We start from the raw sequence: 217,500 nt of genomic DNA, 5'->3' as shown, positions 1-217,500 counted from the left end.
TGTAATTTTTTGTGTGTGTGTAAGTTTTTGTGTGAATGTAATTTTTTGTGTGCATGTAAGTTTTTGCGTGTGGGTGTAAGTTTTGTGTGTGTGTGTGTGTGTAAGTTTGTGTGTGTGTGTGTGTGTGTGTAAGTTTTTGTGTGTGTGTGTAATTTTTCGTGTGTGTGTGTAAGTTTTTGTGTGTGTAAGTTTTTGTGTGTGTGTGTAAGTTTGTGTGTGTGTGTGTGTGCATGTAAGTTTTTGTATGCATGTAAGTTTTGGCATGTGGGTGTAAGTTTTTGTGTGTGTGTGTGTGTGTGTGTGTAAGTTTTTGTGTGTGTAATCTTTTGTGTGGGTGTAAGTTTTTTGTGTGTGTGAGTTAGTTTGTGTGTGTGTGTAAGTTTTTGTGTGTGTAAGTTTGTGTGTGTGTGTGTGTGTGTAAGTTTTTGTGTGTGTAAGTTTTGGCGTGTGTGTGTAAGTTTTCGTGTGTGTGTGTGTAAGTTTTGTGTGTGTGTGTAAGTTTTGTGTGTGTGTAAGTTTTTGTGCGTGTGTGTGTGTACGAGTTTTTTTTGTGTTCATGTCATTTTAAGATCCGTAAAAAAGTAAAAAAAAAACCATGTTAAAAAAATTCAAGAAAGTATTTACGAAATGGGGAGGGGACTCTTTGAGGTTGGAAAATGGGTTTAGGAATGACATTATGAAAGGAACTTGTTCAGAAAAGATATAATAAAGCCATAAAAAAGTATTAAAAAAAATGGAGATGGGGACTCTTTGGGGGGGGCCGGGGAGGTCTTTTGGGGATCCGGGGGCCCTTGAGCACCGATTGGTCTTTTGGGGGCCCGTGGGGACCTTTGGGGCCAGTGGGAGGGCCTTGGGGAGCGTGGGGAGGGTGTTTTGGGGTCTGGGGGGCACTTGAGGGCCGATTGGTATTTTGGGAGCCCAGGGGACCTTGGGGGACTGGGGGAGGGCCTTTGGGGCCCAGGGAGGGCGTTTGGGGGTCTGAGGGGGCCCTTGAGCACCGATTGGTCTTTTGGGAGCCCGGGGACCTTTGGGGACCGAGGGAGGGCCCTTGGAAGCCTGGGGAGGGTGTTTAGGGGTCTGGGCGGCACTTGAGGGCCGATTGGTCCTTTGGGAGCCCGGTGGACCTTTGGGGTTGGGGTAGAGGGATCGGAACCCTTTGGGGTTGGGGTAGAGGGGATCGGACCCCTTTGGGGTTGTGGTAGAGGATCTCACAACACTGTTCAAATGGAACTTGTGTATTATAACGACCACAGAGTTTCACCATTAAATTCTCTTCTAAAATCTCTTCAAAAATCATATTTTATAATGTCTCTAACTGTTTCGTCGAAATAATTCCATAAAATGGCTAAAAGGGTTTCGCCCAAATAATCCCTAAACGTAATTCAGCGTGTTCCTTTTGTTTGGCATCCCTGCGCTTACACATTTCAATTATTTGGAAACCTGATTCCCGCGCTAAAACAATTCATCGCTAAGATCTAAACTTTGCCTCGGAAACGATTCTCTTGTTAGAACTCCAAATTAATTCTCCTTTCGTGAATCAATTCTCTTTAGAACAACAAATTAATTCCCTTTTCGTGTCAATCAATCAATCATGACATCATCTGTCACGTGTGATCTAAACTTTGTCCCGGAGACAATTCTCTTTGGAAATGCATCAAAGACATTAATTAACTTGACGTCATCTGTTAGACATTCCCTGGAAACAATTTGATTAATGACCGACAGCACAGGTGTTCCCCGGAAACTCATAACATTTGGCTCGAGCGTGCCCAAAACAACAACAACAACAACATTGACCTTGGCATTCGCTGAGAGCGTGCCCAAAACAACAACAATAACATTCACCCCATTAACCACGTGTTCTCCCTAATGACTCTATCGCGTGCCCAAAACAACAACAACAACATTGACCCCATTAACCACGTGTTCTCCCTAATGACTATCGCGTGCCCAAAACAACAACAATAACATTGACCCCATTAACCACGTGTTCTCCCTAATGACTCTATAGTCCATGAAAGTGACAAAGTTCCTGTTTTTTCATTCTCACTGACAAAGACCATAAAAACATCCATGAAAAACATCAAATAAATTGACCAACACACATAACCATCCATGAAAACAGACATAAATGTGACAAAGTTCCTGTTTTTTCATTCTCAGTGACAAAATCCATAAAAACCATCCGTAAATGTGACAAAATTCCTGTTTTTCAAATTCTCACTGACAAAGTCCATAAAAACATGCATAAATTATGTACTGACACGAGTTATAGGGTCACCTCTACTACTACCTACAAGAGAGTCATATCCAGCATGGGTGAGACAGCCCTTAACGTTAGTGTTAAGACATAAGACTTCAATAATGAATATCTTGACGAAGTCATTGAAATCTAGCAGAGTCAGGTTCAACAGCAACTCTTCAGAACTACAATTCTCTAAGTTTTGAGACAATTACTAACTCACCCTGTTATTGCTATAAAATCTATTGGAGTGTTTTATACCGTTTGTTACAGCATATCTTTTATCCTTTTCAACGAAGTTGGACTTAAAAATGAAACAGACTTTCTTTCGAAAATGACATGATAGTAGCAAATGACAAGATGCAGCCGTGCATTTATAAACTGGTGTCTGAAAGGGAAGAGTAGAAGTTACACTCATTTGCAGTAAATAGTCAATATTCATTGCTATGTTTTGTAATGACATGATGTGATATGATGTAACGAAAATGACATGATAGTAGCATTTGCCAAGATGCAGCCGTGCATTTGTAAACTGGTATCTAAAAGGGAATATTAGAAGTTCCACTCATTTGCAGTAAATAGTCATTATTCATTACTATGTTTTGTAATGACATGATGCGATCTGATGTAACGAAAATGACATGATAGTAGCACTTGCCAAGATGCAGCCGTGCATTTGTAAACTGGTTTGTAAAAGTTAACATTAGAAGTTACACTCATTTGCAGTAAATAGTCATTATTCATTACTATGTTTTGTAATGACCTGATGCGATCTGATGTAACGAAAATGACATGATAGTAGCACTTGCCAAGATGCAGCCGTGCATTTGTAAACTGGTATCTAAAAGGGAATATTAGAAGTTCCACTCATTTTCAGTAAATAGTCATTAATCATTGCTATGTTTTGTAATGACATGATGCGATCTGATGTAACGAAAATGACATGATAGTAGCACTTGCCAAGATGCAGCCGTGCATTTGTAAACTGGTATCTAAAAGGGAATATTAGAAGTTCCACTCATTTGCAGTAAACAATCAATATTCATTGCTATGTTTTGTAATGACCTGATGCGATCTGATGTAATGAAAATGACATGATAGTAGCACTTGCCAAGATGCAGCCGTGCATTTGTAAACTGGTATCTAAAAGGGATAATTAGAAGTTCCACTGATTTGCAGTAAATAGTCAATAATCGTTGCTATGTTTTGTTATGACATTATGTGATCTGATGTAACGAAAATGACATGATAGTAGCACTTGCCAAGATGCAGCCGTGCATTTGTAAACTGGTATCTAAAGAGAATATTAGAAGTTACACTCATATACAGTAAACAGTCATTATTCATTACTATGTTTTGTAATGACATGATGCGATCTGATGTAACAAAAATGACATGATAGTAGCACTTGCCAAGATGCAGCCGCGCATTTGTAAACTCGTATCTAAAAGAGAATATTAGAAGTTACACTCATTTGCAGTAAATAGTCAATATTCATTGCTATGTTTTGTAATGACATGATGCGATCTGATGTAACAAAAATGACATGATAGTAGCACTTGCCAAGATGCAGCCGCGCATTTGTAAACTCGTATCTAAAAGAGAATATTAGAAGTTATATTAGAAGTTACAAAGGGAATATTAGAAGTTACACTCATTTGCAGTAAATAGTCATTAATCATTACTATGTTTTGTAATGACATGAGGCGATCTGATGTAACGAAAATGACATGATAGTAGCACTTGCCAAGATACAGCCGTGCATTTGTAAACTGGTATCTGAAAGGGAAGAGTAGAAGTTACACTCATTTGCAGTAGATAATCATTATTCATTACTATGTTTTGTAATGACATGATGCGATCTGATGTAACGAAAATGACATGATAGTAGCACTTGCCAAGATGCAGCCGTGCATTTGTAAACTGGTATCTAAAAGGGAATATTAGAAGTTACACTGATTTGCAGTAAATAGTCATTAATCGTTACTATGTTTTGTAATGACTTGATACGATCTGATGTAACGAAAATGACTTGGTAGTACCACTTGCCAAGATGCAGCCGTGCATTTCTAAACTGGTATCTGAAAGGGAAGAGTAGAAGTTACACTTATTTGCAGTAAATAGTCAATATTCATTGCTATGTTTTGTAATGACATGATGTGATATTATGTAACGAAAATGACATGATAGTAGCACTTGCCAAGATGCAGCCGTGCATTTGTAAACTGGTATCTTAAAGGGAAGAGTAGAAGTTTCACTCATTTGCAGTAAATAGTCAATAATCATTGCTATGTTTTGTAATGACATAATGTGATATTATGTAACGAAAATGACATGATAGTAGCACTTGCCAAGATGCGGCCGTGCATTTGTAAACTGGTATCTAAAAGAGAATATTAGAAGTTCCACTAATTTGCAGTAAATAGTCATTATTCATTGATATGTTTTGTAATGACATGATGTAATCTGATGTAATGAAAATGACATGATAGTAGCACTTGCCAAGATGCAGCCGTGCATTTGTAAACTGGTATCTAACAGGGAAGAGTAGAAGTTATACTCATTTGCAGTAAATAGTCATTAATCATTACTATGTTTTGTAATGACATGATGCGATCTGATGTAACGAAAATGACATTATAGTAGCACTTGCCAAGATGAAGCCGTGCATTTGTAAACTGGTATCTGAAAGGGATGAGTAGAAGTTACACTCATTTGCGGTAAATAGTCAATATTCATTGCTATGTTTTGTAATGACTTGATGTGATATTATGTAACGAAAATGACATGATAGACGCACTGGCCAAGATGCATCCGTGCATTTGTAAACTGATATCTGAATGGAAAGAGTAGAAGTTACACTCATTTGCAGTAAATAGTCAATATTCATTTCTATGTTTTGTAATGACATGATGTGATATGATGTAACGAAAATGACATGATAGTAGCACTTGCCAAGATGCAGCCGTGCATTTGTAAACTGGTATCTAAAAGTTACATCAGCAATCTGATGTAACGAAAATGACATGATAGTAGAACTTGCCAAGATGCAGCCGTGCATTTGTAAACTGGTATCTAAAAGGGAATATTAGAAGTTACACTCATTTGCAGTAGATAATCATTATTCATTACTATTATTCATATGCAGTAAATAGTCATTAATCATTACTATGTTTTGTAATGACCTAATACGATATGATGTAACGAAAATGACATGATAGTAGCACTTGCCAAGATGCAGCCGTGCATTTGTAAACTGGTATCTAAAAGGGAATATTAGAAGTTACACTCATTTGCAGTAAATAGTCAATATTCATTGCTATGTTTTGTAATGACATGATGCGATCTGATGTAACAAAAATGACATGATAGTAGCACTTGCCAAGATGCAGCCGCGCATTTGTAAACTCGTATCTAAAAGAGAATATTAGAAGTTATATTAGAAGTTACAAAGGGAATATTAGAAGTTACACTCATTTGCAGTAAATAGTCATTAATCATTACTATGTTTTGTAATGACATGATGCGATCTGATGTAACGAAAATGACATGATAGTAGCAATTGCCAAGATGCAGCCGTGCATTTGTAAACTGGTATCTGAAAGGGAAGAGTAGAAGTTACACTCATTTGCAGAAGATAATCATTATTCATTACTATGTTTTGTAATGACATGATGCGATCTGATGTAACGAAAATGACATGATAGTAGCACTTGCCAAGATGTATCCGTGCATTGTAAACTGTATCTAAAGGAATATTAGTTATCATATGCAGTAATAGTCGTTAATCATTACTATGTTTTGTAATGACCTAATACGATCTGATGTAACGAAAATCATGATAGTAGCACTTGCCAAGATGCAGCCGTGCATTTTTAAACTGGTATCTAAAAGGGAATATTAGAAGTTACACTCATATGCAGTAGATAATCATTATTCATTACTATGTTTTTTAATGACATGATGCGATGTGATGTAACGAAAATGACATGATGGTAGCACTTGCCAAGATGCAGCCGTGCATTTGTAAACTAGTATCTAAAAGGGAATATTAGAAGTTATATTAGAAGTTACAAAGGGAATATTAGAAGTTACACTCATTTGCAGTAAATAGTCATTAATCGTTACTATGTTTTGTAATGACGTGATACGATCTGATGTAACGAAAATGGCTTGATAGTACCACTTGCCAAGATGCAGCCGTGCATTTGTAAACTGGTATCTGAAAGGGAAGAGTAGAAGTTACACGTATTTGCAGTAAATAGTCAATATTCATTGCTATGTTTTGTAATGAAATGATGTGATATTATGTAACGAAAATGACATGATAGTTGCACTTGCCAAGATGCAGCCGTGCATTTGTAAACTGGTATCTGAAAGGGAAGATTAGAAGTTTCACTCATTTGCAGTAAATAGTCAATATTCATTGCTATGTTTTGTAATGACATGATGTGATATTATGTAACGAAAATGACATGATAGTAGCACTTGCCAAGATGCAGCCGTGCATATGTAAACTGGTATCTGAAAGGGAAGAGTAGAAGTTATAGCCATTTGCAGTAAATAGTCAATATTCATTGCTATGTTTTGTAATGACATAATGTGATATTATGTAACGAAAATGACGTGATAGTAGCCCTTGCCAAGATGCGGCCGTGCATTTGTAAACTGGTATCTAAAAGGGAATATTAGAAGTTACACTCATTTGCAGTAAATAGTCATTAATCATTAATATGTTTTGTAATGACATGATGCGATCTGATGTAACGAAAATGACATGATAGTAGCACTTGCCAAGATGCAGCCGTGCATTTGTGAACTCGTATTTAAAAGAGAATATTAGAAGTTACACTCATTTGCAGTAAATAGTCATTAATCATTACTATGTTTTGTAATGACATGATGTGATCTGATTTAACGAAAATGACATGATAGTACCACTTGCCAAGATGCAGCCGTGCATTTGTAAAACTCGTATCTAAAAGAGAATATTAGAAGTTACACTCATTTGCAGTAAAGAGTCATTATTCATTACTATGTTTTGTAATGACATGATGCGATCTGATGTAATGAAAATGACATGATAGTAGCACTTGCCAAGATGCAGCCGTGCATTTGTAAACTGGTATCTGAAAGGGAAGAGTAGAAGTTACACTCATTTGCAGTAAATAGTCATTAATCATTACCATGTTTTGTAATGACATGATGCGGTCTGATTTAACGAAAATGACATGATAGTAGCACTTGCCAAGATGCAGCCGTGCATTTGTAAACTGGTATCTGAAAGGGAAGAGTAGAAGTTACACTCATTTGCAGTAAATAGTCATTAGTCATTACTATGTTTTGTAATGACATGGTACGATCTGATGTAACGAAAATGACATGATAGTAGAACTTGCAAAGATGCAGCCGTGCATTTGTAAACTGGTATCTAAAAGGGAATATTAGAAGTTACACTCATATGCAGTAAATAGTCATTAATCATTACTATGCTTTGTAATGACATGATACGATCTGATGTAACGAAAATGACATGATTGTAGCACTTGCCAAGATGCAGCCGTGCATTTGTAAAATGGTATCTGAATGGGAAGAGTAGAGGTTACACTCATTTGCAGTAAATAGTCAATATTCATTGCTATGTTTTGTAATGACATGATGTGATATTATGTAACGAAAATGACATGATAGTAAAACTTGCCAAGATGCAGCCGTGCATTTGTAAACTGGTATCTGAATGGGAAGAGTAGAAGTTACACTCATTTGCAGTAAAAAGTCAATATTCATTGCTATGTTTTGTAATGACATGATGTGATATGATGTAACGAAAATGACATGATAGTAGCACTTTCCAAGATGCAGCCGTGCATTTGTAAACTGGTATCTAAAAGGGAATATTAGAAGTTACTCTCATATGCAGTAAATAGTCATTAATCATTACTATGTTTTGTAATGATCTGATACGATCTGATGTAACGAAAATGACATGATAGTACCACTTGCCAAGATGCAGCCGTGCATTTATAAACTGGTATCTGAAAGGGAAGAGTAGAAGTTACACTCATTTGCAGTAAATAGTCATTAATCATTACTATGTTTTGTAATGACATGATGCGATCTGATGTAACGAAAATGACATGATAGTAGCACTTGCCAAGATGTATCCGTGCATTTGTAAACTGGTATCTAAAAGGGAATATTAGAAGTTACACTCATATGCAGTAAATAGTCGTTAATCATTACTATGTTTTGTAATGACCTGATACGATCTGATGTAACGAAAATGACATGATAGTAGCACTTGCCAAGATGCAGCCGTGCATTTGTAAACTCGTATCTAAAAGAGAATATTAGAAGTTACACTCATTTGCAGTAAATAGAAATTAATCATTACTATGTTTTGTAATGACATGATGCGATCTGATGTAACGAAAATGACATGATAGTAGCACTTGACAAGATGCAGCCGTGCATTTGTAAACTTGTATCTAAAAGGGAATATTATAAGTTACACTCATTTGCAGTAGATAATCATAATTCATTACTATGTTTTGTAATGACATGATGCGATCTGATGTAACGTATATGACATAATAGTAGCACTTGCCAAGATGCAGCCGTGCATTTGTCAACTGGTATCTAAAAGGGAATATTAGAAGTTACACTCATTTGCAGTAAATAGTCATTCATCGATACTATGTTTTGTAATGACGTGATACGATCTGATGTAACGAAAATGACATGATAGTAGCACTTGCCAAGATGCAGCCGTGCATTTGTAAACTGGTATCTGAAAGGGAAGAGTAGAAGTTTCACTCATTTGCAGTAAATAGTCAATATTCATTGCTATGTTTTGTAATGACATGATGTGATATTATGTAACGAAAATGTCATGATAGTAGCACTTGCCAAGATGCAGCCTTGCATTTGTAAACTGGTATCTGAAAGGGAAGAGTAGAAGTTACACTCATTTGCAGTAAATAGTCAATATTCATTGCTATGTTTTGTAATGAAATGATGTGATATTATGTAACGAAAATGACATGATAGTAGCACTTGCCAAGATGCAGCCGTGCATTTGTAAACTGGTATCTGAAAGGGAAGAGTAGAAGTTACACTCATTTGCAGTAAATAGTCATTATTCATTGCTATGTTTTGTAATGACATGATGCGATCTGATGTAACGAAAATGACATGATAGTAGCACTTGCCAAGATGCATCCGTGCATTTTTAAACTGGTATCTAAAAGGGAATATTAGAAGTTACACTCATATGCAGTAGATAATCATTATTCATTACTATGTTTTTTAATGACTTGATGTGATCTGATGTAACGAAAATGACATGATGGTAGCACTTGCAAAGATGTAGCCGTGCATTTGTAAACTGGTATCTAAAAGGGAATATTAGAAGTTACACTGATTTGCAGTAAATAGTCATTAATCGTTACTATGTTTTGTAATGACGTGATACGATCTGATGTAACGAAAATTACATGATAGTACCACTTGCCAAGATGCAGCCGTTCATTTGTAAACTGGTATCTGAAAGGGAAGAGTAGAAGTTACACTCATTTGCAGTAGATAATCATTATTCATTACTATGTTTTGTAATGACATGATGCGATCTGATGTAACGAAAATGACATAGTAAATATTCATTACTATGTTTTGTAATGACTTGATGTGATCTGATGTAACGAAAATGACATGATGGTAGCACTTGCAAAGATGTAGCCGTGCATTTGTAAACTGGTATCTAAAAGGGAATATTAGAAGTTACACTGATTTGCAGTAAATAGTCATTAATCGTTACTATGTTTTGTAATGACGTGATACGATCTGATGTAACGAAAATGACATGATAGTACCACTTGCCAAGATGCAGCCGTTCATTTGTAAACTGGTATCTGAAAGGGAAGAGTAGAAGTTACACTCATTTGCAGTAGATAATCATTATTCATTACTATGTTTTGTAATGACATGATGCGATCTGATGTAACGAAAATGACATGATAGTAGCACTTGCCAAGATGCAGCCGTGCATTTGTAAACTGGTATCTTAAAAGGGAATATTAGAATTTACACTCATTTGCAGTAAATAGTCATTAATCATTACTATGTTTTGCAATGACATGATGAAATCTGATGTAACGAAAATGAAATGATGGTAGCACTTGCCAAGATGCAGCCGTGCATTTGTAAACTGGTATCTAAAAGGGAATATTAGAAGTTACACTCATTTGCAGTATATAATCATTAATCATTACCATGTTTTGTAATGACATGATGCGATCTGATGTAACGAAAATGACATGATAGTAGCACTTGCTAAGATGCAGCCGTGCATTTGTAAACTGGTATCTAAATGGGAAGATTAGAAGTTACACTCATGTGCAGTAAATAGTCATTAGTCATTACTATGTTTTGTAATGACCTGGTACGATCTGATGTAACGAAAATGACATGATAGTAGCACTTGCCAAGATGCAGCCGTGCATTTGTAAACTGGTATCTAAAAGGGAATAGTAGAAGTTACACTCATATGCAGTAAATAGTCATTAATCATTACTATGCTTTGTAATGACCTGATACGATCTGATGTAACGAAAATGACATGATTGTAGCACTTGCCAAGATGCAGCCGTGCATTTGTAAAATGGTATCTGAATGGGAAGAGTAGAGGTTACACTCATTTGCAGTAAATAGTCAATATTCATTGCTATGTTTTGTAATGACATGATGTGATATTATGTAACGAAAATGACATGATAGTAGAACTTGCCAAGATGCAGCCGTGCATTTGTAAACTGGTATCTGAATGGGAAGAGTAGAAGTTACACTCATTTGCAGTAAAAAGTCAATATTCATTGCTATGTTTTGTAATGACATGATGTGATATGATGTAACGAAAATGACATGATAGTAGCACTTTCCAAGATGCAGCCGTGCATTTGTAAACTGGTATCTAAAAGGGAATATTAGAAGTTACTCTCATATGCAGTAAATAGTCATTAATCATTACTATGTTTTGTAATGATCTGATACGATCTGATGTAACGAAAATGACATGATAGTACCACTTGCCAAGATGCAGCCGTGCATTTATAAACTGGTATCTGAAAGGGAAGAGTAGAAGTTACACTCATTTGCAGTAAATAGTCATTAATCATTACTATGTTTTGTAATGACATGATGCGATCTGATTTAACGAAAATGACATGATAGTAGCACTTGTCAAGATGCAGCCGTGCATTTGTAAACTGGTATCTAAAAGAGAATATTAGAAGTTACACTCATATGCAGTAAATAGTCGTTAATCATTACTATGTTTTGTAATGACCTGATACGATCTGATGTAACGAAAATGACATGATAGTAGCACTTGCCAAGATGCAGCCGTGCATTTGTAAACTAGTATCTAAAAGAGAATATTAGAAGTTACACTCATTTGCAGTAAATACAAATTAATCATTACTATGTTTTGTAATGACATGATGCGATCTGATGTAACGAAAATGACATGATAGTAGCACTTGCCAAGATGCAGCCGTGCATTTGTAAACTTGTATCTAAAAGGGAATATTATAAGTTACACTCATTTGCAGTAGATAATCATAATTCATTACTATGTTTTGTAATGACATGATGCGATCTGATGTAACGTATATGACATAATAGTAGCACTTGCCAAGATGCAGCCGTGCATTTGTCAACTGGTATCTAAAAGGGAATATTAGAAGTTACACTCATTTGCAGTAAATAGTCATTCATCGATACTATGTTTTGTAATGACGTGATACGATCTGATGTAACGAATATGACATGATAGTAGCACTTGCCAAGATGCAGCCGTGCATTTGTAAACTGGTATCTGAAAGGGAAGAGTAGAAGTTACACTCATTTGCAGTAAATAGTCAATATTCATTTCTATGTTTTGTAATGACCTGATTTGATATTATGTAACGAAAATGTCATGATAGTAGCACTTGCCAAGATGCAGCCTTGCATTTGTAAACTGGTATCTGAAAGGGAAGAGTAGAAGTTACACTCATTTGCAGTAAATAGTCAATATTCATTGCTATGTTTTGTAATGACATGATGTGATATTATGTAACGAAAATGACATGATAGTAGCACTTGCCAAGATGCAGCCGTGCATTTGTAAACTGGTATCTCAAAGGGAAGAGTAGAAGTTACACTCATTTGCAGTAAATAGTCAATATTCATTGCTATGTTTTGTAATGACATGATGCGATCTGATGTAACGAAAATGACATGATAGTAGCACTTGCCAAGATGCATCCGTGCATTTGTAAACTGGTATCTAAAAGGGAATATTAGAAGTTACACTCATTTTCAGTAGATAATCATTATTCATTACTATGTTTTGTAATGACTTGATGTGATCTGATGTAACGAAAATGACATGATGGTAGCACTTGCAAAGATGTAGCCGTGCATTTGTAAACTGGTATCTAAAAGGGAATATTAGAAGTTACACTGATTTGCAGTAAATAGTCATTAATCGTTACTATGTTTTGTAATGACGTGATACGATCTGATGTAACGAAAATTACATGATAGTACCACTTGCCAAGATGCAGCCGTTCATTTGTAAACTGGTATCTGAAAGGGAAGAGTAGAAGTTACACTCATTTGCAGTAGATAATCATTATTCATTACTATGTTTTGTAATGACATGATGCGATCTGATGTAACGAAAATGACATAGTAAATATTCATTACTATGTTTTGTAATGACTTGATGTGATCTGATGTAACGAAAATGACATGATGGTAGCACTTGCAAAGATGTAGCCGTGCATTTGTAAACTGGTATCTAAAAGGGAATATTAGAAGTTACACTGATTTGCAGTAAATAGTCATTAATCGTTACTATGTTTTGTAATGACGTGATACGATCTGATGTAACGAAAATGACATGATAGTACCACTTGCCAAGATGCAGCCGTTCATTTGTAAACTGGTATCTGAAAGGGAAGAGTAGAAGTTACACTCATTTGCAGTAGATAATCATTATTCATTACTATGTTTTGTAATGACATGATGCGATCTGATGTAACGAAAATGACATGGTAGTAGCACTTGCCAAGATGCAGCCGTGCATTTGTAAACTGGTATCTTAAAAGGGAATATTAGAATTTACACTCATTTGCAGTAAATAGTCATTAATCATTACTATGTTTTGCAATGACATGATGAAATCTGATGTAACGAAAATGACATGATAGTAGCACTTGCCAAGATGCAGCCGTGCATTTGTAAACTGGTATCTAAAAGGGAATATTAGAAGTTACACTCATTTGCAGTAGATAATCATTATTCATTACTATGTTTTGTAATGACATGATGCGATCTGATGTAACGAAAATGACATGATGGTAGCACTTGCCAAGATGCAGCCGTGCATTTGTAAACTGGTATCTAAAAGGGAATATTAGAAGTTACACTGACTTGCAGTAAATAGTCATTAATCGTTACTTTGTTTTGTAATGACGTGATACGATCTGATGTAACGAAAATGACATGATAGTAGCACTTGCCAAGATGCAGCCAAGCATTTGTAAACTGGTATCTAAAAGGGAATATTAGAAGTTACACTCATTTGCAGTAAATAGTCATTAATCATTGCTATGTTTTGTAATGACATGATGTGATATGATGTAACGAAAATGACATGATAGTACCACTTGCCAAGATGCAGCCGTGCATTTGTAAACTCGTATCTAAAAGAGAATATTAGAAGTTACACTCATTTGCAGTAAATAGTCATTAATCATTACTGTGTTTTGTAATGACATGATGCGATCTGATGTAACGAAAATGACATGATAGTAGCACTTGCCAAGATGCAGCCGTGCATTTGTAAACTGGTATCTTAAAGGGAAGAGTAGAAGTTACACTCATTTGCAGTAAATAGTCAATATTCATTTCTATGTTTTGTAATGACATGATGCTATCTGATGTAACGAAAATGACATGAGAGTACCACTTGCCAAGATGCAGCCGTGCATTTGTAAACTGGTATCTAAAAGGGAATATTAGAAGTTACACTCATTTGCTGTAGATAATCATTATTCATTACTATGTTTTGTAATGACACGTTGCGATCTAATGTAACGAAAATGACGTGATAGTACCACTTGCCAAGATGCAGCCGTGCATTTGTAAACTCGTATCTAAAAGAGAATATTAGAAGTTACACTCATTTGCAGTAAATAGTCATTAATCGTTACTATGTTTTGTAATGACTTGATACGATCTGATGTAACGAAAATGACATGATAGTACCACTTGCCAAGATGCAGCCGTGCATTTGTAAACTGGTATCTAAAAGAGAATATTAGAAGTTACACTCATTTGCAGTAAATAGTCATTAATCATTACTATGTTTTGTAATGACATGATGTGATCTGATGTAACGAAAATGACATGATAGTAGCACTTGCCAAGATGCAGCCGTGCATTTGTAAACTGGTATCTGACAGGGAAGAGTAGAAGTTACACTTATTTGCAGTAAATAGTCAATATTCATTGCTATGTTTTGTAATGACATGATGTGATATGATGAAATGACATGATAGTAGCACTTGCCAAGATGCAGCCGTATATTTGTAAACTAATATCTGAAAGGGAATAGTAAAAGTTACACTCATTTGCAGTAAATAGTCAATATTCATTGCTATATTTTTGTGTGAAAATGTTTATGTTGTGCACCTATCAATAGATACATACATATTTTTAAATTTGAAGAAATCGTGTCTTAATAATTAAGAAGGGTTCGGTGAGCACGCAGATGAAATTGTTGGGGTTCAGTACCTCCAGAAAGATTAAGAACCACTGCTATAGGCAGTTCCGACACTGGAGAAACTGTTAAACGAAATTTTTTCATACTTGAACAAATATAAATGTTTTTTTAGATGCAAACTGCTATCAAAATACCAATGAAAAGGGCTTTATATTAAAGAATATGTATTTTAAGTGAATTAGAATTATTCTTACATTGAAGGCTTTTCTGGCAAAATCAAGAATGTTTTTTGTTTAATATACCTTAATTATTTTTGTCTAATGCAGATGAAAACAAACCACTTTAAAAAATCGCCTAACAGCAACAGCAACAAACAGCCTAATAGCTTAACAGCTACAAACCACAATAAAAAATCACCTAACAGTAACAACAGCCTAACAGCAACAAACCACAATAAAAAATCGCCTAACAGCAACAAACAGCCTAACAGCAACAAACCACAATAAAAAATCGCCTAATAGCAACAGCAACAAACAGCCTAACAGCAACAAACCATAATAAAAAATCGTAATTAACTTAAATTACCTTAATTTACTTAAATTACAGCGGGAGGCATACATATTGTATGATAATGATAATGACAATTGTACTTAAACGTTATAATCAGAAATGTTGTAAAACACGAGAAATTAAATTAATAATTAATAATAGATGTATGTACAATGTTATTACAACTCTTCTTGAGTAACTGTTTGAACCCAACTGCTACCCGCCCCCCCCCCCCCTGCGAAATTTTTCGACTTGTACAAAAGTAACAAAAGTGCAGATAAACAAATTTTTTGCGTTTTGAAAAGTTCTTGGTAACTAACCCCTCCCTGATAAAGAATCCAGGATACCCTTTGTAACATTAACGTTGTTAAGATAAGTTAATTTTCTATCCTTATCTGTCACCCAGTCTCAAACTGATTAGATAGTCCCAAGAATATTCATGTATTGATATTTATTATTATAGGAGAAAGTGTAGATGACGTAGAAAAGATGAGATCGGAAACTGAAGGGATGCAGATTAGAGAGAAACAGAGAGAATCCAGACAAGATGCGGGGCAAAATGTTCCACAAACTGCAAGATCAGAATAAATCCCATTTTTATGTTTGTTTCACTCTGAGACCAGATATAAAAAGATGTTAATTTTTTATTCTTTATAATATGAATTAAACCAAGTACATTAGCAGAGCCTTTCTATAAATATATTAGTGGTTTGACAGGAAACAGTTAATCTTCTAGTTTTTACCCTTCAGAAATACTTTTAACTTTTACAAATACTCTGTGATGTCTATCTAATTACTTCTTTGTCTTTGGAAAAAATACTTTTATTTGGAATTTCCTTTAGTAAATTGTCTTTTAAATCAGTTCGTGGTGACGAACTGTAAGAACGGATTATGCCATGGGAAAGTTGCGTTATCTATTTTATGACGAAAAACCATGATTTTGCCACAAAGAGGACCGATTTGCTATCCATTGGAATTCTGATATAGCCAATTGATTTAAAAGCATCAAAACGTATATATTGAGCTTTCTAGTTGCAGACGAAGTGCTCTCGTACGGTAGCACACTCGTTGCAGGAAAGCCACGTAGTCCAGACAAGATAAACGGTTATTATATACGTTTACCTTAATGCTTGATTAAACTAAGTTGATTTATTTTATCAAATTTTTCATTGTCATGTTTAGAGATCTATAACTGTGCATCAGCTATTATGAAGGATGGGGCAATGGGCCATCGTGTAGGTGGTGAGCTGGGGATCAGATTCCTGAAATAGCATATTTCAATACCAAAATTTTCTAACTCTTATGATTCCTCAGATAAATATAGAAAGAGATGCGTGTATTGGAGGGGGGGGGGGTAACAATTAATCTTTCATATCCCCTTATGTGGACTTAGTCTGAATAATGGTGCTGCAGGGTTATAACTCCTTCATATTGTAGAAGAATATTTCGAGACTAACATATAATGATATAATATAATATATTATATATTATAAACATACAATATAAGGAGACTAATATATGATACCGGGGGTAACCGCACTTCCCCCATTGCAACACTTTTTCTATATAGTATAAAAGATATATTTGCACGCTTACCAGTCAGCACAGACGTGGAAAAGATTTAACCCTTCTTATAGTAATATTCATATTGTAGCTAGATAGGTCAAATTGGTTGTAGTTTAGTCATAGAAGCTAGTAAGAGAGGGAGGGGGGGCTCAGCTCCAGGAATTGTTTAGTTTTTTATTTACAATATTCAAATAAAAATTCCAATATAGCTTCAAATTATCTTATTTGTAATTGAAACGTCTAATAAGTGCTGATAACGTCCTCTTCTTTACGTTTTGGATTCACATATTAACTCTTAAATGCTGAACTCTGTGTATAATAATACCATGCTGACTTCTCTCTACTATCGTTTTTTTAAATATTTTTTTAACCAGCTCCAAAAAGAGAATTGACATAAATGTACTGAGGATTATTGCTGTTATAGCGTTATTAGCCGCATTTCACATGACGCCAGCGCTACTTGTGAGACATTTATTTGTGCATAAAAATTCTGTAAGAAATGTCTGCTGCAAGTAGGATGAAGTGAATCCAAACAATATAAATATATATATATATATATATATATATATATATATATATATATATATATATATATATATATATATATATATATATATATATATATATATATATATATATATATATATATATATATATATATATATATATATATATATATATATATATATATATATATATATATATATATATATATATATATATATATATATATATATATATATATATATATATATATATATATATATATATATATATATATATATATATATATATATATATATATATATATATATATATATATATATATATATTTATATATATATATATATATATATATATATATATATATATATATATATATATATATATATATATATATATATATATATATATATGTGTGTGTGTGTGTGTGTGTGTGTGTGTGTGTGTGTGTGTGTGTGTGTGTGTGTGTGTGTGTGTGTGTGTGTGTGTGTGTGTTTTAGTTTTTATATATATATATATATATATATATATATATATATATATATATATATATATATATATATATATATATATATATATATATATATATATATATATATATATATATATATATATATATATATATATATATATATATATATATATATATATATATATATATATATATATATATATATATATATATATATATATATATATATATATATATATATATATATATATATTTCAAAATTTAGAAATTTTATACTCACATCTAAGTGGTACCAACCCATGCTCTTTATCTATTGTTATTTTTTTTAACATGCAGCACTAGGAGACCAGGTTCGCTTGGTGAAAGGAATTTTGGACATTAGAAAATATTCAGTACCCCCCCCCCCTTCCCTTCTGGAATTGTATTACCTCGTGCCGTGATTTACGCAAAAAACGCTTTTGTGTAATTTTCTATATTTCGTTTTGTTTTTTTTAACTAAGATGCAAAGAGGAAGGTATTTTTTAAACTCAGATGTCAATTTATTTCTTCGGATTGGCATCCCTGGCAAGTTTTATTTAATGTAAGGTTTCAACTGTAGTGTTCCCTCGCGCCATGATTTACACAAAAAACGCTTTGGTGTAATTTTCTATATTGCGTTTTTTTTTTAACTAGTATACAAAGAGGAAGGTAATTTTTAAACTCTAGGCGTCAATTTATTTCTTCGGATTGGCATCCTTGGCAAGTAATATTTAATGTAAGGTTTCAACCGTAATGTTGCAAAGAATTGTTCTGATTTTCTGAATATTCTCAATCAAACAATGCTCAAAGAAAAGTTAATAAATTACGATTTTTTTTTTCGAATACTTTAAATTGAAACACTGCAGCTATTTCAAATGTAAGGAAAATTTCCAGGGAGATTCTTCATAGAAGAGAATTTCCGCGGGGGCGGTGGGAAACTTGCCCGCCAAGTTTTTTCATTGTGCAACATCTTTTTTTGTTATATTTTTTTAAATGAAAAACAACACAAAGTACTCTTTTTGGGTACCATGCGGCACTTTATCATTGCTTTATTAAGCCAAATATATAAAGAGCAATTAAATATAAAAATTAGTTTCAAAGTGAGCCCACAATTAGCTCTCTATCGTCCATGTGTCCAGATTAGCCTTTCCATTCCAAAAATGTCACCCAAATTGCGCTTTAGTGTACCATATGGCACTTTATGTCGAATATATAAAAAAAAACGAAAGATATAAGAATTAGCTTTTATGAGTCCTTAAACATCTCCCCATGATGTTCCAGTGCCTCAATAACAACGAACAGAAATAAGACAACATATCACTGCTGGCCATATTAAAAAGTTATTTTCTCTTGTTGTTCAATGAGGGGGGGGTGTAATTTTCCTGTGTAAGCTTTCAACAATGAAAATTTAAAGGGGTACTTTTTGATTGCTAAGACGTCATTTTCAAATCACATGCAACTGAATGACGCAATGCAGAGGGCTGTTAGACAATGAGTAGTTGAACTGCGAGATTTCAATTCTGATGATGGGCGCAGGACGGTGGGAGGTGAAGGAAGTTGAAGAGCGATATGCAGTTTAATGTTAACGGTAAAGCTGGCAAAAACGTTGAGCTTATTAAACTCGTCATTACCCACCTAAAAGCTTGTTTACAGTACACTAATGTCACCTGCAGTAACCAACTACTGATGGCCTTAGTAAAACCTGAGTCCACTACTTAATTTATGTTTGTTTGATGCATGTGCATTGTTTATTTATGTATTTTGTAATATTTTTTAATTTAACCAAGCAACGTCTTTGCTAAATAGTAACTTTTCTTTGTTGTCGCTTGAAGAAAAATGTCCTATTGAAGACTTAAAGAAGAACCGGGCTATCTTTTCTGTTTAAGCGTTTGGGCTGCTACATATTCTGTAAATTAATAATTCTGAATAAGCGCGTTCATAGGCTCAACAATTTAAGATGACCAAACTTTCAGTTCCTTAACCAGTTCCATGAAAAACAGCTTTGCACAGCTCTCAACTTTGATGTGTTTTATAACGTTGTTAAAAGTATAATTTTTATTGATCTTAATTGGTTATAACAGGATAATAAAACCTGAAAATTGTAGAGCTCCTTACTTTCTTTGGCTCAGAGCCAGATTTAAAAAAGCAATGGAAAGTGGAACAAGAAGAAGAAGAAGAAGGTATTGAAAAGGGATTGGATTTGATTCCCGTCTGCGTCTTCTTATAGTAACACAGTGAAAATCAACAGTCTTAACAGTGGCAAAATTCCAGGGGGCGCAAACAAGTCAGCTTTGAACAAACAAGCTTTGAAAAAACAAAAAAGCATGACTCTAACTGATGATAGCAAGGTTTTGTGTCATTTTGATGCAGTTGACATCTATCCAGACGATGCCATTGCTTTAAGAATGGCTTTTAGTATGCCTGTTACAAACTGCACAGGAGAAAGATCCTTCTCCACCCCTCATCGGGTAAAGAACTACTGAAGTCCTTAAATCAACCACGGCAGATTAACATCATTATCCCTGATCACTATTGAGGGAAGGCTGACTCAAGAAATGCCTTGCGAAGACATCATACGCTGCTTAGCGCGACAAAAGCCAGGGGGAATGCTTGATCAATTGTCTTTGAAGATAAATAGTCCTACTCACAAAATAACGTATAATGCGTAGATGTATTTATGTTTTGTTATCTATCAATGGATTAAACTTATTTCCAATACCTTGATGGTTTATTTAATTTACTTATTGCCCCCAACGTACAAATATTTGGTTTTCAAATTATTATAGTAAGTGATTTTATTTTGCGATCAAATAAAAATTGTCATCATAATGATTATTTTCTCAAGGTATATTGACTCTCCCTTTTATGGTATAAATACGGAGTGGCAAAAACGCTTGGGCCTAGAGACATGAAAGCCTTAAATCGGGCCCTGCGTAAAGATGGGGCTGAGGAGGGGTCATCCCACTCTTATACTTAATGATCCCTGTCTGTTTTAAATTTTACTGTCACTCTCTACTTTTATTTGAGAAAAAAATTGTTTAACAGCTAATCCCATATAGCCTCAGATTCTAATATTTCTTCAGATTCAATATTTCATATTCAGTATTCAATATTCAGATCCATTTTCCAATATATTCACTTTTCAGCTTTTACTGCCACCATTATTTCCGATTTCCGTCTCTTTCTTAGCCAGAATTAACCTTTTCTGGTTCATGTTGACCATCTGGAGGCTTAAGTTCACAGTATATAGAATTAGCAGTATGATCATACCCTATCTCACCCATTATAAAAACCCGGACCAAGGTGCGAGTGCTCCAGAGAACGTTTTTGCAGATATAAACATAAGCGGCATTAGATCTTTTCACGGGTAGACAAGTCAGATTTCTCTTGGACACGAAACAAGTGGAAACTCGCTATTACGAATAATGCACTTTGTAACCATTTTTCATTGATTGACGGAAACAGACTAACCCGCTAATGTAGAAATAAGTGGGAGGAGCTTTTCGTTTGTACCGAGAATGAAGACCAGAAATGATCTGCGATAAACTTACTGGATAATTCTATAAACTGTGCTTAAGTTAGTCCGCAACCACGTGGACGTACCATACTGTATGTGTTGTCACTTATACCGTGTTTTGCGGTATAATACCGCAATTTGGAGAGAAATGCCACACCGCATACCGCAATTATACCGCGAAATGATTTTGATCAGCGTATTTATACCGCGAATTTTATCACTGAATTTATACTAAGTAATGTCACCGTACGGGAAAAAGGACAAATGTTTGCTTTCTACTTCTAATGACATATGGCTGGATAGGTTACTGCGGAACTCACGAGAATTCGGACTAGTAATTAACGTGCTTCCAAGAGCAAATGTTTTATATATCAGTCAGGTGCCTGAATGAAAGTAATTTTCAATAATTAGTATGGTAAAGGTGTAGAGACACTACAAAGCAGAGTGAATACTATACTAGGATTGAGTAAATAAGTAGTCTCGGGCTATCCTATCTTGCTTCTTTTGGGCATTACCTTTCCACTTTTACCGCCCAAATCCAAAATTTAGGAAATTTTTTATTTTTTTAATTTTACCTGATTTCTTATTGCATATCATTCATTCAAATCAAATGTCAATGTAAAGTCGCAGAGTTGCTGTCCAGAGGAAGCAGGTTATAAACCACTTACTCCTTCTTGTAGCCTAGGCTGTTTCATGGTTCCATTGGGCAGCCTATCTGTAACGTTTGTTGTCAGGGGGTTAATGAAAATACATGGATGGCTTCGTCTTCTCAGACTCTGCCACTTGTTCATCACTTTTTCCAAAAAAAAAAAGGAGACCACTATTGAAGCAAGGCTTGTCTCATTTCTTGTTGAACATGATATACCCAATTCGATCACTGACAACTTGCTGAAGTTCGTGAAAAGTAAGCCATTGCCGAATTTGCTGAGCCATACTAGTCTGATTAGAATAAAAGCAATCAACATCGCTCAACAGGCTTTGGCATTTCATTTTCATGAAAAGCTTCTTGTCAACCTAAGAACTAACCTTTTCTCAGTGGATATTGACTAAACAATAGATCAATCTCTAGTCAAACAACTCTGTTTGTGTCAGTTTTTGTAATGTCATAATGGATTTACTGGTAGATTTACTTGCTCTGTTAGAGTGTAATCATGGATCAGTGTCTGTTATTTTCAGTCTGTTGGTTGGAGGGACGGACTATGTTAAGAAGACGGGCGTTCCCATACAGAACTAGATTGAAGATTGCACCACCAATGGGAATAAAGCTCTTGGTCAAGAGGTTTTTTTGAAGAAAAATAACCGTGGGTTACAGTTGTGAAATTTAGCTCGCCTTAATATGCCCTGGTTGCAAGTCATAATTGTAAAAAAAAAAAAAAATCTAAGAGTATGGAAGATTTATTCAAAAAATTTTGTAATCACTTTTAACACAGTGCAAAATGACAAGATGCATATAGGAATAAATATATCTGGGTCTTCATTCAGGTGGAACAACACATATTCCTTGCTTTGGCTCCCACCTGTTGGTTTTCATTTGAAAACTCGACAAGGCGTATTCTGGAGTTTTGGGATGCTCATACTTTGTATTGGGACTCTTGTTATTAAATATCCCTCACAGGAGAACATCAAACTAATTCTAGATCGTTTTCACTTCTCTGAAAAGATAAATGACTTCCTCTATTTTCTGATCCCTCTAGTTACGAGCTAAGAGTTCCTAGTCATCAGTAATTATTTTAGTACTATACCCCTGGCACATGGAATAAGGCAAAGATAGACCAGGAATGGCAGTTCATATCGTCTGTAAATTTTTCTGAAGGCTTGAGTCTTGAAAATTTGGACGACTCTGACATAGTAGTAAATTGGTGCCATATCCTTACACTAAAAACTGCAACTGGAGCAGCAAAGTTTCTAAACATTTTAAAATTGACACAGTACTTTTTTCCTCCTCTTACAATACAATACCTTTTATCCTCTGGACAATTCAATTCTGGTAAAGATTTTCCCCGGACAATTACCCTTAACATACCCACGCGTAAAATTAAATCGGCAAAGAGAAAGAAAGACATAAAGAAATTTCGTATATGAATTCTAGCAAATTCACCCACCATAAAATTTCTTCTTAAAATTTCATCTCCTGGGAACTATTTAAAATTCTCCCAACCACTATATTCATTTATGTTATTTTACTTTGTTCATGGCCGTACATTTGGCTTTAAAATACGCTTATTTATCTATCTATCTAATATGCAGAATAATTGTACCAAACACATTTTGCATGCAGACCCTTTATGCTTACCCCCCCCCCCCCTAATGTTCAAATCTATAGCACAAATTTATTTCTAAAGTAACGAAGAAACTAACAAAAAAACCGGTGTGTTCTCGAATTTTACACAGCGTAAACTTGAGTGAGTGGCGCATAATATACAAGTACCAAAATTCAATACCCCTACGGAAAATAAAAAAATAAAACACAAACAAAATTCTCAAACTTGGAAAGCCTTATTTTCCACGGGGGGTATTTTTTTTTTTTTTTTTTTTGGGGGGGGGAGGGGGGTATTTTCCGCGGGGGTGTATTTCCCGGGGTATTTTCCGGGGGGGGAGGTATTTTCCGCAGGGGTATTTTGAGGGGGGTATTTTCCGAGGGGGGGGGGGGTAGACGCCGGGCACCGTAAATAATATGCTCTTTCGAAAAGTTGAAAATGGTAGAAACGCATCACTACAAATTGTATTGTTTTTTTACATTATTTTTTTGGAATGTATTTTAAGGAAGAAAGTTTTGTAAAAATTGCTTCTGTAGCGCAAAGCGTCTAAAATTAAAAAAGGAAAAAAAAAATAAGCATCTGGTTCAAGAATGTCATTTTGCATATTTGATGAGCCAGTAAAAACTTTTCAATCTCACATTCTCGTCTTTTGGAGTGCGTCAAACTGTCTACTTTCTTTAAAAAAAAAATGTGGCGGAAGACTGGAAGTGTAGACTGGCATATTTATCTCCTTTTTTTTTGTTTTCAAGACCGGTATATGAGAGGATACAAAAATAGAAAAATGGGACAAAACGACAGTATACACAGTATTTCTGGAGAAAGCGCCGAAAATGAAACGAATATTGATAAATAAATTTTTAATTTAGTTTAAAAAAGAAAAGAGTAGATTATCCTGCTTCCAATTTTCTAGAGAACGGATGGTCTGGACGAGCTATTAGTTATGAAGAACGGGTTAGAGTGCCTGAAAGTGGGAAAAAGATATGAATGTATCATTGGGAAGTATTTTTCTTTTTCTTATATGGGGTGGGTATCTCGGGGATGTTTCTTTTCATTTTTATTCTACCTTTCTTGTTCAAAGTCCATGTTAAAATCTACCACTTAAAAAAAATGATGAAGAATAGTATCCATTTGCTAGAAAAGTAGCAAGGAATTAATTGCTTTTAAAAAGTAAGTTTTTTGTTGAAACTAGTGACGACGTATTTGCATTACGGGTATCAAAATATGCCATAAATTATACCGTGTTTCGGTAGAAAGGATACCGCAAAAACACCGCTTTTTTCATCCACCGGCACCGCTTTTTGGTATGGGTCAAGCGGCAACACTGCATATTGTTCTAGCAATTTTTAAATTTATTCATCGTGCTTTAATGAAGGATGGATTCTAAATCTATATTTAGCTTTTTGCAACCTTCACTTCTGTCAAGGGAACAGATAATTGAAACATTAGTAGAGGTATATATTTATTGACTTAGACTAACCTTAAAAAGGAAGTAACTTGAAAAGGTGGGCTATGAATGGATATCAAGGTGCTTCTGTTAGCCCCTGGGCTGGAAGCTATATCAATGTTCAGCCTCCTTTCCAAAATAAAAATAGCTGCTATCATAATTGCATCCAAGCCCCAATCTGATAGAATTCTAGTTTAGCTACTTTTTGCTACCTTGGAAAGGGGATTAGGAAATGAAACTTTCAGGGATGGTTTTGCAGACTAAAGTATATTCTGGAAAGGTATTTTGAAGTACCTACTTCCCAAAGTATATTTTTAGTCATAGATTCATTACTGAAAGTTTCATTTTCCTAACCTAACCCCTTTACAAGATAGCAAAAAGTAGGTCTATCTAAACTAGAATTTTACCCCCACTCCTAATGGGCTATATACCAACATTTGCTAAAACATTGCTATATACAAATGTTGCATTATTTGGTAAATTTGTAGGTGGCACTATAATTTAACTATGACGAAGGGGAAAACATCATTTGATGCCTTTTTTTTCCTTTTTCATAATTCAATAATTGCTTCTTTTGCAAATTGCATCTTCAGCCCTTAAAGGGGCCCTAAAGGATTTGCATTTTTTTAACCACACAAAGATGTTGTCAACACTAGTTAAGTTATTAAAAAGTGGTTAAAAACATCACTAATTTATAAATAAGTTATTCAAGAGTAATATATTCCAAAAATGCTTATTTATAATAATTCAAACCTCATTTATTAGGCAACTCAAATATAAACTGTCTTCCTGCAGTATCAAATTTTCAAATCCCATTAACAAAAATAACACTAAATTTTGCAATTCAAAACTTTGCTGTTGACAATTCAGGGTATATATTTTCACATTAGGGGGGTGGGCATGGGTGTAGGGAGGGGGGGGGGTAGCTGCCCCCCCCCCTAGACATTCAAATTTAAACTAGATATGGCTGGAAAAGCAGATGGTTGGAAAAACAGTTGATAAAAGGCCCTCCATCACACTATCAACTGCCCCCCCCCCCAGACAATATACTCCCTACACCTATGGGGGTGGGGGTAGGTAAAGTTCATGGTAACTTTGTAGTGGGCCAAATAATTTAGCTAGGATAAAAGTAAAAGCATCATTTGATGTTTATTTATTGAAAGAAGCAATTATTGAATTGTAAAAGACCATAAAAAAGGCATGAAATGATGTTTTCACTATCATCCTAGCTAAATTATAGTGCTGCCTAAAAATTTACCCATTATTTTTGTGCATACCCTAGGCTATTGATGTATATGAGGAATATAGTAGGACCCAAAAACAGTGCCTAGGGAGGACTCTGCCCACAATAGCATATGCTCTGGAGAAAACCTTGTTCACTTCACTCAGCACACCTGGGGATAGGCAAAACCAGGAATAAGCTCAAACATTGAGACCTTTGTTCAAAAATGTGAAGCATGTGCAAAATTTGCAATGAACAATCAAAAGCAGCCATTGATTAGTAACTCACTACCATTCATCACTACCCTCACTACCATGGAAGCATACCAGCATTGACCTATTTGAGTGGAACAAAACCTGTTATCTTGTAACTGCTAACTATTACAGCAGATATTTTTAAATAGATAAACTACCAAGTCAGACATCAGCTGTAATTATTGACAAACTGAAAGCTAACTGTGCATGTTTTGGAATCCCTCAGCTGATAACTTCAGACAATGGTTCTCAACCTTTCTCTCAGGAGTTCAGAGACTTTACTCAAGCATGGGAATCCACCTTAAAACCTCTAGTCCCATCTATCTAAGATCAAATGGTGTAGTGGAAAAATCAGTACAAACTTGCAAACAGATACTAATAAAAGGAAAGTGGAAGTGACCCACATATTGCACTTCTAGAATATAGAAACAGCACAGTTGATGGTCATGCCTCACCTGCCCAACTCCTAATGAGTTGCCAGCTTTGGTCTGTCCTACCATACATCAGCTGAGACCAAAAACTATCCCCCTCCATACATTTCCATAACATAGGTCAAAGGTACAGGAAAGACAGAAATCCTATCATGATAAGTCTGCAAAACCACTACCTGAGCTACAACCAAATGACCAATTTTATCTCCAGAAGAAAACAAACAGCCCCTGGACAAAACCAAAAATCATATCCCATCATGGAAACCCCAGATCCTACATAGTGGACATAGAAACAGTTCCAGACTACAACAATACAGAGTCTACATCTCCGGGCATCCCTTTACTCCAGCCAAGAATGCAGTCAGGATCCCACCAATAACAGGGGACAAAAGTAGCTACACCCCTTCAGCCAAATCACCTCAACCAAACCCTGTAGGCTAAACATCAGAACTCCACCAAGAAGTCCCTCAATCCAAGGAGGAAAGGGTAAGCCATCTTCCTCACCCTTCTCTCCACCAAGCATCATGCCTACAGCCCAAAATGAGGCTGCTACTTGCCCAGCCACAAGGACTTAACCCTCCACCACCACACCATGTGTCATGCTGCATACACACAGCAGCAGAGCAATTAGACCACCCTTAAGGCTGGACATGTAAGCAGACACTCTTAAATGAAAGGAAGGGAGATGCAGCTAATCTGCTTGCTTGTCTATTATGTTTTGCTATTTGCTTGCATGTGCTTATATTATGCTCTTGTTCTTGAGTTTTAAATGAATTATAAACCAAAGAGTTCTGCAGTAATGATAATGGATTATTATATTTAGAAAAAGCATAAAAAAATGAAACAAGTACTGTGTTGACCCTGCACATATGTCGGTTATGGAGTCTTGTTTATATTTGCCCAAAAAACTTTTGCAGGTTATATAGACAAGCCTTGGACTGCATTTAGCCCCAGATTGGGTAGGGGAAATGGAGCTGGGATGCAATTGTAATGACAGTGATTATGAACCTAGGCTACATTCCCACCGAGATTTGAATGGTATCTCTATCTTCTTTTTTTGTCTGATTTCTACCTTACAGCATAGAATTATCCACTAGTTCCAGTAATATTGATTGAGTATTCTCCTTCTAAAGGAGCTGCAATAACAAAAAATTCTAACAAGCTTATTTTTTAACAAAGAAATCAGATACGCTAAAGATGATAACCATACTGTTTTCATTGCACCACAGCCTCCCCCTATAATGTTAAGGTATAAATTTAAGCTGTGTTAAACATTGGTAGATTTTTTTTTTTTTTTTATTGGTATTATGAACAATCTGTTTATGAGGAATAAGTACATAGAAGCATAAACTTCTAGTACCATATACCATATAGAACAGAAATCAGATAGCAAAATAAAAGTTCTGCCATTTTCTTTCCATGTACAATAATTGCTACTATTTCAATTTTGTCTCAGGCCTCTTCCCCCTTCCCTTTGCACCTTAATATAGACCTGGGCTATAATACAAGATCTTTAAAATTGTGACAGCAATCTTAAGTAGTCTCTCTTTAAGCATTTACTGTATTAAAATCCAGGTCACAGACCTGAAATAATGCAAGCAAAAGCATTAGCAATACAAAATACAGCTCACTATCATAATGCTAGCAAGCCATGGTAAGCAAATATTCATGTTGATGAATATTATATTCTCCTTTCCTTTTCGAAATAGCTTGTTTGTCATAGGTTTAGTCTTGATGATGACTTTACTTGTAAGCCACTTTTTGTGGCAACAGCAATTCCAGGATGATTGTCGACTTCCAGGATGATTGGAGACAGGAGAGCTGCAGTAATTTCCTGGGTCATGGTAGATGGAGATTTAGTGTTTCAGGTTTTGCAACATTGTGTGTTCTCAATTTGGGGCAAGTCTGGTGATTGAGGCCATGAACGAATACAAAAGTATTGCTGGTGTTTGAACCAGGGTCATAACTCTTTATTATCTGCAGTCGTGGCTTTAAAATGGTTTCTATTCTTGCAGCACACTCTATTTGCTTTTGTCTCTACTATATACAATTGTGGTGCACTGACTTTTCAAAGGACTGTTGTAGGTTGCCAAGTCTAATTGTTGGTCTGTAAACTTTTTGGATGGTCTGGAGTGGACTTAGGCATTTGGAATTTTTGTTGTAGTAGTCTTTCTGTCCTGCATAGGTGCATAGACTTCTGTATAGGTACAACCTTTGGAGACAGGTGCCCTCTCTTTATCTTTCGAGGAAATTCCTGCATAGGTACAACCTTTGGAGACAAGTGCTCAATAGTGCAGGGTATTAAGGATCTTAAGTTTAGACTCATCAGAAGTTGTGCTGAGGAAGCTAGACCATCAACTGATATATGCCGGTATTTGAGGAGAGATAGCTCAATGTCACTTTTTGATTTCTCTGTTTTCATGATCATGGCCTTAGCTATGCCCACTGTTTTCTCAGCAAGGCCAGTATACTTGGAATGGTTTGGACTAAAGATCTTTCATTGAATTCCCCACTGCCTCATGAAATCCTTGAGCATTTCTGAAGTGGATTGTGGACCATTATTAGATGTAATTGTCATAGGTATCCCAAATCTGGATAAGTAAAATTTTATCTTTTGAACTATGAGATTTGCATAAGTATATGTTCCCAGCTCATCAAAATGAAAAAAAAAACGACTGTAATAATCCATCATGATCCTGTAGTATCTTCCACATCTTTAAAAAAGATCTATGCCAACATGTCCCCAAGGATAACTGGGAATATCATGATGGAGCAAAGGTTCACTTGCATTCGGTCTGGAATAAGTGCAGCATGCATTACATTTTTTGATGAAGTCTTCTATTGTCTGTCTCATCTTTTACCAGAACCGGACCAATCTGGCTCTGCTTTTTGTCTTCTCTATACCAAGGTGTGAATCATGGATGTTTTTCAATATTGTGGTTTGCATGCTTGATGGGATGGCAAGATTGCCATCTTTCACAATGATGTCATTGAAGACATTATGATTACTTTGCACTGTCTAGAATTTAGCTATCAATGATGAAACCATAGATTTTTTCTCATGCAAACTTTCTTCTGTCATTTTCCATGAGACCCTCAGCTTTGGATCTTTGAATGTTTCTAGTTTCAGTTCAGATGGCTTTCTTGGATGATTGGTAATAGTTTCATAATGGAGTGTACATAGTAGGCCTATTCAATTTCTCTCTGGGGTGATGATTTTTCCATTCTAAATAGAGCTGGAGAGATTTATCTGGGATTGGTATTTCAGTGCTAGGCCAATATGTTATGCTAAAGTCATAGGGTTGTGGATGTAACAACATCCTTTGAAGTCTTGGGGGCGACTTACTGATTGGCCTTTTGATGATTGTCTCCAGTGGCTTATGGTCACTGATGACTTGGAAGTGGCAGCCATGGAGATTTTGGTGAAAATGATGACACCTAAAGACAATTGCATATAACTCCTTCTAAATTTGTGAATATCTCTGCTCTGTTCCATTAAACAATTTTGATACAAATGAAAGAATTCTATTTTCTTGAAGGAGGATATTACCAAGTCTTGATTTGGAAGCATCAACTTGGATCTCTATCCAACTATTTCTAGTATCAAACAGCAGAATTGTCTTAACTATTTTAATTTTCATGAAAGTTTCTTTGTTTAAATATGTCCATTTGAGTTGCCTCTGCTTAGCTGATGTCCTAAGAGGCTCATCAAAGCTAGAGAGGTTTGGGATATTCTGTGAGAAGTAGTTTGACATTCCAAGGGGTCTTTATAATTCTTCCTGCGATTTAGGTGATGGTATATCTTTTATTGCTTGTATTTTCATAATAGTCTGGATGGATTCCTTTTTAAGATAAAAATTTGCCCAAAGTAAGGTATCATAATCAATTTGACAATACACTTATCTTTGTTAAGCTCGACTCCCTTCTCTCTCTAGTGCTTAAAAGGTTTTTTTGAAGGCTCTTATCATGATCCTCTTCAGAAACACCAGAGATGATCATGCAACGGAAATTGATGAGAATCTCTTGAGGTTGTTGAAAGCCTCTTCCATGTGGCATTGAAACTCGTCTTATGCAGACTTTAATCCAAATGGCATATATCTGAATTTGCTCATATAGAGTTGAGAACATTGTCAGTTTGGAATATGCATCAATACATAAGTTCCAATAGTGGGGATCTGGGGTAAATTATCCCAAATGGGGAAAGATGAAATTTTTGGGGGTACAAATGAAACGTTTGTGAGTACAAAGTATATATTTTTAATTTGCTATTTTTTAAACCTGTTAGTATTTTTTTCAACTTAACAATTTAGCATCATGTATAAGCCACACCATCTCACTCTTCTCCACTAGATTGTTCTTGAGTTAAATCTTTGCACAGTAAAGTACAGCCCCAGCTACCTGCTCAGTCCATGTCATTCCGTCAAGATACAAATACATTGACAGGTCAAAGAGCAAGTTTTTCTAGTTAGTTGCTGACAAGACCACCATTTTATTATTAATCATCAATATCTCAATAAAGGTTAGCCGCAATGTGAAAATTTAATTGAAGTATTTTAATTATTATTTTCTGTCTCCCTTCAGATGGCAGCAAATAGAAAAAGAAAATACCAGGACGAATTCCTTAATTATGGTTTTGTAACAATAGAAAACAATGGCACAATGAAACCACAGTGTGTTATATGTATGAAGATACTGATTCAGAATCTTAAAAAAAAGTCAGTTGAAGAAACATTTAGATAATTTGCATTCACTCCTGTCTTCCCAACCGCAAGAATACTTTGCAAATTTAGAAATATCAGTTAAAAGACAAAGATTGAATAGCAACTTGTTTGGTACATTTGATCAGCGTTCAGCAGCAAGAGCTAGCTTTGAAGTAGCCTGGTTGATTGCTTGAAATAAGAAACCATACACTATTGGTGAAAATTTGGTCATACCAGCTGCTGTAAAAATGGCAGAGATTATGTGTGGTCAAAAAGAAGCGAAGAAACTCAGTTCAGTGCCCTTGTCTGCGAGAATTGTGAAAGAACAAATTTCCAAATTAGCAGAATATGTGAAGGAACAGCTTATTTTCGCATTAAAATGGGCTAAATATTTTGCTATTCAGGTTGATAAGACAACTGATTTTAGTAGAAATTCCCAGCTAATTGTATATGTTTGCTGCAAAGGTGCAGATAATTTTAAAGAGGAATGGCTGTTTTGTTCTCCATCGTTTCGTCGATGGCATCGACGAAATCGACCTCCATCGATTCTAACATCGTTTCGTACTGAGTAAACTAAAACTGAGAAAAACATAAAGTAAAATTTGAACACAAATATCATATAAAAAGTCGCAAATATCTTATTAATGTCAATGGCTAGCTAAATCCTGCACTGTAAAAAAAATTGTTTGAGATTGAACAAAAATTGTTTGTAATATTTATCGACAGCAAAATTTGAATCTCAATAGCTTAAATTGAATATTAGAGACCATTTTGGTATTCCATTATCATTATAGAATATCCTATCTGCTGAGAAAAAAATGTTGGATTCCCATACCCGAATTGAATTTTAAACCGAACATGTTGGATCTCGTTGAGATCCAACCGAACTAGTTGAGATCTCGTGGAATTGATGTCTATAATAAAGAAAATGAATACTTCAATGCATAAAGTTTAAAATGGGAAGACTGTATTTCTGTATCTTTGGATAGAGCTCCTTTGGATGGGTTATATAAGTGGTTTTTAAGCTTTTGTAATAAAAATAACCCAAATATTGAAGTTACTCACTGTATGATCCATTGCCAGGCCCTTATGATCAAATATTTAGAACCTACACTGGAAGCCGTCATGCATGATGTCATCAAGATTGTAAATTTTATCAAGGGACATGCATTAAACACGCGGCTATTTCGTCAATTATGTTAGGACGGTGAAGCTGAATATACGGACCTATTTTATTATATAGAAGTAAGGTGGCTTTCTCTTGGAAATGTACTAAATCGAGTATGGACTCTCAAAACTGAAGTCGAAATCTGAATGGTTGACCAAAAAAATATTCTCGCATATGTATTTAAAAACTCTTCCTATGTTTCATATCTCGCATATTTAGCAGACATTTTTGAGGGTATAGATATATTAAACAAATAATTGCAGGGAAAGAGTATTAATATCATTTCAGCGAGAGAAATAGTGTCAGCGTTTGGATTAAAGTTGCAATATTGGAGAAAGTAGAACAGAACAAGATAGCTTCTTTTTCAAGGTTAGCTTTGTTTTTGGAAGATTGCGAAAATATTACTTTTGCTGACATCAAGGATACAATTGTAAGACATCTTATCGAACTCAGAAAGCGGTTTTCAGATTACTTTACAGATCTTGATACACGTACTGTCAGTTGGATTGTATATCCTTTTAAATGTGAAATTGCTATGATACCAGAAGAACCTTCAGGTTTGGCAGAAGCAATTCTTGAGCTTCGATCTAATACTGAAGCACGTATTCAATTTGAGTAAACCAACCTGTCGTCTTTTTAGATATCAAAGCTGCAAAGGCTTTCAAAATTGCACATGAAGAGGCGGTTAAACGATTGCTGCCATTTGGAACAAGATATTTGTGCGAACCAGACTTTTCCACTCTAATGAACATAAGAACGAAGAGCAGAAATTGGTCAAAACTAAAGAGTGTATTCAAATCGCTCTTACATCAAAAAGTCCCAATTTTGAAGCAATTTTATCAAATATGAATCAACATCATTTTTCCAAAACGTGAAGAAAGAATGTTTTCAATTATTCTTTTTTCTAATTTTTCAATTCTAATATTTGTTTGTATCACCATTATTATTATTATTATAATTTGTTACAGTACCCCAAAATATCAATGCTCAATTGCCCCCCAATTGGTTTCAAATTGTTATATATATATTACTTATATTACTATTATTACTGCTATGTATTACTAGTACTAGTTGTTACATTGATAAATTGAATAAATGATCTATACATTTATTTTAGTTATTGTTTTATTTTCAAAATTATCATGAAAGGCTAAAATATGAAAGATGCTAAAAAGAGGTGATTTCGCTTCTCTTTTTTTTTGCTCTTCGCCATGGGGTAGTTATAACATTGATAAATTGAATAAATTATGTTTAAATTAAATTTTTAGCTATTGTTTTCTTTTCAAAATTATCATGAGTGGCTAAAATATGAAAGATGCTAAAAAGAGGTGATTTCGCTTCTCTTTTTTTTTTGCTCTTCGCCATGGGGTAGTTATAACATTGATAAATTGAATAAATTATGTTTAAATTAAATTTTTAGCTATTGTTTTCTTTTCAAAATTATCATGAGGGGCTAAAATATGAAAGATGCTAAAAAGACGTGATTTCGCTTCTCTTTTTTTTTGCTCTTCGCCATGGGGTAATATAAACTTACACAAACATATTTTGGGGTAATGATTAAAAAAGTTTCCCGACCGCTGCAATAACCTGTCTGGGCATCTAGCTTGTAGAAGTACTTACCACCCACATGCTTTTGGGTAGTTTCCTCAAAAGCTTGCATAGTAGGCAGGGTCTATTTATAATTTTGTTACTCTCAAGGTTCCATCTGGTTTCTTGGCAACCAAAGCTGAGTTTACCTAATCAGTTGGATAGGCCAGATTCTCAATGACTTCTAGGCTTTTCATACAACTAGTTCTTCCTTAGACTAAAGACTCAGGGGGAATTGTCTTATGGGCTGAATGGACGGTTGTGCACCTTCCTTGAGTAGTATCTTACATTCTGATTACTGATTACATTACTGATTCATGGATGAACAGTTGATTCCTTTGTTAAGCCTCTGAACTAATAATGTTCACTGTCTTTTTGCTATTAAAACAGACACGTGCAAAGTGGGTTTTCAGCAGTTGCTGCAGATCTTCCCTTTTATACGACACAGGCGATTCTGTGAATATTTTCCCCTCACAGAAATAACATTCACGGTTTTCAAGTTGGTCATGATTAGGTTTAAAAGTCTGTTTTGATTTTTCTTGACAATGTCAATCTCATATTTTATTGGCTGGCTGTGACTGGTTGATCCTGCTGGCATTATTTTTTATTTGTACCTGAGCTTCTGTGTATATTCTGGCTACTTTGATAGCATCTGAGAGGGTCAAGATTGACCCTGACTGGAGTAGTCCTTCAAGGTCTTTTGAGACAATGTACCAACGATGAGGCGCTCACAGACCATTTCATCAACAATTGTAGCTACGTATAAGCAGTCATGCACGAACATTTTTAATTCAGTTGCATACTGTTCTATTTTCTCATCTTCCCTTTGGTCACGTTTGTGGAATACATATCAGGAGAAGATGGGATTAGACTGTGGACTAAAGTAACCATCAAATTTGGCAAGGTATGCACTAATCTTGTCTTCATCCTCAGATGTTACTGTCCAAGTGCTGAACACGTCTTGCCCTTTTTACCAAGCAAACAGTTATGCACATTCTTTTTTCTCAATTTTTCCACTCAAGAGTCCATCGAACATCAGATTGGCACAGTTTTTGAACCTTGTCCAAGCCTCTTTTAGGTTTTCTGATTTCCAGTTCAGCTGAAGGTATGGAACAGTGGTACCCATCTCCTGCTCTAACACCATATAGATAAGTCCCTCTTTAAGCATTAACTTTACAAAAACCCAGGTCACAAACCTGAAATAGTACAAGCACTAAGCAAAAGCATAAGCAATACAAAACACACACATAATGCAAGCAAATATTCATGTCTATGAGTATTACAAAGTCATCTCAGTATCAGTTGTTGTTAGGGAATGGCTAAAACCAAATAAAGCTCACTTCGGTGAGGGTAGGCCACCCCCCCCCCCCCCTACCTCATATACGAAATTTTGAATTGGTTATATCTTATTATTTAAGAGGTAGGAAAGAGAATCAGTGAAATTCAACATGCAATTTAACCACTAAATACAGAATTTCTTCCAATGAGTTCAACAATCAAATAATGATTGAAACTGTATTCAATGTTCCCATCAAAAACGGATACAGAAATGAAAAAAAGGAAGCAAGATGTTTCAGAACAATAATTATCAAATTTCAGCAAAAGTTTTGAAGTTTTTCTTTTTTGTTTCTCTTTAGCATAAGAATGCATTATCACATGATTTGACCTTCTATGCAACATTTGGAGTAAATCAAGTAATATTAAATGAATTGTAAGTTTGTTGCAAATTTGAAACTTTGAATTAAATTCAAGTGGGCTAGAATGTTTTTATGAATAAATATGCAAAGAAATCAAAAACATTTTTCCAAGAAATTAGTTTGACTAGAGTAATTTACAATATGTTAGTATCTGCTTCCAATTTTCTCCGATGCATTTTCAATTACATCACTAACTGGTGCTAGAGTTACTCAGTAAATTTTCTGGCACAAGGATTTGAAAATTTTCTGCATTAAAACATTAAATATCACAAAAAAATAGTTCTTTGGACTTATCTTTCCCCCAATATTTACACAAAAACTGTCATTCTTATTTTGTGGCTTTATGTTAGTTATTACTAGAAATAATTTCAAAATAACAAATTACTGTCACTGTAAATATTTTTTTTCCTTTCCAGAGGTGTATTTCTAAAGACCACCTGATTGATAAAGGAAAGGATGAACTTGTTGAAATTTTTGAAAGAGTGGCTAAACCTCTCACGTGTAGAGGTACCAAACGCAAAAGCAAGCATAGCGGTGTTTCGGTATCTTTAACTGAGAAGAGAGTTGTGACTGAGGTATCTGGTGATGTAAAGACAGGCCAAGTTGACAGCCATACAGATGCTCTAAAAAAAAGTACAATTATATCATTAACTAAGAGAATTAATAGAGAACCAGAAAAGTCACCTGTGCCTTCTAAAATTGCAAAAATGGAACAAACTGAAGACACCAAGTTGAAGGAAGAAACCCCATCAACTAAGAAAAAGAAATGGACGAAAATTGTATGGTGAAGCTTTGCAATAGGCAATAAACAGAAAATCTCCTCCTAATTTTAAGTTTAATTCCCAATATCTTCCTAATCAGCTTGTGTCATTTTCATACGTGCTTTGACTTCCTTACCTATTGAGTTAAAATATTGAGCATGACCTCACTAAATAAACAAAAAAAGATTTATTAGGAGGGAGGGGAGGTCTCAAAGAGAGCTCTACTGACTCTTTCCTGCTGTTTGTCTGGACTGCTGTCACCAGTGGCGGATCCAGGGGCACGTGCCCGCCTCCCTCCCCCCGATGTCAAAAATTGCAATAATTAAAGAGTCAAAAAGGCAAAACTTCCGAGACGAACATTCTGTGCCAGAAAAAGACTGTTCGCATGTATTGTTTTTTGGCATGCTCATAATTTATTTTGTAGGCTTTTTATGGCATATACAGTGGCGTCAATTGGGGAGGGGAGGGAGGTCACGGCCCAGAATCTTTTGCCCCTTCCCAGATTTGGAAAATACCCTCTTGGTATTTTTCTCTGAAAAAGGACTTTTATGGCATTTTCAATTAAACAAATTAAAAAGAAAACAAAATTTCTCCCCCTGGCTTTTGAGAAGTACATTTTTGCCCCTTCCTAATTTCCACGAATTGTCGCCACTGGGCATATATGCATATACAAAAATAATGACTGGTAAAGGATCTGATAATGGGGAAAGTTGTTCTATGATCTTTACATCACTTTATAGTTAAAGAATTGGAAAGAACCAGACTATAAGAGAAATAAGAGGACCAAAATCAGAAGAAAATGACATTTTGGCTTTTAGACTATAAGAGAAACAAGAGTACCTGAGTCAAAATCACAAGAAAATGACATTTTGGCTTTTATTCTGAGCTGTTTCAAATTTTAAAAGGGAAATTCCAAGCTTCCTGTTTTGTTAGTTGGGGCAATAGAGTATTTTTATTCTTTAGTCACCTGGTATGTTTTGGATTTAAGTAAGTTTTTTTTTTTTTCAAACCAAAGAAGTAAGAAGTTTGGTGAGAGTTTCATTAAAGTTATTTTATTGGTAGGTGGATGGACAACCGTCCATCTTATTTTCTATTTTTTTTTTTTTTTAATTATAGTCTTGAAGTGCGAAGGCTATTTGAGGCAATAATTTTTGTATTCATAAGTGAGAGCAAAAAAGAAAATAAGACTTGTTTTTTTTTTTAGGGAAGGAAATCCTTCTTAGTTTAATAGCCAAAAAAGTAGAGCTCAGTAATGACTGGCATGTACTTTGGAGGCCTGGTTTATATTTTAGTCTGGTCCATTTATCAAGAAATCACTTTGGGAGTATATCCAGATATTTTGCCAAAATATTCATGCTAGCTAGTGAATTAAAAATAGGCCTTAAAAATTCTTACCTTAATTCTTCTTGTTTAATATGACAAATGTATCGTGTATTAATTTTTTAACAGAGCCTTTGCGTTGGAGCCTATGACCCTTACGGGGTTAAAGCTTGGTACCAGAGCCGCTAGTCAGCAGAGTTTTAGATTAAAAATTGCTGTTGTAGTGTTTTACATCCTTACTAGACACATGAGTTTTTGAGCAATAGTGGAGTCAATAATTAATTTATTAATTATAAATTTATAGGTGGAGTCAATAATTATGAAATACAAACTAAAATGTTACGCTTTTTCTTTAATTTGCTTCAATTTACCCTTTTTTTAGATAATAATAATAATAATAAAAAATAAAAAAATAATAAAAAAAATCAATCCAGATTGTGAAACTAAAATACTTTATTAAGTTTAAATGTTAATTTATCTTTAATTACTATATGATTGGTGCTTGAAGTTGGCGAGTGGCCAAACAAATTGCTAAAAAGAACTTAGGTCTGGGCTCAAAAACACAGATATAAGCACAGTTCATATAATTATCCAGTATGATCATTCCCTATCTCACCCATTATAAAAACCCGGACCGGGGTGCGAGTGCTCCAGAGAACGTAGAAACATAAGCGGCATCGCATCTTTTCACGGGTAGACAAGTCAGACGCGAAACAATCGGAAACAAGTGGAAACCCGCTATTAATAACTGCACAAAGAAGTGGGAGGAGCTTTTTGTTCGCACCGAGAACGAAGATCAGAAATGATCTGCGATAAGCTTACTGGATAATTATATGAACTGTGGATATAAGGTAGTAATTTAGGGTTCCAATCTTAAAAACAAGTTGAAAACTGATTTGAAGCTTATTGCTTGGATAAAACCATATTAGACACCCTGGCTTTATCAATCCCAGTACAACAAAGATATTTGAAGTGAGTCTGGTATTTCTGCATCAACTGTTTTCCATTTTTACTTGCATAACTTAGTTAAATTATATTTGTAATTTGAATCTATTTTATTTGCTTATTTTCAAAAACTGGAATACTCTTGTGTAGTATTTATCATACAAGAGTACTTAAAAAATACGTTGTAAAAATAGATTGAATTCTAGAACATTGACCAACCTGAAACTTAATAACAGGTGGATTTACCATTCCAGAAGTAATAACATATCAACCTCTGACATAGCTTCAATATGTGATTACTTCAAACTAACAATGCAGACTACCGTTTTTACAACTCTTCCACTATATTTCCTCCATGGAGTAAAGTGATTTGATGTCTACACCTCTCATCTCTCAATTCTAAGAACGATACTGTATCTGAATAGGCATTAGTTGGAGACTTGATAGCATTGTTTTATAATTGAAACTGGTGTTGATTCCAGAAATTGTCCATTTGTGCCTAGTTTTGTATTCTGAGACCTCTTCAACACAGGGAGTTTCAGCAAATCGAGAATGTTTATTTCCTATATGGTTTTACAAAATTCTTAATTTCCCAATTTAGTCTAGATATTCCTCGTTTAATCCTTGGTCTATGTTCTAATCATTTATATTTGATTAAAGTTACTTAAACTTGGTGATGTAGAGTATGACTTCTTGATTATCGTTTATACCAGGCAATGAGTTGTAAAAAGTAGTTAATGAGGATTACACGGAGGCAAAGATCCCAAGTAAAGTTTGGGGAGAGCTCTGAATAACTAACTACCTAAATACTAACTAACTAACTGCTAAATACCTAAATATTAACTAACTAACTACTAAATACACATTATTGGACTGATAATACTACTTTTTGTTTTTGGCCAGTTTATCTGTGACAAAAATTGGTACTTGTTAATTAAACGAAACACACCCAAGAAGTAAAGTTAGGTTAATCCTAATGAAATGTAACCTTCATATAACCGTTAGTTTATATAATAATGTTATTTGGGCTATATATCTGCACTTTAGGGGGGTGGGTAAGTATTTGGACAGCGTTCCCTAACCTAACCTACCCCCCCTCCCTAATGTGCAAATATATAGCCCAAACTGTACAAGTCTAATACATTGTATCACCCGTAACTTGTCTTTGTGGTTATGAAACCGGTTTTCTGAGATCTAACCTAGGAGTAATTCTTGAGTGTGTTTCGTTTAATTAACAAGTACCCAAAAATCAATAAATAATATAGGCTACTATAACTATTCGCATACATATGGCAAACATACTAAATTAGATCAACGCAATCATTCGTTTTTGTTAATGTTAAATTTGTGGTAATTAACACAGCTAAAGAGCTAAGATTCTCACTGCGACCTGTTTTGTGCAACAAATTCTATTAATTTTTTCTATCAAAGTGTAGTGTGGAAAAAAAATATCAATAAAAAAAAATTATCTGAGTTAGTGAAAGTTTCGGGGACAAAGTTTACTTCACTATTACACTTAAAGGTTCAACAAAGAATATGCACAACTTGTAAGAGGGGAAACTCGCACCAGTATTCACAAAAAAATCCACCATCACCATCTAGCATTTGACGTTTCTTGGCATTTTTTGCAAGCTTTCTGATTATGTTTTTCTCGGAACTTGAGATCAAACACTTATTACTACATAAATTTTGCCGTATTATTCCACTAAAAAATGTTAAAAAACACCAAATCTAGATGCCGTTGGTGATTTTTTTTATTATCTTGTCAGACTATAGTACCAGTTTCCACTTATAATTTACTCATAATCTTTCGGGCACGACGTGATTCGAAGGCCTATATGATCAACCAAGGCCGTATCCGGCGGGGGGGGGTTGAACCCCTCCCGAAATGTTTTTTGACTCGTAAAAGCGTAACAAAATTAGATATAAACAAATTTTGTATGCGTTTTTCGAGTTTTTTTTGTGTAACCCCCCTCCCCCAAATTTATCTTTGAGTAAAACCCCCTCCGAAAAAAAAATCCTGGGTATGGCCTTGTGATTAATTACTCTACTCTGGATTCAAAGGGGAGGTTCTCTCCCCTTGTCTTGGGTGTTCTTTCTCCCAAAATCCTGAATCCGCCTCTGAAGTAGGCTTAATGCTTTTTTCTTTAGTTCCTTGAAAAAGCTAATGGGATATAACATTTGGGTTAATATCGAACAGAAAAGAAAACAGGCCTGGACACAAAAAATAGTCACCATTTAATATTCTTTTCTCCGTGACCTTTATACTGGTGTTTTTATGTATTAATTAAAAAAGACTTTTTCCACAAAATAAGTTTTTCAAAGAAAAGTAGAGGACACCATTAAACCAAAAATGGGAAAAAATATAATCAAATAATCGACCAAGCGTGAAACTACCACAAATCAGCATCGATAAATACATGAAACCCAAAACGAACAGAAATTACAATAAACAACCGAGTCAAACTCAAGACGAGCAGAAAATAACCTGAATAGGGCTCAAAAACCCTACGCCTTTCCAAGGCCAGAACATAATTTGCACTTTACTGAAAAAAATATATATGTTTTTACTTTTATAACTTTAATAAATCAAATTATATTAACATTATGATTAACAAATATCAGTATATGTATATTAAACTTACAGTGCACATTCCATTTGTATCTTTTTGAGTAAAGTGCAAATTATGTTCTGGCCATGGGAAGGCATATGGGTTTTGAGCCCTACTCATATTAATTTCTGCTTGTTTTGGGTTTCATTTTTTTTATCGATGCTGATTTGTGGTAGTTTCACGCTTGGTAGATTATTTTATTTTATTTTTGCTCATTTTTGGTTTAATGAAGTTCTTTACTTTTCTTTGAAAAACTTATTTTGTGGAAAAAGTTTTTTTTAATTAATTTCTGTTCATTTTATATTGACATAGTCTTTCCAGGGAAAAAGAAAATAATAATTTAACTGTTTTCTTTTTTTTAACACTTTATAGTTTGGCCTGCTATTTGTATCCCGGAGAAAATTTTTCAGCAATTTTTTACAACATGAACCCTTTTAAAAATCTGGACACAAATAGTAGTTTCTTTTGAAGTTTCTACGACAACGCGTTCTATAAAAACCTCATGTGCCCCCAGGGCATAACTTACAACCCTTGCCCTGAGGGTTGTGGGGGAGTGTACTCCGTAAAAACATAATTTTTATTTGGAAACCAACAACGCTGAACAAAATGGCTATCTAAAAATTTTGATTGGATGTGTTTGGGGAAAAGGTGGGCGAGAGAGGGGGGCTAGTTGCACTCGAATCACTTTCGACTATTAAAAAGGGCACCAGCCATTTCAATTTCCAATCGAATGAGCCTTTTTTGAAGTTTCTACGACATAGATTTCCATAAAAACTTATATATCCCAGGGCAGAACTTAAAATCCTTGTCCTTAAGCCTGTGAGGGGATTGTCCTTCTAAAAGATATAATTTCCTGAACTTTAAACTGCGTGGAACAAAATGGCTATCTCAAAATTTTGATTGGATGTGTTTGGGGAAATGGTGGGCGTGGAAGGGGTGTTTAAGCAGAATATAAGATAGCGAGTTTCTGAAGACTTATATTCTGAGGACCTTGGAAAGCATTTATAAGAATATTTTCGATGGGCCTTCCAATTACTTTCGACTATTAAAAAGGGCACTAGCCATTTCAATTTCTAATGGAATGAGCCCTTTTTGAAATTTCTACGGCAACGCGTTCTATAAAAACCTTATATGTCCCCAGGGCCTAACTTACAACCCTTGCCCTGAGGGCTGTGAGGGGGTTGTCATCCTCAAAAACCTAATTTACAGAACTTAAAACTACGTTGAATAAAATGGCTATATCAAAAATTTGATTGGATGTGTTTGGGGAAAAATGGGCGTGAGAGGGGGGTTAGTTGCCCTCCAATCATTTTCGACTATTAAAAAGGGCACTAGCCCTTTGAATTTCCAATCGAATGAGCCTTTTTTGAAGTTTCTACGACAAAACCTTATATGCCCCCCAGGGCATAACTTACAACCCTTGCCATAAGGGCTATGGGGGAGTGTCCTCATCAAAAACATAATTTCCATTTGGAAATCACCTACGCTGATCAAAATGGCTATCTCAAAATGTTGATTGGATGTGTTTGGGGGAATAATGGGCGTGTCCTCCCCAAAGACATATTTACTATCTGGAAATCAACTATGCTGAACAAAATGGCTATCTCAAGTTTTGATTGGATGTGTTTGGGGGAATGATGGGCAGGGGGGGGGCTAGGTGGCCTCCAATCACTTTTGACTATTAAAAAGGGCACTAGCCCTTTGAATTTCCAATGGAATGAGCCTTTTTGAAGTTTCTACAACAACGCCTTCTATAAAAACCTTATATGCCCCCAGCGTATAACTTACAACCCTTAACCTGAAGGCCGTGGGGGATTGTCCTCCTCAAAAACATAATTTCTATCTAGAAATTAACTACTCAAAACAAAAAAGATCTCCCACAGTTTTTATTAGATGTTTTTGGGGAAATGTCGGTATAGGAAGGGGAGTTAGTTACCTTCCAGTTACTTTCTACTATTGAAAGTGGCAAAAACTAGTCCGGTTTCCAATTGAATGAACATTTTTCTAGGTTTCTACAATAACTTCTTCGATACGAAATGCCCTGCTCCAAAGGAAAAAAGTAATAAATGATACATTGTGCCAACATCGTTATTATATGCCCTCAGGGCATAACTTAAAACCCTTGCCTCGCGGGCTGTGGGGGAGTGTCTTCCTCAAAAACATATTTTCTATCTGGAAATCAACTACGCTGAACAAAATGGCTACCTCAAATTTTGATTGGATGTGTTTGGGGGAATGATGGGCATGGGGGGGGGCTAGTTGCCCTCCTATCACTTTCGACTATTAAAAAGGGCACATTCCACTCCAATTTCCAATTGAATGAGCCCTTTTCGAAGTTTCTACGACAACTTCTTCGATACGAAGTGCCCTGCTCCAAAGGAAAAGAATAATAAATGATACATTGTGCCAACATCGATCTTATATGCCCTCAGGGCATAACTTACAACCCTTGCCCTGAGGGTTGTGTCCTCCTTAAAAACATAATTTCTATCTGGAAGTGGGAGTGTCCTCCTCAAAAACATAATTTCTATCTGGATATCAACAACGCTGAACAAAATGGCTGTCTAAAAATTTAGATTGGATGTTTTTGGGGAAAAGGTGTGCGAGAGAGGGGGCTTAGTTGCCCTCAAATCACTTTCGACTTTTAAAAAGGGCACTAGACCTTTGAATTTCCAATCGAATGAGGCCTTTTTCAAGTTTCTACAACAAAGATTTCAATGAAAACTTATATGCCCACAGGGCATAACTTATAACCCTTGCCCTGAAGACGCTGGGGGGACTGTCCTGCTCAGAGGTATAATGTCTTGAACATTAAACTGCGCATAGCAAAATGTCTGTCTCAAAGTTTTAATTCGATGTGTGGGGAAGTGGTGGGCGTGGAAGGGGTGTTAGTTGCCTTCCAATTACTTTCGACTATTAAAAAGGGCACTAGCGATTTCAATTTCCAATGGAATGAGCCCTTTTTGAAGTTTCTACGACAGCGCTTTCTATAAAAACCTTATTTGTCCCAGGGCATAACTTACAACCCTTGCCCTGAGGGCTTTGAGGGGGTTGTCATCCTCAAAGACCTAATTTACAAAACTTAAAACTACGTTGAATAAAACGGCTATCGCCCAATTTTTAGGGGATGTGCTTGGTGAAAAGGAGGACACGAGAGGAAGGCTGTGTGTCTTCCCATAACTTTCGACTAGTAAAGAGGGCACTAGTCCTTTGAATTTCCATTCAAATGTGGCTTCTTTGAGATTTCTAAGACAACTCCTTCTATAAAAACCTTACATGCCCCCCAGGGCATAACTTACATCCCTTGGCCTGAAGGCTGTGGGGGACTGTCCTCCTCAAAAACATATTTTCTATTTGGAAATCAACTACGCTGAACAAAATGGCTATCTCAAAATTTTGACGGGATGTGTTTGGGGGAATGATGGGCGGGGGGGGGGGCTAGTTGCCCTTTAATCACTTTCGACTATTAAAAAGGGCACAAGCTACTCCAATTTCCAATTGAATTAGCCCTTTTCGAAGGTTCTACGACAACTTCTTCGATACGAAGTGCCTTGCTCTAAAGGAAAAAAAAATAATAATACATTGCGCACACATCGTTTTTATATGCCCTCAGTGCATAACTTAAAACCTTGCCCCGAGGGCTGTGGGGGAGTGTCCTCCTCAAAGACATATTTACTATCTGGAAATCAACTATGCTGAACAAAAGGGCTATCTCAAATTTTGATTGGATGTGTTTGGGGGAATGATGGGCATGGGGGGGCTAGCTGCCCTCCATTCACTTTCGACTATTAAAAAGGGCACTAGTCCTTTGATTTTCCATTCGAATGAGCCTTTTTGGAAGTTTCTACGACAACGCCTTCTGTAAAAACCTTATATGCCCCTAGGGCATAACTTACAACCCTCACCCTGAAGGCTGTGGGGGAGTGTCCTCCTCAAAACATATTTTCTATTTGGAAATCAACTACGTTGAACAAAATGGCTATTTAAAAATTTTGATTGGATGTGTTTCGGGAAATGGTGGGCGTGGAAGGGGTGTTAGTTGCCTTCCAATCACTTTTGACTATTAAAAATGGCACAAGCTACTCCAGTTTCCAATTGAATGAGTCCTTTTCGAAGTTTCTACGACAACTTCTTCGATACGAAGTGCCCTGCTCTAAAGAAAAAAAAAAAAAAATGATACATTGTGCCAACATCGTTCTTATATGCCCTCAGGGCATAACTTAAAACCCTTGCCCCGCGGGTTTTGGAGGAGTGTCCTCCTCAAAGACATATTTTGTATCTGGAAATCAACTACACTGAACAAAATGGATATCTCAAATTTTTATTGGATGTGTTTGGGGGAATGATGGGCATGGGGGGGGGGGCTAGTTGCCCACCAATCACTTTCGACTATTAAAAAGGGCATTATCTCTTTTAATTTCCAATAGAATGAGCCTTTTTTGAAGTTTCTACGACAACGCTTTCTATAAGAAATCTTATATGCCCCCAGGACATAACTTACAACCCTTGCCCTGAAGGCTGCGGGGGAGTATCCTCCTCAAAAACATATTTTCTATCTGGAAATCAACTACGCTGATCAAAATGGCTTTCTCAAAAATTTTATTGGATGTGTTTGGGGGAATGATGGGCGTTAGGGGGGCTAGTTGCCCTCCAATCACTTTTGACTATTAAAAAGGGCACAAGCCACTCCAATTTCCAATTAAATGAGCCCATTTCGAAGTTTCTACGACAACTTCTTCGATACGAAGTGCCCTGTTCCTAAGGAAAAAAATAATAAATGATACATCCTGCCAAAATCGTTCTTATGTGCCCTCAGGGAATAACTTAAAACCCTTGCCCTGAGGGTTGTGGGGGAGTGTCCTCCTTAAAAACATAATTTCTATCTGGATATCAACTACGCTGAACAAAATGGCTATCTAAAAATTTTGATTGGATGTGTTTGGGGAAAAGGTGGACGAGAGAGGGGGGCTAGTTGCCCTCCATTCACTTTCGACTTTTAAAAACGGCACTAGACCTTTGAATTTCCAATCGAAAGAGCCCTTGTACAAGTTTCTACGACAAAGATTTCAATGAAAACTTATTTGTCCACAGGGCATAACTTATAACCCTTGCTCTGAAGATTGTGGGGGGAGTGTCCTGCTAAAAGGTATAATTTCCTGAACTGTAAACTGCGTAAAACAAAATGGCTATCTAAAAATTTTGATTGGATGTGTTTGGGGAAATGGTGGGCGTGGAAGGGGTGTTAGTTGCCTTCCAATTACTTTCGACTATTAAAAAGGGCACTAGCGATTTCAATTTCTAATGGAATGAGCCCTTTTTGAAGTTTCTACGGCAACGCGTTCTATAAAAACCTTATATGTCCCCAGGGCATAACTTACAACCCTTGCCCCGAGGACTGTGAGGGAATTGCCGTCCTGAAAAGCCTAATTTATAGAACTTAAAACTATTTTGAAAATACTGGCTATCTTAAAACTTTCGTTGGCTTTGTTTGAGAAAAAGGTGGGGGTGCGAATGGTGTTAGTTGCCTCCCAATCACTTTCGACTAGTAAAAAGGGCACTAGTCCTTTGAATTTTCAATCGAATGAGCCTTTTTTGAAGTTCTACGACAACGCTTTCTATAAAAAAAAACCTTATATGCCCCCCAGGGCATCACTTACAACCCTTGCCCTGAGGGCTGTGGGGGAATTTCTTTTTCAGAAATATCATCTCTATCTAAACATCAGCTACTCTAACCGACCGGATTGTCAAAAACTTTTTATGAGATGTGGAGGTTGAAATAATGGGCGTGAGAGGGGGGGCTGTTTAGGCACAGGTAATTGGTAACTATCAAATATGGCACAAGCTACTCCAATTTCCAATTGAATGAGCCCTTTTCGAAGCTTCTACGACAACTTCTTCGATTCGAAGTGCCCTGCTCTAAAGGGAAAAAAAAATAATAAATGATAAATTGTCCTCACATCGTTCTTATATGCCCTCATGGCATAACTTAAAACCCTTGCCCCGAGGGTTGTGGGGGAGTGTCCTCCTCAAAGACATATTTTCTATCTGGAAATCAACTATGCTGAACAAAATGGCTATCTCAAATTTTGATTGGATGTGTTTGGGGGAATGATGGGCATGGGGGGGGGAGGGGCTAGTTGCCCTCCAATCACTTTCGACTATTAAAAAGGGCACTAGCCCTTTGAATTTCCAATCGAATGAGCCTTTTTTGAAGTTTCTGCGACAACGCCTTCTATAAAAACCTTATATGCCCCTAGGGCATAATTTACAACCCTCTCCCTGAAGGCTGTGGGGGATCTTCCTCAAAAACATATTCTCTATCTGGAAATCAACTATGCTGAACAAAATGTATACCTAGAAATTTTGATTGGACGTGTTTGGGGGAATGAGGAGGGGGGCTAGTTGCCCTCCAATCACTTTCGACTATTAAAAAGGGCACAAGCCAAGGCCGTATCCAGGGGGGGGGTTACCCGGTTTGAACCCCCCCCCCCCCCGAAATTTTGACCGAGTCGAAAATTAGTCTAAAAAATACCTATAAAGACAAAACCTTACCAGAAAAAAAATATGCTCCCACACTAAATCCTATTGCATTTTGTGGGTTAACGGTTCTGATCAGCTTACGCAATTAGGTAACCCCATGTTCACCTGACCTTGCGTAGTAACTTAGGGTTATTAATATGTGCTCTGATCGGCTTACACAATTAGGTAACCCCTTGTTAACCTGACCTGGCATAGTAAATTAGGATTAATAATATGCGCTCTGATCAGCTTACGCACTTAGGTAACCCCATGTTCACCGGACTTTGCATAGTAAATTATGATTAATGGGCGCTCGAGGTATGGTATAAGAGAGTGCAAGATTGTCAGTTCAGTTCAGTTCAATATCGGACTTGGCTAAGAGAAGAGCGATTTTCAACATGAAGAGAAAGTGTGACATTACATCGTTTTTCTTGCCCAAGCGGACCAGGGATGTTTCTGACAGTGGCATTAGCGGGACATCTGTGGAGCATTTATCTACATCTGTGGATCTGACGGGAACTGGAGCCATCGTTGAAGCTTCTGAATCACGCGCACTGGAACCAACCACGACGCAACACGCACTTGCACCAACCCAGTCTTCGTCGTTGTTTGCAAATGACATCGGTCGTTTTGTCAACAAATCATCCAGTCTCGATTCAAATTCTAAACTTCGTTTGCTGAAGAGCCCTTGGACTCCAGATATTTCCTACATTTTTTCAGTATCCGAAAAACGGAAGCTGAAGTTTCAGTTAACTTGGCTCGCTCGTTTCAGTTGGTTGTCCTACTCTCCGTCTGAGGACGCTGCTTTTTGCAGATTTTGCGTTCTGTTCTCGTCAGAGACAGCTGGCAAAGGCTGCCACCAGCGCTTGGGGAATCTAGTCACCAAACCATTCGGGAACTGGAAGAATGCGATAGAGTGCTTCACAGCTCACGAACAAGCACAGTTTCATAAAAAACTGCATCGTATCGGCTGAAAACTTCATTTCTGTCTCGGAGAAAAGACAGGACAATATCGTGCACTAACTAGACGCAGCGAGGAAAGCGTAGGTTCAACAAAATTACCAAAATCAGTAACCATGCGCTGAGACAGTGAAACTTTTTTGGTGGCAATAGCTTGCACTTTATTGTACCAGTAATTCTAGCACTGTTTTGGTCTTAGATGTACAACCTTCTCACCGTGATGGTGCCTTCCAAGCACTAATAGATGCCCCTTATAGATACGAAAGTATGCCTAGTGGACGCTTCCTCGTTCGCAAGGGGCGGACTAACGGTCTCGAGCTAACGTAATGTTGCTCGAGGATGTTAGACAAAGTCCACGAGAAAAAATCGGGTAACCCCCCCCCCCCCGAACAAAAATCCTGGATACATCATTCCCCCTGTTTGGGGGAATGATGGGCATGGGGGGGGGAGGAGGGGCTAGTTGCCCTCCAATCACTTTTAATTATTAAAAAGGGCACTAGCCCTTTGAATTTCCAATCGAATGAGGCTTTTTTGAAGTTTCTACGACAATGCCTTCTATAAAAACCTTATATGCCCCTAGGGCTTTTAAATAACTTGAAAGCTATTTTTAAATAGCTTTTAAATAACTTGCTTTTTGATTCGTTGAGAGAAAGAAGGATTTATTGAAAAAAAAAACATATCAACAAAAAATAATTGCTTCCTCCCCTAAAAAGCAAAGCTTGTCCGTGGGGGAGGTAGAAAAAACAGAATCCTTGTTCGCGACTAACAGTTATAATTTTACTAATCTGTCTATAAGCCATCTTTGTTTTCCATTGGTTTTTCGTGACTGGGAGTTTTTCGTCGCCAAGACACGACTTGTCGTAACAACCCCCCTTTATTAGAACCATGGTAGGTTTAGTTCTAGAACTATTAACAGAACTGGTTAGTACTTCACATTTTCACGTACATACCATCCACGAGGATTCCTACTAGATCCGGTTTTTCATGTTATTTCACCAACATTTGTAGTCTAGTCGATATAAGGTTTTTGGTTAATATAAAAACTTAAAAGTGAAAAAAAAATATATGCATACATATATTTATCAATAATAGTAAAAAAAACACACACGCACGAAATAAATCACAGTTTTTCTTACATGACCACTTAAAACACAAAAATTGGCTTACATATTCGGGTACTCACGTTAGCTACAACGGATATTATATACAAACCTTACCGCTGTTTCGATAACCCCTTAATGACGTTTTTTTAATTTCAACATGATAACATAATGAATTGTTGCCAAAAAAAAAACGCTAAATTTCATTGATTTTGAACATAAGCTAATATGCTCCAAAGTGTATTCCAGGGAATTTTTTTTACCCTCTTTAGAAGTGGGTTTAATTTAAAGGAGGTAGGAGAGACCAGGTGTACTACTACTAACAACTCGCTGCAGCAAAATGCCGCCTGTGGCCAAGAAAGCTACGCGCGTTCTTTCTCCATTTCAATCTATTCAAAGCCTCCCTCTTTACACCCCTCCAGGAAGTTCCTATTTACCTTGAATCTACCATGATTAAATTAAACCAGGTATAATCAGGATAAATATGCTCCTGCACCTCTGGGTCAAAGAATAAAAAGGATAAAGATCCTCTAGAGCCATTGATTGGGATAAGTATGCCCCTCCATTTATGGGTCAAAGAATAAAAAAGGATAAAAATCCCCTAGAACCATTGATGGCGCATAGGATGTCGAGAATTGTCGATGACTCGGCTTCCGAGTCTGTTTTACAGGCAAAGGTAGCAAGGATGTCGACCAGGCTTGCGGTCGCTGGAAACAAGCCCCATAATGCCAAGCAGAGTTAAATCCACTGCAATAACACAAGTTAGGTGAAAGAATGCTAGACATCATAGTCATCATCATAGACATCAATGCTAGACACGCACTATATTCCTTTCTTAAATCTCCAAACTAATAATTGTTCAAGCAAAAAACTCAAAACCCCTTTTTTTTCTTCTCTGAAATAAGGAAAACTCAGGTTAAACACTTTAGTTTTGGGATTCATTGATATGTCTAAAGCTACGGATATTCTTTCTAGGATAATATATATATCGTTTATAAAATACCTGTTGAAGTTAAAGCTGAGCTCAGATCAGTCTCAAAAGCCAGCATAAGGCGACATCCAAGCCCGTATCCAGGGGAGGGGGGGATTGACCCTATCCCCGAAACATTTGTCCGATTCGTAAAAACCTAACAAAAATGAATAACAATAAATTCTTTTTATTGTTTTAAAGGTTTTTTTTGTATTTTCTTCTTTTTCTTCTCTACAAAGAGGCAACATACAAATCGAATATTCTAGATATTTTTTTTCTATAAAGATAGTCTTAAATAAATTATCATTATATTTGTATATTTGGATTTTTTATATAACAAAACTTGGCTAATAGCAGTACCGTAACCAGGAGGATAGTTGTGTGCTGCTCATACCTTTTAAATAGGAGAAATTCGAGATTTGTTTATTATAGTTAATTATAGAAGTCTATTACTATACTTTACTACGATTTTGTAATCGAAATGATGAAAAATTACCCAATAAAATTTTTCTTATGTCGTTTTCCTATTTACTCTGGATTGGTGGTGCAAGAGACCCAAATTGTTTTTGTTTGTTTTTCAACGATTGTCTAGGGGACTGGCTTAATTTTTATGTATAAATACTGGTCTTCCCGTCATCTAGGGCGGCATACAGGGCACCTCTTTTAAGGGTAGAATTCCCAATCTTAAGACAACTTATGAGTAATTTGAGTTTAGGAGACTGGGGAAGGAGACTAGATAACGATTTTGGTACATCGCAGTACCATGGGGATTGGCCTTATACAAGAATCAACTAAATCAACCCCTATAGTTTGACCTGACTTCCCTGTCCCTTGTTTATTTGTATAAGTTCAGTTAGGCCTCTTTTGTCATAACTCTTGCCTAAGGCCCTACCAAATTTAGACTCTTTTTATGTGCAACCCTATGCGAGGTTTCCGACCCAAAAATTTTCAGGATTCTGGCCCAAAAATTTTCAGGATTCTGGCCCAAAACTTTTCAGGTATCAGCTTCATGACTTTCAACAGTTCGTGATACTTATCTATTAGATAACAAACTTACATTGAATGACAGTGTCATTTTTATAATGTTTTTCTTATAGCGATCACACTGTCAATCTAACATTACGGCCTAAAATTGTTATGCACATGCGTGACAAATTAGACATTATGTCATGATTCGAAATTGAGCACATATGATTTCAAGCTTGGAGGCAGCCTGGTCACTGGCACTTTACTCAAGTAAATCGCCGGTCTCCTATCCAGCGACTTATAAATAGCAACGCGGCACATTTGCTGCAAGCTTCTTGGATTTGTGTACAGGGCGTGAAGAAAATTGCTAAGTTTCTGACTGCTCACTTCAATGCTCACCTGAGAGTTCAATGCTTTTAAACAACTGTACAGGGGTTTATGATCCATAGAATTGTAATACAAGTCTATTAGCCGTATATAGTTATCATTATTGTCGTTTAGTAGCTCGTCTCGCTTCAATAGCGCCTGGACATAGTGATGCAGAACCTGGAAAAAATAAAAAGTGGTTAATACACAAACTCACGATGCTAGCGATTAAAGGAGGGATGTAAATAATGTGCTTAAGACGATGACACGTACCCATAAACAAGTTGATTTAAACTACATTAGTAATTATATATATTCTGTGAAAGACCGCAATGGGGTGGGAAGGTAAGAATTTAAAGGAAGCAGGAACTTCATGGGAGGGGTTAAAGAGTGAAGCTTTGAAGGAGTAGGAGCGAGCGCAGCTGAATTGGCCTCAGGCGGCTTGGTACTGCAGTAATTTGTTAGTAGTATTCACGTAATAAATCTATGCACCTGTCTCACATTTTTACTAGAGGGTAACAATGAGAATTAAAAAAAAAATATAAAAGTTCATTGGTGAATAATGTTACTTCACTTTAGCATATACCATAGTTTTGGAAATTCAGGTAATGATACATTTTTGTCAAACTCATTACTGGTCTACACTGCCACCTTTGGAGTAAATATGACTCCATAAATGTAATCAGGGGATGGGAATCAGCTAAAGAACTCATTCCCTCTTCCCAAGTCAATTTGGGGGAAAGTGTGACATTCGCCCTATCGTTTTGGGCACGATAGTATCAGCAGGAAATACGAACTAAAAGTAATGTTTAAATTAAACTTAGTTTTAGTTTTTTTTTAAGGACTAGGAACTGCTGTTCTACACCTTAAACGGGTGTCCGGTTGAATTAAATTTAGTTTTTTTTAAGGACTAGGAACTGCTGTTCTGCACCTTAAACGAGCGTCCGGTTGAATTATATTTAGTTTTTTTTAAGGAATAGGAACTGCTGTTCTGCACCTTAAACGGGCGTCCGATTGAATTAAATTTAGTTTTTTTTTTTAAGGACTAGGAACTTCTGTTCTGCACCTTAAACGAGCGTCCGGTTGAATTAAATTTAGTTTTTTTTTAAGGACTAGGAACTGCTGTTCTGCACCTTAAACGGGCGTCCGATTGAATTAAATTTAGTTTTTTTTAAGGACTAGGAACTGCTGTTCTTCACCTTAAACGAGCGTCCGATTGAATTAAATTTATTTTTTTTTAAGGACTAGGAACTGCTGTTCTGCACCTTAAACGAGCGTCCGATTGAATTGAATTTAGTTTTTTTTAAGGACTAGGAACTGCTGTTCTGCACCTTAAACGCGCGTCCGGTTGAATTAATTTTTGTTTTTTTTAAGGACTAGGAACTGCTGTTCTGCACCTTAAACGAGCGTCCGGTTGAATTAAATTTAGTTTTTTTTAAGGACTAGGAACTGCTGTTCTGCACCTTAAACGAGCGTCCGGTTGAAATAAATTTAGTTTTTATTAAGGACTAGGAACTGCTGTTCTACACCTTAAACGGGGGTCCGGTTGAATTAAATTTAGTTTTTTTTAAGGACTATGAACTGCTGTTCTGCACCTTAAACGAGCGTCCGGTTGAATTAAATTTAGTTTTTTTTTTAAGGACTAGGAACTGCTGTTCTGCACCTTAAACGAGCGTCCGGTTGAATTAAATTTAGTTTTTTTTAAGGACTAGGAACTGCTGTTCTTCACCTTAAACGCGCGTCCGGTTGAATTAAATTTAGTTTTTTTTTAAGGACTAGGAACTGCTGTTCTGCACCTTAAACGCGCGTCCGATTGAAATAAATTTAGTTTTTTTTTAAGGACTAGGAACTGCTGTTCTACACCTTAAACGCGCGTCCGGTTGAATTCAATTTAGTTTTTTTTTAAGGACTAGGAACTGCTGTTCTGCACCTTAAACGAGCGTCCGGTTGAATTAAATTTAGGTTTTTTTTAAGGACTAGGAACTGCTGTTCTGCACCTTAAACGCGCGTCCGGTTGAATTAAATTTAGTTTTTTTTTAAGGACTAGGAACTGCTGTTCTGCACCTTAAACGAGCGTCCGGTTGAATTAAATTTAGTTTTTCTTAAGGACTAGGAACTGCTGTTCTACACCTTAAACGGGTGTCCGGTTGAATTAAATTTATTTTTTTTTAAGGACTAGGAACTGCTGTTCTGCACCTTAAACGAGCGTCCGATTGAATTAAATTTAGTTTTTTTTAAGGACTAGGAACTGCTGTTCTGCACCTTAAACGAGCGTCCGATTGAATTAAATATAGTTTTTTTTAAGGACTAGGAACTGCTGTTCTGCACCTTAAACGAGCGTCCGGTTGAATTAAATTTAGTTTTTTTAAGGACTAGGAACTGCTGTTCTGCACCTTAAACGCGCGTCCGGTTGAATTAAATTTAGTTTTTTTTAAGGACTAGGAACTGCTGTTCTGCACCTTAAACGCGCGTCCGGTTGAATTAAATTTAGTTTTTTTAAGGACTAGGAACTGCTGTTCTGCACCTTAAACGAGCATCCGGTTGAATTAAATTTAGTTTTTCTTAAGGACTAGGAACTGCTGTTCTACACCTTAAACGGGTGTCCGGTTGAATTAAATTTAGTTTTTTCTTAAGAACTAGGAACTGCTGTTCTGCATCTTAAACAGACATCCGGTTGAATTAAATTTAGTTTTTGTTCAAGGACTAGCAACTGCTGTTCTGCACCTTAAACGGGCGTCCGGTTGAAACGCTTAACAGTTCAAATAAGTCTGGGATGAGATTGCTATAAAAAAACAACCTAGTATCTCTTTGTGAGAGGCCGAACCAGATAACTAAAAAAAAAGCGCTGAGGTTTATTGGCTAGTGTGCCAGCCCTAGCTGTGTTAATGTAGTAGTAAAATTACAAAAACAAACATAATTAACAATTTATTATCATTATTCAACACAGCAAAAGCATAAAGATCCTACAGAGCCATTGATGGTACAAAGTGTGTTGAATTGACGTTTCAGTTGCTAGGTCTTTTTTAGAGACAAGTAGCAAGCCTATCGCCCAACCTTGTCGGAGGGGGAATCGATCCCTTTGCCCCGTATCGCCAAGCAGAGCATCAATCGACTCTGCTACCACAGACTATTTAACACATGAGAGGTGTTCGTTTATTATGACATAAGAGGTATTTTAAGAAACATCAAGTTAATGGTCATAAGCAAGGAAAGAATAAAAAGCTAACCCAGATGACTTAAACGGAATTAATAAGAAGCGGCTATGAAATTACAGGGCAGTGGCGTTTTGCTAACTAAGAAAATTGGTGTGCTACACAAATGCAAAATATGAAGTAAGTTATATGAAAATATATAAAAGGCTATAAAATTGTATGACTAAATTAATCAATTCAAAGCTTTTAATTTTCTCAGCTCATATCGGTTTTCCTTTTCTTAAAGCTACGCAGCCGACTTAATGAATTCCAGAAGTAAAGTACTCACCAAATGTAGTGACCTCTTTAAGAAGACTGATGATTGTGACTGGTATATAACGACTGGTTCTGTAGTTGATAGATATGTATTTGGGTCAGCACCATACTGTATCAGCGTTTGAGTGAGTTGGTGAACCAAATCAAGGTCAGAAGGGGAGCGAGCGTTCTGCACCATATCCAACAGACTAAGGAGAACATGCTCTGTTCTTGAAGAGAACTTTACGTTCACCTAGAAATGAAAAAAAAAACATATAATTGGTACATCGCGTAGGTGATAGCGTTGATGAATTTTTGTCACCACCTGCAGTATCGCTAGCGTCGGTTTCGACTCTCGAAGGTTACATATGCTCTTTGCTGCTGACGTTTATGCAAGTCAGAGATACATTAAATATTAAACAGATGGCCAATTCGACGAGTTTTTGCGGTGCTCGATTTTGTCTCTTCTGACATGGTGGAATTTCGTCAATCAACAGTAATTAATTTCATAACAATACAAATATTATATAGAGATGCATATAAGCATTTATTTTTTTTATCGTCCCTTCGTTGAAAGATATAAAAAAATGGTACCATTAACAGCAGACTAAATGATTACCATACTTACTAGGGCTTGTATGTACAGCAGGACCAGGCGTTCTTAGCATCCAAATTCAGATATTTACGTGGGACTTTATTTAGCCACAAACTCCCTCACGGTGGCTGAACTTGCAGTCACACTACAAGCCAAAGAACTGGTAACACCAGGATTTGAACCCGTGTCCCGAAAGACACAAGATGATAAAGCTATTATCATATCATTAATAACTTTCTTGGTTATAGAAGAGATTCAACTTCGATTCTGAGTCGCATATAGTCGATGCACATTTCCGTTAGATCAACCACCATTTTTGAAAGTTTTCTTTTCAGTGCAAGATCAATAGTTAAAGGAAAACAAAATGAATTGACTTAAAATCTTGGATTGAAGCTTTTTCACCAATATACTCTTTACTTGTTTTGGTTTAGCTATTAGGGTCTATAGCTTTAGTTTTAATGTCAAATTTGATTGAAGTAGCACAAACAAGCTTTGGCTTACGAGTTCCGAATTTTTCGATTAGTTGTTCTCTGTTCTGCAGCCATTTTCACGCACAATATTGATCATTACTTTTTAAGTAATGAACAGGAAAAAAAAAACTTAAAAAGCTTCGATTTTCTCGATAAGAAAAGAAACCCTTATTTCAACCAAGTTAAGGATTTAACAAACTCAATTGGTTAGTTCAGCTACAGGTGAGGACCTCTAAGCTTAAGGGACACGCGCATAATTTATTTGATATACAAAAACTTTTTTCTTAGAAATGGCTGATTTTTAACATTGGACATTACTGACTAAATAAATAAAAATAAAATTCTTACTTAATAAAAAACCTAAAAATTTTAAAATCTAATGAGGAAAAAATGCTTATTTTTTGGCTACATATTATAGATCTGTTATAATAGCAACATATTATAGGCTACATATTATAGATCTGTTATAATAGCGAAGAGCCCTAGGTCTGATAGACGATATTTCACATAAGATACTTCGATTTGAGGCATCGCTTGTACTCTACTCCAACATAAGCATAGAATAGAAGATATTCGTTCACTACAATAGCTGGAGCTAACATGAGCAAGTCAGTGTTAAAAAAGAAGACACAAACTAAAGATAAACAAAAATAAACAGCAACACAAAAGTTTGAAGCAGCAAGTGCTGCTTCAAGGTCAATAGATTAAAATCGGTCATAAATGAAATTTGTATATGTCAATAATCAGGTCACAGGTTCATGATTACAGTAAAATATACACACGGTTCATGATTATAATAAAGTATATACAAGTCTAATCTCCTGTGGGTCAAAAGAGGGAAAATTTGAACTTTTAGGTCAGTATTTTTTATACTTTCTTTGAGGATCCTTCAAAGCCTTCTCAAGGGAGAATCTCCGTCTCTCCATGTACAGGAATGTTGCTCTGATAAATCACTAAACTTAAAGTACCATATTCAGAATAGCACAAGTGATTTATGTGTATGCTCTATCTAAGGGTGTCCTAAAGTTTCCAAGGTCTCAATCCGTCCCTACTATGTTATCCTTTCTATGTTGACCAATGAAAAAGGAACTTCAGCTGAAGGTATTCAGCAAAAAGGAAAGAGCTTCCGCTGACTATCTTCTTGCTTAAAATTTTCCAACGGTCTCTTTCGGAAGTTGTTTTTGGTCAAACTGAGCTGTGACTATTCACGAAAAAAAAAATTCGTCACTATTAAATGAACATATTCAAATAAAAAGAAAATTAAAATAGAGATCATAGGATTTGAAATATATTCTAATTATCAAACAGTTCGTGGTAACGAACTGTAAGTAAGGAGCGACCCGGCTCAATGGTAACCGAAACTCTAGAAAACGGGTTTTTGATACCAATAGATATATCAAAAGAATCAGATTTCAATGCTGATTTCAAATATATAACTTTCATCAAGTTTAGTCCTATCCATCAAAAGTTACGCGCCTGAGAAAATTTGGCTGATTTTCGAAAAAAGGGGGAAGACCTCCTAAAAGTTATAAAACCTGAATGAAAATCACACCATCATATTCCAAGTATCAGAAAACCCTATTAAAGAGGTGTTCAAGCTCCTATCTGCAAAAATGTGGAATTTTACAGTTTTTTCCAGAAGAAAGATCACGGATGAGTGGTTATTTGTTTTTTTGTTGTTTTTTTTTTCCCAGGGGTGATCGTATCGACCCAGTGGTCCTAGAATATCGTGGGAGGGCTCATTGGAACGGAGATTAAAAGTTCTAGTGCCCTTTTTAAGTGACCAAAAAAATGGAGGGCAACTAGTTCCCCTCCCACGCTTATTTTTTTCCCAAAGTCACCCGATCAAAATTTTGAGATAGCCATTTTGTTCAGCATGGTCGAAAATATGATAAATATGTCTTTTAGGATGACTTAATCCCCCGAAGTTCCCAGAGGGAGGGCTAAAAGTTATTAACTTTACCAAATGTTAACAGACAGTTTGGGTTTTGGGTATTTATCCAGACTTTTTCAGGCGGTTTTGTTGCGGGGAGGTGTCGGTCAGGGTGGGTCAGTGGGGAGGTTGGAGGAGCTGTTCATGACGGACGTTTTCATGGGGGAAGGGAAATTGCCATGAAGGGGGCGCCGGACTTGCCAGCATTATTTATTGGTTATTGGGAAGTATACAACCATTTTCAGGAAGGATTTTTTCTGGAGGGGGGGGCTAGAGGAGGGGGTTACTCTGGAGAATATTTTCATGGAGGATGTTTCTTTGGGGTAAGGGACATTTCTATGAAGGGGGCGCCGGATTTCCAAGCATTATTTAAGAAACGATCAGAAATTAATTAAAAAAAAACAAGTTTTTTCAACTGAAATGTAAGAATGAATAATAGAACTTAAAACGAACTTAGATTATAACGCAGGTGAGGGGGTTTTCCCCTAAGTCAGCACCTCACTCTTTACGCTACAGTTTTTTTTTAGTGCTTTAAAAATAGCGCTCACTTCTAATTAAACGGCCTTTATGACTACGGGGTTTCTGAATCAAAATTTTTTTTAACTTTTAACGTAAAGAGCGTGGTATTGACTAAGGGGAGAACCCCTTCATATAAGTAATAACATATACGTAATAAAAAAAACAATAAAAAAACAAGCGATACGGCTCAATAGTAATCGAAACTTTTAAAAACGAAATTTTGATGTCAATAAATGTATCAAAAGAATGTGTTTATAATGCTGATCCTAAATATATAAATTTTATTAAGTTTAGTATTACTCATCAAAGGCTACGAGCCTGAGAAAATTTACTCGATTTTTTAAAGAGGGGGAAACATCCCCTACAAGTGAAAGAATTTTAATGAAAATCACACCGTCAGATTCAGCGTATCAGAAAACCCTATTACATAGGTTTCAAGCTCATATCTGCAAAAATCTGCAACTTTGTATTTTTTGCCAGAAGAAAAATATACGAATATAGAAGTTAGTTACGTAAGTTAATTTGTAAAGACATCCATTTAGCAAAAGAAAAGTAAAATTTTTATACAAATAAAAGCTGCATTAACTAAAAAACGATCAGAAATTAAATAAAAAAAACAAGTTTTTTAAACTGAAAGTAAGAAGCGACATTAAAACTTAAAACAAACAGAAATTATTCCGTATATGAAAGGGGCTGTCCCTTCCTCACCGCCTCACTCTTTACGCTAAAGTTTAACTCTGTCACACATCTTTAGTTTTTAAAACAATAAAAAACTTTAGCGTAAGGAGCGAGGCGTTGAGGAGGGGACAGCCCGTTTCATATACGGAATAATCTTTGTTCGTTTAAGCTTTAATGTCGCTCCTTACTTTCAGTTTAAAAAACTTGTTTTTTTTATTTAATCAGACATAAGATATTAACAATGTGCTTTAATACATTTGTCGTGCGATATGTTGAAGTTCCTTGACGAACAATTTCCAGCTCTTTTGTACTTTTCTTTAACTGCAGGTAATAACTTACGGGAAGCGCCAGGTGGTCTGCTCAACACACATAGCACTCTCGACCGAGAGCAAACAATCAGGAGATCAGTACGTGTGCTACGAGGACTATTGGTCTGCATGGAAAAGTTTTTTTTACAACCACTGGAGAAAATGAGACAGATCAGATATCAATATCCCCAAAATAAATAATAAGGATTTAGAAAAATTCCTTCAAACTTTCCGCGTGGAGCCTCGACTCATTATGTAGAAGTTCGGAGGTACCACTAGCCCCACTGCCCCCTTCATCAGAAGTTTTCACCTATGCTAACATCCATTTTGACAAGCAGCCACAATTGCTTCTTTATTTTACAGAAATTTAAAATAGAAACTAAAAAACAGCACAATACGGCCTTACGTGTCTTACCTCTAAGCCATGTTGAAGAAGAACAATAAGAAGCTGTCGAATAAAAGCAAACGCCTGCTTCTTCTCTTCTTCTCTGTTTGAGGCGATGTTCTCACAAGCTGTGAACACCAGAACATGCAAGGGAGTCAAATTGGTTCTTGAAGAACGATTTGTGTTAGCGCCATGTTTGCAAAGAAGCCGCACACAGTTAAGGTAGAAAACCTAAAACGAAATCCTCTTGAGGAGCAGACTGGAGAAGACTATAAAGATAGCCAAACCACTTCAATCAACGACCAGTTAATTAGACATAGTGAAAAGGGTACATTCATCGGACCAATGGAACAATTTACAATTCTTGTTAAAGTCATGCGTCCTACTGTTTCTGTTTAAAGCCTACAGGTTGCAATCATTTAATATACTATTGATATTCACCCTCTTTTTTGCAAATCTATCAAAACGAAATGTCATATACATTCAGCCAGACAAACAGTATTTACACTTTTTTTTAGGCGTGTACACGGGGGGAGGGGGAGGGCTTTGCGCCCGTACCCATTCCCCCAAATCTCATACTTTTGCTAAGATTCTCTGGTTTTAAGATATGTAAGATTCTTATTAACATTCCTTACGTTAACCCTTTGATTCGCATGTTTGTGTTTTTTGTTTGAATTTTTACCCTCCCCCCGCCAAATAAATTTCCATGGTACACTGAAAAAGATTATGAAACAAAAAGGACAACTGCTGTTGTTCGGCCGGTATTTTTTTCATTTCATTTAACATAGGCTTTCATTCTTATTGTAATGGTTTAGGGAGCTGCATATCAGATACAGACTAAAATCAGACACACAATTTACTTCTATACCCCAAGCTCATATCTAAACCATTCCGTTGAAACTCTGCTGGAAGCCGAATTATTCAAGATATCTTTTTATGTTAGTTTTTTTCGGTATTTCAAATAATTTATGTAGTCTTGATTCGGTGTACATTTACTTTTCCAAGTCAAACTGCAAGATGAGTTAAATTTAATCAAGAAAGACTTCCTGAAAGACTTCAAAATCTTTAATTAATTTTCTCAAATCAACTTTCGAAACAATAGAGTAAGGCAATAATTGCAACAGAACAATAGAAATACATCGTTATAATATTTTGACGTTCTATTCCTGAATGGTCGCTTCTCGCCCTTAATGACCTTAAGTTCTAATTTTGCTAGTGATGCCCACAAGACATCCGGAAGAGCTTCAGGTGGACTATTCTGTTTAGTAAAACGGAGTTAAGCCCAATACTCCCCTCTGTTATTGTGAAAGTGAACTGTTGCACTCCAATCCGTCTGGCCAACATCGTTAGAATCATTATTAAACGTGATGTTGGTTTAATTTAGTTATATCGTGAAAATCCAGTTGAAGTTCTTACCTCAGAGCTGATGTGCTTTGTGCTTATTCTGTGCACTCAATAGGGGAATAGAAAAAAAAAAATTAATTTCCAGAAACTTCTATTCAGCGGAAACAAGTAACCAATGTCGCAAAATTCAATCCACCTTCTACTGACGACCGAATTCCTTGTTTATCTTTCAATTAAATATTACAGTGCGTTTTATACAGTGAATTACGGGCCTCCTTCTCAGTTCCTTACCTTTTGTTCCTACGCACACATTACCTTCTAGTATTCTACTATTTCGTGTTCCTCCCATCACTGTTGACCCTGTTAATCTCTGTGTTGAGAATATTAAATTGAAATGTTGAGATATTTATGATGTTAGTGTTTTTCACCTTCACTATGGTTCAAGAGGACCTAATTTATCATAGTTTTTTTTTCAAACTAGTTTGCGTGCGTTTTTGAAGCACGATTCTTTTCGTCACTACGATTCTTGAACGCGGTAAAGATACGATAAATCGAACGTCGAAGAGACCTGCTGCGGTGACTTGCTTATTGAGCACATTTTTTAAAACTTTTAAATGATGTTTTCCGATTTTTTTTTCCAGAGAGATTAACCCAAAATTAGATTATGAGCCATATCAATCTGTTCGCATTGCGTGTAGGATGCCAACAACATCGTGTTATCACTTCCTTATTATTTCAACAACAAAAACGCGGTTCAAAAGTACATTTATTTACTTTTATAATGTATATTAAATATATTATAATACATAATATATATATTATATATTTTTTATATTAAAGTACATTCAATGTACATTAAAGTACATTTATGGATGTTAGACGTTTCAAAAGCCCTTCACCTTGCCATATCTAGTTATGGTATTCTCTTACTCAACCTTATTCAAGCTTGCATACGTCCTCAATCTTTGTTTGTACCATGCTAATCTAAATGTGCAAGTTCAGTTAGGGTATACTATTCATCTCTGTTCGGTTCATCAGTCGCATATGGCCCTTTTCGATAGTCTACCCATTCTGGCTGGAATCCTTTTTAATTTTTGTTAATCCCCTTTGCCATTTGGTACTATTCCATCGTATTTTATACGACTAAAAATTGTATCATATATAACATACGCAGAAGGGCAGATGGGCTACAACTGATTAGCCCTTCAATTTTTAGCCCTTCAATTAAGTAAAACAGTTTGTTTCTAAGGTGCTTGAAGAAATTGTCATTATGATTAACACTTATAAGCGTGAACGTTTAAATGTTTATACTAACAGCCCAAGTAGCGATATTAATTTTCATTCTTTTATAGTTAAGTTAGTTTCTGCGTTGCGTTGGCTAGAAATTGGCACTTATTTCTCTGTATCACCTATTCGTTCTTGTGCGCAGTAGATATTCGCAGTAAACATACGTACGTACGAAACATACGTAAGACTAGATAAACTTCATTCATTGTGAAGAGATCGTACTATCCTTTGTCTGGCAAATTTGCGCCCGTATTTTAGTCCCAGATATGCAGGATATAAGAGTCCCAGATATGTTCCAGATATGCACCCTAATATACCCTAATATGGTATTTTAGTCCCAGATATGCAGGATATAAGAGTCCCAGATATGCACCATAATATATCCTAATATGATATTTTAGTCCCAGATATGCAGGATATAAGAGTTTTGTATTTCCAGTATTGCAAGTATTCTTGATATTTGATCCGTATAATCGAAAGCTTCCACCAAGAAATTGTATTCAATGTTAAAAAAAGAGATTTACTTGCGGTTATATTCTTTTCATCCTGTCGTGCGTTAATTTTGATTTGCTTTTACTGTTACTACTAATAACTCACTACACCACCAAACCACCGGAGACGAACACAGCTAAGCAAGTCCCTCCTTCATCCCAATCTATTCACAGCCGTCCTCTTTAGATCCTCCCCAGAAGTTCCCATTTCCATCAAAATTTATATTGCAATTACTGATTTGTATTTGCTTTTATTTTTATCTTTAATTTCACCATAGAGAAAGTTGGTTCTGTAGGAGTCTTTTTTCTTTTTTGGTACTCAATTTTGTTTTGTAGAACAAATTACACACCTTTGTTGTATAGCAGATAGGACCTTTAATATCAACTAGCAGGCCCGGATCAAATAATTGCGGGGCCTAATTCGATTTTTTTGCGGGGCCCTCTCTATATATTAGATATTTAAAGAAAACATACCTGCAGAGTAGTTTACGTACGTAGTGCAAAATCTCTCTAATATAGAATAATCTCGATTAAATTTATAATAAATTTTTTGACATGAACTATTACGAGTATCATTTTTCTATAGAAATTATATATCATATAATAATAAACACATTAATAAATCTTATTAAGTAATGTAGACTTGGAACAAACCTATTTTTAATTATTTGAATAACACCTAATTTATCTAATATCATCAAAAACAATTTGCTTTAAAATTCCAAAATCTTAATCTTTTTGTCCATTTTGATGATGACACGGGGCCCTTTTAAATGCGGGGCCGGATTGGGCCCAATCGCCCTTCATCCGGTCCTGCTAACTAGTAATATATTAAGAAAGCATATCAGGGGATAACTAAATAGCAGCACATGAACAACAAGCCACTTAAAATCCATTTATATAGAAGCTTGGTTTCAATATTTTACGTACAAAATGTCTAGAAGGAATAAAATTGATAAAGTGCTGTTTTTTTTTTGTTTTTTTTTTCAAGCTGAAATGTGAATTTAGAAAGCGTACAGAAGTAGAAACCAAAAAGAAAAATAGAGATATATTACTCTAGGTGGCTTTTTCTTTTCTAGAAAGCTTCTCTAGAGAAATGAGTTTAGAAGGCGTTCCGAATTAGAAACCAAAGAGAAATAGAGATTACTTTCCTACAAATCGATGGTAAAAAAGAACTGAATTCTAATTTCTGTGACATATCTATGACATATCTTAGTTGTCCATTTGCATTTTTTCCTTAAATATGAAGAAACAACCCCGCCTTCTAAAATTTTGATTGATTTGAAAACATCCTGCAAGAGATTTTGGGCCAATCACAAAATGTCCCATCAGAAGGATCAGATCTATAATGTTTTACTTCCCAGTTGATTTCAACCGAAATAAATATGTAGAAAAAAGGGCAATTTTCGTCTACCAATCTAAATTTGGCAAGATTATTCAGAATGTTCTTCTGAATTGGAGACACCCATCAATCTTAACCGGTATTGTGATTGTTGTGACATCGATAATGTGAAAAAATTACAAAACAAACTAAGGCAAGTTGTTACAGTGTCATTGCCTAGTATTATACTAAAAGCTGACTTTTAAGTATTGGGTTGGCCACCTTAAAGCAGCTTATCAGTCGTTAAAGTCGTGACTGCACATTTAGAATCACTGTGGTAGACCCCAACAAATGGTGTTGTTAACAATGTGCACCTTTACACGAATTGGCAATGTAAAAAAAGCTTAAAAAGCGAATCGGGTAAAATTGTGATTTCAAAAAATGTGATTTCGTCTGTGACATATCTTAGTTGTTCATTTGTATTTTTTCTTTATATATAAACAAACAACCCCGACTTCTCAAATTTCGCTGGTTTGAAAACATGCTGCGAGAGGTTTTGAGCTAGTAAAAAGAGTGAAGACTTTTTGAGAGCATCTCGGGCATTTTTCTTGCACATCGTGTCTTAGCTTTGCAAACTAGTTATTTAAAGCTTATAACAAAGAAGACAAAAGTGTATGATCAAAACTTTATTCAGACAGGAAAGTTCTAACAGAAAGATATATTTTTTTCTACAACAATACCCGAACTCTAACAAAGATTCAAATCACTGACATAAAAATATAATAAACAAAGAAGGCCCAACTGCGTTATGCCCTTTCGCTCTCTTTTCCATTTCGATTTTACGATCTATCACAGAAAAACAAGTAGACAGTTTTATGTATCCCTTTATAATTCAAAGAGATACTACAGTCAACAAGAGAACATGAATCGTAATGTACTTTCGGGAAATAAGCCATTTTCTCATAAACGTTCCTATGGGGCTCATTCAATCTCTCTCAAATGAACTTTGAGACGACAGCGCCAGGGGATAGATACAAATTTACCAAAGGAATTACTTTATCGAGGAAGTAGATTGGCTAGTAATCCCTTTGGTTGCTAGAGTGGGGAAACCGGTCGAAGGATTATTTTAATGAAATACGATATAATAGGCACCCAAACTTTTTCTGTCTGATTTAATGCAACCTGAAGAGCAAAGGGATCTAATTTAAAACTTGAGGAAATAAAAGATTAGTCTGTAAAATGAACGGTAGTATCTCGAATTTAATGAATTAAATAAGAAATTTAAGAAACAAAACAGGGGATGGAAAAATAGACCTTTTTGCTTATAAATAATCTATATTTTTATCACTTTATTTAAAGAAAAATTCGGAAGCTGATTAAATTTTTTTTTCCTTATTGCTTCCCTCCGAAAAACAAAATAAAAATAAATCCACGAAAAAACTTCAAAAAGTGTTCCGAGAAAAATGCGGACAAAATTACCTGACAGAGAAAAAAAATAATTACCCAAAAGCTATGGTGGATGGACGCTTCTAATTTAATTTTTGAATCTCGCTAAAAGAATGCAATTAGATTTGATGGAAAATTCTGGGGATCTAATACCCTTTAATTGCCGAAACAGGTCGTAGCGACATTCAACGGCCATTTCTGCTCCCCTGGGTATTTCATTTGCCATCGGATTGACTTTCAACATAGTATTTAAATCCAGAATACGTAATTTTAAAGAAAGTTTTTTGCCCCCATAACCCCCCCCCCTCTCAAAAAATAATCAAATTTTGACTTTACATACAGTATCCAGCCGTAGTGCTAACACTACTAACACTACTACTTCCTCGTACCATAATAACATTCATATCATGACTGTTCCTAGACATCGCAGTGCTCCTTTCAAGCTATTAACTCCATCACAACTACTCCTAGTTGTAGTGACGCTCCCAAAATTACTACTACTGCCTCTGAAAGCATTTACTCTACACCTGCTCGGTGTGGGGTTACCACGACAACTACTAGTGCCGTTGCCACTACTGCTCCCTAAGAACAATGATATCATGACTACTCCTAGTTGTGGCAGTATTCCTCTGACTAACTACCTCTAGCACGACTACTAGTGCCACAACTACTTACATTCCCCGAACAATTCCTCCTAGTCGTGACAGCGCTCCTACCACAAACATCTTTACTGCTACTTCAATTGTCTTTACTACTCCTACCAAGACTACACCTATTATGCCAACCCCAGTAGAAGATAGTAACCCTATTGCCTCTGAAACTATTTACGCTACTCCTCCCCGGAGTGGGGTTCCCACAACGACTACTACTGCTACTAAGACTATTCTAATTATGACTACTCCTAGTTATGGCAGTGCTCCTATGACTAATTACCCCTTACACGACTGCTAGTGCCACAACTACTTCTACTCTTCCAACAGTTCCTCCTAGTCGTGACAGTGCTCCTACCATGACCAATTCTACCTCTACTCAAATTATCCTTACTACTCGTACCATGCCAACACAAGTAAAAGATAATAATCCTACCTAGGCAACTACAATCATTGCTGCTATTATTACTCCTACATGATTACATTTGGCCGTAGTAAAACTTCTACCATGACAAGTGTTGCTACTGCCACTAACACTAAAACTCCTAACCCAACGACAAATACCCATACCAAAGTCTTCATAACACGACTACCACTGCATTACCACTCTTACAACGACTACTCGATTTCGTCAGAGTACTCCAAGCACGGCTACTACTAAGGCTCCTATATAGACTTTCCTACCATGACTGCTACTACCAATAACACTTCCACCACGGCTGCTACTTCTTATACCATGACTAGTGTTACCACCACCACTCCCATGACAACTAGGCCTGCCACAACTATTCCCTTCAATGCGAATAATACTAGGGGAAAATGTCAGCCTCCTTTCTTCAAGGTTAATATTCAATTTTACCCAGCTCACTTCTCTGTCTTTTGTAACCCCCAGCACATACTTAATCTAATCGCAAAAACCACCTGTCATTAGACTCAAGGCCGTACCCATGATTTTTTTTTCGGAGGTTGTTTTACTCAACGGTTTTTTTTTCGGGGGGGGATACACGAAAAAACCTCAAAAACACATACAAAATTTGTTTATATCCATTTTTGTTACATTTTGACGAGTCGAAAAAACATTTCAGGAGGGGTTCAAACCACCCTACCCCCCCCCTGGGTACGGCCTTGATAAGACGCGTATGTTGAAACGCATAAGTTAGGATTAAGAGAGAGTAGTTTAAGAAAAGAAGCAAAATACAAGTAGGAGACAAATACCTTAGTAGTATGCGACAAGCTATACAAAGGGTCTTTGTTGATAAGTGGAACCAAGCAGACCATTAGAGGACCACTACCATCTCTGCCCACGACATTTGGATCTCCGCCGTGCTGGAGTAGCATATCTAGTAACTCGTAACGAAATTCCCAGTCCCGAACATGTCTCAGAACGCATGCAAGCGCGGAGTTGCCAGGCTGATTTATGCTCGGTCCAGCACCCTAATAAAACATGATCAGGTTTCTTTAGCTCTTTGTCCAAAAAGAAAAACTACTTGTTTTCTCTTAGCGTCCCACTTTTTTTAGTTCAAAAAAAAAAAATAATACAAGACTATAAAATGTAGCACGAGGTGGAACACGTCCGGTATGACGAATTTCATTGGCTGGTTTTATTTCTAAGGTCCGCAAACGCAACCCATGTGATCAGAGCCGTTCTAGGTCTGTGCTGCCCCGAAAACATTAATTATAGCACCCCTCGCGACTCAAATATAAGCAAAAAATTAAAGTGAAAATGTTAATCAAAGTGAGTAATCCCCAGACACGACCCCCCCAGGCATGGTGCACGCGGCAGCTGCACTGGTCTCCCCCTCTCCCATTTGAACAGCACTTCATGTGACCTCCTATATATTTTAATTGAAACATTATTACAGTTAACTAGTATAAATTGAAGTACCTCCCATTAACCTCCCATTTTAGCAAAGAAATTCGGGTCGTTATGGCTACCAATGAGAAAAGGATTGCAGTTAATTAAGATGATGCAAGGGAACTGTGCCCAAATCGAAAGCGTTATTTGGTATACATTATTTATATACGTACTTTTATCAAATGGTAATACGAAAAATATAAGAAATAACATTTTTATTGAACATAAAACTGGATAAAGAGGGGGGGGGGGGTTCATATCATATTTAGCGCTCATACTTCAGGTATTTAAAGACGATGTGGAGATAAAAAAAGAGCAACCCAGAAATTGCTTCCTTTTTGTGATTGGAGAAGAAGCGATGGAAAAACAAATAAATACTAAGTCGTTAAGGAAAATGTTTGTTTTTACATGTTCACATTTTTCTGAGTTGTCTGTCAGTTACGGAAAAATAAGGATGTATATATTTTCAAATTCATTTGGCATAAAATTTTATTATAATGTTTTCAACAAGTTGAACTGGTAATCTTCTTCTTGATTTAATCATATGAGAGCAAAGGTTATGTTTTTCCTTGGAGAATCTCAGAAAATATTATGTCCATGGTACTAAACGGTAAATCCACCAAGAATCGGAAATCCGTTTCTTTCTATATATAAAAAACATTAAAAGCATAAAACCAACTAACGAGCCCGGCTATCTCGGTACGCAGAGCAGCAGATTCATAATCTCGAGATCATTACGAGATCATTAGGATTATGATTATTAAATTATGAGATATTGTTAAAGAAAATTTGAAAGTCACCGAGAGGAGAGGAGGTGGGAATTAAAAAAAAAAAATAATCTCGAGATCATAAAGTTGAATGGATTGGGGTTTAGGTTAAGGATTGGGGTTTTCTTTATCTATTTGTTAAAAAATAAAATTAGAAAACATGTACCTTTTTTGAGTGAAATTTGAAGCAAAATTGTCATTAAAAAATAATAAGGATGAAGAAAAAAATCGTAATTCGACTATTTTACATGTGCAGTTAGGTAAAGAATTAGATTAGATTAAAGGGAGACAGGGTCCTTTCTTTTCTTAAATGAAAATTCCCAAGTTATTATTTTGATAAATCTAACTGATTTGTCTTGTGGAGGGGGGTGGAGTTGAAACTTCCAGGGAGAGTTTTGTTCAGGAGAGAGGTAAGGCGTTTTCGAATTCTGTGTTGGGGGGGGGGGGGGGAGGAATTTTGGTCCGTTTCTTAAAAAGCTATATTTTTTTCTTTTTTATGCCTTTTGTATTAGGGGCTTCGCTCTAGAGTGCCATTAAATAAAAAAAACAAGTTTTTTAAACTGAAAGTAAGGAGCGACATTAAAAGTTAAAACGAACAGAAATTATTTCGTATATGAAAGGGGCTGTCCCCTCCTCAACGCCTCGCTCTTTACGCTAAAGTTTTTTATTGTTTATAAAATAAAGTTGTGAGACAGAGTCAAACTTTAGCGTAAAGAGCGAGGCGTTGTGGAGGGGACAGCCCCTTTCATATACGGAATAATTTCTGTTCGTTTTAAGTTTTAATGTCGCTCCTTACTTTCAGTTTAAAAAACTTGTTGTTTTCATTTAATTTCTGATAGTTTTTTAGTTAATGCAGCTTTTATTTTGGCTCACCTTCATTGAATAAGTAAACCAAATTTGCATAAAAATTTTACTTTTCTTTTGCTAAATGGCTGTCTCCAAATTTGGTTCTGACGTAATTTACAAATTAACTTACGTAACGAACTTCTATATTCGTATATTTTTCTTCTGGCAAAAAATACAAAGTTGCAGATTTTTGCAGATATGAGTTTGAAACCTATGTTATAGGGTTTTCTGATACGCTGAATCTGACGGTGTGATTTTCATTAAAAATTTTTCACTTTTAGGGGATGTTTCCCCTCTTTAAAAATCAGGTGAGTTTTCTGAGGCTCGTAGCCTTTGATGAGTAATACTAAACTTAATAAAATTTATATATTTAGCATCAGCATTATAAGCCCATTCTTTTGATACATTTATTGACATCAAAGTTTCGTTTTTAAAAGTTTCGATAACTATTGAGACGTATTGCTTGTTTTTTTTTTATTGTTTTTTTTATTACGTATATGTTATTACGTATATGATGGGGTTATCTCCTTAGTCAATACCACGCTCTTTACGTTAAAAGTTAAAAAAAAATTTAATTCACAAAACCCCTGAATCACAAAGGCCGTTTAATTAGAATAGATAGCTCTTTGTAAAGCACTAAAAAAAAACTGTAGCGTAAAAAGCGAAGTATTGACTTGGGGGAGAACCCCCTCATATACGTAATAATTTCTGTTTATTTTAAGTTCTAATGTTGCTTCTTACTTTCAGTTGTAAGTACTTGTTTTTTTTAATTTAATTTCTGATCGTTTTTTAAATAATGCTTGGAAATCAGGCGTCCCCTTCATAGAAATGTCCCTTACCTCAAAGAAACATCCTCCACGGAAAGATTCTCCCGACGTAACACCCTCCTCCAACCCCCCTCCCCCCACCAGATAAAAATTCTTCCTGAAAATGTCTGTATACTTCCCAATAACCAATACTATATGTAAGCAATGGGCAAAGTTCATAACTTGCAGCCCTTCCCCTGGGAACTGTGAGGAGATTCAGTCATCCTCAAAGACATAGTTATTATATTTTTCGACCATGCTGCACAAAATGGCCATCTCAAAATTTTGATCGGGTGACTTTGGGAAAAAAGAGCGTGGGAGGGGGCCTAGTTGCCCATCTTTTTGGTTCACTTAAAAAGGGCACTAGAACTTTTAATTTCCGTTCGAATGAGTCCTCCCGCGATATCCTAGGACCACTGGGTCAATACAATCACCCTGGAAAAAAAATAAAATAAATACGCATCCGTGATCTTCTGCAAAAAAACTACAAAATTCCACATTTTTGTAAATAGGAGCTTGAAACCACTACACTAGGGTTATCTGATCCGCTGAATCTGATGATGCTGTTTTCATTAAAGTTCTATGACTTTTAGGGATGTTTCCCCCTTTTTCCGAAAATAAGGCAAATTTTTTCAGGCTCGTAACTTTTGGTGGGTGACACTAAACTTGATAAAACTTGAATACTTGAAATGAGCACACAATTCAGATTCTTTTTATATATCTATTGGTGTCAAAATTCTGTTTTTTAGATTTTCGGTTACTAGTGAGCTGAGTCATTCTTACTTACTGGTCGTTACCATCAACTGTTTGAAATCTTCAAATGTTTTTAAGTAGAAACATAGAAACCGACACTTCAGGGGAAACTTCAAAAGTTTTTATTCGTTGACCCACACCCTGGCTAAATGCTCCCATATTCTTGGTCATTTCACAAAAACGAGTAAACCAGGCCTTCTAACTTAATTCATATTTTCATGTGTTTTACCAGTAGAGGTGCAGGAGATACATATTTAAATATTTCTTTTTTGATTTCTTTTTTTTGGGAAAAATGATAAACCAAACTAAATAAACCCTCCAAGTATTGTTTTTTCTTTCTTAGAGAACAAATTATAAAAAAGACGGATCATTGCCTGGGATCATCACTTTTAGCTCAGACTACTCCTTTAGCCCACATATTGCAAACCTAGTAAAGAAAGCAAATTGCGCCTTAAGACTGTTGACTAATTTAGGGCGCCTGGGTTTTTCCACAACGCAACTCAAACTGGCATATCTGTGTTATGTGCAGCCATTACTTCATTGCACATGTCCGGTCTGGGCACCTCAATTGCACAATACAAAACATCTCAGTAGTGACATTGAAACTGTCGAAAAAGGTGCTGCGAAAATCATACTCGGTGTATATGATGTGTCTTATGAATCCGCTCTCAAGTCGTTAAAAACACCCTCTCTCCGTGAGCTCCTTGTAAAAAGTGTTTACCTACCCGAAGCAAGAATAAAATCGAACCGATTAAAATCGGTTCTCATTAAAACAGATTAAATTAGAACTTAAATCGAACCAACCGATTTACCAACTATTTTGTTCCTTTTCCTTTTGTTCCTTTTTGTTACTACATTTAATCCTTCATAATTTGTTCATCTTGTAGTTTATTGATGTTGTAAAAAAATAGCCTGATTTAGTTGTGGCCTATGCCAAAATTATAAAGCTTTTTTTATTAAACGAATCTTGAACCTTTGAATCAGTAAAGAAGTGTTTTTCACTTTATTAGCTTTTAAAACATTTTAAGTCTTCATTGAATTTTTCAAATCTTTTTTATTTTTTGCAGTAAAATTTTCATTTACTGCAATGATTAAAAATTAGAAGAATTGAAAAAAAAGAAAATAGGTAATACCTGATGTATAAGGTATCGGACAATGTGAAGCATATCCCATTTATTCCATGGTAATGGATCCTCACCGCGACTAGATGAACTGTATCCGTAACCGTAGCCGTATCTACCTTCTTCCAAAGCATAGCGAACTATCAAGGCATGGAGCGGGGTATTTCCAAGGGAGTCCGGAACATTCAGTAGCTCCTAGAGGAAAATAATCATAACAACTCCTATGAATTTCCTATCGCAGCCAAAACTTCATTTTAAAGCTTAAACTTTGATACTTATTATCACAAAGAGGTCTAAAACTTTTGAGAGTTTAAAATGGTACTGATGTCCAAAAGAAAAATCGCCAATACCAACTGACAAGATATTTATTTCGAAAAATCACTATCGCAAAACCTGAAGGTCCGAATTATAATTTCGGAGAAAAAAAATTATAAAAAACACGAAAACTGGAAAAATGGCAACAAATGCATTAGACATGGGTCAAGACAAGACATGGGTCAGGACAAGCCAAAACTTCATTTTAAAGCTTAAACTTTGATACTTATTATCACAAAGAGGTTTAAAATTCATGAGAGTTTAAAATGGTGCTGATGTCCAAAAGAAAAATCGCCAATACCAACTGACAAGATATTTATTTCGAAAAATCACTATCGCAAAACCTGAAGGTCCGAATTATAATTTTGGAGTAAAAATATTATAAAAAACACGAAAACTGGAAAAATGGCAACAAATGCAGTAGACATGGGTCAAGACATGGCTAATTGTAGAAAAAGAAAAGCCAAGACAGATAGTCCAAGTAATTGAGAGGCAAATTCGTCAGTCAAAAATTAAACTGGGGAATATCGATTAAAACGTTAAAAGATAAAACTGGTCAAACTAAAAATAAATGAATGCATATAAAACAGTTAAAAGCGAAATTAGATAAGGGGGGGGGGCAAAACACAGGGAACAAATAAAATGAGCAGCACCACTATCCATAAAATAAAATAAAAAGATAAGATAAACTAGCGGGCTATTTTACTCATTTTTTCTGCAATAAAGGGGACAAAGGTTTTTCACCGTTTGCAACTTTACTTCTTTTAGCCTACCCCAAACTGGTAGGCTAACCAGTATTGGGGGAACCTTACCCCAATACTCGTCTTTTCAGATACTTTTAAACGTAGGTAAAGATGAAGAAAGCAGAATTCTGTCACTACAAGACCTACCAGCTTAAAACCAACTAACCCATTAGACCTACCCAGATTTTCTTAAGGTAACTAAGACCTGCTTTGAGCATACTCAATTTTGACATAAAATAATTTTCAAAAAAGAACTCAGACTAATTATCTGCTACTACTACTACTACTGACAACTAACTGCGGCACCAAGCCGCCCGCTGTCAACACAGCTGCGTACGCTCCTCCTCCATACCAATTAATTCAAAGCCTCCTTTAAACCCTCTCAAGAAGTTCCCATTTCCCTTAAATCTTTTGTTACATCCTCCTACCCCATTCGGGGACGGCCCACTTTTCTTTTGGCCCTATATGGCTGGCCGACAAGGACAATGTTCGGTAATCTGTCATACTTCATCCGCAAAACGTGTCCTAGCCATCATAACCTTTCTCTCATTACAGCCCAATAAAATGGTAATGAGCCACATTTTTGTAGAGCTTACTTTTTGAGATACGGTCAGCCAGTCGGGCACTCAAAACAATCCGTAGGCAATTTTTCTGGGCAACATCTAGCAGATCCTCCTCCGTCAGTCGGAGCACCCATGCGTCAGAACCATACTTGACAACTGTCATTACTAGATTCCAATATTCTAATCTTGATTCGCAGAATTAACACCCCACCTGGGGGGTGTTAATTTTAAAAATACATCAAAAGTTTCTTCATGTGCATTTTTGTTAGGTTTTTATGAGTCGTAAGACAAACATTTAAGGGGGTTCAAGTTATTTAGTATGTTTCACCAATTTGTAATGGTCTATCTAATACAGATAAGGAAAAGGAAAATCGAAAAAAAAAAGGAAAATCGGCTATCACAAACTCTAAAAGAGCAAAATTTAGCTGTCCGAATCAAAGGAAGAATAAAAAACTCTAAAAAATCCAAAAAAAGCGAAATCGGAGAAAAAAGTACTACAACTACTACTACTAAAACTCACTGCTGCACCAAGCTACCTGAGGCCTAAATAGCTGCGCATGCTCCTCCCCCATCCCAATCTGTCTAAAGCTTCACTCTTCATTCCCTCCCAAGAAGTTCCAATTTTCGTTAAATCCTTCTTTAGGACTCCTTCTCAACCCATTCGGGGATGACCCACTTTTTGTTTGGCCAAATAGAAAAAAATCGGTCATCTTTCATCAATAAAACGTGTCCTAGACATCTCAAGCTTTCTTTCATTACAGCCGTCAAAGGTGGGATAGAACCACCTTTTTTGTTCAGATTGGTAAGTAACAAAAATTTTGTTTTAAAAAGGAGAACACTATGGGGAATAAAAAGGGTTATTTTTAATAGAGGAGGCTCAATTAATGTTTTTTTTTCCAAAGGGACGAAAGTCTTCTTTTTTCATAATTAACAGGGGAGAATGCACTAGGGACAGGAATTTCATGTGAGACTAAGCAGAAATGTTGAGGTTTAGAGAAGAATTATCAATAAGATTGTGTTAATTGATTTAATTGATTTAATCAATTAACCAGACTGCTTATTAGCCAGGAGGGTTAATAAACATTCAATATGCTTCTATCCTAGATTGAATTCAATTTACTTTTGCTAAGTCATAAAAAAAGTCTCAAGAAATATTATCCTCAAATAAAAAAAAACCTTCACTGCAGTCATATGCTAGACCTTAGTTCCTCCGGAGCCGTTGGTGGCGGACAGGACATCAACGAAGCCTCTCAAAGCGGTGACGTCTTCTTATTCAGGTCTCAGCCGTCCTCAGACCCTGGACAAGAGTTCGCCACAGGGTGTTCTTATGAAGACCTCGTCTTCTTCTGCCGTTTGGTTTCCAATCGTAGGCTGTCCGAGGAAGGCACCCTTCTCTCATGCGGAACACATGTCCTAAATATGTCCATCTCTTCTTCCTTAGAACAAGAGTAATGAGAGGCTCGCCCCTTCTACGGTGGATTTCAGAGTTAATGACTCTCTGTAGCCAGCTTATATTTTAATTTCTACTCAGGCCCTTTTTTACAAATGTAAGGATCCTCTTTTCGAGCTGTCGGTTCCTTTTCCAGTACACACAAGCGTATGTCTAGAATGACATATCTAATTTGACACTTGCTATCCTTTATTAAATGACAAAAATCGTGACTATTCTGGGTGAAGAAAAAAAAAGAATATACAATCTTCAGATATGATACACCAACCTTTCCTGTAAATTTGAAATTTATTTTAAATCGATTCGGAGCACAATAGCACAAGGTGTAGGCTAAAGGAGTTAATCAGAATAAACAAGGACTTTATTGCCCCTTTTCACCCGCTTAGTACCATAATATCACTAGTTTTACTATTTTGTCCGTAGTTTTCATTATTTTTTTTTATTTATTTATTTTTTTTTTGCTGTGTCCACAAATTCGATCTGTTTTTAAGAGTCTTGTTGGGTTCTACAGATTGAAAATTTTTTTGTGCGTTCTAGAGTCCCTTTTCCCCTATTTATCTATGTATTTATTGCTGTTTTCGTCTATTACATTTTGTATAATTATAAACTTTTCCCTTTTATTTAGCTTCATTATGGGTAGGTTCAGAGTTTCAAACACGGGCCAAACTTTCCTCACTGCCCCAAAAAAACTTCATGGAAAAATATATATATATACATATATATATATATATATATGTTTATGTATATATTTACATATATATATATATATATATATATATATATATATATATATATATATATATATATATATATATATATATATATATATATATATATATATATATATATATATATATATATATATAAATATATGCATAAACATATATACATATATATATATATATATATATATATATATATATATATATATATATATATATATATATATATATATATATATATATATATATATATATATATATATATATATATATATATATATATATATATATACATATATATATATATATATATATGTAAGTATATATATAAACATATATATATATACATATATATATATATATATATATATATATATATATATATATATATATATATATATATATATATATATATATATATATATATATATATATATATATATATATATATATATATATATATATATATATATATATATATATATATATATATATATATATATAAAGTCTTATAACACTTTAAAAAAGCTTCTTGTTTTAATTCAAGGGCCTTATGTGTCAGCAATCTTCTTAAAAGTTGGGAAAGCATGTTTGTGTTGGCATTAGATGAACCTCAGGCTGGGTACATAGCTTCATGAGACTCAAATAAGGCAGTTGGGAATGTCAATAGCTCGTATTTGAGCGTATTGGCCAGATTCGAACTGAATGACTTCACCATTTGCCACTGGTGGATATATTGCGGTAAATTTCGCGGCACGCTCTTTACTGTTGAATTAATATGAGCTTTTACCCGTCATTGAATCGAATATTTTTGTTCCAGTGCCAAATCGAGGTTCACGTTGGATACTGCTCCTAAACTTGAAGAAAAGCATAGCAGGTTCTCTGTATCTCTAAACAAATCCGGCAACTGGACATATTCAAGCAGTCAGAGCATATCCGACACGTCCTTCTCCCTGCGAGTAACCGATGATTCAACAAGCTGGTTGCATATCATCCAGGTTGTGCTAGTAAGAGATTGCATTAAAGCGTCTATTTGCACAGAAGTTGGCCTCCTCGATACTCATACAGCTCTTTAGACTTCGGAGAATCCCAGGCCTCTGCGTGTTCTGAGATTCTTCATCAAACCTTGCTCAATTACTAGGTCAGGGAACGGCCCTGCGCAGTTCCTGCCGGTTCGCTAAATCATGAACATTTTCTGAACTTTTTTGAATTTTCTGAATATTTTTGTGTTCATTCGTGTGCGAACGTTACGCAAATTACGATTCCAATTTTTCTTCCCCCTCTGACCTCGCTTAGGGTTGAATTAGGGTACTCAATTTTTCGATTTCGCTGTCATTTTCGGTTTCCGGGCTTGAACTAGTAGGAAATAGCCTTTCAATTTGAAAAATATTGAAGAAATCCGAATGCGAGACACCCCCCCCTCCCTTCTCTTCTTTTCTCTGAAAAAGGGTTTTTTCTATAAAGGCAATATTAATCGATTTTGGATGTAATATAGAAAAAATTGAACATTTGGTGTTCATTTGTGTGTGAATACTGTTTAAAACAAAGATTCTGACCCCCCCCCTTCTCCGGCCTCCTTTAGGATGGAAATTTGGTATTAAATGATGGAATTTTTAATTTTGATGTCTTCTAGGTCTTCCCAGACTTAAATATACGTGAAACGACTTTTCAATTCAGAAAATATTACGAAATTTAAATTCAAGATCCCCCCCCCTTCCCAAATTTTTCACTGAAAAAGGGGGTATTTCTGTACGTGCTATTTCAGCCGTTGGATATGTTTTAAAAGAGTTTTTCTGAACATTTTGGTGCCAAAATATTTCAGTTGCTCAATTGCTGAGGTTTGGCCTTTTTTTCGTAATTTTACTGTGCTACAAATGAAAAGGGAAATCTCATTGTTTTGCGCAAAAACCAAACTGTGACCACAAACGGACAGTGAAAATTCAGAGAAGTTGGGGCGTGCTCTTAAAAGACCGTTCAGCCAAGCACGTACGAGGTATTTTTTTCAGGGGGGGGGGCGGATAATACAAAAACATTTTTTTGATAATTTAAATAATAATTGTTAAGGAATTTAGAAACATTTTAAGATTTGAGGTGGGCTGAGCCATGCCCCCCCCCCTCCAGGTGACGTCCTTGAACTCAACATCAACAGCCGTACCTGAATATTCAGACTATTATCACGTGAGACAATAAATCGATTCATATTTGCCATATTAACTTATATCAACGATAATTCTCTCTTCAGTTACGTACTAATGTGTACTAGTACATTAGTTAGTACATTAGTAACGTACTTAGTACATTAGTACTAATTAATGTACTAGTACATTAGTTATGTACTAGATAAAAACGAGACAGTTTGTTACTAATTTTATATCCTATACATCGCAACTAAAAAGTATACTGTTGCATCAACTTGAACATGAAGAGGTAATTATACTAGTGCGAGCAAAATTAGTGCACCAAAATTATTTGTCTAGACTTCTCTTCCTTTCAAGTTTGATTGTTCAAGTTCAAGTTTGACTGTTCATTGCGAAATCTGTTTGCTTGTTCTGTTTGACTGTTCATTGCGAAATCTGTTTGATTGTTCAAGTTCAAGTTTGACTGTTCATTGCGAAATCTGTTTGCTTGTTCTGTTTGACTGTTCATTGCGAAATCTGTTTGATTGTTCAAGTTCAAGTTTGACTGTTCATTGCGAAATCTGTTTGCTTGTTCTGTTTGACTGTTCATTGCGAAATCTGTTTGATTGTTCAAGTTCAAGTTTGACTGTTCATTGCGAAATCTGTTTGCTTTAAACCTCATTTTTTCATTCATAATATTTTAATTCTCTTTAAATTTATTATCGTATAGAAAGTAATCTAAACCTTCTACTGAATAAGATGGCGATGTTTGCATGAACTCGTTTTATAAAAATAATTTAGCTCTAACCTACTTTTAAACAAAACAAGCAGAGTAAATTACACTAAAAAGAAAGAAAAATCAAATACACAGACACATAGATAATTTAAAAATTTATCACAGACAAAAACACACGGATAATGTAATGGTGTGGGCCTAGGGACACAACAGCATGTCTTGTTAAATTAGTACTAAGCAACTCAAACAATTGGATTATGTCGGTAGCACCATACTTCTCAATAACGCGTGTATTGTGATATGAAGTGGGAAGGTACAGTAAAAATTTGCAATATCTAAAATAAGCAATACAGATTCGGCGCGAATCACGCATTACGGATAACGTTTTAGAAGTGAAATAATTTCATTAAAATTTTTTGCTATGTTCCAAATGATACTTTACCTTTAATCCATGTTCTAACAAAAATTTGGCCGTTGCCAGAGTATCTTCTGCTGACCTCTTCCCGAGCAGAAAGAGAACATGAAGAGCAGTCATCTGCTGAGTATTAGTTCTGACTGTTGTTGCTGCTCCGCATTGGACAAGCAACTCAACAAAGCGAGTTTCATGTTGGGTTGCCTGAAACACAAAGCAGAACGTAAGAGTAACACCAATGTTAATCAACCTTCAACATTACATCCTCCTCCTCTAATAAAGACAAATTGACCATCATCAACCTTTATAAATAGAAAAGTATTAGGCTTCAATTTGCAACAGAGCTAAGGGAAGATCCATTACTTATTTTTTTCCTTGGTTTACCTACATTTTAATCTACAACTATTTCATTTTCGCTAATTCAGATGCAGTTTTTCTTAGATTTTTTTTTAAAGAGACTGAACTTACAAATTGGGGTACCAATTTCTTTGCAGGGTTGGTCAGCATTTCAGGGGAAGAAAAAGTTTGGAAAAAATGAATTAGAAAATTGCAACAAATTTTGAAAAGACAAGATTTCACGGCCACAACCGGAAAGCTTTCGATACTTTGAGGAAGGAAGGGGCAGTCCCTCTTTGCATGATTTATAGGAGCCAATAGGAGCCGATTTATAGGAGCGAATAGGAGCCAACTAATTGCTTTATAGGAGCCAATTGCCTTCTCTTGATTCCGCAGAAAGGGTTAAAACTCTCGATGAGAGCCATTTTATGCCGTTATTTTTCAGAAGTAGGTGAAGATAAATTAAATTTCCCAGCAGCTAAAGAGAAATAAAAATAAATATCTGTATTTCTAAAGTAAGGTAAGAAAAAAAAAATTAACAACTAAGTTATATTGAAACTTTAATACTGAATCCACCCTGAACAACAAGGGATAACACTATTTTGCAAGGGTAGCACTGATGTGTCCATTTTTTTATTCATCAAGAGTGGGGAACTGGAACATCATTGAGAGCTTTTTAAGAGCTGATTTGAAAGGAAGCTGCAATATCTAGTGCCTGTTATAATTAACAAAAGACAATATTGCCATAAAATGTAATATTTGACAAAAAAATGATATAACGCACGTATCTTTTGACAAGGGATATGGTATCATAATTAACTGATTATGTTCCCCGATGTCCTCAAATATCACGTGTACTTTTTAAATGGTACCATACATGGTAGATAAAAACCATAAATGACGTCATACTAAAGCTTAAATCATAATACATACAATCAATGTAACGTCACAGCATATATATTAGCGAAAATGTGTCCAAAAAGGATGTTTTTGGCTAGTATCTATATGAATTTCAATTAAATATTTAGCGTAGATATCCTACCGTTTTAATGTTTAGAGCTTCAAGGCTTAAAAAGCCATGGGAAGAAAATATGTAGCCTTGTATATTACCCATATGCCAGTTGAATCACAGGTATCAAGAAGAATGAAACATTAGGTCAAATCCAAGATGTTAACACATAAATACATTGATATTGAAACGCATTCAAATTCTGTTTTGATCTTTGTGAAAATCACTATTTTTGCGGGAGGGGAAGTGATATATTAATTCTTCTCCCGCGGAATATATTTTTTTTCTCCTGTTCAATAAGGTGCACTAAATTCCAAAGCATAAAAAGAATTTTATGTCATAGCTTATGTTTCGTATTAAAATTACTTGTTCATTTGTTCTCTGCAACCTATAGCACCCCATTTACACTAATATAGTAAACACCTCAAACTCTATAAACGAATACTTAAGTCTTTTTTAGAATGTTCAAGTTTGTCCTGAATGATTCCTTATTGAGACTGAATAAATGTTTTTCGCTGCTCCATAAAGATAAGAAATTCCGTGGTAGCGGAGTGCGACTGAACTCTTCTTCGCAATAGAGGACCCAGAGCTCAATCACAGCTGCCGAAAGATAATGAACAAGAAGAAGAAGAAGAAACATAATACTGATAATTGTACAGAAAAAACTATTAGAACCTATACAAAAACTTAACCGAACACAATTTAAATTTTAAACAAACAACACTGAAAAATTAAGAAAAAAGAAATTGGGGACCATCATGAAGTCATTTTGCTATGGTAAATGATACAACTGCCAAAGGTGTCTAGGTCCTTTGCTGGACGTCTGGTTAATTATTCTGACTAAACTCCGTTTGGCTGAAACTTAGATGATAAACTTAACTTAGATTATATGAATCTTTTTAGGACGTCCATATTTATCCTTGAATTTGTCAATAACAACATTTAAAAAAAAACCCACTTAACAGGGATGTGCAGACTGAGGGACCACTTAAATTGCTCAATTCAGTGATTAAACTTGCCATTTTCAAGGAAAAGCAATTCAATATTGGTAGCCCTAATTTTTTTTCAAGTAGTTACAATTCAATTGTGCCCGTTTCCTTCTCAATTATGGATAGGCCTATCCAATTGGGAGCAGTGAAGATGTTAAAAATAGAATAGCCAAGGCTCAGGGTGTTTTTTCACAGTTAAAAAAAGTCTGGAAGAATAGGAAGATAAGTCTGCAAACAAAGATTAGGATCTTAGAAGCTACAGTGATGACGGTGGTCAAATATGGCTCTGAAGTATGGCCGCTCCGAAAAGCGGATGAAGATTTGCTAGACGTTTTCCAGAGAAATTGCGTAAGGATTGTTCTGGGTACCCGGTTGACTGACCGTATTTCAAACAATAGGCTATACGAAAAATGTGGTTTAATACCGCTTTCTAGGTCTATAATGAAAGAGAGGTTGAGGTGGTTAGGACATGTTGTTCGGATGAAGGATGACAGATTGCCGAAGATTGTTCTTTTCGGCCAACCATCTAGGGCTAAACGGAAAGCAGGTCGTCCCCGTCTGGGTTGGGAGGACGTCATAAAGAAAGATTTAAAGGAAATGGGAACTTCGTGGGTGGGTGTAAAAAGGGAGGCTTTGAATAGATTGGGGTGGAGGAGGAGCGTGCGTAGCTGTGTTGGCCTCAGGCGGCTTGGTGCTGCGATGAGTTGTTAGTAGTAGTAGTAGTAGTAATTAAAAGCGGTAAAAAAAATAGACTGTATACACCTTACTTAGTGCGTTCGTTTGAATAGGTATTATGCTTTGGAATAAGACAGAATCAAAATAAAGCAATATTTATGCTTTGGAATAAGACAGAATCAAAAGAAAAATTATAAACAAAAAAAAGTCCCTTTAAAACAGGTCTTATATGACCTGTTTTACTTCATCCTCCTTTATCCCTATTCTAAGACATTTAGTATTTATTTTTTAACCTATTCTCGTGTTCTGAATACTCGAAAGCTCTAGAAATTCGCTCAACCTTTTATCCAATACAAACGCATATTTGTATAAATGTATTTTTGATAGGGACATTACCTGATGAAGAGGATAATACTCATCATAGCACTGGTTAATCTCCTCAGGTCTTTCATACACTAAATACTTGACACAGTTCCATGCTCCTCGTTCACATGCTATGTGGAGCAGGGGTCTCTTCTGTTGCCAGGGAAGCCAATGAGCCTCTGACTGTTGCAGGAGGAGCTCTAAAGTGTCCACTTGATCCCCATCTACTGCATAAAATATAGAGCTTTGCAATTTGTCGCTAGTTCGCTCGGCTGCGAAGTCATCACACTGGATAAGGCATTTGAAGCGCATTTCACAATTTTGAGTGTGAGGTCCAGGCCAACACATTTTGGTATCGGCATCAATCCTAGCATTGTGTCTTAAAAGAAGCTCTACAATTTCTTCATGACTGAAATATAAAACAAAGTTATTAGGATATTGAAAATTTACCATTATTTTTTCCAATTATGGCTTAGACTTAAGAATCTACGCCAGTGTAGTTTTTTTTTAATATTTTGAACTTAAACTCGTAATATATTAAGCGATTCTGGCATATCCACGATGCGTAATATAAATTTACCAGACATGCTTTGCTTGTACCTCCATCCAGGGCTCTGGAGTCAGAATCGTGGAATCAGATTTAAGTAAATTTCTGCTGAATGGAGTCAAAGTTGGTTATAACTTATAAAACTTAGTTAAATGAAACTTTAAAACAGGGCTGTGAAGACGGAGTCGTGGAGTCAAGAGTTTTAGTAGTTTTGCTGAATGGAGTCGGAGTTGAAGTTGGTATACTGAAAATGACTGGAGTCGAAGTTAAAGTCGGTTATAACTTATAACCGACTCCACAGTCATGCCGCCATGGACGAGTTTTAGTAATTTTGCTGAATGGAGTCGTAGTTGAAGTTGGTATACTGAAAATGTCTGGAGTCGAAGTTACAGTCGGTTATAACTTATAACCGACTCCATATCCATTCCTCCATGGACGCGTACTTCATACTACTTACTAAATAATAAATATGAATTATACGATCCATGTGAAAAGCTATAGTGGCTAAAAGCCTATCTGAGTATCCCGAAAACTATCCACTCGTGTTAACGCCTGATTTTTTTTTCAGTCAACTTTTCGATTTTTTTTTCTTTGTTTCTCTTCAGTCTGTTTTTGTTTGTACGGTGTTAAATAAAATGAATAAATGCCCACATTTAAGTATCGGAAATTCCAAAAAGAAGCTTCAGTTTTTCCAGAATTCACAGCTTTTATCCATGGTTTCAAAATATTAGCTGAAGACAGGAAAGCATTATTTGTTATCTGTCAATGAAGTATTTTGGTATGTATATTAGTTTATATCCTTACAAATTTCTTAAAAATCCTTCCGAGGTTATAACGAAAGATTTCCTCAGAAACTGGGCATTCTCTATAATTTTAATTGTTAGGTACCATATCAGATTTTGAGTAGGGCCCGACCGATATTATCTGGTCGATATGAGGGTCAGTTTCATTATCGAATATCGGGAGAAAATATCGGTTACCGGCCCATATGTTTTTTGTTTTTATTATTATTATTATTATGTGCAAATTGTCCAGAAATTGGCACCAGATTTGTTCAGGTAATTTTCGAGTTCCCAGTCCTTGCGGGCGGAGCCACCAGCTAAGTCTGACCATGTTGTAGAGAGCAGCACATGTGAATCAGATGAAGTCAAAGTATATTTCTTGTCAATACTTGCACCAATGTTCTAAATGTATGGTGACTTCAAGAACGTACATCCTCTACCAAAAGAACTAAACAGAATACATTAAACTTACATTTCTGTTTAATGAATGTTCACTTGCGTGGGTGAAAGATCTAAAGTTCAATCGGTTAAAGTCAAGATATCCAGTCAGGAGAGCAGCTAAGGAGGAGAGGAGGTGATTCAAGGTGGGGTAGGGGAGTTCCAAGGTGTCGCCGCCGCGTGTCAACACCTTGGAATTGTAGCTTGTGTCTCCGAATTTGTCGCCATACTAAGCGATTTTGTCGAGACATTCTTTAAATCCCTCCTCCAACTTAAAACTCTAGCTGCACCCCCATATCCAGTGTGCCTAGCATGAACTCGTTAGCAAGAGACCATATCATATGAATTTAAAGTAAAGTTTTCAAATTAATATGGGAATGATTAAAATTCAAAGTTTCGCTATTGAAATTTGGGTTTTGAATAATCAATTCCAATAAATATCTTACGCTTCTTTCGATCAGATTTTCAGGTATTTGTGTTTATGTAACTAAACCGGCTTCTTTGATTATTGTTTTCTTATTTGTCACTTCCACAAATATCCGCCATTCCATTTATGTGATCAGAAGCTGCTGATCAGAAAAGGCAAAGAAAATAAAACATCTTTTGTAAATGGCCTAATTTTTGGAATCCACAGTGAATATTATTGAGGCTGTTCCTTGGTGCGTAATAGACCAGGGAGAAACATGTGAATATGAATATGGGCAGAGAATGGGGGAAGGGGGGGGGGGTAAACTTTAGGTAAGTTTCGTTTTCCCGAGGGGAATTTTTGGGCAAATTATACGGTATTGCATCGATACACTACCGATATGTCGGTATCGGACCCCAAAAATTCATATCAGTCGGGCCCTAATTTTGAGATTGCTGTATTTTTCTCTTACTATCCTTACATGTTAAATTCCTCATCGCTATAGTCAAACCAATTGAAGATATTTCAAATAATGGTATTCATGTGCTCAATGATAAAAATTGTAGTGAACCATTGTGAGACCTTTATCAGGTAAAAAATTTAATAGATACTAATTAGTTTAATTTTAAAATGTTACTTTTCATACACCATTACAGTAATATTTATTCGTTTTTCGCTTGGTTATATAGTTTCTATGTTATGGAATTCCCTAGAAAATGATCTAAAGAAATCTAAGCCAGAAAATATTAAAAACTAATTTAATGAATCATCACTAATTTATAGAATAAAGGATAATTATGCTTTTTATTTCATTGTCATTATTATATTTTCATTATCCTGGAGGAAATATGAATATGAAGTTGTTTACGTTTATCTTGTTATTGGTAAATTCCGCTCTGCTCTGAGATTTTTTTTTTTCGTTTACATTTTAATAAAGGTTTTGCTACTTTAGTTGATATTATTCTAATTTTGTTAATTTTGTCAAATCTACAGTAATACCACCAGGACATTTTTAATTTTGAATCTTAGGGAAAATTGTGCAGTTATATTACATTTCTACTTTTTTTCCCCTAATTGTTTCAAATAAATAATATGACATCATTGAAAGAAATACACTCATTTTCGAATGTTATGTGTCTTCTTTTTTGTAGATGGCACTGGTCACAATACTTCAGTCTACAAGAAGCTCATAGCTTTTAATAATTTTACTATTTTAAAGAAAATACTGTGAATGCCGTTCGTAAACACCTTTCAACAGCCATTTTCGTTTATGGACTTTATGGAGTCTTACTGGACTTTATGGAGTCTTACTGGACTTTATGGAGTCTTACTGGACTTTAAGGAGTCTTACTTTAAGTATTACTAACAAAAACCCATCTTTCTGCCTGTTTGAAACCCTAGACACTTTGAGGATAACTCACCCACCAATCCAAGACACAAGTCTGTTTTTGAGGAAAACTTGAAATGAGTGAAACAAAATATACTTCAAACTAATTAAAAAACTTTGTTTAGCGAAAAATTCGATAAATATATGTATCAGCGATTATTCCAGTTAACTAACAGAGGGGGGGGGGGAGATTGTAAATCATGGGCCCCCCAAAAATTAGGCCTAGAGGTGATACAAAGTCTAATCTGACTCTGTTTATAAGACATGGCAAAGAAAATAAAACTTATACTGAAATACAGTCAACCTCTGTTTTTCTTTTCTTCTTTAGAAGAAAATTATATTTTCTTTCAAATATTTCGGCAGCTTAATTTTGACGCGCAAATAATTCTTTTAAATCTAATTTTACCAAGCCAATTTTACCAAACCAATCATAAAATAGTTAAGAACTTGCTCTACACTATATGACAAGATAATTTGTAGAAAATCAAAGATATAAAAAGCAATACATCAATCCCCAGAAACGGTTTGCAACACATAAAAAGGGAAGGAGGAGGGGTTTTTCTCAAACACTACAATTAAACACGAAAAAAATAGATAAGGAAAGAAAGAGCAAACCCAACTCGAACAAAACACAATCAAGGCATACGGTTTTTTTTTAAATCAATGATTGGAATGCTAGAGCCAAAACCAACAATGTACTTTTTTATTCATAATATTGTTTAAAAAATGACAAGCAATCAGCACCGCTCTCCGTTATCTAGGGTTATAGTGGTATTGTAATTACCAGGGTTGCAGCTAGAAGTGGAGGGGAGGGTTCCCCCCTCGCAAATTTCCAAGGCGTCGGCACGCAGTGCTGACGTCTTGAAACTTTGGGCGTTTTAATTTAGCATATATGCCCGCATTTGTCGGCAGGCTGGACAATTTTGTCAGCACATTCTATACCCCACCCCCGAACTCAAAACCCTTTCTTCGCCCCTGGTAATTATGCGCTCCTCATATTTTTTTTTCCTGTTATCTACACTTGGTCAAATTGGCATCCGAAAGTTCGCTTATATGAAAAATCTCAATTAGCTAGTAAGTCTGGGCTAACATGTACCCATTGACCAAAGCTGATTTGAAAGACAAAAAACATTTGTAAGTAGCAAAGGTTCATAGCCCAACTGAAATTTCCTCTAGTATCTTTTCTGAAAGAGAACCTGAGTACAATCAATTCTAGCCTAAGTGTTTATGGGTTTCTTCTAGTTCCAAGTATTTAGCCTACTATTTTCTACTTTTCATATATATACCCTTTCTTTTGTCATGGGTCTAGCAGGTTCCTTTAGGCTTTCATTTTCTCCTTCATTTATCTGCAAATTTCTTTCCTTTTTAAGTAATTTATAGCTTATTATTTTTTTGGTACTTGTATCACATAGCACCGACCACTCAAGTTAATCATCCATTGACTCACTGTAGAACCGATTTCTTTCAGCTTAGCGTGAGATAAGACAAAAACAAGTGATAGAATAGAAGGGAAATATATAATTTGGGCTATATATTTAGACATTAGGGGGGTGGGAGGGGGGTAAAGTATTTGGACAGTGTTAAGCTAGAAAACAATTCTTACTTCATAATATGCAGAATAATTGTACCTAATACATTTTGCATGCAGACCCGCTATACTTTACCCCACCCCCTAATGTGCAAATATATAGCCCAAATTTGTCTCTAAGGTATTATATTTTCATCATATTTTGGTATATTTCTTTATGATTAACCTAACTTCCCTTCTTGAGTGGTCGGCACTATCCGAGTTGCAGCGGTAGCTAGCAACCTAGTAAGAGACGATTACGCCCAACGGTAATAAATATAATAACCCATAACTCCTAAAAATAGAGTCAGATCAGAACAAAAAGTAAACAATTAGAACTGCCTTCTACAAAGCCCATATAAAAGAAACTTTCTGTCCCTTGGCTTGAACAGCAAGGGATTTATATTGGCTTAAAAATCAAGAAAAGTGGCAGCGCTACATATCATACGAGTACCTTTTTTTTTATTAGGGTAAATAATTACATAAACTTGATTGCATTGTGTTATTTTATTTTTTAGCTACCATTTTTGATTTACCTCTTGGGGCGACCCGCCGGATCTTCGTTTTAGAATAGCCAATGTATTGAATTGCCTTGGTATTGAATTCAAATACAATATGATTGACATCCAAGCTATGCTAGTAAACATCCACGCACTAAATATAGCCAATACTACCAATAGCATGTAAAATCGGTTTGAAAACTGAAACCGGTCAAACCGTCTTTGTTTTACTCTTGGTAACTGACTACTAAGCCGGTAATTTTTTGGGTATCTTTTAAATTATGTTCTTTTTACGAACAAATGTAATCTAATTGACAACCCGGGCATGTTAATAAAGATATCCCCTGTACATACAACCAGTGCTATTAGTTGTAATATACCATAGTAAATCAATCTGACAGCTGAAATTGATCAAAATGTCCTTGTTTTACCTCTTAAAAAATATCCAACGAGCCTAGTTACTTTAACGAATTTTCAAAATTCTGTACTTTTTATGATTAGATTCAAATAAATAACTCGATTATGCTAATAAATATCTCCCAGCACATAAAACCAGCATTACCAGTTCTATTATACCGTCTAAAATCGAGCTGGTAACCGTAATTGATCAAACTGTAGATGTTTAAAAATCTTGGAAAATGGTTACTGAGCCATTTTGAGTTAGTTTGGTGTATTTTTTAAATTCAGCACATTTTTTATGGATAAATTCAGTTTCACCGGCAACTCTGACAGGTTAATAAATACCTCCCCAGGCAATTAAATTTCATCAACCCGTCCTTGTTTTACCACTTGGAAAATAGATACTGAGCCATTTTTGAGTTATTTTTGTTTATTTTTTAAATTCAGCACATTTTTTATGGATAAATTCAGTCTCATCGGCAACTCTGACAGGTTAATAAATACCTCCCAAGACAATTAAATTTCATCAAGCCGTCCTTGTTTTACCGCTTGGAAAATGGATGCTGAGCCATTTTTGAGTTATTTTGGTTTATTTTTAAAATTCAGCACATTTTTTATGTATAAATTCAGTTTCACCGGCAACTCTGACAGGTTAATAAATACCTCCCAAGACAATTAAATTTCATCAAGCCGTCCTTGTTTTACCGCTTGGAAAATGGATGCTGAGCCATTTTTGAGTTATTTTGGTTTATTTTTCAAATTCAGCACATTTTTTATGGATAAATTCAGTTTCATCGACAACTCTGACAGGTTAATAAATACCTCCCCAGGCAATTAAATTTCATCAAGCCGTCCTTGTTTTACCGCTTGGAAAATGGGTGCTGAGCCATTTTTGAGTTATTTTGGTTTATTTTTTTAAATTCAGCACATTTCTTATGGATAAATTCAGTTTCATCGGCAACTCTGACAGGTTAATAAATACCTCCCAAGACAATTAAATGTCATCAAGCCGTCCTTGTTTTACCGCTTGGAAAATGGGTGCTGAGCCATTTTTGAGTTATTTTGGTTTATTTTTTTAATTCGGCACATTTTTATGGATAAATTCAGTTTCATCGGCAACTCTGACAGGTTAATAAATACCTCCCCAGGCAATTAAATTTCATCAAGCCGTCCTTGTTTTACCACATGGAAAATAGCTACTGAGCCATTTTTGAGTTATTTTGGTTTATTTTTTAAATTCAGCACATTTTTTATGGATAAATTCAGTTTCATCGGCAACTCTGACAGGTAAATAAATACCTCCCCAGGCAATTAAATTTCATCAAGCCGTCCTTGTTTTACCAATTGGAAAATAGCTACTGAGCCATTTTTAAGTTATTTTGGTGTATTTTTTAAATTCAGCACATATTTTATGGATAAATTCAGTTTCATCGGCAACTCTGACAGATTAATAAATACCTCCCCAGACAATTAAATCTCATCAAGCCGTCCTTGTTTTACCGCTTGGAAAATGGCTACTGAGCCATTTTTGAGTTATTTTGGTTTATTTTTTAAATTCAGCACATTTTTTATGGATAAATTCAGTTTCATCGGCAACTCTGACAGGTTAATAAATACCTCCCCAGGCAATTAAATTTCATCAAGCCGTCCTTGTTTTACCAATTGGAAAATAGCTACTGAGCCATTTTTGAGTTATTTTGGTTTATTTTTTAAATTCAGCACATATTTTATGGATAAATTCAGTTTCATCGGCAACTCTGACAGATTAATAAATACCTCCCCAGACAATTAAATCTCATCAAGCCGTCCTTGTTTTACCGCTTGGAAAATAGGTGCTGAGCCATTTTTGAGTTATTTTGGTTTATTTTTTAAATTCAGCACATTTTTTATGGATAAATTCAGTTTCATCGGCAACTCTGACAGGTTAATAAATACCTCCCAAGACAATTAAATTTCATCAAGCCGTCCTTGTTTTACCGCTTGGAAAAATGGATGCTGAGCCATTTTTGAGTTATTTTGGTTTATTTTTTAAATTCAGCACATTTTTTATGTATAAATTCAGTTTCACCGGCAACTCTGACAGGTTAATAAATACCTCCCAAGACAATTAAATTTCATCAAGCCGTCCTTGTTTTACCGCTTGGAAAATGGATGCTGAGCCATTTTTGAGTTATTTTGGTTTATTTTTAAAATTCAGCACATTTTTTATGGATAAATTCAGTTTCATCGACAACTCTGACAGGTTAATAAATACCTCCCCAGGCAATTAAATTTCATCAAGCCGTCCTTGTTTTACCGCTTGGAAAATGGGTGCTGAGCCATTTTTGAGTTATTTTGGTTTATTTTTTTAAATTCAGCACATTTCTTATGGATAAATTCAGTTTCATCGGCAACTCTGACAGGTTAATAAATACCTCCCCAGACAATTAAATCTCATCAAGCCGTCCTTGTTTTACCGCTTGGAAAATGGCTACTGAGCCATTTTTGAGTTATTTTGGTTTATTTTTTAAATTCAGCACATTTTTTATGGATAAATTCAGTTTCATCGGCAACTCTGACAGGTAAATAAATACCTCCCCAGGCAATTAAATTTCATCAAGCCGTCCTTGTTTTACCAAATGGAAAATAGCTACTGAGCCATTTTTGAGTTATTTTGGTTTATTTTTTAAATTCAGCACATTTTTTATGGATAAATTCAGTTTCATCGGCAACTCTGACAGGTTAATAAATACCTCCCAAGACAATTAAATTTCATCAAGCCGTCCTTGTTTTACCGCTTGGAAAATGGGTGCTGAGCCATTTTTGAGTTATTTTGGTTTATTTTTTAAATTCAGCACATTTCTTATGGATAAATTCAGTTTCATCGGCAACTCTGACAGATTAATAAATACCTCCCCAGACAATTAAATCTCATCAAGCCGTCCTTGTTTTACCGCTTGGAAAATGGCTACTGAGCCATTTTTGAGTTATTTTGGTGTATTTTTTAAATTCAGCACATTTTTTATGGATAAATTCAGTTTCATCGGCAACTCTGACAGGTAAATAAATACCTCCCCAGGCAATTAAATTTCATCAAGCCGTCCTTGTTTTACCAATTGGAAAATAGCTACTGAGCCATTTTTGAGTTATTTTGGTTTATTTTTTAAATTCAGCACATATTTTATGGATAAATTCAGTTTCATCGGCAACTCTGACAGATTAATAAATACCTCCCCAGACAATTAAATCTCATCAAGCCGTCCTTGTTTTACCGCTTGGAAAATGGCTACTGAGCCGTTTTTGAGTTATTTTGGTGTATTTTTTAAATTCAGCACATTTTTTATGGATAAATTCAGTTTCATCGGCAACTCTGACAGGTTAATAAATACCTCCCCAGGCAATTAAATTTCATCAACCCGTCCTTGTTTTACCACTTGGAAAATAGCTACTGAGCCATTTTTTAGTTATTTTTGTTTATTTTTTAAATTCAGCACATTTTTTATGGATAAATTCAGTTTCATCGGTAACTCTGACAGGTTAATAAATACCCCCCAGACAATTAAATTTCATCAGGCCGTCTTTGTTTTACCACTTGGAAAATAGCTACTGAGCCATTTTTGAGTTATTTTGGTTTATTTTTTTAATTCGGCACATTTTTATGGATAAATTCAGTTTCATCGGCAACTCTGACAGGTTAATAAATACCTCCCAAGACAATTAAATTTCATCAAGCCGTCCTTGTTTTACCGCTTGGAAAATGGGTGCTGAGCCGTTTTTGAGTTATTTTGGTTTATTTTTTAAATTCAGCACATTTTTTATGGATAAATTCAGTTTCATCGGCAACTCTGACAGGTTAATAAATACCTCCCAAGACAATTAAATTTCATCAAGCCGTCCTTGTTTTACCGCTTGGAAAATGGATGCTGTGCCATTTTTGAGTTATTTTGGTTTATTTTTTAAATTCAGCACATTTTTTATGGATAAATTCAGTTTCATCGGCAACTCTGACAGGTTAATAAATACCTCACAAGACAATTAAATTTCATCAAGCCGTCCTTGTTTTACCGCTTGGAAAATGGGTGCTGAGCCATTTTTGAGTTATTTTGGTTTATTTTTTAAATTCAGCATATTTTTTATGGATAAATTCAGTTTCATCGACAACTCTGACAGGTTAATAAATACCTCCCAAGACAATTAAATTTCATCAAGCAGTCCTTGTTTTACCGCTCGGAAAATGGGTGCTGAGCCATTTTTGAGTTATTTTGGTTTATTTTTTAAATTCAGCACATTTTTTATGGATAAATTCAGTTTCATCGGCAACTCTGACAGGTTAATAAATACCTCCCCAGGCAATTAAATTTCATCAACCCGTCCTTGTTTTACCACTTGGAAAATAGCTACTGAGCCATTTTTGAGTTATTTGGTTTATTTTTTAAATTCAGCACATTTTTCATGGATAAATTCAGTTTCATCGGTAACTCTGACAGGTTAATAAATACCTTCCCAGGCAATTAAATTTCATCAAGCCGTCCTTGTTTTACCGCTTCTAAAATGGCTACTGAGCCATTTTTGAGTTATTTTGGTGTATTTTTTAAATTCAGCACATTTTTCATGGATAAATTCAGTTTCATCGGTAACTCTGACAGGTTAATAAATACCTTCCCAGGCAATTAAATTTCATCAAGCCGTCCTTGTTTTACCGCTTGGAAAATGGGTGCTGAGCCATTTTTGAGTTATTTTGGTTTATTTTTTAAATTCAGCACATTTCTTATGGATAAATTCAGTTTCATCGGCAACTCTGACAGGTTAATAAATACCTCCCAAGACAATTAAATTTCATCAAGCCGTCCTTGTTTTACCGCTTGGAAAATGGGTGCTGAGCCATTTTTGAGTTATTTTGGTTTATTTTTTTAATTCGGCACATTTTTATGGATAAATTCAGTTTCATCGGCAACTCTGACAGGTTAATAAATATCTCCCCAGGCAACAAAAATTCATCAAGCCATCCTTGTGTTACCTCTTGGAAAATGGCTACTGAGCCTGGATATTTTGGTGTACAACTGAAATTGATCAAGACTATGATTTGAGGAAGGGTGCTGATCGGTTGTTGTGTATAAAGAGGTCAAATCACGTTATTGTTTCCAAATGTGTAAAGAGGTATAGGCTACAGAGGGGAGTTTTCCTATATATGCCGACAGCTCAGGGTGACATTTATTTTTCAGTCAAATACAAATGCGAAGTGTAGAATAAAAAATAAGTACTACATCATTAAAGAGACGTCTATTTTTTAGAATTTCTTTGAAACTGCATTTTGACGTTAAATACCAAATAATCGAAAAAGAATGGCTCTGACACAATAGGGTTTGAGGTAAAAAATATAAAAGAAACTTATATTATAGCCTGTATTTAATATTTATTATTGATATATCTAAAATGATTATAATATAGTCATAATATATAACTAATATAAGATAATTTCATAAACTATAATTAATGATAATAATAATGACTAGTACTATAATTACATAAATATCCCTGATTCTATCAGGCTACTTAAATAAAGAAGCTTACCCCTTCAAACACGCGATATGTAATGGTAATGAGCAGGAACCTCTGTTAACATCTGGTTTTCTGGCGAGGATCCATTTTACTAAGTCTACGTGATTAATACCCACTGCTTTTTGGAGCAAGTTGTATCCTTCCTCATCGGTTATAAGAAGTACATTTTCATTCTATCAAGAAACATACAAATATACTTTAATGTAAGAATTTACAGAAAGAAACTCTTAAGGAAGGTAAAGTTGGTTAAAATCACAGCTGCTATTTGTGTAAAATACAACTTTAAACTAAAAAAATAATTCCAAAACAATAAGTTTCAATTAAGAACAATTAGATATGAAGGTAATCAGAAAAGTATTACCAATTTAACTCGATTTAACCAATTTAATTTACTAATCAAATTACTAATTACCAGCTGAAACTTATGGGAAAATCATTAAACACTTCGATAAAACAGCTTCAATAAGAAGAAAATGTGGCATAGCTCACTTAATCCGAAGAATAGACAAAAAAAAAGTTTAGAAATGTTAATTTGAATTAATCCACTTTTACATTGAATGAGAAAATCATTATACAGCTAGCCTTCCAATCAATTTACTTAAAATGAAAAATAAAAAAAGTAAACAATCTTAATAGCTAAAGTTTTAATGCTTCACAAAAATACTGTTTAATATCATAATCAGTTCTGTATGGCTAAAACGTAAATTTGATTAGTAGTCTTTTTCAACTTTATATTCCTCCCCATATTGGATAAGGTTACGATATTCATTCAATCACTTATTTTCCCTTATATAGCTTTGTCGAATAATCATGACAGGTACAACAAATTTTTCCAGTTTACGAAACAACACAAAATGGGAATAAGGCCGTATCTACGGGAGGGGGGCTAATTACAAGGTTTGACCCCCCTCCCCTCGACAAAAAAAATTTCAAACTCGTAAAAAAGTAACAAAAATACTCAATGCGTTTTGTAAAAAATTTTGGCACTCCACCCCCAAACCAAAATACTCCCACCCCAGTGGCGTATTTCTAGGAGGCCCAGGGGGCACATCCCCTCAAAATTCCCACTTTATTTTTTCTAAAAGTTTAATGTCTTCCTCTAAGCAGTCCCCTTGATGTTTTATTATATACTGCGATAATATATTATGAGTGCTGCACAACAGTAGAATTTCTCCCCTTTACAGATCTTTTATATTGGCTGATGAGATGAGTTATTTAACTTCAAAAGAACAGCTGTTCTTGTCGTCTGTTTCAATGACGATCATCAAATACCAGAAAGTTTTTTTTACGTTTCGACACTGCGAATGACTTGACTGGCGTAGGTCTTGCAAAGTAGATAATTAGACTATACTTACAGTTTGGATTAGACGTGACCCAATTGGCTTTGATGGAGGTAGTAGCATGTCCGGTTTTTAAAATAGCAGTCCAGACAGCTGAAAGTGTCGGGACACCCGCCTAAACACTAAGACACCAACGTCGGTTGGTCTTTGTGACATTTCTTAACCATTGAGCCGATATTGTGACGAAGCTGCAAACATATAAGCAGTTTTGTTCCTCTGAGATTAGCCTCCTTACTGAGTTAACTGTTGGGCAAGCCAAATAGAGGTCTATAGACGAGTCTCGTCATCCCGATAAATTTTCTGACAATTTTGGTGAGTGCGAAAACCGCTTTCTTCCAGGTGTGCATTCAGTCTTTATTGCATTCTCCCTGTTACCACGACATCTACAGAGCGTTCATTAGCACGCTAAAGCAGCTAAAACTATAACACCGAAATCAGACAGGAGAAGGCAGGTTGAAGGTCTTGCACACAAGTCTTCAATTGCAATGTCGAAGTGAATATTGACGATGTTTGAAGTGACTTCGGGAGGAAATCAAGACGGATTTAAATAGAAGAAGTATTTACAGTGCTTATGTTGTTTTATATCTGATCCAAGGATTAACAAGATTACAGCTCTTCAATTTGGTTAATTAAACTAATTATTTTACCTTTTTTAGTAACGTAATAATAAATAAGTTCTAAAAGGGTACTATAACAGTAAATACTTCGTTGCTGGTAAGTTTCTGGCCTTCCTGTAGCTTTTAACTGCCCCCTCCCCTCCACCAACAGAAATCCTAAATGCGTCACTGCCCCGCCCTCTGAACAAAAATCCTGGAAACAGCCTTAGAATAATATATTTCTATTAAAAATTTCATTTTAATAAAGCAGATACAAATTATTATTTACATCCTGGACCCGCGTTTTGAAACAGCAGTTTTTTAAAACTGTTGAAATTATGTCCCATTTAAATTACTCGAATTTGGTTTATATAAATGTTAATTTTAAAATTTCAAAAAGAAAGAAGTAAATTAAAAAGAAATCCTGAAACAGAACGTAAAACGATTTTAATTACAGTACTGAAAATTGTAACCTTTGGAATCTGAGAAAGAAGTGGTTCCAGCTTTACAATTGGTGTTCGATTATCGACTTTAAGGGCTTGAAATATCGCCAACACTATTTGGTTTGTCGCTTCTGATATAATTTTGCAGCTTCCGCTCGATAGTAAGTTCCCGCCGGCAGGAAAAAGACTTCCCAATGCTCCGCCCATTGCCCGGCGAGCCTGACGGACACAGCGACAGACAGACCTCACTTTCGAACCTAAAAAGAAATATCGAAGTTCATTCTCTGAGCACAATACATATTGTAGCCTTTTCAATAAAAACTATAATTGGATTCTAGAAAATAAAAATTACAAAATCTTGAAACATACGAAAACATCGTCATTGGATGATGCGATTTTCTTTTTTGACAATGACTCCCAAAAACGACAAAAAAAACAACAGATTCTCAGCAGAGTTTCTCCATGACCCTACCAAAGAGACGTCTATACAACTAGACTTTCTTAAGAACGCCATGAAGTCATGATTACATTCAATCTCTTTACAACTCTCCAGATGATTGATAGCTCGGTCAAACGTGCTACATCCACGTTTCTTCAAACTCCCTGTGACTTCTTTGATACAAAAGATTAAGAAAACAAAAAACTGGACCATTGAGTTTATAATCTTACCAGAATCGCCTCAACAACAAAACACCTGACTTAATCAGCTGCAACACAAACAAACTTTGCAAAAGAAAAGTTAAGCAGGATATCAGAAATACCCTTCCAACCCAAAACTCCAAAAACTGCAAGTATTTCAAGATCCTGTTCAAGAAAGGTAAAAGCTGCAAACTATTCACACCAGTCAGTGAGTGACTCATTAAGAAGGATTCCCTAATGCTCGCAATCCTGGACGGACAGATTAAGGATGACAGGTTGCCAAAGATGGAGTTTTATGACCATTCATACGGGGGATGAATGAAAAGCGAGTCGTCCCTGTATGGGTAGCAGTGGCGGATCCAGAGGGGGTGACGAGGGGGCGCCCCCCTTAACGTAGTCTAAAGTAGTGTAATTTACTTAATTAACGCAAGATTGCGTTAATTAAACTTGCTCCTAACGCAAGCTTATCGGATCTACCTGTTTTGCCCCCCCCCCCCTAAAAAATCCTGGATCCACCCCTGATTCGTGGGAAAGATCATAAGCAAGGATTTAAAGAAAACTAGAACTTCATGAGAGGGATAAAGAGCAAAACTTTCAATAGATTGTGGTAGAGCAGGGTCGTGCACAGCTGTGTTGGCCTTAGGCGGCTTGGCTCTGAAGAGCACATAAGCTTAGTAGTAGTGGTAGTGGCAGCGTAATATACCAGATGAAATCATCAGGATCACTGGAGACTAACATAACCAGCTCAAAAGTCAATTTTGGTTGACAGTAAACATTTTTTGCAGGGTATATTAATTTTTTTCCAGCGTGAATTTTTAATTGTATTAGAAACTCTGTTAAGAGGTAAGAAATTCCTGAACACTGCTCGCAGCAGAACATTTCTAGAGTTGTGTGTTTCTAGAACAATTTTAGCCTACAACTAGAACTTCAAGAGAGGGATAAAGATCAAAACTTTCAATATATTGTGGTAGAGGAGGGGCGTGCACAGCTGTGTTGGCTTACGCGGCTTGGCTCTGCAGAGCACATAAGTTTAGCAGTAGTGGTAGTGGCAGCATAATATGCCAGATTAAATCTTCGAATCACTGAACACTCACATAACCAGCTCAACAGACAAATATCAATTTGTCTGTTGGGAATTTCAATTTGGGAATTTTCGTCCTCTCCCTGAATTTAGCCGAATGTGGTGATAGAATAGGTGGAACCAATTTTGAACACTTGCATAAGATGATGAGATAGTTCAGGAATCTATGACCATCCAAAAACATCAACAACATGCAGATTGCATCTCCTAAATTGAAAAAAAAGACATTTAGCAGGTGGATCAATCCAAAAAATACGCAAGTCATGGTGAGATTGTGCCAAGAGTCATCAAATCTTCTGTCACTAACATAATCGACAACGAATAAATGGAAACAGTTGATTGTTTTCTCAACCTTAGAAGTCTCTTAGCAGAAGATAACTGCCACCGCGCCAATATTAAACACCTCTTACCTATTACCAGACCGAGGTTCTGGAAACCCTCAAACACCTGGATATGCTACCACATTTCAATTCATCTGAAAGCTCACTTCTTTCAGATGAAAGACAGCAATTGCTTTAGTTCAGCAGCAGAAGTGACTGAATCCTAAATGCCTGCTCAAAAGTCTGGCTTGAAGGGACTACTGAAAGACTTTGACCATGGGAATACCTCATAATAGGTGGATCAATATCTTTTATCGACACCATACAGCCCAGATATCACAAAATGTAAACGACAGAACACCATACAGAGCCCTGGTCCATGAAACATCAAAAGGAGTGGCCCCGAAATGTCCCATAAGGATGGATAAGTAGTAAGTTCTTAGGATATGCAATCTATTTTAAAGATCATGCAAGGACAGAAAGGTTGAGAAACATGTGTAAACGATCATTCTATCAGAAAATAGACCACCTTGAATATCCTGGTTTAATTAATTAGGATTGGCAAAAATATTATGATTGAAGATGAGCTAAGAACTTCCCTAGCAGTTATACTAAATGTGAAGAAACTTGAAAAGATTAAATTAAAACTAGCACACTGAACAACAAAAAGTTTTACACAAGCATGCAACCGAATATCTGTAAAATATACGAATTGTCAGTTAATATTTCAATGGGAATCAAATAGTGTGCACGCAGACCATGAAGGAGGGCTGTAAATTTGGAAAAAAAGTAAAAACGGGCGATTTTTTAACCATCAAATGATGAGGAGGATCGAAAACATCTCTGCGTCATGAGGATGATCACATCTCTGCGTCACATCGATAAGTATATGATCTACATTAGAGGTAATCATGCACTATGTACCTATTTCTAAAGCAAGAAATAGGTGAAGACTGATGTAATTTGCTTTCATGTTTCCTGAAGCTAAAGCATTTCGGCAACTGATGCATTTTTAGTTTTACAAGAGAACGCCACTTCTTAGTTTTACAGAAACCAACCGAAAATACTTAATTTGTCAAACTTAGGATTTTCCATAAACATCAAATAATGAACTCTTATCCCCTGGTGAAAAATGAAAATCTGGCACAATACCAGCAATAATGTATAACATACAATGATCTAGTTACAGACTAAGGGGCAAAGATGCTTAGACTTAAAAAAAATTTAGACTGAAGGCAAAACCACCGAGTTGAAAAGGAAATATTAAAGCTATTTATAATCTCAAGGTTGTATGAAAAACCACCAAGGGACAATCAAGGTACCATAGATAACGTGTCGGTGATATTATCATGATGAGTGGTTTTTACAAATAAATCCTAAATTAACTATTAAGGCTAGCTGTAGGTTTTGTGATTTGAATGACCTAACTCTTAGGCCTATATAATAAATCTCTCAGCCATACACAACTTGCTGGAGGGAGCTTCCTCAAAAAATGCGTTGCAATTTTTTCAAACATCACTAGATGCCAATTACGCTTGTCTATTTGTAAATCGAAAACTACGCTCGAGTCACATATTTTCATAGGCAGCGTAATCGCGCTGCCTAAGTAAAGAACGATGTTAGCACAATGCATTATTAATTTTTTTTTCCAGACCAGGGCATTTCGTATCGAAGGAGTTGTCGTAGAAACTTCGAAAAGTGCTCAATTGCTCATTCGATTTGAAATTGCAGTGGCTAGTGCCCTTTTTAATAGTCGAAAGCGATTGGAAGGCAACTAACACCCCTTCCATGCCCACCATTTATCCAAACACATCCAATCAAAATTTTTTTCAACGTAGTTGAAAGTTCTGGAAATTAGGTCTTTTAGGATGACAACCCCCTCAGAGCCCTCAGGGCAAGGGTTGTAAGTTATACCCTGGGGGCATATACGGTTTTTATAGAAAGTATTGTCGTAGAAACTTCAAAAGAGGCTCATTCAATTGGAAATTGAAAACGCTAGTGCCCTTTTTAATAGTCGAAAGTGAATTGAGAGCAACTAACCCCCCTCTCACGCCCACCATTTCCCCAAACACATTCAATTAAAATTTTGAGATAGCCATTTTGTTTAACGTAGTTGAAAGCTCTGAAAATTATGATTTTGAGGATGACAAACCCCCCAAACCCCTCAGGGTTCAGGGTTGTAAGTTATGCCCTGGGGGCATATAAGGTTTTTATAGAAACGTTTTCGTAGACACTTCAAAAAGGGCGCATTCGAACTGGAAATTGAAAGGGCTAGTGCCCTTTTTAATAGTCGAAAGTGATTGGAGGGCAACTAACGTCCCTCTCAAGCCTACCATTTCCCCAAACACATCCAATCAAAATTTTGAGATAGACATTTTGTTAGCTGAAAGTTCTGGAAATTAGGTCTTTGCCAGCGTTGTCGTAGAAACTTCGAAAACGACTAATTAAATTGGGAATTGAGAGGGCTAGTGCTCTTATTAATATTCTAAAGCGATCGGACGGTAGATGCCCCCCCCCCCCGAACCCATCATTTCCCCAAACACTTCCCATCCATATTTTGATAGAGCAATTTTGTTCTACATAGTATAAGGGTCCGGAAATTATTTTTTCGAGTATGACAACCCCTAACAGCCCTCAGGGCTAAGGTTGTAAGTTATGCCCTGGGGGCATACAATGTCATGTAGAAAGTGTTGTCGTAAAAACTTCAAAAAGGGCTCTTTTGAGTGAAAATTGAGAGGGCTATTGCCCTTTCTAATAATCGAAAGTAATGAGAGGGAGAATCCCCCCCAAACACCCACCATTCCCCCAAACATTTCCGGCTCATTGGATTGGTAATCAGACGCTCTAGTGCTCTTTTTAAGAGTCAAAGTGATTAAAGGGCAGCTACCCTCTCACCCCTACACTCATGTCATATCGTCCCGAAATGAATATAATAGAGATTTTGAGATAGCCATTTTATTCAAAATATTTTCAATATCATATAACAAGGTCTTAAGGCTAGAAACAAACCCCAGAGATTAAGGGCAAGTGTTGTAATTTATGTCCAGGGTGTATTAAAGGTTTTTTGGAAGGGATGGGTGTTTAATTTCAGAAGAGGCTTAGTCTTTCTCCCTGAAAAAGACTATGTCCATATAAAACGAACAGAAATTAATTAAAAAAACTTTTTGCACAAAATACGTTTTTTCAAAAAAAGTAAAGAACTCCATTAAACCACAAATGAACAAAAATAGAATCAAATAATCTACCAAGCATACAACTACCACAAATCAGCATCAATAAATAAATGAAACCCAAAACAAACAAAAATTAAAACAAGTCAAACTCAAAACGAGCAGAAATTAATCTGAGTAGGATTACTGAAAAAAAATTCTTTGAAATGTTTTCACTTATAACTTTGAGAAAACAAAAATTAGTTAAGATTTTGAAGAATAAATATCAGCATATGTGCATTAAACTGACAATGCACATTTTTTGGTAAATTCATTTAGATTTTTTTTCAGTGAAGTACAAATTATATTCTGGCTTTCAAAAAGCATAGCGTTTAGAACCCTACTCAGATTAATTTCTGCTCGTTTGGAATTTGACTTATTTCAATTTCTGTTTGTTTTGGGTTTCGCTTAAACATTAATACTGATTTGTGGTGGTTGTATGCTTGGTAGATTATTTGACTCTATTTTGTTCATTTTTGGTTTAATGGAGTTATTTACTTTTTTTGAAAAACTTATCTTGTTCAAAAAGTCATTTTGATTAATGCTACATTAAAAGATAAAAGATAATTAGAAGAATCAGTGCAATATGTGCGAAGGTAGGTTCCATTGCAACTTAAATACCGTGTAACTGAACTCCAAGCAACTGAACCACTGTAACTGAACCCCCGTGTAAGTTAACCCTCGTGTAACTTAACCCTCGTGCAACTGAACCCCATTTAACTGAGCCCTCCTGCAACTCAACCCTATTTAACTAAACCCCCATGCAACTGAACCCCCGTACAACTGAACCGCCATGCAATTGGACCACTGTGCAACTGAACCGTCGTACAACTAAACCCTCGCATAACTGAACTCCCGTGCAACTCAAACTCCGTACTTACATTGGGTAAAACACAAGCTAGAATTTTTACATGTTTAACCTTGTTGGAATTGTTTGCTTTTTAAAGTCATAATATAAATGACTATAATTAAGATATTAATAAAGAAGTGCTGTTTTGTTGTCACAAAAACAAAGATCATCGGACGTCACAAACTCTTAAAGCCAGATTTATTTCTCGTTTTTTTTACGGTTGTTAATGGGGTTTCCTTCGCCCTGTCACTTTCTACGGGTCTAGGCGTTCACCCTCCCCCACCCTCTTCAAAGGAAAACCTTTCCCCTAGAAAATACCCCCTTGCGGAAAATATGGTTTTCCAAATTGGAATACTTTATATGGGTTCTGTTATTTTTTAGTTTAGCTGAGAAGTGCTAAGGAAAGTGAAAAAAGAGAATCTATGTGTAAGTCTTGCCCCCTTCTCTGTGCAAAAATTTTCATCTCATGGAAAATCCTCCAGAAACTCTCCCACCCCCTTCAGAAAACTCCCACGCGAAAAATGTCCGTGTGCTTCCCAACAACAAACACTATCTGTAAGCAATGGACAAACTACAAAACTTAAAAAGGTACTTAAACCCCTGCAACGGGGTTCTCCGATTTTTTTGTTTTGTTTTAGCTAGGGAGAGAGGGAGATACCTCAAAGGATGCATTTTAATGCCAAAACATCTCAACTCTCATTGAGCCTCCGGATAAATACAGAATTAGCTCTAGTTTAGAGACGAGAGGAGGACGGAGGTAGAAATTAGTTATAATCCCCACGCAGTTCTAGTCTTTTTTTATAAGTCGAAAGTGATTGGATACCAACCAACCGCAAGGGCTATTTTTCGAGAGGAGATTTTTCACGAGGAAGTATTTTCCGGGGGAGGGGGTATTTTCCGCGAGGTGGATTTTCCCGGAGGTATTTTCCACAGGAGGTATTTTTCCCAAGGGGGGGGGGGGTGCTGGTTGTCCTCCAATCGCCTTTCACTCTTAAAAAGGGCACTAAAACTTTCAAGTTCCAATCAAACAATAAAACGTGATTAATAAATGTGATTAACGAAAAAAACCTCAGTCCTCGGGGCAGGTGCTGTAAATTATTGCAATTTACGCATTGTTAGAATTTAAAGTTTTTAAAGAAGGAATGGTCATACAAACTTTGGAAAAGACTCATTTGATTGGGAATTGAAATTTCAAGTTCAATTTTGAACAATCAAAGGTAATCAGAGGATAATCAGCCTCTCCCTCTTAACCACCATTTTCCCCCCAAGTGAAACCGATCAAAATAAAAAAACAGTTTTTTCAAAATAGTCTAAAGGTCAAATAACCATTCCTCAGGGGTTAACAACCCCACCAGAACCTCCTGGAGCAAGGGCTGAAGTTAAGCTAGTTACTCAATGTCAACAAATAAGATTTTTATGGAAAGACATTTTTGTATGAGCTTGGGAGGAGGGAGAGGGTATTCATTCAATCGGAAATAAAAAGTTCCAGTTTCACATTTTAAGGGTTAAAAGTGATCGAAGGACTTTCACCCCACCCTCTCTTTTTCCCCAAATACATTCTATAGATAATTTTGAGATGACCATTTTATTTAAAAGAGATAAAATGTTAAATGACTATGCATCCAGGGTTCACAACCCCTAGCCCCTGGTGCAAAGGCTGTAAGTTGTGCAAGTTGCCTATTGTTAACATGCAAGGTGTTTTGTTTTTTGTTTGTTTGTTTTTTCAAGAAGAGAGGGCATGTTTGATCCTATAAATAAAAAATAGCATGGAGCATTAAGGTCAAACCTTAGGGAAATAAGAAGAAGGATGCCAAACAATCAAAACACATCTTTTCCTTTATTGGTTTGAGAAAAGGAAATACCAGCAATATCTACAATGGCTGATGGTGTCAGCCATCACATTGTTCGGAAAATGTTTAGGAGCATCTTCAACTGAATCAAGAGGTACTTTGTGCATCCAATTTTACAAGACAACGTATCTGCAATGTGTCGAGAACAGCTGTGTGTATAAACCTAAGGGTATGAAGTTTAAACTTTCTGTGCATACTGAAAGAATGTTGAAAAAAAGGTTAGAGTGCAACCAGACCCCTCCCATATCCTTTTTACCTCCAATCTCCTCAAAGTCATCTGATAAAAATTCGTTATCGAGATTGACAAAGGTCAAATATTTTAAACACATATGTTTATTACTTAACGTCAGAAAGGTCTGATTTATCTGTAAAAAAGATAAATAAAATCAGCTTTAATGATTTGTGACATCGGATCTTCTTATTTTTTGCAAAAATAAAACAAAGTTTTTTTTTATGAATGATATTGACAGGTGTTTATATCATGACGTTAAGAAACAAAAAATTCCAACAAGGTTGAATATATAAAAATCCCAACTTGTGTTTTACCCAATTACATTGCCTCATATTTTTAGAATACTGAAAAACTGATTTCAGTGGTTCAGTCGCACGACGATTCAGTTACACGAGGGTTCAGTTGCACGGTGGTTCAGTTAAACGGGGGTTCAGTTATACGGGGGTTCAGTTAAATGGGGTTAAGTTGCACGGAGTTGCACGAGGGTTTAGTTAAATGGAGTTCAATTGCCTGGTGGTTCAGTTATACGAGTGTTCAGTTTCACAGGGGTTCGGTTATACAGGGGTTCAGTTTCACGGTAGTTCAGTTACAGGGGTTCAGTTGCTTGTGGTCGAGTTACATGATGGTCAGTTACATTCACACCGAGAAGGTAAACGGCCAACAAAAAGCTAGCAGCAATGATGGTAATCAAAAGTAACAGAATTATAATTAAATAGCCGATTTTGCCTGCTTTAGCCATTTTCAAAAACCTTTGCTGGTAGCAAGAAAGAAAGGGCTTAAGAAACTCACGAAAGCACATACTGTGTGTCACCTATTATAAATTTATGCCTCTGCAACTAGAGTGTGCTCAAGTTCCACTTACTCCTTGTAAACAAAGAAAATTGTCCCTGCTTGATAGAAGTTTTATTTTATCAATTGGAAAAACGTTTATACAAAAAGCTTTTCTTGGCTACTTCCTTTGCAGTTAATTTTTTTTTATTATTATTAAGATTCCATAAATATTTCTGTGTTATAATTCCTAGTATCAAAATACCTTTTAAAGTGTACCTGTTTTAACATATTAATTAAAAAAAACTTTCCGAAAAATAAGTTTTTCAAAGAAAATTAAAGGCCATTTTTTAAACTTAAGCTCAGGAGATACAAATACCTGTTAAAATTCAAACTCAAAACGACCAGAAATTACTATTAAAGAGTAAATGAAACCCAAAACGAACAGAAATTAAATAAATAGTCATAGGAAAAAACATACAACAAGTAATAATATAAAAGAATAAATAGATCTTAAAGAGAGCAATGCTCGGATTGAATATGAAAATAAAGCTTAAAACAAAAACAAAATTGCTATTGAAATCTAAATTACACTTAAAACGAACAGAAATTAAATAAACAATCAATGCAAACTAACATACAATAGATATTAATGTAAACGAATAAACAAATCTTAAAACGAGTGAAACTTAAATTGAATATGCAAATCAAGCTTGAAACGAACAAAAATCACTACAAACAAGAGGGCGCTTTACTGAACATTGGCGCTTTACTGAAAACTATATGCGTCTTGAACAGTCTTGCAAAGTATAAACAGCATCAAATTGAATATTTGATGTATAATGATATTAATTGTTTAAAGTGGCAACAGTTCAAGAATTTATTTCACTGTAATTTTATTTTTATTTTCAATGTTGTAAGACTGTAAGAATTGGAAAAGAAAATATTTGTAATATAATTCGTTTTCAATTAAGCGCCAATGACGCAGTAGGCTTTTGTTTTTTATTCACAGTTAAGGAAGGGGGCAGTATCCAAACTCTTGTTTGCAGTGAAACAACATTCGTCTTGAACAACTTAAGAAAGAACTAATAATTTACACTGAATTTTTGATGCATAATGATATTGATTGCTGAAACCTCATCAGTTCAAAATTTTACTAAAATTTTAATGATTATTTTCAATATTAAGTACAAAAGAAAATATTTGTAATAAAATTGGTTTTCAGTATAGCGCCAATGACGCAGTAGGTTTTAGACTTTTACAGTGAGAGAAGGAGGCAATACCCAAACTCTTGTTTGTAGTGATTTTTGTTCGTTTCAAGCTTGATTCGCATATTCAACTGTACGTTTTACGTTTCATTTAAACTTCAATAGCAAAATATTTTTTTTCGTTTTAAGCTTGATCTTCATATTCAATCTAAGCATTATTCGCTTTAAGATCTATTTATTCATTTATATTATTACTTGTTGTATGTTTTTTGCTGTGATTGCTTATTTAATTTCTGTTCGTTTTGGGTTTAATTTATTCTTTAACAGTAATTTCTGGTCGTTTTGAATTTGAATTTTAACAGGTAATTGTATTTTCTGAGCTTAAGTTTAAAATGGCCTTTACTTTTCTTTGAAAAACTGATTTTTCGGAAAGTTTTTTTTTTAATTAATTTTTGTTCGTTTTTGATTGCAAAAACTTTAAGTTTTTTTAAAATTCCTTGTTTCAAAATCAAACTTTTGTTAAAAAAAATCAAATGTTCATCAAAGTATTAAAACTGGTATAGGGCTCATGGTAAAACTGGTATCTCAAAATTTTTACTGGATGGGTTTTGGAAAATAAGGGCGCGGAAGGAGGGGGAGGGGCTGATTGCCCTTCCATCTCTTTTGACTCTATATTTGATTTTATTTTATTTAGGCATTAAATTTTTATTTACTGCATTTGGGGAAAAAAGGGCGTGGAAGGGGGGGGGCCTAGTTGCCTTCTGATCTCTTTTGATTCTTAAAAAGTGAACAAGAACATTCACTTTCAAAACAAATGAGCATCCCTTCCATAAGAACCTTATATGCCCCCAGGGCATAACTTACAACGCCTGTCCCCAGGCCCTGAAGGGTTGTGTCAACATCAAAGTTTTGTTATCTGACCTTTTAACTGTTTTCAACAAAATGGCTATCTCAAAAATTTTATCTGATGCAATGGCTACCTCAAATTTTCTATCAGATATATTTGTGGAAAAGGGGCTTGGGAGAGGGGCTAGTTGCCCTCCGATCACCTTCGACTCTTAAAAAGGGCATTAGAACTCTTGATTTCCAATCGAATGAACCCCCTTTGAAGTTTATACGACGACCCCTTTTTAATTTTTATAAGCAGTATCTGCAAGCTAATGTTGAAGTGAATCAATAAATTAGGCTAGATATTAGTTGAAGATATTAGATATTAGTTGAAGTGAATCATTAAATTAGCCTAGATATTAGTTTTACATTAGTTCTGCAAGCTAATGTTGAAGTGAATCAATAAATTAGGCTAGATATTCTTTTATTAGATGAATATATTATATATTAGTTTAAGTGAATCATTAAATTAGTCTAGATATTGGTTTTACATAAGTTTTGCAAGCTAATGTTGAAGTGAATCAAGGCTAGATATTAGTTTATTAGTTGAATATATTAGATATTAGTTGAAGTGAATCATTAAATTAGGCTAGATATTGGTTTTACATTAGTTTTTCAAGCTAATGTTGAAGTAAATCAATAAATTAGGCTAGATATTAGTTTATTAGTTGAAGATATTAGATATTATTTTAAGTTAAAAATTAATATAGTAGAGATTTTGTTTTAACATGATTTGTTAATGATTATTTTTTATTTAATTAATAAATGATTAGAGCTTATTTAATTAATAGGGTTTTGATTTATCCGTGAATCTTTGATTAATTAAAGATACGCGAGAGTATTATTACATTAGCTTTGTTTTAACTTGTTTTATTTAATATATTCATTAGCCTCGAGAGTGTATGTACATTAGTTCTGCAATATAAGTACTACGAATAAGTTTTTATTTTGCTATTTTTACGTGCAGGAGATTTCTAGAGTCGAGATGAGCATTCTTTTAAAATAACTTTATCAGATATATAATGGTGACCGAAGAGCTTAAAGATCAGTTGTAATAAAATCATTAAATAATGCTCTAGTGTAGTTCAGTATTTGAAGATATTAGATATTAGTTGAAGTGAATCATTAAATTAGGCTAGACATTGGGTTTACATTAGTTTTGCAATCTAATGTTGAAGTGAATCAATAAATTAGGCTAGATATTAGTTTATTAGTTGAAGATATTAGATATTAGTTGAAGTGAATCATTAAATTAGGCTAGATATTTATAAGTAGTAGGTTTAATGTGTCACTGAGTTATATATTTCTGTATATAACTTATATAGGCCTAGTCAGTGAGTTACACATATTTTAAGTAGTAGGCTAAATATGTCACTGAGTTATATATTTCTGTATATAACTTATATAGGCCTAGTCAGTGAGTTATGTATATTTATAAGTAGTAGGTTAAATATGTCACTGAGTTATTGCCTTTGCAAAACAAAAGTGATCCGTTTGTCTGGCCTCCCCCAGGCCATTCAGCATGTCCCCAGGTGGCGATAGGGGAACGCTCTACAGATATGTAGGGTACCTCCATAGGAGGCATGGACCAAGGGGGGACCTTGTCCCTGGGGGTCCATAATAGAATCTGGGGCACCCTTGCCCGGGGTCATAAATACAGGCGGAGGAGGAAGAAGGCCCCTCAAATGTACACTCAAAAGGGACCACTTGTTTATCCACAAGTTCCATGAGTTGCAAACCTTCTCCCAGCAATGGGTTAAATTGCATGGTGATGCAGAACACCATCGCAGGAGGATCCTCTATAGGAGGACAACTGTGGCAGGGCGTTAGATCCAGATCTATGGACAACGGCCTCTGCAAAGGGCTGCCTCGACCTTTTCGGGGTACCTGCAAGACTGGGGACCTTGCGGTCAACTCTATTCCCACTTGAGGAGTGGCGCCGCTCAAGGAAATTATAGCCTAGTAAACGACACAGCATTCGCACGGGATTCTGACTAATGGACAATTCTTCTGGGATTGGTATGTTTTGATGGGCGTCTTTGGGCTGAAAAACCTCTTCCTAGCTGATTTATCTGTTGCGGGTTGCCTCCCCGTAGTAGCATAATATTTGTAGGCATGAATATATAATGAGTCAGAGGAAATAGGCTTGAGATTGTCTGTGCAGGATTTCGACTCTTGTTGATAGAAGAGCATCGCCAAGCGCTGAAAACCATGTTGTGACCAAAATGGGCCCAGGATTGCACAAAGCCTCCATTCATGGAGGTCCCAGGGACTTCTTGCTGTCCGGTTCTAAGCCGGCTTAAGCACTTCGGTGTAGACTTGAGAAGATATGTGATCCCCGTCCTGCACTGGTATCCAGGATCCTTGCTTTTCCTGAGGCGAAAAAAATTTCAATGATTTAAAGAACATGAAAATTGGAACTTGGAATGTTACGACATTAAAAAATGACTATCGTATCGACATTTTGACTGACGAATTCAGACGATTCGAACTAGATCTATTAGGAGTTTCAGAAACTCATATCCCAGGGGTAGGAAGCATGAAATTAGGTGATATAGAATTTGTTTACTCAGGCAGGAAGGATGGGTTACATAGACAGGGAGTAGGGCTTATGATGAATAAGGAAGCGGCTAAGTCTTGTTTAGGCTGGGAAGGTATTAATAATAGAATACTAATTGCTCATTTTATGACTAGAAAGTTCAAGGTATCAGTTATAGTAGTATACGCCCCTGTAGAACTGACTGATGGAGATACTAGTGACTCAGAGGAATTCTACTTACAGTTACAGGAGCAAATAGACAAGGTCCCAGGTAGAAATATGATGTTATTGCTGGGAGATTTTAACGCCCAGGTTGGTAGAAATATGGATAGATGGTATCCCAGCTTAGGTAAATTTGGTGTAGGAAAAGAAAACAGTACTGGATACAGACTTTTGCAATTTTGTAGGTATAACAATCTAGTTATAACCAATACGGTGTTTGGTCATAAAATGGCTCATAAGCTAACATGGTATTCACGTGATGGTAAGACAGCAAACCTTATTGATTGTGTTATAGTAAATCGAAGACTGGCAGGATCAATACAAGATACTAGGGTATACAGGAGTGCTGTTATTGATGTTAAAAGTAAAGATCACCATCTAGTAGTGTCAAGGGTTAATTTAAAGCTGAAAAATCGGAAGGGTAATTACCTCCCGGGAAGTTATGATGTTAGTAGACTCCAGGATGAGAATTTAAGAGAAACTTTCCAGGAACAGTTGAATACTAAACTTCAGAGTTTAAAATTTGATAATGTGGAAGATGGTTGGAATAATTTTAGAAAAATAATTTGTGAAGTTGCTGAAGGTGTCTTTGGGAAGAAAGCGAGAACTGCAGCTAAGATTATTAGTGAAAAAGCTTTACGTTTAATAGAAAGGAGAAAGGACTTGTACAAGAATGATCTGAGTGATAGATCACATGAAAAGAAAAGAAATGTAAAGAAAGTGGAGAAAGCATTGAAATATGAACTAAGGAGGTGTGAAGTGGAGGTCATGGATAAAATTGCCGAGGATTTAGAAGATGCAGCTAGACAGCATAATAGTAAAATATTGTACTGGCATGTTAACAAATTGAGAGGTAGTAGTCAATCCGGACTTGTCCCAGTTAAAGATAGGAATGGGGTGGCAATTAGCGATAAGAAAAAAGCTAAAGCGAGATGGGCCGAACATTTTGAGAATTTGCTTAACCAAGATAGAGTTGCTGGAAAAAATATAGAGGAAAATGAAAAAGTTTGTGATACCTTGGATGTGAATGAAGATTTGTTTTGTGAGGAGGAATTAGAAACAGTATTAAAAGGATTAAAGAATAATAAGGCTCCAGGTGCTGATAGGGTTGTAAATGAGTTTCTTAAATATGGTGGCTCTTAGGTTAGAAATAAGTTATTAGAGATTATGAATATGATTTTTGAAAAAGGGGAAGTACCTAACGATTTTAGGAAAACCTTAATTAAGCCACTTTATAAGAAAGGTGATAAAAGTGAGTGTGGTAATTATCGAGGCACTAGTCTGGTCTCTGTAGGTAGCAAATTGCTTAGTAATATGATACTTTTTAGACTGAGAGATGCCGTAGACAAAGTTTTAAGAGAAGAGCAGTGCGGTTTTAGAAAAGGTAGAGGATGTGTTGACCAAATTTTCAATCTTAGGTTAATAATTGAGAAGTGCCTAAGTTTTCAAACACCTTTGGTCCTCAGTTTTATAGATTACGAGCAAGCGTTCGATTCTGTTGATAGAGGAGCTTTAGTAAAGGTTTTATCCTTGTATGGTATACAAGACAAATACATTAAAGTGATTAGTGCTATGTACGAGAATAACACTGCTGAGGTTAAGGTAGGAAATGAGGTTAGCAGCTGGTTTTGTATTAAATCAGGAGTTAAGCAGGGTTGTGTTCTATCCCCCTTTATATGGATTATTTTGATGGACTTTGTTTTAAGGAGCACAGGAAAGGCAATGGGAGACCACGGAATCAAATGGGGAGGAAAAAGTCTCCTGGACTTGGATTATGCTGATGATTTAAGCATCCTAGATGAAAGTGTGAGCAAAATGAATGAAGTTTTAGAGGCTTTGCGAGTTCAGGGTGCTAGTATTGGTTTGAAAATTAATGTTAGGAAGAACAAGTCACTAAGGCTAGGAATAAGTGAAGATGAAAAGGTGACGTTGGGTAATGAAAAGATTGATCAGGTGGGCAGTTTCACTTACCTTGGTAGTATTATTAGTAAAGATGGTGGGAGTAGTGAAGATGTTAAAAATAGAATAGCCAAGGCTCAGGGTGTTTTTTCACAGTTAAAAAAAGTCTGGAAGAATAGGAAGATAGGTCTGCAAACCAAGATTAGAATCTTAGAAGCTACAGTGGTGACAGTGGTCAAATATGGCTCTGAAGCATGGACGCTCCGAAAAGCGGATGAAGATTTGCTAGATGTTTTCCAGAGAAATTGCTTAAGGATTGTTCTGGGTACCCGGCTGACTGACCGTATTTCAAACAATAGGCTATACGAAAAATGTGGTTCAATACCGCTTTCTAGGTCTATAATGAAAGAAAGGTTGAGGTGGTTAGGGCATGTTGTTCGGATGAAGGATGACAGATTGCCGAAGATTGTTCTTTTCGGCCAACCATCTAGGGCTAAACGGAAAGCAGGTCGTCCCCGTCTGGGGTGGGAGGACGTCATAAAGAAAGATTTAAAGGAAATGGGAACTTCGTGGGCGGGTGTAAAAAGGGAGGCTTTGAATAGATTGGGGTGGAGGAGGAGCGTGCGTAGCTGTGTTGGCCTCAGGCGGCTTGGTGCTGCGATGAGTTGTTAGTAGTAGTAGTTTAACTTAATGGCTATCTCAAAATTTTTATCGGATGCATTCGGGAAAAAATGGGCGTGGGGGGGGCTAGTTGCCCTCCAATCTCTTTTGACTCTCAAAAACTGAGAGTCATATATTCCCCCAGGGCATAACTTAGGCCTCGACCGAGTCCGTTGATTTTGAATTGAAGTTATCATGTATTTTGCAGTAGGTTGCATAGGTTGCATCAAGACATGGCTAATTGTAGACAGAGAAAAGCCAAGACAGATAGTTCAAGTAATTGAGAGGCAAATGTTTAAATGGCTGGGGCACGGGTAAATGGCAGGAGTATGCATGGTTACAACTTACAACGCCTGTCCCCGGGCCCTGGGGGGTTGTTTCAACATCAAAGTTTTGTTATCTGACATTTTAACTATTTTCAACAAAATGGCTATCTCAAAAATTTTATGTGATGCAATGGCTACCTCAAATTTTCTATCAGATATATTTGTGGAAAAGGGGCTTGGGAGAGGGGCTAGTTGCCCTCCGATCACCTTCGACTCTTAAAAAGGGCCTTAGAACTCTCGCTTTCCAATGGAATGGACCCCCTTTGAAGTTTATACGACGACCCCTTCTACATGAAGTGCCTCTGGGAAAAAAAATAAATGGAGTGTAGGGGGGGGCTAGCTGCCCTCCGATCACTTTTTACTCATAAAAAGTGAATTACAACTTTCAATTTCCAATCAAATGAGCCCTCTATGAAGTTTATACGAGCATCCATTCCATAACAACTATATACGCCCCGAGGGCATAACTTACAACGCCTACCCCCGGGCCCTGGGGGGCTGTGTCAACACCGGAGTTTTTGTTATCTGAACTTTGAACTATTTTTAACAAAATGTCTATCTCAAACTTTTTATCTGATGCATTTAGGGCGTGGAGGGGGGGGGGGGGGGATAGTTGCCCTCCGATCTCATTTGACTCTACCATATATGTCCCCAGAGTATTACTTACAACGCTTGCCTCCGGCCCTGGGGGGGGGGGTGCGTTGACACAGGAGTTTTTCTTATCTGACCTTTGAACAATTTATAATGAAATGGCTATTTTAAGAATTTCATCGGATAGGCTTGGGAAAAAAAAGGGTGTGTGGGGGGAGGGACTAGTTGCCCTCGGATATCTTTTGATTCTTAAAAAGTGAACTAGAACTTTGAATTACGAATCAAATGAGCCCTCTCTGAAGTTTATACGAGCATCCCTTTTATAAAAACTATATACGCCCCCAGGACAACACTTACAACGCCTAACCCCGGACCCTGGGGGGTTGTGTTGACACCGGAGTTTTTATTTCTGAACTTTGAACTATTTTTAACAAAATGTCTATCTCAAACTTTTTGTCTGATGCATTTAGGGCGTGGAGGATAGTTGCCCTCCGATCTCATTTGACTCTACCATATATGTCCCCAGAGTATTACTTACAACGCTTGCCTCCGGCCCTGGGGGGGGGGGGGTGCGTTGACACAGGAGTTTTTCTTATCTGACCTTTGAACAATTTATAATGAAATGGCTATTTTAAGAATTTCATCGGATAGGCTTGGGAAAAAAAGGGTGTGTGGGGGGGGGGACTAGTTGCCCTCGGATATCTCTTGACTCTTAAAAAGTGAACTAGAGCTTTAAATTTCGAATCAAATGAGCCCTCTCTGAAGTTTATACGAGCATCCCTTTTATAAAAACTATATACGCCCCCAGGACAACACTTACAACGCCTAACCCCGGACCCTGGGGGGTTGTGTTGACACCGGAGTTTTTGTCATCTAATTTTTGAACCAATTTTTAAAAAACTGGCTTTCCCAAAATTTGTAGCGGATGGGTTTGGGGAAAAAAGGGCGTGTGGGGGGCTAGTTGTCCTTAAATCTCTTTACTCTTAAAAAGTGAAATAGAACTTTCAATTTCCAATCAAATGCGCCCTGTATGAAGTTTATACGAGCATCCCTTTCATAAGAACCATATATGCATTTAGGGCATAACTTGGAACGCCTTCCCTCGGGTCCTGGGGGGTTGTATTGACACCGAAGTTTTTCTTATCCGACCTTTGAACTATTTTTTTTAACAAAATGTCTATTTCCAAATTTTCATCAGATGGCTTTGGAAAAAGAAGGTGTGGGGGGAGGGGGCTAGTTGCCCTTGGATCTCTTGTGACTATTAAAAAGGGAACTCGAACTTTTCATTTCCAATCAAATGAGCCCTATCTGAAGTTTATACGAGCATCCCTCTCATAAGAACCATATATGCCCCAGGGCATAACTTATAACATCTGCCCTCGGGCCCTGGGGGGGGGGGTGTCGACACTGAGTTTTTGTTATCTAACTTTTGAACAACTTTTTAACTTAAAGGCTATCTCAAATTTTGTATCGGATGCATTCGTGAAAAAGGGGCGTGGGGGGAGGTAGTTGCCCTCCAATCTCTTTCGACTCTCAAAAACTGAACTAGAACTTTCAATTTCCAATCAAATAAGTCCTCTCCGAAGTTTTTACGAGCAACCCTTCCATAAGAACCATATATTCGCCCAGGGCATAACTTACAACGCCTGCTCTCGGGCCCTGGGGGGCTGTTTCGACCACGGAGTTTTCGTCATATGGTCTTTGAACTATTTTTAAATAAATGGCTATCTCAAAGTTCTTATCAGATGGGTTTGAGAAAAAAAGGGCGTGGAGGGAGGGGGGCTAAGTGCCCACTAATCACTTTTGACTCTTAAAGAGTGAACTACAGCTTTTAGTTTCTAGTCAAAAGAGCCCTCTTTGAAGTTTATACGAGCATCCATTCCATAAGAACCATATATGCCCCCAGGGCATAACTTACAACGCCTGCCCCCGGGCGCTGGGGGTTGTGTCGACATCTCAAAATTTTTATCGGATGCGTTTTGGAAAAAAGAGCATGTGGGGGGGGGCTGGTCACCCTCCGATATCTTTTTACGTTAAAAATTGAACTAGAACTTTAAATTTCCAATCAAATTAGGCATCAGAAGTTTAAAACAGTATTACCTCCTTAAAAACGATATATATCCCCAGGGTATAACTTATAACCCTTGCCCTGAAGACTGCGGGGGGAGTGACCTGCTCAAAGACATAATTTCCAGAACTTTCAACTGCGTTAAAGAATAGATATCACGAAATTTTGAATGGATGTGTTTGGGGAAATGGTGGGCTTAGAAGGTGTGTTAGTTTCCTTCCAATCACTTTCGACTATTAAAAAGGGCTTCCAATCACTTTTGACTATCAAAAAAGACACTGGCCATTTAAATTTCCAATCGAATGAGCCCTTTTTGAAGTTTCTACGACAACGCTTTCTATGAAAAAAACTTACATGCCCCCAGGGCATAACTTACAACCCTTGCCCTGAGAGCTGTGTGGGGGGGGGGCATCCTAAAAGAGCTAGTTCCCTGAATTTTTAACTACGTTGAAGAAAATGTCTAGCGACCAGACTACGAGTGATCGATTCCACCCTTCTTGTTAAACAACTGGTGGTTGTTGGGTGGCAGTTTTGTTAAATGGTTGGTGGAGGTTAGACTGCTTAAATTTTTTTATCTGTATTACTAGTATCTATTTAAGTAATAAATAAACACACATCCGTGATATTTCTTCTGGCAAAAAATACAAAATTCTACATTTTTGCAGATAGGAGCTTGAAACCTCTTCTGTATGGTTCTCTGATACGCTGAATCACATGGTTTGATTTTTATTAAGGTTCTATAACTTTAGGGGGTGTTTTCTCCTTTTTTAAAAAATAAGGCAAACTTTCTCAGGCTCAAAATTTTGATTGGATGTGTTTGAGGAAAAGATGGGCGTGAGAGGGGGGTTACTTGCCCTCCAATCACTTTCGACTATTAGAAAGGGCACTAGCCCTTTGAATTTCCAATCGAATGACTCTTTTTTGAAGTTTCTACAACAATGCTTTCTATAAAAAAACCTTTTATGCCCCCAGGGCATAATGTACAACCCTTGCCCTGAGGGCTGGGGGGGAATGTCCTCCTCAAAGACATATTTTCTATCTGGAAATCAACTACGCTGAACAAAATGGCTATCTTAAAATTTTGATTGGATGTGTTTGGGGAAATGGTGGGCGTGGAATGGGTGTTAGTTGCCTTCTAATCACTTTTGACCCTTAAAAAGGGCACAAGAACTCTTGATTTCCAGTCGAATGAGCCCCCTCTGAAGTTTCTGCGACGACCCCTTCCATATGAAGTGCCTCTGGAAAAAAACAACAACATTGGAGCCGTATGGCCTTTACTATAGGCAACGCTATAGCGTTGCCTCTGATTGGTAATTTTGCCTATTGACCTTTTGAAAAAGAATGTTGTTAGTAAGAGATAGACCAACCCTAGTTGATATTGTGTGACTTGCCTTCAAGGATACCTGCTTTGTACTCACTCTTTAGTTCTCAACAACAAAAATAGCGTTCCCCTTCACATTTGTTACTAAGCGTTTCGGTTACTCTGTACAATCTTTGAAACCTCTGTAGCCTGTACTGTGTCACCCCTGAAACTGTTTGTAGGACTTCAATCTATGAAAGAATTTCTAGAGGAAGAAGCAATAATAAGTGCTGTAAAGCTGAAGATTACTGAAAAATGAACTCAGAGACAGCAGATACGGAGTTCGAGTAAAATAAAAAAAAATAAAAAAAACACGTGGACGCATGCAACTCACTACTGCTTAAGTGCAGGGAGTTACAGATTCCCAAGGATATGTCCTACTAATAAAACCAGCAAGAAAATTATAGATTGCCATAAAGGCAAGAACTTTAATGGAGAAGGAAAGTACACTGCTCCACCAAAATAATACAACGATTAGTTATACAGATGAATTGTGAACACATCAGAGAGTGGAGTATTGATAGACCACAATACACCTGATTTGATTGAAGACTTAAAAATTGATCACTTAAGTGAATTGACACCGCTTTCACAGCTGAAATGTATGAAATAGTACAGGCAGGTTAGGAACTGGAGCAAGTAAAAAGCAGTCTATATGTAAGGAAAGACAAGGCTAAATTTACCAACTCAGGCAAGTCTAAATGTACACACCTATATGGATTGTAATCCAGTTTTAAGAGCATGCATATCCCTGCATATTTCTGAGACAGAACAGAAGAAAAAATGAAGATAAATTAAAAAAGAGCTAAAAATAAATAATATTACAAGGAACTAACAGACATCATAAATAAAAAAAGAGGCTAAAAGGACGAAATAGGTTGAAGTTTGACATTACTATTATACCTTCTAAATAAACAAGGGAAATTCCATCCCCTACATCAATCCTCAGGGGTTTACTGCACCGACAGGGAGTTGCAACGTTCCCCATTGTTTGAACAGTTACAATTTAAAGAGTTTCGGTGCAAACATCACTGTCCAACTGATCATATATCTAGCTTTAGCTACACAGAAGTGAATCACTAAAGTGAAATAACATAATTAACTTAAAAACCTTACTAAGGTTTCAAGGAAGACTATGAGATAATTCATATTATGTCGCATTTCATGTAACAAGATTAATTTGACCTTAAAACAGTCGGTAAAATTTAGGAAATTACAAAAAATGTCACTTTTAGCAATTAAATAGCCAAAAAGAGTGATTGTTAGTAATTTTCGATCCTTAAAGAGATTAACTAAAAAAACAAGTTTTTTTAACTGAAAGTAAGGAGCGACATTAAAACTTAAAACGAACAGAAATTATTCTGTATATGACAGGGGCTCTCCCCTCCTCAACGCCTCGCTCTTTACGCTAAAGTTTTTTATTGTTTTAAAAAATAAAGTTGTGAAACAGAGTCAAACTTTCCAAACTTTCTCAAACTTCGAAGATAGTTTTCTACATCCTCCTTGAAAGTACCTGGTGTCAAAATTTCTTCTAATTTAAAGTGGGTTTTCATGATAGAAACATCATCTACAAAGCAAACGCAACTATTTCTCACGATCCTCAATTAGACCCCGTCGTCGCGTCGGCGCATGCATCAAACGTACGTTATCGACGAGAGGCCCAGTCGAAAGCCGCCGAAGTCATAACGCCACCTAAGCGCCACCACCTGCCGAGTCTGTGGCGTTCCACTGACTTTGAATTAATTTAAGCTAATTCTTTATTGCGTCAACCGCAATGTTGGAGCTTTCTTTTTCTCGTGTAGTTAAGGATTTTCGATTTTCCTGCTTAGACATCAAGTGCGGTTTTCAAAATTAAACAAATAAGTGCGCACACAAATATTTTGCGAGAATTCCTTGAGCTTCCATGGTGAGTTTTTATTCAGCACTAGTTCTTGTAGCCCGTCCATTGAATAGACAATTGGGTTTCGAACAGACATCAGATTAAGTTCCAGGTAGGAACTTGAGACTTAAGGACCTCTCTATTTCAAGACACCTTGGTATAGCAAAGAATCACTATTTCTAGAGCCCTTGCCATTGGCAGGCGTTTATGAAAACTGAGGTTTTGATTCCGTGACATAGCAGCGTCGCTAAAATTCTGAAATTTTTCAAGTTCCTAACTGTTACGTTCTAAATTTAACATCGAGGACAATTATTGTGTTTCCTTATTTGTCATAAAACCACTGGAGGTGCAATGACTAGGAGCAGACCATGAGGTGTCTAATTACAGGAGGGGGACCTATTTGAGACATCGACAGAAACGAATGGGAAGGAAACTGCATATGCAGGTCTCCCTAATCACCATCTCAATAGTTATATCCATTATGCCACCTGGAAAATTCTACTTACTCTGTCTAAATTTTCTTAATAAGTATTTCATTAGTTTTATAACGACCTTATTTGTCAAACGAAACACAGTAAGATAGTTTCAACTCTCATTACAAGCCAGCTTGGGCGAGTTGGTAAAACGGTCGACTGATCATTGACTGCCGTCCAATTGTTCGACTCTCACTGTTACCTCATGTAGCAGTTAATATGATCCAGTGATGTCAATATGATCCGGCCACAGATCAAGGAGTAAAAATCAGAGGGCTTCCCTCCAAAAGATGTGAGATCACCAACACCAAGATCACAACACATCAAGGAGTATGAAGCAGAGGGCTTCCCTCCAAACAAAAAAGCTTGCGGGGTTTGCCTCAGAACCCAGGCTGATGTGACATCACCAACACCAAAAATAAAGAAAATAAATAAAAAACGATAACAGCCTGGGAGAGGAGTTTTGCAAAAAAATTAAGAATTTCTTAAATTATTTTAAATATTATTTTTCGACTTTACAGACTCTGTGCAATATTAATAACCATTTAATTTTACCTGTTTCTAATATTTTTCAAGAGGAAAAAACGGTAATGTTTTCCGTAATTGACTTTCTCTTTTAATTATAAATTTAGATACTAAGAAAGCATTACTAACATTTCCATAATATTTAAAACACCTACGATAAACAAATAATCTCTTTTCTAGTTCTTCTTCCATTTATATTTGAAAAGGAACTTGGTTGTATTCCAAAAGGATCATAAAATTCTACAAATGAGTACTTGGGATCATTGAAATAACAAGTCGAATGAGTCCCAGGCGATCCGATGCAGTCATAATTAATTACACCACATTCTTTTTTATTGATTAAATAAAAAAAACAAGTTTTTTTAACTGAAATTAAGGAGCGACATTAAAACTTAAAACGAACAGAAATTATTCCGTATATGAAAGGGGCTGTCCCCTCCTCAACGCCTTGCTCTTTACGCTAAAGTTTTTTATTGTTTAAACAAAATAGAGTTGTGAGAAAGTCAAACTTTCGCGTAAAGAGCAAGGCGTTGAGGAGGGGGCAGCCCCTTTCATATACGGAATAATTTCTGTTCGTTTTAAGTTTTAATGTCTCTCCTTAATTTCAGTTAAAAAAACTTGTTTTTTTATTTAATTTTTGAACGTTTTTGAATAAATGCAGGTTTTGATCTTGGCTCACAGTACATGAATAATTAAAATTTGGTTAAATGGTTTTCTCGAAACTTGTTTCATTTTATTTACGAACGTTTTTATTAGTAATAAATATACGTAACTTACGAATTAACTTACGTAACGAACTTCTATATTCATATATTTTTAATACGTATATTAGGGGGTTCACCCCCTAGTCATAAACATAATATTGTGTGTTTTAAATTGTTCTTATGTGTAGTGTTAGATGTTCAGATAGAGTTATGTGTAGCGTTGATGTACTATTCATTTAATTTAGCGTAGATAGGAAGCAGTGTGCCCTATAGTCAGCAAAATCAAAAAAAAAACTTGTAAAAGGTGAATTCTCAAAAAAAAATCTTATGTAAAGGTAGAATAGCCCCAACCTTGTTGGATATGTAAAAGTCATCAGTGTTAGATGTAGAAAAATAAAAAAATCTTTAGTATAGTAGCTAGGCAAGAACCGTAAATAATCTTAGTCCAGCAGATGAACTTTAGAAAGGGATATATAATAAAATAAGAAAAGTAATAGAGAAAATTTTTAGCACTCCTAATTAAGCTTATATAAAAGTATAAAATAATACAATGTCAATTAAAATTACATAGGACCAATATAAATAAAATAGCAAATATTTCAGAAACGCAAGGGCAAGCAAGTCCTAATAACGGGACGTCCTTAAATAATAGGAAGGGTAATACGTACCGCGAGTAATATGTGATATATTTAAAATACAAAAATCCTTTCCTTCTAAAGATAATTCTCACATAAATTAAACTTCCCCTAATTAAGTTTAAATCCCGCTTCAAAAAAAAAAAGAAAAGTTGTTAATCAGCAAAAGTAAAACTGCATTGTAGTTTCAGTCAAATCGACGGTAATCACGGGAGACGGTTTCGAATTTCGCTAAGATATTTGGTAATAAAAAAATCACTAGATACAGAGAGTTCACAGGAAGCTTAAGTTATAAGAGAGCATGAATGTTAAATCATCAAAATATTTAAACATATTATTGGATAGTCAGTGAGCATAATGAAGTGAGTTTGCAAACATAATTACAAGGTAGCGGCCCCCGCCACAGGACCTGGGCCAATCGTGAAATAGCTAGTAGGGCGCAGGATCTATACTTGTGCGATATAGTGAAGAAAAAAGTTTTTCGTGTCAATTATGGATTGTCTCTATTGCCATCATCATTATTTTTGAGAGCCAATTTAATCCTTGCCTCTATCGTTGTCAGTGAAGTGAAGCACTGTTGTACACCTAAATGTAAAGTCTCAATAAAACTTTTGCTTTTCTACTTGTGTATTTTATTTATATGCCTGTATCTAATCACACAGCAGGCAACTAGTTCGTATGCCTCCATCGGTGACGCTCCCAGGAATCTAATTTCTACATGACATTAGAGGTAATTGAAACGGTGATAACCCGAGGAAGCGAGGTTATGCTCCCAAATTGATAGTTGGAGAATTTCTAACCTACTATAGCTATGCATTTTGTTTTCTCGCTTTCAGCGAGTGGCGCGATCGGTACACCGCTTTAAATCATAGTATTACTTTTGTGGTCCCAGATGCCATTGCCACATTTGGCGTACCTTGATCGCCAAAGCTTTAAAGCAATAATTTTACATATGGAAAATTTTTTAGCTTTGTGAGTGGTACAATCGGAGAATTTATAAGGTTTCCGCTTACACTTTAAAGCATAATATTACTTTTTACGCGGTCAATCTTTATTACCACAATTAACACCGTTTAATTTTTTTATATAGCTACATTTTTGCTCAACGTAGTTGAAAGTTCTGGAAATTATGTATTTAAGGATGACAAACACCCCAGAGTCCCCAGGGCAAAGGTTGTAAGTTAAGATTAAATCAAAATGCACTGTGTTAATAATAATCCTCAATAAGGCATCTCAGCAGTATCCCAAGAACAACTGAGAGTACTATATTCAAACTTTCAGGACTACTTCTGCTCTTAAAATTCAACCAAATCAAAATAGCATAAATGTATGCAAGCTATCAAAGAAAGTAAACAGATTTTTTTGCAAATGGTATCAAGTTTACTATTTCAGGTCAACTAGAGGAGGCATGAAACTAAATTAAACACTGCTATTTTTGTCCAGATTTTTAAAAGGGTTCATGTTGTTAAAAATTGCTGAAAAAATTTCACCAGCACACAAATATCAGGCCAAACTATAAAGTCTTAAAAAAAGAAAATATTTAAACTTTTATTTTCTTTTTCCCTAAAAAGACTATGTCTATATGAAACAAACAGAAATTAATTAAAAAAACTTTCCACAAAATAAGTCTTCCAAGGAAAAGTAAAGACCATTAAACCAAAAATGAGCAAAAACAAAATCAAATAATCTACCAAGTGTGAAACTACCATCAGCATCAATAAATAAATGAAACCCAAAACGAACAGAAATTACAATAAATAACCGAGTCAAACTCAAAACGAGCAGAAATTAACACGAGTAGAGCTCAAAACCCCTATGCCTTCCCAAGGCCAGAACATAATTTGTCTTTATTCATAACCATGTCTAGTTCAGCTGCCTCTGAGGTGACTCAGTCAATGAAACCAGCAGCATTGCTCTTCAAATCCTCAGATACAACTTCTGTTAAGGACAAGTCATCAATGCATTTCCATCTGTCCTCCAGCTCAGCAGCAATTTCATTTATCATGAGGAGGAAACCCAGCAGCCCAATCACAGTTCCTTGTGGAATTCCACAAAAAAACTGGCAGAGTAGTGGGAAATTGGTCTTTATACTTTACAGTTTGCTCTCTATTTGTTAAGAAGCTATTGATGACTTTATTAATAAAGCTGGGTATATTTTTTTCTGCCATTTTCTCTAGAAGGATTTTGCAATCAACAAGGTCAAATACTTTTCTGAAATCAATTGCAATTACATTTATCCATTTTCCAGGTTCATGCCAGTGTTTTAAAATAAACTCAGTTAAATTAACAAGGTAATGAACTGTCAAACACTTAGAGATGTTACCAAATTGCTTTCAATCAGTTACTTTCAAAAGGTATTTTTTCAGCCATGCGGCAACAAAGCTTTTGTATATTCCGCTAAAAACTGATGTAACTGTGATTGGCCAGACACCAGAGAAATCATTGGCTGCTCCTTTCTTTGGAATGGGGGTAATAAACCCTTTCTTCCATTTCTTTGAAAAATATCCTGTTTTTGTTATATTATTGAAGATTACCTGAGGGGGAAATAATAATTCTTTGACAAATACTTTAATGAGAGCAATTCTTCTATTTGGGAATCCAAGTCTTTAGGCTGAAGAGATCGCGACCTAGTTTTCTCCTGTTATCCATTCACTGAATTGCAGCAGACGATGGTCAGTGATCAGCCTTGAAGTAACTTTGGTTACTGAATATTTAATTTTTACTTTTTCCAAGGGCTTTCACTGTAGTATATAATGATAACTTCCACCAAGTGGTGCTAGTTTACTTGGATTCTGGTAATATTCTAAAAGATTTGTCAGGATTACATCCAGAGAAGTACCTTAGCTGTTGGGAAATTGACTAGAATTTTAAGGTTAAGTGACCTGGCCAGCAATTTGCAATCAAGTTCGTTAGCATCTCCTAGCATTACTACTCCAAATTATGGGTGAGAACTCTGGATGTAATCTGTCAATTCCTGCAGCTTCTCCCAAAGAGCCTTTCTTGCTGCAGCAGGCTGACCAGGTGAATAACAGAAAACGCACACTGCTATGGCAGAGAGTGAACTAGGGAGTTGCTTAGGTTGGACTTTGACCCAAATAATTTCATCATTATCTTCAAGAAAAGGTATACTTAAAAGCTGAGGTTTAAAATCTTTGTGCACGAGGGTCATAATTCCTCCTTCTTTTTTGCCAAGAGGATGGCCATCAGGCCAAAGTTTAATAAAAGAAGAAAAGTTAGGAACCCTCAATAAATTAAGATCTTATTGGTGGACCTTGGAAACACAGATAACAGAAGAGCCTAGCATTGGAGCTGTGGTCTGAAGTTCAGTAAATTTCTCTAGATTTAAACTTTTGGTGTTGCTGTAAAGGAAGGAAGGAAATACGTAACATTAGTTATGGAACTCCCAGGAAAAAGGTTTATTTTGGAATTTCTTGCCCCCTATTGCGACTGGAGCAGCAACAGGATTATTTAAACTGAAGTCACCAACAATTTTTTGATTGGCTGTTGATGAAAATGGATAGGTGGGGAAGGAGGAGGGAGGTGGTCCAAGAGGCTCCTGAGATGTGTCATAGGAAGGGTGGTGTACTGAAAATGGGGCCTGGATTCCCCAGGAAGGTGGGCCTGCATTTGAACCCAAGACTGTCCCCTCTTTTCTACACCCCAAGAGGGTTTGTTTTGGATTTTCTTCTGTTTGGATTGTTGAAGGTGGGCGATTTTTGATGAGCTTGGGTCAGTACAATCAAAATGCACTAGTCTACAATTTTCATCTAAGTATCTAAAAGGAGGGCACATTTCTATATGATCAAGGACACATTCAATACTACTAAATGACTTAGCAAGGAAACTAAAACATAGACGTAGGAAGCAGCAGTGAATACCAAACTTACATGCTCCTTTTTTGAAAAATTTACACACCCCTTTTGACTTGGGCTGTTCAGGGCAAGGTCAAACTGTATTTTTTTTTACTGGAGTCAGTTTATTTTCATGAGCAAATTTGCAACTAGCTCACCTCTTGCAAAAACAATTCTGAACAAACCAACACTCTCTCTTATATGATGGCTTGATTATTTTCTAGAAAATGATACTTAAGTCCTCTTTCTTTAACTTGTCAATCAGAATCACATTATTCTCATATCTTGCAGCTATGTCAGTATTATTATTCACCACACATGGAAGGGGCGTATCTGATGTCACACTTAAAGTATTCATTTCGTGTTGGTTATTTTGGGTGGCTGGCTGGGTACCAAGTTCATGGCTGCTTGGGATTTGACCCAGGGGAAACTGATTTCGAAACTGATTTAACTGTATCTTCAGAGAATCAATTGCTGTTATTTTTTCATCAACTAAAATGTCTAGCTTATGGCATTCTTGCATACCAATCAAAAGCTTATCAGAAACAGACCAGACTTCATTGGCAAGCTTATCAATAACAAAATCGCAAGCTGAAAGGTCATTCTCAATGGTAGAGCATTTATTTCTTAATGCTGAAATTTCTTGTATATGTTCTGCACAACCAACAAAGGGAATTTTCTACTTTATGCTGGGCCTAGTTATTGGCTTTGCTTGGGGATTGGAGGACCTGGGAGTGACTATAGGCATGTTTTTCACAACAAATCTAGGGCTTGCTTTTGGTGTAACTTTGCCAGATAGTTTTTCCTCACTAGAAGTGGGAAAATCAGAGTTTAAGCAAAGCCATTTCTATAACTTCTCTCTTAAATCAAGAGTAATCTTTGCACGTTTGGGGTGCCACCATTGGCTACATTTAGTACACTGAACTGTCCAACTAGTTGCTGGGTTTCTACATTCAGGACAATAACATTTAGGCATTATTAAAAGGGAAAGTATTGATTATGATTCTGATTGACAGGGGGAACTGCCCCTTTCCTGCTTACCAATTTGGGTTACATTAATATCTTGTTAAACAACTTTATGTCTACACTCTTTGAATGCTAAAATTAATAATATTTCTTTATCTCTTACTGCACTCAATTTCACTTCTTGCAAAATCCAATTAGATTCAAAGTTCAACCCAGTTTATGTCCTCACCAAATATCAAGAATCTAGGTCCAGTTCACCAAAGGCCCACTGTTATTTATTCCAAACTTAATCCTTATTCCAAACTAAGTCAAGAATCTAGGTCAAGTTCAAAGTAAGTGAATTAATACTGAATTCACTTTTATAGGTGAATTCCCTATAAAAGACCCTATTGATACTTTTATAGGGCTTAAAAAAAATTTCAAATATTTCTTTTCTTGAAATTGGGATTTCTCCCTTTATTAGTAAGCTAATGTTCTCCTTGTTCTGTATTCTACTCATATAAATTCCCAAGGACCTGTTTCCTAATTGTTTTGCCAGAATACGCTAGTCTAGTGCCAAACATGCAAGGAAATGGGCACATGTCCATTATTCTAAATTTTTAAAAATTATACTAAAGAGACATTAAAATTTTGGTCGACAGTAAACATTTTTTGCAGGATATGTAGAAATTTTGTTTCAGTGTCAATTTTTAATTATTTTAGAAAATGTGTCAAGGAGTAAGAAATTCCTGAGCACTGCTTGCAGCAGAAGATTTCTAGAATTGTGTGTTTCTAGAACAATATTAGCCTACGAGTAGAACTTCATGAGAGATATAAAGAGCAAAACATTCATTAGATTGGGGTACAGAAGGACTGTGCATACCTGTGTTGGCCTAAGGCAGCTTGGCTCTGCAGAGCCAATTAATTTAGTAGTGGTGGTAGTGGCAGTATAATATACCAGATGATATTGTCAGAATCACTAGAGACTAACATATCCACCTCAGAAGTCAATTTTGGTTGACAGTAAACATTTTTTGCAGGGTAAAGAGAAACTCTGTAAGAAATTCCTGAATACTGCTTGCAGCAGGAAATTTCTAGAGTTGTGTGTTTCTAGAACAATATTACAATGCTGTATACGATAACATGCAGGCTGTGAGCACAGCTTAATAGCAATGAAAAACTGGAATTAGAAAATGATGCCTTATTTTATGCTTTTTCTAAACATCATGATTGCTTCTCTGACAATGGACCCTACCCTCTTGATAGCCCCAGATATGGCCCTAGAATATATAAAGACTAAAAGAAAACCCTAAAACTATGAAATTCTTACTTTATAATATGCAGCATGCATCTATTATGCTAATTAAATTATCTTATTTCCTTCCATTGTTATCCATGTTCTGGGATCATTTTTAACAGCATTTGGTGTTTTTGAATTACCACTCTCCATAAATAAACACCATAAATTCTGTACACTGCTCTAAACTAACTTTGCAATGATCAAAAAGGACAATAAACAAAAGTTGGACATGTGGGTATTGACTAGTACCATAAAAATAAATAAATTACATGGGCTTAACACATCACAGAAACAAACAAATACTTCACAATGCACAAGAAAATAAATGCATTGAACTCTTCTTAGGGGCACTAAGTAAAACATATCATACTAAGACCATAAATATAATAGTTTCATATATTGTCTTTTACAAAAAGGGGTTCCAACCAAAGAGGTTACAACATGGTCAGGCAAATTGTTCCACAATTTAATGGAATAATTTCCAAAAAAAAACCTTTTGCTGGTACATCATGAGTTCTGTAGTGTGGGTGAATAATATTCACCACATAGCATTTTCCCTAATTAATAAACACTGAAATCAAATTACATCAGTTATATAGAGAAGAGAATATGCTGGTCCAAGAACAGTTCTCCATGGGCTATTGAAGATTGTGAATAACCAGGCATATCATCTGTTGTGAAGATTTGTATCATTTGTCTACTTCCAAGATGTTCATTGGTCAATCTACTTACCTTAATAACTTTAATTTCCACTTCAGAGCATAATAAGGTCCATGCTGCATCTGTTCTGCTCTGTGTCAATGACGGTAATTTGGAATGTCACTGTGATATGAGCCCAGTGATGTTGAACTAGTTGGCAGCTGAGAGGGATGAACTGTCCCAGTTATATTTCTATGGCTTGTTGTTCTATTCTTTGTCAAGTCTTGACTTGAAGGAGGCACTAGTGGGTGCAGGTATGGTTTTGTTTTGAAGGTTGTTCCAGTTGTTGGAAATATGCTTGGTAAAAAAGTTTTGCTGCATTCTGGTCTTCACTCTTTGCTAGCTTCTGCAAGTGTCCTCTAGTGTTGTGTTGACCTATGTTTTGTGATGAGTGTGTTGTTTGGTTGACTATTATATCTGTAGGTCAGCATCATATCACATCTGTGATGTCTGAAGACCAGCATTGGTAATTTTAGGTGCTCCAGTCTCTTGTCATGCTGGGAATTTTGCAGACCCATGACACATATGGTGGCATGTCTTTGAACTCCTTCAGTTATTCTGGTGTCATGCTTGTAGGAGGGGGAGATCAGACATGTTCCAAAGTCATGGAAGACAGTATGGGAGTGGCTGGTGGTAGTACATTTCAGCAGGCCTAGACTTGAATTAGCTTTCAACACTGCTTGTTACCAATGCCTGTAGGAACTTCAGTTGCTCATCAACAATTACTCCCAAGTCTTGTTCTTCATGATTGGTTTGTAGCTGAATATCAGACTGTGGCTTCTGGTCATGCATGGTATACTGGTGGTGAGGATTGTTACTGCCAAAATGAAGGACATTTCATTTATTAATGTTAAACTCAAGCAGCCATTCACTGGTCCACTTCTGGATTCTCTGGAGGTTTGATTGCAGGGATTGTTGAACAGCTGGTCCAAAAAGCTTGGAATCATCAGTGTAAAGCAGGATGTTATTTGTGGCTTCCTTTGTCATATCATTTATGTAAAGGAGGAAGAGCGTAGGGCCTAGGATGGTACCCTGAGGAACTCCAATGACAACATCACATGGTTCAGAAAATACTTCATTGCCATTATTGGTGAAAAGTTGGACCTGTTGCTCTTGATCTCTCAGGAAATAAGGAAAGAAGTGAGGATAAAGGTTCTTCTGCTGCAAAATATATTAACTAGGATTATTGTGCATACCATGAAGTAAGAATATTTTCTTAACATATCTCCTTATGTGGTGGACTGCTTATACATCTATGCCTAGAACTGTAGTGAAAATGTGTTAACTATAACCTATAATTATTTGGCATATTATGAAGCTAGAATTAATTTCTTGGCTGGTTTGCTTCTCAACAGCCCTAACTCTAGGCTTATATTGAACTGTATAGCATTTCTTTACAGAGAATGGGAGTGTTAAGTCAATACAAAGAACCCATAATCATCAAGTCAAGATTGCAACAAACTTGTTTCAACAAAGTTCACAAGATTCAAAGTGAAAAAAAGAACATGTCATTAAAGCTATACATGAGGGCTGTTCTTTTACTCATCTAGGTAAATATCTACCAAATCATATTATTGACTTACACATAAAGTGAATATACCACTCAATGCCATTTTATATGCTGATTATCAATATAATAATCATTTTTATTTAAAATGAATTTCAGCCCCCCCTATATATGCCAATTCAGGGTTTATATTTCTACATTAGGGGGGGGGGGTAAAGTTTAAAATTACCTCCCATTTACATCAGAAACAAAATCTGTCCCCACCCCCTAATTTAGAAATATATACCCTGAATTGGCATATATAGGGGGGGGGGGCTCAAATTCATTTCTGATAGAAATGATTATTATATTCATAATCAGCATAAAAAAATGCATTGAGTGGTATATTCACTTTATGCATAAGTCAATAATATGATTTGGTAGATATTTACCCTCATCTATGTGTTAAGATATTTTATCTTTTGACAAACAATGCTTAAAAGTGAAATCTTAGCACTAAGATCTTATATCTTAGGGCATTCTTTTGTAAACATCTTTCATCATTCTGCTCTGATCAATAGTCTAAGTAAATGATGATCATCAAAAGTTCTCTCATCATTGTTCTATATGGTAGAAAGATGGCATCCTTTGCACTTTTAGCTAACATCAGTGAGCTGTAAGATCTTAGAACAATGATGAGTTATAAGAATGGAAATCTTTACAGAAAAATATAAGATCTTAGTGCAAAAGAATGGGCATATAGACCATCAGGAGGGGTAGGGGAGTTCATCATCAACAAAGCAGCCATGAAGTTATGACAGAGGGTAAAATTAGGGATCAAATAGGCCTAGTGTAGGCCTAATACTAGCCTACTTTTATTGAAATAGTTCCTTTAGATCAACCACAAAAGACCCAAGGCTCTCTTGATAGAAAAAACCTATAAAAAAATAGCAAACCTAATTTCTTCAGTTCATTTCAAGAGCTGACCATAAAAAGTCACACCAATTGAGTTTTTGTCAAAAGCTTAATCAGCTTTAAATCGACTTCTTCTTACATTAATCACTGGCTAAAATGTTTCCATTACTTATGCCGCGTTATCGTTTTCCTTTTCTGACAAAGTTGGCTAAAGTGGCGGTACGAAGCTGGGCTCTGAATTGATTGAAACTTTTTGTCAAGCAAATGGCCCCAAGTGGGAATTTGTTCGAATATTTAATCGTATTGATTAGAATCTGAAAATTGATTGGTCTAAATTTCAGTAATACTGAACTTTTTTGCTATGAGCAATCCCATCATGGGTGTTAAGTGGGAATAGGGGGTGGTAAAATAATTATTTCCTAAAAAGTTATTTTTTCTTTAAATCTTTTGCTTTTTCCCTTTTGGAATACGGACAGTTTGGTTTACATTTTAATAGGCATCAAAGACCGCTGTGCCCTGGTTTTAGCATTTTGCTAAATGCTTTTCTATTATTTCTCCATCTTTATTAAAAACATCCTCATCCTTCCACTTTCATTTGGAGAATTTATGCCCCTGAACCTTATTAGAAAAATGTAGACGAGGCTTAATATGGGAGAGGGAAAAGTTTATTTGGAAAAATCTATGCTCCATATATGCCATATATGCCTCCAAATCGATGATTAGTGCAGTCGAAAAGCCTAGTATATGACAGGTATTTATTACCTGTCAAAAAAAGGTACAGAATACGGAGTATCACTAAAAAAGAAAAAAACACAAAGAAAAACTCAATTATACACTGCACTGCAGGTACGTAACATATATTACCTCTTAAATTCCCAAGTACTGAACAAACATAAGCAATATGAGCATCGTTAGATCAAGCCGCAATTGGTAAAAAATTAAACCAACATAATCATCAGTGAACTAAAAAAATATACAGTAGATAATCATATCAACTAGTCTAAATATGACAAGAGACGGTAAAACAATTAAACGACACTTTCGTCCGCTGGTCTTGAATTCATATCACTCTCAAAAAATGGTTCATTTGTTGTAACCAGAAGTGCAAAAGATGCTACAAATAAAACCATTGTGCTATAATTACTTAACAAATATTATATTATTATCATAAGACTTTCAATCGTAAATTGAAAGTTTACACGATACGAAATTTTGTACTAAAGGAAATTTTCCTTACGAAAGGAAACAGGAAATATAGAAAATTTATACGATACGAAATTTTTTATCGAAAGTTTATTCGATAATCGATCGTATATCGAAAGTTTATAGCACAAACAAAAATATTGATTTCATATTAGGTGATTCAAGTATTGGGGGAGGGGAGAGTGTGGCCTGCTTAAGTGTGCTGCTGGGTCATTGGAAGACTACATATTATTACTTTAAAGAAGACGGAATTAAAATAAAAATAAGGATTTAATATTTGGTGAATTAAATGCTGGGGGTGGTCTACCTAGGTGTTTTATGGGGAGTTGGCAGAAATAGTTATCATTAAATTTAATATATAGAGTAAAAAAAAGAATTTCATATTAAGTGAATAGATTTATGAAGGGTGGTGGCGCGCTTACGTGTGTTAAGGGGTCTTGGGAATGCTAGATGTAACTAATTTTAAAATACTGAATAGAAAAAAAAATCATACTAGCTAAATAAAAGGTTGGGGTGGTGTGTTTAGGTATGTTAATGGTTCTTGGTAGGAGTATATATCATTAATTTAAAAAATAGTCAATACAAAAATTAAAATTTCAAGTTAGATGAATTAAGGGTTGGTGAGCGGTACACTAAGGGTTCACAAGAGAAGTAGATATCACTCATAAAAAAAACTCTCTAGAGAAATGAAAATTTCATGTTAGGTGAATAAAGTCTTGGAAGGAAACATTGGTGAGTATCTTAGGTTCCAAGGTATGTTTAAATATTATACAATTAAAATTATAGGCAATAACGGAAATAGAAGGAGGGATCAATGTGCTGGGGTATGGTCTGATTAAATGTAATAAGGGGTCTTGGGGCTAGATATCATTAATTTTAAAGACAAAATCAAAGGAAAAATAAGACTTTCATAATAAGTGAATAAAATGATGGGAGAAAGTCGGGTTAGGTTGTTTAAGGGGTTTTGGGATAACTAGATATCGTCAATTTCTAAAAATAGAGTCAGGAGAAAACTAAGACCTTCATATTAGGTGAATAAAGGGTTGGGGGGTGGTGACCTCAGGCGTCACCATCCTTAGGCGTGTTAAGGGTTGACCTTAGGTGTATTAAGGGTTGTTAGGAGGTCTAAATATCGTTAATTTTAAAAACACTAAGCAGAAACAGAAAATTTCATATTAGGTGTAAATAATATTGGATGGAAGCATAGGTAAGTATCTTAGGTTTCATGATACAAAAAGGCTACAGAATTAACCGTTTTCCTTAGGTTGCAAAAATTAAAGACACATATGCATAAAATTAGTAGAAGAGTTGTTAGAAGAATAAACCTTTGGAATTAATAAACAAAAAAATTGGGCATTCAAACGAGGAACATATAGGGAATAGAATTTAAATTATGAGAGAATCTTGCGGAAGACTATATTAATTGTCATTTAATTACAATAATTGTGAAAAAAATACTTTGGAAACGTCCAGTCAAAAATGGGAAATTATCCTAATTCTTGTTTAATTACAATACTTATGGGAAATTACTTTGAAACCTTCCAGTAAAGCATGGGAAATGTTATCTTAATTGGTATCCAAGCATATTAATCGCGGGAAAATTACTTTGGAAACGTCTGATAAAACGTGGAAAAGTTATCTTAATGTTTATTTAATTGCAATAATCGCGGGAAATTGCTTTAAAAACTTCCATCAATACGCTGTGAAGCTATTTAGCATACAGTGGTTGGTTTTACAAGGGAAATTTAATCTCAAGCATGGAGGTATACAGAATGTACATTCAAGAATAGATAATCCTTCCATATGGCACCTTTATCTCGCTAATTTTGGGCATCTTGGCACCCACATCCATGGGCGTAAGGAAGGAGGCAGCTGCCCCCTAGAACTTCAAATTTACACTAGAAATGGCTGAAAAAGCAGATGGTTGAAAAAGCAGTTGAATAAAGATTATATAGAATATATCAAATATATAGACTTTCAAACTAAAACTCTAAAACAGTGAAATTCTAACCTTTTTAATCAGATTATCACGTTTCCTTTTGCTATTATTCACATTTTAAACTGATTTAAAGAAGTATTTTTTTATCCAATATCCAACAGTCAGTCAGACTAAACTGGATATCCTCCTGTCTACACAGCGCATCCGGTTTACAACAGAACAAAGAATGGAAACAACAGCAAACATTTATATTATTACAACTGTATATGGGTCCATTTGGGAGGGACACATTGTTAGGATAGTGACAATTTTTTTTTGAAAAAGAACATAAATAAGGAATCGAATGGTGCCATTTTGTTTTATTTTAGTTTAATATAGCCTATGGCTGTATGCGGGACCATCCGAGGGGGGGGAAGGGTACTGAACTGCTAAAATGCAACCTTAGCCATAAAGAAGAGCAAAAAATTAGCAATATAAAAAAATTTCTCTATTCATCAAAATTTAACATTTTTTTGTTTTTTGATGAAAAGCCCGTAAGGTCTCAAAGGGTGTTTAAAAACAAAAATATATGTAAATAATGTATCAATTAACAATCTCAACCCAGAATCTTTTGAATTTGCGTTTTTAGAAAATGTTTGCCCCCTCCCCCTCCAACTCAACATTTATTTCAATTTGAAAACACTAATATAATTCCAAAGAATGTTGGATTAGTTCAGACAGTTTGAGCAATTTTAGGGACAAACAAAATACATGATTTTATACTTGACGATTAATAGACACTGGAAGAGCCGTGGACATCAGTCGAACATACCAGCTACATTCTTCCACATTACTGACCTCATGACCTTATGTTGACCTCATTGTATTCTTCCACGTTACTGACCTCATCTCATTGTTGTTTATTTAAAAATATTAGATTCTTCTTACTAAATTTTGAAACAGATCTGTTAATTTAGTATGGGTAATCTTGACTTGTGGTTAATTGAACCCCTTTGGTCAGAACTTGGGCGTGCAGGAAAGTGCTGTGTGGTGACGCTGTCTAATTAAATCAAAACCAGATTTTAGTAAAAACATTAAGACGCAAATACAAAGTTTCGAAATACTACTTTTTTTTATATAAAGAACATATACTGGTATGTGAATATTTAATAGGAAATTGAGAAATCACCACTTCCCTGCTGTGTGCGTCAATGGGCCCGATAAGATGTGGTTGATGCAATGTATAAGATACATTTTATAGGAACGGGAGCCTGATACTAATTTAATGTCAGACTGACCTCTCGTTCGTTTATCTTACAAAATACTTTGGATTATATGTCAACTATCATCACAGACCTAGTTTTTTTTTACAGCCCATCAAGGAGGCACACTTGTGCCTCTATAAAGAGGCGACCCACCACAATGTTAAGCGATTTCAGGTCCTAGAGGTCGCAGAGAGACGGCGGTAATCGTATTTTGTAGCCCAAGCTCAAACTAAGAAACTTACAAAATTTCATTCTCCTCCGCCTTTATCTTCATGGGGTAAACTGGGCCGGAAGTTTCGACCCTCCCACCACAGTCCTCCTTTAACGTTGTCTGATTGTGCTGAAATTCAGAGGTTAAGGTTTCCTAGGGCCGGGGAGCTTATCCTCAAAATTTCAGCTCAATCCGATCACTCCTTCCAAAAAACTCCTTCCTGTTTTCCAAAAACCAAATATAGCCACTTAAAATTCATCATTTCTTTTTTTTTTCTTATCCACGCCTACAGGCCACAGTTGGCAACTGATCCGGGTGAATGAGGACTCATTCAAAGCAGAATTCGACCTGTTAGGGCCTTAATTATTCCCCGAATTTCCATTTACGAAAAACCTCGTTTTCCTATAATAGCCCATGTTAATTTTTCCCACCACAACCCCCCTTTAACGTTGTCTGATCGGGCTGAAATTTAGAGGATAAGCTTTCTTGGGGCATGGGAGCTTATCCTCAAAATTTCAGCTCAATCTGATCACTCCTTCCCTGTTTTCCAAAAACCAAATATCAAGTTTTGTGGGAATTTGCTTGCGTCGTAAATAGATTCCATTTACTAAAAAACAATTACAGTTGTGTCTCTTTAGTCCAGCGGTTGATACTCCAGACTGTCAGGCGGAAAACCCGGGTTCGATTCACAGTCAGAGCAAATTTTTTATATAATGAATTTAAACTTTAAAAAGGAAACTCAGTTTCTTTTTTAAATTATTTGAAAAAAATTACGTTTTCTAAAGAGTTAAAGAGGCTGAGTTACAAGGTCGACCCTTAAAACGTACAGGGATTAGGAGGCACAGTTGGGGGGCTGTTAAAGAGGCTGAGTCACAAGTTCGAACCTTAAAACGTACAGGGATTAGGAGGCACCCTGTACGACGTGATTTGAGTATTCAGGAATTAAAAGTCTTAACACAAGAATGTTGAAGAGCCGGGGGTTTGGGGGGCGGCAGCCCCCCAACATTAACTCCTGACACGATCAGCTAACAGTTAGTCAAGCAATAATAAGTAATAAACTGTACAAAAACGTGCAGAAATTATTTGAAAAAAACAACGTTTTCTAAAGAGTTGAAGAGGCTGAGTTACAAGGTCGAACCTTAAAACGTACAGGGATTAGGAGGCACAGTTTGGGGGCTGCCGCCCCCAAACCCCGCTTTCGCAGCCTTTAAATAAAAAAAAATTCTTAAACTGAAAGTAAGGAGCGACATTAAATCTTAAAACGAACAGAAATTATTCCGTATGTGAAAGGGGCTGTGCCCTCCGCAACGCCTCGCTCTTTACGCTAAAGTTTGACTTTCTCACAACTCTTTTTTTAAACAATAAAAAAAGTTTGACTTTCTCACAACTCTTTTTTTTAAACAATAAAAACTTTAGCGTAAAGAGCGAGACGTTGAGGAGGGCACAGCCCCTTTCATATACGGAATAATTTCTGTTCGTCTTAAGATTTAATGTCGCTCCTTACTTTCAGTTTAAAGACATTTTTTTTTTATTTAAAGGCTGCGAAAGCGGGGGTCTGGGGGGCGGCAGCCCCCAACTGTGCCTCCTAATCCCTGTACGTTTTAAGGTTCGACCTTGTAACTCAGCCTCTTTAACTCTTTAGAAAACGTAGTTTTTTTCAAATAATTTTTGGTTAATTTTTGGCAATGTCAACCAAAGTTGGATGCACTTCAGACAATTTTTGGTTCATGTATTATGCCAATATAAACAAATTTCTGATGCATTGCTATACGTTTACTTTTTCCGAAATCAGCGTCAACAGAATCCAGTATTAAGTGATAACTTAGTTAAAACATATCCATTACCATAGTACTCATATAATTGTTGATTCCCTAGGACAACCAGTCACAGCGGCTTATACACTGTCAAACCCTGTCATTTAGTCCCTCGAATAATCACCAGATGGTACGCCCAATTAGTCAGGTCATAGCCTAAGGCACGCTACCAAAGTTTATTTACCTTAGGACCATAATCATCTCCCCTATATAGGGAAAATAAGGTATCAACTACAACCTTAAAATCACTTTACCATAACTGCTTTCAAACATACCACTGGCAATGTGTCAGTAGTAGAGAGGATTTCCACTTACTTTGCTGGGGATGAGGACGTGATAGCCTCCTTCCAATAAATATTAAATTTTAGTCAATTTAAATCTATTCTCTGGGCTTTTATGTTAAATAGTGTGTTTTTGCTCAATGTGTGTTTCACTGATTTCTACAAGAGAAAGAACAATTTGTAGCATTCATTTTCCAAAACTTTCGCAAGCGCATTGAATTCTTCAAAAATGGTTAAAATTTGGCAAATTTAGCAAATAAAATTTGCCAGAAACAAGACACACATAGGAAAACTTCCTTGGAAATATCAAAGGAATAAAATGACATATACAATTTTGTTTAAAAGTTTTATTTCTCAAAATAATTAAACAAGCTCTTTTGGTTCCATTTTTAGGATCATATTATATAAATATACTGTTAAAAACTCATTTCTAAGATAAAACATAAAATCTGAAATAGATAGTTCAGTTAAGACTCAATACAAGAACTTACTACGAGCACGGAGAGAGGGCGCGCAGAAAAGCAAAGAATTTCGATCGAAAGAACACCTTTCAGCCATTTAGTTTAAACACTTATAAAATTAAAACCATGAAATAGCTGTTGAGAATGAAGCTTTCATAGGTTATGCAATACTTTCGTTTATGAACAAAAAAGGAATAAAAAACAGAATGATAAAAAAGGATCCCACCAAGCGATTTCACGGATGTGGCTTGTTTATGAATCTTTGGATGGAATACTCTTGAAGAGAATACGCTTGAAGGTATCAGATTTATTTAAGTTTTTGACCATTTCCAAATTCCTAAAAAATGTTTTTATAGTTTGAAACAAAATATTTTTGTACTGATAGGGAAGGTTGGAAACAAAGGTTTTGCAGAACATGAAGATACAACATCATAGGCTAAAGCTTGGCATACAGAATGACAGGTTATTTTTCTTGAGGGCTAAACAGCTAGAAGGTAAGTTAATATATGAGTGGGAAATTTTTGGGTAAATACCTAATAATGATCTGAAGGAAACAGGTTAATAAAATAAAAACAGTGCTATTAGATTTTTTATCTTACGCTCCTTCCAAATATAATGGTCCCTTTTCTGACAATTGCCTCCCATCTCCTGATGGTCCCAGATACAGCCTTAGTTAATTAAATTAAATAATTAATTTAATTAAAACTTCTCCATTGCTTATCGTCTTTACGACTTTATTCGGTCAAAACGACTTTATTCCGTTTTTGACATATAAAATCAATTTGCCTTAGTAATTAATTGCATTGTTGGACAAAAATATTATTTTAAAAATGGGGATAACAATGGAAGGAAACATGATAATCCCAAGAATAGAAAACATGTGGCTTATTATAAAGTAAGAATCTCATTATTTTAGTGTTTTCTTCTAGTTTTCTATGGCTATATTTGGGACCAATAAGAGGGGGTGGGGATGTGCATTTTCAGAGAAGTGACCATGAAATTTAAAACAGAATAAAATGCTGGATCTAATTGTACTTCGTATACTAATGGTACTTTGTATTAGCATGCAGTCATGTACTAGATTTAAACCAATTTTTTAACATTTTAGCTTTACATACCTTTTATTTTTAACTTTATATACGGTCATGCACTAGATTTATACCAATTTTTTAACCTTTTAGCTTTTATATACCTCTGATTTTACCTTCATATGTGGTCATGCACTAGATTTTTGAACCTTTTACCTATACACTCTTTGATTTTTAACTTTATATACGGTCATACACTAGATTTTTACCAATTTTTGAACCTTTTAGCTTTTATATACCTCTGATTGTACCTTCATTTGTGGTCATGCACTAGATTTTTGAACCTTTTACCTATACACTCTTTGATTTTTAACTTTATATACGGTCATGCACTAGATTTTTACCAATTTTTGAACCTTTTAGCTTTTATATACCTCTGATTGTACCTTCATTTGTGGTCATGCACTAGATTTTTGAACCTTTTACCTATACACTCTTTGATTTTTAACTTTATATACGGTCATACACTAGATTTTTACCAATTTTTGAACCTTTTAGCTTTTATATACCTCTGATTTTACCTTCATATGTGGTCATGCACTAGATTTTTGAACCTTTTACCTATACACTCTTTGATTTTTAACTTTATATACGGTCATGGACTAGATTTTTACCAATTTTTGAACCTTTTAGCTTTTATATACCTCTGATTGTACCTTCATATGTGGTCATGCACTAGATTTTTGAACCTTTTACCTATACACTCTTTGATTTTTAACTTTATATACGGTCATACACTAGATTTTTACCAATTTTTGAACCTTTTAGCTTTTATATACCTCTGATTTTACCTTCATATGTGGTCATGCACTAGATTTTTGAACCTTTTACCTATACACTCTTTGATTTTTAACTTTATATACGGTCATGGACTAGATTTTTAACAATTTTTGAACCTTTTAGCTTTTATATACCTCTGATTTTACCTTCATATGTGGTCATGCACTAGATTTTTGAAACTTTTACCTATACACTCTTTGATTTTTAACTTTATATACGGTCATGGACTATATTTTTAAAAATTTTTGAACCTTTTAGCTTTTATATACCTCTGATTTTACCTTCATATGTGGTCATGCACTAGATTTTTGAACCTTTTACCTATACACTCTTTGATTTTTAACTTTATATACGGTCATGCACTAGATTTTTACCAATTTTTGAACCTTTTAGCTTTTATATACCTCTGATTTTACCTTCATATGTGGTCATGCACTAGATTTTTGAACCTTTTACCTATACACTCTTTGATTTTTAACTTTATATACGGTCATGCACTAGATTTTTGCCAATTTTTGAACCTTTTAGCTTTTATATACCTCTGATTTTACCTTCATATGTGGTCATGCACTAGATTTTTGAACCTTTTACCTATACACTCTTTGATTTTTAACTTTATATACGGTCATACACTAGATTTTTGCCAATTTTTGAACCTTTTAGCTTTTATATACCTCTGATTTTACCTTCATATGTGGTCATGCACTAGATTTTTGAACCTTTTACCTATACACTCTTTGATTTTTAACTTTATATACGGTCATACACTAGATTTTTGCCAATTTTTTAACCTTTTAGCTTTTATATACCTCTGATTTTACCTTCATATGTGGTCATGCACTAGATTTTTGAACCTTTTACCTATACACTCTTTGATTTTTAACTTTATATACGGTCATACACTAGATTTTTACCAATTTTTGAACCTTTTAGCTTTTATATACCTCTGATTTTACCTTCATATGTGGTCATGCACTAGATTTTTGAACCTTTTACCTATACACTCTTTGATTTTTAACTTTATATACGGTCATGGACTAGATTTTTACCAATTTTTGAACCTTTTAGCTTTTATATACCTCTGATTTTACCTTCATATGTGGTCATGCACTAGATTTTTGAACCTTTTACCTATACACTCTTTGATTTTTAACTTTATATACGGTCATGGACTAGATTTTTAACAATTTTTGAACCTTTTAGCTTTTATATACCTCTGATTTTACCTTCATATGTGGTCATGCACTAGATTTTTGAACCTTTTACCTATACACTCTTTGATTTTTAACTTTATATACGGTCATACACTAGATTTTTACCAATTTTTGAACCTTTTAGCTTTTATATACCTCTGATTTTACCTTCATATGTGGTCATGCACTAGATTTTTGAACCTTTTACCTATACACTCTTTGATTTTTAACTTTATATACGGTCATGGACTAGATTTTTACCAATTTTTGAACCTTTTAGCTTTTATATACCTCTGATTTTACCTTCATATGTGGTCATGCACTAGATTTTTGAACCTTTTACCTATACACTCTTTGATTTTTAACTTTATATACGGTCATGGACTAGATTTTTAACAATTTTTGAACCTTTTAGCTTTTATATACCTCTGATTTTACCTTCATATGTGGTCATGCACTAGATTTTTGAACCTTTTACCTATACACTCTTTGATTTTTAACTTTATATACGGTCATGGACTAGATTTTTAACAATTTTTGAACCTTTTAGCTTTTATATACCTCTGATTTTACCTTCATATGTGGTCATGCACTAGATTTTTGAACCTTTTACCTATACACTCTTTGATTTTTAACTTTATATACGGTCATGGACTAGATTTTTAACAATTTTTGAACCTTTTAGCTTTTATATACCTCTGATTTTACCTTCATATGTGTTCATGCACTAGATTTTTGAACCTTTTACCTATACACTCTTTGATTTTTAACTTTATATACGGTCATACACTAGATTTTTACCAATTTTTGAACCTTTTAGCTTTTATATACCTCTGATTTTACCTTCATATGTGGTCATGCACTAGATTTTTGAACCTTTTACCTATACACTCTTTGATTTTTAACTTTATATACGGTCATGGACTAGATTTTTACCAATTTTTGAACCTTTTAGCTTTTATATACCTCTGATTTTACCTTCATATGTGGTCATGCACTAGATTTTTGAACCTTTTACCTATACACTCTTTGATTTTTAACTTTATATACGGTCATACACTAGATTTTTACCAATTTTTGAACCTTTTAGCTTTTATATACCTCTGATTTTACCTTCATATGTGGTCATGCACTAGATTTTTGAACCTTTTACCTATACACTCTTTGATTTTTAACTTTATATACGGTCATGGACTAGATTTTTACCAATTTTTGAACCTTTTAGCTTTTATATACCTCTGATTTTACCTTCATATGTGGTCATGCACTAGATTTTTGAACCTTTTACCTATACACTCTTTGATTTTTAACTTTATATACGGTCATGGACTAGATTTTTACCAATTTTTGAACCTTTTAGCTTTTATATACCTCTGATTTTACCTTCATATGTGGTCATGCACTAGATTTTTGAACCTTTTACCTATACACTCTTTGATTTTTAACTTTATATACGGTCATGGACTAGATTTTTACCAATTTTTGAACCTTTTAGCTTTTATATACCTCTGATTTTACCTTCATATGTGGTCATGCACTAGATTTTTGAACCTTTTACCTATACACTCTTTGATTTTTAACTTTATATACGGTCATGGACTAGATTTTTAACAATTTTTGAACCTTTTAGCTTTTATATACCTCTGATTTTACCTTCATATGTGGTCATGCACTAGATTTTTGAACCTTTTACCTATACACTCTTTGATTTTTAACTTTATATACGGTCATACACTAGATTTTTGCCAATTTTTGAACCTTTTAGCTTTTATATACCTCTGATTTTACCTTCATATGTGGTCATGCACTAGATTTTTGAACCTTTTACCTATACACTCTTTGATTTTTAACTTTATATACGGTCATACACTAGATTTTTGCCAATTTTGAACAACTAGCAACACTCAGATTGATTGTTGACAAATGCTAACTTTTTACTGACTGTGCAAAATAATTGGATACTAATAAAATTTTATTTAGTAAGATAGGATATTACATAAACTATTACATTATATTCATTATTACAATTTTATAACTATTATTAATTTTAATAAAATTATATATATATATATATATATATATATATATATATATATATATATATATATATATATATATATATAAATTAATGTATAATATTTGTTGATTGCACAATTCCAAATTGTTGACCAATGCTAACTTTTTACTGACTGTGCAAAATAATTGGATACTAATAAAATTTTATTTAGTAAGATAGGATATTACATAAACTATTACATTATATTCATTATTACAATTTTATAATTATTAATTTTAATAAAATTATATATATATATATATATATATATATATATATATATATATATATATATATATATATATATATATATATATATATAAATTAATGTATAATATTAATTTATATTATATACAAATTATATTTCTATTAAATTAAATTTTTATATTAAGTAAATAAAAAAAATTAAATAAAATAATTTATATTAAACTATATATAAATCATATATAATTTATACAAATTAATTATTAAAATTATAAATAATTATTAATTATAATTAATCATTATTATATTATATTTATTACATAAAATATCTATCACAGCCCCGTCTGGGTTCAAGCCAGTGCCATGGAAACATGTTTCGAACTAGTGCTGCTGAGCACTCCACGTCTTTATTAATTCTGGAAGATAGGCCTTGTCATATCTTCATTTAACCTTTTTTTCAATCTTTAGTCTTGCATAACCATACCTCCAGAAACGGGTAAATTTCCGGTTTTCTCGATTACTTTATTAGTTAAAAGATTAACATACTAATATGCAACTTTTTAAGCTCTTTCAGACACACTAATCGTTATCTTCGCAAATTCCATTTTGAGCCCTTAAAGGAGCCCCTAAGTGACACTTTGTTCTTTATTTTTTGCTAGCAGAACTAAGACTAATTTTACGTTTTATATTTTTAACAGTCGCCTATTCCAGATGTTTGAATCTATTACGATCAAAACAAATAAGCCTAACAAATTGTAAATCTTTTAATTCCGCCACTTTCAACGTTGTCAATAGTTCCCGCGTGACTTTTTTTAACGCAAATAAAGCAGATTACGAATTTCCTTCAAGCCACAAGATTGAAAATAAGAAAGCAAATTAAGATAATGAATAAAATTAAAAAAGCTATTAAAGTTAGTGTGAATTTTAGGAATTTAAGAAAACAGGAAATAAGGTGCCACTTTAAGGGCTCAAAATAGAATTTGCGAGGGTAGCGATTAGTTTAATTTGAAAGAAAATTAAAAGGCATATTGATTGGTGTGTTCATATTTTATCATGATGAAGAAACAGGTGAAAATGTGAAACTTTCGCCCCAAAGTGAAAATGAAAAAAAAAATATCAATAAAAAAAGGTAGTTACTAAAAAACACTTAAAATTAGCCTTTTGATTTTGAATCAAGTGGATTGTTAAGGGTCCTTTTAAGGGCTCAAAATAGAATTTGCAAGGGCAGCGATAAGTACATTTGGAAAGAGCATTAAAAGGCACATCGACTGGTATGTTTACGTTTTAGCTAGAGAATTAATCGGTAAATTTACCCAGAAACATTATGCAATATATTATTTAACCATACTTGAACTACTACAATATAGGTAATTTCACTACTATACAGGTAATTTTTACAGAATCGCTTTCAAATTCATCTACAATACAAACTGAAAGATGATTAGTACATTTGAACACAAAAGAGACATGGTGATTAAAACAAAATCAATGCATACAATATTTGGGTTACAACTTGGGGTCAAGGAACGTAAAGCGTTCCTTGGAATATTAAAAATCGCATTTCAATGTATTTGTTAGCATATGACTAAGTAGCAGAAAACGGACAAGATGTTTTAGAGAAACATCGATGCTAAAATAAAAATGGCGATGCCAGCATTTGTAACATAGGGATAACGAATTTAGGGTCATCTTTGTATTACTAAAAGTCAAATATCTTTCTTAATATTGTCGAAAGCTAATTTTGAAAGGTTTATCTAAAAAAAATTAAAATGTTGAAATTAGCAAAACTATAGGAAAATTTTAAAAAGAGTAAAAAATTTTGTAAAACCATAAAAAATCGCCTGAGCACTACTGAAATGCTAAGCACTAAAAAATCCATACAATTCAAAAAACGTCAATGATTTTCTTAAACTAGTAAATAAAAAACACCTTTTCAACAGGTTTGCAATGTTACAAATGACAATGATAATACGGGCCGTTCAGAAGGCCAATTCAAATAAACAGAAAAAAAATCCACAATTTTTAGTTGAGTTTGTAAAAAAAAAAAAAAAAAAAAAAAAAAAAAAAAAAAAACTTCGGGTTACAATTGGTTTATTGAAGCTTCTTAAGGGTTTCAACACAGCTTGAAACACTGACTTTGAGGTCATTGACATTCTACAAAAACTGTCAAGGTTTGCTCACAAAAACTGCAATATGAAAATGTCCCTTTAGTTTAGACCACAAGTAATCAAAGACTATCAATTTAAATCAATTCTAGCCACCGCTTGTGTCCCGACAAAGATTCCAACGAGCAGCATCAGGCACGGGCACAGGAATTGGGGTTCAAGGTGGACTTGAACCGCAAAATCCCATGAATTTACGTTTTCGTCTCCATGCTTTCCTGTAATTTTCATGGCGTTTGATTGTTTCTAAGGCCGGAACACCTTACACGCGAAGACTGCTATATGAAGACATTCATAGAGTCAGAGAACAAGGAATCAAATACTAACGAAACAAGTCAAACAATTAATCAAGACTGGAATAATTGAACGTATTTGACAATACTGCCACACTTCCAAGAAAAGATTTTCCGAGAAAACTTTGCTATTGCCTACTATCCATTTTTCAAAATCATTTTTACACTGTAAAAATGATTTAAAAAAATTATTAATTATAAAAATAAAGGATATTTTTATTTTTCTTCTTAAATTTTTATTTTATTGGTAATAAAAATAAGAATATCAAAACAAAATTTTTATTTTTATTATCTTTTTTTACGTTTTAGATTATTTTATGTGATATCTTTGTCAAAGAACAAAGTTACAAAATTATTCGTGATAACAATAAGAAAGAGACAGAAAAAACCTGTAAACACAAAGAAAAAGAGACGGAGGAAGGGGAAGAGAGAATTAAGAGCACACACAACTGGCTTATAAAGGTAAGACATTAAATTAATCTGAAAAAGCATCGTCATAATTAGGGAACAATGAATTAAGAGCCTTTTTTAGGGTTTTATTTACTTTAAATTCATATTTACTATCTAAGATGTATCGGCACACTGGGCAGGTAAACATTTTTGCACTAAAAGACCTTTCAAGGCAAATTTTGCAGATATTGTGACCACAAGGGGTAGTAACTGGGTTTTTGACAAGGTCACAACAGCAAACACAGTCAAACTGCTTTGAAACAGATTCAAGAAACACAGTTCTGCCTTCAGCTACTGTCTGTAGGCAATCATTCCAACCTTTTTCATTTGGTTTGTCGGCAGTGATCAGTTCAAGAATGGTTGTGTCCAGAGCAAAACGGGATGGTTTTGAGCGTTTTCCCATCATTAGGTCAAAGGCATTTTTTGTCTCTGGGACAGGACTTTCGTTCAGTTTGCGTTTTAATGCTCTTGGTGATGACGATTTCTTTGATTGCGAATTCTCTTTCTCTGCCATGTATTCTAAATACCTACAAATGGAAATGTTTAATATAAAATATGATTTATTTTTATAGGGACTACCACAACGGTGGCATTTTTTTGAGAAATTGAGTAATTCTTTTTTCAGAATATTCATTGAAAATCACAGATACATCTTGTAGTCTTTTATTCATAGGAATGAGTAAAGGGTACAACAGAACAATTTTTTCCGTGGAGAAAAGTTTAAAACGAGATAAAGAAAAATTCGAAGACCGTTTTAAGCTCGAGTTTTACAAATATAAAAAACGAAGCAAGCAGAGTGGCACTTGTTGGCTTGAGCATATATGCATTTTAACCTTTTATCTCAATAACGGAAACGATAACCTCAAGAGTCCAGCTAAGAATTTTATTAAACAGAGTGTGACTTTATTTTTAAGACTGATTTTCTCATTGGCATTGATTTTTCCCATTGTTTTTACCTTTTTAGTTCTAGCCTTAATCTTTATTTTCGTTTGGTAGAGAAACCCTTTTTTAACTTGTGTTGATTCCGTTAATGTCAAGAGTTGTCCCTATTTTACGGGTGATGCCCCCTCAATCCTTCACCCTTTACGCTAAACTTCAGCTTTTTATCACAACTCTTCCATTTCTTAATAAAAAGTGGCGAAAGAGGATATAACTCTCTCAGTCTTCACATTGCAAGTTAAGTCAAATTTTTTTCCCCAAATGAAGGTATATATGCAAATATCCCTCTATATTGACCTGAAAAGTAAAAAATCTGAGCCTAAGAATGTACTTTATGAAGCTTTAAGCCCCTCCCCCACTTCTCACAAAAAAAAACAACAATATATCAATCAATAAATAAGACAATTGGCCATCAATGAATTTCGTTTAATAGCAGATTGGTCCAATTCGAACCAAGATTGATGATTTGCCAGACAGAATGCCTTATTCTTAATAAGGCATTATGTTTCTCTTTTTTTTTATACTTAGATTGACTTGAAGACGGTCTCTAGAACTAGGGATCATCTTAAAAATTCAAACGCCGTGCAGAATTCAAATACAAGACCACCCAGAGACCAAAGACGAGTTTTTTTTCGTTCATTGGATAAGTAAGGGGCTGTAAAGACAAAAACACTGCAGCCAACACTTTCCTTCAAGACTAATCATATATAAATGAGAAATAATTTCTACTTACTTTGCTCCCCCTACGGTTTTAAAAAATTTATTGACATATAATTATATATATTGATAATCCCCCTTTCTATTTGTTTTGTTCAATACGGAATAAACCCTTAATTTCAAACTATTCCAGTTTCAGAATATTATCCGTATTTGCAATATGAGTTAAGAGAAGACAAGTAAATAAATGCGGTTGGCGTTAATATTCATTGAAAACCAAATCTACATTATAAAAGTTTAAATCAATCAGCCACCCCCCCCCCCCAAGAGTCGGATCTGTGAGTACCTACGGCTTTATATATAGGGTTTGGAAAGTGCCATTTCCTAACCTTTTCCCATACAACAATTTTTCTATTTTGTTTCGGATTTTCTATTAAATTGAAATTCAAAGAAGAGAAAAAAAGTAAGGCCAAGAGAAACTAAATTGAAACAGAAAATCAATAAAAGAAATAATATAAATCTCTTTAAAGATATCATTTAAAGATAAATCTCTTTAAAGATATTCATTTTGTAAAACACTGAAGAGGAACCAGAGCTAGTTTATACGACTGCTTAGCTAGAGCACTTTAAAATAATCTAGGTCGTTATTATTTTCGTTCCAAGGGTTGAAAGGGGAGTTTTCCCTGATTCTAAAAAAATATATCCTGCAGTTTTCTTCTATGTTTTTGTTTAACTGGAGAAACAAAAAGATTTGTTTTTGAAAGTCGAGGGGGGGGGGGAAATTCTGTTGTTTTTTAATTACTTTTTCGATGAACATTCGAAAAGAAAGTAATTTTCAATATCTTCAAGGGAGGGGAAGAGATCTAAGGGCAGCCAGCATGTTAATTGCCAGGAAGACTATCCCTGAAATGTTAAGATTTTTGTTTTCTATCGCTTGATGCATCTTTCATCTACTATTCTAACAAGTGCCCCCCCTCTCCCCTTGAATAATACCCAACCGAGACTAAATAATTACTTAATTTATTGTTTAAATAATATATTTAATTAAATAATATTTTTATTATTAATAAATAATAAATAAATAATATTATTAAATAAATGATATAATTAAATAAATAATATTTCTATTAAATTAAAATAATATTTTATTATTTTATTAGTTAATAATAACAAAAATTTATTACTAAATAATGACTAAAATAATTAGTTAACAATAGTTGAAAAAGAAAAAGAATAGAAAAAGTCTTACCCTTCTGGATATACCATTTTTAGTCCAATCTCGTTGATTCTGGCTTTCCCTTCTTTGGTCCATGGAGCTGGGGACGGATCGTCTCGTCGCATCAAATATCTCCAAACTATGAAACCAGCGTGACCTCTTTCTGGCCAATATTTAACAACCTTAGAAAGAAAAGCAACCTTAGAAAGAAAGCAGTACCTTAGAAATGGAAACAAGTTATCCCTCCTATTGTGCGTAAACTGCTCAGAAGCCACACGGAGTGGCTCTATAGATTATTTTATATTTGATGGCCAAAACGTTAGCTATGCCTTGTACCTATATACTTATTTGTAGGGTTGCTGATAGGGCAGAGGGGAGTAAACTATCTGAGGCCCATGGGGATTTCAGTGTTCTTTTTTTGGCCAAATTTTAAATAAGAAGTTCAATTGTTGTAAGTTTTGTTTTTTACTTCTAGAATGTATTTCATACTAAATACTTTATTTCATAACTAGTTATGATTTCTTCTTTCCACTGGACAAAGCAGTTGAGAACGTCTGCTGCCAAGAAGCTTGAGAAAATAAAGTCTGTTTATTTGAGTATCTCCTGCAGTAAACTGCAGGCGAGGGCCAGGGGGAAGGGGGGTTGAGTTTTAGTTTTTCGATTCCATTCCCTAGAGCCACTGTCATAATCTTGCTTTTTGAAAAATAGTGTTTGAAAGGCAGGCCCGCACACATTGTTTTGTTCCTTTTTTCTCGGGGGGTGGGGGGGGGGCAATAATAAAAAAAAAACATATTTTATAGAATAAATTGAAGAGGTGCCCAGTCGGGTAAGTCTTCGATTCGGGGGGGGGGGGCTGTCTGGCTCCAAGACCCCTCTTCTGCGTACATTCCTTTTGTAAGATAATGTTTTAGTGACACAAAGAATATGCCATAAGTAGAATCTTTTGAAAACAAACTAGTTTAGTTAGGATCCAGCTCACTAAGAGGTGGATGCAAGCTAAACGTTCATTTTGAAAAAACTTCCGACATTTATTTACTGCAATAGCTGGAGCTGAGATGAGCATATCAATATTAAAAAAGAAAGTATAAACTAAGGAGCGAAAAAAAAAAACCACTATCAACACAAATATAAAGTAGTAAGTGCTACTTCGAGGTCAATAGATTTAAATGAGTTATAAATAGAATTACTCAGGCTACACGGTTCATGATTTTTATAATGACCACGGATTTCACAAAATTACATCAACTGTACATGTAAATAAATATAAAATGCTTTTACAATGAAACGCAATACTTATTAAGAAAAGATGCTCAATAATAATTCAATAAAATGGTTAAATCAAATACCTTAGATTAAAACACACCAAATACCTTAGATTAATATATTTACCAAATTTCGCTATATCACGATATTTCTTTTCTCTGAGGGCAGAATATGCACCATGTCTGGCGATCCTCAACAGCAATTCGAGTCCGAAACTTACAATAATAAGACAGCAAAACAAAGCTCAGCATTTTCCCCAAAGAAGTCTAAATTATCTTGCGTTTCTCAATATTCATTCAGTGTTCATTTAGAGTTCATGGTGAAACGACCTGTTTTGGATTCAAACCTATTGCAAAGGATTATATCAATGCAGACGAAAAAAATAGCTTTCTCCTGGATTATAAACAAGCCTGTGTGGGAAGTTTATGTTTAATGAACTTAATTTACTATTATTCAGCGCTCGTCGCCTGACCATCACGTGTACTTCGCGTGTGTTGGTTTAAATTATTTTTGAAGTGAATTTATAACGAGATGAGCGTTTCCGAGCTTTTGTATTCACCGCTGTTGAACTTTGTTTTTGAAAATTTAAGTGGTGTTGATGAAGCCGTTATTTTACGGAAAGGAGTGGACTTTTTAAAGATTTGGAAACTGTTAAGTCAGAGAAAGCAAAGCTATGGAGTTTTGTGAATGAAAATGATCCCCCTGTCAGAAGGGGCACTAATGCAATTCTCAGTCACCTGCAAGATATTATAGACTTTATAAAGAAATGTGATGCCGATGGAAAACAGCTCCCTTGTTTTGTCATCAAAAGGCCAACAGAACTCTCTGTTATCTCTGCTACAGCGTTTACACACGTCACAGAAAAGCTTACGAGCCTTGAGCAAGCGATTTCGCTAGTTTCTGCCAAGATTGATTTGTACAATCTGAACTTTCCTCAAATACCTGTGATTAGCCAACCTGCTGCGTGTGATACGCATACTAAAATTTTGATCTCCGATCCCCCGCCTGAGCATGGTGACCCGCTAAAGCGAAAATCAGTAATAGACTCAATTTCTGGTCATCAGCTGGTGTCCAGAGTGCGAGCGACTAAATAGCGGTGGACGGTGAATATTGAGAAATCTGCAGCTGAAGATTTTTGCAAATCAGCAAAGGAAGCTCTACCTGGTTCTAGTGTGAAAGTTTTATCTAAAAAACACACTGGTGTTATTCGAGAAGTCCCGTTTGATTTTGACCTTAAAATGCTACGGAACCAGTTTGGTATAATCGGGTCTAGTCGATTTGGAACAAGCAAATCGGTTAAGCTTGAATTTGCAGACGCGATTACTAAAAAATTATTTCTGCGAAACGGTGTGAAGATTGGGTATGAAAACCTCCGTGTTTATGAGTTCAAGCAATTTCCAAAGTTTTGCTTCAAGTGTCGTTCCACTGGGCATTTGGAAAGTGCGTGTACTAGTAGCACTCCTAAGTGCGCTCGTTGTGCTGGACCGCATTTATCCACGAACAGTGATCGTTGTATGGAATCTCCGAAATGTGGCAATTGTTGAGGATCTCATTCTTCTTACAGCCTACGATGCCCTGTGACAAAGAAGATCACTGATAAGGTCTATTCCCAGAAATGAATCCGGACATAAGTATATTCTCATTTAATATTAATGGAACGAGAGGCAAGGACTTTTTTATTGATGATCTGTATGTTAATTACGACGTTGTTTGTCTCCAAGAACATTTACTGACCGCCTTTAGCGAAAATTTTCTGAGACGAAGCAGTGATCACGTTGTTTTTGTGCGTCCAGCTAAAATTACGCGTGGCCACCCTTCTGGCGGCTTAGCATGTGTTTTTAAGAAAAATATTTCTGGTGAGAGTCCTGTGCTCTTCCAATCACATGACAATTTTCTTGCGGTGTGTCTTGGTAATATTGTATTAATTAATGTGTATCTGCCATATAATGATCGTTCCATTCGTTCACTTCAGAATTTCTCTTGTGCTTGTAATGGTCTTAAAACTTTAATTCAAAAGATATCAGATAACGGGTTGCATTTTGTTATTGCTGGTGGTTTTAATACCGATCTGGTTTCTGATAATGTAAGGAATGGTCAGCTTTTTGATTCTCTCCCGGCTTATCAAATTGTTCAGAAGTCCCACGATTATACGTATAGTCACCAGTCAGGTAGTAAATCAGACATTAACCATGTAATTTGTTCTGCATCTTGTTTATTCACCCGTTACGATTCATTTTGCTGAAAATGATCTTGATCACCTTCCACTGTCGTTTTCTGTATCGAAGTCTGTTGTTTGTTTTGGGAGTGTTTATAAGAGTAGTGGCGTATGTTCTAAATGGCTTTATAAGTCTGATTGGAATGATGCGAATTTTTCTGTTTATCTTATAACATTGGCTTCACTTCTAAGTACGATTTATGTTCCTTATCAGCTTTTGCAATGTAGTCAGAATTTTATTTATGCTAGATATGAAATAGACCGATATTATCATTCCATCCTCTCTGCTATGAAAGAAGCTGAAAAAATTTCTGTCCCAGTAAAGCGAATCCGAAAGAATACTCAAATGCCTCTTTGGTCACTTGACCCTAACCTTAAGGCCTGTAAAAATAAAGCTAAATTTTGGCTAAAAATTTGGACAGATTGTGGTCGGCATAGGTCTGGTAGTGTTTTTCTTATTAAACAGAAAACTAAATTAGAATTTAAGAAGTATCTAAAAAGTGTCCAATACCGAGGGCTTGATTTTCCATCTTCGCCTAAAGATTGGAGGAAAGTAATTAATTCAAGCAAAACAGACGACTCTGATGTAAGTAGTAATGCTATTCCACCAAGTTCTTGGCATGCATATTATTCGAAGATTTTCTCCTTTTTGAATTATTCTGTTCATAGAAAGTTTGGTGAAGCGTTTGTTAAAATTGTCCCTAGATTTCTATGTCAGCGCTTTGTTTTGCCTATATCGCGTTGTGAAGTTTTGAATGCTTTGAATCATCGTAAGTCGAAATCTATTGATGCTGATGGTATCTCTAAAAACTCCCCAATGTGCTGAACTTGTGTCACATCTTGCGGTTTTGTTTCAAATGTGCTTGGCATCTTCTGTTGTCCCGGAAAGCTTTTTGTATGGCAGCGTGACTTCAATTTTAAAGAGGTAAACCGCCAACAGATTGCTCTTCTTACCGTCCAGTTTCTGTTTCTTGCAATATTAGCAAGGTCTTCGAGTATATTCTTTTACCTAATTTAACTCGAAATATTTCTTTCTTTGGTGAAAATCAACTTAGTTTCAGATCTGTTGTGGGGTGCCAACATGCTCATCGTGTCCTTTCTTTTATTCTACTGTCTAATTCTTCTAAGGGTAAAGGCTTCTATCTATTTACAGTTGATATTTCAAAGGCTTTTCATTCTGTTGTTAATTACCAGCTTTTCTTTTCTTTGGCATCTTCTGGTGTTAATTTTTCGGTTGATTTATCTTTTACGGTTTTGGTATTCTAATTCTTACCTCCGCCTGAAATCTTCTCCAGAAACAACTATTAAAGTGCTTCGTGGTTTAGGCAGGGAGGTGTTTTATCACCAACCCTTTTCAAAATTTGTATTTCTACTGTTCTGAAAAAGATCTCAGGCACTTATTTTTCTGGTTCTACTGATATTTCTTACATTGCCTATGCTGATGACATTCTGTTCATTAGTCGTACTAAGTCTGCTCTTTCTGCGATGGTTTCCTTAGTTTCTCAGTCTTTTCTAAATATTGGTCTATCCTTGAATCTTGACAAGTGTGAATTCTTATCTTATAATCTGTCTTCGTCTACTCCTCTGGTATGTAATGAATTTTCTGTACTTTCTGTCTCTTCCTTTCGGTGGGTTGGTATTACTGTTTCTAATTCTCTAGCTCTCTTTTGTAAACAGATTGTTGCTGATTCAGTAAGAAAAATTCAGTTCAGTTATTCAAAAATTGTAGCAAACCGTGGAAAATATAACAGAAGAACTCTTCGACGCTTATTCTCGACTTTTTCTGATCATTCTGTGCTTTATTTTTCGGGTGTTCATTCTGTTCTTAAGCTAAAGGATTTAACAAAGATTAAAGTTACATATTTCAAATTTTGCAAATTTTTTCTTTCTCTGCCGCCATGGACTAGAAATCGGTATCTAATTAATAATTTCTATGTTACGGATGTAACTCAAAAGCTCGGTGACCTACACAAAAAGCTTTCTGCAGATGCATTTTATAATATTGGCCCTGACCACGGTATTTTACAGTTCTTTTCTTAGTTTAATTTAATTGCTAGTGTTTTTTGAGTTCTTTTTTGTTTTTCTTTTTTATTATTATGTTTATACTCCACTTGTACTACTTGTTGTCTTGTAGTTGTGGGTAATAAATGATTGATTGATTGATTGAATATAATTTTACATGCATTTAGATTCTTGTAATGTAAGATCATTGACTAAATTCTATGAATATAATGGATTAAAAAAATATTCGATAAAAAAACTTTTTGGAAGTTTTTGGAAAAAAAATCATTGGCAACCATGTCTATACTTGTAATATTTATACCTTATATATTCCGTCATAGCGCACTCCTTCGTCGGGCGCGTAGGGGGAATGTTTCTTCGCCTTGTAGCTTCTAATGACTCTTACTGGTTTACCACCTTTCCAATCGGAAGCTTCAGCACCATTAAGCGAGTCAAATTTCGCGTTACAGTTAAGGGCGATGGCTTTGTTTGAACGAGTAAGTTCTTGGTCGAAACTCTGAGCGGCAGTTCTTTTGTTTCCTATAAAACACAGAAAAGTAATTACTTAAGAAAAAATACACATTGAAAAGGAGCTTAAGCTTAACCGCTCTTTAGTTCTTAAATTTGCTTGATTTGTAAACTTCTCAAGCCTTGACTGCTGAAAATATCAATATTTGAGAAAAATATTGACATAGAAAAAAGTTTTAAGATTGACTACTAAATACTAAAGGATTATAGGGAACTGATAAGAGGATATTTTGGGGCTTTAGTTTAAGCTTAACAGGACTTATACTGCTAACGCCACTGAGAGTGCAGCGTTACCCTTAATTCCCACATGCTGCGATTTGCAGGAAAGCATAATTCAAACCCCGCATTTATTTTCCAGGAAACACGCATGAAAATAAAAATGCACAAAATGCGTCACAAAAAAATGCATAAAAACGAAAAGACACACAAAAATATTAAACACATAAAAATTGCAGGTACGATGCGTACAAATCGCAACTAGCTTTACCCTATCTTACATATAGATTGTAGCATATAAGCAACCGGCCAATCAACTATTCATTTGATTCCTTAGCACGTTTCTCTCACTGCCTGAATAATTTCAAAGCATTTGAAGATTGCACGGATGTAATCTGTAAAGCGAATGCATGTGAATTGGCTACATAAGTGTCAGAATCAACCGTATCAGCATCTTGCAAGGCCACAGTGGAAAATGTCAAGTTTGTAAATGACCCCCTAATTTTAACATCAGAGATACTTATCCTGGTTCATTTACGTACCAAAAAAGACGTAATATCACAGTTTCTTTTCACTTTGTAAATCAGCTTTCATTAAACCAAGTCAGCTACGTAGCTGAATGAACTACCAATATTGCAAACCCAGTGATCACAGCAATCGTCGGTGTTGCCACTCAACCGATACCGAGAAGTGGTGCAGGTCAATGGAAAAAAGGTGGTTTACGGTACCTTTCAACCGAATTGCGGTATATTTTGATGCCCGTAATGCAAACACGTCGCCACTAGTTTCAAGAAAAAACTTACTTTTAAAAGCAATTAATTCCTCGCTACTTTTCTTGCGGATGGATACTAGTCTTTATTATTTTATCTTTTAGTGGTAGATTTTGTCTTTGAATCCGAACAAGAAAGATAGAATAAAAAGGAAAAGCGACACCCTCCAGACACCCACCCCATATATGAAAGGGAAAAAGTCCTCAATGATAAATTCACATCTTTTCCCCCCTGTCTGACAATCTCATCCGCTCTTTATCACTAATAGCTCATCCAGACCATCCACTATCTAGAAAATTGGAAGCAGGACAATCTAAACTTTTCTGCTTTAAACTAGATTAAAAGTTTATTTATCAATATTTGTTTTTCGGCTTTTTCTCCAGAAATTTTGTGTATACTGTCATTTTTGTCCCATTTTTCTATTTTCTGATCCTCTGATTTACCGGCCTTGAAAAGGAAAAAAGGACAAATGTACCAGTTTACACTCCCAATTTTCCCCCATATTTTTTTAAGAAAGTGAACAGTCTGACGTACTCCAAAATATGAGATGCTGGATGTTAAGTTTTTAAAGGCTCGGTAAATATGTAAAATGACATTCTCAACCCAAATGCTATTTTTTTACTCTTTGAATGTTAGACCCTTTGTGTCACAGGAGCAGTTTTGACACAACTTACTTTCTTAAAATATATTTCAAAAGAGTAAATGTAAGAATAATGCGAATTGTAGTGATGCCTTTCTACAATTTTCACAGTTTCGAGAGAGTACATTATTAACTTGCTTAAAAAAAAATTATCAGTATGGTTCAGATTTTTGATCTGTCAGATACCTAGTGGGTTTTGGTGGCTTTAAGAGCACTTTTGTATATCAAAAGCACAGTTTATATAATTATCCAGTAAGTTTACCGCAAATGATTTCTGGCTCTTCATTCTCGGTGCGAACAAATAGCTTCTCCCACTTATTTCTGCACTTATTGTCCACTTATTGGTTGAGCCGGCCAAGTGGTTTTGTCAGTACTTGTTCCGTAGGTGAATATTCTTTGTCTACCCGTGAAAAGATCTAATGCCGCTTATGTTTATATCTGCAAAAACGTTCTCTGGAGCACTCGCACCTCGGTCCGGGTTTTTATAATGGGCGAGATAGGGAAAGATCATACTGGATAATTATATAAACTGTGATCAAAAGTAACTCTTCCAACTTTTATGGGAGAAATAGTGTGCAATGACCCTGAGATATCGCACTGTCTGAAAAATGAGATGGAAAAATGGAAACCGAAATGGCTAGAAAAAGAGCGTTACTATGAACACGACTAAATTTTAATGACAATCATCACAGTAAAGACAATAAAAACGTTAAAAACAATCATTCGCAAAGGCAGACAAAGGTCACTCGGTATCATACAGAGTATCATACTCATCGAAGACCTACTTTGGCCGCACTATACAAAGATTTTGATTCACATCAGTGCAGTCCCTTGAGGTTGCACTAGATTTCACTTGAATGACACGTTTAACAAGTCCCAGTACTAGCTCCCGCTTGTAATGGCTAGAACTACCTTTTTGCTGACGGTTCAGAACACATTCAGCTTTTAATGACAACGAAAGAGTTAGCAAATGAATTTGCTGACGTTTTGACTTCCTTTAAAAAAAAAAACTTCCTTCTATGACCTCCTTAAAAAAAAACAAAAAAAAAACGCTCAGCCATGACGTTTGATATTAGCAATAAAAAAGGATCTATCAATTTTGAAACGCTTGGAAACATTACTTCTCTCGTAGCAGATTTCAGTGTAAGGATATGGCACTACACTGCTATGTAAAGCCGTCCAAATTTTCAAGATTCAAACCTTCAGATAAAGTAACACTTGATATGAACTGCCAATCTTACTTCATCTTTGTTTTATTCAATATGCCAAAGGTATAATACTAAAAAAATTACTGATGATTAGGAACTCATAGCTCGTAACTAGAGCTTGGAGTCTGGAAATAGAGGAAGTCATTTATCTTTTCAGAGGGGCAAAAACGATCTAGCACTGGTTTGATGTTCACATGTGAGGGATTTTTAAGGACAAAAGAGTCCGAATACAACTTATGAGTATTCCACTGCTCGAGAATAAGCTTTGCATAGATTTCAGATGAAAGCCAAGCTTCTCCACCTGAGTGAAGACTCAGGCCTATTCCTTCCCATAATTTTGCAATAATTTTATTCATTCCTATAATTTTCCTATAAACTTCCTATAATTTATATCTTGTAATTTTGCCAGTGTGTTAAAAATAATTGAATTTTCTTTTGCATAAATCTTCCAGACTCTTTGATTTTTTTTTTTTTTACAAATATGATTTGCAACCAGGGTACATTAATGACAGCTAAATTTCCCAATTGTAGCCAATGGTTATTTTTCTTCGTCAAAGTGATTTATTTCCATCAGCATTAGAGTAGAAGGGGAGGTGCTACTCGTGACAGTACACCAAATATGGGCATAGAACCACGTGGTTTATGGTTTTTGTCAGTGAGAATGAAAAAACAGTATTTTTCTCACTTGAAAAACAGGAATTTTCTCACATTGATGGTTGTTTTTATGGTTTTTGTCAGTGAGAATGAAAAAACAGGAACTTTCTCACATTTATGGCTGTTTTATGGTTTTTGTCAGTGAGAATGGAAAAACAGGAACTTTCTCACTTTCATGGATTATTGAGTCATTAATCAAATTGTTTCCGGGCAAGGTTAATTAATGTCTGACAGATGACGTTAAGTTAATTAATGTCATTGATGTATGTCCAAAGAGAATGTTTCCGAGGCAAAGTTTAGATCACACATGACAGATGATGTCATGATTGATTGATTTACGAAAGGGGAATTAATTTGTTGTTTCTAAAGAGAATCGTTTCCGAGCGAATGTTTTGATCTTAGCGCGCGAAAAGGTTTCTTTGTAATTTCAAATGTGAAAGCACAGGGATGCCAAAAACAAAAGGAACTCACTGAAATTACGTTTAGGGATTATTTGGGCGAAACCGTTTTAGCCATTATAGGGAATTATTTCGGCGAAACAGTTAGAGACATTTTAAAAGATGATTTAAAAGAGGATTTTAGAAGAGGATTTGAGGGTGAAACTCTGTGGTCGTTATAATACACAAGTTCAATTTGAACAGTGTTGTGAGGTCCTCTACCACAACCCCAAAGGCTCCTCATACCCCACCCCAACCCCGAAGGAAGCCCCCCCGTCCCCAAAGGTCCACCGGGCTCCCAAAAGACCACCAGGATCCCAAAGGGCCCCCCGGACCCCCAAAGGCCCTCCCCCGGTCCCCAAAGGTCCACCGGGCTCCCAAAGGACCAATCGGCCCTCAAGTGCCCCCCAGACCACCAAAGGCCCTCCCCGGGCCCCCCAAAGGCCCACCGGGCTCCCAAAAGACCACCGGGCTCCCAAAGGGCCCCTGGACCCCCAAAGGCCCTCACCCGGTCCCAAAAGGTCCACAGGGCTCCCAAAGGGCCACCCGGCCCTAAAGGACCCCCCAGACCCCCAAAAGACCCCCGGCGCCCCAAAGGCCCCGGAGCCCCCATTTTTTAATACTTTTTATGGCTTTATTATATCTTTTCAGAACAAATTATTATTTTAGGGAATTATTTCGGCGAAACGGCTAGAGACATTTTAAAAGATGATTTAAAAGATGATTTTAGAAGAGAATTTGAGGGTAAAACTCTGTGGTCCTTATAATACACAAGTTGTATTTTAACAGTGTCGTGAGGTCCTCTACCCCAACCCCAAAGGTTTCTCAGGCCCCACCCCAACTCTGCCGGAAGCACCCCAGTCCCCATAGACCCACTGGGCTCTCAAAAGACTACCAGGCTCCCAAAGGACCCCCCGGGCTTCCAACGGCACTCCACCGGACTCTCAGGAGCCCCCGGGCGCCCACTAAACCCATCGTCCCGCCAGTGCCCCCCAGTCCACCTAAGGACCTACTCGGGCCCCCCAAAGGCCCTCCCCCAGTCCCCAAAGGTCAAAAGGGCTCCCAAAGGGCCACCCAGCCCGAAAGGGCCTCCCCCCAGACCCCCAAAGGACCCCCGGCGCCCCAAAGGCCCCTGAGCCCCCATTTTTAATACTTTTTTATGGCTTTATTATATCTTTTCAGAACAAGTTATTTTCTTAATGTCCATCCTAAACCCATTTTACAAGTTGAAGTACCCATCCTTTTCACCCAAAACTTTACTTTACTGATTTTTGAATGCTCCTACACCAAGCAATACTTTTCAATGGCATTTCAGAACAAGTTCTTTTCTTAATTTCCCTCCTAAACCCATTTTACAAATTGAAGCACCCATTCTTTACACCCACAACTTTACATTACAGCTTTTTGAATGCTCCAACACCAAGCAATACTTTTCAAAGGGCATTTCAGAACAAGTTCCTTTCTCAATGTCCATCCTAAACCCATTTTACAACTTGAAATACTTATCTTTTTCACCACAACTTTACATTACAGCTTTTTTGGATACCTCAACACCAAGAAATACTTTTCAAAGGCATTTCAGAGCAACTTTTTCTTAATGTCCTTCCTAAACCAATTTTACAAGTTGAAGTACTTATCTTTTTCAACACAACTTTACATTACAGCTTTTGGATACCTCAACACCAAGAAATACTTTTCAAAAGGCATTTCAGAGCAAGTTCCTTTCTTAATGTCCCTTCAAAACCCATTTTCTAACTTGAAGCATTTATCCTTTTCACCCACAACTTTACTTTACAGCTTTTTGTATACCTCAACACCAAGAAATACTTTTCAAAGACCATTTCAGAGCAAGTTCCTTTCTTAATGTCCCTTCAAAACCCATTTTACAAGTTGAAGTACTTATCTTTTCACCCAAAACTATACTTTACAGCTTTAGGGATACCTCAACACCAAGAAATACTTTTCAAAGACCATTTCAGAGCAAGTAACTTTCTTAATGTACCCTCCTAAACCCATTTTCCAACTTGGAGTACTTATCTTTTTCACCCACAACTCTACTTTACAGCTTTTAGGATACCTCAACCCCAAGAAATACTTAGGTTAGGCTAGATTAAATTAGGTTAGATTAGGTTAGGCTATCCTACGTACGCTTCACTTAGGTTAGGTTAGGTGAAAGACAGGCAAAAAGTTAGGTGAATGGTTAGGTTAGGATAGACTAGATTAAGTTAGGTTAGGTTAGGTTAGCCTACGTACGTGCGCTTACGTAGGCTAACCTAGCCTAACCTAACTTAATCTAGTCTATCCTAACCTAACCATTCACCTAAATTTTTGCCTGTCTTTAACCTAACCTAACCTAGGTGAAGCGTACGTAGGATAACCTAACCTAATCTAACCTAATTTAATCTAGCCTAACCTAAGTATTTCTTGGGGTTGAGGTATCCTAAAAGCTGTAAAGTAGAGTTGTGGGTGAAAAAGATAAGTACTTGAAGTTGGAAAATGGGTTTAGGAGGGAATTTTAAGAAAGTAACTTGCTCTGAACTTGTCTTTGAAAAGCATTTCTTGGTTTTGAGGTATTGCCATAGCTGAAAACTATAGTTTTGGGTGAAAAAGATAAGTATTTCCTCTTTTAAAATGGCTTTAGAAGGGACATTAATACAGTAGCTTACTTTGACATTGTGTTTGAAAAGTATTTATTGGTGTTGAGATATACTAAAAGCTGTTAAGTATAGTTTTGTGTGAAAAATATAATGACTTCGACGTTGAAAATGGGATTAGGATGGAGATTAAAAAAATGAATTGCTCTGAAATGGTCTTTGTAAAGTATTTGTTGGTAATGAGGTATACTATAAGATGTAAAGTACAGTTTTGTGTGAAAAAGATAAGTACTTCAACTTGTAAAATGGTTTTAGTAGGGACATTAAGAAAGTAACTTGCTCTTTATTGGTATTTTAAAAGTATTTCTTGGTGTTGAGGTATACTAAAAGCTGTAAAGTATAGTTTTGTGTGAAAAAGATATGTAATTTAAGTTGTAATAAGGGCTTATGAGTTACATTACGAAAGTAACTTGCTCTGAAATGGTCTTTGAAAAGTATTTCTTGGTTTTAAAGTATACTAAAAGATGTAAAGTATAATTTTGGGTGAAAAGATAAGTGCTTCAAGTTGTAAATTGGGTTTAGTAGGGAGATTAAGAAAGTTACTTGTTCTTAAATGGTCTTTTGAAAAAATTACTTTGTTTTTATGTATCGTAAAATCTGTAAAGTATAGTTTTGTGTGAAAAAGATAACTATATCAACTCGTAAAATGGGTTTAGGAGGGACCTTAAGAAAGGAACTTGCTCTGAAATGGTCTTTGAAAAGTATTTCTTGGTGTTGGGGTGAAAAGGATGGGTACTTCAAGTTGGAAAATGGGTTTAGGAGGGACATTAAGAAAGGAACTTGCTCTGAAATGCCTTTTGAAATGTATTGCTTGGTGGTGAGGTAACCAAAAAGCTGTTGAGTAAAGTTTTGGGTGAAAAAGATAAGTACATCAAATTTTAAAATGGGTTTAGGAGGGACAATAAGAAATTAGCTTGTTCTGAAATGGTCTTTGAAAAGTATTTCTTGGTGTTGAGGTATGCTAAAAGCTTTAAAATATAGTATTGGATCAAAAAGATAAGTACTTCAACTTGTAAAATAGGTCTAGGAGGTACACTAAGAAAGTAAATTGGTCAGAAATTGTCTTTGAATAATATTTATTGGTGTTGGTGTCTCCAAAAATCCGTAAGTTATAGTTGTGGGTGAAAAAGATAAGTACTTAAACTTGTAAAATGTGTTTAGAAGTATAATAAGGAAGTAACCTGTTATTGTATTCTTTTTGAAACTATTGATTTGTGTTAAGATATCAAAATAATTGGAATTGAAAGCGGGGAGTAGCAAGGAGTTATGTAGTAACTATTGACTATGCTGTATGTTGTGAAGACTTAACTATATTATATTAACTGCCTTTTGAAAGTTATATATTGAATTCTAGTTATACCGTCTGCTGTAATGTCCAGTTGGGGGGTGAACAGGTTTAATAGTTCAACTGTGAAAATGGGTTTTAGAAAGGGTATAAAGAAAGGAACTTGCTCTGAAATGTCTTTTGAAAAGTAGTTCTTGGTTTTGAGGTATCCAAAAAGCTGTAAAGTTGTGGGTGAAAAGGATGGGTACTTCAAGTTGGAAAATGGTTTTAGCAGTGTAATTAAGAACGAAGCTTGCTCTTGAATTCCTTTTTAAAAGTTTTTCTTTGTGTCCACGTTTACAAAAAGCATCAGTTTAAAGTTGTGGTGGAACGGATGGGTACCTCAACTAGGAAGATGTTTTTAGAAGGGTCATTAAGATAGGAAACTTTTGTAAATAGTCTGTTGAAATGGTATTTCTTGGTGTTGAGATATCCAAAAGCTGTAAAGTAAAGTTGTGGGTGAGAAGGATGGGTACTGAACGTTTGAAAGTGGGTTTAGAAGGTATATTAAGAAAGTAAATTGCTCTTGAATGTATTTTGAAAAGTATTTCTTGTTGTTTTGGTAACCAAAAAGCTGTAAAGTAAAATTGTGGGTGAAGTGGATGAATTCTTCAAGTTGGAAAATGTGTTTAGAAGGGATATTAAGAAAGGAACTTGTTCTAAAATGCCTTTTTAAAAGTATTTCTTGGTGCTGAGTTATCCAAAAAGCTTAACAGTAAAGTTGTGGGTGAAAAGGATGGGATCATCAAGTTAGAATTTGGGTTTATAGTGGACTTTAAGAAATGACCTTGCTCTGAGTAGCCTTTGAAAGGTATTTCTTGTTGTTGAGATATCCAAAAAGCTGTAAAGTAAAGTTGTGGGTGAAACGGATGGGTACTTCAAGTTGGACACTGGGGTTAAAAGGTACTTTAAGAAAATAAGTTGATCTTAAATGACCTTTGAAAAGTATTGCTTGGTGTTGGGTTATCCTAAAAGCTGCAAAGTAATGTTTTGGGTGAAACGGATGGGTACTTCAAGTTGGAAAATGGGTTTAAAAGGGACTTTAAGAAAGGAACTTGCTCTGAAATGCCTTTTGAAAAGTATTTCTTGGTGTTGAGTTATCCAAAAAGCTGTAAAGTAAAGTTGTGGATGAGATGAATGGGTACTTCAAGTTGGAAAATGGGTTTAGAAGGGACATTAAGAAAGGAACTTGCTCTGAAATGCCCTTTGAAAAGTATTTCATGGTGTTGAGGTATCCAAAAAGCTGTAATGTAAAGTTGTGGGTGAAAAGGATGGGTACTTCAAGTGGGAAAATGGGTTTAGAAGGGACTTTAAGAAAAAAACTTGCTCTGAAATGCCTTTTGAAAGGTATTTCTTGGTGTTGAGGTATCCAAAAAGCTGTAAAGTAAAGTTGTGGGTGAAAAGGATGAATGCTTCAACTTGCAAAATGGGTTTAGAAGGGACATTAAGAAAGGAACTTGCTCTGAAATGCCTTTTGAACGGTATTTCTTGGTGTTGAGGTATGCAAAAAGCTGTAAAGTAAAGTTGTGGGTGAAAATGATGGGTACTTCAACTTGGAAAATGGTTTTAGAAGGGACATTAAGAAAGGAACTTGCTCTGAAATGCCTTTTGAAAAGTACTTCATGGTGTTGGCGCATTCAAAAAGGTGTAAAGTAAAGTTGGGGGGTGAAAAGGATTGATGCTTCAACTTGTAAAATGGGTTTAGGAGGGACATTAAGAAAGTAGCTTGCTCTGAAATGTCTTTGAAAAGTATTTCTTGGTGTTGAGGTATACAAAAAGCTGTAATGTAAAGTTGTGGGTGAAAAGAATGGGTACTTCAACTTGTAAAATGAGTTTAGGAGGGACATTAAGAAAAAATTGCTCTGAAATGCCTTTTGAAAGGTATTTCATGGTGTTGAGGCATCCAAAAAGGTGTAAAGTTGGGGGGTGAAAAGGATTGATGCTTCAACTTGTAAAATGGGTTTAGAAGAGGTATTAAGAAAGGAACTTGCTCTGAAATGTCTTTTGAACGGTATTTCTTGGTGTTGAGGTATCCTAAAAGCTGTAAAGTATAGTTTTGGGTGAAAAAGATAAGTACTTCAACTTGTAAAAATGGGTTTAGGAGGGACATTAAGAAAGTAACTTGCTCTGAAATGGTCTTTGAAAAGTATTTCTTGGTGTTGAGGTATCCTAAAAGCTGTAAAGCATAGTTTTGGGTGAAAAAGATAAGTACTACAAATTGTAAACTGGGTTTAGGAGGGACAGTAAGAAATTAACTTGCTCTTTAATGGTCATTTATAATCTTTTCGTTTTAGCGATTGATACTAAATGCTGTTAAGTATAGTGGTGTATTAGAGGTATTTGGAAGTCGTCTTTGTACACTTTCTTAGGAGGGGACACAAAGACTGAATACTGCAATGACATTGTCTATGGCTTGACTGTCGTTGGATGTTGGCCTACAAAAAGCTGTAAAGTATATTTTTGGGTGAAAATGATGGATGCTTCAACTTGGAAAATGGGTTTTGAAGGGACATTAAGAAAGGAACTTGCTCTGAAATGCCTTTTGAAAAGTATTTCTTGGTGTTGAGGTATCCAAAAAGCTGTAAAGTATAGTTGTGTTGAAAAAGAAAATTACTTAATCTTGTACAATGGGTTCAGTATGGACATTGAGAATAAAAGTTAATCTGAAATAACTTTGAAAAGTATTGGTTGGTGTTGAGGTATCCAAAAAAGCTGTAATGTAAAGTTTTGTTGAAAAAGATAAGTACTTCAAGTTGTTGAATGGGTTTAGAATGGAGATTAAGAAAGGAACTGGTTCTGAAATGCCCTTTGAAAGGTATTGCTTGTTGTTGGAGCATTCAAAAACTGTAAAGTAAAGTTGTTGGTGTAAAGGATGGGTATTTCAATTTGTAAAATGGGTTTAGGAGGGAAATTAAGAAAAGAACTTGTTCTGAAATGCCTTTGAAAAGTATTGCTTGGTGTTGGAGCATTCAAAAATCAGTATAGTAAAGTTGTGGGTGAAAAGGATGGGTACTTCAACTTGTAAAATGGGTTTAGGAGGGACATTAAGAAAATACCTTGTTCTGAAAAGATACAATAAAGCCATAAAAAAGTATTAAAAATGGGGGCTCCGGGGCCTTTGGGGCGCCAGGGTCCTTTGGGGGTCTGGGGGGGCCCTTTAGGGCCGGGTGACGGACAAACATTTCGAGGGGGGCAGGGGAGGTTCAAACCCACTACCCCCCCCCCCCCTGGATGCAGCCTTGGTTTTAGGATAATTTCTTGCAATATAAATTTTGAGCGATAACGATTTACAAAATATAATTACATATTACTTTCGAAATATACGTCCAGGATTGTCTTTTACGCTTCGAGAACTCTAAAAATCAAGGCTTCCCACCAAAAAAGCCAGACCTATAAACCGCACCGTATTCAAAGTTAGAAGGTGATAACCCCCTCGCTCTCTTCTTCTGGATACAACTCTGCGGTTAAGAGTTTTAAAACATGTATAATAAAACTTTATCCGTTTCTATTAATTGCCAAACAGGTTTCGGATAACCCCATGTAAAAATAAAACTAATAAATAACCTGATGCAGGGCGGCTTTGCTGATAGTTTTGCTGTAAACAACAAAACTGATGTAGGCAGTAAATACAGTAAAAAAAAGAAAAAAGAAAAAAAACTCTGAATCATCCTCCCAGAGATTGAACAAAAAAACTACAACCTAAAAATAAACTTTCATATTTTATGTTTTCCCCCTTCTAGGAAAAATCCCCTAACCCCTCCCTCCCTTTTATATGTAGGCCTGTTTACAGCTACAATAAATGAACAGTAGAGATTTTTGAAATTACAAAAAAAGACGAAATTTGACCTTCATTATTTCTATCGGTCATATTACATATGGTGCCTAGCAGTAGTAATCAATGTTATACTTTGCGTAGACATATAGGAATCTCTATGTTATTTGCGTACTGCCCTAGCAATTTCTATGTTATTTGCGTACGCCTCTACACCTTTTCAAAGAGAGTGAGTATCCTCTCACATAGCATTATACTTCTGGTCACGGCAACCTAAATGGAATTTGAGGGTCGATAAAGTGAAATTATGTCACTATTCTAGTTTTTCTAAACCAGTATTGCCAATAACTTAATATATTCAAATATTTTTTGATAACTTGATAGGTGATTTGATTTGAATAAAAAGAATTCAAATATATTGGCTATGTTATAGACTGTCGTATTGCAGCATTTCGCAGTTTAATAACTCTTTCAAAGAATAAAATAGATAAGGAATTTGCAAATTGAACACTATGAACGATATTAATTATTGTTTTGAATAATAGGAGTCTGAATGATTCTAATTAGTGACTGGATTCTAGGAAGGTGGAGAAAAAAAAAGGATTAAACTGATTAGCAGTTAAGGTAACCCCAAAGGGGTTGTTAACTCAGTTAATTTTTTATAAATTTGAAACAACATCAGTCTATTAAATTGGCAAACGACGATAGAATGACATTGTGACTTGACCTAGACTTACCTCTCTGATGCGGTCTGTATAATACACAAGGGACGTTTGAAAATTATTGCCATTTTAAAATAGGATCTAACGTACCCTTCGTTCCCCATTGTCTGAGGGCAGGGGAGGGGGGGGAGTAAATTTTGGAAGGCAAACAAGAAAAGCTCAGAATCAAAGATAAATGGGATCTGCCTCAAGGGCAAGGGTCAGAGGCCCTTCGTTCCCCCATTTCTGAGGGCAGGGGAGGGGTGGTCAATTTTGGAGGGAAAACCAGAAATACTCAGAATGGAAAATAAACGGGATCTGCCTCAAGGGCAAGGCTCAGAGGCCCTTTCTTCCCCCATTTCTGAGGGCAGGGGAGGGGAGGGGGGGGTCAATTTTGGAGGGGAAACAAAAATGCTCAGAATCGAAGATAATTTCCATTCATCTTAGTTTTTAACGATGCTCCTTATTTCTAGTTGAAAATACTTATTTTTTAATTTAATTGGTAATGAAAAGCCAAACTCCAACATAAAGAACAAGGTATTTTAGAGGGGTTATCTGATGAAATAATTTAGGTCGTATGATCAATTTAATTTATTTTTAAATTCAATAGTTTTTCAGTAAGGACGCTCAATATCCTAAAAGTGTCTGATTAAAACTTTTACCATGAGCATCGTTGTTGTTAGCCGAATTTCCAAAAGGCTCGGTTATTTGGGCTGGCGTATCTGATGAAATAATTTATGTCGTATGTTCAATTTAATTTATTTTTTAAATTCAATAGTTTTTCAGTAAGGACACTCGATATCCTAAAAGTGTTTGATTCAAACATTTACCTTGAGCATCGATGTTGTTAGCAGAATTTCAAAAAAGGATAGTTTATGAGGGCTGGCGTATCTGATGAAATAATTTAAGTCGTATGATCAATTTAATTTATTTTTTAATTCAGTAGTTTTTCAGTAAGAACACACGATATCCTAAAAGTGTTTGATTCATACTTTTACCTTGAGCATCTATGCTGTTAGCAGAATTTCAAAAAAAGGATCGTTTATGAGTGCTGGCGTATCTGATGAAATAATTTAGGTCGTATGATAAATTTAATTTATTTTTTAATTCAGTAGTTTTTTTTTCAGTAAGGACACTTGATATCCTAAAAGTGTTTTATTCAAAATTTTAACTTTTGCATATTTGTTGTTATAAGATTTAAAAAAAGAATCGTTTCTGAGTGCTGGCGTATCTGATGAAATAATTTAGGTCGTATGATCAATTTAATTTATTTTTTAATTCAGTAGTTTTTTTCAGTAAGGATACTCGATATCCTAAAAGTGTTTGATTTAAACTTTTACCTTGAGAATCAATGTTGTTGGGTCCCAGTCCACCAGCCTGAATGGTAGAAATTCACTAGCTCAGTATTGGGGTCTTATTCCACCAGCCCGAATGGTGGAAATCCACTATCTCAGTATTGGGGTCTTAGTCCACCAGCCTGAATGGTGGAAATTCACTAGCTCAGAATTGGGGTCTTAGTCCACCAGCCTGAATGGTGGAAATTCACTAGCTCAGAAATAGGGTCTTAGTCCACCAGCCTGAATGGCTGAAATTCACTAGCTCAGAACTGGGGCCTTAGTCAGTGTTCAGATTGGAGCGTGGGGGTCCGACTATATGGGCTTTATGTGTCAAGATCTGAATGCTAAGCGATGGACATGAGCTCGATTGGGACCCCATTTTGTAAAGGGAAAAGAAAAAACAAAAATATACTGTTGGTATGTATGAAGAGTATGGCATGGTTACCGCTAGGGCAACAGTCTAACCGTTGATGGCGTTAGGTCACCGTAAATAAGTTTTAAGGCTAGAATGTAAGTCGGGACAAATTTTTGGAAGTGCCCAACTCACCTGCCTAGATTCTCAGGCAAGTGACCCTAAATTTGAAAAAGTGGAAATTGGCTCAGATTTTCTAAACTGAGCTGAAACAATGAATAGATACTATTGGGGAAATGATTGGAGACGCTGGGCATCCGTGAACAAGTGCTAAATTGAGAGAGGAATTTGGGACAATATTTGGGGGCGCCCACCCGCCAAGAGTCTCCGGCAGGTGACCCAAAAATTTTAAAAACACACAGATACAACAGACACAAAGAGACGAATCAAACACAGATAGGACAAACATACAGAAACGACACATAGAGACGACACATGCACATAGACGATACACACACACACAGAGTCAACACACACAGAGAGATAAGACAGACACACAGACATGAGACACACACAGAGAAGACACACACAAAGAGACGTCACACACACACAGATACGAAACACACATAGAGACGACACACACATAGAGACAACACACACACACAGAGACAACATCCACACAGAGACGACACACACACAGAGACGACACACTCAAAGTGACGACTTACACATAGAGACGATAAACAAACAGAGACGACAAATAAAAAAAGACGACACAGACACTGAGACGAAATAGACACAGAGACGACACTCTCAAAGTGACGACTTACACATAGAGAAGACACACACACAGAGACGACAAACACACAGAGACGACACACATAGAGAGACGACACGCACACAGAGACGACAAACACACAGAGACAACACACACACACAGAGACGAAACACACAAAGAGACGACACACGCACATAGGTGACAGACACACAGAAACGACATACACACACAGAGACGACACACACATAGAGACAACACAGACACAGAGATGACAGACACACAGATACGAAACACCCACAGAGACGACACACGCACACACACACACACACACACACAGAGAGGACAAACACACATAGACGACATACACAAAGAGACTAATCACACAAAGATATTACAAAAACAAATAAAATACACAGAGAGAAGACACATGCACAGAGACTATACACACACACAGATTCAAAACACACCGAGAGACGAGACACACACACAGAATTGACAAACACACATAGAGATGACACACACAAAGAGACGACAAACACACACAGATACGAAACACACATAGAAACGACACACACATAGAGACAACACACACACAGAGACAACATACACACAGAGACGACACACACACACACACACACACATGACACACACACAGAGACTGCACACTCAAAGTGACGACACACACACAGAGACGACAAGCACACAGAAACGAAACACACACACACACACACACAATCACACACAGAGAGGACAAACACACAGAAACAACACGTAGAGACGACCCATGCACAGAGTAGATACACATACACAGAGTCAAAACACACAGAGAGACGAGACATAGCGTATCTGATGAAATAATTTAGGTCGTATGATCAATTTAATTGTTTTTTTTAATACAGTAGTTTTTTTTTAGTAAGGACACTCAAGACAACACGCACACAGAGAGAACACACACACACAGATACCAAACACACACAGAGACGACAAACTCAAAGTGACGACTTACACATAGAGGCGACAGACACACACACACACACACACAAAAACTCACACACACACACAAACACACACACACAGACACACTCACACACACACAACACACACACATACATACACACAGACACACATACACGAACACACATACACAGGGACTACAAACGCATTGAGACGAGACACATAGAAATATAACACAAAGACACAGAGAGACGAAACACAAAAACAGACAACACACACACAAAGAGACGACACACACACACACACACAGATACAAAACACACAAAGAGACTTAATTCAGTAGTTTTTTTCAGTAAGGACACTCGATATCCTAAAAATGTTTGATTCAAACTTTTACCTTGAGAATCGATGTTGTTGGGTCCCAGTACACCAGCATGAATGGTGGAAATCCACTAGCTCAGTATTGGGGTCTTAGTCCACCAGCCTGAATGGTGGAAATCCACTAGCTCAGTATTGGGGTCTTAGTCCACCAGCCTGAATGGTTGAAATTCACTAGCTCAGAATTGGGGTCTTAGTCCACCATCATGAATGGTGGAAATTCACTAGCTCAGAATTGGGGTCTTAGCCCACCAGCCTGAATAGTTGAAATTCACTAGCTCAGAATTGGGGTCTTAGTCAGTGTTCAGATTGGAGCGTTGGGGTCGGACTATCTGGGCTTTATTTGTCAAGGTCTGAAGGCTAAGCAATGGACATGAGCTCGATTGGGACCCCATTGTGAAAATGGAAAACAAAAAAACAAAAATATATTGTTGGTATGTGTGTGTAGAGCATGGCAAGGTTACCACTAGGGCAACAGTCTAACCGTTGACGGTTTTAGGTATCCGTGAATAAGTTCTAAGGCGAGAGTGGAAGTTGGGACAAATTTTTGGAGGTGCCCACCTCACCTGCCCAGAGTGTCACGCAAGTGACCCTAAATTTGAAAAAGTGGAAATTGGCTCAGATTTTCTAAACTGAGCTGAGACAATGAATAGATACTATTGGGAAAGTGACTGGAGACGCTCGGCATCCGTGAACACGTGCTAAATTGAGAGAGGAATTTGGGACAATATTTGGGGGTGCCCACCCACCCAGAGTCTCCGGCAGGTGACCCAAAAAACACACAGAGACGACAGAGACACAGACACGAATCACACCCAGAGATGACACACACACTAAAACGAGACATAGAGACGACACATGCACAGAGACGATACACACACACAGAGTCAACACACACAGAGAGACGAGACATGGCGTATCTGATGAAATAATTTAGGTCGTATGATCAATTTAATTTTTTTTTTCCACTAGCTCAGTATTGGGGTCTTAGTCCACCAGCCTGAATGGTGGAAATCCACTAGCTCAGTATTGGGGTCTCAGTCCACCAGCCTGAATGGTTGAAATTCACTAGCTCAGAATTGGGGTCTTAGTCCACCAGCCTGAATGGTTGAAATTCACTAGCTCAGAATTGGGGTCTTAGTCAGTGTTCAGATTGGAGCGTTGGGGTCCGACTATCTGGGCTTTATCTGTCAAGGTCTGAATGCTAAACGATGGACATGAGCTCGATTGGGACCCCATTGTGAAAATGGAAAACAAAAAATAAAAATATATTGTTGGTATGTGTGTGTAGAGCATGGCATGGTTACCGCTAGGGCAACAGTCTAACCATTGACGGTTTTAGGTATCCTTGAATAAGTTCTAAGGCGAGAGTGGAAGTTGGGACAAATTTTTGGAGGTGCTCACCTCACCTGCCCAGAGTCTCAGGCAAGTGACCCTAAATTTGAAAAAGTGGAAATTGGCTCAGATTTTCTAAACTGAGCTGAGACAATGAATAGATACTATTGAGAAAGTGATTGGAGACGCTGGGCATCCGTGAACAAGTGATAAATTGAGAGAGGATTTTGGGACAATATTTGGGGGCGCCCACCCACCTATAGTCTCCTGCAGGTGACCAAAAATTATTAAAAACACACAGCGAGGACCCACAAAAATATACTAATCAAATATAGAGACGACAAACACACAGAAATTACATAAAGAGACGAAATATACACAGAGACGATACACACACACACAGAGTCAACACACACAGATAGACGAGAAACACACAAAGAAATGACAAACACAAATAGAGACGACACACAAACAAACAGTCGTCAAGCACACACAGATACGAAACACACATAGAGACGACACACGCATAGAGACAACACACACACACAGAGACAACATCCACACAGAGACGACACACACTGGAGGGGAGGGGGGATTCCTGTTGACTTTTGGAGGGTGTTTCCACATTTTTAGATAATCAGGCAATTTTCTCAAGCTCTTTTCTGAAGCTCATAGCTTTTGACTGACAACACTAACATCAAAACTTAAATGGTTCGAAACTCCGTGCGTGTGTCGTCTCTTTTGTGTGTTTCGTATCTGTGTGTGTGTGTGTCGTCTCTTTGTGTGTGTGTTGTCTCTGTGTGTTTTTCGTCTCTGTGTGTGTGTGTGTCGTCTCTCTTTGTGTCTCGTCTCTATGTGTTTGTCTTATCTGTCTGTGTGTGTGTGTTTGGGTGTGTGTGTGTCGTCTCTATGTGTAAGTAGTCTATTTGTGTTTTTGGTCTCTGTGTGTGTGTCGTCTCTTTGTATGTGTTTTATCTGTGTGTGTGTGTGTGTTATATCTTTGTGCTTTTTGTCTTGTTTTTCCTTACTAAAAAAAAAACTACTGTATTAAAAAAAAAAAATTAAACTGATCATACGACCTAAATTATTTCATCCAATACGCCATGTCTCGTCTCTCTGTGTGTGTTGACTCTGTGTGTGTGTGTATCGTTTCTGTGCACGTGTCGTCTCTATGTGTCGTTTCTGTGTGTTTGTCCTCTCTGTGTGTGATTCGTCTCTTTGTGTCTGTCGTCTCTGTGTGTGTTTGTCCTCTCTGTGTGTGAGTGGACTCTGTGTGTGTGTGTCGTCTCTGTGCATTTGTCGTCTCTGTTGGTGTGTCTTCTCTGTGTGTGTATTGTCTCTGTGTGTTTGTTGTCTCTGTGTGTGTGTCGTCTCTGTGTTTGTTTTGTCTCTTTGTGTGTGTTGTCTCTATTTTTGCGTGTTCTTGTGTGTGTTGTGTCTTTTGTATTTTAGTCTCTGTGTGTGTGTGTCGTCTCTATGTGTTTTTCGTCTCTTTGAGTGTGTCGTCTCTGTGTGTGTGTCGTCTCTGTGTGTGTGTGTGTGTCGTCTCTGTGTGTGTCGATGTTGTCTCTGTGTGTGTTTTGTCTCTATGTGTATGTCGTCTTTATGTGTGTTTCGTATCTGTGTGTGTGTATCGTCTCTGTGCATGTGTCGTATCGGTGTGTCGTTTAATTAATTTTGTAATATCTGTGTGTGAGTAGTATCTGTTTTTTTTTATTATCTGTGTGTTTTTAGTCTCTGTGTTTGTTTTGTCTTTGTGTGTGTGTGTCGTATATTTGATTGTGTAGTCTCTTTGTGTGTTTTGTATCTGTGTGTCTGTCATCTCTATGGCTGTGTTGTCTATATGTGTGTGTCGTCTCTGTGTGTGAGTGTGTAGTTTCTGTGTGTTTGTCCTCTCTGTGCGTGTGTCGTCTCTTTGTGTGTTTCGTATCTGTGTGTGTGTTGTCTCTGTGTTTTTGTCGTCTCTGTGTGCGTGTCGTCTCTCTATGTGTGTCGTGTCTGTGTGTTTGTCGTCTCTGTGTGTGTGTCGTCTCTATGTGTAAGTCGTCACTTTGAGTGTTTCGTCTCTGTGTGTGTGTATCGTCTCTCTATGTGTGTCGTCTCTGTGTGTTTGTTGTCTCTGTGTATGTGTCGTCTCTATGTGTAAGTCTTCATTTTGAGTGTGTCGTCTGTGTGTGTGTGTGTGTCGTCTCTGTGTGGATGTTTTCTCTGTGTGTGTGTGTTGTCTCTATGTGTGTGTCGTCTCTATCATTGTTTCGTATCTGTGTGTGTGTGACGTCTCTTTGTGTGTGTCGTCTCTATGTGTGTTTGTCATTTCTGTGTGTGTGTCTCTTCTCTCTGTGTGTGTTGACTCTTTGTGTGTGTGTATCGTCTCTGTGATTGTGTCGTGTCTCGGTGTCGTTTCTGTGTGTGTGTCCTCTCTGTGTGTGATTCGTCTCTTTGTGTCTGTCGTCTCTGTGTGTTTTTAAAATTTTTGGGGCACCTGCCGGAGACTCTGGGCGGGTGGGCACCCCCAAATATTGTCCAAAATTATTCTCTCATTTTAGCACTTGTTAACGGATGCCCAGCGTCTCCAATCACATTCCCAATAGTATCTATTCATTGTCTCCGCTCAGTTTAGAAAATCTGAGCCAATTTCCACTTTTTCAAATTTAGGGTCACTTGCCTGAGATTCTGCACAGGTGAGGTGGGCACCTCCAAAAATTTGTCCCAACTTCCACTCTCGCCTTAGAACTTATTCACGGATACCTAAAACCGTCAATGGTTAGACTGTTGTCCTAGCGGTAACCATGCCATGCTCTACACACACCTATCAACAATATATTTTTGTTTTTTGTTTTCCATTTTCACGATGGGGTCCCAATCGAGCTCATGTCCATCGCTTAGCATTCAGACCTTGACGAATAAAGCCCATATAGTCGGACCCCAACGCTCCAATCTGAACACTGACTAAGACCCCAATTCTGAGCTAGTGAATTTCAACCTTTCAGGCTGGTGGGCTAAGACCCCAATTCTTAGCTAGTGAATTTCCACCATTCAGGCTGGTCGACTAAGACCCCAATTCTGAGCTAGTAAATTTCCATCATTCAGGCTGGTGGACTGAGACCCCAATACTGAGCTATTGGATTTCCACCATTCAGGCTGGTGGACTAAGACTCCAATACTGAGCTAGTGGAAAAAAATAAATTAAATTGATCATACAACCTAAATTATTTCATCATATACGCCATGTCTCGTCTCTCTGTGTGTGTTGACTCTGTGTGTGTGTATCGTCTCTGTGCATATGTCGTCTAGATGTGCCGTTTCTGTGTGTTTGTCCTCTCTGTGTGTGTTTCGTCTCTTTGTGTGTGTCGTCTATGTATGTTTGTCCTCTGTGTGTGTGAGTGGACTCTGTATGTGTGTGTCGTCTCTGTGCATGTTTCGTCTCTTTGTGTGTTTCGTATATGTGTGTGTGTGTTGTCTCTGTGTGTTTGTTGTCTCTGTGTGCGTGTCTGCTGTCTAGGTGTTGTGGTCACTGGTTTTTTTTCGTATATGTGTCTATGTTGTCTCTATTTTTGGGTGGTGTCTGTGTGTGTGTGTGTGTCGTGTCTGTGTGAATTTAGTGTCTGTGTGTGTGTGTCGTATCTCAGTTTTAGTAGTCAATGCGTGTATTCCGTCTCTGTGTTTGTGTCTTCTCTGTGTGTGTGTGTGTGTGTGTGTGTCGTATCTGTGTGGATGTGGTCTCTTTGTGTGTGTTGTCTCTCTGTGTCTGTCGTCTCTATGTGTGTTTCATATCTATGTTTGTGTGACGTCTCTTTGTGTGTGTCGTCTCTATGTGTGTTTGTCATTTCTGTGTGTGTGTCTCGTCTCTCTGTGCATTGGAACTCTGTGTGTGTGTATTGGCGTTGTCCATGTGTCTTCTCTATGTGCCGGGTCTGTGTGTTTTCACTCTCTGTGTGTGATTCGTCTCTTTGTGTCCGTCGTCGATGGGTGGGTGTCCTCTCTGTGTGTGAGTGTAGTCGGTTTGTATGTGTGTCGTCTCTGTGAATTTGTCGTCTCTTTGGGTGTTTCGTATGTGTGTCTGTCATCTCTGTGTCTGTGTTGTCTTTATGTGTTTGTCGTCTCTGTATTTTTATGTTGTTTCTGTGTGTGTCTGCTCTCTTTGTGTTTGTCGACTCTTTGGGGGTGTAGTCTCTGTGTGTGTGTGTTGTCTGTGTGTGTGTCGTCTCTGTGTGCGTGTCGTCTGTCTATGTGTGTCGTCTCCATGTGTTTCTCGTCTCTGTGTGCGTGTCGTCTCTATGTATAAGTCGTCTCTTTGAGTATGTCGTCTCTCTGTGTGTGTGTCTGCTCTGTATCTGTGTCGACTCTCTGTGTGTGTGTTCTCTCTGTGTGTGTCGTCTCTATGTGTAAGTCGTCAGTTTGAGTGTGTCGTCTCTGTGTGTCTCGTCTCTGAATGTCGTCTAGTGAATTTCCACCATTCAGGCTGGTGGACTAAGACCCCACTTCTGAGCTAGTGAATGTCCACCATTCAGGCTGGTGGAATAAGACCCAAATACTCAGCTAGTGGATTTCCACAATTCAGGCTGGTGGACTGGGACGCAACAACATCGATTCTCAAGGTAAAAGTTTGAATCAAACACTTTTAGGATATCGAGTGTCCTAACTGAAAAAAAAACTACTGAATTACAAAATGAATTAAATTGATCATACGACCTAAATTATTTCATCAGATACGCCAGCACTCATAAACAATCCTTTTTTTGAAATTCTGCTAACAACATAGATGCTCAAGGTAAAAGTTTGAATCAAACACTTTTAGGATATCGAGTGTCCTTACTGAAAAAACAACTGAATTTAAAAAAAAATTAAATTGATTATACGACCTAAATTATTTCATCAGATACGCCAGCACTCATAAACGATCCTTTTTTGAAATTCTGCTAACAGCATAGATGATCAAGGTAAAAGTATGAATCAAACACTTTTAGGATATTGAGTGTCCTTACTGAAAAACTACTGAATTAAGAAATAAATTAAATTGATCATACGACCTAAATTATTTCATCAGATACGCCAGCCCTCATAAACAATCCTTTTTTGAAATTCTGCTAACAACATCGATGCTCAAGGTAAAAAGTTTAATCAGACACTTTTAGGATATCGAGTGTCCTTACTGAAAAACTATTGAATTTAAAAAATAAATTAAATTGATCGTACGACCTAAATTATTTCATCAGATACGCCAGCCCTCATAAACTATCCTTTTTGAAATTCTGCTAACAACATCGATGCTCAAGGTAAAAGTTTTAATCAAACACTTTTAGGATATTGAGTGTCCTTACTGAAAAACTACTGAATTAAAAAATAAATTAAATTGATCATACAACCTAAATTATTTCATCCGATACCCCCTCCAAAATACCTTGTTCTTTATGTTTGACTTTTCATTCCCAATTAAATTAAAAAATAAGCATTTTCAACTAGAAATAAGGAGCATCGTTAAAAACTAAGATGAATGGAAATTATCTTCAATTCTGACAATTTTCGGTTTCCCCTCCGACATTGACCCCCCCCTCCTCTGCGCTCAGACATTGAAGACCGAGGGTGCGCTGAGTCTTGCCCGTGTGGCCGAAGCCGGTTCATTTCGATTCTGAGTATTTTGTGTTTTCCATCAAAAATAGAGCCCCCCAACCCCAGCCCTCAGAAATGGGGGAAGGATGGGCCGCTGAGCCTTGCTCTTGAGGAAGATCCCTTTTATTTTCGATTCTGAGTATTTTTGGTTTTCCCTCCAAAATTGACCCCCCCTCCCCTTCCCTCAGAATTGGGGGAAGGAGGGGCCGCTGAGCCTTGCCCTTGAGGCAGATCCCGTTTATTTTCGATTCTGAGTATTTTGGTTTTCCCTCCCAAATTGACCCCCCCTCCCTGGCCCACTGAAAGGGGGGAAGGCAGGGCCGCTGAGCCTTACCCTTGAGGCAGATCCCATTTATTTTCGATTCTGAGTATTTTTGGTTTTCCCTCCGAAAATTGACCCCCTCTCCCTCCCCTGCCCTCAAAAAGGGGGGAACAAAGGGCCTCTGAGCCTTGCCCTTGAGGCCGATCCCATTTATTTTCGGTTCTGAGCATTTTTGATTTTCCCTCCAAAATTGACCCCCCCTCCCCTGCCCTCAGAAATGGAGGAAGGAGGGGCCTCTGAGCCTTGCCCTTGAGGCAGATCACGCTTTATTTTCGATTCTGAGCATTTTTGATTTTCACTCCAAAATTGACCCCCCCCCTGCCCTCAGAAATGGGGGAACAAAGGGCCTCTGAGCCTTCCCTTGAGGCAGATCCCATTTATTTTCGATTCTGAGCATTTTTGATTTTCCCTCCAAAATTGACCCCCCCCCCTGCCCTCATAAATGGGGTAACGATGGGCCTCTGAGCCTTGCCCTTGAGGCAGATCCCATTTATTTTCGATTCTGAGTATTTTTGGTTTTCCCTCCAAAATTGACCCCCCCCCCTCCCCTGCCCTCAGAAAAGGGGGAACAAAGGGAACGTTAAACTATTTTAAATTGACAACACAGTCCAAACATCAAATGTGTATTATACAGTACACAATCACTCGATCTCCCCCAAAACACTTCAGCCATTTCTTGTTAATTGTTTTATTTCAAGTAAATCCTTAATAGGATCAAATTCGCGAATCCTACACTCCAATTCGCAAATCTCATTACCCCTTTTTAAACGTCAATCAAACAATTCCGATTGTAGTGTCCAAGTTTTTAATAACAAAGCCTACACACATGTACACACTATGCTTTCAAAAAACCAGTCTGGTTGAAAAACTTGGAGTTGAAACAAACTTGTGTGGGGAATCCCTGTTCATACTGCTATCTTTTTTGCAATGTTTAGGAACAGGAGGGGACTCCCTACTCGTTTGGAATGGTACCGATGAGGCATGAGCAAATAGAATGTAGTTTCATGACGTGTTTAATCACGTGTAGAGGTTCCCATAGAATAACAATGGAAGAGACATAGAATAGCATGGAAGGAACATAGGCCAAGCAAATAACATGGGAATTGCTATTGGGCCAAGCAAAATGGTACCTCTTACCCTACTTAAGGGGTCATTTTTAAAAAATTGGAACAAAATTGAAACTTTAGCGTAAAGAGCGAGGTATTTACTAGGGGGCGAGCCCCCCAATATACGTTACAAACTTTCCTGAAAAAGATGTATTGTTTTGTGAAGTATGGATAATGAACTTTATGTTATAGACTGAATGTTTTTCGTAGCTGTCATGATTGTCTACAGTATTTTCTACAGGTGTCTTATCTTCCCTAGATCGGTAAATTGGAAATTATATTAAAAATAAGTTTTCGACTGAAACTAAGGAGTGACATTAAAACTTAAAACCAACATACACTACTCCGTATAAATAATAAAGATCATGGCAGCGTTGTTTCTACATCATATTTTATTTTCATCAAAGACAAACGAACTTTTTCCGAGGGAAGTAAAGAGCGAAGTTGAAACTTAAAACGGACAAACACTATTGCTTCACAGCCTATCTAATACGAGCCTATCTCGTATATATCAATAAAACTAATATAGATAAACAAACAAATTATGTTTTCTTATATTTCTAGAATTATAGAAAACTAGTGCTTTACTATAAACACAAAATAATATAGGAGTTTTGCTATAATAAAAGCAAACCATTTAAAGACACTTTTACAGAATAAAAATATTATCAAACCCTTTTAGGATGAATCCCTTTTAAGATAAAGCAACAATTTTGGGATTGTTGTTTTTTTTTTTTTTTCGCTTAATATGGTATCACTTCTGCACAATGGCTCAGTTCATTTACTGGCTCTGGTTTTGGTTATGAAAAGGTCATGATTAGTTTGTAGACAAGTTCGAAGTAAAACCATCTTGATAGTATTAGGACTATAGACTAGCTTTAGAATTTGTATCACAGCTTGAAATTCACTGTTGTATAGAGAGAAATAATCGAATTTCCAAAGTTCATATTATGTCTTATTTGATCCTCATTCCAAGTAATACTAAATCATGTTTATTACAATTTAAGATTGTATATTACTCACTGATGGTATTATACCTGGCGAGACCAAAATATAACCTGATAAATTAATCCAATATTTCTGTATGCTGTTCAGTTACTTTGCGGTTATTAAAAAAATACAATGATGTTTTTAAGACGATTTTAATTGTATACTGAAAGTTACTGATGTCAAAACTGGTGTAAGACCATGGAAAGCGTTACAGATTAGTTTATTGTTGTCAGGCTACATACTCACTTTTGACTTCAAAACCAATATTCCTGTTTCTTATACTTGACTTTTGTGTTTTCAGTAAAGCGCTAGTTTTGTATAATCCTAAAAGCATAGGGACACATAATTAGTTTGTTTATCTGTATTAGTTTTGATATATATTAGATAGGCTGTGAAGTAATAATTTGTGTTCGTTTTAAGTTTCAACTTCGCTCTTTACTTCCCTCGGAAAACTTTGTTTTTTTAAATTAACCACATTTACGAATGGTAGAAATGATAAACATCACATAGATATGAACAACAGCTTTCAAATGAGCCATTTAACGTCACTCTAAAAAGTTAGTTCTAGTAGCCCACTAGTCCCAGCTTTTACACTTGAGACATGGCACCAAAAGTACCTAGTAAAGAGCGAACCCCAGCCCATAGTAACCAAAAATTGAAAATCGCGGTTCCATCAGCAAGTTCCAAAAGTGGAACTTGCTGATGGTGAAATTTATAGGAAGGATGTACAAAGGGGGGTAATTTTTCATTAGGCAGGGGGAGGCAACTACCCCCTCCAGATCACAGTTTGCCCCCTCAAACCTCATCTTTCCCCCCAACTGAATTTTCATTTCTGCGAAAAATCTTGTCAAAATTAAGATAAGCCGGCATAATTCCAGTATCCAGAGAAACAGGTCAGTTTTCTTTAGTATATCTTTGCCTCTATGGTACTATATGGCTCATTTTTCATTTTTACTGTCATTTTCACTTGATTTGGAAACATTGGCTCCAACTTTGTCGCCCTCCCCCAGGATTTTTACGCAATTACGCCAGTGGACGTAGATTTGAGCAATATATAGTATATGAGCTATTAAAAATCTGTCTAAATACCTGAGATACCAATACGTCCAATAATAATACGTTCATATCGATACGCATGGTATAAATACATCCGATACCGATACAGTGTGCAGCCCTTTCCCCAGGGACTATGGAGGGTCATATCATCACCAAAACCAAAGACAGCTGACATTTGAACCATTTGAACAAAATGCTATCTCAAAATTGTGATTGGATGAGGGGGGGGGCATTTAGGGAGAAGGGGGCTAGTTGCCCTCCAATCTTTTTGGTCACTTAAAAAGGGCACTAGCAAATTTAATTTCCATTCGAATGAGCTATTATACATCTCTATGATGTTCTGGTCGTCCCTTAGCCCTGCTGGTCGCCCCCTAGCCCTGCTAGAAAAAAAAAGAAAAAAAGGGAGACAGATCAGTGCTACCGATGCAAAAAAGCGATTTTCTTTGTTGTTCAAGGAGGGGGACTGTAATTTCCCTGTACAAGGTTTTCGACCATGCTGATTCCAATGGTGCACTATTCATTTTGATCTGACGCCACTTTTGAGGGGTTTCAGGCTTTTTTCGAAATCACTATAGATTTCTTATCGCAATAAACTTTTACTTTTAAGACGAACCGAAATATTAGTCGCCATTCCTGAATCAGTGTCAGATGGTAATTTTTTTCACTAGGTATCTTTTTTATAAACACGATTTTCAATTTTTGGTTACTATGGGCCGCGGTTCGCTCTTTACTAGGTTGCATCTACCGATGCAACCACGATTCTTTGTCATAATTTCTACCAAAATCACCTGGATAAGTTGGGATCCCTTTTCGAAAATTGTGCACATTTTCTCCGGCTCATAACTTTTCTTGAGCAACTTTACACTTAATGAATTTTATTTATTTGATTGAACATGCAGTCCTTTCTTACAGTTCGTCCACGAACTGTGTCATATAAATGAATCAACATACACCCAATTTTTCCACTTAAGCGTACTAAAAACTAAGCCCCTGGCGCTGCATGATCCCCACCTTCTGGTAAATTTCCTGACTGTGTTCATGAATTTTCCTTTCCCCTCCACTTCGCTTACCTTTTGTATCAGCTAGACGGATTTTTCTGCAATCAGAAGAACCCTTTACAGAGCAAAAATGTGTTTTATTTGCAATTCACGATCCATTCAGAAAAGGTTAAAAACCAGCCTACATTTTGACATAGCAACGACATTAATTAAGTCACCCTATCCTTTCTTGGAAAATGCGTTGCAATCCAAGGGCAAAAGGGTTTCAACAAATTTATTTCTGTCTTTCATTCTTAATTTGAACTCATCTGAATTAGGTAGCTGATTGCAGATTATATAGCAAAAAATGGCAGACTTAAGAGTATTTGCTCGAGCTATTGGATTTTTGAAATTGGCAGAAGTTGTAAGAATTCTTTATAGATTTATTTCACTTTCAGTGGCGTAGTTGGGGGACAAGGGGGTATACTTGTCCCAAGGCTAAGGATGTGTTGGGGCTCTATTTAGATACAAGAATCTTTTTAACAAGATTCTCAGTGGATATATTAAGAGGAAGGCAGATACTGATATTGCCCCCAGGCGCTAAAAGGGCCACGCCTCCGCTGCTTTAGTTCAGCGATTTACAAAGTAGGCCTATTTCTAGACATGTAATAAGGCATAAGCTAGGCGTTCGAGTCTTCCATGTCCAAAGGATTCGGGTTCCGAAGTTCTGTAGCAATGGAAAATCCGGTTTTCTTGCCGTGTCCCCAATCCTATAACTGGGTTACTCTTGGAGTACGTTCGAGAATCCTGTATCTTAAATATGCTAACATCCCCGGATATAATTTTGTATAAAGGATAAAAAAACAAAACTTATCCTGTCACGTTCCTAGTGTTGATAGTAAGGGTGCCGGCAGAAAATTTTCCAGGGTGGGGGGGTAGACGCCGAAACAGCAGTGGTGGTTGGGTGACAGTTTAGGTGGTTTACGACACCAAACTACGACTTTACCCCAAAGAGGACGAATTTGCAATCAAATTTAAAAACCCTGAGAAGCTAATTGATTTAAAAGTATCAGTAGCTATATTTTAGGCTTTCCAGTTGCAAAAAAAGTAATGCCACACGGTGGTAGTACTGAATTCAACCAAGTTGATTCGCTTTATTTGTAATGAAATTATGCTACATTTGGTGATCTTTGGTGATCAACATTTCCTAATCGCGTATCAGCTATAATCGCGTATCAGCTTTTCATTTACATGAAATATTTCAATGTATTTAAATATATATATATATATATATATATATATATATATATATATATATATATATATATATATATATATATATATATATATATATATATATACATGATGGATTCAGTTATGTAGAAGATCAAATGTCTCACATAATTTCCATCCATACAAACAATAATCCTCTTTTTCATCCAACCAAAGTTCTTTAGCAGTAATATTAACAAGGTCTTCTCACCAAAATTACAATTCATCGCCAATTTTTTAAGTATATTCAAATTTTATCCAAAATTGAAATTGCAAATTTAAACGTAGAACGGTACTAATCAACGTACAATTATTGATTTACACATTTTAAAAGCAATTGATCAGGGATTTAAGGGACCAGTACCTCAAATTATATCTTGGTTAGGCCTGGGAATGATTTGGAAAACGGAAATTTAAAAAAAAATGGCTTTTCAACTGAAAGCAAGGAACAGATTTGAAACCTGTTTGAACAGATTATTCTTTGTATGAAGGGGGCTGTCTCGTCCTTAGCTCCTAACTCTTTAGTGTGAAGTTGTTTTTTTTTCAAGTTTTTAAAGAAAATTTGCGATTGAAAAAAAAAATATTCTTCAAAGCACTGAAAAACCTTTTTAATGAGCAAGGTGTTGAAAAGGGGGCAGTCCCCTTTATATACAGAGTAATTTATATTTGTTTCAAGTTTTTGACTTGCTCCTTACTTTAGTTGAAAAATCTTTTCAATTGGTTAAATTACATTTCATGGAACTTAAGTTTTATGAATATAATACTTTTGGCAACGCAGAAAAAAAGATCAACATTTCAATGATCTCTATTGAAAATAGAGTAACTTACTCTATAGAGTAACTACCATAGAGTAAATATAACTCTATGGTAAACGAACAGTTCGTGCTAATGAACTGTAACTTATTTACTATCTGACCTGGCTCAATAGTAACCAAAACTCGAAGACGGAATTTTGATACCAATAGAGATATCAAAAACATTGGTTTATTACGCTGATTCCAATATTAAGTTTTAGTTTCATTAAGTTTAGTCTTACCCATCAAAAGCTACAAGCCTGAGAAAATCCGTCTTATTTTTCGAAAAAGGGGGAAAGACTCTTGTGAAGTCATATATTTTTAATGAAAATTACGCCATCATATCCAGCGTATCAAAGAACCCTACTGTAGATGTTTAAAGCTCATATCTGCAAAAATGTGGAATTTTGTAATTTTTACCAGAAGATAAATACCGGATGCATGTTTATTTGTTTTTTTGTTTTTTTTTCCCAGGGGTGATCATATCGACCAAGTGGGCCTAGAACGTCAGGATAGGGCTTATTTTCATGGAAACGAAGAGTTCTTATGCCCTTTTTAAGTGACCAAAAAAATTGGAGGGTAGCTAGGGCCCCTCCCACGTCACTTTCCCAAAATCGTCCGATCAAAATTTTGAGATAACTTTTTTCTTCAGTATAGTTGAAAGGCCCGATAACTATGTCTGGATATAAAATGACCCCCTACAGCCCCTGGGGAAAGGTTTTTAAATTATAAAAATCGCCCCTTTGTTTTGTTTGTTATTGGGAAGTATGCATACATTTTTCGAGTGGGGAGGAGAGGATGAATTTTCTACTGGGAGAATTTTCAATGGAGAGAATAGTTTCCAGGGGGTGAAATTTCAAGAAGAAACTTTACGCTGGGTGAATTTGCTAGAATTCTTATATGAAATTTCTTTATATGTCTTGCTTTCTTTTTACTAGTTTAATTTTATGCGTGGAGATGTTAAGGGTAAGTGTCCGGCGTAAATTTTCGCCAGGATTGAATTGTTCAGAGGATATTTCTATGGGGAGGGGGATTTTTCCATGGAGGTGGATCCATGTATCATAAATAAAAAAAAACAAGCTGTTTCAAATGAAAGTAAGGAGCAACATTAAAACTTAAAAACGAACATAAATTATTACGCATATGAGGGGGGTCGCCCCCTAATCAACATCTAGCTTTCTGCTGTAAAGTTTAAATTTTGTCCCAATTCTTTAAAAACGATTCCCAAACAATAAGGGTCGTTTAAATAGAACAATAAGTAACTTTTTTTAGTGCCAAAAACTAGCTTGAAGAGCAAGGTGTTGAGGAGGGGGGCAACCACCGTCACATACGTAATACTTTCTGTTTGTTATAAGTTTTAATGTTGCTCCTTACTTTCAGTTGAAAAAAACTTGTTTTATTTTCTTTATTTAATGTAGCTTAGAGACCAACAATTTTCTAAAGGCAATGGAAGAAGTATGCCAATCAAAGTAAAAGTATTTAAAATGAAGAAAAATAAGTATTTACAAAAAATACAGAAAACAATAGCCTACTTACAAAAACTAAGATACAAACTCCCAGCATTAAGTCCTGTTGACCAATAGTGAAGCGTTTGACGGATATTTTTCAATAATATCGACAGTTTTGAACTTGGTTATCAAACACCAAAATATTTTTTGCTTTTAGACTAAGTGTTTATGAAAAATTACGCATTATCAAAGAAGCTTGTTCAAAGTAAAACAACAAAACTGAGATTAAGAAAATCAAATAAAAAATTTTAATTCAATATTTTTGATTTAATTTTGAATGCTAAAAGCCAGTATATTTGACACCTTTATACTTCATAACTGTAAAAAACTAAATATTTTTCACAGAGAAAAATAGATAAATACAATCACTCCTAGAGAAAAAAAATGATAATAAAACACAAGAAAACGCATCCGTTCAGGGGGAAAATACAGAAATTCTTAGTACTCCGTTCAGCTGAAACATTTCTGATTATAGTGGCTTCATGTATGAGCTCATGGGTACTCTTGCAATGCAAGCAAAAGTTGACGGCATATTCTTGCCGAAATTGCCCCTTATTAAGTTGTTTCCCTTGTGTTTTCTATAATTATACGAACTTTCTTGTGTTCTAATAACTGCACTAATTACTAATAAACAAATACATATTTAAGATCACCATAAAAGCTGATTCTGTGACTGAATGTTATCAATAATTAATTTAAAAAACAAAGTTTTTCCGAGGCAAGTAAAGAAGAAAGTTGAAACTTAAAACGGGAAAAAAAATTATTACTTCACAGCATATTTAATATATATTAATATAACTAGTACAAATAAACCAACTACTTATGTTTACTTATGCTTTTATGCTTCTACAAAACTAGCGCTTTACTGAAAACACAAAAGTCAAGCATAAAAAACAGGATTATTGATTTGAGTCAAAAGTGAGTATGTAACCTGACAACACTAAACGAATCTATAAAGCTTTTCATAGTTTTACACCAGTTGTGACATTAGGAACTTTCAGTATACAATTAAAATTATCTTAAAAACGTAAGCGTAAAACTAAATATTTTTTAATAACCGCGAAGTAATTGAACAGCATACAGAAAATATTGGATTGATTTATCAAGCAGCATTTTGCTCTCACCAGCTATAACACCACTAGTGGGTAATATGCAGTCTTAAATTGAATATGCTTTAGTATCACTTGAAACGAAGATCAAATAAGACATAATATGAACTCTGGAAATCCGATTATTTCTCTCTATACGAGAGTGAATTTCAAGCTATGATACAAATTCTAAAGCTAGTCTATAGTCCTAATTCTATCAAGATGGGCCTTACTTCGAACTTATGTACAAACTAATCATGACATGTCCTTTTAAGAATCAAAACGAGAGCCAGTCATTGAACTGAGCTATTATGTAGAAGTGATACCAAATTAAACTTAAAAAAATAAAGAAAACCCTAAAATGGATTGTTGTTTTATCTTAAAAAGGATTGATCCTAAAAGGGATTGATAATATTTTGATTCTATAAAAATTGTCCTTAATTGGTTTGCTTTTACTGCACCAAAACTCCTATATTATTTTGTGTTTTCAGTAAAGCGCTAGTTGTGTATAAGCATAAAAGCATAGGGAAACATAATTAGTTGGTTTATTTATACTAGTTATATTAATGTATATTAAATATGCTGTGAAGTAAAATAATTTTTGTCCATTTTTAAGTTTCAACTTCGCTCTTTAATTCCCTCGGAAACAAATTGTTTTTATAAAATTAATCTTTGTTCGTTTTTTATTATAATTTAATGTAGAAACAACGTTGCCATGATCTTTTTATTTATACGGAATAATATATGTTCGTAATAAGTTTTAGTGTCACTTCTCAGTTTCAGTTGAAAACTTACTTTTAATATAATTTCTAATTATCATCGAACTAGGGGAGTTAAGACAGCTCTAAAAAAATACTGCAAACAGCCTTGACAGCTAAGAAAAATTTTTAGTCTATAACATAAAAGTTCATTATCCGTACTTCACAAAACAATACATTTTTTTCAGGAACGTTTGTTTTTCGATGAGCAAAAAACCGTTTTTACTCGGCCGACTTCGCCTGAAAAAGCCACAATGAAGAAAGGGCTTTATAAACCACCTACTGACTACCAGAAACTAGAAGGCTACTGTAACAAAAAAAAGCCGTTTAAGGACTGATTTAAAAGCTTATATTTATATTTAATCACTTTTTATAAATTTAATTTGATAGCACCTTCCCACAAAGTGCACTTTCGGTTCTTTCCCCAACTTTTTTAAATGAAACAAGTGCCTTTTCCAAAGAAAAGGCAATATTATATTCAAATATTATACGTTTGTAGGTAATTGAAGGAGATGATTTTTTTTTTGTCAAATTGATATCAAATCATAACATTCGAAAACAAAATAAGAGAAAAATTAGGTCTTGGGAGGAGGTTTAGTTGCCCTCCAATCTTTACGGTCTCTTAAAAAGGACACTATAGCAAAAAAAAAAAAACAAAAAAAAAACAACAACAAATAGAAACGCATCCGTAATCAGTCTTCTGGTAAAAACATAAATTCCACGTTTGTACAGATAGGAGATCATAACCCCCACAATAACATTTTCTGATACGATGAATCTGAAGGTCTAATTTACATTAAGATTTATTGACTTTTTGGGGCGTGTTTCTCCCTTTTTCGAACATCAGGCTCCCTATTCTCAAAATCCCTTAATCCATCAAAATCCTTTTTTCTTCTGAGGCTAGAAGCCTTTGCTGAGTAGATATTAAACGTAATGAACTTTATATATTTGCAATCGTGCATAAAAACCCTATTCTTATCAATTATCAAAATTCCATTTTTTGAGTTTCGGTTACAATTGAGATGAGTCGCTCCTTAATTACAGTTTAACACTGTGAATTGTTTGTTGAAACTTATTGGGCTAACGTCCTGTTTTTAATTAATCCCGTAGCAAACCGGAGTTTTTGAAGCACGATTCATGCTATTAAAGTGTAGTATTTCTGAGTCCAGCTGAAATGTGAACCATTTTAGAAAATTCTCATTTTTGGGGAAGCTTTTGGTTCCTTTACGTGTACGTAAAGGACTGAAATACCCTTACAGGCGTCTTTTTTTCTTCGATTAAATAAAAAAAACAAGTTTTTTTAACTGAAAGTAAGGAACGACGTTAAAACTTAAAACGAACAGAAATTATTCCGTATATGAAGGGGGCTGTCCCCTCCTCAACGCCTCGCTCTTTACGCTAAAGTTTTTTTATTGCTTAAAAAAATAGAGTTGTGAGAAAGTCAAACTTTAGCGTAAAGAGCGAGGCGTTGAGGAGGGAACAGCCCCTTTGATATACGGAATAATTTCTGTTCGTTTTAAGTTTTAACGTCGTTCCTTACTTTCAGTTAAAAATACTTGTTTTTTTTTTTAATTTTTGAACGTTTTTGAATTAATGCAGGTTTTGATTTTGGCTCACCGTACATGAATAATTAAAACAAAATTTGCATATTATATTTGGTTAAATGGCTTACTCGAAACTTGTTTAATTTTATTTATGAACGTTTTTATTAGTAATAAATATACGTAACTTAGAATTAACTTACGTAACGAACTTCTATATTCATAAATTTTTAACACGTATATTAGGGGGTTCGCCCCCTAGTCAATACCCTGCTCTTTAAACTATAGTTCGAATTTTTTTTCCAGTTCTTTAAAAATGACCTCTTAATCACAATCAGTTGATCAGTTGAAAAACTTGTTTTTTTTTATTTAATTCCTGATCTTTTTCTTTAATAATGCTGGGAAATCCGGCGCCCCCTTCATAGCAATGTCCCTTCCCCCATGAAAACTTCCTTCATGGAAAGATCCTTCCATATAGCCCCCGACCCTCGCCTTCCCCCACCTACCAGAAAAAATCTCCTGAAAAAGTCTGTATACTTCCCAATAACCAATACTATATGTTAACATTGAGTAAAGTTCATAACTTTCAGCCCTCCCCCTGGGGACTTTGGGGGATTAAGTCATTTTAAAAGACATTTTTATCATATATTCAACCATGTTGAACAAAATGGCTCTCTCGAAATTTTGATCGGGTGAGTTTGGGAAAAAATGTGCGTGGGAGGGGGCCTAGTTGCCCTCCATTTTTTTTGGTTACTTAAAAAGGGCACTAGAACTTTTAATTTCCGTTCGAAGGAGTCCTCCCACGATATTCTAGGACTACTGGGTCGATATGATCACCCTGGGGAAAAAAACAACAAAAAAAAACAAACAAACAAATAAACACGCATCCGTGATCTTTCTTCTGGCAAAAAATGGAAAATTCCACATTTTTGTTGATAGGAGCTTGAAACCTCTACAGTAGGGTTCTCTGATACGCTGAATATGATGGTGTGATTTTCATTAAGGTTTTACAACTGTTAGGGGGTCTTTTCCCCTTTTTTCGAAAATCCGCCAAATTTTCTCTGGTACGTAACTTTTGATGGGTAATACTAAACTTGATGCAACTTAAATATTTGAAATTAGAATCAAAATGTGATTCTTTTGATGTGTATATTCGTATCAAAACCCCGTTTTTTAGAGTTTCGGTTACTATTGAGCCGGGTCGCTCCTTACTTACAGTTCGTTACCACGAACTGTTTGATATATTTGCTTACTTGGTTATTCAGCGTAAGCAGTAAATTTATGCCAAATCCAGGGAAGATTTTTTTTTTAAACGCTTTTTGGGCCTCATTACAAAAATGACATTCATCTCAAAAACATAAGTTGTTCCCACAAAAGTACTTTCTTTATTAATTAGAAAAAAATGAATTCAGAAAGTAATATATTTTCACCGTTAGTACTGTTAAGATTAGGGTAGCATATTAAGAAATTTTCTACCTACAGAAACTCAAAAAAAATGTATTTAAAAAAAGCGATTGTAAAAGTTAAATGACAATTTGTGTACATAAATTTCTGCGTGTTCATTAGGCAGACAAGAAAGCTCAACTTATTTCAAAGTAAAAATATATTTCCTTTTTTTTATAATTATCTTTTTATACTCAAAATTCAATTAGCATTCCCCTTTTTCTGCTATAATTCAAATATTTGGATTGAACTTATACTGAACATATTACTTTCAATGGTCCTATAGTCAAATTTAAAATGATATTCAAGAAACTTCAAACTACTCTTGAAGTTCAAACCGTGTTGATTAATATAGCCTATTTACGGTGAAAATTACATTTTTTCTACTAAAAAAGTACATAAATCTTGATAATTTCAATAAATTGTCGGAATTCAATAGGCAAGTCACACTTCCAACAGAAAAATTGGATTTTTTTGTGTAACTTGTTGGAATTCAATAAGCAAGTCACAATTCCAACAGAACAATTGGATTTTTTTTACTTGTTTAAATTTGAGCCAAACATTTTGTTGGAAATCAAATTTTTTTTTCCTAGTGCACCATTAAAATGGTGCACTTGAGACACGACATCAAAAGTGCCGTTTTTAGTGCCATTTGAACTTGATGATATTGGAATTTATATGAAAGACGTAGATATGTGCAATATCTTTTATATGCGCTACAAAAGAGCTGTCAACGATATTCTGGTAGCCTGCTAGTGCCACCCTTTGAGAAATAGCACAAAGTGCTATTTTAGTGCCATATGGAACTTGCAGATGGCAGAATATATATTTTCAGATAGCCATTTTGTTCAGCATGGTCGAAAATATTAGAAATATGTCTTAGGATGATTTAATCCTTCGAAGCCCCCAGAGGGAGGGCTGAAATTTATGAACTTTACCCAATGTTAACATATAGTATTGGTTATTGGGAAGTAAACAGACGTTTCCAGGGGGAATTTTTTCAGGTAGTAATTTGTTCTGGGGGCGGGGGTGGGTCGGGGGTTATATGGGAGGTTTTTTTCATGAAGGAAGCTTTCATGGGGGAAGAGACAATTGCTATGAAGGGGGCGCCGGATTTCCCAGCATTATTTAAAGAAAAGATCAAAAATTAAATTTAAAAAAAAAACAAGTTTTTTAACTGGAAGTAAGGAGCAACATCAAAACTTAAAACGAACAAAAAATATTAGCTATATGATTGGGTTCACCCCCTAGTCAATACCTCGCTCTTTAAGCAAAAGATTTTTTAGTACTTTCATAAGATCTATTTATCCTAAATAACGGCCTTTGTGATTAAGGGGTCATTTTTAAAGAATCGGAACAAAATTCAAAGTTTAGCTTAAAGAGCGAAGTATTGACTAGGGGGCAAACCCCCTAATATACGTATTAAAAATATATGAATATAGAAGTTCGTTACGTAAGTTAATTTGTAAGTTACGTATATTTATTACTAATAAAAACGTTCGTAAATAAAATTAAACAACTTTCGAGACAGCCATTTAACCAAATAAAAGCAAAATTAATATACAAATTTTGTTTTAATTATTGATGCACGGTGAGCGAAAATCAAAACCTGCATTAATTCAAAAACGTTCACAAATGAAATAAAAAAAAAGAAGTTTTTTTAAACTGAAAGTAAGGAACGACGTTAACACTGAAAACGAACAGAAATTATTCCGTATATGAAAGTGGTTGGCACCGCCTCAACACCTCGCTCTTTGCGTTAAAGTTTGACTTTCTCACAACTCTATTCTTTTTAAACAATAAAAAACTTTAGCGTAAAGAGCGAGGCGTTGAGGAGGGGACAGCTCCTTTCATATACGAAATAATTTCTGTTCGTTTTAAGTTTTAACGTCGTTCCTTACTTTCAGTTTAAAAAAACTTGCTTTTTTTTTTATTTAACAGCTCTTGAAAGAGCCATTAAGAATCTCTATGATGTTCTGGCATCCCTCTAGACCTGTTGAAAAAAAAAGAGAAAGACAAAAGGGTAGACAGATCAATGCTACCCTTGCAAAAAAGTGATTTTCCTTGTTTTTCAGGGAGGGGGACTGTAATTCCCCTGTAGAAAGTTTTAATTATTTTGATTCCAATGGTACATTTTTTATTCTGATATGACGCCAATTTTGTGGGATTTGAGGCTTTTTTCGAAATCACCGTAAATTTATTTTCGCAATAAACTTTTACTTTTGAGACGAACCGAAATAATAGTTAACGTTCCTGAGTCAGTGTCAGATGGGAATCTTTTTTCACTAGGCAGTTTTTTTAAAACGCGTTTTTAAATTTTGGTTACTATGGGCTGTGGTTCGCTCTTTACTAGGCTGCAGCTGCCGCTGCAATGATGATACATTGCTGGGACATGCTTTTAAAAAATAAACCAAGAAATTGACTAAAAAAAAACAACAGCGGATACCGATATTCCTGATATAATACACGCGATACTAATACGCCCGATACCGGTATGCGCGATATCGATACGCCCGATACCACATACAGCCCTTCCCCAGGGATTATAGAGGGTCATATCATCATCAAAACCATATATATTGAACCTTTGAACTATGTTAAACAAAATGGTTATCTCAAAATTTTTTAGGACTAATTGGGGGGAGGGGCTTGTAGGGGGGGGGGCTATTTGCCTTCCAATCTTTTTGCTAACTTAAAAAGGGCACTTACAAATTTTATTCCCCTTAGAATGAGCTATTACACCACTCTCTATGATGCTCTGGCCACCCCCTAGCCCTTCTAGAAAAAAAAGGAAAAAAAAAGGAAACACATCAGTGCTATCCATGCAAAAAAGTCATTTTCCTTGGTGTTCAAGGTGGAGGACTGTAATTATCCTACAAAAGGTTTTCGACCATGCTGATTCCAATGGTGCTTTTTATTTCGATTTGACGCCATTTTCAAGGGTTTTCAGGCTCTTTCGAAATCACCATAAATTTCTTTTCACAATAAATTTGTACTTCTAAGATTAAGCTAAACAATAGTTACCATTCCTGATTCAGTGTCAAATGGAATTTTTTTCACTAGACAGTTTTTTTTTTTAAAACGTGTTTCAACTTTTGATTACTATGGGCTGTGGTTCGCTCTTTACTAGGTTGCAGCTGCCGCTGCAACCATGATTAGACTTATACTTTCATTATTGGCAAGGATCGTTATTTACTTACCATTCATTACTATGGATTTTTTTTTTTTTTTTTTTTTTTTTTTTTTTTTGCTCCAACCAAATCATAGAAAATTTATTATGGAAAACTGGTTAGGGGTTACCCAGTCACAAATTGGAACTTATATTTTCCTTATTATGGGTCAATCTATTGGCAGGCAGCCAACAATGGGGCAGCAAACTTTTTTCCATGGTTTTTCCCTATTCTGCTCTCTTTCCTTTGGTTTCCTTATAATTACTTATAGTCCTAAATTTCCAGGAGGGAGGCATCGCCCCCTGCCCCCTTGCTGGCGCCCATGGTTGATAGTGCCCGGAAAAATTAATTAAACTGCCTTTCTCCCGACTCAAATAAAAGTAAAAAAAGCTGAAGCAAAGGAAAAAACCTGATCAAACTGGACAATCACCCAAATGCCCCCCCCCCAGCTGCGGAATCCGGGGCAGCTCAGCCGGTGTCCCCCTACCCTTTGAACGTCTCTGAGTGTACCTTATTTGACAGCTATACCAGACCGTTTCAAGCAGCAATCCTCCTAGTCTCAGACATCATTTACACCGCGTGAAACGTTAAGGATAAATAATCAGGCTTGTGGGATAAGTAATTTTTGTCTACTCAAACACTTATCGTTTCGGGAATGACTGTCACAACTGAGTCTAGGTGTTTACCCCCTTAGAAAATACTCCCACCAGAAAACACCCCCCCCCCTCCTGGAAAAAACCTTGCTGAAAATACCCCCCCCCCCCGTGGAAAAATAGAAGATCGGGAGGGGGCTCATTCAAGCAAAAGTAAAAGTTCAAGCGCCTTTTCCTGCCCACTTCCCCCTCCCCCAAAGACCTCCAAATGAAATTTTGAGATAGTCATTTAGTCTATCATAACTGAAAGGTCCAATAATGGCCTAAGACACGTTCTGTGGATGAAGGATGAAGGATGATGTGGATGAAGGTTGCCAAAGATTGTTCTTGTCGGCCAACCGTCTAGGGCCAAATGGACAGCAGGTCGCCACCGAATGAGGTGGAAAAATGTCATAAGGAGAGATTTAAGGACAATGTGAACTTTATGGGAGGGTGTAAGGAGGGAGGCTTTGAATAGATAGGGATGGAACAGGAGCGTGCGTGGCTCTGTTGGCCTCAGGGGGATTGATGCTGCAATGGGTTGTTAGTAGTAGTAGTAGTAGTTTTAGGAAGTTTAGATCCTTCTCCAAGAAAATGTCTAGGAAATATTATGACAGATCTAAGACTAATGAATCTAATGAGTCTTCTTGTCCAATGGTATTTGTTCTCTTTGAACAGTTTTTTTTTTGGTGAAATTTACAGCTGCAGGCTTGTTACAAAATCGCTTGTTTCACTGGGAACACTTACCTTAAAGATATTCTGTTGTGTTTTCGGCAACCAAATTGTAAAAGCCATAAAATTGCTGTTCTATTTGCTTGGGACACACGCTATCGTTTGGTTAAATTCAATTTTTTAATATTCTGTATTTTTTTAAATGAATTTTTACTTATAAACTATTTTGATTTGCTACTTTCCGAAAGGTGATCTGCATTTTTCTTTTTGTTTTTCAGTAATTAAAGATAATTACATGAAATGCAGCTGGTTCCGTGAGTCTAAGATACTCCGGAAGTATTTCGGATTTATTAGTTTTAGTGACTGTTCTCCAGAGAGGCATACAGAGATATAAGGATATGTCAAGAAAGGATAGGAGACCACAAGAAAGCGCTATAATAACTGTCGATAGATAAAACATCATTAATTATTTCCATTAGAGATGTAATTGTTTCATCCTTTAACATCATTTATTTACTTCAAGAAACCTTGATTTAATTGTATTTTATCACTTTAACTCTTATCAATTTAAAATTTCCCTCTTGAGGTTGAGTTCATATAAATCCCAGTCTACTCAACTATAGGTTTCCAAATACAACTTAGACGAACCTTTTCCTTATGTGGAGTGAACCTGCTAAACTGATACCAAATGAATTTTTGAGAATACTCTTGTATCCTGTGTGTGTTTCTGAAATTATGAACTACATGCTGTATCCAATACTTCCGAGATTTATTCACTGTTTCAGAACTTCTGTAAGAACAATTCGACCCTTTAAGGGTAGAAACTACTGTTTTGTGGCACAAGTGGGTACCAGAAAACTGGTACTTTTCCTCGTCCAATCTGTTCCCCAGATTAGAGCCATTGAGCAAATACTTCTGTTCAAAGGCTCACTCTAGCCTTTTCAGACTTTTGCTTTGATAGCATTACGCTTGATGAAAAAAGAGTGAATACAGAATAATTGCTTAACAGGAAAATACTTAATTTCTTATTATTTGAGAAGTGATGACATGTATTTCTTCTAACATCCTTTAATATTTCAAGTCTTAAATTTCATCATATATCGTCAGTCTAACTTTTATTTCAGATTGTTGCTATAATTTGTCTTGTATTAACTCGACAATATGACTTGCATTTCGGTGGTGACATTATTTCTGGAAGTTACATCGACAGATATTTAACAGGCATCATTACCATTGGTGGATTTTTAATGATTTCATTGGCACTTCTGATATCCTATGTCTGGGGTGAAGCTGGTACTTATCAACGATTTTTGGTAAGTTTAAATAAATTATCAAGCGAAAGTTAAGAGGGCGGAAACATCATTGACAGTAGCATAGACAATAGGCCCGTTTTTTAGTACTAAGATCTTACATTTAAGATCTTACAACTTTCGGCAAAGATTATCGTTTTTTCAACTCATCTTTGTTCTAAGGTCTTACAGCTCATTGATGTTAGCAGAAAGCGTGAAAGAGGCCATCTTTCTGCCATATAGAACAATGATGAGAGAACTTTGATGATCTACTCATCATCGTTCTCAGACCGCTGATCAGAGCAGAATGATGAGACGTTTGCACAAAAACGACCAAAGATGTAAGATCTTAGTTCAAAAGATTTCACTTTTAAGCGTTTTCTGACAAAAGATGTAAGATCTTAGCACATTGATGAGTGAAAAAACGGCCCTAATAGATTGACCCTTGAGCAAGATTTACGGCGCTAGCAACAATGCTAGATGTCAATGGCATGGCTCTGGGTCCAAAAGAGTTGTTTAAAGCAAATTTAACAACATCAGCAAATAAAAAACCTAAATGATCAAATATAATAGTGTATTTAATTTTGTTTAATGTTTGAATCAATGCTGACAATGGCTTGTCTGATGGACGATTCTACGAGTCATACAAGTTGTTCGATTAAACCAAGCCACTGAACATTTTCAAACCACGTCTTCTCTCAAGCAATCTGTTTGTCTTTGCTGCTAGTGAAACTCCTGTTAACAAATTTTAATATAGTGGTGTGGGGTGGGTATACTTCTGCTTGAAATCCTGTTTCAGGCTATTTGATAATTGGGTACTTATGCATTATAACTAAACCAGCGCTATATACGAAAGAAGTCAAGTTTGGTTAACGCTAATGAAATAAAATAGGCTAAATATATAATAGTTTAGAAACAAATTTGGGCTATATATTTGCAAATTAGGGGGGGGGGTAAAGCATAGCATATATTAAAAAAGTAAACTAACCTAACCTAGGTACCTCCCCCCCTAAACCCCAAAAACAATCGTTTAAATATTGTAAACTCAATGAGAAACAACGCTTTGCCATCTATTCATCTAGCGAGTACCCGTTTGTCTGCTTTCGTGTCTGGTTTTCTTGTACAGTCAATAGCGCTGGTTTATTTATAATGCACAAGTACGATAATTGCTCTGAATATTCGTGTGGGGGAGGTTGGTGCTACTGAGGTTATAGTGAATCACCTTGGCTATAATTTTCGTGCTTAGCTTTTATTGTTGGCTCCAGTGTGTAATACATACAAGTGTGCAAACTAATCGGGCCTGCATTCCGAAAATATGTGCCTGGATACTAAAAAAAAACACAAAAAAAACGAATGAAAATAAAAAAAATGTATAATTTAAGAGCCTGGTCTACTTCAACAGAGCTCAGGTCTGTTTAGTCTTTTGTTGCTTATTTTATGATATAATGAAACTCGTTTTCTGAAGCTATCTCTTTTTCCAATATCTTCTTCACGTTTCTTCCTAGCACTTCTAAAACTTCAGAAAAATCTCTTCCTAAACAATAAATCTATTTACTTAAGAATAGGTGTAGTGCCGATAAGATACATTAATGCGTTCATTCACTGACAAATAGACAGTTGTGGCTGGAAACCCCTTAGAGCTTACAAAATGCACATAATATTTAAATAAGATAAAATCTGTATGTCCTATGTTATAAGTGTTGCGTGTCACATATCGATTGTGTCACAAGGTCAATACATTTTGGTTTTGGGTGCCGACATTTAAGAATTTGAATGCAATTGTTAAATTATTTGTGAAATAATCCCCTAGTTTTTTTGTACCTCCTTTTGTTCGTCCCTATTAAATTTTGAAATTTTTTTTTAACAAAACTGATAAATAATACTTTATTTAAACCTTTTTTTAAAAACGTGAGTGAAATTTTGTAGGTAGAAGGGTTGAAAGAAAAATAAAATGTAAGCACTGATAGTTTTGTGTACTTTTCTGCAAAGGTTGCATCTTAAATGGAAATGTAATACAGTATGTGCATACAGACGCACCTTAATGTTATCTATTTCATTATTGTAAAGAAATAAGTACAATAAACTAGGTTGCATCAAGGGAAAGTGGAAACAAAAAATAACTTTTCGCTCCTCAATATGGCCCAGGATAAGACTCTTGTCCAAACAGTGAGCACTGCTATCGATATGAGCTACTACAGTGAGGGGAGTTCAAAACTTCCAGACTTGGAAAGTGGAAGTCAGTGGTACCCTCCTTTGGACGCTCAATTGGATGTTTTGGAGAAAACCCACATGCCCATAGAGAAGTCAATTTACTAGATTATATTTTACTAATCTTTTGAAAAACTGAAAAAGACAAAGTAAGAAGAGTCAGATAAAAATAAAATGGAGCGGTATGTAAATTATAAATTAGATATGAATAAGCACATAAGTCAATTCACGAAAATTAGGGGGGAGGGGCAACATATATTAATATATTTATTTAAATCTAGTGAGGGACGATTTTTTTTAATTTTTTCAGTAAAATACCAAAAAAAGGTATTTTTCAATAAAAATACCACCAAAAAAGATATTCTTGAAAATGTAAGATATGGCAAAAAATACCCTCCGCTCCTGCCAATTAACGCTGCTTTGAATAAATACAAAGGACAAAACACTTGCATCGAGACCACAGTTTATAGAATTAGCAGTATGATCATACCCTATCTCACCAATTATAAAAACCCGGACCAAGGTACGAGTGTTCCAGAGAAGGTTTTTGCAGATATAAACATAAGTGGCATTAGATCTTTTCACGGGTAGACAAGACAGATTTCTCTTGGACACGAAACAAGTGGAAACCTGCTATTACGAATAATGCACTTTGTAACCATTTCTCATTGATTGACGGAAACAGACTAACCCGCTAATGTAGAAATAAGTTGGAGGAGCTTTTTGTTCGTACTGAGAATGAAGACCAGAAATGATCTACGATAAACTTACTGGATAATTCTATAAACTGTGATCGAGACTAAGACCAAAAAAATAAAGCCTTCAATTTCCTGCCTGTGTGATGAATTTCTTGCATTGTCTAAGTTTCACCTGCCCCCTATAAAATCAGGGTTCCGCAGGTCTCTGCTGCTAAAACTTTTCTTATGTTTGAAATTATTTTCAGGAGCTTATATTCAATTTCGCTGGTATGATCATGTTTATTGTCACTGGTGCCTTGGTTTTGGAGTATTATAACTCTTCTTATGTCACCGGTGGTTACATTGGCGCAGGAAAGGTTCTTGGTGTAAGTTGAATTTAGTCTCAATTGTGAGTTCCAAGTGTGAAGAAAGATTAATTAGACCACATGATTTACTATTTACGTTTCCATAAGTTGCGACGCGCGATTATATTTGACAGTATAACTTCAAGAAGAAGCAGAAAAAGACTAATACTTGAAATCTGAATATAAATTAGTCTAAATAGAATCCTATGCTTAACGAAACTTCAACAAAACAATAAAAAAATAATCCAATATATAAATCCAATATGTTCCTATCAAGTCTCACAGGAATAGTCTGTTATGAATCATTTATAGCAACAAATGTGTTTCCCCGAACTGCAAAAGTTGTTAGCAATTTTTGGTGAAACTTCAGCGGGAGATTCAAAAATTTGAAAGTATGGAAATAGAACTAGTAAATTTCTGAATATCAACCCACCATAATCAGCTTTAAAATAGTGAAACATGCTGGTTGTTGACAATTATATTTCTATATAACTGTGCACAGACTCCCCCCCTCCAGAGAATATTTCTATGCAAGGCTATGAATTTAAAACGGTAGTTGTCATTCAAGGATGAAGTAACCTCATATTTTCAATAAAGGCGTGTTTTCACTATCTTAATTTTTAGCAACCAATGTATGTCTGCGAACTGCACAATATTATTGTTAACATTTCTCGTGAAATCTTAGGGAATGCTTTAATTAGCGGTGCCTATTCTCTCCATTTTTAGGCTTAAGCTAGTTAGGTGGATATTTTTGAAATAGCAAAGAGTTGAAACTTGAGATATGAAATCAGTTCAAGCAGAATGAGGACAAATACAAGCAGAAGTAAGGGTGGCCATAAAAATTGCTATGTTTCCAGGAGAGGGGTTTAAGGTTCCTAAGGCTTGAATTTTTCTTTACCAGTAGTCTTTTTTAACACCTGACAATTTTTGTTTGTTTTTATTTTTTGCTGTTAGAGTGAGGGGGAGGGGGGATATCAAGGACCCTACATATGTTTAGTTATCCTGGATCATATGTGAAAGGGAAATATAATTTTAGTTTCACATAGCTTTGTTTTTTATCTTATTTTTCTAGAAACTATTAAAAGTAGCTGGAGCTCGTTTTTTTTTTTTTTTTTTTTTGTTGAAGTTACGTATGCATCTTGTGTTAAATCTTAATTCAAACACTTTCAACCTAATATTGCATAAATATTTCCATTCAGGGAATATTTGAAGCAATTGACCTAAAGATTGGATTAAATAAAAAAAAAACTTTTTTTTTAAAAAAAAAGTTTTTTTTTACTGAAAGTAAGGAGCGACATTAAAACTTAAACGAACAGAAATTATTCCGTACATGAAAGGGGCTGCCCCCTCCTCAACTCCTCGCTCTTTACGCTAAAGTTTGACTCCGTCTCACAACTTTGTTTTTTAAAACAATAAAAAACTTTAGCGTAAAGAGCGAGGGATTAAGGAGGGGTAGCCCCTTTCATATACGGAATAATTTCTGTTCGTTTTAAGTTTTAATGTAGCTTCTTACTTTCAGTTAAAAAAACTTGTTTTTTTATTTAATTTATGAACGTTTTTGAGTTAATGCAGCTTTGATTTTGCCTCACTGTACATGAATAATAAAAACAAAATTTGCATATTAATTTTACTTTTTTTTGGCTAAATGGCTTTCTCGAACTTCTATATTCGTATATTCTTATTGCGTATATTAGGGGCTTCGCTCCCTAGTCAATACCTCGCTCTTTACGCTAAATTCAAATTTCATTCGAATTCTTTAAGAATGATCCCTTAATCATAAAGGCCATTAATTAGAAAAAGTAGCTCTGATGAAAGTGCAAAAAAACTTTAGCTGAAAGAGCGAGGTAATGAGTAGGGGGCGAACCCAATCATATACGTATTAATTTCTGTTCGTTTTAAATTTTGATGTTGCTACTTACTTTCAGTTGAATTTTTTTTTATGATTTAATTTCTGATCTTTTTTAAAATAATGCTGGGAATTCCGGCGCCCCCTTCATAGCAATGTCCCCTCCCCCAGAAAACTTCCCTTATGGAAAGATCCTCCCAAGTAACACCCGACCCAATGTTTTTGAGGAGGAAACTCCCCCACAACCCTCAGGGCAAGGGTTTTAATTTATGCCCTGGGGGCATATAAGAACGATGTTGGTACAATGTATTATTTATTATTTTTTTTCCTTCAGACCAAGGCACTTCGTATCGAAGAAGTTGTCATAGAAATTTCGAAAAGGGCTCATTCAATCGGAAACTGGAGTAGCTTGTGCCCTTTTTAATAGTCGAAAGTGATTGGAAGCCAACTAACACCCCTTCCACGCCCACCAGTTCCTGAAACACATCCAATCAAGATTTTGAGATAGCCATTTTGTTCAGCGGTTGATTTCCAGATAGAAATTGTGTTTTTGAGGAGGACAGTCCCCCACAGCCCTCAGGGCAAGGGTTGTAAGTTATGCCCTGGGGGCATATAAGTTGTTTTTTTTTATAGAAAGCGTTGTCGTAGAAACTTCAAAAAGGGATAATTCAATGGAAAATCCAAAGGGATATTGCTCTTTTTAATAGTCGAAAGGGACTTGAAGGCAACTAACCCACCTCTCACGCCAACCTTTTCCCAAAACACATTCAGTAAAAATTGTAAGGTAGTGATTTTGTTCAACATAGTTGAAAGTTTTGGAAATTAGGTCTATGAGGATGACAACCCCCCCACAGCCTTCAGGGCAAGGGTTGTAAGTTATGCCAATAGGACATGTTAGGTTTTTGTAGAACACCCTGTCGTAGAAACTTCAAAAGGTCTCATTCGATTGGAAATTGAAATGGCTAGTGCCCTTTTTAACAGTCGAAAGTGATTGGAAGGCAACTAACACCCCTTCCACGCCCACCATTTCCCCAAACACATCCAATCAAAATTTTGAGATGACCATTTTGTTACACGCAGTTTAAAATTCAAGAAATTATACCTTTGAGCAGGACACTCCCCCAACAGTCTTTAGGGCAAGGGTTATAAGTTATGCCCTGGGGGCCTAAAAAGTTTTTATTGAAATATTTGTCCTAGAAACAAGGGCTCATTCAATTGGAAATTCAAAGGACTAGTGCCGTTTTTAATATTCGAAAGTGATTTGAGGGCAACTAACCCCCCTCTCACGCCCACCTTTTACCCAAACACATACAATCAAAATTTTTATATAGCCATTTTATTCAACGTAGTTGAGTTTTGGAAGTTAGGTCTTTAAGGATGACAACCCTTCCCCCCCCTAAAACCCTCAGGGCAAGGGTTGTAAGTTATGCCCTGGGGGCATATAAGGTTTTTACAGAAAGAGATGTTGTAAAAACTTCAAAAAGGGTTCATTCAATTGGAAATTGAAAGGGCTAGTGCTCTTTTTAATAGTAGAAAGTGATTGAAGGGCAACTAATCCCCCCCCTCACGCCCACCATTTCCCCAAACGCATCCAATCAAAATTTTGAGATATCCATTTTGTTCAACGTAGTTGATAGTTCTGGTAATTAGGTCTTTTAGGATTATAACCCCTCAGAGTCCTCAGTGCAAGGGCTGTAAGTTATGCCCTGGGGGTATATATTGTAGAAATTTAAAAAAAGGGCTAATTTGATTGGAAATTGAAATTGCCCTTTTTAATAGTCGAAAGTGAGTGGAAATTAAATAACCTAACTCTCACGCCCACCAATGCCCTAAAAACATTCAATCAAAGTTTAGAGATAGCTATTTTGTTCACCGTAGTTGAAAGTTCTGGAAATTATGTATTTAAGGATGACAAACCCCCCCAGAGCCTTCAGAGCAAAGGTTGTAAGTTATGCCCTGGGGGCATATAAGGTTTTTTATAGATAGTTGTCATAAAAACTTCAAAGGGGCTCATTCAATTGGAAATTGAGAGGGCTAGTGCCCTTTTTAACAGTCGAAGGTAATTGGAGGGTAACTAACCCCTCCCCCCCTCTCACGCCCACCCTTCCCCCAAACACATCCAATCAACATTTTCAGATAGCCGTTTTTTTCAACGTAGTAGAAAGTTCTGGAAATTTGGTAATTGAGGATGACAACCCCCTCCCCAGCCCTCAGGGCAAGGGTTGTAAGTTATGCCCTGGGGGCATATAAGGTTTTTATTGAAAGTGTTGTCTTAGAAACTTCAAAAGGGCTCATTTGATGAAAGTGCCCTATTTAATAGTCAAAGGTGATCGGAGGGTAACTCACCCCCCTCTCACGCCCACCATTCCCCCAAAAACATCAAATCAAAATTTTGAGATAGCCATTTTGTTTAATGTAGTTGAAAGTTCTGAAAATTAGGTCTTTTGAGGATGACAAACCCCTCACAGCCCTCGGCAAGGGTTGTAATTTATGCCCTGGGGGCATATAGCCTAAGGTGTTTATAGAAAGCGTTGGAGCAGAAACTCAAAAAGGGCACATTCGATTGGAAATCGAAAGGCCTAGTGCCCTTTTAATAGTCGAAAGTGACTGGAAGGCTTGACATTTTTATAGTAAAGATCGATGTGGGTGTAATATCTTATTTTTTATTGTTGTTGTCGTTTAGACCAGGGCACTTCGTATCGAAGGAGTTGTCGTGGGAACTTCGAAAAGGGCTCATTCGATTGAAAATAGAAAGGGCTAATGCCCTTTTTAATGGTCGAAATTTATTGGAGGGCAACTAATCTCCCTCCCACGCCCACCCTCCCATTATGTTTAAAAACTAAATGTTTCCGTAAGATTAAATCAAAATGCACTGTGTTAATGCTAATTCCCAATAAGGCATCTCAGCAGTATCCCAAGAACAACTGAGGGTCTTATGTTCAAACTTTCGAGGCTACTTCTGCTCTTAAAATTTAAACAAATCAAAATAGCGTAAGCGTTTCCAAGCTATCAAAGAAAGTAAACAGATTTTTTTGGCGAATGGTATATATTTTTCCATTTCAGGTCAACTAGAAGAGGTATGAAACTAAATTAAACACTACCATTTGTGTCCAGATGTTTAAAAGGGTGTATGTTGTTAAAAATTGCTGAAAATTTTTCTCCAGCATACAAATAGCAGGCCAAACTATAAAGTGTTAAAAAACGAAAAGATTTGAAGTATTATTTTCTTTTTCCCTGAAAAGACTATGTCAATACAAAACAAACAAAAATTAATTAAAAAAAACTTTTTCCATAAAATAACTTTCAAAGAAAAGTAAAGAACTCCATTAAACAAAAAATGAGCAAAAATAAAATTAAATAATCTACCAAGCGTGAAACTACCACAAATCAACATCGATAAATAAATAAAACCCAAAACGAACAGAAATTACAACAAATAACCGAGTCAAACTCAAAACAAGCAGGAATTAACATAAGTTTGGCTCAAAACCCCTATGCCTTCCCAAGACCAGAACATAATTTGCACTTTATTGAAAAAAATACAAATGAATGTGCATGGTCATTTTAATATACATATACTGATATGTAGTTGTCAAAATGCTAATATTATTTTATTTATTAAAGTTATAAAAGTTAGTTTTATTAAATAGTCCTATTCGTAAAAACGGAAAAAAGGTTTTAATGTTCAGTGAGGAAGAACCTCTAGAACATTTCATGGGCATTAAAAAAAGACGAATTATAGACAGAGAAAGTCCCGATTGAATGGTTTCAAACCTTTTAAAAGTGGTTGCCAAATTTAGGGATTATAGTCGTTCAAAATTAAAAAAAAAAAAAAAAAAAAAAATTAAAAATGATATTTGTCTAGCCTATAAGCTAAAGTTTATCTTGTAACATAAATGTTAAATTTACTAAACTTAGATATTTAAGTTTTATTTATGCATGAAATAATGCAAAAATAAATTTATAAGCAAGTGCATATATATTTTTTTCAGGGTGAAATTAATTGCAAGTGTAGTTTTGTTAGATTATTTGTTTTAATTAAAGCTATGAGTTTTTAGTCAGAATAATGTTTTATTTTTGATGAAAATTAGATACAGAGAATAAACTTAAATCTACCAACTGTACTAGTTGATTTTAGCTTAAATATTAAAAAAATTATATCATTAAATTAAAAATTACATTTTCTTCTTCCAGGTATTGTGTTTAATCAACGGCCTGCTGTATTTGATAGACTCAGTCCTGGCATATCGCCAAGGTTACAACACCATCTGATTATAACAGCGCTATCTAAATAAGTTTTAATTTTCAAACGTACCATTGTGATATAGATCTTTTAATTTTTCTTTTTTATTAGTAAATAAAACTCGAGACTTAATTTGTCACTTGAAAACCTTAAGAAATAAAACGACGGTTAAAACGAAATGAAAATATGTAAATAAGTGAAAATTGTTTTAATTAAACAGTTATTTATGTAGCATTCAGTTTGTTAATATATGGAAGGGAAGTCTGATCTAAATAATTAGTTGAAGTCACAGTGATTTTATGAAATGTTTTATATAAGGGTTTTTGGGCATAATTTTTAAGTATAACATTCAAATTGACTTGACGAGTTGATGTTCAAGAAACCTTTTACACAATTGTAGTAAAAAAAAACAGCCTATTCTTAGCGAAAGACTATGGTAATGGTTATGTATGTTCGTAAATTTTTTGAGAAAACACAAAAAAAAATCAAAATCAGGAGATCTAAGGGGCCTGGGGCACGAGGACCCCCCTGTTCTTGCAAGTGGTAAAACAACAATATTGCTCAGTTCAAGTAGAGAGTTGTCTCTGACGCTTTCTGATTGTGATTTTCTGTATGCTTTATTCTGCATGAAGGTTTTAACTACCGACAGTTCCAGTTATTTTACAAATAAAATCTAATAAGAATCTGCTAAATTGCTAAAACATTTTATTTGCTATTAAATTAGGTAATTTGTGAAAACTAGGTAGCTGAACAATACATTTAGTTTTTTTAAAACCGAAGTCAAAACACGGTACCGTGAGATGTTTGATTTCCACGGAAGCAGGAATTAGAAGTTTTGATATCGCTAGCTACTTGTATAGGCTGAAGGAATTACATTTTTTAACCCCATAAACACATACAGTTCCATAGGCAAGGGCACCTAAATGTTCCGATGTCTTCTAAAATAAACTTTTAGTCGATATATATTATTAAGGCTTTGAGCACTTTTTGCCTTACTTAATGTTTTGCTTATAGATTCTGGTTCATATCCAACCGGTCACTTATTCAAGCATTATTTTTGTTTTGACTTGTTTTCATATTGAGTTGTGTTTATGTTAATAAAAATGTTCGAAAAAAAATAAAAAATTATCTGTAGACAGATCTATCAAAATATGACTGAAGATATGAACTTCAAGGATAGAAAGTTGCTTAAGATGTACTTTAAGTAATACAAAAAAGGTAAGTAATAAAACATTACTTACGCATTGTTCACATTCGTGTAGTAAGGTGGAAAAAGGCGTGTTGGATGTAGGAAGACAAGTAAGGGAAATGGATTTCAATTCTTTTTTCCGTTACGCGTGACCAATCAGGGTGCTTAATTGATTATGTCAGTACGTCAGTGGTATTGTGGTAAAAATAAATAAAAGGATTATTTTATATAGTTATTTTCAGTGATTTGGGTTATATGCCCACAATGCTTATCATACCAGTGTGAGCAATCCATTAGTGGTTCAGTATCCATTATCATAGAGAGCTGTTTAATGGCTCATTTGAAAGGAAATTCATTTATTTAAAAACATTTCGTATTTAACAAAAATCAATTTTAAAAATGATATAAATTTTTGACGAAAAACTGCATTTTTCAATAACACTGTAGTAGCAGTAAGTAGCTAGTAACCTAGTAAGAGACATATTAAACAACAAACTGTAGCCAATATTTATTAAAGTATTTAAATAAATAATTATATACATGATGATACAACGTTTATCTTTTGACAAGATAACCCGGGTTGCAGAGATAGCTTGCAACCGAGTAAAAAACGATCACGTTCCATACTAAGATACATTATAGGACAAGCTATAGCCCATAGTAACTGAAATTTCAAAATAAATCTTATTTTAGTGTTCATTACGTTAAATAACGAGCTATAACCTATAGTATTTATAGTAAAGAATTAACTCCTACTCTTAGGAACCGAAACATTGAAATAAAAAGTAATCATAGGCAGTGCAATAGCGCTGCCTAAGTAAAGAACGATGTTGGCACAATGTGTTATTTATTTATTTTTCCATACCAGGGAACTTTGTATCGAAGGAATTTTCGTAAACTTTGAAAAGGGCTCATTCGAATGGATATTGGAATGGCTAGTGCCATTTTTAATAGTCGAAAGTGATTGAAGGCCACTAACCACCCCTTCCACGCCCACCATTTCCCCAAACACATGCAATCAAAATTTGAGATAGCCATTTTGTTCATCGAGGTTGATTTCCAGATAGAAATTATGTTTTTGAGGAGGATACTCCCCCCATAGCCCTCAGGGCAAGGGTTTTAAGTTATGCCCTGGGGGCATATAAGGTTTTCATTGAAAGTGTTTTCGTAGAAACTTCAAAAAGGGCTCATTCAGTTGGAAATTCAAAGACCTAGTGCGCGGTTTAATAGCTGAAAGTGAATGGAAGGGAACTAACCCCGCTCTCACACCCGCCATTTTCCCAAACACATCCAAATAAAATCTTTTAGATAGAAATTTGATCAACTTAGTTGTAAGGTCCGGAAATTATGTATTTGAGGATGAAACTTCCCCTACAGCCCTCAGTGAAAGTTATGCCCTGGGGGCAGATAAGGTTTTTATAGAAAGCGTTGTCGTAAAACTTTCAAAAGGGCTCACTCGGTTGGAAATTGAAAGGGCTATTGCCCTTTTTAATAGTCGAAAGTACTTGGAGGGCAACTAACCCCCTTCTCACACCCATAATTTCCCCAAACACATGCAATCAAAATTTTGAGATATTCATTTTGTTCAACGTGGTTACAAGTTCTGGAAATTAGGTCTTTTAGGATGATAACCCCACCAGAGCCCTTAGGACAAGGGTTGTAAGTTATACCCTGGGGGTATATAAGGTTTTTATAGAAAGTGTTGTCGTAGAAACATAAAAAAAAGTCAAAAGTGATTGGAGAGCAACTAACCCCCCACTCACGCCCACCATTTTCCCAAACACATCCAATGAAACCTCATTTGATTGGAAATTGAATGGGCTAGTGCCCTTTTTAATAGTCAAAAGTGATTGGAGAGCAACTAACCCCCCTCTTACGCCCACCATTTTGCCGAACACATCCAATTAAAATTTTGAGATAGGCATTTTCTTCAGCGTAGTTGAAAGTTCTGGAAATTATGATTTTGAGGATGACAAACCCCCCAAACCCTTCAGGGCAAGGGTTGTAACTTATGCCCTGGGGGCATATAAGGTTTTTATAGAAAGCTGTTTCGTAGAGACTTCAAAAAGGAATCATTCGATTGGAAATTAAAAGGGCTAGTGTCCCTTTTAATTGTCAGAAGTGATTGGAGGGCAACTAACCCCCCTTTTACGCCCATCATTTCCCCAAACACATCCAATCAAAATTTTGAGATAGCCATTTTGTTCAACGTAGATGAAAGCTCTGGAAATTAGGTTTTTGAGGATGAAAACCCCCCCCCCCCTACAGCCTTCAAGGCAATGGTTGTAAGGTTTGGCCTGGGGGCATATAAGGTTTTTTTTTATAGAAAATGTCGCAGAAACTTCAAAAAGGCTCATTCAATTGGAAATTGAAAGGGCTAGTTCCCTTGTAGTAGGCTAGTCGGAAATGAATGGAGGGCAACTAACCCCCCTCACGCCCACCATTTCCCCAAACATCTAATCAAAATTTTGAGATAGCCATTTTTTCAACATAGTTGAAGGTTCTAGATACTATGTCTTTGAGAATGATAGCCCCCCCACACCCCTCAGGGAAAGAGTTGTGAGTTATGCCCTGGGGGCATATAAGGTTTTTATAGTGTTTTCATAGAAACTTCGAAGGGCTAGTGCCCTTTTTAATAGTCAAAAGTGATTTTAGGAAAACTAAGACCCTTCCTACGCCCATCATTTCCCCAATAAAATCCAATAGAAATTTTGAGATAGCACTTTTGATCAACGTAGTTGAAAAGTCCAAAAATTATGTTTTTGAGGATGACACTCCCCCCACAGCCCTCAGAGCAAGGGTTGTAAGTTATGCCCTGGGAGGTTTTATAGAAAGCGTTGTCATAGAAACTTCAAAAAGGGCTTATTCGATTGGAAATGGAAAGCGCTAATGCACTATTTAATAGTCGAAGGTGATTGGAGGGTAACTAACGCCCATCTCATGCCCACTATTTCCCCATTATCATTTAATCAAAATTTTGAGATAAACATTTTTTTTTCAAAGTAGTTGAAAGTTCTGGAAATTAGGTCTTTGCCAGCGTTGTCGTATAAGCTTCAAAAAGGACTTATTCAATTGGGAATTGAGAGGTCTAGTGCCCTTATTAATAGTCAAAAGCGGTTGGAGTTCGAATGTCCCCCCATACCCATCATTTCCCCAAACACTTTCGATCAACATTTTGACAAGGCAATTTTGTTGAACGTAGTTGAAGGGTCCGGAAAATTATGTTTTTGAGTAATGTCATATAGAAAGTGTTGTCGTAAAAACTTCGACAAGGGCTCTTTCGACTGGAAATTGAGAGGGCCATTGCCCTTTTTAATAGTCGAAAGTAATCAGAGGGAAAATCACCCCCCTCCCACGCCCATAATTTCCCCAAACATTTCCGATCAACATTTTGTCCAACGCAGTTGAAAGGTCTGGAAATTATGTCTGAAGATGACAACCCTCCCCCCAAGCCCACAGGACAAGGGTCGTGAGTTATGCCCTTGGGGTATATAACGTTTTCGTAGAAACTTTTGTCGTAGAAGCTTCAAAAAGGGCTCATTCAATTGGAAATTGAGAGGACTAGTGCCTTTTTTATTAGTCGAAAGTAATCAGAGAGCAAATGTCTCCCTCCACGCCTGATATTTCCCCAAACACTTCCAATCAAAATTTTAATATAGCCATTTTGTTAACCCTATCAGAAAGGTCGGGAACTTATGTCTTTGAGGATATCAATCCCCCCAGCTTTCAGGACAAGGGTTGTAAGTTATGCCCTGGGGACATATAGGGTTTTTATAGAAAATGTGGTCATATAAACTTCAAAGGAGGCTCATAATTGTGAAAGGGGGCTCTTGAGTCTTGATTGTGAGTTCAGAGAAGACACTTCTGCTGTGAATTATTTATAATCTGGATACCAGCAATTTCGCAACCAACCCTTGAACAATACACGAATAATTCAGGTTTTTGATAAGGCTTGTGGATATTTTGACTTAAGTTGACCCGTTTATCTGTTCAACTTTGTTAAAATAGTGAATATTTAAATTTCTTGGCAACTGAAAAGTAAACACTAAACTTGCCCGTAGGATATATTAAGGAATCATTCCTTTACTTGGCATTTATCCCTAGCCACAGGCGGGATTAAACCCGAATACCTCCGATCATGAGGCATACTCTCATCCAATTCACCCGTAGCAAGATATTTAATAGTTTGATTTTTCCACAAATCTGTGTAGTGGTCTGTGTAATCTGTTTCAGAGTGGTCTACTGCTCTTCTCAAAGGTACAGCCATTGCCTCTCTTCAGTGTGTTGGTAAGTAATGAATTCCTGTTCTAATCCTCCCGGGGGTGCCTCCTCGTCAACAAGCCAAAGTAGCCTAATGCTAGATTAGTAGAGCTGGAAGAAAATTTTTGGATTTAGAAAATATTTTTGACTTAGAAATTAATAATGAATCAGATACCCCGTTATTTGATAAAAGTAAATTTCCTAGAAGCCGTTATGAAGAAGTGTGTAATTTAAGTACGGGACGCTCTGACTCTCAGCTCACTGTTCTTCAACTGAACTGTCAAGGGTTATGCTCATCGTTCGCGGATCTAATGACTCTTTGTCAACAGTTGCAGCCAGATGTAGTCGGACTTCGCGAAACCTTTTTAACAAGACAAACAGATACCCTTCTGGAAATACCTGGATATACTTCCCATTTTTTGCACAGAACAGCATTGAAGAGAGGAGGTTTAGCTATTTACACACGGCAAGAGTACTCGGTATGCATTAACAAAGAATTAACCTGGAATATAGAAGGAATTTATGAATCACTTTTCCTGGAAATATGTTTACCTTCACAGAAGAAATTAACTGTTGGAGAAGTATGCCGCCCACCGGCAGGATCTGTTTCTTCATTCTTGGAAAATTTAAGCCAAATATCGGATCATCTAGAGAAACAAGGGAATGAAGCTATCTTAATGGGGGACTTAAACATCAATCTTACTCTTCCTCTATCTTCCGGTGCGACAGATCTGCTTAGTATAATGTATAATGTATAATATGTACCCCTCGACGACGATTCCAACCCGAGTAACTGCCACTTCCCACTCACTGATTGACAAAATTTTTTCGACTCTGCCTCCAACATCAGCCTCAGTTCTGCCATCCCACACTTCAGATCACTTCCCTCTGCTTACAAATTTCAATATACAGCATAAATATCCAAAGCCTAATGCTTCGATTAAGCAGGGGTTCACTACCTGGAAACTGAATGGCGAGAACTTGAAAACTCTTAATCAAATTCTAGAAAGCACATCCTGGGAAAGTGTTATGAATACAGATGATGTTAATTCGGGATTTGTGGAATTTCAAAACATTTTCATGAGAATACATACGAATTGCTTTTTTGAAGAGTATTCAAGGAAGACGAGATGGAAAAATCAACCCATAAGCCTTTGGATTAGTCATGGACTGCTCCAGTGTATTAACAGGAAAAATAAACTGTGGATGGATTACACAAGTGACCCATGCATTGCAACGCTGGAGAAATATGAAAAATATAAAAAATGTCTTCGATCTGTTTTACGTAAAGCTAAACGAGATTATTTTAGTGGGAAAATAGCTGAAAGTGGCAAAAATTCTTGGAAAATATGGAAGGTTGTTAACTCTATACTGCGTCCCTGAAGCCCCCCACCTGAGCTTAAATCTAAATTATCTGTCAATGGGGAGACAGTAACAGGACCAGATAACGTTACAAATGCATTGGGAACATTTTTTGCAGAAGTGGGCAGAAAAACAGCAGATTCTGTTGGGAATTCCACGAAGAGTTTTAAAGATTACCTTGGTCCGGCATGCACTAAGTCCATGGCAATATCACCTGTCTCTCCATCTGAAATTCTGCTAATCGTACTAAATCTAAGAGGCAATTCGGCTTCTGGGTTCGACCGAGTACATACCAAAGTGTTAAAAGCAGTTGCCCCTTCAATCATAGAGCCCCTTACTTACCTCATAAATTTGTCTCTGCACAAGGGCACTTTCCCAGAACTGCTAAAAAAAGCTAGAATAATTCCACTGCACGAAAGGGGTTCTCAAGTTGACCCGGCTAATTACAGACCTATTTCTATTCTCTCAGTTTTTTCAAAAGTTTTTGAAAAACCTATGCAACAGCAGCTACTCCAGTTTCTGGAGAAGAAAGGGTTTCTTAATAATCGCCAGTTTGGGTTCAGACCAGGGCACTCCACACAGGATTCACTAACGGCGTTAAGTTTATGGATGAACAAAGCTTTGGATTCTGGTCTACTACCAACAGCGGCTCTGTTTGATATCAGGAAATCATTTGTTAGCATGTACCATTCTATTCTCCTCGGAAAACTGGAAAATCTAGGAATTAGAGGTGAAGCTCTGGATTGGTTCCGATCATATTTGAGGGACCGCAGGACTTATTTGGGATAAGATCCTGGAAACGATGTGCTCGTTAACTGCGGTGTCCCCCAGGGCTCAATATTAGGACCATTACTTTTCCTGATCCATGTTAACGATCTGAGTCGAGTGCTGAACCCGGCAGGAACAAATCTTCGCTGCTGTAACTTGTGCCAGGATGAAAACTCCCTCCGGTCCGAAGGTGAAGATGATGAGCTCATGGCCTTTGCCGATGACACCACGCTTGGTTGCTGTGAAACGGATAAGACAAAGCTCATGTCTAAACTGAGGGAGGTTCTGGAGGGGACGTATCTCTGGATGGATGCTAACCGTCTTGTTATGAATGTTGAGAAATCTTGCGTTCTATTTTTTTCCCGGGGTGGAAGTGTCCATCCGGAGATATGTGGTATAGGGATATCCAGAGGTGTGATTAGTCAGCCAGAAAAGAATTTTGCAAAATACCTAGGAATCCTCCTCGATGAGAACCTATCATTCGTGCATCATATTCAAGCAGTAGAGTTGAAGCTATCCCGGAATTTTGGAATAATGAAAAAACTGAAAAGCGCTTTGCAGCAGAAAACGCTGGTCCTCCTGTACAACGCTCTTATAAAGCCCCATTTACAGTATTGTGCAATGATCTGACAATCAATTTTTAAATCCCACCTGCGAAAACTGAATTCAATTCATCAACGATGACTGATATTAATTGGAAAAAATGAAGAGTACTTGTCATTAGGGTCCCTGCATCAATTATCATGCTTGACCTTTATGTTCAAGTTTTTAGCTGGAGAGCTGCCATCTGCGTTTAAAAGATTATTTCGACCTATTTCAGACCAGCATAATTTGCATACCCGATCATCATCAAACCTGCAAATACCCCTCACCGTGCGATCTGACCGTGCGATCAGATTTCGCTCCTAACATAGCTTGTGCAAAGATATGGAACCTGATCCCAGAAGAGCTGAGAGGTAGGAGCTCCCTCGCATCATTTAAAAAAAGAGTAAAAAATCATTTAATAGCATTACAAGTGAATAGTTAATAAAATATAAAAAAAAAAATTAGAATTAAATGTAAGTAGTAAATTTAAATTAAAAATGTATGATTTTTAAATATGACGAGATGGTTTCCCCTGAGGGTAAGGAACGGGGAGGTAATGGTTTTAGTTATTTGGTAAATGAGGGGTATGGTTGTGTCTGAGATTAGGAGCGGTGACCATTCTGCGTATTATGTTAAATTGTAATGGTTTTGGTTCTCGGCGTCCAGGAATGGACTGAGTATTTTGATTATGTGTGATTTATTATTTTCGTTTGTTAATAAACCCATAAACCCATATACTTTTGATTAATGGATTTTAACAGCAATCTTTGACACTTTTCAATTGAATCGTTTTAAGGTAGAGTTCAGATGAGACTATGTTATAATTATATGTTATCCGGGTTGCAGCGGTAGCTAGGAGCCTAGTAAGATACGATCGCGTCCCACACTAGGAAATAAAACAACCAATAACTTTTAAAAATAGTGTCAGATCGAAAAACAAAGCAAACTGTTAAAACATCCTTGTCCGAAACCCCCATAAAGGAAACTTACGTTAACTTGGCTTGAAAAACTATAAAAGTGGATGTAGCCGCGATATTTCGATTCTATATCTTAAAATAAAAAAAAAACAAATTTTTTAAACTGAAAGTAAGGAGCGACATTAAAACTTAAAACGAACAGAAATTATTCCGTTTATGAAAGGGGCTGTCCCCTCCTCAACGCCTCGCTGTTCACGCTAAAGTTTGACTTTAGTAGAGAGGGGGATCTGACTCCGAACGGGAGTCCATATATGGGCATAGAGTCCCTAGGGAGATGGTTTTTGTCACTAAGAATGAAAAAACAGGATTTTTCCGCTTGAAAAAACAGGATTTTTCTCACGTTGAGTGATGTTTATTGGACGGTATTAGTTTTGGTTAATTTATCTGTGGTTTTTCTTGGATGTCAACAGCAGTTTATGTCTGTTTTATGTTTTTTCTAACTGAAAATAAAAAAAAAGGTTTTTTATTGATTTCATGGATTGTAAAGGTCGATTTGTTTTCTTGGATGTCAACAAGAGTTCACATCAACAATTGCTGAATTATTGAGTCTAACGGGGACAGGGTCAATAACACCTCTTTCAAGATCAATTGATTTGTTGTTGTTGTTCGTCCAGGTGCACGCTAGGGGGAATGTTTTGATCCAGGAAT

At 35.9% G+C, this 217,500-nt stretch overlaps 5 protein-coding genes across 7 annotated transcripts in view; 2 read left to right on the top strand and 3 right to left on the bottom strand.

Moving 5' to 3' along the window:
- Positions 1–2,684, bottom strand: part of LOC148954827 (E3 ubiquitin-protein ligase UHRF1-like) — a 25,245-nt gene extending 22,561 nt beyond the window's left edge. The window contains exon 1 of the mRNA XM_089105258.1: positions 2,504–2,684. Within this exon, the coding sequence (XP_088961384.1) occupies positions 2,504–2,684 (181 nt within the window). The remainder of the gene's footprint in view (positions 1–2,503) is intronic.
- A 22,561-nt stretch (positions 2,685–25,245) lies between these two features.
- Positions 25,246–78,621, top strand: LOC148954826 (uncharacterized). 2 transcript variants are annotated; one of them, XM_089098828.1, is made up of 3 exons: positions 25,246–25,349; positions 36,818–37,180; positions 78,555–78,621. In XM_089098828.1, the coding sequence occupies exons 1-3, from the start codon at positions 25,272–25,274 to the stop codon at positions 78,588–78,590; spliced, it is 477 nt and encodes a 158-aa protein (XP_088954954.1). In that variant the 5' UTR covers positions 25,246–25,271; the 3' UTR covers positions 78,591–78,621. The 2 variants fall into 2 exon arrangements, with proteins under 2 accessions (XP_088954954.1, XP_088954962.1); XM_089098836.1 differs by lacking the exon at positions 78,555–78,621 and having other exon boundaries at positions 36,818–40,118.
- On the bottom strand, positions 50,578–132,565 carry LOC148954825 (uncharacterized). 2 transcript variants are annotated; one of them, XM_089098807.1, is made up of 10 exons: positions 132,478–132,565; positions 98,345–98,571; positions 95,948–96,108; positions 84,405–84,780; positions 81,030–81,203; positions 73,954–74,136; positions 69,009–69,227; positions 61,285–61,485; positions 56,401–56,619; positions 50,578–53,100 (listed from the first exon to the last, which is right to left on the bottom strand). In XM_089098807.1, the coding sequence occupies exons 2-10, from the start codon at positions 98,519–98,521 to the stop codon at positions 52,756–52,758; spliced, it is 2,055 nt and encodes a 684-aa protein (XP_088954933.1). In that variant the 5' UTR covers positions 98,522–98,571; positions 132,478–132,565; the 3' UTR covers positions 50,578–52,755. The 2 variants fall into 2 exon arrangements, with proteins under 2 accessions (XP_088954933.1, XP_088954942.1); XM_089098816.1 differs by lacking the exon at positions 69,009–69,227.
- Positions 132,566–147,810: 15,245 nt separating this feature from the next.
- LOC148954824 (E3 ubiquitin-protein ligase UHRF1-like) lies at positions 147,811–159,613 on the bottom strand. The gene is made up of 4 exons (XM_089105246.1): positions 159,553–159,613; positions 156,429–156,646; positions 150,661–150,809; positions 147,811–148,342 (listed from the first exon to the last, which is right to left on the bottom strand). The coding sequence occupies exons 1-4, from the start codon at positions 159,611–159,613 to the stop codon at positions 147,841–147,843; spliced, it is 930 nt and encodes a 309-aa protein (XP_088961372.1). The 3' UTR covers positions 147,811–147,840.
- A 24,879-nt stretch (positions 159,614–184,492) lies between these two features.
- LOC148954823 (protein snakeskin-like) lies at positions 184,493–207,843 on the top strand. The gene is made up of 4 exons (XM_089107956.1): positions 184,493–184,629; positions 198,208–198,396; positions 201,524–201,643; positions 207,663–207,843. The coding sequence occupies exons 1-4, from the start codon at positions 184,573–184,575 to the stop codon at positions 207,738–207,740; spliced, it is 444 nt and encodes a 147-aa protein (XP_088964082.1). The 5' UTR covers positions 184,493–184,572; the 3' UTR covers positions 207,741–207,843.
- Positions 207,844–217,500: the final 9,657 nt, after the last annotated feature.

This window comes from Artemia sp. Qi Xiang Cuo, chromosome 2, assembly GCF_049724085.1.
Source record: "Artemia sp. Qi Xiang Cuo chromosome 2, ASM4972408v1, whole genome shotgun sequence".
In the NCBI taxonomy this organism is placed as follows: Eukaryota; Metazoa; Arthropoda; class Branchiopoda; order Anostraca; family Artemiidae; genus Artemia; species Artemia sp. Qi Xiang Cuo.
This window is presented reverse-complemented; position numbering and strand designations above follow the sequence as displayed.

Bases quoted from the DNA above. Each gene is read 5' to 3' on its own strand.
- LOC148954825 (XM_089098807.1), bottom strand. From the start codon at position 98,521: ATGGGCGGAGCATTGGGAAGTCTTTTTCCTGCCGGCGGGAACTTACTA. The intron at 96,109-98,344 runs GTTACAATTTTC...GTTTCTTGATAG, and splicing joins TTCTTTCTCAGATTCCAAAG to AATGAAAATGTACTTCTTAT. The intron at 61,486-69,008 runs GTATTTGTCTCC...ATTTCGTTTTAG, and splicing joins GCTTGTCGCATACTACTAAG to GTTTTCTACCTTAACTGTGT.
- LOC148954823 (XM_089107956.1), top strand. From the start codon at position 184,573: ATGGCAGACTTAAGAGTATTTGCTCGAGCTATTGGATTTTTGAAATTG. The intron at 184,630-198,207 runs GTAAGAATTCTT...CTTTTATTTCAG, and splicing joins TTTTGAAATTGGCAGAAGTT to ATTGTTGCTATAATTTGTCT. The intron at 201,644-207,662 runs GTAAGTTGAATT...TTCTTCTTCCAG, and splicing joins GCGCAGGAAAGGTTCTTGGT to GTATTGTGTTTAATCAACGG.
- LOC148954824 (XM_089105246.1), bottom strand. From the start codon at position 159,613: ATGACTTCCTCTATTTCCAGACTCCAAGCTCTAGTTACGAGCTATGAG. The intron at 150,810-156,428 runs GTATAAATATTA...TTTCTTTCTAAG, and splicing joins GCTATGACGGAATATATAAG to GTTGTTAAATATTGGCCAGA. The intron at 148,343-150,660 runs GTAAGACTTTTT...TTCCATTTGTAG, and splicing joins AAAATGGTATATCCAGAAGG to GTATTTAGAATACATGGCAG.
- LOC148954826 (XM_089098828.1), top strand. From the start codon at position 25,272: ATGGATTCTAAATCTATATTTAGCTTTTTGCAACCTTCACTTCTGTCA. The intron at 25,350-36,817 runs GTATATATTTAT...TTTCCTTTCCAG, and splicing joins TAATTGAAACATTAGTAGAG to AGGTGTATTTCTAAAGACCA. The intron at 37,181-78,554 runs GTATGGTGAAGC...TTTTTGTTCCAG, and splicing joins AAAAGAAATGGACGAAAATT to TGCCAAATCGAGGTTCACGT.